The sequence below is a fragment of the Heloderma suspectum genome, chromosome 2 (assembly GCF_057233095.1).
Source record: "Heloderma suspectum isolate Gila_16-S chromosome 2, 16-S_ref, whole genome shotgun sequence".
Lineage (NCBI taxonomy): Eukaryota > Metazoa > Chordata > Lepidosauria > Squamata > Helodermatidae > Heloderma > Heloderma suspectum.
Genome location: NC_139459.1, coordinates 198,874,515 through 199,162,872, shown reverse-complemented (window position 1 = coordinate 199,162,872; position 288,358 = coordinate 198,874,515). Strand labels below are relative to the sequence as shown.

General features: G+C 45.4%; 2 protein-coding genes across 2 annotated transcripts; both read right to left on the bottom strand.

Annotated features, from left to right (window-relative positions):
• Window positions 1-23,648: 23,648 nt before the first annotated feature.
• NOG (noggin) lies at window positions 23,649-25,315 on the bottom strand. Its single transcript, XM_084832330.1, has one exon. The coding sequence runs from the start codon at window positions 25,224-25,226 to the stop codon at window positions 24,552-24,554; it is 675 nt and encodes a 224-aa protein (XP_084688456.1). The 5' UTR covers window positions 25,227-25,315; the 3' UTR covers window positions 23,649-24,551.
• A 71,651-nt stretch (window positions 25,316-96,966) lies between these two features.
• On the bottom strand, window positions 96,967-267,846 carry ANKFN1 (ankyrin repeat and fibronectin type III domain containing 1). Its single transcript, XM_084832329.1, has 18 exons — window positions 267,661-267,846; window positions 230,811-231,021; window positions 221,577-221,771; window positions 218,755-218,868; window positions 202,616-202,713; window positions 198,053-198,143; window positions 184,597-184,704; window positions 154,299-154,398; window positions 147,783-147,915; window positions 144,718-144,834; window positions 139,534-139,749; window positions 130,403-130,569; window positions 125,138-125,285; window positions 120,231-120,399; window positions 111,640-111,806; window positions 105,221-105,440; window positions 104,893-104,895; window positions 96,967-97,733 (listed from the first exon to the last, which is right to left on the bottom strand). Exons 1-18 carry the CDS (start codon window positions 267,844-267,846, stop codon window positions 96,967-96,969), a joined length of 3,210 nt encoding a protein of 1,069 aa, XP_084688455.1.
• Between the last annotated feature and the right edge of the window lie 20,512 nt (window positions 267,847-288,358).

Here is a 288,358-nt window from a genome sequence, read left to right as displayed (position 1 = left end):
TAGACATTACTATCTCATTATTTGTCTCATGTAAAGTTAAGGGAAGGCAGCCCAATTTGATGAATCAGCTTTGGGTGTACAGAAACATCAAGTAGCCAAAAGGCAAAAGTGACACAAAATCACAGAAGTACCTGTTTATGTTGTGCCATCTCTGAAATGTTGGGCAGGCTGGCACAAAATAAACACGTCTAGGAAAATGCCAACCCTTATGCCCACCCACCACAAATTTGTCAAGTCTTTCAATCCCTCCCGTAACATTTCTCAGATATTTTGCTTAAATCTTTTCAAAATTTCTTTTAGGCAAAATCCAGACACAATCTAAAGATGTGCAGACATGACAACGCCACCCCCACCCTCCAATCCCCAGCAATATCTATCTATCTATCTATCTATCTATCTATCTATCATAATATTTCTAGGGTTGCATTCCTCCATGGTGGCTTACATTAGAATTAATATAATAAAAATAATATTATAATATTAATAATATAATAAAAAGGCAGAGAACATTCATAAAACAACAAACATCAGCAACATAATATTACTAAAATCCTGCAATATAAGTGCAGCTACAGAGCAGAGCAGTCCAGTAAAACATGGTCAGGGGAAGGCGAGAGTAAACAAGGAGGTCTTCAGGCCTCCCTAAAAATCTCCAATGATGGACCCTCGATGGGAACTCATCCCAGAGATGTGGGGCCCCTCCCCAATATGTAGTAGAGGGGAAAACATATATATGAACAATGCAGGCAATTTAAGTTAATATCAGGAGGTGTATAGATGAAATGCCATTCTTTATAGTTAAATGTGTGTAGTGAGTACAAATTTCTGAAGTACAACAAATTCAGTGCTCTGAGTGTAACCCACTGGTATATTTTTTTTTCAGAATTCTGAGGGAATATTCCTGCACATACTCAGTGAAGGGGTGAGATAGGGAGTGGCCACCATTTTAGGCAGTTACCAAAATGCAGTGCAGAAGAAGTTTGCTTTCTCCTCCCTGTAAGACCCAGAACCCTTGAGACAAGTTAGTAGGGAGGTTTCCTTTTGAAACTTTTTTTAAAGGGTCATGATTTTTTTTACAAACACTGTGAGTTCCTTGTTGTTTATGTTCTTTTATATTGTTTAAAGGGCTGTTTATGTTGTTCCTGTGTTGCTGGATCCTGATCCATTTTTGAGAAGATTGCTGCGGAGCTGGAGTGAACTGAGTAGAGACTGTTTTCTTTCTTTGGCCAGCAGAAAAAATCAAGGTTCAGAGAGAAGTTTTATTTATGTTTTTGTTGTGGACTCAAGCTAGAAGACAGAACTTTGGGAGGGCGGTGCTCTGTTTCATTGTTTTGGTGATAAGTGAATTGTTATGCATGTAAAATTACTACATGTGCATTATTATTTTTAATTAAGAAATTAAAATGATATATGTTAATTGTCCCTATACAAGGCCTTTGCTCTGAGTCCCGTTAGAGACCCCTGAAGAAAAGTGTTAAATGAGGAAACACATATATTAAGGTGTGAGAATTCCATTGATCAAATAAAGCAATAGAGCATTGTCTACTTACATGTATATCCCCCCGCCCTTGGAATTGATCATTTTTAGCAATGTATGAAGGAGGAAATAGGAACAGATGACATTTCAGGAGCACAGCAATTCCCAGTTCGGGCTAAGTGCCAGCAACGTGTATGACTCATTCAGACAAGATGTTTGCCTGTCTTTGTAGACAAGCAACTTGTGGGAGTCATCGTCGGTCTTCAAATCTCATGTGAAAAGAAACCTTTGTCCAGGCTCCTTCTGTTTTCTCAGCTTTTACCAGATCCTCCCCCACCCCTATTTCATCCCTATTTCCAGGTTTTTTCTCTGCAACCATGATGGATAGAGATTGATTTATTTTTTAAAATGAAAGCTGACATTCTTTTGAGGATTCTGAATGAGTTATGGGATTTCATGTTAAAAAGCCAGATTCCACAGTCTGTCTCTGCTCCGCTATTTATGGCCAAATGTGGATTTCAAAGCATTAATTTGACACTCACCTTGGAACACTGGGGTCTATTTATGTCTTCGAATCACAAGCCATATCTGTGTTCATTGCACAGGGATGCAGTACACAGGCCAAACAACTACTTCCAGTATAAAGTTCCTTCTCTGCTTCTGTGCTCCACCCCTCTCTCCCTCCTGTCAAGTCCCAATAAGTCAATGGAGAACAAGTCCTGTCTTGTGAATGGGTTCGAGGCACAGTTTAATTGCAGGCCAACACATGTTGGGCAGGCTTAATATTTGAGGTGACACCAATGTGTGTTGGCCCCCGATCAAAACAACCATTCATATGGCCATGATCCCTATGGATCTCCACTGTGATGACAATTGTAGAAGGTCAAGGGCATATGAAGCTTTCCTCATTTCCTCCACTGCAGTTCTAGGCAGGTATCCTTTTCCTTCATATGAAACATCTACATGGTTTTTATTGTGCAGGGGTTTGCTTAGTACTACTAATAAAATGTTTTTGAAATGAATATTAAAAATCCTTTTGTTGGCTGGTCAGCCAGATTTTAGGTCCAGATTTGACCTAAATAAGGTGCTCAAACATGGTGGCTCTCTGAGCTATCAGAGCTGGTGTGTTTAAAGCACATTTGTTTCTAGAAACTATTAACCCTTTTGTACATCTCCAAATTCCGACTTTATGCCAAGGAATCCAAAATCTGTGCTCAGAATATTCAACATTGTCATCCAAAATATGCAAATTAGTAGCATGCTGGGGGAATGGGGGAGAAGATGCTACTTTATTTTATTTTATTTATTCATTTCATTTCTATACCGAAGCTCTCTGGGTGGTTCACAAAAATTAAAACCAAAGAGCACACAATAAAACAATACAATATATATAAAACATTAAAACCACAGTAAACAATACAATCAGAATAAAACCGGAATAAAACCTAGCAGCAGTGCAGGGATTTAAAATACAGATTTAAACAGCAAAGCTAAAAGCCTAAAGAGAGCTAAAATGCCTGGGAAAATAAAAAGGTCTTCACCTGGCGCCAGAAAGAATACAATGTAGGTGCCAGGTGAACCTCACTACGGAGCTCATTGCACAACCGGGTTGCCACAGCAGAAAAAGCCCTCCTCCTAGTAGCCACCTGCCTCACTTCCTTTGGCAGGGGCTCACAGACAAGGGCCTCTGAAGATGATCTTAAGGTCCGGGCAGGCACATATGGGAGGAGGCAATCCTTCAGATAACCTGGCCTCAGCCATTAAGGGCTTTGAATGTTAATACCAGCACTTTGAATCGGGCCCGGACATGGACTGGCAGCCAGTGCAGCTGGAAAAGTACTGGCGTAATATGAGCTTGTTGGCCAGTCCCTGTTAACAATCTTGCTGCCCTATTTTGGATCAGCTGAAGTTTCCGGATCATTTTCAAAGGCAGCCCCACGTATAATGCATTGCAGTAATCCAGACGAGAAGTTATCAGAGCATGGCTAACTGTAGCTAGGCTATCTCTGCCCAGATAAGGGCATAGTTGGTATACCAGCCTAAGCTGATAAAAAGTGCTCCATGCCACTGAGTTCACCTGTGCCATGCCCAGGCCCTGATTCAGAACAGCCACTGCCTCACCTGGTTTTGATGAGAAAGAGAGGTAGAGCTGGGTGTCATCCGCATATTGATGGCACCTCAGCCCACACCACCGGATAACCTCCCCCAGCAGTTTCATGTAGATGTTAAACAGAGCCCTGTGGAACCCCATGGCACAATTGCCATGGCACAGAGCAATAATCCCCCAGCACCACCTTCTGGAATCGGCCATTCAAGTAGGAGCGGAACCACTGCAGTGCAGTGCCTCCAACTCCCAACCCAGACAACCTATCCAGAAGGATACCATGGTCGATGGTATCGAAAGCTGCTGAGAGGTCCAGGAGAATCAACAGGGTCACACTCCCCCGTCGCTCTTTGTACTTTGTATACAGTTCCTCAGTGCACATCATTTATTCCTTGGAGGGCTTTTGTATGTAACAGGGTGGCAGGAGAAGTGTGGTGACAGTAGGAGAGATACACGGGACATGGGTAAGGGAACATGACTGGACGTACTAGGGAGGGAGAGGCAGACAATTCAAGGCACTAACGGCACTTTCTGAAGAATTCAGCTATTTGCATAGGTTATCTGCATTGTTTCCAAAGTCATAAGAACAAGAAACTTTCTTTTAAAAACAACAAGAAAGACCCTGCAGAATGTGGCAGCAACTAGCAGTCTCTGTGCAAAATTCAGTCACATCGCAGTCATTTATAATATATACCCATGGAATCAGCTTGTTTGCCAGGTTGTTGTTGTTCAGTCATTAAGTCATGTCCGACTCTTCGTGACCCCATGGACCACAGCACGCCAAGCCTTCCTGTCCTCCGCTCTCTCCCGGAGTGTGCTCAAGTTCATATTCATTGCATCGGTGATGCTATGTAGCCATCTCATCCTCTGCTGTCCCCTTCTCCTTTTGCCTTCAATCTTGCCAGGTAGCTAGCAGTAATCAGATAATCTATGAAAAGAAAGACACAAGAAATTCCCTATGCCAGATCCTCAAAGTTTTGGATTACAAGTTATGTTCACTGCAGGGATACCCCTGAAAATGATATCCCTGTGGTAGGTTCTCCTCCTCTCTGTTGCATTCACTACATCGTGCAGTGTCGTCATGTCATGAGTTTTTGTCACTTGGTCCATGCTGCTGGGGTAATAGGGAAACTCAAAATATGATGGTTTTGAATCATGTGGTGTGAGTACTCCCAATTGTTACACCAGGGCACTGGAGAACTTTACATGGGGATGTTGTCTTTGGCGTAACATGTAGCCTGGTTCTTAATCATTGCTTTCTATGGCAAACAACAAGTTCATCTTTTCTGAGCATTTGTCCATAGCTGGAGACAGATGACAGTTTTAAGAGATTTGAAGATGGCATGCTAGCAGTATCTTTCCCCAGGCCTTCCCCATGATTTTTATCATTTCTTGCATCCCATCCTCGAAAGTAAAATGTATTGTGGTCAGACAGGTTTCGCAGGTTTTTGAACTATTATGAAAACCCGCCAACCCTGTTTGAGCAAAGACAATGAATAATGGGAACAATGTACATACCATAGACAGTCTTGCCACTTTCAGCTCTCATTGGTCTCCATAACTGTGTCTGGTCTACATGGAGATCTCTGTCTTAAAAGAATGGACTCCATTAGTCATACTCCATTTACAATAAAACACAGAAAGCACATTTGCAATCTGTGGGCATTCCCTTCTGTTTCCTAATATTTGAACTTGAGTCTTTTAGTCAGAATGGCTACTCTTCCTCCTCTTGCAGACAAATCTGCAGTTTTGAAGAAAATATTTTTATCTGCCAGCAGAGAAGCTGTGCTGAGATTTTATCCCCTCCCCCTTCTCCGTTCCTGAAAAAGGACCCACTCAAGTCGCTACTGTTTAACAAATGTCTGGATTCTGGGCTTATTACAAGAATTACGGTGTGCTCACCTTTCTAAGAAAAGCCATCTCGTTTCTGATATCATAATGCATCTTCTAATTGGCTTCTACTGTTCCTTGCCAAAATTCAGACACATGTTTGTTTGTTTATTTGAGTGGATGTGTGTGTTGGGGCGGTTGTGGGAGAATAAAACTTTGTATAATTAATAGAGCAACTGACTTCTTAATTCATCATCTTGTAGAGGTTTGCAAGAATGACACTGTGTAAATAAAATTTAAAAAAAGATTACATTTAGGTTTACGAATATTCTCCATAGCCCAATCTGACAGCATCCTCGATCTATTGTGCATGGGACTTTTCAAGAATTTATCTCTACTGGCATGGAAAACTTGGACATGTTGGATTTTTTATGCAGGTCAATTAAGTTGCTTTTAAAAAAAACCCTGCAAGGGCATGCTTTGCAAATAAGATTATTTACTATAAATTAGGCGAACATAAGGCCCCATTGAGACAAGAATGTTACCCACCCTTTCCACATGCATAAGTCTACAGAATATAGTTCTGCACCTTGACAACCCTGTTCAGCTACAGGGAAAATCTTATTTTGGTTTATTCCATGGAGACCTCTCCCTCCCCCGAAAAAGGGTGGGCACAAGCAAAAGGGAAGAAAGACTTAGGGAGCAATCCTATGGCCCCTGGACATCTGAGGGGCCATAGGATAGTGGGGATTCCCCCCTCTGAGCGCTCCACCTCGGATGTGGGAGTTGATCCACCCCCTCCCCCACCCTCTCACCCCCAGTGCAGAAAGAACCACACCTGCTGGCCACCAAGATCAGAAAATCAACCTCAGAGAAGGGGAAAAGGGGGTGTTCTGGTGGTAGGGGAGGGGAAGAGACTGAAGACACCAAGATAAAGCTATCCTGAATCTCTTCCTTCTAGCTTCAGCCTGGCAAGGCACTGGATACACCGAAGCCTCCAAGTTCATAGGTGTCCATCTTGTGAGAGTGCAACCCATATGATTGCACCCTTAATTAATTTATGTCTCTAGACCAGGGCCAATTCCAACATGCCAAGCATCTTCTTATGTGATAAAGGAACTTTTAAAAAAAGATTGCTGTTAAAGGAACCCTTAGATGAATTGGCTCTTTAGAACAAAGAAAGGGAGGAAGAGACTATAGAGCTGTTTCATACATGAATGTTCATCATCAGTTGATGAACATGCATACTTGAACCCTTTTCTGATGTTCAAAGTATGTGTAGCAGGGCTGAAGAACCACAGGCCCAGGGGCCAAATCCAGCCCTCCTGGGTTTCCCAGATGGCCACACCCCTTCCCCTAGCTCTGCCCCTTTCCCCAAACACCAATTGTTTGGTAGTTTCCACGTTTCTGTGCAGTTCTTCCCCATTCTAAATGGATGAAATGCCCCTCCTAAGGCTTAGTTACAAGGAGAACCCAAAGCTAAAGTAGGCTGGTATTTTTGGTAATTTCGGCCCCACCACTTTTTCCTTCAGCCCTGCCCACCACCGGAACCTGGCCCCCAGGTTTAGAGGCAGTGCTGTGTGCCACTGAATACCAGCTGCTGGAGGCAGAGCAACACTGGGAGAAGGCTGGAACTATCATGACATTCTGCGTGTGGACTTCACGGGGGCATCTGGTTGGTCACTGTGGAAATTGGATGCTGGGCTAGATACAGCAGAGTAGTTCTTACGTTCTCAAAACCATACTATTTTATGCCAGATGAGTTGAGCTCCAGTAGCTCCAACAACATACAAGCCACGAAGGACCTGTACATAAGGAATCTATGTTGGACAACGTTGGCCTTGAAGTCTACAAACCACTAGTATGGTGCTGAGAGATTGAAGGAAGGAAGAAGGGGGGTGGGGGGAAGGCAGCTGTGGTTGGTGGTTGTTTTTTTGCCATGGCTTTTATTTAGAATGGCTTTGAATGTACGGCTGAACTTGTGGCCACATGACACTTCATTAGGCCCCACACTGTTTTCTTGCTGTTAGGCAATAAATAGGAAATGAAAAACAATCTCTCTTGAACTGTGATGTCATGTTTCCCCTAGATGCAAGATAGACCATGTACTGGCTCTTGAAGAACACTGGAGAAGAATGACTGCATGTCTAAATCTTTGCTTCGTTTGGAATGAATGATTAAAGGACCGGCTCCGTATTCCTTGGTTTGCTGAAAAAGAACTTCAATAAGCTCCAAACGTGTTTCATTTACTGTGCCACACGCCACGCTTATATGGCACCGAGGCTTTTTTTAATATATATATATATAAAACCATCAGCACCCAGCTGTTCCTAGTTAGCTTAAAACAATCCTCTTTGGGACACCCAAGCTGTTTGGGAGGTCCCATAGCCACCCACCACCAGGTGCTTGATATTTGCCAGGCACTGGACTGATCTGCTCAAGACCCAACCAGCTCCTACAGCTATAAGCAGATCAAGGGGTTTACCCACTTCCCTGCCACTCTGAGATTAATAGTGAATGTTGATTTGAAATAAATAGATTAAATGGGCACAAGCTTGCCTTAAAGGTTTGGATGTTCCTACCCTGTAGTCTCAGATATGCAGAGGTCACCTGTGGTTGCTGTTAGCGAGGGGGATAGGCAGTCTGTACATGCTCGGTAGTCAGAACTATCTCTTTATTATAATTTCAGATGCTACAAGGATGAACCCTGGATCTGGAATTGTAGGCTGGGTCTTGGATCCAAAGAGCTACGTTAAGTGTGCCCAAATGGCTTGGGTGTGCATGTGCGTGCGCGCATGTGTGTGTGCGCTGCTCCCTTTGAACAGCAGATCCTAATGTTTTATCACAATCTGTTTTTGGAAGTCCCCTCAATTTCAAAAGCCATTTGCCATATGGCATCAGGAAGAGGTTGGGGTGGATGGGCAGCTGCTGTTTGGAAAACACAAACCCTTGGGTGTATGAAACATTTTGCATGGTTCTTGGATCCTGGCCATTGTGCTGATTGCTGCCAGAGTTCTATTGATGCCTGGATAAACAATTATGCTAAGGTAAACTACCTGGAGAACCATTCTAGGTGATTTGAAATCTATTTATACATTACTTCATTTATTCATTATTACAATACCGTAAATGGCTGCATTTAGGCTAATCGACTTAGTTATACAGCGATACGGCACGGCAATGGCTGCCGGCCGTATAGACATTCACCAGTGATGCGGAGCAGGCAGCCGGCTCTGCAGGATCAACGCCGAGACAGATCCAACCCGGATGGATTCTAGGGGGAGGCGGAGGTGAGTGCTCCATTCTGCCACTGACTCCGGGGGGCTGGATGCTTTAGAATCCAGCCTCACTGGCATTTGTGGCAGGATTCTCCGCCATCCCTATTCCATGGTAAGAAAAAAGACAGAAGAAGTGGTGGGAAAACACAGGAAAGTTGCATGTGGAAAAGGGCATTATCTGGACTCCCTTTAAAATTCCATGAATGAGGTATGGTAATGGTGCAATAAAAGCCTCATCTGGATAGAGATGCAGGAGAAATCAAACCTATAAGCGAATTGGAATGCAACTGTGCACTGAAATCCGCACTTTTCAGAATTTTGTGATCTGCTTCACAATTCAAAAAAATGCACACAAAAATGTGCATATTAGGGGAAATCTTAAATACATTTACAAAATACATTATATTAGGTGGGAACTGCTTGCAGAAAGTGTGCACACTAGGAAAAGGTACATACAAAATATGTATATCATGGAAAATGCACACAAAAATGATATGAATTTTCATGCGAACCTTTTTTCAATACATTTTGCTGCATTCACAAACTGATGCACACATCGGCCGAAATGATCTGGCAATCAGGGAAATGAGAAATTCAGCCAATCTGAAATTCATGGATTCACCCATCCCTACATCTGGAAGCACCCTACGTCTCAACTTCAGGCCCTTCTCGTGTACAAGATGAGCTGGGATAATAACACTGACCTATCTTACAGGGTTATTTTAAGGATTACTGCACGAGGGTGTGTGAGAAGTGCTTTAAAAGCTCACAGAGCATGATATAAGTGCTACATGTTATTCCTTCAGTATCTCAAAAGGCACCTAGAGTGAAAGATTTTGGTAATATTTCTTTCTGGCATTTCTACCTAACTGTTCTATCTATAAAAATATATATAATCAAGGCAGCTGACAAAGAAGGAAACAGCAGTCAACATGAATGAAACAGCAATTTAAACTATTTGAAACATTTTGTGGCAAGGTTATTATGATAATATGCTATAATATGAACATGTCTTTAGTTTTAATGAACATAATAAATGAACCCATTAAAAGGAAAATATCAATTGACAGCCATAATAAAAATGGCTTGCTGTTTCATTGGCTAATACCAGGGACTGGCTCCTTGAGTACAGAAGTGATGCTGCAGATGCCACAGCAGTGAAACTTGAGCATCTTCAGACCTGGCGCCTCCTGGCTTCTCATTCTGCTCACCGTGTTTGCACGTGCGCATTGACTTCAGCCCCGGGGGTCCTTGCAAGGGCGGTTAGATCATTCTTTTCACCATGCCCCCTTTTATCTTGGGCTTTTCTCCTGATGCTGGCAACAAACATGTTGATTAATGTGTCAGCTTTGTGATGCAGATACTTGTCTAGCTGGACCCATACTGAGGCTTACAACTCACTTTGTCCAGCCCAGTGAGCAGGCATCGGATGACTGTGGCTTTCACTTAACTGCCTCCGCTGGAGTGGAGCCAGAAGCCTAGAGGTGAAAAGCTCTTTATACCATAACCAATCCCCTTTGAGTAGTCTAGTAGTCACTGCCTCCCCCTCCCCCTCCCCTCCCCACACACACACACATTCCTTCTTATTTGGGCTTATAGTTTTGCTTCTGAATTTGAAGATCTAATCTGACTCTTCCTTATCTTCTCTGTTGCTGTGATCCAACAATGGAGCATGGCAAATAATACACAGGGCTCCTGGATTTGTCCCTGTATACTAACATATGCAACCAGGGAAGCAACTATTTGCATAATACAGGTGCCTTTTGGGAGGCTATTATTAGGTTATTGTGGTCCAGTGGACTGGCTTGTTCATACTCTGGGCTCTGAGCTTATCATCATCTAGTCTGCAATTGGGCAAGGCACAGGCAGAGAGACAGTGCAAATGTACAACTTCTTTCTGTAGACAACTTACTATGGACAAAATCTGATGTGTGTGTGTGTGTGTGTGTGTGTGTGAGAGAGAGAGAGAGAGAGAGAGAGAGAGAGAGAGAGAGAGGAGGAAGAGGAGGAGGATAATAATAGTAATTATTATTATTATTGTTGTTGTTGTTGTTGTTGTGGACCTAGGCTAACTTTGAGCAGTCCTGTTTTCAGATTCAAATGTGTGTGTGTATGTGTGTGTGTGTGTGTGTGTGTGTGTGAGGGGTGCAATTCTGGAGACAGCAAAGAACATGTCCTTTAAAAATCCCCATCTATTAAGGTTATGTTGTTCTGTAGAAATATGAGACATAGTATAGTTTTGTTTGTCATAACCACTCTAAACAATGAAACTGGAAAATAAGAAGCTACAATGACCATTAGGCATTAGAGATCCATTTTCTAACTCTGTATCTGTCCAAATAATATCCACTGATATGATGACCAGATGTCAGCGCTGCAAGATGACCAGATGTCAGCGCTGCAAGATGTTCTTTTGGGTCCTGTTTGTTTCATCCTGCTGATGCGATAAAGGACCAGACTGTCCATTCATTATTTGTCTCCAACCCTATGTTGGAGGTGCAGGTGAAGTAGGAAGATGGCTTCCTATCACCTCCAACCCACCATTGCCATTTTGAGAACAATTTTTCTACATGCATGCATCCAGTTGCGCACTTTAACAGAATCCCATGCCTCCATTTCACAGCTCTAATGCTAGTTCCTCCTGCAAATTGGTTACAAATGACAGCCCTTACCAAAGGGGTAGGCAGCCTGTGACCCTAGGACCACACATTGCCCTCGCCCAAGTTTCAAAAGACCTCTGCAAGGAGTCAGTCCTGTAGGACAGAGAGAGAGAGAACGGGTTGCCCCTTTTTTTCTTCAGTCCCTAACGCATTCCCCATGGCAATGTGGTTGTCAACAGAAAAAAGATTCCCCATCCTTGCCTTACAAACTCCATCTTGTGCCTATCAATCTGGGGAGAACTTTCCAACCACTAATTTCAATGACAACCCAAGCTCAATTGTCAATAACTCCCAGGCATGGCATTCATCTCCCTTACACTAAAGGAAAGGGAGACAGGTAGGAATCCAAAGGACTATTTAGGTAAGCCCAATGGTTTGTATGAACCCAGTAAGCTTTTGGCCTTATAAAAACAACAACAACAGCAACAACAACTGCAGGCCCCATGCCAGACTGCAAACTGCTGTTCAAACCCCTCTCCATTTCAAAAGGCTGATTTTACTCTGTTACTGTTGTGTTTTTAATTGTGTTTAATGTATTTGATTTATTATTGTTTTTACCAAGTTTTATTAGTGATTGTAAGCCACCTTGAGTACCATTTTTGGTAGAAAGGCAGGGGACAGGTCAAATAAATAAATAAATAAATAAATGAACAATTAGCCATGTGGAATGGGGGCAGTTTTTCAAGAAACTGAAATCCAAAGCCCACTTCAGCTCATAGTACTAAATGAATGGATCTTTGGTTCCTGACTCAAAAGTGCATTGCATTAGCCGATGATCATGGGCTGTAAAATGGATTTAGCAAGGGAACAGCCTCCAAGCCCACCTAAGTTAAGATCATGGTTAGGTATGGCTGTCCTAATAAGTACTGGTGGTGATGCTTAATTCCAGTAATTGGCAATTTCCAATTGGCAGTAATTGGCAAGTTCCAATTTCAGACCTAAGCTTTGCAGTTGAAATCTATCTATCCTCTTCTCCTTGCTTGGCTTGTGGGGAAAATAAATTATGAAAGGGTTGTCTTCCAACCTGATTTTCAAAAGGAAGATTGAAACGGATCCAATTCTGCAGCCTTTGCATCTTGCAAAGTTCCCCGTGGACTCCCATGCACATGGAGATGGTGGCGGTGGGGAATCTCAATGGGCGTCAGAAAAGAGCGTGGGTCTATTCCCAGTGTTTTGCATCTATTCCTAGCTCCGTGCTAGCAGGGGGCAACTGCTCTGCACTGCCAACGCAGCATTGGTTTGGTTCCCTTGGCAAGCTCTGGAGTTACAGTTTCAGGATGATGATGTCATGGTAGCTATTTCAACTTGGAGTGGAAAAAGTCGTGCCAAATGTCTGCGCTGCAATATCTTCTTTTCATCCAGGACCCAGGGTCTTTCTAGCATGACAATGAATGCTACACTATTCGCGTAACCATGCCAGCATTGGCACTGGTTTCTCCTTACCTTCCAAACACAATTCAAGCCCTAAATAGCTTTCCCTACCCTACATACCTTAGTGACCCACCTCCTCCTTTATGTTCCTTCCACAGTCTTTCAAATCAGCCAAGAATGACCCCTTGATTATAGACCATCTGGGTGCCAAGGCCACACCACGAGGGCACAGAGAGAGGCTTTCTCAGTGGCAGCCTCTCGGTTGTGGAACTCCCTTTATTTGGAGACTTGCCAGAGTCCAAGCTTGAGCATTTTCGGGAAGGGTGTGTGTGTGCGTGTGTGTGTGTGTGCGTGTGTGCGCATGCGCCTTGTTTTGATTTATTTTATTTTGGTTGAGCTTGCTTTGAATAATTGTAACTCATTATAAAGCATGGCATTTTATATTTTGGATGTGTATTTTATGTATTTCCTTGGAGTGTTTTTTCTTTAATGTTCTTACTTCCCCAATACTTACAGGATGAAGCTGGTTAGGAAGGTTAATAAGCAAGTTGAGGCAAGACGAGCAGTACTGGTCCACTTGAGGGAGGGTCTGCCTTGCACCTCCCTTCTATCACCATGGAGGGTCAGCCAAGGGAGAGGGGGGGCATTCAGTCCAAAGAGTGCAGCTGCAGAGAGCTTGTATGGGTGTAAAGTAAACCACATGGGACCACACCCTGCAGAGGATTCTGATTTTTGGCACAATCTCGGCACCTGCGTTGGTGTGTGAATTGCCTTCACTGTGGTTGTGACTTGGTGAGCAGTAAGGAGGTACAATCAAAGGGCCATGGCTCAGGGGTAGAGCCCCTGCTTTGCATGCAAACGATCCCAAATTCAATCCCCGGCTCCTCCAGGGAGGGCTGGAAAAATTGCTGCCTGAAACCCTGGAGAGCCAGTCAGTGTCAACAATACTGGGCTAGATGGACCCATGGTCTGACTCGGTATAAGACAGATTCCAGTGTCCCAATGTATACTCTCTGATGGGGCCCCACTGAATCCCATGAATTTCTGTGGAGAGGTTTGGGCCCTCGGTAGGACAGAAGATCAGCCTACCGTCCACAGCTTCATCTCTTCCCCAGCCCCCCGGGAAGTGGGGAAGAAACACATTAGGGACAGGCAAATCTGTCAGTTTCACTTTCTCTCACATTCAGTTTTTGGAAATGTAAAGTTTTTTCTCTCCCAAATATGAAGAACTTTGCAAATTTTGGAAAACGCTTATAAAAGGTGAACCAAAAGTCTGTATCTGCCAAATTTGGTAGATACAGCAGTATTTCCAGCATGGAGAGGATGATGTTGTATCTGCCTGCCATACAGCTGTTAAAATGAGGCACCTATTAGGAAAAAAAGAGGTGGCAACCCTAACTCAGCACCACAAACAGGGCTGAATACACAGGGATTCAAACCCAGATTTCTAAGAGCTAAGCACTCAAAGCCCTAGGCCTGGATGAACAAATCTATCAGTTTTGGTTTTTCCCACATTTATGTTTTCGAAATCTCAACTTCTTTTTATCCCGAATGTGGAAAACTATGCAAATTTTGATCTCTTCTTATCAAAATGAAACCAAAATGAAATTTCCATCCATTCCTAAACACACTAGGAGGATCAGGGATCTTGCTGGCACCCAACAAAAATGCAGCTGACCCCCCACACTATGGCTTGAAGAAAGCCTGTGGCTATTCCTAGGCAGAGTCCAAAAGGAGGGAGAGGGGAACAGCAAGCCAGGAGAGAGTAGAGGCGTTTATCTTTGAAAGATAAATGAATATCTCAAAAACTACACTCCCTTCCTAAGTTATGCAGACGGTGATAAAGAGGAATGGCCTGCACATGACAGATGAGAACACATGACTATTTTATCATCTTAATCCCCTTCCTCCCACAACTGCCACCAGAAGGGCATCTGAGGTAACATCTTGCCCTGAGGGGGATAGGAGAAGAGGCAGATTAAGCCTGAACTCAAAAGAAGAGAACTGCAGAAGAGAAGAAAGAAAAGAGGGAAAGGGCAGCAAAGAACAAGTCAGCCCAGAAGGACAGTAGATGCAGCTCAAACCCATGTTCAGTTGATATATTCCCATCCATCTGGGCAACTCAATCAAGCTTTCTCCCACCCGCCACACCCTGCCCTGTGCACCTCCTTCTTCCTAATCCCTTTCCTTGTGTCTTTTTAGACAGTGAGCCTGAGGACAGAGGCTGTCTAATTATTAATGAGCAAAGAAGGTCACTGGTGATGTGCCAAGATCCACAGCAGCATGATGGCAATACATCCGGGTCGCCCTTTCATCTTTGAGTGGTTCAAGGCATCTGGGGGAGGGGGAGGTGGCTTTGTTTTGATTTAAACCTCCCAACTTTTCTACATACCTTAAGGCAGCCTTCCCTAACCTGGAGCATGGCTGAGGGATGCTGGGAGTTGTAGTCTGAGGAGGCACCAGGTAGGGATGTATGAACTGTGTAAAATCTGCTCTGAGTTTCGTGGATTGTCAGGCACCTTTTGTTCTGTCATCCACCCACAGATGAATTTGAATGTTTTCACGTCATGTGGAAAAATACATCAATAATTACATAAGCAGTTTCATAACAATTTACATAATTTAGTTTAGTATGTAGCATTTAGCATATTGTCCCCCATTCCATCCCACTTTTCCTCAGCAGAAACTTACATATTTTGGGAAAGTAAAAAAAAAAACAACATCCAGAAGTCCACGGACTCTGTGTGGCCTGAGCGGATCGCTCTGCAGCGGATTCTGCAGGTCGGATTCTTAGAAATCTGAGCTCATTTTAGTCCATCTCGAATTTCTCCAGCATCCGTAACACCAGGTCGGGGAAGGCAGTCTTCAGGGATCTTCCCAGTATGCAGTACCAACATCTTGCTCTCTTCTTAGTCCTGTTCAGGCCTCCACTCTGTCTACACACAGCACACCCATTTGACCATCATAGAAAGCAATAAAGAATGAAGAGATTTATTTTGGTAATGCAAAGTGGACTATATTAAAATATGTTTGTACCTGTAAGTAAGGCTGTGCACCACTTCGGTACGAAGGCCAAATAACAAGGTGAAGAGGGCTGATTCGGAGGTGCCTCATCATGATACGAAGCAGATGAGACCAGCACTGAGGCACCTCAAAGCGAAGCGGCTCCTCCACAAAGTGCCTTGCCTGCCTCCTATATTCGGAACTCTTCTTATGCCTTCTGAGCAGCCTAGACAGGCTGTCTCCAAAATGTATCAACTTCTGAATGATCATGTGGAGGGGCAGGAGGAGGAGGAGGAGGGAGGGGGAAAGGCGAGAGGATGCAGAGGCACCAAATGTATCAGTTTGAGAGAGATCCGGCCACCAGGAGAGGCGGGGGAAGGGGAGAGGAGAGGGCTGTCTCAACGTTATTTGGCTAGAGCCGTGGTCTCCAAAGTGGGGTGCATATACCCTGGGGGAGCAAGATGATCCATTGGGGTGCGCGAGACACCTGATAATTGAGCAGCCTCCTGCTGCCCTGACGAGCTGCCATTGTGTGCAATGATGGTGGTGGTAGCGGCAGCAGGGTAGGGATGTACGAAAGGGATGTACTTACCTTGTCCCGCAGCTTGCTTCGTGGTGGGGGGGAGGCGCTTCGCTTCTCCCTCCGAAGTTCAGGCGAGGGGGGGGAGGCGCCCCGCCCCGCCTCGCCCGGCCGAAATTCAGGCTGGGGAGAAGCGCCCCGTCTCCCCAGCCGCGAAAGAAAAAGTGAAGAAAAACAAAAACAAAAACCCCGTGATAGGCTACGTAACGATTAACGTAGCCTATCACAGCTAGATTTCCAAAGTCAGCTGTGATAGGCTACGTTAATCGTCACGTAGCCTATCACGGGTGACTTTGGGGGAAAAAAAAAAGCGCGTACGCAAATGGCGGCGGCCCATGGGCGCCGCCATTTGCGTTCCTTATAACGCGTTCCCTATTTGCGTTGCCCTTATTTTCGCCGTAGTCTACGTAAATCTTTACATAGACTAGACGTGCCAAAATAAGGAACGCAAATGGCGGCGCCCATGGGCCGCTGCCATTTGCATACGCGCTTTTTTTTTTCCCCCAAAGTCACCCATGATAGGCTGTGTGACGATTTACGTAGCCTATCATGGCTGACTTTGGAAATCTAGCCGTGATAGGCTACGTAAATCGTCACGTAGCCTATCACGGGTGTGTGTGTTTTTTACTTTTTTATTTTGTAATGGCGGTGGCGGCAGCCAGTCGGGAGACCGGCCGCTGCCCCCGCCCCCACGAAACACCGCCGCACCGCCGCCAGGACCCGCTGCTGAGAGGGACATTCGGCCACGGTAAGTCCCATCCTGGGGGGGGGCGGGGGGCCGGCAGAGGTTTTCCCCAACACTTTCGGGGGGCCGAATGCCTCGGTGCTCGGCCTCCCGAAGATTTGTGGAGAAATTCTCCGCCATCCCTACAGCGGGGGCAGCAGCAGGATGGGACGGGAGCCGAGAGGGGAGCTCCATGGCATTTCTCTCTCTGCTCCAGTCCTATTCTGCCTCTGCTGAAGCCACTGGGAGCAACTGCCCCAGTCTCTAACAGGCATGGCAGAGGAAGCCTTCATCCTTCCCACTCACCTTTGGCAGAATGAAGCCAAGAATAAAGCGCATGCTATGGGGACTGGGTAAAACGAAGATCCATAAAATAAAAAGGGGATCCTCATGATTTCATATGATTTTTGCAGAATAAACCCTCCAAACCACCATCCAATCACAAAGCACATCTGCCTCCATGGACTGAACCAGAAAAATCATGGAACTGCCAGCTGTGGGTGCAGCCAAGGTGCAAAAACAGGGAAAAATGGCTCCCCCCATTCCCCAGAACAAGATGGCTGCTGGTGTGCGTCCAGAGGGCCTAGGAGCTGGTGGCAGCTGTGGCGGCAGCCCGCCCGCATTGCAAGCTGCCGCCGCTGGTCTCACTCACACCTTCACGGGCTCCTCGCAAGCAAGGAACCCGTGAAGGCTTGAGCAGAGGCAGGAGTCATCCTCCAACTGGGCGCCCTCCCCTCCTTCCAAGGAAGGGAGAGAGAGCAGTTGGAAAGCCACTCCTGCCCTCATGCCTGTCAGGGGTTGGTGGGCTGCGATGGGCAGTGCCTTCCCCGGCAGTGTCCGCAGCAGCTGTCCTGGTGGTACCAGCGGTGGCAGCGGCAGTACCTCCCTGGTGGCAGTGCCCCCCCATGGAACAAGGGCGTCCAATAGGTGTCCAAATTCTGCTTCAGCTTCATAGGCCGAGGCGGGTCGGGGTGCCCCTGAATCAGCCTGAGCTGAATGGGGCCTGCCTCAGAAGCCCCAAAGTGGCTTCCTAGTTGGATCGGGGGGTGGCATGCACAACCCTACTTGTAAGTCTTTTGAGGGCCAGAGGGTTATATTAGGATTTTTTTTTAATGACTTGTATTATTGCTTATTACTATCGTGCTCCTTTTCTCTTTGTAAGCATGTATCTCCCCAAGAAAAATCAATAAAATAAGACCCCCCCTTCAAGATCTTCCAGATCTAAAATTATACTTCTTTGCCCGTTTGAAGTCCTAAGGTACCTGAGACGAAGAATATTCTAAATGTGATCACCCATCCAGCATGTCTCTCAGGCGCCACGAAGATTAAATGAAAGTATCATAAGATGAAGGCCTTTCACTTTTAATCCTTTTACAATGAACCTTTAGATAGTCTTGGGGGCAGGGTGCCTTCTCTGTGAGTAATAGTGTGGCTTGTTCCTCTTCTCTAAGTTAATGAATACGCACAACAGTAAGGTAACTGGGACCCCTCCCCTCCCTCTCCCCCATTGGATGGGAAGGAAAAGTGCAGTAAAGAAGGTAAAGGAGGGAGAAAATGCCCTGAGATCAGAAAAAATGAGACATATGTTGAAAATAATTCACATAATAGCTATCTATCTATCTAGCTAGATAACATAATAGATTTCTCCAGACTTTAAACAAAAAATGTCTTGGATTCCAAGATAAATACAGAGAAGTCCACCCCTCCCCTTGTTCCCCTCCACCAGCAAAAGGACAGGGTGGGGGTGGGGGTTAAGTGTCCCCTTTTTAAAGGTGTTAATAATTTTTAACAAATGCTCCAAAATTTTCCCGCAAGAGATGGCAATGTAACAAGACTGTTGCTGTGTGGTGTGTTATAATTTACAGCAGCCTCCCTCAACCTGGTGCCTTCCAGATGTGCTGGACTGCAACTCCTATCATTCCTAGCCAGCAAGGCCAACAGAACAATGGGAGTTGCAATCCAGCATTCCTGGAGGGCACCAGGTTGGGAAAAGCTGATTCACAGGCATTCCTATTCTAGCTCAGCCAAGCCCCATCCATCAAGCCCTCCTCCTGGTGAAAACTAGCCTTATCCGGTACTGACTTACACACATGGTTGTTTTCTAATAAACACACATATTTTATATCCCCAGGAAAGTATAGAGGAAGATATTAGAGAAAGGGCTGTGTGTGAACAATCAAAAACACCCCCTCCCAAATTTGTCTTTGAAATACTTCCACAATCTTGAAACAAGCTACTCACACTTAGGGATGTATGAAAGTCCCTTACCTGATCCCGAAGCTTGATTCGCGGTGGGGGGGAGGCGCTCCGTCCCTCCCCCCGAAATTCTGGCCAGGGGGGAGGTGCCCCATCCCTCCCCCCCCCAGAATTCTGGCCAGGGGGGAGGCGCCCCGTCCCTCTGGCCGCGAATCCTCCTGTCCTGCTGGGACGCAAATGGTGGCGGCTGTAGCCGCCGCCGTTTGCGTCCCTGCAGTCAGCCGTGATAGGCTACGTAAATGTTTACGTAGCCTATCACGGCTGAGTGAAAAACAAAAAACCGTGCTTACGCAAATGGCGGCACCCATGGGCGCCGCCATTTGCGTACGCACAGTTTTTTTTTTTTCACTCAGCCGTGATAGGCTACGTAAACATTTACGTAGCCTATCACGGTGTTTTTTAAAAATCTAGCCGTGATAGGCTATGTAAATCTTTACGTAGCCTATCACGTTTGTTGTTGTTGTTGTTTTTTAACTTGGAAATGGCAGTGGCGGTGGCCACTCAGAAGACCGGCCGCCGCCGCACCACCGCTGCACCGCTGCCGGAGCCGCCGCTGCCAGGGACATTCGAGCAAGGTAAGTCCCATCCTGGGGGGCAGGGGGTGGACTGTTTCTCCACCAATTTCGGGGGGTCAAATGCGCTGGCATTCAGCCTTCCCGAGATTCGTGGAGAAATTCTCTGACATCCCTACTTACACTGCATTCCTATGCAGGTTGATTCAGAGAAGTAAGACCCACTGAGTCCAATAGGTGTTACCCTCAGGTAAATGTGCACCCTTAGAATAAATTAGTGCCTTGAAAGGTGCACGGAAGCATGTCGAACCATTGGTCAGAGTATTCATAACTCACAACCCATCTCAAAGATGGTGTAGGACAGCTCCTCATAGCCCCATCCTTCACCTATCATAGGCCAGGTGAGGAACATGCATGTCTATTGGATCCCTCGATCTCTTCTCCACTTGGTTAGGCAGCATCTGGTGACTTGCAGTGGAATGTCTGAATGTCTGCAGTGGAATGACTGCCACCACAACTGGAAATCATTGCTTTGGGATAGACCATCCTTCCCCAACAGGGTGCCCTCCAGATGTTATGGACTGCAACTACCATCAGCCCATGCCAGCATGGCCAATGGTCAAGGATAATGGGAGTTGTAGTCCAAAAATCTGAAGAGCACCAGATTGGGGAAAGCTGGAATAGACGTATGAAAGTCCCTTCCCTGTCCATTTTTTTTCTGAATGGTTCATTTATACATATTCAAGGAACCTCTTGGTGTTTCTATCAACTCACCAGTAGCGATCACCTTGCATGTGTAACCTGGCTCCATGTGAGCTTAAAGGCAGAATCCTATGCATGTTTAGGCAGAAAAAGACTTACAACTTCCAGAATTCTCCAGCCAGCATGGCTGGCTGGAGAATGCTAGGAATTGTAGAACTTTTTTCCATCTAAACATGCATAGGGTTGCACCCTCACAGTTCCAGTGATTCGAATGAAAAGGCACCAGAAGGAATCCTGGTTTTAAAGCCAGTGACTCAGGCCTGGCCTGGGACATGTGGAGTGGAGAAAATATTGCAGTTTATATACAGAAGAATTCTCTTCCCTCTCTCTCTCCATCCTCGCAGTATTGACAGCAAACTTCACATCTGGAATTAGGTCAGGGGGCGTGGCTTCCAGACAGCGTTAAGCCCAGCGCAAGGCACCTCTTTATAAGGAAACAAACTATTGACATAGATGGCTGTTTTAGGGGCCTGAGGTTTTGTAGTCATTAGCCAAGGTTAATCGGTTACAGGAAGTGGACTGATAAGGCATCAGCTGCTCCTGGTAATGGTAGAGGTTCCCGAGGGTGTGAATTTTACCTGAGGTCACCCAGGCCGGGCCCCTAACCACACAAGTTACCCATTTAAACCTAAGCACTCATTTGAGCCAATCTACACTGCAGCTCTCTCGTGAAAGTGCTCCAAGGATCCCGGTGTCAGCTCCATGTGGGTGTCACTGCAGTCCTCAGCAAAATAAACGTGACTTCAAACACAAGTAAATATGTGTCAGACAGACATCTGGTCAATTTGCAGCCACCGCCACCGTTTTAGCTGGGCTGAGGATCCGGATGTTGGAAGAGTAACGACGGCTCATTTTAGGACCAATCCTGTGCGTGGTTACCTGTGAGCAAGCGTCACTGACCACAGAAGGGCTGGCTCCTGAGTGGATTGGGCTACCAGTGTGGGTACGATCGGGGCCTTAGTCGGAACACTTCGTAAACAAAGAGAGCTGGCGACGTGCTGAGACCCACATGGCGGAAAGAAAAGTGATCGAGAGAGGCTGCCGGTCTCTAACTGAAGAATGGGGCGGCCGAGTGGGGTGGGGAGTTTGGGTATGGAAGGGAAGCAGCCGCAGGTTTTCTTCGCTCCGCGAGTTTCCCTAGACTGACGTGCCCGTGAAACAATGCGGGTGCAAAATCACAGGCCAAGAAGATCCCGTCTTCACCCCACTTGGTTTGGAGGGATGTATGTCCCTACCTTTTCTGGCAAATCTCCTGTGCCTCTGACCCGACAGGTGGAAATCTAAGAGGCACAGACAGCGCCCAGAGACGGACCTGTTAACTAGGAAGCTCCCCCTGCCCCAGGCTTAAAAACAACACCTTGCATCTAACCTGGACTCCGCGTATGGGCTTCAGCAAGCTGTTCTTGGTCCGCCTCCGTCCCCCATCTACGACGCTGGGGTTGGGGGAGGAATAGCAGCACTGACCTACCTTACAGAATTGTTGTTGCGATTACGGATAGAATGGATATCCAGCTCTCTGAATACTAAAACACGCGAAGAAACAAACAAAACCCTGTATGCAATACATGCGACGCAATAGCAACTTATATCCCCATGATGGGAAAAAGCAACACCTGTTGAATTTCTGACCGTCACACAGTTGCTTGAAAAGCGACCGGGGCCCGGCTGTAACACAAAGGTGACTCCCGTATTTGACCGCCATGGGTGGCCACCTATGACACCGTGCGTGCGAGAGCGGTGCGTGCGACTAAGTTTCAGTTCTGCTCCTCCAGCCATTCTGGTCCACAGCCGCAAGGTCTCACTCAAACGGTCTCCACTCCTACAGCACTTCGTCGGGAAGCAACCCCACCCTTGCCCGGCTCGGTAATTCCAATCACGAGAGTGAAAGGAGGCGGGAGGTTTTGCTTGCGCCCCACTTCACGGACAAGCACGCGCTTGGGGCGGGGAGGCGGTAAGACGTGCCCTCTTCGGACACCCTTTCCCCCACTGCCCTAACTGCATGGCAGCAGCGCGGCGGGTTGACTCATCAGGATTAGCTGATCTTCTTGATTTAGGCGTGAAAGCCTCCTCCAACAGGCAGCTGCTGTCGGCATGCCATCCGCATACCACAGCCGCCGGAACAGCAAGGGAGGCGGCGGGGCTTGTCCATCACCTGTCGGGATGCACACTCCGGCGAGCGGCGGGGCGGAGGGGGAAAGACGACGAATCCCAAGGTGCCGCTCCCGTTGCGCCGGACGAGCCGTTCTAGCTTGCCTCGTCTTTCCCGGGAGCCAAAGGGTTAAGCTAGAGGGGGCGGACAGGCCGAGAGGGGCGCTGGCTCGCTTCGGCACCGGATAGGCGACGGCCTCCAGCAGGCGCGCCGGAGCGCGCCGCGAGGCTCAGGTTTCAGCAGGGCTCGACCACAATGGTAGGTGTCAGAGACACGTGGCTCCTTGTAAATGAGACGTCAAAGCGGCAACCACCGCGCCTCTCCCCCCCGCCCCATCCACCCGCCGCCTCTCCCAAGGCGTCTGCCTTGCGCCCTCTTCCAGGGTGGGTGACGGCCAAATACCGGGCGGGGGGAGGAGAGGGAAGGAAGGAAGCGAGCGAGCAACATGACAAAGCAAAACCACCGGCCGGTCCTGTCGTCTCTCTCCTCGAAGTATCAGAACTTTCCACACCCGCCCGCCCCCGGTCCCCGAAACCCAGCCCGCCACCCCAAGCTGCGCTCCACTCCACTCCACTCCCGAGCGCGCTTGCTTGGAAATCGATCCCAATGACCTCGGTGCGGCTTATTTCCGAGAATGCATGGATAATGTGGTGTTCTTACAAAGGGGTGGCTTTAAAAGGGGTGGGTCCTCGTGGGTCATAATGAAGACGTAGCCTCACCGATGCAATGAATGTGGGCTTGAGCACGCTCCGGGAGAGAGCGCAGGGCAGGAGGGCCTGGCGTGCTGTGGTCCATGGGGTCACGAAGAGTCGGACACGACTGAACAGCAGCAATGAAAAGATCAGTTAAATCCAGCCAGCTCCCTTTGAACTGTCCAACGCGTCCGACTCCACCTCGCGCCTCCCAGCCGCGCACCAAACAGAATCCACGGGGGCTCGTGTTTTAGTGGTTGATTTTAATTCTGAACTGAACTTTCGACTACAAGGGAATGAATATAAAGAATAAATAGCAGACTCTCTTCCATTTACAGAGGGTTAAAGACATTTTAAAAAAGTTCACTATATACAATAACACCGTGTCCTAAACTTTTATTATAATATCTCGACGTCCATAAAAAAAAAAATCCACACGTAACTCGCCCATACATTTTCCGAACAATGGAAAATCTCTTTATATATATATTTATATATATTTATAAAATGTTACTTTTCTTACCAAAAGTTGACGTTTCTTAAAAAAAAAAAGACTTCGCAACAAAAAGAAAAAAGCGAAGTTTTTTTTGGAGGGGGGGTTGGTTTGCTTTTCAGTTCCCCAAACGCTTCTCTCTGGAATATAAATTAAAGGGAGGAGGGTTGGGCGGAAAAGGAGACCTTCAAGACGACGATCAAGGCGAATACTCTGACGAATACAGTAGACGAGAATGCGTTCGCGCTGCAACACCGACCGACCTTTTTAATAGGAGATTCAAGCGGGGTTGGTGGTGGGGCGGATGCGCTATGACATCTATCCACACACGCGCCCTCTCTCGCAGCCGAAGGAAAAGACAAGACACTCTCGCCGCAGACATAACAAAGCTACATTCCCCTACATATTACAGTGCAGTGCAACGTTTGAACCAAGAAGCCGAAGCTGTCCGCATTTGTGTGTGTGTGTCAAGGTCCACCGGAGTCTGGTTTATTTATTTATTTTCGGGGGGGGGGAGGGAGGAAGAGAGGGCGGGCGGGCGAGCGGCGGGGGGCGCGCGATGCTCCGTTTCGCTTGCGGTCGCTGTCTCTTGGGCGGCGGCGGTGACGCTGGGAATTAAGTGCGCGTGTAGGAGCGGCTCCCTTCCCCTCTGCCCTCCCGCTAGCAGGAGCACTTGCACTCGGCGATGATGGGGTACTGGATGGGGATCCACGCGCAGCGCTGCCCCCCGCGGCGCTGGCACCGCCACCGCAGGATGGTCAGATGCACCGACTTGGCCGGCTTGCACACCATGCCCTCCGGGACGGAGCACGACCGCTTGGCGAAGCAGCTGCCCACTTTCACGTAGCGCGGCCAGAAGCGGCTGCCGAGGTCGTTCCACGTGTAAAGCACCGGGCAGAAGGTCTGAGACCACAGCCACAGCTGCAGCTTCCGGCGCAGCTTCTTGCTCAGCCGGTGCTTCTTGCTGGCCTGGAGCCCCCCGTCGTAGAACTCCAGGCCCTTGATGTCGCTGGGCATGGCGCCCGACGGCCGCTGCCGGAGCAGCAGGTCCAGCTCGGCCAGATCGTCCCCGCCGAGGCGATCGTCGGGCAGAGAGACCGCCATGAAGTTCGGGTCGAAATGGGTGCCCAGGAGGCCGCGCAGCAGCGTGTCGTTCAGGTCCTTCTCCTTGGGGTCGAAGATAGGATCCGGGTGCTCGATTAGATCCACCAAGGGCAAGTTGTCGCTTGGGGCCGGGCGGATGTGCAGATAGTGCTGGCAAGCGCCCTGCTCCGGCCGCAGACCCAGGAGAACCACCGACGCGTAAAGGATCGCACACCACTGGGGCTGACCCATCCTCGGAGGGGAAGGGGGGGAGGGCTCACCCAGAAGCGGGCCCGAACAAATGCATCGGAGAAGCTTGCGCGGGGGAGGAGATGGCGGCGTCGGCGGTATCCAAGCAAGGCGTCGGCGAGGCGGGATCAGCTCCCCGGTGCCCCCGCCCAAGACGCGCCGCTCTGAAGCCACCTGGAGCAAGCGCTGCCTCGCTGCGCGCGCCTTTCCTCGCGTCTGGCGAGCGCGCAAGAAGTAAACGAGATCGAGCAAAGACCGCCGCGCGCAGACGGCGGATGATGGCCCCTTCGCCGGGCGCGACCGCTCCTCAGGCTCCGGGGCTTGGGGCTGTTCTTGCGTCGCTCAGCAGAAGCCCCCGCAAACTTCCCCTCCAGTTGCCGTCTCTTCGCAGCCTGCGGCCGCCGCCGCCACGCACGTTGGCACCAGCGCGTCTGCTTCGCAAGGATCCAGCGCCTTTAAATTTCCTGCACTTTCTGCTCCATCACTATGGAAACCCCCGACTCGCTCTGTTCAGGCAGCGCTCCTTAAAAGAGGAAGGGGAGAAAAGGCGGGAGGGGGGAGGCGAAGGCGATCCCTCCGCTACCGAAGCCCCGGGGCCGCGCTCAGCTCCGGCAGCCACCGAGCCATCCACGAGGGGGGCGAGTGTCTCGCCGCGTCCCGCCGCAAGCGCGCCGCTCCCGCGCGGCCTCGGACGCGACGCTCGGGGCAGGAGGCTCGCCTGTGGCCGCCCTGCAGCCGGCGAAGGAGGGCTGTCTTCGTCAGCTCCGCCGCCACGGGTTCAGTCCTCGGCGCTGGGCATTCATCCCCGGCGGCAGCCCCGGCTAGGCTCGAAGTTCCGAGGCGGCGCTGCAAATGCGTCCCCTCGCCGCCTGCCTGCCTGCCGTGCAGGAGTTCAGCTGCAGAGGCAGGAGGTCTCTGCAACCTTGCGAAGCATCTAGCTCCCCACGTGCGTCCTGCTGGCTGGCTGCTCCTCTGTGTCTCCCTCGCCCTCTTTGCGCTGCCCCCCACAAACTCTTTCCCCTCCTCTTGCTTTTTTTCTTATTGCCCCGCTACCTGGTGGCTGCTGCATTTATTTGCGCGGCTCCACACATGAGCCCGTGATGTAATTTATAAGCGCTCTTGTTGGCTCCCTGCCCGAGAAGTTCTCTGCAGACGCCTCCTCTCTCCAAGCGTGAAATTGCTGGCTAATGCTAATTCAAGCTGGAGCAGAGCGCCCTCTGCCGGGGGTCGCCGGAGCGCGGCTCCCGGCCGGGGTTTTGTGCTTAATATTCCCGGCATGGAGGCAGAACGGGGTGGTTACGCAAACTGTCAGGAGGCCTGAGTGGAGCTCGCCCATCATGCTTTGTTCCCCCCGTTCTCGTTTCCGTCGAAGGGCAACTATGAAATCGTTGGAACACGGACAGCAGCACCTTATGCAGGAAGCGTCTTAGACCCATGCCTGCACACTCTGGCCTTCAATACTTCCATGGAAGAAGAGCTCTCAGTTTCCTTAGGCCAGGGATAACAGCCTGGTGCCCTCACGATTTTTGGACTACAACTCCCATAATCCCTGGCCATTGGCCATGTTGGCTGGGGCTGATGGGAGCTGTAGTCAAAACATCCCAAGGGTGCCAGGTTGCTTATCCCTGCCTTAGACAGTTCCTTCCATTGTTTTACTGAGCTTCTCCTCTGGAAGTGAAGTTCAACTTTAGTCAATACGATGTAGTGAAAAAATTCATCTCCCTTTTATTGCCTGGCAGGCACATCTTAAATCCTTGTCCACTGTGGGATTTCCTGTCTGCTTTGGGAACCATCACAAGCTCCCTGTCCTTACCTTCAACCCCTCCATGGCCTTGCTGAACCCCTTCTCTCTCCACTCTTACATCCAATATATCCCGGCTGGGGACCGTTGCTCCTCCAGCTCTAACCCCCTCCACTGGTCAAAGGTCTCCTGCCTGCCTCCTCCCCCAAACCCCTCCGCCCTTCCTCTCTTACTGCCCCTTATGCTTGGAACCACCTCTCGGAACACCGGAGGGATGCCACCTCCCTTTTGCTCCTCAGCTCCCTAGTTTCCATGCAGCCACCCGTGACGTGTTGCCCTCTGGATGTTTCGGTCTACAACTCCTATCAGCCCCAGCCAGCATGGCCAATGACGGGGGCGATGGGAGTTTTAGTCTGAAACATCTGGAGGGCACCATGTTGGGTAAGGCTACTGAACTGCAACTAAGCCAGTAGCCAAGCCGAACTACATGTACAGTAACTGCAACAATTGCATATTCTTCCCGCTTCCCCCTCCACTTCCCTTCCTCTGTTGTTGCCCCTGTGTTGAATTTTAGGTTGCAAGCTCCTCGGGGCAGGGACCTGACTGAAAAGCACCATGCACTCAGACGGTGTCAGATAAACAGATAAACAAAAGTGAAGGTTTTACAAGCAGGGTGGGCTTTATAGTGGCACCAAGTACTACTCTAACACTATGTGTATGTAACCCAGTCACACAACACACAACATATCTAATTGCCCACAATGTGGAAGAAATCGCTTTATAACTGCCCCCCTTTCAAACTTTAAAGGTTTTCCTTTCACTGTATACCTGCTGTACAGTGAACATTTTCATATATTTTCTCAGTAAGGTGTCATCCATGCATCGATCAAAAATAAAGCACTTCGTTTATGTGAGTCTGGTGTCAACTGAGTAACAAACAACCTCCCCCCCCACAAAAAAACTGGTTTTTATCCATCATCACTCTTTATGCCCTCCACCTTTCATTCTGAAATGTTGCACTTTATTTACTTGGGGCACCTCTAACATTATGCCATTTTCATAACCTGCCACAAGAAAAACAAGTACAGGGGATATGCAAATCCATTCCCCATCCACCACCACCCCTTATTAAAGACTCCCCTTGCACAAAGCCTCTGCATCTAACTAGATGAAAATTGGCAGGCTTCATACCCTCAGAAGGGGCAACCAGGCCTGCAAAGTTCATCCGATTCTGTCAGAAAGAAAAAGTTATAGGGAGTTGCCTTTTTAAAAAATCAGAATTTAAAGGGTACATGCATGAAAAAACACCTGTGCCTGCACTTGTTTGTCTGAAATTTGACAAGTTTCATTCACACTGTGCACTTGTTCAGAGGGTTGTGAGAATCTAGTACTATTCAGTTGCTGATGTACACAACAAATAGAAATGCATCAAGTCATAGGAGGATTCCTCTAGCAATACAGCAATGCACAGATACCTTGTAAGGCAAGGCAGGACCAGGACAACGTGGAACATTTTTGCGGGTCCCAGGCACTCCATCCTCTCTGTTTGGATTTGGGCTTGCAGATCCTAGGAAAAGTGTGGGTGCATGGAGGGCAGGTTGTGAGTAGAGAAGGCTCCCCCCTGCAGATGTCTGCTTCCAAGTTGTGGAGGGCAACAAGGAGGCAAGGGGAGCTAAAGTGCTCATCCCAGCTTCCCCCCCCCCCGCCCCCTTGCATGTTCATTCTACACACGAGTAGAAAGCCTGAGTAGGGCTAAAGTTACTGCACTTCAGGTTTAGGTGTATGGTCACGTGTGTGATAAAATGACTGTAACCACCACCACGAGACATTTACAAACATTTCAGAAGAACAAATATAACAATGCGGTTGCACTTTGCTTAAGTTAGTCAATAAACTACATGTAGTACGGTACTAGACTTACTGCTATTAAAGTTTAATAGCAGACCCACCACTGTCTTCAGTGAAGATGGCACACATGATTAATTTCAAGCATCTGTTGAAGTCCATCACAGATCTTAAGTACTTAATTTAAATGGGACCTGAATAGGTGTCTTTTTCAAGCCACCCTCTTCCCTAATCTGGTGACTACTGAAATCAATAGTATTCTCCATGGAAATATCTCATGGCCTTAAGTATTTTTTACTATATCATGTCAGAGCATTCTGCATCATGCTCACCAAGCTGTTGAGTTAGGATTAGCTGAATCAATGAACAAGTTTTTATTTTATTTTGGGTGGGGGGAGAGAGCAGTAGTTTTGCTGCAAAATTTATTGTGATCCCCCCCCCCCCGCTACCCCTTACTTATACTGTAATTATATTTTCAAGAATTAACAAATCTACCTAAGGCCATGATGAGTTCTCCAGTCTTTAAAAATTAAGAACAGATGTGTTCCTTTAAAAATACTCTCTGACTCATCCAGATGTTCTGGGCTTGATCCAAGGAGTTCTAGGTGAAAATTCAGAGTCCTGGGTTATATCAAAAGAATTGGCCAACATGATCATAGCAGGCATCTCTTGGTTAATATTTCTGTGGCTCTGTGAAATATGAAAAGTTTATCCAGTTGTCTTAGAAATAAAAATCAGCCAATTTAATTTGTAATGAATTATGTACAAATATGCAAGTTGCAACTAATATGGGCAAAACATGTTTTGGGTCAAGAATCCATTGTGTACACCTTCACTCGTATAAATAAACCCGAGTATGGTATCTAGGTATGTTTATCCAGGTATTTCAGATATCTTTTCAACTGCTAAATTTATCAAGAATACCTGGATAATATTTCTTTTGGAAACATTATTTCTGTTGGAGCTGAACATTGTTTTGAGGAGGGAAAAATCTACAAAGATGAAATGTTTTAAATAGTGCCCTCTGTCTCCTTCAGTTCAAAGTTTAAATTCTTGATTCCACATACTATCGAGAGCAATTATACACTGAATGGACCTCAATGAAATAAAATGTATTGAGCCAGTAGGGCAGCCAATAAAATATTTTTCATCGCTTTCAAGGTCTCCCTGTTTTTACGAGTGTGGAGAAAATAATATAACTAAAAAAGAAGCGAAATAACTTTGAAATGTATGTTCATAAAAGTGACTGTTTAATTGATGAATACATGAGTATGGCACATTGCATTACTTGAAAAACTCACACACCAAATTGCATGCCCAGGAAGGAGAATGATAAAGAGGTTACTTTTTACATTGTTAAATATTCATTTATTACTTATGTAAATGATAGTACAAACTCACTGTAGCCCCTTACACCACATCAAATACCTTGAAAAGGCACCATTGGATGGCTATGATCCTCCCCTTGATTCTATACTGTTAATATTATTGTCACAAGATGATATAATTGCTCTGTGTTAAGCTGTGTATTCTCCTTTAGTTGACAGTTGTTTTTGTACATTTGTTTTCCCCTAAAAATGCTGTTTTAAAAAGTGATAAGATGGTATCTTGGCGCTCCATATTTATCCCGCAACAATTTAATTCAATTTAATCTGGTTTTAATAAATCTTGTTTTTCATTTATGCATGAAAGCTGTTGCATGGGGGCTTACACCTGAGTAGACATGCATAGAATTGAGCTGGGTTTTGTATGCATGGTATGGGACAGGTGGGGTGAGTTTGAATAGGTGGAGTTTGGGGTCAAAGTTGGGGTGGAACTTTGAGCACCACTAGTTTGAAATGGCACCAGCCACCACTACTCCTAATGTTGACATTCCAAGTCCTTATGGCTCAGATAGACTGTTTCTGCTACTTGCAGCTCTGTAATAGGTCAGAAGCTGTGGTGCAATTCCCTAACAAAACAAACAAAGTAACCTGTTGGCTGGTGCTGTCTAGTAGTGAGCCAGAGTAACATGTCTGTGACTGTATTTTCCCACCAGCACTATTCATTAAAATATATTTAATGTAACCCTGTTGGTTGACATCTGCCATAGGCGGCTTGCTATCTGGACAAATATCATACAAATATAAGACCACTTAGAGGTATCTTTTGATATGGTAAGAGATATATGAATTGATCAAATAAATATAAATAAATATACTTAAAATCAACATGAAATGTAAGCAATGATTGAATGAAAACAAACATATTAGTAGCAATGCCTACAAAATGATGGGTCAGGTTGCTAAGGGGTAACTAATCCATGTTATCTTGAGTAGATACACAATTAGACACACTTGACTATTTACTTGTAAACACCTTGTGTAATTGAATGTTTGCAGGGCTGAGCTGAATGGAGCGGGATGAGGGTATTCACCTCATTCCACTTCATTTTTATTGATTCTACAGCCTAAACAGTCATAAAGATGATGTTTCCTCAGGAAACAAAGCAAAACGACAGGCATTTTAAGGTTATGCTTTTGATTCTGAAGTGATTCTCCTGTTTTATCAATGGGCCCTGACCATTTTGAGCCCCTAGACATTTTGCTAAAAATGTCACTCAATAATCCAATCCAAATCTTCAAAGTTCAGAGTCAATATTGACATTTGGAGACCTATCTTGCCATTGATCTTTAAAGACCAGGTTTCCTCTTTTCTGTCTGCTTTTTTTTGTCACTCAACCTTTCCTTGCCTCAGTTTCTTCATTTGAAAGTAAGCGCTGCTGACTCGACATCCAACACTGTATGGAGGAATTAAACAGTAACAAATGTCTAATAACTAGCAGTGAACTTTTATCCTATTTCCTTATGTCGCTCCAATGCTTTTCATTTGTGTATGATCTGATAAGAAATATGTTGCTCCTGCCTTTATCAAAATAAAGATTCCTAGATATAGACAGTGAGAGAAAGGGGTTGCTGACTAATCGGTGGGTAAGCAATAGAGAATGTCACCCACTGAAAGTGATAGAATAGCTTTAGTGAGAGAGTTGTACCTTAGAATGTAGACACAGATGGATGGAGTTGGCAGGGAACCTGCAGCAGCAGTGATAAATGCCCTATAAATAATACATATTTTGAAACCAAACTCCAAGATGAATGCTCTGGAGTTGAGTAAATCCTGAGAGGACTGATGCACTGATGCAATCAAAATGAACAACTATCAGGGAAACTCTTGAACCACAGACAGAAATTGTTTCCAAGGAGAATTAGCTGTGAAATTTCAAAACCAGGCGCTAGAAAACGCACGGGCTATGGATACAAATACTGGGCTGCATTAGCCATTACTCCACCTATGCTATAGCAGGGATGGAAAACCGCTAGACCACAATCTAGATTCAGACCTCAGGTTTCTATTTTATGGGCCAACAGTCCAGGCACGATGTGAAAGAGAGCAGGGCTGGCCTGAGGCAAAGGGCAAGTTAGTATCCCTCTCCCAGCTGCCCAAGTCAAGATACATAGTACTCCAGGCTGGTCAAATAATTTTGGCACCTGAGGCAGAAAATCCCACGAAGACCTTTCCCCGTGCATGGCAGTAAAGAAAACCACAATAATAATCAATTAAATATTTTTAATCATATGACACCCTAAATCAGCTCAGCTGCCTGAGGCACCTGCCTCACTCTGCCTAAAGGCAGGGCCGGCCTTCTTGGAATGATCCACCATTGCGATCGGTGTCAACTATGGACATTTTCACTATATATATTTCAGAATGATAGCAGTCATGCTATCCCTGCTTTGGACTGGAGATTTATTTATTTGTTTGTTTGTTTATTTATTTACAGCACAAAGAGAATGAGAATGGAGGCAGGAAAATGGCATCCCACTCTGGAATGTGCTGCCTTATGATAAGGCCAGCCCTGAGTACTATGTTGACTTTTGGGATACATACTCCCCAATGTTACTTGCAGCCAGCCACTGTGCTACAGATATGGGGCACCATTACACTGGGACCTCATGGCAGTACAATTCTGGCAGGCATAGTATGGAAGCCTTGTCCATCCTACAACATACATGAGGTTCTTTTATAATCCGCCACATGTCTGGACATAATAATAGCTACTACTGTGTGCAGGGCTGGCATCAAAGGTAGGCATAGCTGGGCGCCTGTCATGGGTCCACGACCCAGCAGGGGCCCACTGACAAGAGCCCCCTGGACTTGCTCCTCCTCTTCACCATTGAGGGCCTCCTTGTTCACCTGCCTGTCGCTCTGGCCCAGACAATGGTGGAGGTGAGAAGGAGGAGGAGCAGCAGCAATAGATGCCATGGCCTACTTGCTCACTGACTCTCTGCTGGGCAAGCAAGCAGGTAGTAGCAATGGAGAGAAAGAGGACGAGGAGCAATAGCAGCTAGTGACAATGGTGAGAAGGTGGATTCATTGAGGGAGGGGGGCAACTGAGGGTGTCTTGCTCAAAGGCTCGCAGAAACCTGGAACTGGCACTGACCGTGCGTGTGCGCTGTGAAAAACTGTCCCTCTCAGAAAAATTACAGATTATACCCCTTTCCTTTATTTCCATTTTTAAAAGAATCCGTATCAAGCCCTTATACATATGGAGCTACAAGGACAAAATATATAGGCCATATTCAGCCTTGTTGATTAGTAATAAGAATACAGGCAAAGGAAAATTATTTGGCTCTGGAACCTGATTTTACTGCTAGGGCTCAGCATAATTATTTACCCATCAATCATAGCCAGTTCCCCACATGGTCTTACTCTTAAAAATCTGTTCTCAAGATTCCATTTGACTTGTAAGACAAAGTTAGGGCCAAAACAGACATTACTTTAAACTGATGTCTAGCAGCAACTATGTCTCTCCCCCACACATGCTTTTACTCTAGAGTAGGCAAAGGGGAAGGCAATGGCAAACCACCCCACTATAGTCTGCCATGAAAACGCCAGCGAAAGCGGCATCCCTCTGGAGTCAGCAATGACTCGGTGCTTGCACAGGAGGAACCTATCCTTTTCCTTTCAAGCAAAGGGGCCCTGATTCAGATCAGGACACTAGCATGGGGATAGAGAGGGCTTTTAAGATCCAGGGCCCTGTACCTACTCTAGAGTAAAAATGAACACGACATAGCTGCTAGACACTGATTTAAAGTATTGTCTGTTTTGGCCTTTAGCCACTTCAGTTGGTGTTCTTGAGCACACCCCCTAGAGTGGCTACGTGTCCTACTTTACAGAGCACAGTCCTCTATTTGAAGTTCGATTCCAAGTTCTGTCCAGTCCAAGTTCAATTTAGATAAAGAGCCATAAAAAGGGAGAGCAGGAAGGGGCCTAGAAGTTGCCCATCAGCAGTGAGCAACCAGGCGGGGATCTTCACGACAATGGAATGAGAATCGCGTTGGAGTATTACCAGGATTTTCATGGAATCGGCTTTGGTCCATCAGAGACACACGAAGCAAGATAACCCGAGTGTAGCGTACCTTTAAAATCTGGTTTTCAGGGGTCACACAGCACTTGAAAGGAACATACTTCTGGGTAGGGTGGGGGAAGTAGAACTGAACGTCATCAAGCTGGCAGGGGCTGCTCAATATATGAAAGAGTTATTTCCTGCCGCTGTCCAGGCTCCCCCCTGTTACTACATTATTATGAATGAAAGGCAATTAATTTCCCCCATGTGTGCAGATTTCCCTGAAGCCCAAATCTTGAGTGCAGCATCTGAAAGTTCCTCCTGAGAGCTTCCCCCACTCCAATTTTGCCGCATTCCAGCAACCTGCCACAGAGTTATTGCTCCCACCCCATTTTTCCTCCATGTGCACACTTTTGCCTTGAGAAGCCCAAATCCCTGATTCTCAAGTGCAGCATCTGAAGACTTCCCGAGAGCAGCTTAACTATTCCAGCAGTCTGCCATGGAGTTATTGATTCCAACCCCTCCTTTCTCTCTTTCTCCTTCTCCCTGCTCACAATGAGAAGCTCCCATATAAGGGACTTTACATAACAACAGAGAAATGACTTTACATCAGAGAAACTACAGAACATCAAAAAAGCACAGTATCGCAATAGCGATTTAAGAGAGCATTGGAGAAGCAAAAGAGCACTTTAGGGCGAGTTACTAAAGTTAGGCTTTAACCCTTTCATTGCAGGGGAGCGAGATTTATTTCTTACTTCTGAGTAAACATGCACAGAAGGGGGAATATAAAAGCGGGCTACCTAAGTTGAATGAGAATCCCCACTACTGCGGTAATGTGAGGAGTTGCTGCTGTGCTCCTGGGGATTTTCACAGTGGGAAAAACTACTTCCATTGGGGAAACAAGAGGGAATGGGGCATCCCACCCCCTCGACCACGTCACTGCCAGCTCACAGAGGCACACCCAGGATTTAATCCAGGGGGACATGGCACACTGTGGTAAAACCACCAGGGAGCTGCTTTCAGTAAAAAAAGTCAGAGTAAAAGGAGTTTCAGAAAATGCGGCTTTTCAAAAAGGAAGCAGCTGGTTGGCAGCAGATTGGGGACATCATCTGTCATGAAGGAACTCAGACTGCTCTGACTCTGCACTAAATGGCTCGTGAAGGGAGCCCCCAAGACAGCAGACTGAGCGGGCTCACAGGCCTCCTGGTCACAGTCATCCCCCCTAGGGAGAGATGTATTGTATTGTATTTCTATTTAGAATTATTTTGTTTGTTTGTTCATTCATTCATTCCATTTCTATACTGCCCAATAGCCGAAGCTCTCTGGGCGGTTCACAAAAATTAAGTGATAGAAATAGCGATTGAAATAATAATGATAGAAATCATAATTGTTTCTAAATGTGCATCTCGACATATAAAGTAGTATATGTGTGTTTTAGTTGAATCTGTGGTCCTCTTTTTTCAGTGATGCCTTTCCTCCATTTTAGTGACATGTCAGTGGCCAACCTCTCCCTTATCAATGAACGACTGCCGTTCACTCCTGTGTGGAGGGAATTATGTGTTGAACCTGGGAACAGCATTGTGGTGGGGGCTAAATCCGCCCAACATTTTATTTATTTGTTTGTTTATTTATTACATTTACATGCCACCTTTTTTTCCTCCTTAAGGAACCCAAGGCAGAGTACATAATCCTCCTCCTCTCCATTTTATCCTTACAACAACCCTGTGAGGTAGGTCGGGCTGAGAGTCTGTGACTGGCCCAAAGTCACTCAGTGAGCTTCTGTGGCCGAGTGGGGACTAGAACCCGGATCTCCTGACTCCCAGTCCAACACTCTCGCCAGTACACCACACTGGCTCGCTCCCATTTCTGACAATGGGAGAACCAGGTGTCCCAAGCAGCCAGAGCTTCCCCTCCGCCCCCATCTGTCCTGATACTAGGTTAGTCATTTCACTATTAAAAAACAGAATACAGCCTGAGCCCCATTACCTTTTCCCAGCAATTAGCCACTCTTTGTGGCATGTGGGTGGTGCGTGACCTCAGAATACAATTCAGCAAGGACCTCCCCAACACGCACACACATGCACATACACAAACTGGCCACCATCGCACAGAAGCACATTAATGTGTACGAGCTACTGAAAATGGAAAGGCTCCTTTAAAAGTTGCTCTGTTATTGATCTCCCAACCTATCCCTCACGTGACTGCCACATCCACCACTCCATCCTCCCATCCTCCTCTTTTTAAAAATCCCATGCTATCCAGACTCCATTCTCCTCCCCTCCCCAAGATGGAGACTTTTGTCTTGGGAGCTGCATTTGTGCATTCATCTTCTGATAAACTGTTTATCTTAGTTTTTATGAGGGCGCCTTATAGCAAGCCAGCAGAGACCAGACTTTGAGTGTTTGTCTCTCGTCTTTTTGAAAACGGGAGCAGGAGATGGCAAGGTATTTATACCGCTCTTCTTGGCTCTATATATCATAGAAGGTGGACTTAACCATCGCAGTCTGTCTGTCTCTTGTAGCAGTATCTTCTGCAATAAATTCAGTGTGTTACCATTTTCTTGGACATAGCCCCACTTGGCTAGAAGAAGGAAAGAAAGGACTCTCCCCTCCACACACGCGCACACTTAAATCCAGAAAGTCAGCAACAAAGTAAACCAAAGCTTCATTTAAAGTTTCATTCCTACGTTTACATATCTCTCTCAGCAATGATTGAGCAAGTAAAGATGAATCTAAATGCTAAGATCAGAATTGTTTGGGTGGAGTGGAGAGGAGGACAAGACAGTGATCTTAGGATACACAGTGAAGAGCTCTTCATGTAGATTAGTTACCCCTTAACACAAGTTAATTTCTTTGTCACATTTTGACTATGTCTTCACCAGCTAGTTCCCAACATGATTTCTATCAGAATATTTCACACATACTTGATGCAAACTTGATTTTGGGACAGGTAATCTCCCATCTAATGTTCATCAAATGCTCATTGCTGCAGGATTGCCTCTTTCCATGTGTAGCTATGCATTCAGATCTTCAGTAGAGGACCTCCTGCAGGTACCCTTGCTGTCTGAGGTGAGGCAGGTGGCTACCAGAGAGAGGGCCTTTTGGGTGGTGGCACCCCAGTTGTGGAACATTCTCTCCACAGAGAGGTTTGTCTGGCACCTACCTTATGGTCCTTTCAACACCAGCAGAGACCTCCTTATTTTCCCAACCTTTTAGGATACAATTTTCTTCCTGCTGATGCTTTTTATGTTGCTATTATGATTTTGTGGCTTTTATTTTACATATTTAGATTTTAATGGTTATATTTATTTTGTAAACCACCCTGAGAAAATGATGGAAGGATGGTATAAAAGCTAGGGCTGTGCAGGGCTAGGGATGGCTGAGAATTTCTCCATGAATCTCCGGGAGGCCGAATGCCAACGCATTCGGCCCCCCGAAATTGATGGGGAAATTCTCCGCCGGCCCCCCGCCCCCCCCGGGATGGGACTTACCGTGGCCGAATGTCCCTCTCGGCGGCGGGTCCCAGCGGCGTTTTGTCGGGGGCGGGGGCGGCGGCCGGTCTGCCGACCGGCTGCCACCGCCGCCATTACAAAAAAAAAAGTAAAGTAAAAAACCCCAAAAACACACCTGTGATAGGCTACGTGACGATTTATGTAGCCTATCACGGCTAGATTTCCAAAGTCAGCCGTGATAGGCTATGTAAATCATCACATAGCCTATCACAGGTGACTTTGAAAAAAAAAAAAAAGCGCGTACGCAAATGGCGGCGGCCCATGGGCGCCGCCATTTGCATTCCTTATTTTGGCATGTCTAGTCTACGTAAACATTTACGTAGACTACGGCGAAAATAAGGGAATGCTATTTGCGTTGCCCTTATTTTCGCTGTAGTCTACGTAAATCTTTACGTAGACTAGACGTGTCAAAATAAGGAACACAAATGGCGGTCCCCATGGGAGCTGCCATTTGCGTACGCGCTTTCCCCCCCCCCCCCAAAGTCACCCGTGATAGGCTACGTGACGATTTACATAGCCTATCATGGCTGCCTTTGGAAATCTAGCCGTGATAGGCTACGTAAATCGTTACGTAGCCTATCACGGGTGTGTGTGTGTGTGTTTTTACTTTTTTTTCGCGGCCGGGTAGACGGGGCGCTCCTACCCGGCCTGAATTTCGCCGGCGAGGGATGGGGTGCCTCCCCCCCGGCCTGAATTTCGGCCAGGCAAGGCGGGGCGCCTCCCCCGCCTCGCCTGAACTTCGGGGGGAGAACCGAAGCGCCTCCCCCCCACCGTGAAGCAAGCTTTGAGAACAGGTAAGGGACTTTCGTCCATCCCTAGCAGGGACCCCCCGATCTGACTTGGAAGCCACTTCGTGGTTTCGGAGGCAGGTCCAATTCGGCTCACGCTGATTTGGCCCCCCCCAACCCAACTCAGCCCCGAACTGACCAGCCAAATGCTACTTCCGGTCCCCCCTGATGCTCCCGCGCACCCCCCCCAGCTCCTTACCTTGCCACTGCTGCCTCCTCCTCCATCGCTGCTGCCTTCTCCTCCACTGCCGCCACTGCCATTGTCATCATTGCTGCTGCCAGCTCCTCAGGCCTGGATGCACGCCCGCTCTTATTGCAGGGAGCCGCCATTTTTAAAATGGCAGCTTCCAGGAAGCTGCCATTTTAAAAATGGCGACTCCCTGCAATAAGAGCTGGTGCGCGTCCAGGCCTCCGGAGCTGGCAGCAGCGATAGCGGCGGTGGAGGTGGCGTGGCAGTGGAGGCAGTGGCGGTGACGGAGGCTGTGGTGGTGATGGAGCCAGTGGCAGCAGGGATGGCGGTGACGGTGACGGTGGTGGAGGCGGCAGCGACAGTGATGGACGCAGTGGCAACAGAGCCAGTGGCGGCGATGACAGTGGTGGAGTTGGTGGTGACAGTGATTGGCGGCTCAGGTAAGGACCTAGAGGTGCTGGTGCGGCTGAGCTGGGGGTGCTGAAGCTCCGAAGCACACTGAGGCACTTCGGAGAGCCCCCAACCTGCCTCGGGTTGCGTCGTGCCCCCTCCACTTCAGCTTGGAAGGGGCTCAAAGTGACCCAAAGCAACCCAATTTGACTCGAGCTTTGGGCTTCAGGCTGAAGCGGTGCACAGCCCTAATAAAAGCACCATAAAAACAAAGGAACATTATGGGGTTTTCATGTGCTAGTATTTCAGAACACATGTATAACCCTTCATATGGTGCCCTCTGTATTTGTGTGGATTCACATTTTCTAGTACTCCTCATCCATGTTTGAGCTGCTTTCCAGTTTCTTTACTTAAAATAACTCTGGATATGCTCATTTCAATCTATTCACCCATCCATAATAATAGGCACACCTTTTCATTGGTCTTCCCTTGGATAGCTCATAGGTCCAGCTGTTTCTGAATCCATCAGAGGTGGAAGTTCTTCCACTGCTTGCACTCCAACAAACTTAAGAGCTATTTTATATTTAATGCAGTAATTGTGTTTGCGTCAGGTATGCTATTATTTATTTATTTTATTATTTAAGAAAAGTATTCTTCATCCTAGGACAACAGGGCAATATATAAGAGGCATAAAAATAAAATATGCCACCATGATATAATGTAATACAATACAACATGGCAATAAAAACAAACAAATCAAAAGCATAAAAACAGCAGAGCAAACTAAACAAAGCAGTATTCCCTTTAAAATTCCTGGGCAAGTAAGTAAATTTTAATTTGGTGACAAGATGAGAACAGCGTCAGTGCCAGTCAATCTTCACTGGGGAGGGCATTCCAGACAGAGACAGGGTGCCACTGCAGAGAAGGCCCTCTGCCTAGATCCTGCACAGCAAACTTCTGCTAGCAAAGGAACTCAGAGAAGAGCCTTCTCTGAAGTTCTTAAGACAGGGCTGGCTGGTATGTGCTCTTTCAGGTATTTGGGTGCCATTACTTTTAGGGGTTAATGGTAAGCACTGACACCTTGAACTGGGCTCAGAATAGGCAGCCGATGTAAGTAACTCTTTAGAAACTGGCTGTACCAGTTAAAATTCTGGCAGCCACATTCTCCACTATTTGAAGTTTCTGGGTCGTCTTCCAGGGCAGCCACACATACAACACCTTATAGTAATCCAATTGGGAGGTTAGCAGAGCATGGATCACTGTAGCTAGACTATCCCTGTCCAGGAAGGGTCATAGCTGATGAACCAGCTGAACCAGGTTAAAGGCATTACATGCTACCAAGGCCATCTGAGCCTCATATGACAATTCTGGATCCCAGGAGTAGCCCCAAGCTACATACCTGCTCTTTCAGGGGGAGTGCAACCCCATCTAGAAAAGGATATACACCTAATTCCCAGACAGGAGAACAATGTACCCACAGTGCCTCCATCTTGTCAGAATTCAGCTTGAGTTCATTGGTCCTCCTCCAGTCCATTACCAATTCCAAACACCTGTTCAGCACCTGCACAGCCTAACCTGACTCAGATGAAACAGAGAGATAGAGCTGGGCGTCAGCATACTGATGGAGCTTCAGTTGAACCTCCCTGGTGACTTCACCCAGCAGCTTCAGATAAATGTTAAAAAGCAGGGAGGACAAGATGGAACCTTGCAGGACCCCACAGCTCAAATGCCACAGAGATGAGCAGAGCCATCCCTCCCAATGCTACTTTTTGAAACTGACCCTGAAGGCTGGAGTGGAATCAACGCATCAGCATGCCTCCTATTCCCATCCCATAAAGTTGTGTCAGCAAAATACCATGGTTGATGGTATCAAAAGCCACTGAGAGATCAAGAGGCATTAGCAGAGTCACATTCCTCTACTGAGTGAAGGACAGGAGGTCATCCCTCAGGGTGATTAAGACTGTGTCAGTGGCAAATCCAGGGCTGAACCCTGATTGACATGGGCCCAGATGATCCGTTTCATACAAAAGCATCTGGAGTTGAACTACGAACACCCTATCAAGCCCCATGCCCCCAATGAGGACTTTAGCAACTGGGCAATAGTTGTTATAATCTCCTAGGTCCAAAGGGGTTAAGAAGGCCCCGCACATTCACCTCCTTCAAGGTAGCTGATACTATCCCCTCTTGTAAAGAAGCATTCAACACCTCCTGGACCCACCCAGTCAATCACCTTTGGTTTGCCAAAATGGTCGAGGGTTAGGGATGTATGAGAAATGAATTTCAGTTTGTTTTTTATCAGGATTTGCCCAGTTCATACCTCCAGAACTGAGCATGGGCTTGAATGCAATCTGCGGTCAAAGTCTGTACATTTCTGAGCTTACAATGTGATTCGTGGAGGAAAAAAAGAAGAAGCATTCAACAGGATGTGTACACTTGCAAAATGTGGATGAAAGAAATGCGCACTTTTGAAAATAATGCACACAAATATCCTTTTATCAGTGGGAGAAGAATGCGTACATTTCAAAGATGTGCAGAATTGATACGCACAAAAATACGCACACGTTTTCATGTGAAAAGAAAAAAAACAAAGTCCGCAATCTGAAACAGACTTAAGTAGAAAAGAGCTTCGAGATGGAATTCAGGGAACCTCAGTGAGCTCGAGTTTTGTAGATTCACACATCCCTACCAAGGGTCCAGAATACAGAGGATTGGATGAACCCCTCCCAGCACAATGTCCACATCCTCAGCCCCCAAAAGCAGACTAAACAGTGCTTTTGACATCTCCGCAGGGACTGTATGAATAATTGTGTCAAGTTCAGTGTGGCAATTCAAGCAATTTTACCTTCAAATGCCTCGCAAAATGAACATATGTATGGGAAGTTGGGATCATTCTTCTTGTCTCCCACCCCCACGTGTTCAGGGTCCTATTTGCAAAGGGGCCCGCACACACGTGCACCCAAATGCACACAGGCTCCCTGTGTGCAATCTATACATGCAAAAATGGAGGGTGTGAATTGTGCATGGGGAGCCTACATGTATTCAGGTTCCTATGCATATGGCACTTGGAACACCTGGAGGTGGGGTGGGGGCAGCAGAAGCAATCCTGATTCCCCCTTCCATGTGTTCATTTCTACAGAGGATGACTGCCTGTATCGGCCAAAGGCTCAATGAAGTGACAGGATGCGGGGGGGGGGGGGGGGAATAGCATGGATCTTTACCCCCCTCTCCTGGCAATTTTCTCTGTAAATGATTCATTGATTAAGGTTCTTTAATAATGCCAATAAATAACCTTTCACAGCTCTGATACTGACAGCAGCCTCTGTGTCACATTGCTTTATTGGTACCTTTGTATGTTTTATTCCTGATTTTCTGATCTCGCGCTGTGATGGATTGGTGGCTGATTGAACCAGCCTGCCTGCCTGCCTACCTGCCTGCCTTCTTTCCAAAATTCTTTAGCTCCAATGCATGGAATGTGTGTAAACATTTCATTTCATCTTTAGACTGGGAGCTTTTCTACATGAGGCTGTTAATCTGCTATATCTACTTCTGGTTTTGTCGCAGAATTGAAATCCCAGCACTACATGAAAAGCATTTCCTTTCTTGCTTTCCTGCTACATAACCTCTAGGTGATGCTGCGGTATAGCAGAATAGTGTGAATACACAAGCAAAAAAAGCAGTTTCTTTCATTTTCACAATTAAATGCCACATTTTCCCCGCTCTAAAAACTCACCAAAAGTGCTTGTTAGACTCAGAAGCAAAACTGGAGGGTCACAACATCATCAAAAGAACCTGTAAACAACCATGAAAAGGGAATGATGAGCGCACAATAAATACCTCATGTAGAAAAGCTCTAAGAGTCATCCCGCCCCACAACAACAATTACTTTTTAAACACTCTTTTAAGAGAGTTGAGGTGCTTCCAGATGAAGCTTGTATTGTGCAATTGCCTTGCCTCATTCACAAAATTCTAGAGGGGTTAAGATGATGTTCACCTTCTGTTTATAACCCTCCTGTGTTTTCTCACTGCTTCCTCCATCTTTTTTTTTTTTTTTTAACAACAACAAAACCCACCGAGGATGGAAAGATGAAATCACTACACAATGTATTTTTTATCGGTAGCCCTAGGAGCTGTCCATCTGGAAGCACCCATAGCGCCGTAAACCATCAAAGACTAAGGGATTAATCCTGAAACAAAATCTGATATTTCTACAGGGTTTAGAAATGTTACAGCCAGGAAATGTTTGATGGATTGCCTTTTTTTAAAAAACAACAATTCTAAACTGGGGTGAGCAAATTGTGATCCTCTGGTTGTTTTGGCCTACAACTCCCATCATCCTTCACCATTGGCTATGCTGGCGAGGGCTGATGGAAGCTGTAGGCCAAAACATCTGGAGGGCCAGAAATTGCACTAAACGAATAACATACCTTGATGTAAATCTATAATTGTAGAGATTATTTAAAGCACTTGCCCCCAAATTTTACCTCTACAATTTCTTGAGGAATTAAACATTAGGGCTGTGCAGGCCCCCCCGACCCTCCTCGGCCCTGAACCTGAAGCTGGGTTTGGATGGTGAACCAATGCCCCCACGCAAACCCCCAGCTCCTTACCTGGGCCGCCTCCTCCTCTGCCACGCTGTCACCTTCTCCGCCGCCACACCGCTGCCTTCTCCATTGTGCCGCCACCACCTTTGTCTTCTTCGCCGCCGCCGCCTTCACCGCCTTAGTCTTCTTCTTTGCTACCGCCGCCATCTCCTGAGGCCTAGACACGTGGCAACTGATCTCCTTCCAGGGACTCGCCATTTTAAAAATGGCAACTCCCTGCAAGAAGAGCTGCCCCGCGTCTAGGCCTCAGGAGATGGCGGTGGTGGGTGGTGGTGAAGACGGCGGCGGCGGAGGGCGGCAGTGATGACACCAGTGGCGAAGGCAGTGGTGGCGCAGCAGTGGAGAAGGCGGCAGCACAGCAGTGAGGAGGTGGCAGCAGCAGTGAAGAAGGCGGCTCAGGTAAGGACCTGGAGGTGCTGGGTGGGCTGGGCTAGGTGGGCTGGCCTGGGGGCTGAAGCTCCAAAGTACACTGAGTGGTTCGGTGAGCCCCCAACCCACTCCAGGTTGCTTCGTGCCCCCTCCACTTCACCTCAGAAGGGGCACAAAGTGGCCTGAAGTGGCCTGCTTTGACTTGGGGTTCTGGCTTCAGGCTGAAGCGGTGCACAGCCCTATTAAACATGTTATATTCTACCTGTTATTTATTCAACCTGTTATTTTTTGCCCCTGTAAGTGGGGAGGGGAGAGAAATGTAAGTTTAAATTTTTTTGTCCATAGGCCAATATAATTCTTAGTGTGCTGGATCAGACCACCTATGGATTGTACCTAGGGATGTCGCAGAAATCCGCAACGGAATGAAATGAGTTTGGATTTCTATGAATCTGATCCTCAGATTCTGCAGCAGACTGGCTTTTCCTGAGTTGCATGGATCCTATGGACTTGCAGACCTGCTTTTTTAATTTCTGGAATTTTATGCCAATTTAGGAATAGAAAAATACGTAAAATGAAAAAAACACTGGCTGAAAATGCACATTTCCCCTACAGGTGAAAGCATGAAAACACACATTTTGGGGGATTGGAGCATTTGGGGTGATTTGCGCATTTCTGCAGGTGCGCATTTGTTCAAATGCAAATTTGTGCAAGTTCAGGAATTGGAAAAAAATCTGGTTCCATCAACGATCAGATGACAGAAGGAAAGGGTCCTGACAATCCACGAAATGCAGACAGAATGGATTTTGCAAAATCTGTACATCCCTAATTGTACCGTCAGCTACATTACATAAAGCCCTTAGGAAGATGACCAGGTGCGTGCTAGCAGTTTGCCAGGCCACAGTATAGAGAACCACACTGTATCTTTAAATTCCCAGATGAAGTAGACAATAAAGCAGCTATGGTGGCCCTGTATAGAAGCCTACACCATTACTAGCCTGCAAAATTTTTTACTAGCCTGACGAAGGCTAGAAGTGGAAGGACAGACAGCTCCATCCCTCCTCCACCTGCTTGCTCACTCACCTCCATGGAATGTCTGGTCACTTATGGCTAGCAGGCTACTGCTGATAGCTATAAGTGATGTTGGAGAAATCCGTCCAGGGGTTGAAGCTCACTGGACTTTCATCAGCTTGGCATCCCAGAGTTTGGCTCGCTTTTCCACGAGCTGGCCCAAATCAATCTGCATGGAATTGGGCCAGTTCTCCAATTTGGGTTTTTTTTAAAAAATGTGCATAATAGCAATTTGCACAAATTGCAGACATAATTTGTGCAAATTGCTATTTTACGCAAATACCCCCCCAGATGTTCCTGGATTTTAGGAAATAACCATGGCTCAGCTTGCAAATGCAATCCAGTGAGCCCCCAAGGGGCTGGATTTCCCGGCAATGGACATCCTTAGCTTAAATACGAGGCTGATATTGCTTCCCATCCATTTTGGCCTTTTCTCTTTGTTGTTTAGCAAGCAGGGTTGCACGCATTGCCATGCAGCAGGGTTGGAGGATGAAAGGACCAGAGCGGAGCTGATGAGAGAACCCATGCCTACTTAAGTCTCCTCCTTCACTGGGCAATTTTTACTTATTACAGTGCAGATCTCGGGGTTGCCACCTGGGAACTCTAATGAGTGCAGAGTGCATCTTGCAAGATGGGGCAAGATCAGTTTTCTGGAGGGTCTGGCAAGTGCATGGCTCCCAAACCACCATCTTGGAAAGGGCATTAAATAAACACTGAATTGCTCATTATACCATAGAGCCATGACTCGCCATTGATTTCATACGAAAAAGTACTGTAATTTTTTTAAGTTTTATTTTTAATTTGCTGTACACTATTCTGGTATCTCTTGATGGGGAGTGGCTTATATATTCATGACGTGTAACAGAAACAACAACAAATATACACTTGATGACCAAACATACAAGAAACCTACAGACTGCAACACCTACTTACATTTTCAGAGTTCACATGAAGGAAAACATTCCTGTGAGCCAGTTCTTGAGAATATGTCAAGAATATGCAGAAATTGCGCAGAGATAAAAGGCTATGAAAGCGAAGCCACGGAACGAAAGGGGGATTTCAGAAGCAGAGGTTACCCAGTTGAAGTCATTTCACAAGGCACATGAGAGAATGCTCTCCACTACACGCAATTAGATTCTGAGACCTAAGGGTAAACAAGAAGGAACACAACAGAAAGATGAGAGTAGGCAAGTATGTAGTTTGACCTATAAGAAAGCTAGTAGGTCCATAAGAAGAAGGATTTTGAAGTACTGGCACATTTTCAGAGGCATCCACTTTCAAAGGAAACCAGTCTTTGCCTACAAAAGACCTAACAATATCAAGGACATATTGGTGCATAGTGACACCACTTTGAGAGAAAGAAGAGGAACAACATCTAGAACCTTATTAGGCACAACTCCACATAAAGGCCATCACCCCATGGGCACTGTGTGGACTGCAAATACACATGTAAAATACGTTCCTGGCCTTCTGAAAGGAAAAGGTGCAGAAGGCATAGACTAACACAGGGGTGGGGAACCTCCCGTAAGGGTGCCAAATCTGGGGTGTCCCAGAGGGCCACACAACTTCCCCCCTGACTGCTGACCATTTGGTGGTTCTCCAGCTTTTGCATGGGTTATTTCTCCCATTCTCAAAGGCTGAACTGCCCCTCCCAAGACTTCGTTACTGGCAGTAAGAGCTTTCAGCTACAACATGCTGGCATTTGGCCCCGCCCCTTTTGTCATTGGCCCCGCCCCTTTTGCCCACCCTCCACTGGAATGTGGCCCCTGGAGAGCTTCTCCAACGCTGAATTGGGCTCTTGGGCTAAAGGAGGTTCCTTACTTCTGGACTAACGTATAACTAGAGAAGGGCCAAATTAAGCAGGAGACCTTTAGTACCAAGTCCAGCTATTTTGGCCCACAATATTGACCTTCTCTCGATAATATATTGGAGAGCCCAAAAAGATCCTCTGGTCTGGTGACTGAAAAAGGATGTCACCTGAGCATGTGCTTTGTTCTTTCTTACATCAGCAGTACACCGGTGTGCCATACCACAGACCATTACAGTCACTCACTGGGCTGGAATCTGCAAGGGGTTAGAATGTTGACATAGGACTTTCATGCCCTTGATTGAAGGTGTTCAGGAATAGGCAACAAATATTGCTTCTTCCTGCTTCAAAGCAGAGGGTACAAGAAGACCTGGCTCTTGTCCCTTCTTTGAGGTTTCAGATCTGCTCCCTGAAACCCTACCAACAACATAGTGCCCATGTACAGCCCACATACCTACCTGCAGATGTGGGGGCCTCAGGGCCAGCCCTATCATTAGGCAGAGTGAGGCAGTCATCTCAGATGGCAGATTTGTGTATGTGTGGGGGGAGGCAGCAAGGTGTTGGAGGAGAGAACTGTCCACCATGTGGCTTGCTCTGCACCCGTTAAGTTAGTCTGCTGCCTTCAGGAGTAGTGGAGGACACTGTCCCATTATCAGTGTTGATGACAGATTCATCTGCCAGTCCAGCTGGCTTTTTGTACATGGAATGGGAGAGGGGCACCATCTTGTTCTTTACCTCAGGCAGGAAAATGTCTTGGTCTGACCCCATACATAAGAAGGTCTATTGCTGGTGAGACAAACCCAGCATTATCTCCTCATACCTTCTTTCCCCTGGAACTACTTCCTGAACATTTGGTTGCTCACTAAAGGATGGACAGGGAACTCTTGATGTGGACCTGCCCCCCATTACATGGGAAACGTGGTCCTTTGCAGCTGCCTGCCTCTGGATGTCTCTGGGGCAGAGATGGCTGTCCATATATTCAGCCTGAGAGAGCTCCTCTCTTCTAGCAAGCTGATCACGTAGGAACAGGGCATCCCCTCCCCTTCCTTGTTCCCCATAATGAAGCATGACCGTAGTAAACCAAGTCTTTTGATCCGGCCTCTTGACATCCCTTTCAAGAGAAAGGGAGTCTCTTTCCCCCCACCCCAATCCCCACCCCTCGCAACTGCCTTTATTTTTCTTATATCTAGAGTTACGTCTTGGGTGTGTTTATTCATCTATCTTTTTTCCACCCTCCAAAACACACACACACACACACACACACACACAAAATACCACAACGCATAGACTGTGGGGTGGGAAAGCTCCTCAGAATTCCAAACACCCCTGCCCCTTTCTACTGTGTGTGAGGCTGCCGTTAAAAGTACATAAACAAGGTCAGGAAAAAAAGGGTGACAGCTCTACATGCCTTCATGCAATTCACAGCCCTCTGAGTGTTAAGGTCCTGTATATGAAATACCTATGTAAAGGCTCTTATGCCTTTCAAAGTCCTTTAAAAGCTCTGGGATTGGCAGAAATGTAATTGGTGCAGTTTCTCACAGAACAGAGGTGCAGTTAATGGGAAAATTGCACCAGTTATGATTCTGCCAATCCCAGAGCTTTTAAAGGCACATTAGCCCTTCCACCAACATGACAGCATCCTAGTCATGTATGGTCAGCCCATATCCCTACCGTTCTCCAGCCCCTTCCTTTATTCAGTTCCATGCCTCCATCAGTAATTGTTTCCTCAATGTCCCAGTTTTCCCCCTAGTCATTCTCGCTTCCCTCAGCTAACTTGGCATGTCACTGCTGTCCTTTGCTGCCCAGTGCTGTTGTTTCTCCTCTCCCATGTTTCCCCAACTTGGTGTCCTCCGGACGTGTTGTACAACTCCCATTATCCCCAGCCAGCAGGCAATGGCCATGCTGACTTGAGATGATAGGAGTTGCAATCCAACACACCTGGAGGGCACCAAGTTGGAGAAGGCTGAGCTATTCAGTTTCAGTTCTTTAGGTCCTGGCAGTGCTTTTTCTATGATCCCAACTGGCCCTGCTTTCCCCTGTCTTCTGCAGTCCTTTCTTTCCATTCAGGGCTGGCCCAAGTCATTTTCCTGCCTGAGGCGAAGTACAAGATTGCCTCTCTCCCATTCCACATACAGAAGCTAGCAGGACTGTCAGTTGAGTCCAACTTCGACACTGACAACAGGACAGTATCCTCCACCACACCCAAGGGTGGCAGCTAGTCCAGGGGCACAGGAGATGCTGAGTGGCACAGACAGCTGTGTCCTCTGACATCTTGCCACTGCTCCCTACAGCTCAGCATCTTCTGCTTCAGGCACCCGCCTCACTTTTTCCTAAAGGTAGGGCCAGCCTTGTCTCCACTTACTCTTCCTTCATATTCCTCTATTCCTGTCTACTGCTGATCCTAGCCCCAACCAAAATGATCAAGGTGTGGAAGCAACTCCCCTGCGAGGAAAGGTTACAATGTTTGAGGAGTTTTAGCTTAGAAAATAGGTAAGGGGAAACATGATAGAGGCATATAAAATTATGCATGGTGTGGAGAAAATGGATAGGGAAAAGTTCCCCACCCCTCATAATATAACTAGAACCCGGGGTCATCCCATGAAGCCGAATGGCAGGAGATCCAAGACAGATAAAAGGAAGTACTTCTTCACACAGCGCATAGTTAAACTACCACAAGATGTAGTGATAACCACCAACTTGGACGGCTTTTAAAGGGAATGAGACACATTCATGGAAGTTGGGAAGGGTATCAATGGCTACTAGTCATGATGGCTGCATATTACCTTCAGTATCAGAAGCAGTTGCTGGAGAACCAGAGCAGGAGGGCGTTACTGAACTCATGTCATACTTGTGGGCTTCCTATGGGTATCTGGTTAGCCACTGTGGGAACAGAATGTTGGACTAATTGACCTCTGGTCTGATCCTGCATGGCTTGTCTTATGTTCTTATACTTCTTCAGCAATCCTAACCCTCTGTACTCCTCACCCCTTTCCTGTCTCCTGGGATCCCTTTTCACTGCCTACTTTGCCAATAGGTCCTCTTCTTCCTATTGCCAGTGTTCAGGTTTTCACAGCCATTTCCTATCTCACTTCCCTTCAACATTACATGTAGCTCATTTTATTACCCCTCCCCCATTCAGAATGTTTGTGAAGATTCTAAGGTATGACATCAGCTCAGCCTGCCAGATACTTTATTACCACCATTGCAGCCCCCTGTGCAACAGCCACAAAATGTCATTTTTGACATGTGGCATGAATAGGCCCAGCATATTCTGCCGAGTGCTGAATGGTTAAGCCAGACTGGTTATGATTATTGCTGGATGTCAATGGGTTTGTTCTACCCCAAGGCCTCCAAACCTTCATTTTATCACACCTACACACAATACATCTTTCTTCTAGAGACTTGCTTCACCCCTTAGGAGAATCACACAGTTAACTTTTCACCAGACCAGTGCTAAAGCATGACTCTGTCGGGCCAAATTAAACCATTACTTCAAAGTGATGAAGCTACTTCATCGTGAGTAGCTACAGCATTTTTTCCTTTATCAAAACTAAACACAGAGAGACCAATTTGGATTGGAACCCTATCATGGCAGCGGGGGTGGTTGTGTTAGAGGGAAGCTTTGCAGTCCATGCTGCAGTCCAGGAGTTGGATCCAGATCCTTCGTTCCATCAGTAGAAAGATACCACTTGTAGAACAGGACTCCTGTGTCCTTTCCTTCCACCTCCAATCCCATCACGTGCCCTCCAAACCTGCTCTGGAAGGTTGATGGAACTTCCGGAGCAGAGCTGGAGGGTGCACAGGGGGTTGCATGGGAGTGGAGAGGACGGGGAAATTCCATTCCACAAGTGGTATGTATTTGTTTGTAGCGTGAAGGATCTGGATCCAACCCCATATCCAGATCAGGGCCCCCACACCCACAATTTACATTTCCAAAAAAGGACCCATTGAAATGAAAGAATAGGAAGCAAGTGAAGCTCTCTCCTACTCCCATTTCTTCATCTCTATACCAGGAAAAGCTTCACTTGCTTACTGTCCTTAATTACTTACTTAATTACCTAAGTACTTCACTTACTTAGTTTTCTACTTAATTTTATTGATTTATCAATTGTTAGATGGGCAGGGTGGTATCATCTGCATATCGGAGGTTGCTGATAATTCTCCCGGCAATCTTAATTCCGACCTGTGATTCATCCAACCTGGCGTTTCTCATGATGTACTCTGCATATAAGTTAAATAAGCAGGGTGACAATATGCAGCCTTGTCGTACTCCTTTCCCAATTTGGAACCACTCGGTTGTTCCATGTCTGGTTCTTACTATTGCTTCTTGACCCTCGTACAAGTTTCTCAGGAGACAGGTAAGGTGGTCTGGTACTCCCATCACTTTCAGAATTTGCCACAGTTTGTTGTGATCCACACAATCAAAGGCTTTAGCGTAGTCAATGAAGCAGAAATAGATGTTTTTCTGGAATTCTCTTGCTTTCTCCATGATCCAGCGAACGTTGGCGATTTGATCTCTAGTTCCTCTGCCTCTTTGAAACCCAGCTTGTACTTCCGGTAGTTCTCGGTTCGCATACTGCTGAAGCCTAGCTTGTAGGATTTTGAGCATCACCTCGCTGGCATGTGAAATGAGCACAATTGTGCGGTAGTTTGAACACTCTTTGGCATTGCCCTTCTTTGGAATTGGAAGGATGAGATGGCTAGATAGCATCACCAATGCAATGAATATGGACTTGAGCACGCTCCGGGAGAGGGCGCAGGACAGGAAGGCCTGGCATGCTATGGTCCATGGGGTCACGAAGAGTCGGACACGACTGAACGACTGAACAACAACAAAGATGGGCAGGAGTAAGGTCAGTTGCTCCTGCCCATCTAACAGTCAGCAGTCTTTGATTCTGGCCACAATCCTACGCTGGCACACTTAGCGATCAGAACATGCAGAGGCTTGGGCTGCTCTCCCAGCACAATCCTATCGGTATTGCATGGTTGCTCGCTCCCAAGTAAATGTGAAGGCAGATTGCTATCTTCTGCCTTGGCAAGTGTGTTCAGGACTGCAGCAGTACTAGGAAGTAATCCTCAGTGAAGTCAACAGGGCTCACTCCAGAACAGGGGTGTGCAGAAGGTAGAACTAGATGTACTGCCCACAACCTGGTGCCCTCCAGATGTTTGGACTACATCTCCCAGCATTCCTAACCATTGACTATGTCGGGTAGGGCTGATGGGAGTTGAAGTCCAAATCATCTGGAGGGCACGAGGCTGGGGAAGGCTCATCTACTGGCAGATCTCCGGGCGATTTGCAGTAAATCGGCAAGGATTTCTGACTCCCATCAAAAAATGCTCCCCCCTCCTAATTATATTAACCCGAAGAAACCTTGGGGTAACCAGGAGTGGATTCTTGTGTGGAAGGACTGCGAGCTCCATTCATTTCTAATACTCAAAATCAACTCCTGGGCTCAGAATACTTTAATTCCAAGTGCTTGTCTTTTGCACTCGGCTTCGGTTGGTGGATCTCAGGGGTCCTGGTTAAAAAACAACCACCACAAAGTAGACCCCGAAAGCCTGAAATCTTCCCAGTTCAATAGACGTATCGAATGGGGCCGTTCTTTATGCGCAAGATGCACCACCCCGCACCCCCGCAGCATCCAGCTTGTCCCTCACTGCCTCCAGGTCTTCTCCAGTTGTTCTTCTCTTTAGGGCGGTGAATGGCGGGCTGGCGGGCGGCAAGCCCCCAAGCCCCCATTGTTAAGCACGGGGTGGCTTGGCAATTACCTTAAGTTTCCCTTCGGTCATTATTCCATTAGCTGCCTCTTGGTAGATCTGTCAGTAACTAATCTGGGACTTATTTGTACAAAATCCCAGACTATTTGCTCGGTTAAGTAAGCCATGAGAACGAAAGCACGGCGGAAAGGAGCGGGCGGGAGGCTGGGGGAGAGTGTTCTTTCTAATTACAGTAGGATTCCCTCCCTCCTCCTCGCCTTTCAGACCCCACATCTCTTTCCCATTCACATTCCCCTCGCTGAAGTTGGCGCCAGGATCACAGGCTTGCCCCTGTGTTTATGTCATGGAGACGGAGGACGATATTTCAGTGTGGAGCCGAGCCACGGGAATCCACTCTATAAAACCCCCCTCTCTCAAAATAGACAGCACGTCCCCCCCCGCACACCCCAGGGAATCGCCTGCACCCCCCTGTCTCGATTCTCGCGTATATATATATATATATATATAGCAAGCGTGCCAAATCGGTGGAGTCTCCTCTCCTTCCCACCCCGCGTTCCAAATCTCCTCCCCCGCCAAAATGAAAGAAGTCAATTAGCAGACACATCGGTTGGAGTTAAACAGCACCAAGACCTCGTCTCCCCATCAATATACCGTTGTCAGTGGGGAGTTTCTACCAGGGACGCAAGACAAACAATGGAGGGGCCGATCAAACAGAGCGACGAGCCAGTCGGGATCGGAGCTAACTTGAATAATGCGCGCCGACTGGCGTAGCCAAAAATGCTGGCCGAAATCTCTCCCTTCCCCTCCTTGGAAGACGCGGCGGCGTCAGATGCTGCTTGGAAATTAGGGGATTACTACAACCCCAACCCAACCCTGAGTATGAAGCTCCTTCCTTATAAGGCAAAAGGGCTCTTGCAGCTCAAGAAACGGCGGCGCCTGAAGATAAAAGGAGAAGTAGTAATCATTAAACAGTGCAAATGGTGCCCCCTATGGCGGCAAACGTGCAATCATTCCCCTCAGATGGCGAGCTTGGTGGCCGAGTGCCGGCCAGTGAGGGCAAAGAAAGAAGGGGCCCACCCACAGACGAGGTGGAGGTTTCTTCCGCATATTTGAGGGGCTGCCTAGGTAAAACCGAAACAAAATCCCTTCCCAACGCATGCCCACAAAGTAACCCCCCCCCCCTGCCACTCTACACTGCTGATTTGGGGGGGGGGGCTGCCCCCACCATCCCCCTCTCAACAAGCCCTTCAGGGGAGAAGAGAGGCACCTCCATTGCAGGCCCCCAACTTGTAAACGAACTAACAGAATTTGCAGCCACAGGCCCACGTCGGAGGCCTTGAAGCTGCACCCTGCCCTCATTCTGCCCTGAGGATGCGGCACAGCCCTGTTATGATGAGAGTAACAGGTTAGTGAAAGTATCAAAGTGCTTTGAGGAGGGAGGAGGGACCATCCTTTCCGTAGCGTAGGGGTGGGCAACTTGTGGCCCTCCAGATGTTTTGGCCTACAACTCCCATAGTCTCTCACCCACCTTGGCTGTGCTGGCTAGGGCTGATGGGAGTTGTAGGCCAAAACATCCAGAGGGCTGGTGAGCTTCGGCTATTGGGCAGTATAGAAATGAAATGAATAAATAAAATAAGTTGTCCTCCTCCACCCCATTAGCTCCATCCCTCCTGCCCCTGACAGCAGAACCAAAGCGAAGGAAAACTTCTCAGGCCAGATAAATATCAGTAGCTCCATCAGTCCACTGACAATACTAGAAACAGACTACATGTGGACTGGCCATGTCCGTTTCATTTACACAGACAATTGAATTATCACCGAAATGCATGCTTTGGTATGACTGCGCAAGTGGTTTACACGTGGTGACTTACAAAACAAAAACAAATGAAGCTCCTGTCCAAGGGAGGTGTTACATTTAAAGCCCTGATTTGTACAAGAAGAAAGAGGGCCTTGACATAGTCTTGCTTTTTTTACATTTTTTTTAAATCATCCTGCTTTTCTACCTTTAGGTCCCCAAAGAAGCTAAAGACACGTTAACATTACAGTTTCTTTAGTTCACTGACTTTGGGGGTGTTTTCTTTCTTTGAACTTTTCAAACTTTTTCTTTATTTGAAAAGTTCACTGACTTTTTTTTCTGTCTAAACATGCACAGCATTGTGCCCTAAGATGGCTTTCTCAAAAAAGACTCATGGCAACTTACAGCAAAATTAAAACATACAAAATTTAAAACAGCTAAAAGCAATTATCCACTAAAATACCAGCACCCCATAAAACAACAAAAATATCAGTTATGATTGTAACTGCACCATTCAACTGATGCATTAAGCAGCCCATCATATGACATCGAATCAAATATTTAGGAACAGAGGAAAGTCTTAACCTGGTGATGAAAAGATGACAATGTTGGTGCCAGGTGGCTCTCACTGGAGAGAGCATTCCACAATTGGGTAGCCACCACTGAGAAGGCCTTCTCTCTTGTTGCTAACTTCCTCAGAGAAAGGCCTCAGTAATGTATGGATAGGTTCATATTTGGAGAGGCCCTCTGCCAGTTATTGTGGCCCTGAGCTGTTTAAGGGCATCTCTACACCAGCCTAAAATCCTGCATTTAAAATGGGGCTTTCTGTTTCTGTTTTAAATACAGGATCACAAAGACTCCCTTTTTCACGCGCTTCCTTTCCCCCCTCCCCTTTCCCCCTCCTTCTCCCCATATCTGAGTCTTCCATTATCTTTCATTGATCTTGCTCCTCTTCTCCTCACTTTCCCTCTTTTCGCAGAGGGAACTCAAGCGGAACACAGTGGGGTAATTTGATAGCTCATTATCTGCGATCTATTTGAAAATGGAACAAAGGACATTTAGTGCAGGAGACACATTGGAGGTTCACTGCGTCATGTAAAGAGCCTGCAAATATCTGCGAAGGAGCAATCTCAATCACAGGATAAAAGCTCCGTGTGAAGAAAGCCTAAGGCTTTGTAGGTTAAGACCAGCACCTTGAATTGATCTTCGAAACATATAGGCATCCAGTGGAAGTGGGCCAGAATTGATGTTACAACAGTGCTGTAGTTATTTTGAAATATTTAAAGAGTAATCACAACTTTTCAAATTGCTAGCATGCACCTTTTATTTCTCGCTTGCTTTCTATTTGATATAGAATGTATCTAAGATCTTTAAACCTTGTGGAGAATATCACCTTCCCCACTGAAATCGGTTTGCTCCCTCTGAAGCATTTAGTCTGAAATCTCACCCTTGCTCATTAGTGAGACGTGCTGCATTCTGCTCCGACAGAGATGCATTTTTGTTATCACCAAGGCTAAGCCTTAGCAGCCTGGAAACAGGTTTTGGGGTCTTTTGCTCCAGTTGAACTCTGCCTTTGGTTCTTTGTGTGTGTGTGTGTGTGCGCGTGCAAGTGTGTGTGTGTTTGGTTCTAGTTGCTCACAGCTGGAGAACACTCTTACACCTTTAGATCTCCCAATTCAGCAGGTAATTAGATAAGCACAGCTTCTCCTGCCTGTTCCCATCCCAGGACTGGTGTATACCCTTCCTCTGCTTGCTGTGGGGCATATCTGGAGCCCTGATCAATTACAGGCTGCAGCAGGTTATGGTGGACAGCAGGCAGAGCTGGCCCAAGACATTTTGTTGCCTGAGGCAAAGGACAAGATGGCGCCCCTCCTCATTCCATGTACCAAATCTGTCTGGACAGGCAGATGAATTAATGATGAGGCAATGTCCTCCACTGAACCTGAAGGCAGCAGACTAACTTAAAGGGCGCAGAGGAGGCTCCAAGGCACACAGCTCTCTCCTTGAACACCTTGCTGCTGCCTCCCAGCATCTGCCACCTGAGGCAACTGCCTCACCCTGCCTAATGGTAGGGCTGGCCCCAATAGCAAGGCTGGGAGTGTATGGGAAGGAGAAACTGTGGTTTGCCTGTTCTAGGGTTGCCTGATCTGCTACCTCATTGGGATATTTAAAGCTACATTAATGTTCTCTGCTGGCCTTGAGTCTGGCAGCTCACAGCACATCTGCCCCTTTCCATATAACCATATCTAGCACATATTTTCTTCCTTAGAAAGCACCATCTAGTGGCTGTTTTAATTGCATAACATTCTGAGTTTAAAAGATAGTTTATTAATTCTGGATCTATTTGAGATGAAAAAACCAGGCAATACCTCTGGATGTGCCCTGGAGGTTCATGACATCATCTAAAGGACCTGCAAACTTCCATGAGTGAACAATCTCAATAGCAGGATAAAAGCTCCATGTGAAGGAGCCCTAAGCCTTAGGAGAGCCATTTCAACCTTTTAGAATCTGTGCAAAATCTAGGAAACTGCCAAATTATTATTATTCTATTGTTATTTATTACATTTCTATACCACCCCATAGCTGAGACTCTCTGGGCAGTTTACAAAGATTAAAAACATTAAAATACCATACACAAAGTTTTTTTTTAAACATTTACATAAAGCACATACACAAACAGTATCACAAAGACAACATATATCTAAAAACAACTTTGAGCAATCAGCCTTAGCCATAAGACAAATCCAGGATCGATTAAGAATTCATCATACGTTGCCAAATGCTTGAGAAATGACTGGGGTCAGGAGAAAGGGGTGGGGCCGTGGGAAGGGGCAGGGGCATCTGGGATTTCCTGCACTGGCAGGGGGGTCTAGTTCAAGGGTGGGCAGAAGGTAGATCTCCAGATGTTTTGGACTTCAACTCCCCAAAGCCCCTGCCAGCATGGATTATGGGAGTTGTAGCCCAAAACATCTGGAGGGCACCAACTTGCTTACCCGTGGTCTAAAGGTTCAGGCAGGATCTCTGGATTGCAACCTGCCCATCCTGCTTAGTACGGTCTCTCTATAGTTTGTCAGGTGTGGGGTGGGGAATGTGGATGCATAACATTTTGAGGTTCCTCTCTGCCAAAGTTCCGTGCTGCATGTTTTAATCTGTTTTGTAACATTTTTACCTCATGGTTTGCAAAGTTAGAAAGTACATTTGCAGACACTGTGTTTACTTGTAGCAACCCCATAAAGTGTGAGAGGGAAGCTTGCTTTTTTCAGGATGTGTGCGTGTGCGGGGAGAGGGGGGCACGCTTTGATATTCTGTCTTACTGCTGTTCGCAGCAGTAATGCTTTATGGCAGAATGCCTCATTCCAGCACTGCCAAATTCCAGCACTTTGACAGTTTTGCAGCATTTGGATTCAGTACCTATATACATACAGCTTTCAGGTAGGAGTTTGTTACTGCTTCATTATCTAACAGTAATGATGCAGTCATTGGAGCAAGGTCAAGGACAAACCAAGCGAGACAGGCAAGCATAAGTTGTGTTAGCTGCACAGATATAGGTTTGCTAGTCTGGATCTTTCCAAGAGTTTTGTCACTCAATCAATTGTTCTGGTTAAGCTATAGGACTGTTTCAGGGTGTTTTGCTGTCCTCACAACACCATACACAGCAAAGCAATATAATTGGAAGACAATGTATAATGTGACTTTTAAATGTTTTTCAACTCTTTAACCATTGGGGGCAGGCCTAGCAGCTGTTCTAACAGCACCGGCTTGTTACCTCCAGGCCTGTCAGACCAGAAGGGCCTCAGGGACTCTTACTCCCAGCTTTTTTTTTTAAAAAAAAGATATGCAAAATGCTAGGAACGGAAAGACAAGCCTCTGTGCTAACTCTAGTGTTCTTGGTTTTACCCTCTCTTCCAAAACATGCTTCAGTTGTCTGTATCACCCTATGTCATTTTTGCCCGATGTTGTTAAAGACGCGCAAGCCTCAATTATTTCTGATATGAGCAGCCTGCTGTATTTGCATTTTGGTGCATTGTCAGCTGTGGCTGTGCTGGAATTGGTCGGTGGGCTGCCTTGAAAGTGTCTATTGAAGGCTACTCTTCCAAACAGCTCACTAGCCTTCTCCCTGCTTTCTAGCAGAACAGGAGCATACATACAACTCTCTCTCTTTTCTTTGGCACTTGGACAGCTCTGCCACTGTCACTGCCCTGCAGTCTTCAGGCGGCCGAGGAATTCCAAAATAAATGAGTGTGTTGTAATCAGGAGAGAAAATATTGTGTCCTTGTGGTGTTGATGTTGATTGCAGCTCAGATCCTTCAGTGGCTGCCACAAGCAGAACTGCATATTTCTTTATGAAAATATGCCTGCGCCGGTAAACTTGGCAGGCTTCACGCTGAATAGAGACTTCAGCGGCTTACACGTTAAGCTGCGGCTTGACAAAGTGCTGTTGATGAGCTGGGTTAGGCCAGGCGAGTAGCCCTGACAATCGGCACACAGTTTACACCCGAGGCTCGGTGGGCCGCCAAACAGGACTGCTGGCCGTGAGACTCTCCTGAGCTTTTGTGAAAGCCAAAGGCTGACAAGGTTTTGGCAGGAGAAGGCCTTTGAAAGAGGCAGTGCTATTGAGCAAAGGTCTTCCCGCCCCAGACATATTTCAGAAACCACACAGGCAAAACGAACCAAGTAGGTCACTTGCAAATATGCCTGTGTGGCCAGTGAAGAGTACTTTTGGAGGAGAACAAGCTGACATTCAGAAGCAGGCCGGATCAAGGTACTAAAAGCCTTGCATGGCAAAGATTCACACACCCATGACTTCTCTCTCAGCATCCATGTGCAAGAATGCATGCTCAACTGAGATGAAGGGATCAGGGCTGTGTAGATAAAGCATCCATTTGGCATTGTTCAAGAGCTATAGAATGGTCAGTTCACAGGATACTTCTTTTGCTCTCCACAAGACTACACTTCCACACAGACAAATGTCACATGAAAGCCAACCAGCCAGGGAGATGGTCTGCAGCAGTTCCCCTGATAGTATAGCTAGAAAAGTGATCACTCAGTTATGGTTGGTCGGGGAGCCATTTAGGACAGTTGCCATGTCAACTATGCCTATGCCCATATGCTTAAAGGACATCTGTATCTCTGGTCAGCTCAGGGGTTTTACACCCTGACTATTTTTATGAACAGTTTAGGCTGCAACCTGGGAGTAAGTCCATTGAACTCAATGGGACTTTTTTCTGAGTAGACAAGTATAGGATTGTGCTATAAATGGGCCTGTTTCCTAGTATGCATGCCAAAGACACAAATCCCACTTTTTTAAAAAAAAAATGGGTGACTTTGATCCATGTTCATAGCACTTCTATAGTATAGAAATCACAATAAATCCTTTCAAAACAAGGATGGGCTGAAGTGTCCCCTACCCTACTTTTATGGCCCCATTCTCAGGCCACGAAGTGATTGTGCGCATGTGTGTGTTTATTATTTTGGTGATTTTTGAAAGTGGAGGCAGGCAGTTTTCAAGGGTTTTTTTTAAGCACTCTAACTCATCACATTATAAATATACTATAAATACACTACACTATAAACAGAATATATAGCCAATATCCCCTTCATGGATCACTGCCTTGTGGCGAAGGGGCTTGTGTAACTCAGTGAAGCCATAAGCTATGCCGTGCAGGGCCACCCAAGACGGACAGGTCATGGCAGAGAGTTCTGACAAAATGTGGTCCACTGCAGAAGGAAATGGCAACCCACTCCAATATTCTTGCCAAGAAAACCCCATGGAACATATCACAAGGCTAAAAGATATGACGCTAGAAGATGAGCCCCTCAGGTCGGAGGTGTCCAATATACTACTGGGGAAGAGCAGAGGGTATTTCCAAGTAGTGCCAGAAAGAGTGAAGTGGCTGGGCCAAAGCCGAAAGGACACTCAGCTGCGGATGTGTCGGGTGGTGAAAAGAAAATCCGATGCTGTAAAGAACAATATTGTTTAGGAACCTGGAATGTCAGATCCATGAATCAAGGTAAGCTGGAGGTGGTCAAACATGAGATGGCAAGATTGAACATCGACATCTTGGGAATCAGCGAACTCAAATGGACAAGCATGGGCGAATTTAATTCAGGTGACCATCATATTTACTACTGTGGGCAAGAATCACTTAGAAGAAATGGAGTAGCACTCATAGTCAACAAAAGGGTGGGAAAAGCAGTACTGGGGTACAATCTTAAAAATGACAGAATGATCTTAGTACGAATCCAAGGCAAACCATTCAACATCACAGTAATTCAAGTCGATGCCCCAACCACTGATGCCAAAGAAGCTGAGGTTGATCGGTTCTATGAAGACCTACAACACCTTCTAGAACTAACACCAAAAAAAGATGTCCTCTTCATCATAGGGGATTGGAATGCTAAAGTAGGAAGTCAAGAAATCACCGGGATAACAGGCAGGCATGGCCTTGATGTACAAAATGAAGCAGGACAAAAGCTAATAGAGTTTTGCCAAGAGAACACGCTGATCATAGCAAACACTCTTTTCCAACAGCACAAGAGATGACTCTACACATGGACATCACCAGATGGTCAATATCGAAATCAGATTGATTATGTCCTTTGCAGCCAAAGATGGAGAAGCTCTATACAGTCAGTAAAAACAAGACCTGAAGCTGATTGTGGCTCAGATCATGAGCTTCTTGTTGCAAACTTTCAGCTTAAATTGAAGAACGTAGGGAAAACCACTAAACCATTCAGGTATGACCTAAATCATATTCCTTTATGAATATACAGTGGAGGTGAGGAATAGATTTAAGGGATTAGACCTGATAGACAGAGTGCCTGAGGAACTATGGACGGAGGTCCATAACATTGTTCAGGAGGCAGCAACTCAATCCATCCCAAAGAAAAAGAAATGCAAGAAAGCCAAGTGGCTGTCTGATGAGGCTTTACAAGTAGCTGAGGAAAGAAGGGAAGCAAAAAGCAAAGGGGAAGATATATCCAACTGAATGCAGAGTTCCAGAGAATAGCAAGGAGAGACAAGAAGGCCTTCTTAAAAGAACAATGCAAAGAAATCGAGGAAAACAATAGAATGGGAAAGACTAGAGATCTCTTCAAGAAAATCGGAGATCTCAAGGGAACGTTTTGTGCAAAGACGGGCATGATAAAGGACAAAGAAAGCAGGGACCTAACAGAAGCAGATGAGATTAAGAAGAGGTGGAAAGAATACACAGAAGAACTATACAGGAAAGATCTGAATGTCCCTGATAGCCATGGTAGTGCCGTCACTGAACTTGAGCCGGACATCCTAGAGAGTGAAGTCAAGTGGGCCTTAGGAAGCATTAGTAACAACAAAGCTAGCGGAGATGACAGTATTCCAGCTGAGCTATTTAAAATCCTAAAAGATGATGCTGTTAAAGTGCTGCACTCAATATGCCAACAAATTTGGAACACTCAACAATGGCCGCAAGACTGGAAAAGGTCAGTTTACATTCCAATTCCAAAGAAGGGCAACGCCAAAGAGTGTTCAAACTACCGCACAATTGCGCTCATATCACATGCCAGCAAGGTGATGCTCAAAATCCTACCAGCTAGGCTTCAGCAGTATGCAAACCAAGAACTACTGGAAGTACAAGCTGGGTTTCGAAGAGGCAGAGGAACTAGAGATCAAATCGCCAACATTCGCTGGATCATGGAGAAAGCAAGAGAATTCCAGAAAAATGTCTATTTCTGCTTCATTGACTACGCTAAAGCCTTTGATTGTGTGGATCACAACAAACTGTGGCAAATTCTGAAAGAGATGGGAGTACCAGACCACCTTACCTGTCTCCTGAGAAACCTGTACGAGGGTCAAGAAGCAACAGTAAGAACCAGACGTGGAACAACTGAGTGGTTCCAAATTGGGAAAGGAGTACGACAAGGCTGCATATTGTCACCCTGCTTATTTAACTTATATGCAGAGTACATCATGAGAAACGCTGGGTTGGATGAATCACAGGTCGGAATTAAGATTGCCGGGAGAATTATCAACAACCTCCGATATGCAGACGATACCACCCTAATGGCAGAAAGTGAAGAGGATCTAAAGAGCCTCTTGTTGAGGGTGAAAGAGGAGAGTGCAAAAGCTGGTTTGAAACTCAACATTAAAAAAAACTAAGATCATGGCATCTGGCCCCATCACTTCCTGGCATATAGAAGGGGAAGAAATGAAAGCAGTGACAGATTTTACTTTCTTGGGCTCCAAGATCACCGCAGACGGTGACTGTAGCCATGAAATTAAAAGACGCTTGCTCCTTGGGAGGAAAGCTATGGCAAACCTAGACAGCATAGTAAGAAGCAGAGACATCACCTTGCCGACAAAGGTCCGTCTAATCAAAGCTATGGTTTTCCCAGTAGTAATGTATGGCTGTGAGAGCTGGACTATAAGGAAGGCTGAGCGCCGAAGAATCGATGCTTTCAAACTGTGGTGCTGGAGAAGACTCTTACGAATCCCCTGGACTGCAAGGAGGTCAAATCGGTCAGTCCTAAAGGAAATCAACCCTGCCTGCTCATTGGAAGGACAGATACTGAAGCTGAAGCTCAAATATTTTGGCCACCTAATGTGAAGAGAAAACTCTCTGGAAAAGACCCTGATGCTGGGAAAGACTGAAGGCAAAAGGAGAAAGGGACGGCAGAGGATGAGATGGCTAGATAGCATCACCGATGCAATGAATATGAACTTGAGCACACTCCGGGAGAGAGCGCAGGACAGGAAGGCCTGGCGTGCTATGGTCCATGGGGTCATGAAGAGTCGGACACGACTGAACGACTGAACAACAACAACAACAACAATAGCCAATATGGTCTAGTTAAGATTAAAAGGGCACAGGAGTGCCCCTTTAGTTAACCCATCTCTCTCTCTCTCTCATCATATCCCACCATTATAAGCTTCAAAATTCTATTGCTTATAAAAACAACACCTGTTTATTTAATAACTTGAAACTTGGCATCCATGATCTACCTGATGAGGTCTATGATTGTGCCAAATTTCAAAGCTGATTCCAAAATAACTGCCACAGGTACAGCAAGTTAAAAAGTGCTGAAAATTAACACATTTAGAGAGCAATCCTATGGCCTCTAGTCAGCGGCTAGATGGCCATAGGATATGTCAGTTTCCAGGAAATGACCTCGGATCCCGCGCTCCGAGGTCGTTTCCCGGAGAACCGACCTCCCCCCCCCACGTTGCCTCACAGGCAGCTCAGAGCAGCCCCACGCTCTGCACTGGGAAGAGGAGCTCGGAGAGGCAAAAATGGGACATTCTGGGGGGGAGTTCCAGGGTGGGGAAGGCAGAAATGCCGGCACGACACATCCTATGTGTCATCCAGCAGCCGCCTCCCCTGCTTCACCTTCCCGCTGCTAGATAGCCGAAATTGGCTGTCTAGCTGCAAATGCGGGGCAGCTGAAGTGTGGAGGGAACAATCCCCTCCGTCCTTCTCCTGCCCTGCATTGGAGAGGCGGTCACCTCCAAGTTCGGATTGCACCCTTACTCTTTTTCTTCCAAATTTTAAACAGGCATATCATATATTCCTTTCAAATTCTGGTGAAAAGTACCGGTGTACTTTTATTCAGGCTTGTCAAGAAAGGCAATCCTTCTTTGGCTTAGTGAGGCTCTGAGCGGTGGTTCAAAGGTTATTAAGGATCTCTTGCCCCATTAAAGCCTATGGGAACAACAGCATGCTCAGTTTCATTCTGGAGTTAGAATGCTGCCAGTACTTCAGTGTTTGCACAGGGATTCTATGCTGCAGAGGGAATCAAGTGGATTCTATCATCAGTTATTACATGAATTGGGATCCTAGTGTGAGGTAGGAGGCTTTGACCCTTTGCAGCCCACTGTGGTTGTGATCTGGGCTGTTGACATTGCTATAAAGTGAACCAGTTTAACATAAATTCCAGATGCAGGCCCCCAATCCAGATAGAATCATGGCATGTGGGGAAAGGGTTGAAGCTCCTCTTCTTCCTCCACCCTAGGGTACCAATCCATACCAGGTCCCCTGTGCTAACTTTGGAGTAAAAAAGAAAAAAAAAAGACACTGCTATTAGCTACATCTTTAAAATAGCATGTAGTTTTACTCTCTGGGAATGTGCGTGTGTGTGCGTGTGTGTGTACACATTTGTGTGTGTGTAATGCACAGCTGGGGGAATTGGCAGGATCAGGACCTCACACTACCTTTCTGAAAGCACAACAGCAACACAAAGGCCCAGATCCCTGCCCTTTCTGTCTGGTGGGAAAGGGAAATGTGAGGACTGGGGCCCTTGTGCTGCCTTTCAGAAGGCAGAAAAATGGCATGAACATCCTGCTCCCTGCTGTTCTTTTCTATGTGGTAGGAAATGGATGTACAGTGGTCAGGACTCACACAAAGGGTATTCACACATTACACTGAATATACATTCACACCATGTTCACTTGTTCAGATGGCTGTAAGGATCTAGCCCTATTCAGGCATTCAAAAATCTTAGGTGTGGAGGGGAGGGGGAGATGTGTGCAATGGCACCTCCACCCCCAACCTCCCCATGTTGACAGGGAAGGTGTGCAGAGGAACTGGTCTTGCGACATGGCATGGGACATTACTGATCATGGGGCATCAGCCTTAAGTCTTCAGCTTAGCTTAGCTTAAGGCATTGGAGGGAGCAATCCTATGGCCGCTAGACTGCAGCTAGATGGTCATAGGATATGGTGTTTTCTGGGAACCGACCTCGGAGCCCGTGCTCCGAGGTCAGTTCCCGGAGAACTGACCTCTCCCCACTTCCATGCTGCCTCCGAGGCAGCGCGGAACAGCCCCGTCCTCTGTGCTCACAGAAGTAGCCAGAAAGGGGCGTGGCTGGGGGGCATTCTGGGGCGGGGAAGGCGGAACTGCCTGTACAACACATCCTCCTTCCCTGCTCCTGGTCTTGTAGGCCCCTTCCAACTCCATGATTCTATGATCCCCTCCGTGCTTCTCCTGCCCTGCTTTGGATAGGCAGTCGCCTCCGAGTTCAGAGGCGGCCACGTATCTCGATAGGATTGCTCCCTCACTCTCTTAAGGCATCAGCCTTAACTTACAATTTCTTGGCTTTGTGGAGTTTGAGCCAACATGAGATAGCCTTAGCTTGGGTCTTAAACAGGTTTTTTTAATAATTGAATCTAGATTTGAATCGCAACTCAGCTATTCCTCACTTTCTTGGTGGCCTTGGATAAGCAGCGGCCTGCCAGTCTCAATTTCCCAACAGTACAAGCAGAACAGTACTTTCTGTTTACATAGGATCTGGTATAAGGGCCTTTGCAACAACAAAAGACACCAAGGATGTTTCTACATTAAGCAAAACCCCACATCCTTTCCGGAACTTCCTGCTTTCGGTTTCTTTGCGGGATTAGGAAGGGCTTCTTTATGTGGCAGCCATGTGGTTTGAATGGTTTGAACTGAGGGAGTGCCTCCCTCACTCCCTGGCATGTGTGCAAAGGAGGGGGGGAGTCTTGTTTTCATAGCGCAACGTCTGCTGTACTGTTTTCTCGCAGCCCCCAGGAAACCTCTGACTTATTTCTGGGTAAATACCATGGTATAAGTCTGCAATCCTGGGTGCACTTACTTGGGAGTAAGCCCCATTGAACTTAATAGTGTGCTCTGAAACAACAGAGGACATTGCTTCTGAGCTTGGTGGGGTGGGGGATCAGATGTGTCTCCCTTTATTGCAGGGAGGCATTTTAGCCTCTTCTCCCTCTGACTCAGAAATGCAGAGGCAGGAGACGCAATTGGCAGGCGATTCTTGCCCTCGCGCCTGTCAAATCTGCTCGGGTGTCCTTCCCTGAAACTCATCCTCAATGCTTTCATCATCCTGACCGCACCCCCAGCAACCAAAAACAAATGCCCACAGCAGGCAGACAGAGCGGTTTCTTCCGCTATGGGAGAATTTCACGTGGAGCGGAGGTCATTGTGCTCCTGTTCTGTGGGCTGGGAAACACTACTTTTTTTGCGTTTGGGGAAAACACGGGATAGGCTGGGGGAAATGGCAGGAGACACCCTGGAGGGTAACAGCATCATCTAAAGAGTCTGCAAACTTCCATGACAGAGCCATCTCAACAGCAGGATAAAAGCTTGGTGTGATGAACCCCAAATAGTAGCATTGCACAGGTGCAGTAATACACTCAGGACCTTGTAAGGGAGCGGTCATTCATGGTGGTACACCTTCACTGCCTCAAGATCTTGCATGCGTTAACTATAGACTGACTGTGGCAGGGACACCAGGACAGGACAGTGTCATGGCAGCACTAAACTCAACTTTATCCAGGTCAACAAGATCAAGTGCAATGTTGTACTTCCAAAACGTGAGTCTTAATGATAACAATTAAAATCTGAACAGACTGTCTTGGGAGGGATCATAGCTCAGCAGCAGAAAGGCCTTTGCATGCAAAAGGTCCAGGTGCAATTCCCGCAATCTCCAGGTAAAGCTAGGAAAGAATCCTGCCAGAAACCCCAGAGAGCCACTGCAAATCAGTGTCAACAATACTGGGCCAATCAGATCTTTCTGGGAAGCTCATGCATGAGCAGTGGTTCCACCAGGGTAGGACTTTGGGGCAGAGGTCTAGAGCCCCACTTAGGACAGCCCCTAAATTCAGCACGGCTGGCTCACCACCTTTTGAAGGAAGTCGAGAGTTCAGAGTTTAAAATGACCTTGCTGCGCAGGATCTCTATAACAAAGGTGTGAAGTAGTTACTTCCTATAGCAATAAACCAAACGATGGAGAATCGGAGCCTTGAGATCGCACTTTACATCTTTTAGGGAATTTGGACTTTAAACTGTGCCATGTCAATTGAGGCGGATCTCTGTAAATTCTGATGTGGGCATTCAGGGGACAAGCCTCAGTGAGCACAATGGGAGTTACTTCTGAGTAGACACTAATTGGTTTGTGCAGGGAAGGGAAACACAGAGGAAACACCCCTTGACCGGGGTCATGGTAAAAGGCACACCCCTGGGCAGGGCTAGCATACCCGAGCTAAATGTGGGGCAACTATACCGAGGAGAACCCGACTTAAGGAGAAGAATCGGACTTTAAGCAGTCTCAGGAAATCCGGTTTTTCCCTGACGAGCTCTGGGGTGGCTGCTGGATGGCCACGACGTCATCTATCCCTAACGATCTCCAAACACAGACAGTTCACAGTAAATCACTCATGGAGACACCCCCCCCCCCCGGAAGTTCCTATCACAGCTAATAGTCATGAAAGTTCTGTCTGATGGCTCATTCGATGCTGCAGTAATCCAGTGAAGGGTGTGCATGTTTGAAAAGTGTGATATGCATTTAAAAAGAAAGGGTTGGATCCAGGATCTGCCTTCTGTGAGAGGAAGGAACCTTCCATGAGACAAAAGGTTCTGGTCGCAGAAGGTCCCTTTGCTTGATTTTTGGGGATTCTCCTCCCTGCTACAATTCACCCCATTCAGCAGGGTCTCATGAATCTCTTTGCAGCATATCCAGGGGGCTGGAGAGGCTACCATGGGAAGGAGGGTGCAGGGAAGTCCACTTCCACCAGCACAGTTGACCCAGCTGAAATCTGGATCCAACCCAATATATAAGAAATCTACTTTGTCCCTGGGCAAGAGCTGGAGTTGGAGCTGCCATTTGCAGGCTGCGCAAACTGCAATTTATCCTTATACAAACAATTGTCGTTATTAATGTTGCTATATTTAACACAAGTTCTTCTGTTATTGGCATTATCAGCCCTCCCCACCCCTCTTATTAGTGGCATTAAGTTAAATCTGTGTGTGGCTTCTTTGTGACTCCATGGCACCGATGTCCACAAAAGAGGAGATTGCAGTCCCGCTTATCCCAGCTGAAATCTTGCACTGACACTTGGAGGCTTTGTAGGAGGTACACAGGATTTATGCTGCTTTCAAACAAAGCAGAGGCCTAGTGTTGCTGTGTGGCTGCCCCCCCATGTTTTACCAAATTGCTCCTTCCAACAATTCTAAGAGGGAATGGATGTTCTCTTCTCCCCATGTGGCCTCACAAAAGGATGGCTCTCATGTTTAGTTGTGGCTGTCCCTGAAGGGGAGTGGTGCTGTTTGTTTTCTTTCTACAGGCCTTTGAAGATTGACGAAGGAGGCAATTTTTATGGTTGATTCATTAGCTGGCTGGCTCTACCCAGCCTTCATCTGCAGAAATCCTGGATAATAATTCCCTAAGCTCATTGTAAGTCTTGCAAGGGGAAAATAAAAATAAAAATAAATGAAGGAACTTTCAAGCTTCCTTCTTTTTTCTTTTTTTAAAAGGAGGTGGGGGCAGCCCACTTGAAAAGCGACTGATCTCTTAATTCTGAAGGAGGAGGAGGAGGAGGAGACTCAAGTAATCTCACACAGGGAAATTTTCAAAGAGGGGTGCATAGAATCAGCTTCTTAAATCTGGGCATAAAGCTGTGCCGTCTTCTCAGCAGAGCTGCATTGGAACTAGTTGCAGAATTGCAAATTAGATTTGATGTTGATGGGGAGCCTGTCTTGACAAATAGGCTGAGGTGGACATCGCATAAAGTATGCATATGTGTGTAAAATCACAGGAGCAAGAAAAGAAAAGAAAAGAAAAGGCCAACAAAGTTGAAAAGTGACCCGTTAAGTGAAGAAGCCTACATATATAGGTATATACCTTTTTTAATTGTTGTTGCAAAGGATGGGGAGAAGGACCTGGTAGAGACAGAGAATGAAAGGTAGGGTAATGGTCAGGATGGGAGGAATGCAAAATGATGTACTGGCCCAACAAAACACACATAGATTCAAAGTCTTGTGTGCCTCTGATGCCCTCTGGTGAACCCTCACAAAGAAGATGATGACAAAGTGAACCCTCACAAAGAAGATGACCTTCTCCTGCTGTTTGTCCTTAGCAAAGTATTCAGAAGTACCCTGGCATTCAGAAGTATCCTGCCTCTGTACATGAGGGTTCCATTTAGCTGTCATTCCCTCTATGTTCAGGTTTGAGTGCCATGACTTTTGCAACCAAAACTGCACCACCCATGCCCAACAGGTAGGTATCAGCAGACTTAGGAAAAACCTGAAGTTTGCAGAAGCACGCATGCATACGCGCACACACACACATCTTTAGAAATCCCTGCCAAAGAGAGGACCCCAAAACCAGCCCAGCGAGGACTAAACATCACTGGCCATGTGCCCTATTTTACAGAGGACCATCCTCTATTTGGAGGCATTCTCTATTTGAAGGGCTGTCTAGTCCAACTCTGGCTTAAAGGTGAAGAACCATAAGAACTGTTGCCCATCACCAGTTAGCACCCAGACAGCAGCCTGAACAGGCAGGACCACAGGTCACATCCTTCTGCACTATGGTGAGATGTACTGTATTCCTGTTTAAATTATAATAATGTCTAAATTTGCATCTATACACATAGTAGCACATGCACATTTTATGCAAATTGCTGCTATTTTGACCTCTTTTTTGGTGATGCATCTCCTCTTTTTTGATAATCCTATATCATATGCTGACTGACAGTTGGAGAAAAAATGGAAAACTGGCAGGGAGGAAGAATGAAATGGAGTGGCGGGAATCTGGAAGAGGGAGCACCCCACACTGCAACAGTTTGCTGCAGATTTGACTTGTCATAGCACATCCACTTGTCCTAGCAAAGGACCACTTGTCTAGTCCTTTTTGTCAACCCTAAGAGGTCAAACTCAATGTTACCTTCAGTGCATGACTGCAGTGGCATGTTTAGCTCCATAAAGTCTGGTACCCATACCGACATGATGCGACATCTTGACATCCCTCATTCCCTTAATGGCTGGTGATGTATTGCAAGAACCAGTAATGTCGGTGCATAGGCACGTTCTACGAGGTGTTACGGAGTGGGAGCTGTAGCCATTCTTTAGCCATGCGTGTACTGCAGGGGCGGGGAACCTGTTGCCTGTAGCAAGCAATGCAGGGATGTTAAGGGGCATATCAGTGAAACTGAAAGTTCTTTTGTGAAGTACCAATTTTCTTTTTTTAATAGAAAAGGATGCAGTAAGAGGATGATGTAAGAACCTAGACTAAATGTGGACTAAGCAGGTCACTAGTAGATGTCTATGACTGGGTCAGGACAGATAAGCAGATACCACACGCACATTATTTTGAGTTAGCATATCGATATACCAGGCAACATCAAACCTATGGAGATTATTCTCTTGAGATGAAGGCAGCACTCCAGGTTTCTGAGGTCCTCCAAACTTCAGATGCACCTTTTAACTGTGCCGTGCTGTTGCGTATAATTCGGTCTGTGGTTATGATATTAGTTAGCACTTGCAAATAGCTTGCAAATCTTTTGGAGACAAATGTTAATTATATATATATATACACACACACACACGCACACACACGTACACACATACATGTGGTGTTATGAATTCCTGTCAGCTAACTAAAGAAAATACGCTGAATTCGATTTCTTTTGCTGTATATAGTTAAAAGGTATCAGAGTAAAGTATTATTGCCACTATCTGTACCTAGCTTGTCCAAAACATATGTACCTGCCCAGAGGCCTTGAGATTGGCCACAGAGGTCTGCCATCAAAGTCAATCAGGTGACAGGGCCTTTCCAGTTGTTGCCCCGTATCTGTGGAATTCCCTCACAGAAGATTTACGTTTGGCTGCTTCAGTATCTGCTTTTAAATGCAGATTTTTTTTGATTGACCTATTTTTAGTTAAAGATACTGAGCTGCATTTTTAATTGTTGCTGTTCTGTGTTTTAAATCATGTTAAATTATTTCATTTATTTAATCTGGATTACTGGTTGAATTAGGGTCTGCTTTGTGCTGCTGTTTTAGTTTAAAATATATGTTGTAAAAGTAATTTTTTTTTATATTAGTTATGAGCTGCCTTGAGAGGGCTTTTTGTTCTGAAAGGCACCATAAAAATGGTGAAACAAACACACAAACAGTTATCCATATTTGCTGTGTTCTGTAACAGAGTTCCATGTCACTGTAAAGCATTTATTTAAGCTTCCAAGTATTTAAGTGGTCTGGATTTCTTCCAAGCCATCTTCCTTATCCAGACAAGACCATAACAGGATTGCCAGATGCTCCATATCATAAAGGGCTGCCCCTTATTTTGGTCTCTTTTAGGACAGTGGTGCTCAGATTGTGTTCTGGGACAACTTGGGGTTCCCTGCAAACTTCTCAGAGGTTCCTCATTGAGAACATTGCCAATGGCCAGTGAGCTTCCCTGAATGAGCATATTGCCCAGCCCCCTTTACTACCTTCCCCTGCAATGTGCAGCCAGAGGGAGGGGTTGGTGTGTTCTAGGGCAGGGGCAGGCAGACTTCAGGCTTGTCAATCCATTTAGTTTTGTTTTACCAGAACCCCAAGGTCTGGCAGTTGGAAGCAGAAACAAAATACTGGGTAGGGATGGGGGGAAGGCAGAGTTTCCAAACAGTTCTGATCAGAATACAGTATACAGGCATTCAGGAACTGTGTAGGGGAAACATGTATGGAGGGAGAGAGTGCCAGCGCCACCCCCTCCATCATCATTTCTTTTGCCCTCTGCACACGGAGGGCCACTTTCTGAAGGGGAACGCCTCCTGTATCTGTGGAGGCTGTCCAGGTAATTTCGAACACTGATTTCCCAGGAGGACTGAGCTGTTTCTGAAGCCCTTTTCAGATGTCGCCACCCACGTTTAAGTCTTAACATGTGGATGGGGAGTGGGGTGACATCTCCTGTCCCTGAGGCCACACATCCCCCAGTCCCACCCCCGGACCCTGGAGGTCCATGCATTGACACGCATATTTGCCAAAGGGAACCCTTGGCACATACCTCTGAGCATGGAAAGGCTCCTCCTTTGTAAACATCTCCTTCGGGCATGGATGTCCAAGCAGCTGGCTTCGTATGTGTGTGTGTGGGATATCAGGGGAGGGTCCAGGAAGTACAGCCCTGCTCCCCTTCATGCACATGGAAGACAATGTCTGAAAAGGGCATAGGCTGCAATCATAAGCACATTTACTTTGGAACAGGCCCCATTGGACTCAGCGAGTGAAATCCAACATAAGTCCGACTTAGAGTATACCCACTGAAATGAATGGGATTTAAGTTAGCCATTACCCAGTATCACGTACGTCTGAGTAAACACACATAAGACTTCACTATGATTTCTTTAGCCTTAAAACAGGTGGAGAGGTTTGAGCATAAAGCATGGTTTACTCTAAGACAAAAATATGCGTGTTATTAGAAATATCTGGTGATGGTGGTATGTGTGTGTGTGTGTGTGTGGCAGGGGGGAGGGTTTGGAGAGAAAACACAGGTGCACAGAACATAAAATAAAAGACTTCCAAACAAGTGGGCTCCTATGCTTATGAGCTAGTGGCTGGGACTTCTATGGAGACCTTGTTCCTAGACTTGTTTGGCTGGACCCCTACAGCACTGGAAATAAATATGAACAACTCAAAGGAAACTACCGCCTCAACATTCTTTCTGGTCGCCCATTCTGCTCTTTCATACACTAAGACTTTTCAATTTTCCCTCCTCTCTTTTGTTAATAAATATTTTATTGACAATTTTAAAGTGGAATATTATTTAGTCTGTTTGCAAAGAAAGTGCCTTTACGGAGGCTATCATGCCTGGTTTATGAGTTGGTTTGCACACTTGACGAAGGGCATGATGGTGGTAGATGAGTTACCTGGCTAGAAGGGAGGAAAAAGAATTATGTTTGGGAGCTAGGTATGTTCTATCTCCCTGGGCCAATTTTTTTCATTTTCAACATGGGGAAAACGTGCTTGGAAGTTTAGACCAAAAGGTCTCCACAAATCATCCTACAGTTCATTATCAGCATGCATTTAAAGGCACATACACCTCAATCCAAGTGTGCCACCCTGCTGGTTTAAGGCTTTGTTGTTGTAATAACCTTCTTACCTTGTATGCCTAATTGATTTATTTCTACAGTTGATATCCTGCTCTTCAGTCTCAAGATAGCTAATTTGGGGTCCGGAGGGCCCTACAGGATTGGAAGAGAGCCACACTGTAATGAAATAATTAGAGAGACCATAATTCATCTTTCTCCCAGATTTGGTTTATGGACAGAATTGTTTGTGAAGCCTGGGGCAGCATGACTGGGGACGTGCCAGGGCCTGCACACCAGCAGGGTCCCTCCCCACTGGCCAGCAGATCCTCCTGACCCCGCTTCTCCTGCTTTCTCCAAGCATGCCAGCAGTGGCAAGAGTGAGGAGATAGAGCAGAAACATCCACTTGCCTTACCCTCTGGGTGGTTGTATGGACTGGACCCAGAGATAGGTGGGGGAAGGCAATAGGCAACACTGACAGTGATGTGGAGGAGGTGGGCTCACTCAGAGAGGGAGGCCCACTGAGGGCATCTTATCCAAGGGTCTCCCCAAATCTGGAGCCAGCACTGGTTCTGGCCCCATTTGCTCCGGGCTGCCCCTGCCGTTAAACAGTTGCCGCAGGTGGCAGATGCTGGGGGCGGCAGCAAGGTGGTAGAGGAGAGAGCTGTGTACCATGTGGCCTGCTCTGTACTTCCTAGGTCAGCCTGCTGCCTTCAGGTGTAGTGGAGGACACAGTCCCATCATCACTGTTGAAGACAGATTCATCTGCTGGTCCAGTTGGCTTTTTGTACATAGAATAGGAGGGGCACCATCTTGTTTTTTGCCTCAGGTTGCAAAAGGTCTTGGGTGAGCCTTGCATTTGCTGCATATTATACACCAAACAATTTCCACATTAAGCCCGCTGTTGGGTACTGGACACATAATCAGCTACATCTCTCTTGAGGTAACGTTTCTAGGTCAAATCATTAACTGCCGCTTTCCTTAATCTGTGGGCACTGATACTCCCCCCCCCAAGTGTGACCCACGTAGACTCATTTCAAAATAGATGGGAAGCAAATTCATGAGTATTTGTAATCATTAGTTTTAAAATAAGGATGACTGCATTGTTTTCCAGGAGAAAACACCATTATTTAACTTTGTGCTAACATTTTAGGTTACACAAAGCCCATATATAGAATCAAATAGCATACACTTGCAGGTTATGGTTTAATGCCCCAGGGGAAGTTTATATTAATTTTCAAGAAAATAGGAACAGACAGAAACATGAACAAGCTCCAAGATGATTACCATAGCATCTTATTAAAGTTTTTGTTGTTGTTGTTTCGTAATTACCTCCAAAGGAAAACGTATATTTTAAAATATTTATTATAGTTACATTCTGCTCCTCCATGGTACTCCCAATGGTCCACAACCGAACCATTTAGCTTGAGCACCACTGAAGTATCAGGTGACCCCAGATCACTCATTGGGCCTTGGAAAACATGTTTTAATTTCCCTGCTCCATTCTATAAGAGCAGCCCTACTGGTGGGTGGGTTGGAGAGCTGAACAGGGAAGAACTACCTTATTCAAAGCCCTGCTAGGCTTATTCAGGCAGGGTAGAAGGGAGGGAGGATTAGAATCTTTCTTTTTCTTTTCCCCTTTACAGTTTTTTTGTCTTTACTTTTATGATATTCCTCCCTTTGGTTGCTTTGGGAAGGAATTATATACACCAAGTCCAGAGCTGGCATAGATTTCCCCAATTCCTGGGGTGCATAAGGGGAATGCGAAGGCTATGGATCTTGTAGATCCAAGCCTTCCCCTGATCTACTGCCAAAACGGCCATTGAACACTAGGGATGCGGGTGGTGGGGCGGGGGAAATTAATTTTGTACTTTTGAAAATATATGAATGAAATTCAGTTACCCTTTAAAATCCACACTTTTCCAAGTGTTTCAATGGAGTTCTCCAATTAAAAAATGTATACACAAATTCATGTATTAGGGAAAAGTGCACACAAAAATTCATATATTCCTGAAAATAATGTTTTAAAATGCATTCTATTAGAAAACCTGTTACACACACAAACACAGAGGAAATGGTGTGAAAATATATGTATTAGGAGAAATGTGCACAAAACCACATTAAAATTTTCATGTGAATAGAAAAAATAGGATTGCAGTGGAAACCCTCCTAAATCAATCATCAGACATGATTCATTCTGAATTATGAGACTAGCTACTTTTTTGGTCAACATTCTTACACATCCTACTTTTCTACCTGAGTCTCTGCAAGACATCCCCAAAGCAATACCGGAACATCTCAATACTTGACTGTTATTTTGCTTATTGCTATACTGCGGCAAGGATGCTATCCAGCCCAGTGCAAGCTGAGAGTTTGACTCCTCTCTGTCTCTCAAGTCTCTCCTCTCTATCTCTCAGCGAAGCTGGCAGTTAGGGATGGCGGAGAATTACTAAATTTCTAAAGAATCCGGCCCTCCGGAGTCCATGGCAGAACAGCCTCCCTCCCCCCTGCCACCCCGTGGAATCCCCCCAGGATGGACCTACCTGATGGTGGATGTGGAAGCGGCAACAGCTCCAGCGGCGGCTCTGGCAGCGAATGAAGCGGCAGCGGTGGCTAGGGATGTCAGAGAATTCCGCCATGGATCTCAGTGAGGCTGAATGCCAGTGCATTCGGTCCCCCAAAATCCGTGGTGGAACGAAGCCCCCCCGCCCCACGAAAGGCATGCAAAATGGGACACCTAACTGCTGCCATTCGTGCTGACTTGCGAATGTTGGCTGCGGCCGCGGCCGCCATTCGCTTCATCACTATAGTCATGATAGGCTACGTAAATACTTACGTAGCCTATCACAGCTAATGCAGGGACGCCATTTGCATCCCTGCAGAAGCCGTGATAGGCTGCGTAAGTATTTACGTAGCCTATCACAGCAAAAAAAAGGGAACGCAAATGGCAGCGCCTACGGCGGCCGCCATTTGCGTTCCCTTTTTTTTTTTTGGCTGTGATAGCCTACATACATATTTACATAAGCTATTATGGCAAAAGAGAGGGGCGCAAATGGCATAGTGGCCACCATTTCAGTCCCCCCGCTTTTTTTTTGCCGTAATAGGCTACGTAAATATTTACGTAAGGTATCACGGCTAAAAAAAAAAAGGGAATGCAAATGGCGGCCGCCGTAGCTGCCGTCATTTGCGTTCGCTGTTTTGTTTTGTTTTTTGCCATGATAGGCTACGTAAATACGCTACGTAAATATGCTACGTAGATAGATAGGCTATGGCAGCCGCCATTTGCATCCCTGCAGGCTGCCCAGTGGTCGGATGTCCAGCTGCGGGCGGCCCGGCTGGCGGCTCTGCGGAATGTCCGCAGAGCAGAGCTGGCCGGAGAGAATTTTGGGGGGACGGACAGAGTGCCTCCCCTCCACCGCAAATGTCACCCTTCAAAAAGGTAAGTCACTTTTGTACATCCCTAGCGGTGGCTCCGGCCACTGCCGGGCTGCTGCGGCCGCAAATGGCGGCTGCCATTTGCATCCCTACGCTAGCCTGTGATAGGCTACGTATATATTTACGTAGCCTATCACAGCTAAAGCAGGGATGCAAGTGGCGTCCCCTACGCCATTTGAGTCCCTGCTTTAGCCGTGATAGGCTACGTAAATATTGATGTAGCCTATCACGGGCTAGCGTAGGGACGCAAATGGCGGCCCCTATGCAGGAGGATGCCTAGGGATGTTGGAGAAATCCGCCACGGACTCTAGTGAGGCCAGATTCTTTGGAATCTGGCCCCCCGGGGTCTGTGGCAGAATGGACTACCCCCCCACTGCCACCCCCCGAAATCCCCCCAGGACAGACCCTACCTGGCAGTGGATGCTCCGGGTTGGGTCGTCCTCCTTCCACAGCTGGCTGCGGAACGAAATGGCGGCCGTCGTAGCAGCCGCAATTTGCATCCCTGCCCGTGGCCATGATTGGCTACGTAAATACGTAGCCTATCACGGCAAAGAGCAGGGATGCAAATGGCGCCTGTTATGCCATTTGTGTCCCTGCTCTTTTGGTGATAGGCTACGTAAATACTTACGTAGCCTATCGCGGCCTAAGGCAGGGATGCAAATGGTGGCCAGTGCTGCGGCTTTGCAGCGAAGTGGAGCCGGCTGGGGAGGATTTGGGGGGGGGAGGGACAGATCACCTCCCCACCCCCAGTGGATGCCCCAACCGGAACCAGATAAGGGATTCGTACATCCCCTAAGGACGCCATTTGTGTCCATAGCAGCCTGGCAGTGGGTGGAGGCCCCGCTGTGGGTTGGCCCAGCCGGCGGCTCCGTGGACTGGCCATGGAGCAGAGCCGGCCGGGCAGGATTCCGGGGGGGGGGGAATGGATCGCCTCCCCCCCCGTCCAGGATTCTGTCTCTCTCTCTCTCTCTCACACACACACACGCATATGAGATCCAGCAAAACATTTTTACACTAAAGCAGGGCACCTCTGAATGCTAGCTGCTGCTGGTGGCACTTGAATTTTAACCCTTCCTGCCATGTGGATATGAAAGTCCAGGCCTCACAGGGCGGAGAGGGCCATAATACAAAGTGCGCCCATTCAAAATAATTCATTTTTTCAACAGGTTTTTTTTTTTTTTATGCACATGAAAATGTATGGGCATTTAGTTGATTGACTGATTAAATGACTAAAATTCTGATGATTAATTTACTAAGGGCGCAATGCTATGGAGATAGTTGGCAGCCTCTAAAGTTGGAGGTTGCCGAGCATCCAACGCAGGGCGGCTGGAGCATGGAGCAGATTCTTGCCTCTGTGCTCCGGCCACCCTGAATTTTCACTAGACAGGTGATTTTTCCCATCTAGACGCAGCGCTTTGGAGCAGGAGGGAAGGAGACTGGGGCAAGCCTAGGAAACTGCGTATAGCAGCTTCCTTGGTCTCCTCCTCTCCCCATCCCCAGCACCCCCCTTCCCATCTCCATGCTCCATTTCCAAGTGCGGAGACATAGCCAGAACCATGCTGGCTATCAGGAGGTGGGGGCAGGGGCAGGGAGCACAGTTTCTGGGCTCCGAGTTCGGAGCCCTTTTTCTGACCTCAGATCCCAGAAACCAAACAATCCTATGTCCCCACAGACACTGTCTAGGGGGCATAGGATTGCTCTCTCCGGGGTCTTTAATTAAGCTAAAGCTCTAAGACAAAAATCACCATGACAGATGCTCTTAAAATCACAATGCATGCATTGCCATTTCATCTTGAATATATCTAAGAGCAAGCCTTGGACTTGTCTGTGAATCTTGCTCTGCTTATTGAAACCTCTTTGTCTTGTCCACCTCCAGTTACCACAACCTGAAATGGCATGCTTCTATAAAATACATTCATGTTCCATCAAATGTGCAGGATAGGCACGTTCAGAGTCTCCTTGAAAAGAAGTTTATCCAACACCGGGTAGCCCACACCATGGTGCTGGTGGTTAAATCATCACATGTAGAATTATTGAACTCTGGTGCAGAGTAATGATGGCTATGTATCCAGTACAGTGCTACTGAAAAACAAGAGGGAGATATCAGCATGTATGGGGGAATCCCAAGATTCACAGAAGCAAAAAAAAAAAAAAAAGCTTTGGGGGACAAAACCCAAGAGGAAAAATGTCCCTTGCCCCCAAACAACCCAACAGGACTGAGCATGCTCAGGGCTGTATCCAACAGGGTGCTGTGCTCCTGGTAATTCAATGCCGCGAGCAAGACCTCCCGCTTGCACAATGGAGATGTAGGGTGCAATCCTATGGCCGCTAGTCAGTGGCTAGATGGCTATAGGATAGGTCGGTTTCTGGGAACCGACCTCCACCCCCTCCCGTGCCACCTTGTAGGCAGCACAGAACGGCCCCGCACTCCACGCTCATAAGAGCAGTGCGGAGCAGCGAAAACAGGGTGTTCCTGGGGGCGGGGTGGGGCGGGCTGGGGAAGTCAGAAATGCTGGTACGACACATCCTATGTGTCGCCGGGTGCTGCATCCCACGCTCCGAGGCCCCACACCTAGACAGCCGAAATCGGCTGTCTAGCCACGAAAACCGGGCGGGGGGAGCGAGGAGGAGATACGCTTCTCACCACTCCTCCCGCCCTGCATTGGATAGGTGGTTGCCCCTGGGCTCGGAGGTGATGGTCGACCCAGATAGATGCTCCCTTAGCACTTCTGGGAGTAACAGGAAATCAGTGGAAACACTCATTTTTGGAAGGGGGCAGGTCAGCGGAGCTTGCATAAGGGACCTCTGCAGACCTATCCTGATCCAGAAATGAGTGTTTCCTCTTGTTTCAGGGCTTCCTATAGGAAGCATTAAATCTTTGTTTTGCAAATGCTAAATCTCCGTTTCGCACATGGTGCTTCCTGCTTGAGCAATGGAGTTGGCTTGTGCAACGGCCCCGTTGGATACTGCCCTCTGGGGCCACTGAATGCTGAGCATCTGTATGTGTGAGGCAGGGGAGATAAGAAAATGGGAAGGAATGGAATAGAGGATCCTGGAAGAAGGCATGCATGGCTGGCTGGAAAAATGAACAGGAGCACTCCACATTGTTCCCTGAAATCCTAAGCTCAGGTGACTGAATGCCTATCAATGTGAAAATAAGGGAGTGTTTTCTACTTATTTAGGAGGTGCCCTAGCTATGTAGAAATGTAGAAGCTTGTAAATTAGAAGACTTAAAAAAAAAATCCAAAAATGTCCCAACAAGCACCTGTGATCTTCCAGGCTTACATAATGTTGAGAACACAGAGATGGGAACATACTAGAGTATGTTGGCTCAGTCTCTGGAGAGGAAACCTCTGGGTTCACATTGAATGCCAAAGACAGGAACTCCTGACTTTGTTGCCACCTTTTATTTGGAGTAGGGAAGACACTGCAACCCTATCACAGCTATAATCCTGGATTTCTCTGTTTTCTACGGGCAGCTCTCATATCTATCCTAGGGGAGAAAAGAAGTTTAAAGGATCCAGAAATTTGGCAGATGTGAATCTATTGATTTCGTCCATGGTAGACAGCAGTTGCAATATGGAATGTTAAGTTGTCATTTGAGAAGGGGACAACAGGAAAATGCAGGCAGGGGGAAGAGAGAAAAATGGCCTGTTCAAACATATTTGAGAAGGGGGAACTAAGGCTGGAGAAATACATGCCATAGGTGTTTGAGAAGCTTCCCTCCCTGTCTATATGGGGATGTTTCAGGAGTAAGGAAAGGAAAAAGGACACATTTTCCCCTTTCCATTCCTCCACCTTGCTGCTTTACCAAGAATTCTTATTGCTATATTTAGAGTCTAATTTTGATAGTCTGCTTGATTTAATTAAGAGATGTATGGACCTTTCTTTTGAACTCTTTAAAGTTATAAGGCCTTACCTTATTTGGATTGCAAGTTTGACTGAATTTCTAGGATAAAAGCTGTGGATATTATATGGTTTAAAATGAAATGAAATAAAGGTTATACAAGTATTATCAGTATTATGTACAGTAATAAATTGCTTTTATAAATTAAATGAAATGTTTAACCTTTCTGTGTTGCCTCTCAGCTTGTGACAGACCTGGTTGTATGCATCTACGGCCATGTGTAGGATTTAGCATTTGGCAACCCACTGCAAATGTCACTTTTCAAGCATTTGCTGCCATGCCGGCAACAGAACCCTGTGTGGGGCAGATCACTGGCTGGCTGGCCCCACCATTAGGCAGACTGAGGCAAGTGCCTCAGATGGCAGATGCTGGGGCCCAGCAATGACAGCTCCTTGGCCATTCTTCCTGAGCCCTTTGATCATTCCCATCTGTTGGAAGACAAAACTGTGTGTGCCATGTGGCCTGTCCAGCAACCGCTGTCAGTGTTGAAGTAAACTTGTCAGTGCTGAAATATAATTCAGTTGCTAGTCCGGTTTGTTTCTGGATGTGGAACTGGGAGGGAGGGTGCCATCTTGACCTTTGCCTCAGCATAGCAAAAGGTCTGGAACTGGCCCTGCCCATAGGTCTGTCAGGTAACTTCTGCTATGGCTATCATTCACTCAAAGATCATGTTGACAGGTCCATGGAAATTTGAGGCCTACCCTCTTCTGAAATAGAGGACTGAGCCTTCGGCATTTGGTGGGATGAGCTTTTGTACACAAGAGGCAACTGCCAAGAGCTGTGCTACAGTCAAGGCCCAAGCATCATTAGCTGAGCCCAGTACAAACGTGTAACACAGCGTCTCTCCCTGATGCACACAACCACCCCGTACATGCAATCTCATAAATTATGAACAGTTTATATTTTAATTCTGAAATTACATTATCTACATTTATGAAGTTAGCCCACATAGCCCACACTGGGGATTTTCCACCATGCCCCCAAGCAACCCCCTCCCCCACGCCATTGCTGTTTTGCTATTTTTGTTGAACTTAACATCCAGCCTAAAGAAGAGTCCTGCAAAACTTGCAGCAGTGGCTCAAGATAGCCCTATGCCTGAGGCAGGAAGATGTGTGGTGGCGCTGCCCCCGCCACCCCTGAATGAGACTGTCCAGGCAGTGTTCGGGGCCGCTGCAGAATACCTCAAATGGAGGAAGGACCCTTCAAATTGGTGCCTGGGTGCCTCTCCGGCAAGGTAGTCCACTCGATCTCTCATTTGGGGGACCCTTCCAGAGTGAGTGATTGGACAGGCAGCCTCTCTGGAGAGCCCCCCTGCCTGATCTCTCATTTTAGGAGAGGGTTTGGTGTGTGTGTGTGTGTGTGTGTGTGTGTGTGTGTAAGTACTCCTCTAAGGTGCCCTGCTTGCATGCCACACTCCTGTGGCGTCATTTGCCATAGCAGGGGAGCGGGGCCAGTGCAGCAGTAGTGCCCACAGTGCCTGCAGGGACCCTACCAACAGTGATTCTGCTGCCCCTCCTGATCTGCTGCCTGAGCAGGGAATTCACTCTGCTTCATGGGAGAGCTGGCCCTGAAAACTTGCTGAGTATTTTCTATTTTGCAACTTTTTGGGTGGTAGCAGCACTGGCTCCCATTCTCCCTGGATCAATGTCCCCAATTATTATGAGGTTTCTCCCTCCTACCAGATCACACAGAAAAGTGTAAATCTCTCTGTCTCTCCAATGACCGGCCTTTATTTAACTGTTCAAGCACAGAATACTCTCTCTGTTCTGGAGAAGAGCCTGGCCTGGGCCAATAACTCATTGATCAGAAATAACTCATTGTGTCTGGTTCTGCTTTAACACTGATTCCTTGATTGACTCCAGCAAATCCCATAAGATCTGGACATTAGGTGTATAGATACAGGGAAATAAGTTTCCAAAAACATCCTCAGGCATGATCTACAGTGTAGCCTTCATTTTTTCTACTCCTGGGAATGGGTTTGCATCCTCCCCCTACCTCCCATGGTTGCACCCTAGCTAACACCCCCCCTGCCCAAATCCAGAAACATGGAAATATTTCTTCTGGCATCTCTCCTTCAATCAGATGGCTGGTACTGCTGAGAGCGTTCAGTTGTTCAGTCTGCAAAAAGGTGAGCCACACTGGCAAAGCTGACTGACCTGATTGTATGTTTAGGCCAGTACGTGCTGATCCTGATTCAGCAGAAAGAACACATGCCATCGGCTAAAAATGATGGACTTCATTTGCGTGTTCCCTTTTGCTTCTTTTGGCCATCAGCTGTGTGTGTATGGTGGTGCTGGGCCCTGTTTGGTTTGGTAGGTCATAAGCTGCGCAGGATCTATGCAGAAAACAGCAGCCTACCACTTCATCCAGTTTGGTCATCATGTGGAGAAATTCATATTTAATATTTCAGGATATGCACTTGTAACCCACTGGTATATTGTTCTTTCCGAATTCTGAGGGAATATTCCTGCACATGCTCAGTAAAGGCATGAGATAGGGAGTGGCCACCATTTTAGGCAGTTACCAAAATGCAGCATAGAAGAAGCTTGCTTTCTCCTCCCTGTAAGACCCTGAACTCTTGAGAAATGTTCGTAGGGAGGGTTCCTTTTGAATTTTTTTTAAAAAGTCATGATTTTTTACAAATGCTATGAGTTCCTTGTTGCTGAGTTCTTTTATATTATATAAAGGACTGTTTACGTTGTTCCTGTGTTGCTGGATCCTGGTCTATTTTGAAAAGATTGCTGCGGAACTGGAGTGAACTGAGTAGAGACTGTTTTCTTTCTTTGGCCAGCAGAAAAATCAAGCTTCAGAGAGAAGTTTTATTTATATTTTTGTTGTGGACTCAAGCTGAAAGACATAACTTTGGGAGGGCAGTGCTCCGTTTTATTGTTTTATGCATGAAAATTATTAAATGTGCATTATTGTTTTTAATTAAGAAATTAAAATCATATATGTTAATTGTCCTTGCACAAGGCCTTTGCTATGAGCCCATTTAGAGAACCCGAAGAAAAGTCTTACACATTTATTTTCTGAAAGTCTTTCAGCCCTGTGTTATCATCTGTTGAGCTATCCTTAACTAATTCTGATTCTACCTAGGTGTTGGTAACTTAACTGGTATATTAACAAGGTTCTATACGTGCCTTAGCAGGAGTCTTGACACAGACCTGCAGTAGGGGATCTCCCCCCCCCCGCCCCAGCTAATGGAAATGATTGAGGAGGTAGATCAAGTGTGGAAAACCTGTGTCAGCCCAAGGGCCAAATTCAGTTTCAGACAAGCTCTCGGCGTCTACATTCCAGTGGTGGGTGTGGCCTAAGGCAAAAGGAATGGGGTCAAAAATACAAACATTACCAGCCTATTTTATCTTAAAGTTCCTCCTGCCATTAAATAAGCCTTAGGAGAGGCATTTCAATCTTTTAGGATAGGGGGAAAAACTGCACAAATACCTGGAAAACCCCCAAATGACTAGTGGTCAAGAAAAAAGGGGTGGGACCACAGGAAAGGGGTGGGGCCATCTGGGGCTAACCAGAAGACTGGATTGGGACCCCAGGCTTGAGGTTCTGCACCCCTGGGGTATACAGTGGCTGGGCTGCATTTAAGAAGACAGCATTCAGTTAATTCAGTGCAGGCACAATTCAAGATGCTGTTTAACCTATAAAATCCTAAATGCCATGTCACTTATAGTGAGAGACTACCCCACTCTACTCTGGTCTTTAGCTTAGATCCATGCAACTTAATCAACATTTGTTATTTGTGTTGAGACTCCTGGATAGGGTGGGATATACATTTGAACTTTCTAAGTGGAGAGCTGATGAATATGTAACACTTTTCTTTAGGGTCTCTAAAGGGACTCACAGCAAAGGCCTTGTACAGAGACAATTAACATATATCATTTTAATTTCTTAATTAAAAACAATAATGCACATGTAATAATTTTACATGCATAATAATTCACTTATCACCAAAACAATAAAACAGAGCACAGCCCTCCCAAAGTTCTGTCTTTCAGTTTGAGTCTACAACAAAAATATAAATAAAACTTTTCTCTGAAGCTTGATTTTTCTGCTGGCCAAAGAAAGAAAACAGTTTCTACTCAGTTTACTCCAGCTCTGCAGCAATCTTCTCAAAATGGATCAGGATCCAGCAACACAGGAACAACTTTGTAAACAGTCCTGTCTCAAGGGTGCAGGGTCTTACAGGGAGGAAAAATCAAGCTTCTTCCATACTGTATTTTGGTGACTGCCTAAAACGGTGGCCACTCCCTATCTCACTCTTTTACTGAGCATGTGGTGGAATATTCCCACTCAAAATTCTTAAAGAAAAATATACCAGTGGGTTACAAATAGATTATTCATTCATTAATTTTTTTATGTGGTTTTCAGCAGAAAAGTCTGTCAACCAATTTGTCTGTCAGTTCTTTTTAAAAACTTTTCTCTTGATTCATTAGATGCTGGCCCCATCCTAGGATCTAATTAAATCAGTTGAATGAAACCCTCAGTAACTGAATGAAACATTTTATGACCTGAAAGTGTACAAGGCATTTTACCATTCTTAAGGAAGGGGGTACGTATTTGTGTATATTAGGCTCATGGTATTGAACCAGAGGCCCAAGTAAGGTAAAATTAGGGAACTCGCTTTTATTGGGGAAACCCATTATCTGTTACTAGAAAGGGAAATGGCACAAAACAAATCAATTATCATGGCTGTAACTGTAATGAGAGCAGGAAATGAGGCATGTCTAACCAAGCCTCATTCATAAATTAGTCATTCGTTTTGCTGGATGCGCTGAGCTAGACATGTCACATTTCTCGAAATTTTGATGATACTGTTGCTGGGGTGGGGGAGCCTTTCCCCTCCTAGTCCCTCTCACAGCCCTCTTTCCAGTTCTTTGTGCTTTTCCTGAAAAAAGTGAAATTCAGGCAAAAAGTGAAACTTTTGCCATATTTACTTGATTGCCAGTGCCAAATTTGGTTCTATCCTGTTAGCTCCTAAGTAATCCACAAAATCGGCTTGCCTCAATATTGTCATGATGATAGGAGAACAAACTTCTGCATTGAGCAAAACACCTATATGCAGTTCATATATCCAAAGGGCAGGTTTCCATAAATAGATTTGTTGTATAGGCTTTGCAGAAAAGATTGTATACATGTACACTGAGGGCAAGGAAGCAAGGAATTTTTGTGGCTGTTCACTGGTGATGAGTAAGTACTCTGCACGCTCCCAGAGGCACTCTCTTCTATATTTTCAGACATTCTTGGGCCGAGCTCTAGCATGGAAAATCGGGGGCAGGGCTGATCTGTACCTCAAATTAAAGTCTGCCAGAACTCCAGGGCATCAAGATTCAGTGTGAGTGGATGTCACAAAAGAGGAGCATTTTAAGATTCTGCTTCAAAATGCCTAAAGAACAAATGGAAGAGTTGCCATGTTAGTCCACTGCAACAATAGAACCATAACTCCTAATACTACTGTCCACATCTATAAAGGGTAATCATCTTTCTTCCCATACAAGACAAGACTCTGGCTGAATCTACACACAGCAGTTATACTGTTATCAAAACATTATCATAACACCAATGGGCACCAATAGTTATGATAACGGTATAACTGCTATGTGTAGATTCAGCCTCTGTGAGGGACATCATAAATCCCAGTCTGCCATGGCATTTTGAACACCGCCCCCCTACCGCCACGTACCAGTTGCAGCAGAAGCTGGGCTTTCTAGCCACTTGGAGTAGCTGTTAGTTGTGCGAGAGAAAAAGACATGCACTTCAAAGACAGCCCTCTGACCACTTGTAAGCATAATGGAAAGGTCTGGAGGATAATCTGCATATCTACATTCTGTTCTGAACAAGGTCAGTTCACTCCAACATTCCTCCGCCTACCCTCCCTCCAACATTGGGTAATGGCTGGAGGGGGCCCCCCAGGAAGAGCAGAGAAGGGGGTTGCCACATTCATCCCAGGTTCCATTGCCTGAGCCGTCTCCTCAATCTGCCGAACAGTAGGCCCAACCCTGTGCCTCGGCTCTTTCAAAGGTTACACACGAGGGAGGAAAAACAGTGGGCGCAGTTTCACTCCCCCTTCTACACACATGCCTTGTGGGTGTGTAAAAAGGATGATGCATGCACATCCCCTGCAGGATAAGAACAAGGCAGCCATGTGTCCTCCTGTACAGAGGACAGTCCTCTATTTGAAGGGTTGCCAAAGCACCATCCTCTATTGAAAGCCTTCCTCTCTTTGAAGGGCTGTTCTGTCCAATTCCTGTTTAGAACTAAAGATCGATAAGACTGTTGCCCATCAGCAGTTACCACCTGGACAGCAGATTGAACAGGCAGGCACACAGGCCACCTGGTCACGGTCCTCCACACCATGGTGAGATGTACTGTATTTCTATTTAAATTATAATTATTTCTAAATTTGCATCTAGATATGTACGTTAGCACATACGAACTGCTGTCCTCTTTTGTTCTTTTTTTAGTGCTGATTTTGTTCCCTTTTTGTGCTGATTCATAAGTGGCCACCCTAGATAAGAAGTACATGTATGATACACGCTGCTGGCATGGGATTATCACATCCCAAACTGAGGCCCCATATTGTAATTTGGGTGTTTGTGTGGTCAAGAGGGCATGGCTTTTGTCACCCCTGCAAAGTAGTGCAGGGTTGTTACACCCATATTGCCGGTGAAGTGGAGCAGTGGCGGTGGCGGCAGGAGGGGACTGAGAGAAAGTAGCATATGCCAGTCTGGCAGTGAAATCCAGTGTTCTTATCCAGTCTCCTAGGTTTTTTGTTTTTTAACATAAGGGAAATGCAGCTGGGCAGGACGGCTGTGAAGTTGATTCCAACAGCTCTACTTGGGAAAGGGAGTGATTCATTTCTTTCCCATCCATAGTGAAAAATAGGGGGACTCTATAATCACAGGATACCTTGTGAATAATTAATTGACCATCTTATGCCAACCTCAACAGACTCTAAACTGATAAAGAGTCCCCAGAAAGCAATGCAATATATGAGAAATATGTTAATAAAATGATTTAAATCTCCTTGTGTGTGTGTGTGTTTTAAAAGATTTTGTTTATTTGAAGACAAATTTAAAAATAAAGTAACGTTATTTAGGAAAAGCAACATTTTACCTGGGAAAAAACAACACATTTGAATAAGGAAACGGAAACGTTAAACGGTTGCTGCTGTCAGAAGAGCAAGTCACAAACATGCTATTAAAACTGGTCCATTTCACAGTTGTTTTTTTCTCCAGTTGGTTTTAAAGCATTTCAGTGTACGACACAGAGGCAGTTAGAAAATGGCGCAGTCCTTCCTTCACAACAAGACATGACAATTTGGAAAACAGTTTTGTGGGAGTTGTAAATGCTCACCTAGATTATGTCTTGGGAAAAGAAATAATCAACTCTGGTAAGCATAAACAACCAACCAAGCAATCCCACCCCCAATGCATTATGGTCCATGCAGAAATGCACCAAAGCCATTAAAGACACATGCACTCAAACTAGATTTTTGTTTTAGTGGCATGGCTTTTTTTTGGGGGGGGGAATCACCTTTACATTACTATTAATGGTTTCATTATTCATATTTACTTAGCTTGGTACATGCAACAAAACTGTCATTTTTAAAAAATTGAAAACTCAAGGAAGGACACATGATGTTGTTAGAATGCATTTGTCTGAGGCTCCTTGGCTGCGTTTTTGTAAAATCTTTTCCATCTCATCAAATGAGCCAAATGTGTTTAAAAATGCTCTTTGTGGAGGTTAGAAGCCTACAGTACACACATTTTATTTGCCTGGGAGACTTACAATATTGTAAGGTTGGTGACTTCAGCATGGAAATTTGTTACCATATATACTGGCATACAAACTTCCCATTCCGAAACAAAGAAGAAATAAAAATACACCCTTCCAGTTATGGCCAATTTCATTTCATTTCATTTCATGCTTCAGATGGTACTTCCTAGTATATGTGCTGTAATTAGAGATGTATGGATTTTGTTACATCCATTCTGTCTGTGTTTCATAGATTGTTGGTGTCTTTTGTTCTAGTGTCTGCTCATTGATGGAATCAGGTTTTTTTAACCAGAATTTCATTCTACTTGGACTAATTTGCATTTGCACAAGTGTACATTAGTGCTAACTTGCACTTGCACACTTGTGCAAATGCACATTACTTAATGTGAATTAGTGCTAATGCATATTAGCACAAATCCCCCCCCCCCCCAGTGAAACACTGGTCTGCAAGACTGCGGAATCCATGTGATTCAGAAAAAGCTGTCCCACTGTTAGTTTGTTTCAGTTTCAGCCTACTACTTACATATTTAGGAAGCTGCTTTATACCAAGTCAGACTATTAGTTCAGTTACAGAATTGGCATAAACTGCCTTCCATGCATACTGCTAAGATGAAAACTGCTAGAAGTGGTTTGTTGATCTGGATCAACACAACTGCCTCCATGTTTGGACTCATTGAATGCATGGCTGTGAAGGCTGTCCTGATGAGCACCCGCACCTCAAAATTGGCCACTACACCACTGCTTAGGACTTTTTCTAGGATAGGTGAAACCAGCCCACAGAATTCCACAGAACAACCAGTTTCCAGAAAGCACAGGGGCAGTACATCTCCTGCATGTGCAGAGCTCAACTGCAGAGCAACACAACGTAGTCTGGTGCACAGCTCCCTTTGCACAGGTGGATGCCTGTACTGAGGCCACACAAATAACCTCTCATTGATTCAAAGCAATTATGCTTTGCAAAGAAGCCTGATCAATGACCCTACAAACATTTTTTCTTTTTTCTTTTGGTGGTGGTGGGGGATCTTTGTATTCCACACAAGTATATATGGTAACATGGAGCTCAATTCTAAAAGCATGGCAACTTTGCAAATCCTATGAAAATCAACAGGATTTGCAATGGTGAAGTGATCCAAGAACTGGATCTGTAGTTTATCTTCCTTTAAATATTGAAGAGAAAAATAATCTGAAAATGCAATTTAAATAAGTAAAACAGCATTTCATGTCTTCGAAATTTCAAAAGGACGCCCTGTCCATGATATCTTATTAGACACAAAATATTTAATTTAAAAACAAAAATCAACAACTTTTGTGGCTATGAATACACATTTAGCTCGAATAGATTTAATATCTTCTGATCAAATTTTCTTTAAAATAGTATTTCATACATTTGAAGTTATCAAAAATACATGTTGTTGAAAATTAGATTCATTTGCTATTTTGCGTAAGAGCCAGGCCTCTTTCCAAAACACACATGTGGAGAGGCACATGAGATACAGCAGTATTTCCAAACATTTTTTTAAAGAGACATATACATGAAAATCTTGTTCGGGATGCAAAATCCCCAGATGACATTTAACACAGTATTTATTGTGCATCTGTGTATGTACAGAGTTTTTAAGCACACAAAATTGTGCATTTAATGTACCAAAGTTGAAACTTTTAAACACTCAGTTGCATGGATAGCAACAAGTTACAATAAGAATAAGAACGAGGACAACCAATAAACAGCCAAATTGCTATATACAAACAAGGCCAGATGGCATTAAATGGGATCATCCCTAGACACTTTGTGTCCCATGCGGCTGCACCCACACTATCAAAAAATTGTTTCCCAGCATCCTCTGGGGCATTGCAAAAGACTGTGGGCACACCTCTTGGACCCCATGCTCATGCAGTGGCGAACTTAAAAATATTGCCATCTCAAGCCGCTGCATGGGCTGCTTTTGTAGACAGGCTGGTCCTAGTATTAAATGTGTCTCCCACTTTTCACTTAAGATGCTTCTTTTTCTCTGAGGGAGAAGAGAAACTATAGCCCTGTTCAGGCATGAAAACCTTCATACGTGAGCACCAGGATGCACTAGCTGGCCCTCCCCCAACCCCCACGCCTGCCCCACCACTTGGCCCTGCCACTCCTTGGCCCACTCCTTGGCCCTTTGTGTGTTGGAGAAGGTCACAGGAACATAGGAAGCTCCCTTGTACTAACTCAGACTCTGGGTCCACCTAGCCCAGTATTGTCGACACTGACCGGCAGCAATGCTCTCCAGGGTTTCAAGCAGGAGTTTTTCCAGTTCTACCTGGAGATGCCGGGGATGGAACCTGGGACCTTCTGCACACAAAGCAGGTGCTCTACCACTGAGCCACAGCTCCTCCCCTAAGTTCTGCAGTGGGGAACTTGCTATATTCATGTAGGAACCCCAAACAATCAGGGTTCTAAACCACACGGGCAGCTTACATGAGTACAGCAGGCTTTGCACTGCAGCCCTTCAATCTTCAACTTATGGAGGGCAGTTGGGCTGGGCAATGGTGACATAATAGAGGGATAGGGGACAGCAAGCATATTCCCATTCTCCCTGGATCATGTGAGACCTCTAACACCTAAATAGGACCGATGAATCCCACCCTTGTCAGAAGAGGTTTCTGTTCTATAAAACATGCTGCCAGCTATCTAGATCACTATCTGGATTGATGAGGAGTGTCAGATCAATCTCATTTTCATATTCTAGACTGGAAAGTCAAAAAACTTTGTCAGAGTTAGGCTTCATAAGAAGAAAATGTAACAAGCCTTTCCAACATAAATGGGACAGAGGGGGTACAAAGGAGAAAGCACTCTACCTGCAGCTTGAATTAATCCAGGGGACATGCCTAGTGGTGGAGTAAAATTGTGTCACTCATTGCTACTCACATGCCTAGGGTCCTTGCACTGGCTGAGGAGGAAGGTTGTACATCACCTCCTGGACCAATCAGGAGAACTGAAAAACTGGGCTGGGAGTGGTGGATGGGTCATAGAATACTGCATCATTTGTTTTCATACAACAAGGAGCAGGCAGAACAAAAGATGTAGGCACCACATCTTCTTAGGAGGCCTGTCTTCCACTCTGAAAAATGTGGTTCTAGATCAGTTAACCCTAAATGTTTGTTGTAAGAAAGGATGCACAAAAATGGATGTTTGGGGTTCCAGTGCCAGATCCAAGAAGACGAGGGTTTAAGGGCTTGTCTAGGCATGTTATCTGGGGGATGGGAGGGTCAGGTGAGGTGCACTTCACCATTGCACTCAGTTTCCTCAAACCTAACAGCAGCAGTGCCGATTCCACAATGATCCCCTGGTGACCTGCATGGCAGACAGAGTCAGCAAAGGTATAGTCACTGCCCGCTGACATCAATGGAACGTATTGGTTCATAATTGTCATGAGCCAACAAGTGGCTTGGCAACTGAATCCAAAGTCAAATACAGATCAAGAAAAATAGGAAAGAATCCATCTCCCATAATGCACCCTACTACAACTCAGCTCACCCTGCTACTATACATTCTAAAACGGCTCTTGTTTCTCTAGCCTCAAAACCTCCTCTTCTTGGATTTGAAGAAATACACCAACAACCCACTCTCACCGCAATGGAGGAGGTTAAGGCTTAGCAGTATAGTCCACTGTCCTTTAGCAGTATAGCAGACTTATTTCAAAGCTCATCAATTTCCCCCTTATCCTTCTAAATATTAGCTGGCACAAAGTGCGTTTAGTTTCTGCCCAGAAAACAACACGGCCACACTTTGTAACACTGTAGTATCAGAAGAGAAGGCATCCATTATCCTGTAACACTGAGTAAGAGTGCAATGATCAAAGCAAGAAGAAACCAAATCTTGATAGAATTTCCACTATAGCCACACACAAACACCCACAGGCCCATAGCAAAGTTCGACACCTTGGAGAAATTCTGAATTCACAACTTTTAGATGTTTCAGGCTGCGCAGCACCTTTTACAAATACACTGCGTCCTTGCTGTTGGTAAGTCGGCATTGGATATACATGCATGCACGCATACACACACACACACATATACATACATAACAGTCATGAGCCATGTATTTAAAAAGGGTTGCCCAGCAACTTAGTGTGTGTGTGTGTGTGTGTGTGTGTGTGAAACACATGGAACAGAAAGATGCACAATTTCTTTCCACAACATTTCTCTTTAAATACCCTAAGCATAAACTTTTAGGATAAAACATTCCATTCCCTACATATACCCAGCCCCTCGCCCCTCCCCTTTTCTCCCTCTGCACCACTTCGAATCTTTCATTGGCTCCATTTAAAAATATTTACATTTCAGCAATGAAGTAGTAATTTATAGCTTTCTGTGTGGGGTGCCTTTGCTGTATGTATGTATGCGTCCAGAATGATCCAATCATTAATGAACGTGTGGTAGCTAATTCAGCAGGCAAACAGAGAACTGTGTTTTTAACTGGACAGTGTTTAGGCCAGGATTTCAGTGAGTGATCCAACAGCAATGAATGATGGGTGCAAGTCTTGCTAGTTATACACAAAAACTGAAACTCAGGCTTACAGTTAATTTGGGAGCTCTTAAGGTCTAGAGAGAAGTTATGGCTCTGATCTGGCAAAGCCAATTTTTTCTTGATTTAAACCACCTCATTTCCCTTCGTTTTAGTGTAAGTAATAATTTCTCTTAAATCCAACTATGTTGACTTAAGTGCTTGTAGAGTGTACCCATATATTTCTTGGGTCCCATTACGTGTATCCATCATTCCCATGACACTTCCTCAACTACAGGAGTGACTTGGGCAGTGTGCCTATATTACTGAATTGTAAGGTGCAAAGGGAGCATTAGTAGCCATGAATATTTGAAACTAATAGTCACAAACTACTGTTTTTCAGCTATCAACTACTGCCCAGAATCAGATATCATATAAAGAGTTGGAACCAGACTTAGGGCACAATCCTATGCATGTTTAGACAGAAAAAGGGCCCAGAACTCGCAGCATTCCCCAGCCAGCCATGCTGGCTGGGGAATGCTGGGAGTTGTAGGCCTTTTCTCTGTCTAAATATGCATAGGATTGCACCCTTAGTCATATTTAGACTAGACCCACTGAAATCAGTACAACTTAATATAGCAATGATTAACTTATGTCCTATTGATTTCAGTGGGTCTACTCTAAATATGACTAAGTCTTGATCCAACCAAAAGTATTAAAGTCAATGACCATTAGATGCCAAATACTAGTATCATTAGATGTCAAAAACAAAATATCATGAATTTAAATATCTTGAATATTCAGCAAGTATGTGAGCATTTAGTGAACTGGAGAATTTTCAACACCAAAATTTCTAGAGGGGAATTTTAGGCATCAAATTTGTTTCAGGTCTAGCATCCACCATAGCTTAACAAGATCAGCCTCAGATGGCCTTCTCTCTGTCCCATCAGCCAGGACAGCTAGACTGGTGGGGACGAGGGAGAGGGCCTTTTCTGTGGTGGCCCCCACTCTGTGGAACTCCCTCCCTAGGGAACTCCGTCATGCCCCCTCTTTAATGAGCTTCCGTCGTGCATTAAAAACGTGGTTGTTCAGGCAGGCATTTGGGGTGGGTTAGGCTATTTTAGAAAATGTTTTTATTGTAGAATTTTATTGTTTTAAACTGTTTTATTGTATGTTGTATATCGCCCAGAGTGGATGGGTGACCAGCCAGATGGGCGATTAATAAATTTAATAATAAATAAAATAAATAAATAGCACTAGAAAACTGATGTTTTTTTTCTAATGACTGGGGTGAACCCAGAATTTGATTATAAAACCTGCAGCATATCCTTTTTACTGTGGATTTATACTCTCTGAATAAATCACAAAGCCCCACTAACAGTCCATTGTGAAACTATTGAAGCCAACAGGAGTCAATTGAACTCAGAACATTCTGGAACAAGTCCAAATTAGTGGGATTATGTAACAGGGGATGCTAATAGGACTAGGACTGGTGAATTTTATTGACTGTAGAGAATAGACTGAGCAATTTTTGTTGCTTTGAGAATTTATACATTTTTATACTGAATCCTAATTGTTCTAGGGATGCCTTTAATCGAGCAAGCAATTTGTTGATCCAGTCACAATGAAACGTATGTATCAATTAACATACAGAAGTAAAGTGATTTATTAATTGATAGCTGCCTCTAAACAAGTCTACAATGAAGGTAGGTGATTGATATGGAGGACTCAGTGCAAATATGGATTGAGGAAATATAACCAGCAGCAAGGTGAGAAGAAAATGTAAACCATTTAGGAGAAAGAATGCTGATAATTAATTTTCCAGAGAGTGATATGATGTAGGTGTCATTGCCCATGTGTATATATTCTTCTCACTATAGCTTCTGATAAAGAGGGTTTGACACTATTCACACAACCTGTTTGTCCAAGAGATGATGGTGGGGCAAAATAAATAAGTATACCATATGTGATAATACTGTCATAATACTTATATTTCTCTCAAAAAGTACAATCTTCAGCCTTATGTGATAACTATTCTTTAATATGTTTCTGCAACACTCAGGTGTTTAGATTTCTAAAAATGACACAAAAATGTTGTCTTTTGTTGATAACTATAGCACCAGCAAAGTGGGGAGCCCAGGAGTAACATGGCAAAAAGTGTGTGTGTTAATTTGGCTTTTAAAGTCAGCCTTTTGCTTTGTCTTTGTCTGATAAGGTTTTCTTTTGCTTTGTCTCTATCAGGTTAAGGTAGTTAAGTTTGCAATGCCAAAATTCTCAAGATTGAGCAGATCAGCTCTATTTTCAACTGAGAGCTAACAGAGATTAATTTCACCCTTCAGTTCACTTTACAGATTGCTTCATGATCTAAAATTCACTATGTATAAATGAGTTAAAGCTCAGATTTCCAGCTCTATCAAAAACGAAAAGTGAAAAAAAAGCCCAACCAAGTTCACTATGCCCATTAGGTTTCTGTGTGGGGGTCACAGAAGAGCTGGGATCCTATATGAACATGCGAGTTTTGTGGAGTTGTGTGCATAGAGGGGGATTCACATTAGGTTATTCAAAAAGGTGTGTTTACATTTAAAAATGTAGGATTTACAGTTTTTACAAGAACTAAATGAAGATAACTTATTGGCTTAGGGTCACAATTTAAAAATGCCCTTAAACAGAATGCCACAGAGAACACAACACTTCCAGGGTGTGCCAGCAAAATTATGCCTCTCATCCTTCCTGGTTTATGGCGATAAGTCATCAAACCCCATTGCCTAGCAACTTGATTTTAAGACAAAAACTTTAAGGTAGCAGGCTTCCTTCAAATAGGATTGCCATGCCAACTCTTGACCCAAAGGCCATATCTGCACTACAAAACTAGGTCAGTGTTATGCCACTTTAACCATCACAGCTTTCCCACAAAGATCCTTGGAATTTGTAGACATGTAAGGTGCAGAAAATTCTCTGTAGGAGAGGGGGTGGCCCATTTAACTCTGCAGACTTGATATGCCCTGAGGGAGCCTTCCCCAACCTGGCAGCCACCAGATGAGTTGGACTACAGTTCCCATCACCCCCAGGTTGGGGAAGGCAGTCCTGAGGGAACTCCTCTCCCTTTAAAGCTGTGTGGGCTGGGAGAAGCTTTCTGTGCAAAACTGCTCCCAGCCATGTAGACGTTAAAAGCGAGGGCTGAGGTGAGACAGAGTCAGTGCTTTGTGTGACATTTTTCTCCCGCTCCACAAAAAATACTGCCATTTTCAGTGAGTGTGTGTGTGTGTGTGTGTGCGTGCGTGCGTGCGTGCGTGTAGGAGGACCCTTTGTTCGGTGATTTTTTTTTTTAACAGGGGTGTACTGGAGAGAAAAGGGATGCTCCAGCACGAAAGCAAGTACCCTCAGTGCCCTGACCCCGCTGTGAGCCTGTTTGCTGCCCTAATCTGGCTGCCCCACTGGCACCATTTTATTCTCCAAACCGACCTTCTTCCTAGCAAAAATGATAATACCATGTAGCCAATCAGATTGGGCCATGTGATGACATCACTGAGAGTAAATGAAACGAATTCAGAGGGAGGGCCATGGTTCCTTAATAGGTGTTACCCTCACCCTGAATGATCCTTGTTTGCTCTCAGTGGTGACCCTTGCCCTTGGCACAAACTGATTTGCTACATGACAACGTCACTGCTGCTGAGAGGAAGGGCAAATTTAATGCAAAAAGGGGTGCTGAAGTTACAGCTGATAGGGGCTGTGAACCCTAGTAAACAAGGGTGAAAAAGCTGACACTTTGGAAAGGGGTGTGGAGGGTGGGTGCGGGGGTCTTTCAGGAAACATTTCAGGCTCCCTTCAATCCCCTTCTTCACGTGAAAAATGCCCACTGGTGAACATTTCTCCCTGCCCTATTAAAAGCACAGAAGAATCCATAACAGTCAGGGGTCAGCTCACCCTGCTTTAGAAATGGTTGTGCAAACATGCGTATTTGCAAAAGACAAACCCTTTTGCATGCTTCATCTTAGAAAACCATGGTGAAGGTCTGATCTTCATCTCTTGAAGACTTCAGAGGTTTGCTTTGAAGAAATCAGCCTCCGTTTGTGAGCCTTGTGATCACATTTTAAAGGCAGGGCTGAGGACACATTCTGTGACACATGCGCCCCCTTAAAGATCACTGCTGAACACTTCAGGGAGGTGAGAACTGGACTGCTCTTCGGGAACCTCATGTTCTACGGGCTGAGTGCTCAGTGCCCAGGACTTGCCATCTTCACTGGGCAGCCTGATCTTGTAAGGCTCAACGTATATCCTGCGGATGTTTGGCCTCACTTCCTGGTATGTGCCTTTTCCTTCTTCCGGGAGGCTTGACGCATGAGGTAAGAAAGTGCTGCGTGGACAATCAATAGAAATGCTTATCTGCTCACCAGAGGTAGGCTCTTGTGAGAACTCGATGGCTCGTGTGAGATGTGGTGTATATAGACCCTCAGAGAGGGAGACGGATTGGGTCTCACTGTGCACACGCAGCCAACGGTGGTGTCGACTGAAGTAATTGTAGTGCTGATGTTTCCCATGCTTTTTCTTCCCTAGGAAACTCAAGGGTTGCCTCAAGCCAGGATTCTTTTCTGTGGTTTTTGGCGAAAGCCCTCCTATCGACAGGCTCTGCATGTATTCCGTAGACTGGTCAACATCCGTCTCTAAGGTGCTGCCTCCTCTTGGGTTCTGTTTCGGTGTCAGGCAAGGTTTGATGTCATGGACCTGGAGGACATCTGGCGCACTGCCACTCAGACAGCTCACTGCCTGATGGGATATGTCCTGGGAGGATGAATACACCAAATCCAGCTCCCTGGGACTCAACGCATCGCTAGAATCGTAGTCACTGTCAGTTGGAAGGAACACTTCAGAACAACCTTCTTCATCTGAGTATGGCTGGGAATCTGCAAACAGAAGAATAAAACTGATTAACTCCTGGCAGATTGCACATCTCAGCTGAGTGCCATACCACTTTCTACATCCATATGAACCTCGAAGTAGAAGATTTCCCTCACTTGTTGCCCAAAATATGAGGAGGATTGGAAGCTAGACAAAGGCCTCCTCCAGGGTTGAAGGAGCCCTTGGCAAGTACTGTTCAGATGGTCCTCCATCGGTGGGCCCTACAGCTATGGGCTGACCTGGCAGCAGTGATTTCCACAATGCCCTGGAGCACAAATGTAGTGACTTTGTGGGACATTGTGGGAAATTCAAAATGGTGGCTTCCTAGACTCAACCACCCAGTTCAGATGGCCCAAGTCAGGCATCGGTGTTGGTGGGCCTTGCCAGGGCCCTGGGGCAGGGATAACACTGGACCTAGTTAAGACTGTATCTTTCATTAGCATGTTGCGGAACTCTGACAACATATCAGAAATATGATGAGCCTGTTAGAAGTAAGCAGGGTGGATAGCAATTGTGTTATATGCTGTATCAGGGCAAAATTTGTTCAGCATAATAGTATCTGGATCTGCAATGCTTTAGTCTTAATAGAAGTTCATATAAGCTCTGTTTTGAAATATGGTTATGATAACAAACACCTGGTGTGTTTTATTACTATTGGTATTATGTTAGATGCTGTGCTCGACATCGACAAATGTTAAGACAAATACGCTGATATGATATAGTAAAATACAATTATGTATCAGTTAGATTTTGCATAATTTGCATTTATCAGTATCTTGCAAATTGTAGTTTGCATAATTTCATGCAATTTAAACAGAATTATTTCCTGTTGAAATAATGGGTTCTATCTGTATTTAGTCATATGTTTTTATAAATTTAATTTTATAAGACAACTTGGTTATATTAGCTTTTTCTTAATGCATGTTTTTCCCCCTCTGTATGTGTCAGTTTGTACAGAATTAAGGGTGCAATCCTATGGGCCAGATTTGCTCACTTAGGGGCTGAAGGATACATCAAAAGTGCCGGTCCGAATGCAGAGAGCATGGAATGAGATGTCTGCATTCAGAAAGCACCTGGTCTGCTCCATACATTGCAATGGCCTGACTTAAAAGCAGCAAATATTAATGTATTGACTGATAGCCATGAATCTATATTGAGGGGCTGCAGGGTTAGGAATGCAAAATGCACATTAGAATTAAAATAAAGCAAGAATATTCAGAACACTGAAGCACAATAATTGTCCACCTACCTTCCAGAAAAGTATTTGTCCATTTTTATTGTGATGCTGAATACATTTGTTTGGTCTGTGAATTATGCTGCAAGCTTGGAAATGTATGGACTTTGACTGCAATCCCAGTCTGTGTTCTATCTGGAAGGTGCGAACAGGGAAAATCCCTATTGGGTAAATATAAATCCCTACTGGGTAAATCCGTACTGGGATATATATCAATCCCTACGGGGTAATTCCCTACTGGAATATATATCAAATATCAATCCCTACTGGGTAAATCCCAACTGGGATATACATCAAATATCAATCCCTACTGGGTAAATCCCTTTGACTGCAGATTGCATCCCAATTTGTGTTCAATCTGGAAGGTGCAAACTGGGTAAATCCCTATCAGAAATGAATTGAAATTAATTTCTCATACGTCCCTAGCCTGCTCCTTCCCCATCATATTCTCATCATCCCCCCTCATACTAATTCCCATTTTGGTCCCTCTGCTGGTGGAGTTACCCTGACAGTAGGGATTATCTCCAACCAAGGCTGGCAACACTAATAAGCAGAAGGAAAAACAGGCAGAAGAGTGATCCACACTCCTTTTTGCCCTCCAGTATCAGAGGCAGCATGCTGGTGAACACAAGTGGGAGGGTACTATTGTACTCATGTCTTACTCGGTGGAGACCAGTGGTTCTGCTTTCGCTGGGGCTGTGAATTGATTCCGGGTCAGACCCAGCCAGAACTCTAAAGGAGCTATCCAAGGTACTGAACCTATTTGAGGGGTAGGGTTCAGCACCTTGGATAGCTTCTTTAGAGTTCTGGCTGGTTCTGACTGAAACCTAGAGTGGATCACAGCCCCACCGAAATCGGAGCAGCCAGCCTCCACTAGTCCTACTTCTGGGCTTCCAATGGGCATTTGTTTGGCCACTGTGTGAACAGAATGCTGGACCAGTTAGGTTTTACGTCTGACTTAGCTCAGCCCTTCTTATATTGTTATGTTCTTATGCCTCTGCATACATACATGGCCGCAAATGTTTGATAGGCTTTTTCAAAACTTGTGCAAGTTGTTTTTTTTTGAAGTGTGGAATTCTATAGTTTATATCAGATATTAATTTGTCTTCACATGGATGTTATTATTATTTTGCTTCCCCTGCCCCTTGCCCAAGTTGCGGAAAATTCAAGGCAGCCTTTCTAAGGTCAGGTTTCTTTGGAGGAGAGATCCCTGAAGATTTTTGTCACGGATGGATAACATCTGGTATTAAGTTGTGCCTGTATGAACCACACTGCTTTCACTGACTGAGGACCAGGAGGTCATTTAGCTTTATTAGTAGTTGCTACTTGGCCCTTGCTGTGGTTTCTTGAAGTGAATGTCACTTCAGAGGGTAAGCCAATTAATTAGTTTCAACTTGCTGCCATCTCCAGACTCACCTCAGATACATGGCTTCCTGCTGGAACAAGTCTGGACACATTGCTCCTTAGGTTCCATATGCAGTTGTCCAGGCACTATCTTGGGTAATCCTTAACTTTTAAGGTAAAGGGTTATTAGGATTATATGGATAAAAGGATTACTAGAATGGGCTGTTACTTACTGGCATTTGTTATGATTACCCAACGGGAAAATGGAGCCTTCAACAAAGAAAATATCTAGGTTGACTTAGTTGCTAACTAAGCAATCTAATAAAGCAGTCTAATTTCACATTGTGAGCGGAAATGATATATTCACAATGGGTCTTGGATTTCAGCACTAACCTAGTTTAATTAATGCCAATTCTCAGAATTTTTTGCTTTCTTGAGGTAAATAAAAGGTCCAGCAGGTAGAGACACTTACTGATTTATATTGAGTTGTACAGTAGGTTTAGTACTAGTAGTAAAGCTAGAGTAACTAAAGATCATTCCAATTTGGTTTAGCAGTCTCAGCTGAGCTGCTGGGCTAATAAGAAGAGCTGGTTCTTTTGAAAGGGGGTTAGGCTGGTGAGCACAAGGGAGCAGGCATTTTCAGAGGTGACCCAGCACCTCTGGAATCAATTGCCATCAGGGGTTCATTAGCCCCCTTCTTTGCAGGCTTTCAGGAAGTCTCTGAAGACCCACTTGTTTTTGCTGGCCTTTTCATAATCTGTGGGCTTTAGTTGTCCCGCAGATTTTAGTTCTCCCACAGATTTTAGTTATCTCTTTTTAAGGTGTTTTGTAGTATTTTATTGAATATTTATTTACTGCTTTTCTATCTATTTTGTGTATTTTTGCATTTTTATCTTGTATGCCACCTTGAGAGAATTTCACCCTTAAGTGTAGCCTAAAAATAATTTAAAATAATAAACAAATACTTACATAAATTCATTTGCAAGAAGGAGGCTTACAGGCAGTGTTACCCTCCTCACCCCTGCAAAACCCCAATCTTAGATGTTCCCAAACCTGCTTTTTAAGAATGGGACTAAAGGAGGCTAAAAGAAATGTCTAAAGAATTGTATTAATGTCTTGGCACAGCATCTTCGATTTCATTCGGGACGTGTCATTAACTCACTGTTCTGTTGCTGGATCGCAGCAGGCAGTGTAGAAAGCTGGCATGGCGATGCAAAAGGCAGCGGTCCCTGGGACCAGGGCTAGAAGGGAATTCAGCAGACACAGGGCAAGTCAGAGCCAGTGGTAGCTGACATGGTCAAGCTGTCTGTTGCCCAGAGGAAGCTGAAGCCTGACCTGGAAGCTTTTACCACATCAGGTAAGACCAACGGATTGCCTGGGCAGGTGAAGCCATCCTGGAGCCTGAGAGGCCATCATAGCCCTTCGGGAGGTATTCTATCTGCAGCTCTGAAAAGCTCACAACCAGAAGCAACAGAGCGCAGACCTGACGGTGCAATGTTCCTGGTGCTCATCTCTTAATAACCACTTGTGTTGTGGGATTCTTTTTTCAAGTCTCATTTCTCAGTTGACAAAAGAAACAAGCAAGCTCTGTTGCTTACTACCAGCCCTTTCCATTAGCTCGGATGCCAGTGTTTCTTCCTTTGGCCTCAGATCATTTCCCAACTGTTTAGTACAGTGGCACAGCAAAGCCTTGCTTAGTTTTTGTCTTGCAAAGGGGTTCCTCGCAGATCACCTGGCTCCAGGTGAAGCAGTTCAGTTAAAAGAAATACTCAGACCTATGCTGTGGGGAAGGCATCTGTCCAAGAAAAAGCAAAAGGAGAATTGAGGAGATGTAAAGATGGGAGAGGTGTCCAAAACTGGAAAGAAAATGTACCCACAAACTCCCCCACCCATCCAGAAACGTTTTTGGTTTTATCCATGGAACATTAAGCTCTGTGTTGCAATGAACTAGAAGACAGGGGCATAATGATGGCTTCAGGCTCAACTGTGTAGACAGACACCACCGAGCTGGAAGCAAATGCAAACTGTTGACAGTGCAATTAATTAGCCATCCCAACAAACTATCCAGAACCACAGAAAATTCTCCTTCAGAAATAAAACATGGATTAATAATAATAATAATTAATAATAATAATAATAATAATACAAACAAAATTAGACACAGATGCTCAAAACAACAGGATGAAATTACTAGGGGTGCTTTCAGACAGAGAGCTCCTATCGCTACCAATCAAAAGCCATTATGCATCTACTCCATCTTTCCCTCTGTCACGCACCAGTAACTCCATCTTCCATGAGTGGAGGGGACAAGAGGTAAAATAGTGTGCCCACACTCCTTTTTGCCCTTCTCTTCCTGTGGCGCTGTTCCTACTGCCACCAGGTGGAAATCTTTTTTTCCTCTAGCTGCCTCCACCAAACCAGCCTTATCACTCTCTGGGTCTCAGGTATCTACTTTTGGTAGTGTGGGGGTTGTGCGGTGAGTCACCCAAAAGAAAAGAGACCACAAAATTTCAAATAAAATTTTACTGAAGGACATTGTTAATCAGAAAACGTTGTACAATTTGAATGGATACATATACAACACAGACGCACAAGGACAAACCAACCACATGAGCAATAGGGTAATAACCAGGGATAAATGCATCTACTAACCTTACTTGATTGGGCCCCTATTCTATCCAGGTCCCATATCTAAGCAATATCTTACTGTCAGAAGTCAAGCAGCCAGTTCTCCAGTTCCAGCAAATCTGCCTCTTTCTGATCTTCTTAACTCCTTCTCTCTTCTCTCCCTTTTCTTCCCTGTCTCTGCTTTAGGCTTTTTATCTTAAAATGCATTATTTTCCCTCCCCAACTCCAGCCAACCAGAATGGTAGTTTATTCACTTTTGCCCCAAATTCCTTTTTCTAAACTCTTCTTCTGATCTTCATTTAAGCCTCCTGCAAACCATTTTTCTTCTTCTTCCTCTACAGATATCCTGGCTCTACATCAAACTAAACTTCTGACTTGAGCTACCTGCTAACTGGTGGCTTCCTGAGCAGACAACCTGTCTCCTAATAATGTAACAAATAGGGATGGCAGAGAATTCTGCCACAGATCTCGGTGAGGCCGAATGCCAGTGCATTCGGCCCCCCGAAATCTGTGGCAGAACGGCCTGCCCCCCCGCCCCGCCATGGATCCCCCCCAGGACGAGACTTACCTGGGGCGGATCTTCCGGGTGGCGGTGGCTGCGGAGGCGGCGGCGGCGGCTGGTCTTCCGACCGGCTGCCGCCACCTCCATTTGCAGTCTTGTTGGGGTTTTTTTTTTTTTTTACAAGACGTGATAGGCTATGTAAAGACTTATGTAGCCTATCATGTCTTGCTTAAAAAAAAACAACAACAACCCCGCATACGCAAATGGCGGTGGCTATGGCTGCCGCCATTTACGTTCCTTATTTTTGGCTGTCTTAGTCTACGTAAATATTTACGTAGACTAAGACGGCGAAAATAAGGGGAACGCAAATAGTGTAGCGGACTGTGTAGAGGACGCAGAGCGCCTCCCCCCAACAAGGATTCTGGGGGGAGGGACGGAGCGCCTCCCCCCCCAGCGGAACCCGGTGGAGCCAGGTAAGGGGACTTTCGTACATCCCTAGTAACAAAAGGCGCAATCCTATGGCCGCTAGACAGCGGCTAGATGGCCAGAGGATCGGTCAGTTCCCAGAGAATTGCCTCCCTGCCCCCTCCCCTGCCCCCTTGTAGGTGGTACGGATTGTTCCTGGGCTCTGGGCTCATCAGAGCACCATGGGGCAGGGCAAGAGGGGGCACTCCTGGGGGCGGGGAGGAGCAGGGAGTGTGGAAGTGCCGGTACGACACTTCCTATGCATCATCCACCCTCCCCACCCCGTGCTCTGACACCCTGTGGCTAGAGAGCCAAAGTTGGCCGTCTACTTGTGAATGCGGGGCAGCTGGAGCGCAGAGGAGATGATCCCCTCCACGCTCCTCCCGCCGTGCATTGGATAGGCGGTCACCTCCGAGTTCAGAGGTGGCCGCCTCTCCACATAGGATTGCTCCCTAAACATTTGACCTTCTAACCAACACATGCACAAAAAAGATTTAATTCCATAATAACAAAAAACCAAACTAAGTACAAAAGATGGAAGATAATTCTGTTTCTTCATGCCTTCCGTAATGAATTTTCTGTGGTGTGTAAAAAAATGAAAGAAGCAGTGGGAAAACACATGAGGGTTACAAATGGAAGATGACATCCCCCACCTCCCCTGTAAAATTCTGTGAATGAGGCAGAGTAATTTCATAATAAAAGCCATGTCTAGAAGCACCCTGGGTCTATATGATCAGGCTATGTTATAAGGGTCATTTAACCCTTCCAATGACAGTTCAGGACATGCTGAACAGACCTCTCTCTTCTGTCCTTTCCCTCCTCCTATGCTCCAAATGATACACAACAATTCTTAGGAATATGGCTCTCTTCCTCCCTCTGCTTCTGGCTATTTGCAAATTCTAGGAGCAGGAGAAGAAAACGTTGATGTGATGTATGTATTACAGTTTTCATGGGGATCAGCACCCACCCACCCACATACAAACAAACACACCAGCTGTATCGCTTAGTAGCATTCATCACACAAACCCTGCCCATTTCTCAGTGAGTTTTTTCCACTCCATTCACTTGTGCCCACTGGTCCAGGAGAAGAAACTCACTACATGATGGACAATAATCACTTGGCAAATTTGACGAAATTATATGCGCTGGGGGGAGGGGCCTTGCCATCACTTGCCCTATGGTGAATGTAACACAGACCACTTTGTGGCTGCCAGGTGGCCATAACTGGTGATGTCCATGTACATCTGAATCAGAAGTGATTGAAGAATTGTGCCTTGTTGTTCCCTAGACTTAAGGGGATGGAAACGTTTGCCCCTTACCACTCACGGCTTTTCTCCTGTGGGTCTCCGTCTCTGGTGAGGGTGGTGGGGATGGAAGACAATCAAGATGGGAGGAAGTTGAGCTTATCTTCTTTTGCACAGGTTCTTCTGACAGATCCACAATCTTCATCACCGGCAAGCCAGCAGCCGGCTGTCTGTACCGTGCATACTGCAGTGCTTCATTGATCCATCTCATTTCACGCCAAATCTCATCAATTTGCTGCGTGAGGAAGATGGTGCAGAGCATATTTAAAAATGACAACAACAACAGCGTGGTTTTGTTTGACAAGTTTAAAGAGATATCTCATCGTTAATTGCAAATGAAGGGCATGCGTGACTGGCAGTTCCTGTAGCCTGGATGAGGTAAGAAAATTTGTCATTGATATGGTTTAGCCTCCTCTGTTCTCTAAGATGAGTAGCCTTCTTCTTCCAGCACCCTTCTCCAACCTGGGCCCTTCCATAATTTCCAACCAATGATCATGCTGGCTGCAAATTATTGGGGCTGCAGTCCGATAGATCTGGAGGGCACCAGGTTTCAGGAGGCTGTCCCAGGCTTCTCCCTGTAGCTCAGCCATACATTTTCTGGTGTAGGTGATTTTGCCAACTCCATCTGGTGAGAAAGTTGCAACTTTTCTTCCTAGCTGGGGCCTAGTGATGGCTGCTCATGATTTACTAACATCTAGATTTGTATGGCAGTCATGTCCTATCCATGGTGCTGCCTTTGAAGACAGTTCATAGGCTGTTGCTAGTGGGGAATACAATGCTGTGTTAAAAAAGGATGCTGTGTCAGGACAGAACTAAATGCTAAGATGCTGAAGAAATGTAGCAAAATACAACAGACAGCTGATTTTGTTCGAGAAAAGCCACATCACGAGGGGGGTAATTTGGAGTGAAGAAGTGAGGGGTGGGAAAGGGGTACGTTTTTCTGTTGCCTCCCCCTTTTTTCCCTCATGAGGTTCACAATGGGTTTTTGCAAGGGGAAAATATGCACTTCGAGCCCCACAGAAGAGGAAAAGCAGCTGGGGGAGTTCTAGTGGGAAAGCAGTAGGTGGGGGAAAGGTTGAACACCATCCCTGCTACTCTGCTGATCTAAATTTCTCCTTTCCCAAAGTGGCATTTCACTAACAAAATATCTCACTGGAGTTTTGCTACATGCATTTATGAGCCATATTTAGTTCTGCCTTCAGGAGTATATTCCTGTGATGTTCCAGAGTATAGGCATAATCATATGCCCCCTAAAGCCTCAGATATCGTGGGCTGTATATCCCTTAGAAACCACCTCCTCCATGAAGTTCTAACCCAGTTTCTTAAATACGAGTCAGAGCGCCCTGTTAACTGCACTACCAGTGCACCAGTATCAAGGGAATATCACAATGCTGTAACATCAAGGGCAGATATACAGGCATTCTTTGTAGTTAGCTCAGCTTTTCTGGAATTCCCATCTCCTGGAGCATTGCAAGGGCCAAAATCAGAGCACACCTAGGGACGGGAGAATCAGCGAAACTCATGTTTGCTGAAGTTCTCAGAGTTCCACCTCTAAGCTCGGCCTACCTTGTTCCCATTCCGAATGTGAACCCCCTCCCCCCCCCCCGTTCGAATGGGGAAAGTACACATTTGTTGTTGTTGTTTTTTAAATCCTACCCCCCATTGGTTAAAGAGTGAAAACGTGATTTCCCCCCGCCAAAAATGTGCTTTTTTAAAGTGCACATTTTTCTAAAGTATGCATCATTTTGCAAACGAGCATTGCGAGTTTGGAAATGTGCAAGCTTTGCCCTCAAAATGCACTCAAATTCAAGGGTGCCATTGGGGCAAATTCTGGCTTTAAACAAATGGAGATGAAATTCTTGCACACCTTGGAAATAGGGTAAGAAGACCTGGTTTAGTCATCAGCAGAAGTCTAGTATGGACTAGTAGTGGGAGGGAATGAATATTCCCCTCCTCCACATGTATAGGTTGTCTTTTTTCAGGCCAGCAGTTATGTGAACTGGCCCTGGGTTGAACAAGTATTTGCTTAAGAGTGTGTGTGTGTGTGTGTGTGTGTGAGCGAGAGACTGACCAGCTTCATATGATGACAGAGGGGTAATAAGCCACAGTGGCTTATTTCCCCTCCCCATGCATGCATTACAACAGGCCATGGGTTCTGGGTGGCTTGTTACCCAAGCAAAAAGCCACGTTGACTGAGTTTGTCTGACACAACAAGCCACGCTGCTGCTGGTAATTATGTTAATCCCCCCGGCACGTGACCAGCACGTCCGGGGAGGGGAAATAAGCCACCATGGCTTATTTTCCCTCTGTAACTGTGAGAACCCGGCCACTGTGTGTAGAGGAGGAGTGCAGTTCTATTAATGCATTTTCACCCTCCTTAATAGGGCATGATATGAGACAACACTCAGACTTTTAAGTAAATAATGCTGACGTATCATTTTTTTCAGTTTTCTCAGTGTTTGAGAATAGCAAATGCTCCCATTTTTATTGTTTTAAATCTGTTATTGTCATTTCAGATCTTTATATGGCTGCCGTGTTTTTCTCTGGTTTTATACTGTAGTTTAAAACTTTTAAAAGTTTTATATCATGTTTGATCATGTTGCTGTACTTTATGGTTTTAACTATTGTGAAACCAAGAGATTGGGTGGTATAGAAATGTAATAAATAAATAAATAAAGTAAGTAAGTAAGTAAGTAAGTAAGCAAGTATTGAAAGCACTGATGGACAGATTATTCATAACACCACCTCCACCTTCTCATTTAATTGTTATCCAGACTAGCCTAATATATTTAATAAAACATTAAGTACAGCCCCTTGGCTCTGTCACCAACACAGCTGTAAAGGAACCTTATGGTAATAGCCCAGTCGTATGAGCTATGCCTCTTAAGAGTGTCTGACACATTACTGTACATATAAATTATAATTTAATTGCAAGTTCAGCTCTAGACATTCAGCTTAGCATGGTCAATCCTGAAATATTTCTTTTCTCACTACCCAATAGTCTGTTTTAGACATAACACACCTTATCTCCTATATATAATTTTTTTACTTTCTGGTTTCTCTCCAGTTCCCATTTCAAAACGGCTTTTATGGACTCCTTCAGTCTTTACAATGTTTGGTTTGTGTAGTGACTTCAGCACTGTCTTAGATCTAGGATCATACAAATGGTCTTGCGGTTTTGCGGTTGCCGCTGAAGATTGTGGTATGTGGTGGGCTGAAGGTTGGGTGTTTTTTTTTTTTTTTTGGCCAATAGGTGGAATACAGCTGGTTTTAATTTGAGAAGGAACTTGACAAGTCTAATACATTGTCACAATAATGTGGTACAAAACACTGTGGTTTTTAAAAAAACACCTCTGCTACATTTTCATACATCATGAACAATCATGAAACCGAGAGTTTGAATTGCTGTCTTCTCCATGAAATTTAGGCTGAGACCATAACAGCCCCCACTGCTGGACTCCTCAAATTTTCTATTTTGTTTTTTTTTAAATCTTTCCCCTGTAAATCAGCCTTCCCCAAACTAGTGTCCTCCAGATGTCTGCCTCTCCAGCTGGCTGGGGATGATGAAAGTTGCAGTCCAACACATTTGGAGAGCACCAGCTTGGGGAAAGTGGCTAAAAATGATGTTATGTGAGCATCGTGTCTTGTAACCTTTTAGAATATACACATGGTTCTGCATTTTGTAATTGTTGCAAGTTTTTGGCCTGCGATCATTTTTCGGCAACGATGACAAATTTGCACACAGCCAGCTGTTCGCCTCTCCTAGGGGTGCAATCCTATGCATGTTTAGACAGAAAAAAGTCCTACAACTCCCAGCATTCCCCAGCCAGCCAAGCTGAAGGACTTTTTTCTGTCTAAACATGCATAGGATTGCGCCCTTTGTCACTCACTCCTAGTTTTGCTGGAGTGTCCTACATGTCATAAAAATGGTGGTTGGGAACAATGAAATGACTAGGTTTAAGGTCGGGTCGGGTCGGGGGTTGAAAGGTATCTATTGAAACAAGGAATATCTTGGTGAAAATTAGTGAACTGGTAGATGCAGGCACAATCAGAGTTGGGCCATTGTGAAGTATTTGCCCCAAAGACTGGGTGCTAAGGACATTACAGTAAGGTCAGTGCTTAGTTTATGAAGTTCTAACTTTAGGACTGAACAAGTGGCAATGGATTGCAAATGGGGCAGGGCATGACATTAGGTGCAGCTGTCTCAAGTGACTAGAAATATATTTCTAGGACTGGGTTCGATGGATAGAATTCTTGCTACTGTGCTGCCCAGAGGGAAAACTCAGGTGAGCAAGTGAGAGGATGAGGCAGCTGCTACTTCCAGGACCAACCTGTGTGCTGCACCACCCAGAGAGAGAGAGAGAGAGAGGGTGAGGGAGTGGGCAGGGGTGGCAGCTCTGTTCTCTCTCTCTCGGCAGTAACACAGGCCTAGGCCACCTTGGCACAGTTTCCCAAGAAGGTAAGCAAGAGAAAGGGGGTAGGCTGGGTGACCAGCCAGATGGGCGATTAATAAATTTAATAATAATAAATAGGAACAATGGCTGCCTACTCCTGCTCACACACCTTCCTGCCCACCTCCAGAAGCAAGCCAGGTAGAGAAGCAGCGGCAGCTTCTTGCAGGAGCAGCCGCTGCCTCCGCACAATAGCTCAGCTTTTCCTTCCCTCAGCAGGAAGGACTGGGCAAGTGATAAGAACACAAGAAGAGCCCTACTGGATCAGACCAGCGGTCCATCTAGTCCAGCATTCTGTTCACACAGTGGCCAACCAGCTGTCAACCAGGGGCCCACAAGCAGGACACGAATGCAAGAGCACCCATGGTAGCAGCTCTGTCCAATTGCTCACCTGACCTCTCCCCCTGGAATGCTTGACCTGGTTGTATGCATCCCATCTCTGAGCAATGCTGTGGGAGGAATTGGACTTAGCCATCCAGTGGGAGTGAGCAAAACATGGGCGTGTCTCAGAGGAGCAGCTCCCACCTTTGCCTCACCCACCCTCTCTCACTGGATGGTGCAGAAGGTTGGCCTAGTTGGGACCAATCCCCACCGCCATGCTACTCAGAGGCAGATGGCCCATGAGTGCGTGAGAGGACAAGGTGACTGCACCTTCTATGACCAACCATGGGAGGGGAGACCTGAGGGCTTCCTGGCTGGGGCGTCTTTCTGCCCTGTTCTTTCCCAGCCTCTGCTGAAGGGGAAGGGAAAAGGAGGATAGATTGGTATTTACAGTTTACAGTATGATCACTTCTCCTTACCCAACCGACTCCCCCCCCCCCAATAAAAGCAGTAGTGTTAAGCACCTTTAAAAAATACGTGTTTCATGTCAAGTTTAGTTAGGCCTTGCAATTAATGGAGCTTGCTTTTGAGTAGACATGTATAGGATTGTGCTGTAAATAACTTTCTCCTTCCACTAATTAGCAAGGGGTGTAACGAACTGGGACACTATCCTCTGTAAGCCCCATTGAACTGAATGGGAGGTATGCAAGAGCACAGCTCTTTTTTTACTTAATGATGCTTGTGCAGGAGAACTTCCTGGTGGTTTGTGCCCCATGCCTGATCTGTTTGTCTCCCATCCTGCCACTCTTCATTAGGGATGGGAAAATCAGGGAGGTTTCAGCTTGTTGACCTTCTCCAAGTTCTATCTCAAAGCTCAGTCCAGCCCACCTTGTTCCTGCTCCCAAATGCGAGCTTTCATTGTTGTTCAAACAGGAAAAGTGCGTACCCAAATGCATACTTTCTCCCCATTTACCAAAGCATGAAAATGCATCCCACCCCCCAAATGCACATTTTAAAAGAGCACATTTCCCTAACGAACACATTTTGTGAATGCAATTGCAAGCTCTGGAATATGTGAGCTTTGCCCCCCAAATGTGCTTTCATTTTTTTTCGGGGTGCAAATGGGGCAAGTTATGGTCAAAAACGAATCAAAACTAAATTTGCATACATCCCTGCTCTTCATGGTACTCAGACTCTGCTGCCTAACATTGCTGCTTCACATTACCTCATGGTAGGGCCACCTCTGTCAAAAGAAATAGAGTTTTGGAGGGTGTTTTTCATTGCAGACTGACAGCCGGGAGGGGGTGGGGGTGGGGAGCTTCACTTTAAAAGAAGAAAGGCTGTTATCCAGTCTAAATTGCAGTACACAGCTTTTTGCTCATATTAGAGGGGGAATGGGATTTATAACCCAAACTGACACACTTCTCTATAACACTCCAGTATAACTGTCATATGATTTTATCCATGAAATTCTCTCAAAAAGCAAGCAAACAGGGGAAAGGGGGAGGGAAGAGCTGCAGAGTGGCTACTTCATAAAACCCAAATTGTATTTTGACACTAAACGTCTTTATGCTGTGCCTTGCCCAACAATTCTCCATTTAGGTTCCAAATTACAGCCCCTGCTAGAAATCACCTTTGACTAGTCAGAAAACAGACGGTTACCTGTATGTAATCTAGGACTTGCTGGTGTCTTTGTTTAGCCGCAGCGACTTCACTGTCTGAAATTGCTTCCCTTAGGGACTGCTGGGTGCTCAGAAAATCTAGCTCTATGACAGCAGAAAGGCGGCAATACAGACTAATAAATTTCTCCTTGTAACTGCAAAAATGAACTGCGGAGACAACAAAGCACAGAAGAAAGTGTGTTAGACATGCAACTCTTAAAAGCCTTGCCTTCCCGAGGAGCTTGATATGGATGCTACCGCTTGCGTTTCCCCCAGAAAAAGTAAAATGTCAGAGGGGTAGGCCCTGTTAGCTTGTTACATTGAAAACAACAAAAAGTGTTGTGGTATCTTAAAGTCTGTCTAACAGATATATTGGCCCATAAGCTTTCATGGACCAGGGCCTACTACAGGTGTTAAGTTAGAGAGCACAGTAGAAAGATGGCTGTGTTATTACAGCACTTGTTGTTGTGAATGGTTCACTTTGTTCTTATTTGTATGCATTTGGGCTCTGCATAGAAATGTCACACAGTGACTACTATTCATGCACCCCACTGTTTACAGTCTCTCCCGCCATGCCCATATGCGTGTTTGTGAGTGTAACTGCCAACGAAGGATAACATTTCATGCATCTGACTAAGTATGAAAGCTTGTGCCATGCACCTTTCTGTTTAAAATAGGTAAAGGTGAGCTTTTCTATTGGATAGCTTCGTGATGACGTGAAACGTATGCAAGCTTCAGTTATACATAGAAATCTTAATCACGCAGGATGAAAACATCAACAAAGTTCACACATGCACTTTTATCACAGGTGGCAAATTCAAGTCAGGGTGTATGTGCGAAATGCCCATCATAATGTAAGTATCCCAGGCAAACTGTTGACTTCAAATGCTATGTTTTTCAAGGCAGGCCATTCAGAGAGTGTGAAATTATCAGGTGGAGTTCATACATATGTGAATGAGCTCCAAGGTTGGGTCTGTGCATGGTAGCATAAATCTATAGCCCCATTAACTGCGCAACAGATGCTTGTTAACGAGCAACTGTCTTGCACAATCTATGGGTCAGTTGAGCATTTGATAGGTATTGATGTGCAACAGACCTACATAATTAGTGCTAGGCTGCACTCAAACACATGGGATTACATGTCCATTCATGGTTGTGCCACATCCCTCTAAGATGCAGTCTTGGCAGAGTGACCTCCCGTGTCACAATATTCCTGGATACAGAAGTTATAATCCAGGACTGGGAACCTGTGGCCCTCCATATATTATTGGAATCCAACTCTAATTAGCCACAGCCAGCATGACCGATGGTCAGGCATGATGAGAGTTGTAGCCCAACAACATCTGGAAGGCCAAAGGCTCCCCACCCATGCCATAATCAGACCTGTGGCTGCAGTGAAGACATGGTCCACCCCAATGTTCAAGAATTCCCTGCCCATGTACATGAGGATGCCAGTCTGCTTTTCTGTCCCAGTAATACAGTGGGAAGTTGATGGGTTGGGGACACAAATCACCTCGGAATAACAATTAGTACATTACTAAATAAAAATGGCCTTGTGTATGAGTAAAGGTTAACATGCACAAATGTGTAACATTATAACTGGCTTTCAGCTCTGTGGTGCACCTAGATAGGAACACAGGATACTGCCTTGTATCAGATCCAGCTATTTGACCATCTACCCCAGGGATGTCTAGTCTGACTGCCAGTAGCTCTCCAGGGGTTCTGATAGAGACAGGCCATTCCAATCACTTGGTACGTGATCCCTTTCTAAAATGGAGATTGCTAGAGATTGAACCTGAGACCCGTGGAGGCCGGTGGCTCTGATTTCGGCGGGGTTGTGAATCTATTCTGGGTTTCAGTCAGAACCAGCCAGAACTTTAAAGGAGCTATCCAAGGTTCTGAACCTAGTTTGGGGCTAGGGTTCAGCACCTTGGATAGTTCACTTAGAGTTCTGGTTGGCTCTGACTGAAACCCAGAATGGATTCACAGCCCCGCTGAAATCGGAGGCACCAGTCTCCACTGCCTGAGGCCTTCTGCAGGCCAAGCGTGTGACCTTCCACCCAGCCATGGACCCACCCTTTCATGCCCCCCCCCCTGTATTTTTAGATCATCCATATAGAAAACAATGCAATCACCAAACATTTCGCACTTCAAACACAAGTTGGTCAAAGCATTGCTCTCTCTGTATCTGACATGCTCAATGTTCGGCAGCATTCTGTTAGTGCTGCACTTGTGGGCTGTAACGTGTCACACCCTCTCCAACAGATGTGCATCTTTCCCAGGAATATCATGGCAGCATTTGGAACAGATGTGTTGTAGAGTGGTGTAGGGATGTCAAAGAAATCTGCAACGGGTTCAAATGGGTTTGGATTTCTATGAATCTGACCTGTGGATGCCTCAGCGGACTGGCTTCTTCTGAGCTGTGTGATTCCATGGGCTTGCGGAATTTTTTTTTTTAAACACTTTTGGGGGAATTCACACAAATTTGCACTTGTGCCAATGCACATTAGTGCCAGACCACTAATTTATTTCGGGATAGTCATGACAGTAAAACTGATTGAAAACTGATATGGATTTGTAGTGCAGATATGGCCAGAGTGTACCTCCTTGACCAGCTTATGCAAGTGGAACAAAATTCTCATACATCCCTAAAAAAAATCCAATTTCATCACTGAGCGGGCAATGGAATGAAAGACACCTGACAATCTGTGACTTAGCAAAATCTGTACACCCCTCCCCCCCCCATGTTCCTGTCTAAGTCCACCACATTTTCTTTTGGCACACTCAACATCACCACAGTTAATGGCAACATTGAGAAAGAAAATAAGAACATAAGAGGAGCCCTGCTGGAACAGACCAAGGGTTCATCTAGTCCAGCATTCTGTTCATACAGTGGCCAACCAGCTGTTGACTGGGAACCCACAAGGAGGGCATGGGCACAACAGAACCCTCCCGCCCATGCAACTGGTGTACACAGTTGGTCCCCAGCAACTGGTGTACACAGGCTCACTGCCTCTGGTAGTGGAGGTAGCGCAGAAGATCCACCTCTTCACAAACATATCAAACAATGCTACCTTCGCATTCTCCCTGATGAAGGCTTCCATGCTTGTTTGAAAATGTGCACACTTTCAATGCATCTACAGAGGCTGGTCCAATAAAAAAAAATAACCTTACCTAGTTTTTTCATACCTTTCCAAAAATGGATTTTCAATTCAGAATAACCAAGATGGTGGTGGTGGTATATGCGTGTGTGTGTGTTTTCTTTTTCATGGCATTGGAAAAGAAAGCACAAGAACAATTGAAGCAGAAGGGCTGCCAGGGTCTCTTTTTGTCCACGTTACTTTTCTGAAGAGGACTTTGCCAGATGTACGTCCTTTCCCATGGGAGACAGTCATGTTTTCTCTTGATATGTTATAGTGTGCCAGTCATGCCAAGGGTATTGCTATCTCCACATAAAAGAAGGGAGCAGAGCCAAGCTTTCTGCCAGGGGGAAAACAGGCTGTATTTTGATGCCCTTAAAAAAAGAATTTCCTTTTTCAGACAATCAATGTAGAAAAAACATGACTTTTCCATGAGACGTCATAATGGCAACAACTCATATGAGTGACTATCTCCTGCCATGTTAGGCACACATGGCAGGAGAAAGGTCCATCAGTGGCTATTATTAGCCCTGACACACTTGCAAAGAAAGGACCCATTTATATCCCAAACTCTACCCAGGGGTGCCTGGGAAGGCTAGAGAATATTTGGGGAGAATTCACAGCACCCTCATCAAACTACAGTTCCCAGGATTATTTCGGGATAGTCATGACAGTAAAACTGATTGAAAACTGATATGGATTTGTAGTGCAGATATGCCCAGAGTGCACCTCCTTGACCAGCTGCTTGAGAAGCAGCCTCCAATAGATTCATCTTCTTTGTATTCAGTAGGGCAGCACTGGCCAATGTTGGTAGATCCCTAACCCAATGTTGGTAGTTCTCCAATAACACTGATCTCTAACCCAACATGGCAACTCTTTGGAAGGACTGATCAAAATAGAGATATGTCTGGCATTATAGCTCCGAGAATTTTCACTAAACCTACTGAAATTCTTTAAACTGTCCTACAGGTTTTGCAGGTTTTGTATTGTTTCAAAAGCCTGCAAAACTCATTTAACCTGAGATGAAGGTGGGAACAACTAAATATGTGTGTACCCTATGGGAAGCAAAGACTCTCTCAAAGCCCTTTCAATTTTCTGAAAATCTATTGTCTACCTCCAGCAACGTAGTGGTAAATTTTGAAGGGCAGACACTCACTGGGACCGTCCCCATAGCGTGCCCCCCGAGGAGAGTCCAAAAATGCATGTACTTGTGGAGATCCTTAGGAATGAATTTGTTTTAGCAGTTTTCATCCCTACCAGGAGCAGGCATTTGGTAAAACAAATGAGTCTTAATTGCCCATTCCAGAAGAAAAATTAAATTAAAGAGCCCCGGTGTGTCAACCCAGTGAGCCCTGGGTCCACTGCAACACTGATCTCCAGCCGATGTGTGACCTTAAGAGGCAAACCCTTCACGTCTCTTTCTGGTCATAAGTTTATTGAAATCAATATGAAATCAAACCAGTCGTTTTGCCAGCAGGTCACCAGCAGGCCGATCTGAGCCCACAAATGCCTGAAAATGGAAAAGGGGAGAGTGTCCTGGCTCTCTTTGTTCTTCTCCAAGAGGGCCAGCTGCTGCAGTGCTCTTTGAGCGGCATGTGGTCTTACAGCTCGCACCACGCGTGTGGCACTATTAGTAAAATTACAGCTGCTGCTTCAGTTTAAGAGCTGAAGCTTCTGGCCGCTGTGGTCGGAAGGCAGGCGCTTAATGTTACTGTAACAAATGTTACTTCAACACAGCCCTTTGAGGTTTCACAATTATAGATCTGGTAGCCACCAGCTAATGGGGAGTGGAAGCTTCCAATATTCTGGAGGTGAATCACAGCCATTTTATAGGCACTAGGGAGAAGCGTGTAATAAATCAGACAGAAAATGGCCCCTGCTCTAGGGCATGAGATCAGTTACTTATAGCTGGGAAAGTAAAATTGTGCTTTTATTGGAATTATCTCCACAGTACTGTGAAGTCCCACACCATAAATTCACTGCATTGAGACAAACGCGCAATGTCTGCTGAATCCTCACTGTGTATGGCAGTAGCTTTGCTATCTCCATTGCTTGCTCTAATCTGTAGCTGATACTAAATGGATTGTGATCTTATTGGAAATCTCATGATGTTTGGGGGATTTCTTGCAGTCTCCTCTGCAAGGCAAATAAGGGCCTGTAGCTCAGTGGCAGAACATGTCATTCGCATGCATAAAGGGCCCAGTTCTAGCCTTGGTGTTTCCAAATGTTCTTTTATGGGAACTGCAGAGAAGCAACATTTGGATGTATAATTTAAAAGAATCTCAAGGGCGTGGGGGAGCAGCTGGGAAAGACCTCTACTGAAGGGCCAAAGGAGATATTACTTTCAATCTGTGACTAGAAGCAACACCTTTTGTTCATATTTACTCTAGAGTCGGTGCGGGGGGGCAGGATCCAGATCTTAAAAGTCTACCTCCGCCCTCCCCCCAGCTGGGCTTCTGATCTGAATGTAGAGTAAAAGAAAAAGAAAAAAGATACAGCTGTTAGACACAGATTTAAAGTAATATCTCTTTTGCTCCCAAGATACTGGAGACCCACTGCCAGTTAGAGCAGACAATTTTGGGCTAGAGATACCAAAACCTTGCTTTGGTACAGTGCAGCTTCATATGTCCCTGTCATCTGAGTATAAAAATGGCTTGAATTCCCTTTAAGAAAAATAGACACTCTCTCTGTCATTAAATCTTGGAAAAACATGACAAATTAGAAGGCTGAATTTGTAATTTTCGAATATGTGAGACCAGTACTTGCGTTGATTCATATTTGCTTTTTAGAGAATGCACATGGGTGATGGTGGTAGGAGTTCAGGCTGGCAAAGCTGGTGTATGCATCATTTGTATCCTAAGAGCGGTGGGATTTCAGAGATGTAATTAAGTTGCCAAGAACTCATAAATAGCCACACAAAAAAAGGAAAAAAAGAGAGGGAGGGATAGAGAGAGAGAGAACATGTTCTGGGCATTACTTCAAGTATGGATTCACCATCACAAGGTAGATATATATGTGTGTGTGTGTGCGTAGTAGGCTGAAGGTGGCTGTTATATATAAGGAACCCCGACCCACTGCTGAACTAATATGATGATGCAAAATGTTTGTAAACTTTCCAACCACTATGGAGAAGACTGCATTAAATGTTGGTATACAGTGTTGTGATGGCAGTGGATTTGATCAGGCTGGTATAAGAATGCATACTGGATCTATGCACAGGAAGAATGGCCTTGTGTTATTAGCAGAAGGCAAGGCAGAGTTCTAGTAGGCAGGATCCAAGGGGCAAGGAGCTGAGTGACATGGGGGTCAAGAAAGAGGAGGACTCAAGGATGAAGGAAAAATGTCAGAGGGAAGCCTGCGTCTGTGGATGAACAAGAATGGGACTGGGGCTGATTTGTGCTAGCAAGGGAAACACTTGAATTTTACATAACTGAATTGTAGTGATTAGCCAAATCTTTTCTGCAGGGCATTTATATCCTATAAATGAACAGCACTGTGAATACTGAGGGAGGTAATGGAGGAATGGGATGGGTGGTGGAGAACTAGTGGCAAGATCTCAGTGACAGAGGGCTTGAATTGGATGTAAATAAATATATAGCACCAATGCATGCAATCTGTACTGTACACATGATCTCTATACTGTGTCAGGAGTCATAGTGGTGTAGGATTTTCCTTTGTCCCGATGTTGCTGCTTGGAAAGATTCAGTCTATTCCATGACCCCTCTTCCTGCTTCCTCAGGTATTTGACATGTGGGAAAGAAGACATGGATTCAGAAAACCCTTACTGAACACCCCCCCCAATTAATCCAATTTAGCATCTTGTCTGACAGTGGCCAGATCTGAAAGGCTCAAGGCATTTCAATGGTGAAGGCTACTAGCAGGATATGTTTGTTGACACCCACTCCCAGTGGCTAATGACATTAGAGACACTGTAAGCATTACAATTGGTGATGTATTACCTATGGGTGTTCCTGTATCCCATAAATTGTAGATTGCATGAGAATTCTGGATTTGGTTTACACATTTATGCTGTTGACCATCAATATCACTTGCAGAACAGTCACTGCAGGGACGGCCTGACAATTTCATGCCAACTACATTCACTAGCCACTTGGTGAACACTTTGCAAAACAATGCAGAAAATGTATCAAAATTGGGATTGGGTGAATTTACAGTTTTGAATCAGAATATTTTGAAATTTGAAATGCTGGTTTCAAATTTGGTTGTGATTGGTATGTTGTCGTTGAATCATTTTTGCTTTCATTGAACAATGCCTGAATTGTTGAAACCCTAAATCTTAGGTCCTGTTTTTTTTTTAAATTCTAAATGCAGGATCACCTATATTTGAAACATTGAACAAATTCGGGTTTTTGCAAGCATGAACATACGAACTCAAGAAAAAACCCTGCTGAATCAAACCAAAAGGTCATCTGGTTCAGGATCCTGATTCCCACAGTGGTGGACCAGATGCTTTTGGGAAGCCAAGCAGGGCATGAAGGCAATAAACCTGGCTTCCCAAACCTGGTGCCTTCCAGATGTCTGGACTTCAACTCCCATCAGCCCTTCAGTATAGCCAATGGTCAGGACTGCTGGGAGTTGTAGCCCAAACTATCTGGAAGGCACCAGGTTGGGTGAGGCTGCAACAGGCCTTCCCTGATGCTGCTCCACACCAGCTGGCATTCAGCAGCCATACTGCCTCTGAAAAAGGAGGCAGCATTAGTCCATGTAGCCATTGTGACTAATATGGCCGTTGATAGGCTTATCCTCCATGATAAATTGGAATTAGCAGAATTTGTCTGAGAAATGTCTTTGCCTTCAAAATGAGTCAATAAATCAGTTCTATGTCAAGTCCCATCCTCTGTCAAAATGGTCCCTGAGAGGTAGTCAGATATGGGTGATAAATGTAATGTATTGTTTACTGTGGTTTTAATGTTTTATATATTTTGTATTGTTTTATTGTGTGCTGTTTGGTTTTAATTTTTGTGAACCGCCCAGAGAGCTTCGGCTATTGGGTGGCATAGAAATGAAATGAATGAATGAATAAATAAATAAAGAGTGTCTTTCTCCACAACATTTTGAAATTGAAAGCAGTATTAAGACAGCTTGAATCCTTTTGCTTTCACCAAACGGTGCCTGAATTGTCCGTTTCAATATGCCCCTATTCCTAATGCCTATGCTACACTAAAGGGTCGTGTGTTGCTTGATCACTTGTGGACTGACTGGTTTCTGCATTCCAATAGTTATGACTAGAGCGTGTAACCTGGTAGCTACGCTCCCTCTATTACTTGTCTATAGTCAGAGAGAAAAATGTTGTTGCCAAGAAATCATCACGTGATTTATTGACTCTCCACTGGTATGGGGGAGGCAAGGGCTGGAGGGGAACAGATACAACTTTGTGATTTTATTATAAGGCGACTGGGTTAATATTTCTAGGTGAAGCAAGGTAGTATACCGAGTTCAAACATCTGAAGAGGGAGGTTAAGGAATCCTGAGTGCGGGGTGTAAGGGTTATTCTGTCCTGGGGCAGTGCAGACGTCGTCTGAGGCAGGGAGCAGGAGAAGAAAGGACACATTATGACCCAGTTCCAACACCTCCTGTGTATACAGACGGAAGAGCTTAGCCTGCAGAGGGACACGCACAGAGAAGAAATGGGGGTGGGGGGGGGAGGCGAGAGTTACAACACAGTACTTACATAAACAACCCCCCAAATGGTATAAAACATTAGAGCAAAGTTGCACAACATCAAGATTGGCATTTTTATAAAACATAAATAGAGGCAGAAATATATTTATGTGTGCGTGTTAATTTTGCTTCATAAAATAAAGATGTAAAGCTCTAATCATGTTCCACATTAAAACACACACCCTAACCTCCCCCAGAAAATAACATTTATGTTTCTTATTAGCCAGAAAATGATCACACTCCATGAGCTTTTCAAGATTATGATTGTATAATTATGTGAAAACATGAAAATGAATTCAATTAAAAAGCCTTAACATTAAATTTAGGAGTTGGTTAGCAAAGCTATGCAGCTTTTTTCTTTCTTTTTGGCCTCCCCCTCCCTCAAGCCTGTCACCAAATGGGGCAATGAAAAAGATTTAACAAGCCACACACACACAAATACATAAAACTAAAATCAAACAGCACATGCTATATATTTTATTAAGATCTACTTTGATCCAAAATTAAGGTATGGAATCAGAGTTATCTCTAGGCTTGTCCTCTTTTCTGAAAAGGATGCTCCTTATTTCAGGATATCAGCCCCTTAACAACAAAGGAAGTGTGTATATTGGGGTGGGGGCACCTGTTTATCTTGTGCTGATTATTATTAGAAGGTATTTAAAAAGGGACAGAAAAGAATACAAATGCACTGCTTTCCCACAGTTTAATCTTCAGATTATTCAAAAGCAGACCTTCTGAATTTTGCCCCCATCCCAATGATGGTGATGGTGATGATGATGATGATGAAGATGATGGCCTTGATGGTGGCATTTAAGCAGCTCCTTGAAATTCCCAGAATGGTTCTAGTACAAGCAGATACTGTCTGGGTGGATACACGCCTTTCATTCATCATCCTTCATTCAAAACAAAAGTGATATCTGCAAGCTTTTCATAGAATCATAGAATCATAGAACAGTAGGGCTGGAAGGGGCCTACAAGGCCATCGAGTCCAACCCCCTGATCAATGCAGGAATCCAAGTCAGAGCATCCCTGGCAGATGGCTGCCCAGCCTCGTCTTGAAGGCCTCCAGTGTGGGAGAGCCCACCACTTCCCCAGATAATTGGTTCCATTGTCGTATTGCTCTAACAGTCAGGAATTTTTTCCTGATGTTCAGCCGGAATCTGGCTTCCTGTAACTTGAGCCCATTATTCCGTGTCCTGCACTCTGGGATGATCGAGAAGAGATCCTGGCCTTCCTCTCTGTGACAACTTTTTCTTCCTTGTTTATACGTTGCACAATTAAGCAGCCTTGCCGATTCAGTACTTGAGCACTAATGGACGGTGTGATGAGTTTAAAAATGCCTTTTTGTACAAGCACTTGCAACCCCAAAGTGCGCAATACTGTGAAACATTTTCAAAAGGAAGAGGGGGCCTAGAAAGATTATGGAAAGAGTGATAGCCTAGAGACAGGCCATTTGCTGGCTGCAGAATAAGCCAGTGTGGACAAAGGATACACTTTCTAATTTGGGAGCTGTGGTAGGAACATGAGATATAATCTAATTGCTCTCTAAGCAATGTGAATCAACTCTACCAGAAAGTGTAGTAGGCCTGCCTTGATATGATATGACGATAATCATTTTGAAACTGTTTTACTTACAGCAAAATGGGTTGTTTTGATTCGTTGATTTATTTTTGGTGAAATGGCAACATAAATAAGAATGTCCAGCAAAACCCCAAAGAGCCAACCTTTTTTAAGCGTGGAGGGGGGAGTAGATCTGAGATTAACAGTGCAATCCTATGTATATCTAGGCATGAGTTCAGTGGGACTTACTCCACATAGCTGAGTAGAAGAATCAGCTAAATGCTTCAGCGAAACCAAGTTTAACCATTTCACAAAACCATTTCTCCTCAAATTGCTGTGTCAATTTCAGGAATTTTTGACTGAATCACTGTTTCTCACCAGCTCTGGGAGGAACTGGCATGGCACTTGTGGCTTAAATCAGCTGAAACTGGGAACTGAACTGGGAAGACAAAGATAAACTATAATACATAAGGATAAAAACACCCTCCTTCATGCACTTTGGGAGGCAAAAAATGTGCTATGTTGTAATTGGCTTGTAATTAATTAATTAACTAACTAACTAACTAACTAAGTGGCTTGTAATAAATTGTAATTGATTATATACAGCTCTATCTTATTGTCCCTTATATTGCTTTTTTGTAGTTGAAATTGTTTTTATTAATGTATTTTAAATGTGACTTTAATATTCTATGGCCACTAGACACTGTCTAGAGGGCCATAGAATTGTTTGGTTGCTGTTGGAGCCAGGGCTCCGATCTCAATTCTCTGAAATTGCACTTCCCGCCCCCTTGTAGTTGGTGCAGTTCTCTCTGCGTCAGCTACCTCCCCATGCCTGGAAATGGAGCATGGAGATAGAGAAAAGTGGGCAGTCCTGGGGGTGGGGAGGGGAGGAGACTTCACAGTACGGTGGAGAGAATTCCAATAAAAGCTCAATTTTACTTTTCCAACTAAAAATAACTGATTTCATGCCCTAGAGCAGGGGCCATTTTCTGGCCTCCCCCTGTCCCGCTCCAAAACTCCTCAGCTAGACAGGTGAAATTGGCTTGTCTAGTAAAAAATGCAGGGCAGCTGGAGCACAGAGGCAAGGATCAACTCCGTGCTCCAGCCGCCCTGCATTGGATAGTCATCAGCCTCCAAGTTCAGAGGCTGATGACAATCTCCATAGGATTGCACCCTTAGAGGTTTTATTATATGAAGCAGCATATAAGTATTATTAACAAATAAAGAAATAATAAAATATGAAGAGAAAATGTTTGAAACACAATAGTAAATATAAAGAAATAACAGCAGCTAATGATAAAATAATCAGCTGTCATCTGCCAGTACAGAAGAAGCCTTCCTGAACTGGAAGACAGCATCTGTAAAAAATCTGCCTCTGAAAAATGTGCACGTTTTGACAAAGCCTCTAGGGAAGAGAGTCCCATAGTTTTTGAAGAAGCCATTGAGAATGCATCTCCACAGGCTCTTGCTATTTGAACTTGGTCATTGGATAGTACAGACAAGAAGGTGCTTTTGATTCACTAAGAAAACTGTAATGAACATAAAGGAAGAGGTAGACTTAAAGTATCAAGCACCCAAGCCAAAGAGCCTTCTATGCAGCCACCTTATATTATACTGAGCAACCCAGGAAACTGTAAGGACACAAGAACGTAAGGAGACCAAGGGTCCATCTAGTCCAGCATTCTGTTCACACAGTGGCCAACCAAGCAAACTCTTAGGACAGCCTTCCCCAACCTGATGCCTGACAGATGTGTTGGACTGCATGTCACATCATTCCCAGCCAGTCTACTGGCTGGGAATGATGGGAGCTGCAGTCCAACACATATGGAGGGTGCCAGGTTAGGGAAGGTTGCCTTAGGAACTAGCCTGTGCATTACTGCAGCCCTGTGCCCACAGCATGAAATGTGTGGGAAAATGAGATCATGCCTGCTGGCTGTGCTCTTGATCTCCACACATGGATTGGATCTTCTGCACACATCCTATGCGCGTACTGGCTGTACATGTGCAGACTCTCTGCATGGTCTTCTGTACCCTGTGGAGGAAGCCTAATATACATACAGCAAATATGCATGCGGGCTCTGTGTATGAGACCTAATCAAAGCATGGAAACCTGATCGCAGCATGGAGGCCAGCAGGCGCAATCAGTGACTTTTATGAATCTTTGAAAATTTGATTGTGACCTGCTTTGGGAACAACTTTGTTCTGTGGAAAAGCAGGAGACAAAAGTGAAATGGCATGAAATCATGTTTCTCTCCTATGCATTGATTTATCTACACATTTCATGTCATCTATGCAGCACTTATGCTTCTGATGACCCTTAAATTACATTTCCAGAATCTATGACGGAATGGCCAAATGTCACTATATTACAAATGTTCCTGATTCAGTGTAAACAGTGAGCCATTTACCGATCAGGATGATTGCGTCAGAATGCTTGCACCCAGCTGTTCTGGGCAGGATTTGGGTGCACAGTAAAGGAATCATATGGTAGCTAGAAGGCCAGGCATCCAAATCTTGAGTTTTCATTCTGTGAGGGCCAGACATAGTACTGCAAAGGGTTCACAGTGCTGGTTACCAGTGGCTCAATGAAATGCTCATGTGCATGAAAGACGTGGGACCTGGATGCACGGAGAAGCCATTGCATGGTCCTGTACACCTGTCCTCAGTGAACATACCATCAAACCACATTTCAGAGGTGCACAAGAGCCAGTTCTATATGAACTTTGCCCCTTATGGAAGTGACTTATTTTTATGGCACTGGTTACTACCTTGCCTGCAGTGAAGTATTATGCTGGGGTTTCAGCATGTGTTCAGAATGCAGCTCAGAGTATCATTTTGTGAAAGCATGCAATGGCAACATGGCCATGAAATCCACAATGGAGCCTTCATACATCCCTTCTGCCATGAACAAAATCCATCCCACCTCCCCAATAAGCAGCACACTCTGGCAAATCTGGCAAACTTATGGCACTGGCCATGAATCAGCCCTAGAGTTTATGGATCTGAAACAGAATGATGATGGTTAGCGGAAATGCATATACAATGCAGATAGTTTCCCTTGGAGTTACTGTCTCCACTTGGAATGAAGAGGGCAGTAAGTATCCCCACACATAATACCTGTCTCAGAGGTAGATTGATCTGTTTAAGGAGAGCTTTCATTGCCATCTGGAGCTCAAAGAACAGCCGAGTTGGGCACTCTGTGGAATGATCCATATTTTCCATAGATTCTGAGCCAGAAAGACTTTGGATCCATTCCCACTCCTCTCTGTATACGGAGTGAAGTTAAAATTAGAAATACAACAAAAGTTCACCGCACAAGGAAGAATTTACTATACGTATGTTTGGGCTCTGTTGAGGTTTTCATTCTCAGATAGTAAAATTTTCTAAACTTATAACAGGCCCTATTGTTTGTGGTTAAAAAAGGGCCAACTTTCTGATTTCATTCTCTTTGAGTGTATATATCAAGCTGAAGGCTTCTTTGCTAAGATATAAAAAAATGCCTTTGAAACATTTCAGCTTTCATTGACATGCAGGCTGTTCCATGTTTCTGTAATCTTTTAACACACATGCCTTGGGCTACGGTGGCATTTTTCCAGGGGGCTCAATTTTCTCATCAGGCATTTTGAGCACTGAATGTAGCCAATAAAAACGGCTTGGCTTTTGCTAGGCACGTTTTTGCTCTGACCCACTCCCCCTGCTTGTGTGTGGGGCGGCCTTGCCCACGATTGTATGGAGAAGTGAGTTGGCAAGGGGATGACTTGGCAACATGTAGCTTACTGGTCCTGCCCTTAGTGATGGGTGTGGGAGGCAGGGCCATGCTGGCCTCAGGTAGACTGAATTAGGGACTGGCCCACATTACGCCAGTACTTTTCCAGCTGCACTGGCTGCCGGTCCCTTTCTGAATTTCCGATTCAAAATGCTGGTGTTAACATTCAAAGCCCTAAACAGCTTGGGGCCAGGTTATCTGAAGAATTGCCTCCTCCCATATGTACCTGCCGGGATCCTAAGATCATCTTCAGGGGTCCTTCTCCATGAGCCCCTGCCAAAGGTGGCTACCAGGAAGACGGCCTTTTCTGCTGTGGCACCCTGGCTGTGGGATGAGCTCCCTAGAGAGGTTCACCTGGCACCTATGTTGTACTCCTTCCAGTGCCAGGTGAAGACTTTTTTATTCTCCCAGTATTGTAGCATTTTAGCTTCCTAGTCTTCTAACTCTGGTGTTTCAAATCTGTATTTTGAATCTCTGCATTGCTGCTAGGCTTTATTCTGGTTGTACTGTTATATTGTGGTTTTAAGCTTTCATCTTTTATACTGTTTTATGCTGCACTTTGTGGTTTTAATTCTTGTGAACCGCCCAGAGAGCTTTGGCTGTTTGGCGGTATGGAAATGAAATGAAATGAATAAATAGTGGGAGGGGACACTGGTTGTTGGGAGTGCAGCATGTTCCCTCTAGCCATATTTGTGGCTTTGCCTGGCACCCACCCACCCCCTGATCACAGTGAGGGAAAAACTCAGGGTTGGGGAACCTCTTACAGCCCAAGGGCTGAATTTGATTTTGGAGAAGCTCTCAGGCACCACATTCCAGGGGTTGTTAGGGCCAAAGGCAAAGGGGCAGGGACAGATGAAAAAGGGACCAGAATACCAAAAATACCACCATGTTGTAGCTTAAAGCTCTCACTGCCAGTAACTAAGCCACAGGAGAAGAATTGCGACCTTTTAGAATGGGGGCAGGGGAAGCCTCACAAAAGCCAGGAAACTGCCAAACAATTGGCAGTTGGAGAAAGGGGTGTGGCCATCTGGGATTAGGACCCCAGGAGGGCTGGACTTGGCCCCTGGGCCTGAAGTCCTCTCCCTGCCCCCCCAGTCTAGCTGGTTTCAAGATGGTGGCAAGTTTGAGTGCCACCACTGGCCCTCATGGGCTGTGAGATACAGGGTTGTTTGCTTGTTTCTTTGCCAACTTAATACCGCATAAAGGGGGTTGAGTTGTATATGTCAGGGTGATATGAACCTAAATAGGTCACAACTGGCAGAGATAGTGCAGGTAAAGGATGGGATAGGAATAAGAGATCTTGAGAAGGAATAAGAGATCTTGGGAATAAGGGATTCTTTGGAATAAGAGATCTTGGGAAGTATCCTGAGGCCTCAGATGGTGAAAGGGGCTGCCTTGGTTCAACCTTCCAAGACCAGCGGGCCCAGGAGTGGGGAACAGGACAGACCAACTCAATGTTAGAGGGGTGGAGCAGGGTGATAAGCACAGGACAACTCAGGACACTCCAGGAGCCAGGAGGATCAGGGAGTCACTTCCTGTCACTGAGCAAGGGTGGGGTCACTATTGCTACTTCAGTAGGCAATAGGCTCAGGCTTGCCTATGCAGCCCAAATCGTTTCCTGCACTGAGCGTGTGCGTTGGGGATTAGAGCCGAGCTGTCGATTTCATGCCACTGCAGATCCATTGGTGGAATTAATGCATTTGTGCTCAAAATCCTACAAGCTAGGCTTCAGCAGCATGTGAACTGAGAACTACCGGACGTACAAGCTGGGTTTCGAAGAGGCAGAGGAACTAGAGATCAAATCGCCAACATTCGCTGGATCATGGAGAAAGCAAGAGAATTCCAGAAAAACGTCTATTTCTGCTTCATTGAAATAGACTAAAGCCTTTGAGTGTGTGGATCACAACAAACTGTGGCAAATGCTTAAAGAGATGGGAGTACCAGACCACCTTACCTGTCTCCTGAGAAACCTGTACGAGGGACAAGAAGCAACAGTAAGAACCGGACATGGAACAACCGATTGGTTCCAAATTGGGAAAGGAGTACGACAAGGCTGCATATTGTCGCCCTGCTTATTTAATTTATATGCAGAGTACATCATGAGAAACGCCGGGTTGGATGAATCACAGGTCGGAATTAAGATTGCCGGGAGAATTATCAACAACCTCAGATACGCAGACGATACCACCCTAATGGCAGAAAGTGAAGAGGATCTCAAGAGCCTCTTGTTGAGGGTGAAAGCGGAGAGTGCAAATGCTGGTTTGAAACTCAGCATTAAAAAAACTCAGATCATGGCATCTGGCCCCATCACTTCCTGGCATATAGAAGGGGAAGAAATGGAAGGAGTGACAGATTGTATTTTCTTGGGCTCCAAGATCACTGCAGACGGTGACTGTAGCCATGAAATTAAAAGATGCTTGCTCCTTGGGAGGAAAGCTATGGCAAACCTAGACAGCATAGTAAGAAGCAGAGACATCACCTTGCTGACAAAGATTCGTATAATCAAAGCTATGGTTTTCCCAGTAGCAATGTATGGCTGTGAGAGCTGGACTATAAGGAAGGCTGAGCGCTGAATAATTGATGCCTTCGAACTGTGGTGCTGGAGAAGATTCTTACGAGTCCCCTGGACTGCAAGGAGGTCAAATCAGTCCATCCTAAAGGAAATCAGCCCTGACTGCTCATTGGAAGGACAGATACTGAAGCTGAAGCTCAAATATTTTGGCCACCTAATGCGAAGAGAAAACTCTCTGGAAAAGACCTTGATGCTGGGAAATATTGAAGGCAAAAGGAGAAGGGGACAGCAGAGGATGAGATGGCTAGATAGCATCACCGATGCAATGAATATGAACTTGAGCACGCTCCGGGAGAGAGCGGAGGACAGGAAGGTCTGGCGTGCTATGGTCCATGGGGTCACGAAGAGTCGGACACGACTTAACGACTGAACAACAACAACCTCTTTATTCTGGGGCTGTGAGCAGTTCCTCCCTAGCAAAGGTGAAAAACCAAAGCCAAAATACGCTAGCCCCATGGCATGTAGCATCATACACTGCTGTTTTTCTCTCTGGGACGTTCATGCCCATTTTGGCTTGTTGCTACACAGAAAGCATTTCCATGCAGGGAAACCTGTTATGACACCTCAGCTCTGGAACTATGCCTGTCCTTATACTCTTGCAAACATAGTGTGAAAATGGTTTTATTCAGACTACCAGCATTTGATTTTTAAAAATTATTCAATGTATTGTTTAAGGTATTTGAGGATTGCTCTTACTGTTTGTGAGCTGCCTTGAGTGGCCAATGGTGTGGTAAGGCAGTCAAACAATGTTTGAAAATAAATAATAAATCATGATGAATAAAATTCTCCTCAGATGAGACCAGTGGAGGCTGATGGCTCTGATGCAATGGGGTGGTAAATCCGCTCTGGATTTTAGTCAGAAATCTAAAGGAGCTACCCTAGGTGCTGAACCTAGGGTTCAGTATCTTGGATAGCTCCTTCAGAGTTCTGACTGGTTCTGACTGAAGCCCAAAGGGGATTCATCACCCCATGATATTGGAGATGCCAGCCTCACTGGGTGAGACCCGTGCCTAGCATCATGATCGTTATAGCTTGCAGTCCATCTCCAATAATCTCACAACATCTCTGCCAAAGAGTGACTTTTTGTGATGTGCTGGCCTATCTATTAGTATACCCCGCCCTGTACACTGTATGTAGCCAATTTTCGTAATACAGCTTCCATTATTACCAGCAGAGCCATCAGGGCAGGACTTCGCGGCAGAATTCCAAAGCCCCACTCAGCAGAATGAGAAGGAAGGCCCAAATGCAGCAGGGCTGGCTGACCACATGTTGAAGGAAGTGAAGTAATACACATGACCATCTCAAGAGGGGTAAGTCCTGAGTCTAAAATTACCAAACTGCACCACTGATTATGACTGTGTTATTCAAGTACTTCACAAACTCTAAATGATGTCAAGGTGCAGGGTCAAATGGGATGCCATAAATCAGTCAGAAGGCTCGAAGCTGTTGCCATTTGATTGTGGAGGCATGGAAGAGGCGGGAATAATGGTTTGGATGTATGTTCTGTAATTCAGCTTAGGAAACTAAACAGATCTGGGCCCGGCCAGTATGGGGATGAGGGACCAGCTGGGAATCCCTGCTATACCACTCGGAGAGCATGGGTAGGAGGATATGAATGTAATAAATTAACCAATTCATTGCTTTATAGAACGAAATCTGAACAGTCACTTCAGACTTGTTAGCATTTACAGTGAAGTTCAATGAACCAGTACGGTCCTGTAGATAGAAAGTTAGATTTGGAGCTAGGAATGCTGAGTTCAAATTTTGCTATGGATCCTGTGTTTGGCACTGGGTCAGCTACCATGTCTCAGCTTCAGTTTCTCATGTGTGAAATGGGAATAATAACAATCTATCACGTTGTAAGGAGGGCATAGCACAGTGCAGATTTTAAAGCAGTTAGCAATTTAACAGTGCGACTCTATACATGTCTACTCAGAAGGAGGCTCTATTGAGTTCGATGGGACTGACTTCCAAGTAACTGTGTATAGGACTGCAGCCCGCAAAGTGCTAACTAAACACCAAGGGGGAAAAATGCTCCACTTACTTGGACACATTGCTGTTGTCTCGGATTTTAACATGACACAGAATGTTGGGTAGCTTTTGCAATACAAGAACTTTGATCTGATCCACTGAGCTGCAGAGTTTCAGGTAGCCCAAATAGAGGCCAGGAGCCAGCCGTTGTTGGCTCCTTCTGTGATAGGAAAGTGTATCCTGTTGGAAAAGAATGAGAGAAAATGTTAAGCTGGAAAGTCTTGGATTTGCTTCCCTGTAAAAGGAAAATCTGGGATCAGAGAGCAGTTGATAATATTAGAGATTTTTAAAAATTTGATCTTATTTTTTGCCTCCTGGGTCCCACCTTTTCTTCAGAATCATTGGCTCTGCTTAACAAACCACAGATACATGTGTTCAAAAAACCAAAAAACCGAAACACCTGCAACAACTCCATAGAGGGAAGGCCTCTTGAAATCAAACCAGAAGACTCACATAGGTTAAGTTTTGATGGAACCAGTATAGATAAGATTTGCATCAATGTTCACGCCTACTGGCCCCACCTCCAATTTCTTCATTGTGTTTAATTTGCACTGGAGTCTATGCAAATCCGAATGCACATGGCCTCCCTACATGTTATCTGTGCCCTGAAACACGGAGGGTGCAGGCTGCGCATAGGGGGGCATGTACATAGATGACTGTGCAAATGGTGCTTTGAATTAATGGGGGATGGGGCCAGCAGGCACAATCCTGATTCTGCCCCCCCCCCCGCATGTTCACCTGTAGACTCATATGAATGTCTGCACAGAGTGTTTATCTTGCGATGATATGAAGGAACCTCAGTTGCAACAGCAGAAGGAATCTGCCCATGTATTCACAGTGAGCTTCTTATCAGCGTTGAGCCCTGTATTTAGAACTGGAAATGTTCCTTGTCCTGTAGAGTTAAGTGCCTAGCTCTAAATGAGTGAAGAAAGCATTGTAATTAATACTTGGAAGAATCAACACTAATTGCTCTCCCTCCCACACAGATTGCGTTAGCATTAGTTTGAAAGCCAGTAGTGGCAGTCCCACAGTTGCGTCCAATTAACTCAGTTGCTGAGGTCAGAAACTCATTGTCTACTAATGCTCTCTTTTTCTCAAGCACATAACATAGCCTCCCAGTATTTGCTGAGGATGAGGAGAGAAATAGGAGAAACTGAGAATTGTCACCAAAATACACCTAAAGCGAAATTTCGAGATGAATTTGGAGAGTTCTGCTGAGGTAAAATACCTGCAGGAATGAAGAGAAGTTAACATAACTTTGATAAATGAGAGCAATTTCTTTGGGTTTCACATGTCTTTCTTACTGTTAACATCTGCAAGAACTAGAGTTAGAATTGTTAGAGTTGCAGTACAGTTGTTACAACATTCTGTCTAATCTGAACTTTTTTAAAAAAGTGAATTTGGCAGGTTCTCCTCAGGAGAACCAGCCAAGGAATTTCAAGTGAATCACAAAGAGTTCAAAGGTGTCAGGAGATGTGAGGGGGAGAACTAGGAACCCGTGATCCTGTGCATAGCTGCTCTGTATGGTAAGCCACCAGGTCTATGCATGAAAGCTTCTGTCTAGCCAGGGACTGGAGTAACTCCGCCCACCCAGGCTAGCCATTGGCTTGCTTCAGCAGGAAGGACTACAAAGGCTTCCTGTTCAGGGTGGGATTTAGTTTGGCTAATGATACTGGCTCCCACTTGATGTCTTTTCGTGACACAGTTCTGACAGCAAGATGACATTAGCAGAATTCCACAGGGGTGGGGTGGGGCGGGGAGAAGGGGCAGTTTTACACATCCCTAAGTTGCCAGTCAAGTTTGTCCCAGGCAACATTTTGAGGCAAATTTTGAGGGTCCTAATCAAGCTGACCCCTTCATGGATCACTGCCTTGTTGTGGCGAAGGGGCTTGCGTAACTCAGTGAAGCCATAAGCTATGCCGTGCAGGGCCACCCAAGACGGACAGGTCATGGCAGAGAGTTCTGACAAAATGTGGTCCACTGCAGAAGGAAATGGCAACCCACTCCAGTATTCTTGCCAAGAAAACCCCATGGAATGTAGCACAAGGCTAAAAGAGATGACGCCGGAAGATGAGCCCCTCAGGTCGGAAGGTGTCCAATATGCTACTGGGGAAGAGCAGAGGGTATTTCCAAGTAGCGCCAGAAAGAGTGAAGTGGCTGGGCCAAACCCGAAAGGACACTCAGCTGTGGATGTGTCTGGTGGTGAAAAGAAAATCCGATGCTGTAAAGAACAATATTGTTTAGGAACCTGGAATGTCAGATCAATGAATCAAGGTAAGCTGGAGGTGGTCAAACATGAGATGGCAAGATTGAACATCGACATCTTGGGAATCAGCGAACTAAAATGGACAGGCATGGGCGAATTTAATTCAGGTGACCATCATATCTACTATTGTGGGCAAGAATCCCTTAGAAGAAATGGAGTAGCACTCATAGTCAACAAAAGGGTGGGAAAAGCAGTACTGGGGTACAATCTTAAAAATGATAGAATGATCTCAGTATGAATCCAAGGCAAACCATTCAACATCACAGTAATTCAAGTCTATGCCCCAACCACTGAGGCCGAAGAAGCTTAGGTTGATCGGTTCTATGAAGACCTACAACACCTTCTAGAACTAACACCAAAAAAAGATGTCCTCTTCATCATAGGGGATTGGAATGCTAAAGTAGGAAGTCAAGAAATCACCGGGATAACAGGCAGGCATGGCCTTGGTGTACAAAATGAAGCAGGACAAAAGCTAATAGAGTTTTGCCAAGAGAACATGCTGATCATAGCAAACACTCTTTTCCAACAGCACAAGAGGCGACTCTACACATGGACGTCACCAGATGGTCAATATCGAAATCAGATTGATTATGTCCTTTGCAGCCAAAGATGGAGAAGCTCCATACAGTCAGTAAAAACAAGACCTGGAGCTGACTGTGGCTCAGGTCATGAGCTGCTTCTTGCAAAATTTCGGCTTAAATTGAAGAACGTCGGGAAAACCACTAAACCGTTCAGGTATGACCTAAATCATATCCCTGATGAATATACAGTGGAGGTGAGGAATAGATTTCAGGGATTAGACCTGATAGACAGAGTGCCTGAGGAACTATGGACGGAGGTCCGTAACATTGTTCAGGAGGCAGCAACTCAATCCATCCCAAAGAAAAAGAAATGCAAGAAAGCAAAGTGGCTGTCTGATGAGGCTTTACAAGTAGCTCACGAAAGAAGGGAAGCGAAAAGCAAGGGAGAAAGGGGAAGATATACCCAACTGAATGCAGAGTTCCAGAGAATAGCAAGGAGAGACAAGAAGGCCTTCTTAAATGAACAATGCAAAGAAATCGAGGAAAACAACAGAATGGGAAAGACTAGAGATCTCTTTAAGAAAATTGGAGATCTCAAGGGAACGTTTTGTGCAAAGACGGGCATGATAAAGGACAAAGAAGACAGGGACCTAACAGAAGCAGATGAGATTAAGAAGAGGTGGCAAGAATACACAGAAGAACTATACAGGAAAGATCTGAATGTCCCTGATAGCCATGATAGTGCGGTCACTGAACTTGAGCCAGACATCCTAGAGAGTGAAGTCAAGTGGGCCTTAGGAAGCATTAGTAACAACAAAGCTAGCGGAGATGACAGTATTCCAGCCGAGCTATTTAAAATCCTAAAAGATGATGCTGTTAAAGTGCTGCATTCAATATGCCAACAAATCTGGAACACTCAACAGTGGCCACAAGACTGGAAAAGGTCAGTTTACATTCCAATTCCAAAGAAGGGCAACGCCAAAGAGTGTTCAAACTACCGCACAATTGCGCTCATTTCACATGCCAGCAAGGTGATGCTCAAAATCCTACAAGCTAGGCTTCAGCAGTATGCGAACCGAGAACTACCGGAAGTACAAGCTGGGTTTCGAAGAGGCAGAGGAACTAGAGATCAAATCACCAACATTCGCTGCATCATGGAGAAAGCAAGAGAATTCCAGAAAAACATATATTTCTGCTTCATTGACTACGCTAAAGCCTTTGATTGTGTGGATCACAACAAACTGTGGCAAATTCTGAAAGTGATGGGAGTACCAGACCACCTTACCTGTCTCCTGAGAAACCTGTACAACGGTCAAGAAGCAACAGTAAGAACCAGACATGGAACAACCGATTGGTTCCAAATTGGGAAAGGAGTACGACAAGGCTGCATATTGTCACTCTGCTTATTTAACTTATATGCAGAGTACATCATGAGAAATGCCGGGTTGGATGAATCAGAGGTCGGAATTAAGATTGCTGGGAGAATTATCAACAACCTCCGATATGCAGACGATACCACCCTAATGGCAGAAAGCGAAGAGGATCTAAAGAGCCTCTTGTTGAGGGTGAAAGAGGAGAGTGCAAAAGCTGGTTTGAAACTCAACATTAAAAAAACTCAGATCATGGCATCTGGCTCCATCACTTCCTGGCATATAGAAGGGGAAGAAATGGAAGCAGTGACAGATTTTACTTTCTTGGGCTCCAAGATCACCACAGACGGTGACTGTAGCCATGAAATTAAAAGACGCTTGCTCCTTGGGAGGAAAGCTATGGCCAACCTAGACAGCATAGTCAGAAGCAGAGACATCACCTTGCCGACAAAGGTCCGTCTAATCAAAGCTATGGTTTTCCCAGTAGTAATGTATGGCTGTGAGAGCTGGACTATAAGGAAGGCTGAGCGCCGAAGAATTGATGCTTTCGAACTGTGGTGCTGGAGAAGACTCTTACGAGTCCCCTGGACTGCAAGGAGGTCAAATCAGTCCATCCTAAAGGAAATCAACCCTGAGTGCTCATTGGAAGGACAGATAATGAAGCTGAAGCTCCGATATTTTGGCCACCTAATGCGAAGAGAAAACTCCCTGGAAAAGACCCTGATGCTGGGAAAGACTGAAGGCAAAAGGAGAAGGGGACGGCAGAGGATGAGATGGCTAGATAGCATCACGGATGCAATGAATATGAACTTGAGCACGCTCCGGGAGAGAGCGCAGGACAGGAAGGCCTGGCGTGCTATGGTCCATGGGGTCACGAAGAGTCGGACACGACTAAACAACAACAACAACAATCAAGCTGAACTTTTGATGGAAGTGAAAAGAAAAGAAAAAATAGCTTCGGTAAAGACCTGCAAAATTTCTCAGAGGCTTTTCACAAGGGATGGGGGAGAAACTGGTTCAGTTTGCATTTTTATGCAAATTTACCTAATTCCACACTTTTGAGACAGTATGCGAACCAAAACTCAGTTATCCTTTCAAATTTGTACTTCTCCAAATTTTGCAATGCAGATCTGCAATCAAGAACTACATACAAAAATGTGTATATAAGAGGAAATATTGTTAAAAGTGCATCCTAGTAGGGAAACTGCTTGCAAAAATGTATATAATAGGCAAAAATGAGTGTATTAGGAGACATTTACATAAAAATGCTTATGAATTTTCATGGAAACTAAAAAAAAAAAAAAGACATTCTCAATGAACCAAAGTTAAGACTGGAGAAATTCTCAGAGTTCGAGACAAACCAAACATAAGACTGGAAAAATAAGAAACGGAGGGAAATTGAAATTGACAGATTCATCCATCCCTACTTTTCACACATCTCTATGTAGCATATGGATATTTCAAAAATGAGTGGTCAGGTATGGAGCAGAGAAGAGGGCAAGATTAAGTTCAAATTAGTCTTGCATTAAAAGGCATTGTGAGCCTGCATCCCTAGAGCAGGTCTAGAGGGCAGTCTTTAGACATGTTGGCACCTGAAGTGAAATGCAGAAACATTGTCCCACCACAGCTGGTGCCCTCACAAACTGGTGGTGAACCATACTCTAATTTTGGAAGTGGGACTATTTATGCTTAATTAAGTTTTGTTCACTTGCCTTGTTGGATGTCCTATGCTGTGCAGTTTGCATCCTTTTCTAATTTGAGAATTAAAACTGCTCCTATGTATTACTTGCCCCCGCAATTCCACCCAAATGATCTGAAATCATGCATAAATGGCTCCGTAGATATAGGAATAGATCAGATAATACTTTAGATTTACTGCCAGGCAAAACACAATATACATTTCAAATCTCTGAAGATATGCTCAAATCTATTGGCTTTTGTAGGCTACTAGAGGCTTCTGTGTAGGTGCAAGACTGAAATGCCTGCAGTGTGCAAACTGGGTCCTCCCTCTGTGCTTGGCTGCTATGAGGTGCCAGCCAAGTTAATGCATGGGCTTCTTCTCTAAGGCCACTCAGTGGTGGTGTCAGGAGGTGTCAGCCAAGTTAGTGCATGGACCTTTCTTCTGATGCCACTCAGGAATGATGCCAGGAGGTGGCAGCCAAGTTAGTGCATGGGCCTTTGATGCCACCCAGTGGTATTGGCTTGGAAGTGTCAACAGTGAGCTGCATCAGGTATCAATCGAGAACTAAAATGTTCTGGAATGAGATGCATGACTACTGAATAATGGACAACTGACCATTCCACCTGGGAGGTAAAAGAAAGGCTTTTACAAAAGCATGCATATAGTTCCCTCCCATCCCTGCCACAGGTATTCTCAAGGGCCCAGTATCCCTATCCTCAAAAAGCTGAGGGTGGAGTGCTCAGCACACCTCAGGAATTTTCCAAGGAATAAAGTGTTGTGCTTGAATAAACAATGCAGTTCACTCCTTAAGGCAATTGGTCCATGTCTACTGATGTCAGGGAAAGTCCTGGGTGCACCTGCCCAATTGGCTGCAGAACTTTACTGCCAGAATAAAATTAGTCATCTAATGTGAGCCACTTTCCATTTGCCAACACAAGGATCTTTATGATCAGAAAGAGCTCTCCAAGAGGACTGGCACAGTCTTTATTTAACTAACATCTATGAAGCAGTATAAAGAAAGCAATTACAGGGATCTATCTATCTCTCATCTATCTATCTCTCCCTGTAACTGCAACACACACACACACACACACACACACACAGAGCGCATTCTTTAAAGATTACCCTAATAAATGAAACCGACTGCCATCCTGAGTTACGTGTGCCACTGCAAAGGGTGAGGATTAAGGAACCTGGCCCCATGCCTTCACCACTGGAACCATCTACCATTGCTATGCCTGGCTCCAAGCAGTGCAATTCGATCTTCATTGTCACAAGCATTTCATGAACAAGGTACCCATTTGATGATTCAATGAGTAATCCAAGAAAGGCTGGACATTTGATAGGAATGCACAAACCATTAGGGGAACTTTTTTCCACTAGGGATGTGGCAGAAACTTGATCAGACCTTTATTTGAGGTTTCCGTCTATAAAACCATGCTCCGTTCTCCCCCACCGTAGGTTTTTTTCATACCTGTAATACATTTTTAATGCCACAATTCTAGCCTAGTCTAGCATGCAATATTTCCATTCATGTAGCTTTTAAATGAAAGTTACGGGAATGGGAGAGGGTATTATTAACTGTTGATTTTCACCACTTCTGATTAGTTCAACTGACTTCTCTGGAGCCATTTTGGAGTTAAATGGCTTGGTGAGATAAAGGTTTGCAGTAGTTAATATAGAATCACTGGGTAGGAGTAATATAGAAGCAGGATTCAGCTTAAACCAGGGAGTTATTCTGGTTTCTGGTATGGATGTGTGAGAAATTTGCTACACACACACACACACACACACACACACACACACTGAGAACTCTTAGTCCTGATGGCTTAATCTGGGGGACAATTTGTAGGCATTATGCCACTCATACCTCTTTTTTTTTTCTCCTACAGAACTTGCATCTCTGCTCCTGATATCAATTTATCAGCACAGCTACTGATGAGGGCAGAAGCCGAAACATTTAGCTTAAATATATTTTTGAATACTCTGTTGTTAGTCTTTCTATCTTTATGTATATAATCAATTTACCCAACTTGCATCTCTCGGACCTAAACACAATTTGAAGTCAAAAATCTGTACATTTCCAGGTTAGCAGTGCGTTTTGCAAAAATAAAATAAAACCATATTTGACAATGTGCACACATTTGAAAAAATGTGCAAAGAAAAAAGGGTAACTTTCCAAAATGTTCACAAACATGCTTTAACCAATCGGTGCATGTGTCCAAAAATGTGTAGGTTTAAAAATGCATACATTACAATCATGCATACGAATTTCCATACAGATGTTTTTGGGAAACAAATGCAATCTCATGTCGAAGCAGGACAGAACAAGCTTGACCTAAAAAAAAAAATGAGGCTGAGATTGACAGATCCATCCATCCACCCCTGGTTTCTGGTGCCAGGGCTTGCCTGCATATGAGGTTTTCCTGCACTTCCAGTTCAGCATTTCATGCTAAATAAGCAGGAGCTGAAGAAGAAAGGGACAGAAGACCATGATAGGCCAGGATCAAACCCTTTGGTCGACCTTGATTGTTGAAATGCCAAAGCCTTCTTGACCAGCTACTGGTTTTCAGGCTTCTGTTGTTTATCTGGGCTCACCTGGAATCCCCCTCTTGCTGCCTGTCTAACTCAGGGATGGGGCATATGGCCTTCCAGATGTTGCTGGGCTGCAGCTCACCACTGGCCAAGTTGGCAAGGGCTGATGGGAGTTGCAGTCCAACAACATCTGGAGGACCACGCATTCCCCACAACTAGTTGAACTGATTTATCTGACCTGCTTGCTTCCCTGTTTGCTCCTCCTGTTGAGCCGGGTCTTTTTCTATCTAACCTGGAATTTACCTGGAATTCTGGACTTGGCTTGTTTGCCTATAGTTCCTGCAATGTCAATTCTGCAAAGATTTCTGATTTGCTTGGGCTGTGGGGCTGGATCTGCACTATTAGTTGAGCTTAGGCCCCACTGAAATCAATGGGACAAGTTAGTCATGATTTAATGTAAGGCCCATTGATTTTAAAGGGAACTAAGTTCAACTATCTTAGTCTGGCTCCAACCCCTGTTCTGGCCTATGTGTGCCGTAGTGTTTCTTCTTTAAAGACAGAATCGTCCAACTAGGTCCTAAGGACAGATTTCCAAAGATTTCATTTGGGTCAGCTTCCAAAGCTGGAATTTTATCAAGCTCCTTGTGGGCTGTTGTAAGTGGCTGGCAGGCTGCATATGGCTTGGGGAGCCCCAAAGCTTTGAGGGCTTTTATCGGAAGGAATGTTTGGTTACTTAACCAGTTTTACATACGTGAAGAACAACAGGGATACCTGGATCGTGATGAGCAGGATGTCTAATGCTGTTGGCTCCTCTGGAGTTGAAAGGGATTTTCTCTGGCTTTGTAGTTTGGAGATCTGCATCCATTTGCCATTAAAGAAGGAATAGAGAGTCTCCACTTCTCTTATTGTAACTATGATAATATTGCCATGCCGATCCTTGATTGGTTCATAATAGACTCGGCCCAAGTTGTGTGTGCCCAGCAGATTCTGTATGCGGGGTGGGGGGATTGAAAACAACAAAAGATATAATTATTAGCTCATTTACACAAGTATTGGTGCATAACATCTTCATATATCAAGAGACCGGGGGTGGCTGGCTGGGTGGGGAACAGCAGAACTCTCATAAGCTTGCTGTCCATGTCACATCCTGCAGAGTCCCATCCTGCAGCAACACAGCAACAGGCCTTCTCTGTAGTGGCACCCCCACTCTGGAATGACCCCTCCCCCATGATACATCAGGCACCGACGTTCATGTGCTGTCGACAATTATTTAAAACCTACTTGTTTACCCTGGCTTTCCCCAACCATTAACTTGTCCAAATGCTGTTGTGCTTTTATAATGATGTATTGTTTTATAATTTGCTATAATTTGCTTTGGTTTTTTTCTTTAAATGGGAAGCAATATATAAATAATTTAAAATAAAAAATAATAAAAAATAAGCCACTACAGCAGCTGGCCTGTGTACTGGAAGTATAGACAGCGTAAGAGCTGGGGCTTTAAAATCTTCCAAAGATTGACTTGGAACCTTTCCAGCTTTCACAGGATGGTAAATCCAGTATACAAGTGGCTGGGTAGTACATCCCTCCTGGTGAATGCGTATATGTATTGCAATCACAAACCGGTTGTTGTGCTTGTCTCAAATATTTTCTGCCCCATCAATCTGTTCAAGAATGCACACCCATACCAGGAAAGATAGAAGAGAAGATTCTGGAGAGACAATAACAAAGGAGGACATATGCATCATGACCCTATGGGACACGACACTGCACCAAATATGTACTTGGGGTGATGCTTTACACACACTGCAGATGCAGTTGCTGGTCCATCGAGCCCAGCACTGTCTCCTCTGACTGGGGGCCACCGCTCTCCAGGATTCCAGACATAGCTCTTTCCCACTCCTAGTGCAATCTGAGATGCCTTTGAACATGGTACCTTCTCCACGCAAAGCACATGCTCTACCACTGAACTGTGCCTCCTCCTATGGCGCTGGGCAGAGAGGGAAGGAAAGGTTTCACTCTGCTCTATGTTTGCAAGTCAACTGGCAAACATAAATGAAAAAGGGGTGGGGCGGGGCAACCCTGTCTGGAATAGGCTGTAAATCACATCACACCGGAATCAATGGCGACACTCCCATTGAGTTTTAATGGAACTGGACCACATCCATGGACTTAGATCTCTTCTCACAGATGGCAATGGGAGTTTTAGCACTTACTTCAAAGTAAGGAGAATTAATCCAATATGGAGATCATTTGAAACCCCCTCTGTGTATCCATCAGTGGAGCTAAGGAAAAATTCTGTTGGACGGCTGGGTAGAATATGGATGAATGGTTTACAGAGTTGGTACACATGTTAGCCTCTTAATAATTCACCACATGTATGGAACCTTCTCTGGCCTTAAGCACTACTGGGACTGTTTCCTTGAGCATCAGTAATGTATTTCAGTTTCAGTCTTCTTTGGTGAAAAGGGTGTCACAATTACAGGTAAGTTTGAAAGATGCTCTTTGCTGGACTTGTTTGTAACTAAAGAATGGTCCATTTCTCTGGAAAACATATACACAACAGCCGTGTGTGTTTCAGAAAACTACAAGACTATGAATAATTCCCAGGATAGAAAAGCATTCTGGCAAAACACATGAAATCTAAAAGGGTGGGTGGCTAAACCCTTAAAAAAAAAAACAAGACAACATTAGTCTATGGGGAAAATAAATGGGAGATGCTGTTGGGTAGCTCCCATTTAGTTGTTGTTGTTGTTGCTGTTAATGTGTTCGAATTTTAAAATATGACAAAAGTTGTAAATAACTGCCTGGTACTACAAAATTTATAAAAGATCCCACAATTATCTCCAAAGTTGCCCAATTTCTCTCTTTGTTCTTTGTCATGCACAAAGCATAGTCCCATATACTACCCAGCCATTCTTGAACAGATGGATGTTTGTTGGCTTTCAATATTTATTTACTTATTTAAATACTTATTTAAAGTATTTTTATCCTGCTCCTCAGCCAAAAAGGCCCCCGGTAATTTGCCATAAACAAATCTTACAGCAGTTACCATGTGTGAGATCAAACCCCTGTCTTTATAAGACAATACATCATTACATTTCAATGGGGCTTGTGCAGGAGAACCTCTTGCCTGATCAGGCCCTATCAATATCCTGGAGGAATCCGGCTGGCGAAACAGGATGCAAGACTAGGTGGACTCTTGGCTGATTGAGCACAGCTTTTCTCCTTCAGAAAGGCACAGCCTTATAAGGGCCAGCATGTTGACTTCACTGCAATCAGCTCCTGAAGAGATGCCCAGATGTCTCAAAGAAAAATCCCTAGCGTTTTAAAAATGCTCCTTAGTTTGGAAGTTTTCAAAAGATCTACAGTAAGCTAGTAAGGAGTGGGAGTTGTTTAAAAGGAAAACCTGAATTGACAATGTGGCACATTGTACATGTATGAAAGCAAAGGGGCTGTACATTAACCTTAATGACATTCTCATCTGATAGATAAAGCCACCCTGAGCTGACTTTATCTACAGACTCTATTTACTTCTGAACAGCATTATTAAAATTGTTTATAACCGGAGCACGCCAGAACAGCTAGCACAGTGACTGCCATTTAGAAGTGGCTTTAAGTAGCTATTTTAGCTTTAGGCATCCCCATCCAATGCACACAGTAGGTGTTCTGTATCCTTATGGGCCCTCTTCTCTTTTGCTGCCTGTAAAGATTTGCTCAGGGAGGCAGATAGACTTAAAAAAAAAAAAAAAGCATACAGAGTTTGTATGAACATGATTAGCAATCTGTTTCTTTTGCTGTAGGGGCAACAACCCGAAACAGAAATCTTGTAATTCAGGTTTGTTATGCAGCTGGGCATATTCAGCACATATGCTCAAGTGACTATGAGACTCTAAAAGCCAGGTTCACTGCGGCATTCGTTTTTCACATGATGGAATGCATACTTGGTATATAATATTTTGCATTATAATCCACCTTAATGTCTAGGGTGGCCTTCCCCAACTTGGTGCCCTCCAGATGCATTGGATTGCAGCTGCCATCATCCCTGACCATTGGCCATGCTGGCTGGGACTGATGAGAGTTGTTGTCCAAGACATCTTGAGGGCCACAGGTTGGGGAAGGCTGGTCTAGGGTGCGTGTATGGGTATACATTTGCAAGCAACTTAGCATCAGGGAGGAACCACACCGTGTTCTAAAGAACAAAATCAACCAAAATCAGCATCGCCATGCTGAGTTCTCACCTTCTGTAAAACAGGGTCAGACAACCACACTATGCGTTTTCCCACCCCCTGCTCCACATCTTTGGCTGCTGCTGGCAGAGGCAGGGCAAAGGAGCAAGGTTATGCTATCAGACCATGGGGTGAGCTTTACTACATGCTGCCAAAGGGGAGGGCGAGAACTTGACACACAAGAATGCAATTTTGGGTCTTTGGGTCATCTTGTAATGTATAGCTCTGCCCTATGCTGTGGAAATGATGAGCTATCATTCCATGCAAACTACTGTTAGACCCAGCTCCACTAAAGTTATGGGGGTTGGGTGGTGGGGAGGGAGATATGAGGCAGGGCAAACATGATGATCTGTCACCAAAGAAAGAAAAAGCAATAACGCCTGCTTGCTGCTCAGACCAGCGAGCAAGTCTGATCTGGAGGGGCAGGGGGTTTGTTTTGTTTTTACTTCGGCCTACTGTTGTTCTGAGTCTCCCTTGCTGGTCTGGTTGGTTTCATAATAACGTAGTTCCCTTTTTTGGCCAGATCCAAGTCATGAAGGCTGAATCCTTGCCTGACATCTCTCAGGTCCCAGGTTCAGGACCCAAGTGCCCTCTCCCCTATGTAACCTTTGTAGTCCATTCCTTGATCCAAGCCAGTATTCAGAATGCCCTGGGTTAGTCACAGGTTAATCCATTCCAGGACCTATACTAGACTGCAGAGGGCAGAAGGGATTCTAGAGGAATGAACTGTGAGCTCTGTCATCGCTGTATGCAGGGAAAGAACGTGAACAGGAACCGTGAACATCTGCTAAGCATAATCTGCAGCCTGATTCTTATTTTTTTAAGAGTCCCAGGATTTCAGACCACTACACCATGGCAAGAAACAAATTTGCCTACAAGAATGCCTTCCTGTTCTGCCTTCATCAATACCAGAGCTGGTCCTGTTTATGGAAGGAGTTACCACTATCAGGCAGAAAACCTGTTATGCTGTTGTTGTTTTCAAAGCACTCAAGAGGTAGTGGAGTATCCTTTGGGGTTCCTGAATTCTGTAGGAGCTTTGTCTTAACCTACCATGGCCTAGGCATCGACGACAAACATCTTCAGACAGTCTTAGGATTGGACCCTCTTTCTAGTCAAGGTGTTTAAAGGCCAGAGCACCTCCCCAGTCATGACATCAAGGGGTGGGGTGGGGGAAAGCCATTTTGTTCTTGGAAGACCATCCTCTAGGTGTACTCTCAGATTGGAGAGCACACCTAAAGGATGGTCTTCCAAGAACAAAATGAAAGGATGCCCCACAGGCCTCTACACTGTTCCCAATTTTCTGGGGTTCTCTTAATTTGTGCAGGTCCTGCCACAGGCCAAAAGCTGGGAAGAGGGGCATGAGTCATATTCAGCCCATAGATCACCAGCTGGCCATACTTCACCTATGTGAAGCATGTATCTCCACCAACAGCAGGTGAATGGGTTATGTGCTTTCTCAATCTGTGGTGCTGGGAAAATGGCTCTTTATTTGCTGTGCCACATTTAATTCCTCTCTGGCTTCTTTCTTCCTACATCACAGTTTGTTGATGACCTGTTAGCTCTGGCTAGGGTGGCAGACCATGCTGCTTGCTTCGTAGCAGATGATCATTCTCCCCCAAAGGACATGCCAGTGGGAAGTGCTAAAGCAGATGACAGCTGTGGCAGCTCCTTCCCTCTGAGGCCATGAACTTGCTGAAACCTGCCACCGAAAGTGTGCGGTGCCACTAACCTGTAACTGGGCTGTTGCAGAGAGCATTTTCTGCCGGGCTTGAAGTGCTGTGGATGAGGATGTGGAGACAGACATGTTCTGCCTCAGCCACCTGATATCATCCCACATACAAGACAGCTGCAAAAGATATGGCACAATTGGGGTTGCGGGGAGGGAAGAAAGAGAATTAATTCATCTTTCAAAAAAGTAGTTGTTTATTTCACATTTCTGTGGGTGGCAGTGTGTTGATGGTAGTTAAGAAATGATTAGAGAGATGCTGCATCTAACTACCATAAACAGAACGTATCTCTCACAATCCATCTGTACACTATCGTAAAAAAAATGGTCAGTGTGTAGCCACTGAGGCCCAGAAGAAATATGGGGAATCTAGCACCCCCAAGTCTTAACAAATGTCTGGCCAGCTGTTGATGTTCTCTCCTTCCACTTTTTTTACTATGATGTTTTAGCTAATAACAACCCCAGGTCTATTTCCATGTTGTAACTTAAGCAGAAAATACCATCAAGGACATTTGTACTCTTGCAAGCCCAAGAATTATTATTAGAAGAAAAAATGGGATGTCCCTCAGACAAATCCTGGATTAATCAGAACTCTTTCATAAGGACAATTTATTTATTTATTTATTTTTATTTCATTTCAATAGTATTTCATTCTATACAATGAATGGACAAGGTTTCTTTCTAGAAACAGCTATGGGAAAGTAGAGCTGATGCAAGCATGGAGTCCACTGTTAAAATATAGAAAACCATTGTAGAAATTGCTGCTGGCTAGATCCATATGTGAAGAAACCAAAGAAGCATGCTCTCAGTTCCCACTTTCCGTTAATTTGGCTTCAGACTGGGAGGGGTGTTTGCAGCACCCACCCCTTCCTGACAGAGAGCTCCAGCTCATTATGCTTCAGGACCATCCTCTGTGGTCCAGTGTCCCCCTCAAATCTCCCAAATTCTCCTCCATTCCAGCCCTTTCTCCTAAGAACATAAGAACCCTGCTGGATCAGACCAAGGGTCCATCTAGTCCAGCATTCTGTTCGCATAGTGTCCAGCCAGCTGTTGACTGGGAACCCACAAGCAAGGCATGAATGCAACAGCACACTCCCACCCACCCATGTTTCCCAGCAACTGGTGTACACAGGCTCACTGCCTCTGGTACTGGAGGCAGCACATAGTCATCAAGACTAGTCGCCACTGATAGCCTTTTCCTCCAGGAATTTCTTCACCCCCTTTTAAAGGCATCCAAATTGGTGGCCATCACTACATCCTGTGGTAGCGAATTCCACAGTTTAACTCTGCACTATGTGGAGAAGTCCTTCCTTGGATCTGTCCTGAATCTCCCACCAATCAGCTTCATGGAATGACCCTGGGTTCTAGTATTTTGAGAGAGGGAGAAAAATACCGCTCTATCCACATTCTCCAAACTATGCATAATTTTGTACACTGCTATCATGTTTCCCCTTATACTCCTTTTTTCCAAGCTAAACAATCCCAGCTGTTGTAACCTTCTCTCGTATGCTCCAGCCCCTTGATCATTCTAGTTGCCCTTTTCTGCACCTTTTCCAGCTCTACAATATCTTTTTTTAGGTGTGGTGACCAGAACGGTGCACAGTATTCCAAGTGTGGTTGCACCATGGATTTGTATAGGGGCAGTATGATGTTGGCAGTTTTATTCTCACTTCTTTTTCTAATTATGCCTAACATGGAGTTTGCCTTTTTTACAGCGACTGCATGCTGGGCTGACATCTTCACTAAGCTGTCCACCACAACCCCAAGATCTCTTTCCTGGTCAGTCACCACTAGCTCAGATCCCATCAGGCTATACTTCAAGCTGGGATTTTTTGCCCCAATGTGCATCACTTTACACTTTGCTTACATTGAACCACATTTGCCATTTAGATGCCCATTCTCCCAGTTGGGAGAGATCCTTTTGGAACTCTTCACAATCCCTTTTTGTTTGAACCACCCTAAATAATGTGGTGTCATCCACAAACTTGGCCACTTCCACCGCTCACCCCTAATTCCAGATCATTTGTGAACAGGTTGAAAAGCATTGGTCCTAATACAGATCCCTGTGGGACCCTAATGTCCCCTGCCCTTTTATGCCCTTAGGACTTGGGACAACAGTGGGCCCATGTGTTTTAGGCCTAGATTTGCTTCAATCACCTAGAAAGTGTGAGTGTGGAGGGGAGTCCGATTTAAGGAGCAAAGGGGGCATGTGGGTGAGGGAAGTTGACCTCTGCCTCATTTTTGGCTCTAGTACCAAAAGCGGGCCCGGATGGGAGAAAGGTGCCGGACTGATGGACTGCAGGGAAGTAAAGCTCCTTTGCTCCATAAATCAGATCCCACTGCACACATGCAATGCATGCAACTGTGCCACATTTGAGTTCGAACACATGGATCTGCCTCTGTGATAGCTAATCTGGTACCAAGCCACACACCATATCGGCTTAGTGGCCTCTTCCCCACTGTCATTTTTCCTTCTCCCACCTGAATCAGGTAAGTGCCCCGCCTAGCTGTCCAATGTCTTTCAACTTGAGATGCAGCTGGAGAAAACGGTCCCCCTTTCTGGCTCTCCCCTTGACTCTCTCCTTTGTTTCCCCTTTGGATTCCCTGCACAAGTGGTGGGCGCCTCTCCAGATCTTGTTGGACTACAACTCCCATTACCCCTGTCCACTGGACATGCTGGCTGGGACTGGTGGGAGTTGGAATCCAATAACATGTGAAAGGCCGCAGGTTCCTTGTCCCTGCCCTACACTGTATATGGCCTGGCTCACAATGTCTCCTTACACAACATGGAAATGCGTGTGGCCAAGGAGGGGAGTGGGCTGTTCGTGGATAAAGGAAACTGAAGGTAGAGTCCAACTAAAGTCCTACTTGGAGCAGACCCATTGAAAGGAATGGGACTTCAGTTAGTCCTGACTAACTGAAGTCCCATTTATTTCAATGGGTCTACTCTAAGTAGGACTTCAGTTGGATTCTACCCTGATTGTGAGGATCCAGCCCAGCCATAACCCTCTGCACTGACCAAACTGGGGAGTTCAGTCAAGTGAGGAGATGGAAGGTTCCTACTGTACCTTTGTGAACCAGAGAAAATCTTGCATAATGGAACTGGTGTGAGAGTCATCTATCTCCACAATCGGGATCTGATCTTCGTTGGTTACTAACATGTTGTCTTTGTAGTAGAATATCACAGCTAAATAGAGCCCTCTGAAACCAAAAGAGAAAAATGATGAAGGGACCAACTAAAAGGCTATTCTGGGAAGGCCAGTGATTTGCCCATTGCAGAGCAAGAACAAATTATTATATCTGTCTAATCTGGTCTAGCAATTGACTGAAGCAATAGAATTCACTGACTTGTTCCCAAGGAGAATTTCCCAGAAATGTCATGATACTAAATTCCAGCAAATACTGCAAAATAGCTTCAAAAATGCCAGAGCTGATGCTGCCTTCCTTGTATAAGAAAAACAACTCACAATGTCAGTTTTTATAGGAATTCTGTTTAGTCAAACAGTAGCACATGATCTGGACTTCTCTACCTTTGGAAATAAAAAAATGAACACTCCATATAATTACATATAAGGTAGTGGTTTGCATTAGCCCAGGGGTGTGCAACTTGTGGCCCTCCAGATGTTTGGCCTATAACTCCCATCACCCCTAGCCAGCATAGCCAATGATGAGGGATCATGGGAGTTGTAGGTCAAAATATCTGGAGGGGTATGTAATTAGAGTAGGCAAGAAAACAAATAATTTTATTATTCCATTCCTTTTGTTTCTAAAATGTTCATTCATTTGTAATTAGATACTGATTCATTAAAACAGGGCCCTCCAGATGTTGCTGGGCAACTTGTGGCCCACCGGACATTTTGGCCCACATCTGCCATGGAACCTTTGCATGTTACAGAAGATTCTGGAATATATTCTAGGGTGCACACTCATTTCACTTGGGGTGCTAGTCAGGCCTATTGGGCCTCATCATTGCATCACATACATTCAGCGCATGCCCTAAAACACAACCAAGACACCCTTGTGGTTGCACATTACAGGGGAAAATGACTTGTGGGTTGGCAAGCTGTCTTTTAAGGGAAATCTGTATACCATTGCAGGTCCTTTCATTGAGGAACCTGATATTCTCATTGAGGAACCCCTCATCAGCTTCCAAGGGTTCCCTGGAACACAGTATAAATCATAGGACTCAACGATTTACAGCAATCCGATTTTGTGTTACGACTGCCGGAATCAATGGGGTTATTTTGGATTTGCATTAGTTTAACAGAACATCATTTTGTCCCACATATCTGCAGCACTGTTTACATAAAATTCATTCCTTTTAAATATTTACATTTGTAATTAGTTACAAACATTAATCAGTGGATTTAGTGAATTGAAAGATCCCCAGGGAGCTCTTTGGAAAGAACTGACCTCTTATCAAAATACAAAGAAGAAGAAAAATCAAACTGAGCACTCTTGGTGATAAAGAAGACATAATCCAGCTGTGTGCGTAACTTTCATTCACAGAGACCAATGCTTCGAGATGTGGAGGCAGGTAGGTTAGACTGGCATGGAGAACATCCAAAAATATTAAGGAATCTCAGCTCTGGCTTTGCTGCTAAAGAGGCTATAAAATTATTTTCTACTGTTGTTGTTAAAGCAGTCTAAGTCTTGACTACAGATAATTTTCATTGTAAGGAAACAGTGAGTTGACTCTGAGCGCATGCAGTGCTAGCTATGTGGGGATACAGATTTTATAAGTGAGGTCTTCTCCATGGGAAATTGGAAGTTTCCTGAGGGACACTGACTAGGTCACCTGATTGTCCTCGTGAGGTTACAGTGCAGTCCTATACATGTCTACTCAGAAGTCCCACTGAGTTCAGTGGGGCTAACTCCTAGATAAGTGGGCACAGGATTGCAGCCTTATTGAGACTATTAACTTGCCCAATCCCAGAAGGTCTGGGGGTTGCACCTAGCACATTCTCAGAGGATGCCTGCTCCCCAATGAGCTTCTCTGCTCCCTGACATCACCTGGTGAAGCCTTGCTCTGGGCGCCCACTCTGCGGGAGGTTTGGCTGAAGTTTGCACACAGCAGAGTCTGTCTTTTGAAACTGTAAATACTTCATTTACAGTGCAATCCTGTGCATGTCTACTCAGAGACATTTTCAGTGGTGCTTACTGCAAGGTAAGTGTGTATAGGGGTTGCAGCTGGGCAGACAGATCTTATGGGAGAGGGAGAAGGAGAAAGTGAGTTGGAGCAACCACTGTTTCATTTGCCCTGGAAGCTTGGGCCAGCAGGGCAGTTATTTCCCTTTTGTATTTGGCCTTTTATGGTTCTTTGTTTTTGTGATTTTCCCCTACCATTCTTCCCAATGGATGGAATATACTGTATGTGAGGGTGACTGAAGCAGCCCATCACCACAACTCTTTCTCCTTTAGATGCCTCCCGATTTCATTCTCCATCTCATGATCAACCACAGCATTCTGGTCAAGGGGTCAGTTGTGTGTCCCCAGCACTAAATTTGTTGCCCTCAGTGATTCTGTGGAGGAGTCTGCCCCTTTTGAGAGCTCTACTTTGTTTGACACAATACCTTCTTTGATGTAGACAGTGTCACACTGCCCACAGTGTGCCCTTCCCTGTCCTTCAGTGTATAGAAGATTATTCTATCCCTCTGGCTGTCCCCATTCTTGCCTTTAAAACCAAGCACTCCAACTCTCCTGTCTTGGCTTGACAAGCCTTAGCATGAGCAGAGAAGCACCTACAATCCCATCCAAATGTGTCTGGTGTGTGCATTTTTCCTTATGGCCCTTTGGCTGTCACATTTTACTGTATGCTTGTGGCCTATTTATTCTCCATCATCATTTCAGCGATCAATTCCCCCTCTCCCCATTCCCTAGGGATGATTCATCCCAAGCTGGATGCTTCCCTTGAGGTCAGTTCAAAAACTGCTCTGCCAGCTTTTTGATGCTAAGATGAGATGGCTAGATAGCATCACCGATGCAATGAATATGAACTTGAGCACACTCCGGGAGAGAGCAGAGGACAGGAAGGCCTGGCGTGCTATGGTCCATGGGGTCACAAAGAGTCGGACATGACTGAACGACTGAACAACAACAACAACAAACCAGCAGTCTGGTTCCATTCTCATTCAAATGGAGCCCCTCCCTTTTGTTCAGGCACAGGTTATTCCAAAATGTTCCCAGTGCATGTAACCATGCATTGAGACCCCCCCAGCTTCGCCCACCTGGAACAGGTGGCATTTTAGAAAACGCTGCCTTGGAGATCTAAATTACTACCCAGCAACCTAAATTTGGTTTCCAGCAGCAGCCAGCCAGAATGATGTATCTTCCCAAGTAATGTCTAATGACTGATGGCCTTCCCCTGCATAACGTTTAACTGCACATGACATTCATGGTTTACACCTGAAAGCAAAGGAGCTTTAATGTGCTTACACGCATACATGGGAGTCAATGGGGATTACTTCTAAGTTGACATGTATAGGAGTGCAGTGCTAATACAGTCAGGGCCAGAAATATTGGAACAAGGACAACTGTTTTGGCAGTTGGCCTCTGTACACCACCACATGGAAGTTGAAAGGAAACACACCCAGATGGGAGCGAAGTCAGGACTTTCAGCTGTAATTCAAGGGGTTGGACAAAAGTGGGGCACTAACCATTCAGTAAGCACAGCCAGTGGCATACCACCCCATCATTGGGGGCTCATAAGTAATGGAACAAACCAACATCATTTCAAACTTAAGGCTCACCTTTAATACCTGGATGAAAATCCTTTGCAGTCAATGACTGCCTGAAGTCTGGAACCCATGGACATGACCCAGTGCTGAGTTTCCTCCCTCGAGATGCTTTGCCAGGCCTTTACTGCAGCTGCCTTCAGCTGGTGGGTCTTTCTGCCTTCAGTCTTGTCTTCAGTAAGTGAAAAGCATGCTCTATTGGGTGGAGATCAGGTGACTGACTTGGCCATTGAAGAACATCCCACTTCTTTGCCTGGACAAACTCTTGGGTAGCTTTTGCTGTATGTTTTGGGCCATTATCCATCTGCAATACGAAGTGGCGTCCTATCAGTTTGGCAGCATTTGGCTGAATCTGAGCAGAAAGTATAGCCTATACACTTCAGAATTCATCCTGCTGTTTTTATCAGCAGTCAGGTCATTGATAAACACCAGTGACCCGATTCCATTGGCAGCCATACATGCCCATGCCATAACACTGCCTCCACCATGTTTGACAGATGATGTGGTATGCTTTGCATCGTGAGCTGTTCCTTTCCTTCTCCATTCTTTTCTCTTCCCATCATCCTGGTACAAGTTAATCTTGGTTTCATCAGTACAAAGAATCTTATTCCAGAACTGGGCAGGCTTTTTTAGGTGTTTGCTGGCAAAGGCTAATCTGGCCTGTCTGTTCTTGAGCATTACCAGTGGTTTGCACCTTGTTATGAAGCCTCTGTATTTACATTCATAAAGCCGTTTCTTCACTGTAGATGTTGACAATGACATGCCATGCCTACCTCCTCAAGAGCATTCTTGACCTGGCTAGATGTTGTGAAAGGGTTTCTCTTCACCATGAGCAGCATTCTGCGGTCATCCACTTTAGTTGCCTTCCATGGTCTGCCAGGCCTTTTGCTGTTGCTGAGCTTGCCAGTTAAGTCCTTTTTCAGGATGTTCCAAACTGTTGTGTTGGCCGCTCCCAATGTTTTTGCTCTCTCTCTGATGGGTTTATTTTCTTTCCTCAGCCTAATGATGGCCTCCTTCACTTGCATGGACACCTCTTTGGACCTCATGTTGGGAGTTCCAGTGAACAGCTACCAAATGCAAATGTAACACTCAGAACCACCTCCAGGCCTTTTATCTGCTTGATTGGTCATGGGGTACCCAGGAAACAGGCCACACCTGGCCATACAGTTCCTTGTCAGCCATTCATTCCATTACTTATGAGCCCCCAACGATGGGTGTGTGTGTATGCCACTGGCTGTACTTCCTGAATGGTTAGTGCCCCACTCTTGTCCAACTCCTTGAATTACAGCTGAAAGTCCTGACTTCGCTCCCATCTGGGTGTGTTTCCTTTCAACTTCAGTGTGGTGGTGTACAGAGGCCAGCTGCCAAAACAGTTATCCTTATTCCAATATTTCTGGCCCTGACTGTATATTCACTTCTGAGTGCCTTATGCCCTGCCGGGTCACTGCCAGCAAGCAAGGAGGAGTGGGTTGGGAGGAGCGACAGAGGTGATTTTCCCTTTTCCCTCCTCCTTTAAAAAAATGTTTGTTTATTTATTTATTTCTATTTTATTTATTTATTGCATTTATCTCCCACCTTTTTTCTTCTTGCAAGGGACCCAAGGCGGCTTACAGTATCCTCCTCTTCTCCATTTTATCCTCACAACAACCCGGTGTCAGCTGAGAGTCTGTGACTGGCCCAAAGTCACCCAGTGAGCTTCCATGGCCGAGTGGGGACTAGAACCTGGAACTCCTGACTCCCAGATGGGCCCCTGAGCCTCAGCATTTACAGCCTCAGCAGGGGACTTCAGAAAATCCTATGACCTCGAGGATGCTTTTCAGGGCCATAGGATTGCTCTCTTAGTCATTTTAATAACATTGAAATAACATTGAAAAATAAAAGCCAAGTGTCCAAATGCTTGTCTGTCATTCAAGTGCTTTTGCACTTATCGGCCAGAACTACAGATGGGGTGAGAAATGTGTTGGGTTTGCATGTTAATGGTAACTTACCAAACAACTGCAGATCCTGAATGCACACATGAACTGGAATGCTGTTATACAGTAATATTCACACTTTTCTGAATTTCGTGATGCAGTTTGCAGATCATAAAGCATGCACAAAAATGCGCATAATAGGGGAAACATGTGGCCATTAGGCAAAAGAGTGCACAAAACTGTAGGAAATGTTTTTCCTATAGTAGGAAAAATTGTATATTCTTGGGAAAGTGTGTACAAAAATGTGTATATTATGAGAAATGCACACAAAATACATTAACATGTGTGGACTTTTTAGGGGAAAAATCAAACTGATGTTGAAATGGGATGAAACAAAATCTTGAAAAACGGGAATCTGAGCAGAACTGAACTCAACAGATTTGTCTGTCCTTAGCCAGAACACCGGAAGGCTGGCTTCACATTGAGTAATTGGGTAGAATACATTCTGCACTTTTTCCTCTTCCTAAGTAAAAGGCCTGGACTAGAGACATGTGCAGTGCAGTTCTATACATATCTACTCAGAAGTAAGCCCCTTTGAGTTCAATGGTACTTACCGCCAGTAGGAATGCAGCCTTAGGCTTACTTGGGAGTAAGGCCCATTGAACTTAATGACAATTCAATGCGTAGGATTGCACTGCTACTCTTTCTATGTGCGTGTGCATGCGTGCGTGCGTGCGTGTGTAAAAGTGGAAACTTGAGGGAAGGGTCCTGAAATATCTTGGAGGGTGCCTTCCCTGCCCTATTGTAAGCTTTTGTCCTGGCTTACAATGTTTTCCTGAGTGCTGAATAATTTCTGAGTAAAGGCTTAAGGGTGTGTAAGAGATATACATTTGGGAGATCCGACTGTAAAACTGGAATTCTATTGTATCAGACAAACCTTTTCAAAGTCTTCACAAACTTGTTTGAAGAATGGAACAGATGCTTCAGGCTTCTTGAGACAGATTGCTTGCGACCAGCATTCTGCAGTTTAGAGCTATCTAGAGTGGAGGCATCAAAAGAAAAGGGGGAAAAAATCAACAAATAACAAACAAACAAACAAAAAGAAAGAAAGAAAGAAAGAAAGAAAATGGAAAAGGAAAGGAAAAACAAGGGGAGGAAGGAAACAGGTGAATTTAGGCTTTGCAGAAATATTATGTAATGCATCCTTTTCTTTTTAAACAAGAATTTGACTCTGCACATGCTTAATTGAATTTATTAAGTGTTGATTTTGATTTTTTGTGGTTGTTGCTGCATTCAGCTTGTTAATGTGTTTTAATGCTGTCTTTATCTTTTTGTATTTTGTAAGCCACTCCTTTTTTGGAAGGAAAAAAGCAGCCCTTCTCCGTGAGCGGCCCTTCTCTGTGAGCCCCTGCCAAAGGAAGTGAGGAGGGTGGCTACTAGGAGGAGGGCTTTTTCTGCTGTGGCACCCCGGCTCTGGTGAGCTCCCTAGTGAGGTTCACCTGGCGCCTACATTGTATTCCTTTCGGCGCCAGGTGAAGACCTTTTTATTTTCCCAGGCATTTTAGCTTTCTAAATTTTTATCTTTGCTGTTTTAAATCTGTATTTTAAACTCCTGCACTGCTGCTAGATTTTATTGTGGTTGTATTGTTATATTGTGGTTTTAATGTTCTATATATTTTAAATTGTTTTTATTGTGTGTTTGGTTTTAATTTTTGTGAACCACCCAGAGAGCTTCGGCTATTGGGCAGTATAGAAATTAAATAAATAAATAAATATATAAATAAATATAAATAAAAAGCAGGGTTGTAGCCTCAATGGCAGCAATTGAGAAATATAAAGACTATACAATGTATAGTATACATAGACAAGTCTTTCAGAAGTGCCTTCCTTCCTTCCGTGTTTATATCCTGTCATTCTGTTATGGGTTTTACACTAATGAAAAGGAAGAAACTGACAGCAAGTAAAAGAGGTGATCCAGGTGACTGCCCATTTTTCTCCCAATGGGCCTCATAGTAACTTGGCAGCGGCGGGGGGAGCGAATTAGATTTCAAAAGTAATAAGGGGTAAATAACAGCTCATTCCTGCTTCCTACACCACTGTGCTGATCACATTTGGCGCCCCCCCCCCCCATGTACACAACTGCTATAAAAACAAAACAAAAGAAAAAGCCACGGTTCTTCCATGTACCATGTAGTTTCGCCCTGGCCTTTGAAGTCTCCCTCTGAAGAGAGGCAGCCTTAAATTTGGCGCAAGAATCTTTTTTATTCTTTGGGGTGGGGGGAGGAAACTTGGGCACACCATTTAAAAAGCTCTGATACCAAGCTCCAAAACTGCTTTTCAAACATGATGGAATTTAGAGATGTCTGATTCCAGTAGAAATCCCTCCTGATTAACACCAGTTTAAAGAGCAACAGGGGCGTTGCTAGGTTCTTAAAAGATCTGGGGCACAGGCCCATAACACAAATTTGCATACACACACACACACATACACACACATGAGTCTAAGTGCACGTCTAATATGTGTGTGTGTGCTTGCGGTGTGCTTGCGTGTGTGTATAGATTACATACATACATACATACATACATAAGAAGTGTGCACTGACCCCCCACCCCACTTCAACTCAGACCCTGATTCCGCATTTTGGAAAACATCCTGCTTCTGCTCTGTCCAATTTGTAGTCAGACCACTTCAGCTCAGCATCAAACCTGAGTCAATGTTTGGAAAAATTAATCTTTATGCTTCCTGTTGACTACTATGGGAAATTAGAAAAAAAAACACCCTGTAACTTTTTTCTCTTGGTCAGAACTGGATGATAATTTCAGGCATAGTAGCCCCCTAGAAGGGGATTACACCTGCCCAATGTCAGAAAAATAGATGCAGGGTTTATATTTTGATTTTCTTTTAAAGGGAACTGCCAATAATTTAATTCTTTGTAAGAATTCGATAAAAATTTCAGGATTCATTGCTCTATCAGAGAAAATCATGTCTGTTAAATTTCAGAATGATAGCCACAAGGGTTTTTGTGCAAGGGTGGCCTTGACATTTTGAGGCCTCCAAAAGAGGACATACTTATCTCCCTATGTTCCTTGTGGACCATTGTTCTGAAAATTACAGACAGCCTAGAAGTGTCCCTAAGTAAGAAACCAGCAAAGTTTCAGAAGGATAGGTGCAGCAGTTCATGTGGAAGGGGAGTTCTCCAATTTGGGGAAGGGAGTGATTTGCTTTCCCTCCCATTCACCCTTCCCCAATAGTTTTTGGGTTAATTTATAAGAAAATGCATAAGTCATTAGAGGTGTCCCCCAGGCAAGAAACCTGCAAAGTTTCTGAAGGATATACATGCATGCAAATTTAGAATGACTAGAATTTATTTACATTTCACCAAAGTTAGCGACAGGGGAACTTGGGTGGGAAGGTGATACAGCACTCATGTCCTGCTTGTGGGTTTTCCCATGGGCATCTGGTTGGCCACTGTGTGAACAGAATGCTGGACTAGATGGGCCTTGGTCTGATGTAGCATGGCTCTTCTTATGTTCTTAAATATAGAGTGTCTCTGAGCATGTGCAAAATGTTTTTCTTTCACCACTGGGCACTTAGATTCTCCCCCTACCAATTCTATTCCCCTCCATGCAACCATCCCTCCTCATCCTACCACCCTCCAGCAACTCTTCATAAAAACAGATGTCTTGTTTCGTGCAACTCCTCTCTACCTCCTCCTTGTTATGCACAAGCTCTCATTGTATTTTCCTCTCCATAACTTCATTTGTGCCAAGACTTCACCAGGATTCAGCCAATGAGTCTATTTTCAAAAGTAGAGCTAAATTATGGAGAAACTCTGAGCAGGTACTAAGTGCCTTTCCCTCACCAATGATGCTAGAGTCCATGCAACCCCCCCCCCCCAAGCCACAAATGACAAAACATGCATAGGACTGAGCTGAAAGGGTAGTCAATTCATTAGATGGAATTGCGTAGGCACTGTGTTAAGCTTGCAATACCATGCTCACAACTCAGGACTTACTTCTGAGTAAACATGCAGAACTTCAAGGTGCAAACCTCCCTGCAAAACTAACTTGTGCTGGAATCCTATGCACCCTTTCCTGAGGGTAAGCCTCATTAAACATAATGGGACTTCTCAGTAGGCATACATGGGATTGCATAAATTAGCAACATTTATCTCCCCTCCACTTAAAAAACAAACCAAGAACTCCTATTTTTTAATTAAAGCTTTCTGTTCATAGGAACATAGGAAGCTGCCTTATAATGAGTCAGACCCTGGGCCCATCTAGCACAGGATTGGTGACACTGACTGGCACCAGCGGCTCTCCAAAGTTTCAGGCAGGATTCTTTCATAGCCTGCCTGGAGATGCTGGGGATTGAACCCGGGACCTTCTGCATGCCAAACATGTGCTCTGCCACTGAGCTACAGCCCTTCCTATTGCTGGAAAATGGCAACTGACAGACAAAACAACCCCAGATTTGTTTCTCTGTGACCATGTGAACCCACTCTTCTCAAAGACTTGAGTGAGAAGGAGAAAAACCAACCCTCTTGTCTGTTTGTATAGTCAAATATAGTTCAGAACTTCTCTTGCCCGCTGAAGAGAAGTTTCTTTAAGAATTCCCTAAAATATGCTCTGGGTGGAATATAGAAGAGGAAGGAAGGAAGGAAGGAAGGAAGGAAGGAAGGACAGGGGAGGGAAGAAGAAATGAAGGATGGTGACTGGAAATGTGTGTGGGGCTGGGGGTAGAGAGAATTCTCTAAGCCAAGTGGCTCCTTTCAGAGAGGTAATACTTCAGAGGAATTTAGGAGGCTGTGCAGGGTTTGTAAGTATTACACGTACTTAAATGAACTTTATGAGGTGAGGTGGCTCAGGGCTTTTTCTAGCTTTTTTTTAAACTGTAGAACCTATTTAAAAGCCCCAGCAGTTTCTCAATCATGATGCCACATAGTCCTAACCCTCCCTTTGGGATTATTTGAGTCCTACAGCTATTTGGGGGAAATTAAAGTGGAGGGGGAGAAAGAAGTTTGCGGAGGCTGATTGGATCCTTTGCTGTACTGAAGCTACTAAACTTCTGCAGAATCCAAAGGTTCCAGTTTGGGGCAGTAAAATCAGATGGTGTGTGAAATACCAGTGTTTCACATGGAGCTATTTCTTCCCTTCCTTCTCCCTCTTCAAAATTTCATTGCAGGCAAACTCCCAACAGTGGGCATGTAAGAGCAGAAAAGTAGGGGGGGAGAGTTTTTTTGCACCTCAAAAAACACACAATCAAACCCTACACCAGAGATAGGGATGGTGACCTCCTAATGGTCACCTTCTGATTAGGATCCCTAATCCCCTGGGTGGCTTGACAGTTTTTACTTTTTGTTTTAGACATTGAGAAAAGGAAACTTTATGCATGGCTAGTGCAAAAGCCACTTGACCTGTCTGAAATTTGGTAGGTTCTGTCAGCTTCATAGGGCCTGCCAGGTCCCCAAATTCCGTGAATTTCTGTGGAAGGACCAAAAAAATTATAGCTCTTTCCTTTGACAGTTTTTCTTGGAAAAAGCAAATTTTACCTGTGGCTAGCACAAAAGCCACTGGACTTAACTGTCTGAATTTTGGCAGGCTCCGTCATCTCTATAGGGGCTGCCAGGTCCCCAAATGCCATGCATGTATGTGGAAGCACACACAAAAAAAATAGTTCTTTGCTTTGACACATTTTCTTGAAAATAGCAAACTTTACCTGTGGCTAGCACAAAAGCCACTGGACCTGTCTGAACTTTGGCAGGCTCAGTCATCGCTATAGGGGTTACCAGGTCTCCAAATGCCATGCATGTATGTGGGAGCACAAAAAAAAAAAAAAACCAGCTCTTTGCTTTGACACATTTTCTTGAAAATAGCAAACTTTACCGGTGACTAGCACAAAAGCCACTGGACCTAACTGCCTGAAATTTGGCAGGCTCAGGTTCAGCTCTATGGGGGCTGACACATCCCCAAATTCCATGCACATATGTGGAAGCACAAAAAAAAAATCTTTGATTTGACAGATTTTCTTGAAAATAGCAAATTTTACCTGTGACTGGCACAAAAGCCACTGAACCTAACTGCCTGAAATTTGGCATATTCAATAAGCTCCATGGGGATTACCAAGCCTCCAAATTTCATTTATTTGTCACACACGCTAAAAAAGGTATGGCCGTTTTTGTTTTCCAATGCAAGTCTATGGGAAAATGTTAAAAAAAATGGCAATTAGGACAGCTCAAAAGATCCGGGGCACAGCTCAAAACATCTGGAGCCCATGCCCAGGTGGACCCTCCTCTAATGATGCCCCTAAAGAGCAGTAAGGAGAATAGTGTATCCCCTGGCAGGTCTTGCTATATCTTTGTCTGCTTTGGAAAGAAAGAAAGAACTAGACACAAGCTACCGAATTCTCTTCCTGTGGGAGGCTGATTACTCAATTTGACAGAGTCCAGTTGTTTTGATTGGCAAGGTAAAGTTTGCATGAGGATCCAGGTTAAATCTGAGACTGTTATGAAGCTCACAGTTCTTTCCTTCTGAAGGAGGTGAAAAAAAACCTAACATACTGCCAGCTGTTTGGATATTTTCAAGTGGAAACACATGAAACACATATTTTCAAGTGGAGATATCTCCTGATCTTGTCTTCCTAAAAGAAGGCATCTGACTGCATCCTCTTAACAAGTTTAAACACATTTGTTCTTGTCAAAACCCCTGCTTTTTTTTTTTTTTTTTTAAGTATGAATACATTTGTACCCTAATTTGCACATTGAAAGTGATGGAAATGAGGCACAACTTTAGCATCATTATCCTGTACAGCTGATACAAAGATAACATTCAAATGGAAATTAATTTTCTATTTCTTCCTCAGAAATAATATGGAGGAAGGGAAGAAAAGTTCTGGGATCCACATAGTACTTAAGCTGCTATAGTACCATTAAAATAAACAGAACTCAGTACTGACAATTAGTGCTGTGCCCCTATTTTCTGGATTTTTTTCTCTCTTCCTGAGAAAGTGACATTATTTTTTCTGCCTCTTTCACAGGGAGAGGGGAAATTTTGGAGAATTTTCTCCTTGGGGAAGGGGATAGGCTTTCCACATACCTTTTTCAGTTTGGGAGGTGGCTTAAGGATCTTTCCATTTTTATTTTTTTTTACTAGAAAAACACCACCAACATGAGAGGCTTCTCCAGCCCGGCAGCACTTCTTGAACTCACGTGAGACCACATGACCTCTCCCTCTCCAATAAGCATTCAGGAAGAACTCCCAGCTTGCAAAGAACAAATGCGACTTTTGGAGCTTTAGAAAAATGCTTATCTGTGTTGCTGCAAGGAAGAGCAGTATTTTCCTGAATGCCTATTGGAGTGGGTGAGGTCATGTGGTCTCCTGAGAGTTTAGAAAAAGAGTTTAGAAAACGGCACTTCCCTGGTGCCGTTTGCGCTGCTTTGCGAATGGCGGCCACATCTGCGGCCGCCATTCGCTTCCCCATTTAGGCCGTGATAGGCTACGTAAATATTTATGTAGCCTATCACGGCTAATGCAGGGACGCCATTTGCGTCCCTGTGGAGGCCATGATAGGCTACGTAAGTATTAGTCTATCACAGCAAAAAAAGGGAACGCAAATGGCAGCTGCTGTAGCCGCCGCCATTTGTGTTCCTGTTTTTTTTGCCGTGATAAGCTACGTAAATATTTACGTAGCCTATCATGGTAAAAAAACGGGGGCGCAAATGGCATAGTGGCCGCCATTTGCGCCCCTGTCTTTCGCTGTGATAGGCTACGTAAATATTTACGTAGCCTATCACGGCCAAAAACATGAACTCAAATGGCGGCCGCCTTAGCGGCCGCCATTTGCATCCACAGGCTCCAGATGCCTGCGAATGCACCAAGCCGGCGGCGCCGTGGAGTTGCCGTGGAGTGAAGCCAGCCAGGTTAGTATTTCGAGGGGAGGTGCGGAGCGCCTCCCCCCCACCGCAGATCACCCCTGCGAAAAGGTAAGTGACTTTTGCACATCCCTGTTTCTTCATCTTCTCCAGTTCTGATATTCATTTTTGAGATGGGGCTACCAGTGCACAGTAAGGAGTGGGGTTACGTGGTGTCACTTTCTTTCTCTTCCAACCAGGGATTCTCCATCTCTTTTACCACTTCCAAATTCCTCACTTCTTCTGTGGCTGTGAAGTTTACAAACAGCCACAGAAGAAGTGCTTTAAATTTAAAGGCACAGCAATTACAAGCACATTTTGAACTCTCTCCACCACCAAGAAAAACAAAAACAAAAAAGGCATTTTGCCCCAAGTATTTGTAGATGTCGTTTGTAATTTCTAACCTGTTTGCCATTCAAGCCAATAGAGGTTTGCCCGTCTCTTCAAAGTTGCAGTTAATTGGTCCAACTAATTCTCTGACTGGTTTCTTGTAGTTTCTCTCCATTACCTTACTATATATAGTGCTCCTTTAGCTCAAAACAGCCCAGGCTGTTTTTGAGGCTTTAAGTAAGGGGTGGCCAACATGCGGCCCCTGACACCCCTGATGTGTCCCTCACCTCCCCCATGCGCCTCCTGGTGTATTCATTTTCATAAAACGACAAAATGGTGACTATAGCATTACGGAGTGCCAAAAGGATCAAATTTAGCTAGCAAACAAGCTAGATTCAACCCTTTTGGCACTATGCAGTGCTATGGATGCTATCTGGTTTTTGCTTAAATTTCGGTGCCCTGCATAGTGCAGCCTGTGGGTGGGGATCTGGGAGATGAAAATGGCCCCCAGACCTCCCTCAGTTGTACACCCCTGGTTTAAGCATTAGCAAATCATCTGGTTCTTGCTGATAGGGACCATGGAAGATCCTTGCATGCATGCACACGCACACATGCACAAACACAGACCATCACAATGCTGGGCCTTCAGCTAGGCTGAATCTACACATAGCAGTTATACCGTTATCATACCACTATCATAACTATTGGTACACATGACACCAGTGGGCACCAATAGTTATGATAATGGCATGATAATGGTATAACTCCTATGTGTAGATTCAGCCCTAGTAAGTAAGTAACAGCTACAACAACAAATAGATATGATGGGATGGGATTTTAAGGAAACCTGAGCCCTATACAGTGTCCTATTCAGGCATCTGAGTGAATGCATGTGGGCTTAAAGTGAGGAGAGGATGACGGCACACAGCAAGCCCCACCCCCAATGTCCTAGCATGCTCCAGCTTCACTTCAGATGATGGCACACAGCAAGCCCCACCCCCAATGTCCCAGCATGCTCCAGCTTCACTTCAGATGATGGCACACAGCAAGCCCCACCCCCAATGTCCCAGCATGCTCCAGCTTCACTTCAGATGACGGCACACAGCAAGCCCCACCCCCAATGTCCTAGCATGCTCTAGCTTCACTTCAGATGATGGCACACAGCAAGCCCCACCCCCAATGTCCCAGCATGCTCCAGCTTCACTTCAGTTGTTCTTGCATTCAGCGTGAAGGTCTTATGGAGCTTCTAAGCACATTCAGCTGGGTGTGCTTTGGAGCCTTCTGCAATCAGGAACCCCGATCATGCAGCCTTCCTGATCATAGGGCGGCTTCTAAGTGGATTTAGCTGAACGCTCTTTGAAGCCCTTTTCAGTCCATCCTGTTGAACATGCAAAAGTCTGAAGTGGAGCCAGTGGACACAAGGACAGCGTGGGCAGGGCTTGTATGCATGCCCCTTCCCCTCCCTAAACCTTCATGCATTGGCCTGTGTTTGGTGGACGGAGCTGAGAAAAAAAGACGCCTATCAGGTGACTCAGCAATTTCTTCTCTGTGTATTTCCAGCTTGGAGGCAAATGAGTTTTAGGTATATAAATTCCACGCAACCTAGGAAAAAATTAGGAACCTGCCTGCAAACAGGAGACCTGACTGTCTAAAAAGAAAGCATCATGATACATCAAGAAACAGTGTGCAGCTAGACCAGTACAATAAATAACAGGGCACTCTTTAAGTTGGAAAGTACACTGTTCAGCTAGTCGAATGGTTCGGCTCCACTCCACAAGCACTTTAACGACCTCTGCTAAAGAACCAACGCGAGAGACCCACCACAACTATTCCCACCCTGTTGATTGCTTTTGTGTTTACAGTCTTGTATAAACAGGGACCAGAAATACTGAAGTGGGATTAAAAAATAATTTGGGATCCACAGGAAGAAGGCATTTGAACAGCCTGCCATTTAATTAGCTAATAAATAACATGGTGTGGTACTAATTGTACGGCAGCAAAGCTATATTCAAAAGCGAAGCTGCATCAATAAGTGATAAGGCAAACCAGCCAAGAGGCCACATCATGAAAACCTTCATGCAAGCACTTAAGTCAGCAGCAAAGCTTAGGTAACAGCCAGAGCTTAGATTTCTGACAGAAGAAACTTAAACCTGTCCTTTGCTAAGCAGTTAAGAAGATGTTGTCCAGTTGAGGCATAAATGACTCTTTGTTGTCTCACTCAGTAAAAACAAATACAACTGATCTGGGGAGATGTGGAATGAGAAGGAAGGGAAGCCGTAAAAGACTTCTGGCTGATAAAGATGAGTTTAAGCAAAGGTGTACAAAGTGTAGCAAGCAATGGGTTTTGGGGGTATCTTTCACTGAGGGCAGATCTGCAGTGGATGAGAGAAACATAACTGCAGTATGTGCAAAACAGTAAAGAGTGGATGAGATGCATGTGCCTTTAAACACCAGTGTACACTCATCTGGAAGTTGGTGAAGACTTGCCTTTTTAGGGAGGCCTTCTGTGGGTAATTTACTTGCTGTCAGAATCATACGTGCAGGCACGTATGTATGTATGTATTTAAAAAGAGCTGCCCTAGGCTCTTTGTGAGGACCCCCAACCCTAAAAACACAATAAATAAAATAAATACATATTTTTAAATTGCTGTGTGTTGTGTTTTTCTGCTGCTGTTTCTGACTTATGGAGGGATGTTTTAAATTATTAAATATTTATTTGTTGCGAGCCACCTAGAACTCTTTGAAGAACAGGTGGGATAAAAGAGTATTACAATGAAATTTAAAAAAAAAAACAGGTTATAAGTATCATAAATAAAAATAACAAATATTCTAAAAACACACCTGTGGTATGTGCATGAAGCCTGGATTAATTAGGCTTCTGAGATGCAATATGGATGTATGTATCCTGATGTACGCTTTCCACTAGTGATGGCGGAGAATTCCACCATGGACTCCAATGAGTCCATTCTTTAGAATCCGGCCCCCCAGAGTCCGTGGCGGAACGGACCACTCCCCTCCGCCTCCCCGCGGGATCTGTCTGGGTTGGATCCCTGTCCACGTCGAAACTGTAGAGCTGGCGGCCGGCTCTGCAGGTTCGACGCAGAGCCGGCCTGGATGGATTCTGGTGGGGAGGAACAGATCGCCTCCCCCCCTGTCGAGAATTCCAGAGGGAGGAATGGATTGCCTCCCCCCACCGGAGGACCCCCCGCAGACAGCAGGTAAGGGGATTCATACATCCCTACTTTCCACACTACAAATTTGTGGTGGCAAATACCAGTGTACACACAGTGTTTACAAAAAGCGTGGAGCTACCCTGAAATTTCAGCCTTTCTTGTCTTGAAAAGAGAAAACATTCAGCAGGAATGGAGGTGAAACAAATCACCTGATTTTGTCAAATTTTGTGCAGCATAATCAATATACAAAATGGAGGTTTCTGGACTTGCTACTTTGCTTGGTAAAGCTTGTAAACATTGGCATCAGCGAAGACAATGGATGATTTTTAGAGTCTCATATAGGGTGCTTCCAGATGGAGGCCTCCTAGTGCCACCAGTCAAAAGGCACTGTGTATCTTTTCCTCCTTAACAGATTTTCTGTGGCAAAAAAAAGATGGAAGTAGTGGTGGGAAAACACAGGAGGTCTACAAATGGAAGACAACTTCATCTGGACACCTTGTAAAAATCCATGAATGAGTCATGGAAATTGCATGCAAAAAGCCTTGTCTGGAAGTATGCATAATCAAGGACATATCTGTCAGGTTTCCCGATCCCCCCAGCACACATGCATGGGCATTGTGACACAGACACCTAAATCAGTGAGGTTTCTTTATTGCAGGAAATCCCACAGCAAAAGCTTAATGGCTACGCTCTTCAGAAATTATACAGCTGATGGTCAGTAGCTATAGGCTCTACGTAATTCCAGAACAGTCCAAAGCGAAACACCACCACCATGACTGAGATCCTCATCAACGTGGTTTCCCTGCTGTCATTCTCCACAGCTTTCAACACAAGGGAAGGGATTTGGGATTCCTGGCGTATCTAACTCAGGCAATCCATACACAGGGTTCCAACCCCCAAGACAAGGAATGGGAATGATTCCTGGAATGACCCCTCAGGCAATCAGGGGTAAATTCTTGAAAGGCTTAAACAAAACCACATCCCCAGAGAGTTAGTCCAGCTTTGAATCTTTTGTTGATAACTCCAGGCTACATGGTGGAGGCCTATCAAGTCTAAGAGAAGGGTAAACCCACGCACACAAGGAGTTCTGTGCCACTGCTTTCGCATTGGTAACCCCACGCTGCATGCGTCCAGGCAGAGGAAAGTTCAAAGGTTGTGGATCAAACCCAGCCTGCTGGTACGCTGAGCTGATGGCAAACAAAGGCACACAATCCATAGGGATGGCAGAGAATTTCTCCACGAATCTCCGGGAGGCCGAATGCCAACGCATTCGGCCCCCCGAAATTGGTGGTGATGGGACTTACCTCTGCCGAATGTCCCTCTCGGTGGCAGGTCCCGGCGGCGTTTCGGCAGTAGCGGCAGCCGGTCTTCCGACCGGCTGCCGCTACCGCCATTTCCCTGTAAAGTAAAACAAAAAACAAAAAACACGTGATAGGCTACATAACGATTTACGTAGCCTATCACGGCTAGATTTTCAAAGTCAGCCGTGATAGGCTACGTAAATCTTTACGTAACCTATCACGGCTTTGAAAAAAAAAAAAAGCGCGTACGCAAATGGCGGCACCCATGGATGCTGCCATTTGCGTTCCTTATTTGGGCACGGGTAGTCTACGTAAAGATTTACATAGACTACGGCGAAAATAAGGGCAACGCTAGCCTATCACGTTTTTTTTTTTCAATTTACTTTTTTATTTCGTGGCCGGGGAGACGGGGCACTCCCCCCCCGGCCTGAATTTCGGCGGCGAGGGATGGGGCGCCTCCCCCCTGGCCAGAATTTTGGGGGGAGAAACGGAGCGCCTCCCCCCCCACCGAACACAGCTGCAGGACCAGGTAAGGGACTTTTGCCCATCCTTAACAATCCATAGCAAACGAGCGTTCAAGTCTATGAACGCCTCACAGTACTTTTCATGGCAAGTCTTTAACAATCCAAAGTTTTAATTAAGTGAGAATCCATGTGCAGAGTGCCTCCAAAAACCCAGACGATGATGGATCCAAACAGAGAAGACTTCGGGCAATGAAGACGAGATGTTCCTAGCAAAGTCTCTTTGCATCAGCTTAAAAGGGGAAGGTGTGACTGTAAAACACCCCCTCCAGATCTCTTGACGGACAAGGGCCTTTAGCCTTTCAGCAAGCCCCCTGTCTAAACAGGGTGTCACTGTTCAGCCCTCCAGCATTGACACTTTAACTTGGGCGACCCTTCTGCAAACCCCACCCCACCTCTGTCAGGTTGTCACAGACAGCTTCCAGCCTCCCTGCCTGCCAAGGCCAGACCAGCAGGTGGACAGGGAGTTGGGTGACTCCCCCTGGCTCTCTGGGAACATTGAGATAAACTTGCACAGATTCTGACATTCCAGAGGCTGAATAGGCCCAAGCCCTTCCAGGCTACTTCTAATCAAATCCTGGCTATAACTTGCAAGTCCCACTGCAGTGCTAAAGCTGGCCCCAGACAATATCTCTCAACCAATATCTCTCAGAGCAAGTGAAGAAATGAGTCAAAATGCAGAAGAGAAAATGGCTGTCATGGAAACTGGTTCCAGCATTTGTCCTGGCATTTCTAGAATTGCCTGGTTAAGCACATGACAGGGACAAACAATGCCCAAAGGGCTACTTCACACCATCATATTTTAAAGTGTACTAACTAAACACCACCTAATACCAAACAATACAAAGTGTGACTGCAACAAATACATGCATCACACATATTAGGGATGCATAGATTTTGTTACATCCTCTCCATCTGTGTTTCATAGATTGTCAGTTGTCTTTCGTTCTGTCAATTGACAGAATTGGTTTTTCTTTAGGGATGTATGAGAATTTTGTTCCACCTGTGCAAATGCGCATTTGCACTAATGCACACTTGTGCTAATATGCATTAGTGCAACTCTGCATTTGCGCAAAACCTCCCCCAAAATAAACAAACGGCCTGCAAGCCCATTGAATCTGCGCAACTTGGAAAAAGCTGGTTTGCTGTGGAATCTGCAGGTTCAACTCACATAAATGCAAACTCATTTGAATCTGTTGCAGGTTCATCCGTCATCCCTAATATGATATAGGTGTCAGGGAGTCACAGCTCCTTGGTAGATTGTACGTTCAGTGGCAAAACCAGATTTGACTCTGAAATGGATAATATCTGAAATGAATTTCCTTAATAGTGCCGGCAGGGGCTGCGGTGGCTTAGTGGTTAAGACACTGAATTGCAGACCGGAAGGTCAGCAGGACAGCAGTTCAAGACCCGAGTGCCACGTGATGGAGTGAGCTCCCGTCTTCGGTCCCAGCTCCTGCCAACCTAGCAGTCTGAAAGCAAGAAATTGCAAGTAGATAAATAGGTACTGCTTCGGTGGGAAAGGTAACAGCGTTCCGTGCACCTCGGTGTTCAGTCATGCCAGCCACATGACCACGGAAGCGTCTTCGGACAGTGCTGGCTCTTCGGCTTAGAAATGGAGATGAGCACCACACCCTAGAGTCAGACACGACTGGTTGGGGACACCTTTACCTTTAATAGTGCCGGCAGGGCAATCATATTGTCCATGTTTCTGGATTCACCCACAGCGTGAACTATGCACGCATAGTCCAAAAGGTCAACTACACATTACACTCAAATGTATCTTTTGAAATCCTGATGTCTGCTTCTTCTAGTTAAAGCAGCTTTGGGAAGGGGCAATTTTCAGTGGTGAGGATGATTAACTCTTTCTCCCACCACTCTTTCTCCACAATTCCCCCTGTGAGCTGCTTCAGCACTGGCCCCCCTCCCCCCCAATTCCAGAAACATGTTTACCTTTGTAAACATGTGAAATCCCACAGGGAGCCAAAGAAGCTGAGAACCCAGGTGGCGATGCAGCAGAAAAGTGGAGGAAGGGTTAAGCCATTTTTCCTGCCACTTCTATTTCAAATCACCCCTTCCCTAGACAGCTTTTCTCCAGAAGACACAATCACTGGAGTGTTAATGCATCTGTAGTTTGGCTCTGATAAATACAACTGAAAGTAGGTTTCTTTCCTCCTTTGGATGTGTTGGCAACCTCCATGGAATCTCCCTGGCATCTCCATGTACAGCTGGCAAAAAAACCCCACCCCCCTGCCTGACATTCTTGAGAGCCGCCACTAGTCAGTGCAGACAGTACTGAGCTAGTTGGACCAATGGTCTCACACAGTATAAGGCAGCTTCCTATGTTCCTATAGAAATTATTTCTATACACATACAACCCCCAATACTGTGGAAGTGATAAATGGCCCTGGCCAGCTTTTCCTTTATAAAAGGTCTCTAAAGTCTGGTTTTGAGGGTGCCATTTCTCAGGCCATGGGTGTAGCTTAGGAAAGTGTTGGAAATCTGGCTGGTATTTCTGAAACAGGCAGCACTGCTCACATGGCAAAGGAAAGGTAGGGGGACCCTTAGTGAAATCCACAAGGCCCACACCTTGATTTCTTCCAATTTTAGTCATATCACTCCCTAAAACCTTCTAAAAACCATAACTAAGGGAGCTGTAACCTCTTTAAACTACAGCCCCCTTGGTCAAGGTAATGGGCATCCATAGCCCACTTAGAATACCTCACAGCTTTCCTGTGAAGCAGGGGCATTGCTAGGTACTAGAAGATCCAGGGCACAGGCCCGTAACACAAACTTGCATGTGCTTAGAGGCATATACTGATCCCCTGCTTCAAGTCAGACCCTGATTCAGTGCTTTGGAAAACATCCTGCTTCTGCTTGGACCAATTTGGAGTTGGCCCACTTCAACTCAGTACCAAACTCAAGTCAAAGTTTGGAAAACCAAAGCTTTGTGCTTCCTGTTGACTATCATGGGAAAGTTAAAACAACAACTCTGTAACTTTATTCTCTTGGTCAGAATTGGATGATAGTTGCAGGCAAAGTAGCCCCTTAGGAAGGGATTATGTTTGCCCAATGTCAGAAAAATAGGTGCAGGATTTTTGTGTTACAGGCCTTTATATTTTGATTTTCTTTTTAAAGGTAACTGCTGATAATGTTTTTATTTCTTGTCAGAATTGGATGAACATTTCAGGAGTAGTTGCTCCATTTGAGGGGATCATGTATGAGAAATTGTAAAATGGTAGCCACAGAGAATTTTGTGGAAGAGCAGCCTTGACATTTTGAAGGTTTCTAAAAGAAGACAGCCATACTTATGTCCCTATGTTCTCTGTGGACCATTGTTCTGAAAATTATGAACTGCCTAGAGGTGTCCCTAAGTAAGAAACCAGCAAAGTTTCAGAAGCATAGGTGCAATAGTTCATGTAGAAGAGAAGCTCTCCAATTTGCAGGGGGTGGGGGAGGATTTGCTTCCCCTTCCCCCATGTTTTTTGGGTAAATTTGTATGAAAATGGTACAAGTCATAGAGGTGTCCCCAGGCAAGAAACCTGCAAAGTTTCAGAAGGATGGGAGCAGGGGCTAGGGAATTACAATGCTTGAAATCGAGTTTAAGGCTTTTTCATAGTGAAGTATGGAGGTCAAATCAATCAATCCTAAAGGAAATCAACTCTGACTGCTCAATGGAAGGACAGATACTGAAGCTGAAGCTCAAATATTTTGGCCACCTAATGCGAAGAGAAAACTCGAAAAGACCCTGATGCTGGGAAAGATTGAAGGCAAAAGGAGAAGGGGATGGCAGAGGATGAGATGGCTAGATAGCATCACCGATGCAATGAATATGGACTTGAGCATGCTCTGGGAGAGAGCACAGGACAGGAAGGCCTGGTGTGCTATGGTCCATGGGGTCACGAAGAGTCGGACATGACTTAACAACTGAACAACAACAATGGTACCATTGGAAGAATGGCAATATCATGGCCCATCCTTACCCTCCCCCAAAGCACAGTGACTGGAGCCCATGGTAAAATGTGCCCTAGGATCAGAAGGTGGACCTGTCAGTCACTCAACCACACTCCTTCCCTCCTTCTGCAGCATTTAGAGAAACTAAATCAAAATACATAATTTCAAGAAATAAAGTCTGCCCAATTCTGCTTTGACTTCAGACTTTCTCCGCATTCAATGCTCATCCCTGAAATTATATATATATATATATATATATATATACACACACACACACACACACACATGCCTGCAAATGTAGAATTACTGGAATTTATTTACATTTCACAAATGTTAGCAATAAATAAAGCAGTGAAATAAAGCAATGTTAGCATTGAACATAAGCAGAATGCTTTTCTCTCACCTCTGAGCACTTACAGCCTCCCTGTCTTCATTCTGTTCCCATCAACCTTCCATTTCCAGCAACTCTTTATAAAAACAGATGTTTTGTTTTTGTTTTGTGCAACTCTCCTCTATCTCCTCCTTTTTATGTGTAAGCTCTCATTGTCTCCTCCTCCCCATAATTTAATTTATGACAAGACTTCACCAAGATTCAGCCAAGGAGTCTGTTTTCCACACTAGGGCTAAGTTATGGAGAAATTCTGAGCATGTACTAAGTGCCTTTCCCTCACCACTGAAGCTAAAGTCCATGGGGGCGGGGGAGAGACAACACACACATAGGATTGGGCTGAAAGGGTAGTCATCTCAGTAGACTGGAATTGGGTGGGCAGTTTACTAAACCTGCAGTATCACACTCACAACTCAGGACTTACTTCTTAGTAAACAGGCTGCAAACCTCCCCGCAAAACTGATTTGTGCTGGAATCCTATGTACACTTTTCTGAAAGTAAGTCTTATTGAACATAATGAGATTTATTGCTGAGTAGACATATAAAATATTTTATAAGTGAGCGGTATTTATCTCTCCTCCCCTCTCCAAAATTTAACTCCTATATTTATTAAACACTTGGTCCATCTAGCCTACTATAGTTGACACTGATTGGCAATGGCTCTCAAGGATTCTTCCCTAGCCTTTTCTGGAGATGCATGCCAGGGATTGAACCTGGGACCTTCTAAATTCAAATAAATTGCTCTGTTGGTGAGCTTTGGCCTTTTCTATTTCTTGATAATGGCTACTGACAAACAAAACATTCTTAGATTCCTTCCTTTGCAATCATGTGAACCCACTTTTCTCAAAGAGCTGGGTGAGGAGCAGAAAGAGAAAAACAAATCCTCTTATCTTTTTGTATAAAGTCAAAAACAGTTCGGAACTTCTCTTGCCCACCACCTTCCTCTCCTGAGAATTCCTCAAGATGTACTCTAGATGGAGTAAAGAAGAGAAAGAAACACAAGGACAGGGGAAGGGAGAAGAGGAAAAGAAGAGTGGTGATTGGAAATGGAGTGGGGACTGGGAGAGAGAATTCCCCAAGCAAATGGAAATGGAGTAGGGAGAGAGAATTCCTCAAGCTAAGTAGTTCCCTTCAAAGTGGGAACACTTCAGAGGAATTCAGGAGGGTGTGGAAAGTGCATGTGAAGGTCCGCACAGTCCTAACCCTCTTTTTGGTATAATCTCCTGTCTATAGCTATATGGGAGAAATTAAAGTGAAGGGGGAGAAAGACTCTTGTGGAAGCTGATTAAATTCTTTGCCATGCTGAAGCTACGGAAATTCTGCAGAAGCCAAAGGTTTCAGTTTGGAGCAGTAAAATCAGATGCTAAGCAAAATACCAGTATTTCACAGGAAGCTTTTCCTGCTTTCCCTGCTCTTTCTTCAAAATTAGGGATGTACGAAACCCCCCTTACCTGGCTCCACTGGGTGCCGGGGGGGGAGGCGCTCCGTCCCTCCCCCAGGAATCCTCGCCGGGGGGGAGGCGCTCAAAATTTGTCAAAAACAAGTCCTGCCAGACAAATCTGATCTCATTTTTTGATCAAGTAACCTCCCTTGTAGACCGTGGGGATGCTGTAGACATCATATACGTCGACTTCAGCAAAGCTTTCGACAAAGTGCCCCATGATATCCTGATGAGCAAACTAGCTCAAAGTGGGCTAGATGAAACGACGATCCGGTGGATCCACAGTTGGCTACAGAATCGGACTCAAAGAGTGCTTATCAATGGGACCTTCTCAAGCTGGGGAGAGGTAACGAGCGGGGTACCACAGGGCTCAGTCCTGGGCCCAGTGCTCTTCAATATTTTTATTATTATTATTATTATTTATTAAATTTATTAATCGCCCATCTGGCTGGTCACCCAGCCACTCTGGGCGATGTACAACACACCATAAAACAATTTAAAACAATAAAATTCTACCATAATTTTTTTTTTTAAATACCCTAACCCACCCCAAATGCCTGCCTGAACAACCACGTTTTTAATGCACGACGGAAGCTCATTAAAGAGGGGGCATGACGGAGTTCCCTAGGGAGGGAGTTCCACAGAGTGGGGGCCACCACAGAAAGGGCCCTCTCCCTCATCCCCACCAGTCTAGCTGTCCTGGCTGATGGGACAGAGAGAAGGCCATCCGAGGCTGATCTTGTTAAGCGGCCTGTCTGGTGTTGCTGGAGGCGCTCCTTAAGATAGGCTGGGCCGGAACCATATAGGGTTTTAAAGGTCAAAACCAACACCTTGAATTTGGCCCGGAAAACAACTGGTAACCAGTGCAACTCCTTCAGCACTGGAGTGATGTGATCTCGCCGGTGGCTGCCTTTAATCAGGCGAGCCGCCGCGTTCTGTACCAGCTGCAGCTTCTGAACCATCTTCAAGGGTAACCCCACATAGAGCACATTACAGTAGTCTAAATGAGAGGAGACCAGGGCATGTACTACCGATGGGAGCAGATGGTCGGGAAGGAAGGGGCGCAGCCACCGTATCAGATGGAGTTGATACAGCGCTGTCCGACTCACAGCTGACACCTGAGCCTCCATGGACAGCTGGGAGTCCAAAATGACCCCCAGGCTGCAGACCTGGTCTTTCAAGAGTAGCCGTACCCCATTCAACACCAGGTCAACATCCTCCAGCCTCCTCTTGTCTCCCACCAAAAGTACCTCGGTCTTGTCAGGGTTCAGCTTCAGCTTATTCCTCCCCATCCAGCCACTCACCGTCTCCAGACATTTGGACAGGGATTCTACGGCCAACCTTGGTGACGATTTGAATGAGAGGTAGAGCTGCGTGTCATCCGCATATTGATGACACTGCACCCCAAACCTCCTGATGATAGCCCCCAGCAGCTTCACATAGATGTTAAATAGCATCGGGGAGAGGATGGAACCCTGTGGCACCCCACAAGTAAGTGGCCACGGGTCCGAAACCTCCTCTCCCAGTGCTACCCTCTGGTACCTGCCGGAGACGAAGGACCGGAACCACCGCAATACAGTGTCTCCAATGCCCAACCCCTCCAGGCGGTCCAGGAGGATACCATGGTCAACGGTATCGAAAGCCGCTGAGAGGTCGAGGAGAACAAGGAAGGAGCATTCACCCCTATCCAGAGCCCTCCTCATATCATCCACCAAGGCGACCAAGGCCGTTTCTGTCCCATGCCCAGGCCTGAAGCCCGACTGAAATGGGTCTAGATAATCAGTTTCTTCCAAGTGTGCCTTCAACTGCACCGCCACCACCCGCTCAATCACCTTGCCCAAAAATGGCAGATTTGAGACTGGGCGAAAGTTGTTCAGAACTTGAGGATCCAAGGAGGGCTTCTTTAAGAGCGGTCTTATCACTGCCTCCTTGAGGGCTGATGGCATCACTCCCTCCTCAAGGGAGGCGTTCACCACCGCCTTGATCCCCTCACCCAGTCTCTCTCTGCAGCTCATAATGAGCCAAGATGGGCAAGGATCAAGTAAGCAGGTGGTCGGCCTTACAGATGAAAGCACCTTGTCCACTTCATCAGGAGGAAGAAGCTGGAACCGATCCCACAATACCGGTTTGCCACAGGCCGCCTCTTGCTCACTAACTGTATCCACAGTGTGCAGAGTAACACACCTAATCTGATCAATTTTATCTGCAAAGTGCCTTGCCAAAGCCTCACAGGAGGCCTTAGAATGCTCCAGTGGTTCCGGAGCCACAAGACCGACCAGGCTCCGGACCACTTGGAACAGCCTCCTGGGACAGCACTCTGCAGACGCGATGGAGGCAGCATAATATTCCTTTTTTACTGCCTTCACCGCCACGTGATAGGCTGAAGATACAGCTCTAGCCCGTGTCTGATCGTCTTTGGAGCGAGACGTCCGCCACCGGCGCTCTAGCCGTCTCACCTCCTGTTTCAGAGCTCGTAACCGCGGATTGAACCATGGTGCAGTCCGACCCCTGTTCAGGGGGAGAGGGCGTTTCGGAGCCACCCGATCTAATGCCCCAGTGATTGCGGCATTCCAGCCACCCACCAGGGTCTCGACCGAGTAGCCGTTGGCATGCCCCAGAGAATCCCCAAGCGCGTTCAGGAATCCATTTGGATCCATAAGACGCCTGGGGCGGACCATTTTAATGGGTCCTCCACCCCTGCGGAGGGGTTGTGGAACCGAGAAGTCCAACATCACCAGATAGTGATCTGACCATGACAAGGGGGTGGTGGATATACCCCCGACTTCCAGATCACTCCCCGCTTCTCCAGAAACAAACACAAGGTCTAGTGCATGACCGGCTACATGGGTGGGCCCAGTTAGAATATGGTGCAGCTCCCAGGAAGCCATGGTCTCCATGAAGTCCCGAGGTGCTCCTGTGAGGATGGCCTCCGAATGTACGTTGAAGTCCCCCAACACCAGTAAGTTAGGGGACTGTACATGCACATCAGAGACCACCTCAAGCACCTCGGCCAGGGAGTCAGTCGTGCAGCGGGGTGGACGGTACACGAGCAGAATCCCCAGACTGCCCTTCGGGCCCAACCTCCAGTACATGCACTCAGCAACCTTGGTCTCCCGGAGAGGGGGTCTGGTGAAGACCAAGGACTCTCGATAGATAACAGCCACTCCCCCTCCCCGATCCCCAGCCCTCGGCTGCTGTGCATACGAAAATCCGGCTGGACACATGGCTGCAAGGGTTGGAGCAGCAGCCTCGGCCACCCAGGTCTCCGTAATACATGCCAGGTCTGCACCCTCATCCAGGATCATGTCATGGATGAGGGAAGTTTTCTGGGTAACAGACCTGGCATTGCAGAGCAGCAAACGAAGGCCAGAAGATGGGGTCACGCCTCCCCCAGCCATCCTTTGGCTTTGGACAGGCCCGGAGCAGGGGAGATACTACACATCTCTCCCTTGTTCCCCTTACCTGGCATGGCCTGCCCCTAGTGCTCTGCCAGCGCCTGCCGCCCAGCCTCGGTATGTTCTGGCCCCCAACACTCCCCCCACTGCCTCCATCAGGTGGACACATGCCCCCTCGCTCCCGCCTATCAGGCAGGCTACCCACCCCTAAAAACACAACAAAATCCCCCCAACAAAATAAAACAAACAAAACAATTAAAATCCCCTTAAAAATGCCAGGCAGGAGTCCACAGGGAAGGCCTGGTGGCGGTGGCGGCAGCAGCAGGCCCAGCAGCAGCAAGCACGCCTCTTCCCCAGTGGTGGTGGTGGTGGCTTCTCCTGCAGGCCCTGGTTCTCCTAGGCCACCTCAGCCAGCCAGCTTATGTAGCCCCTCCAGGGAGGGGCAGGTGGAACAGCACAGCTGGCTCGGTACCTGGGGGCCTGGTCCTCCAGGGACTGGCGGTCTGCCAGGCAGAAGTCCACAGGGAAGGCCTGGTGGTGGTGGCAGTGGCGGCAGCAGCAGGCCCACCAGCAGCAAGCACGCCTCTTCCCCAGTGGTGGTGGTGATGGCTTCTCCTGCAGGCCCTGGCTCTCCCAGGCCACCTCAGCCAGCCAGCTTATGTAGCCTCTCCAGGGAGGGGCAGGTGGAGCAGCACAGCTGGCTCAGTACCTGGGGGCCTGGTCCTGCAGGGACTGGCGGTCTGCCAGGCAAAAGTCCACAGGGAAGGCCTGGTGGTGGTGGCAGCGGCGGCAGTGGTGGCAGCAGCAGGCCCAGCGGTGGCAGCAGCAGGCCCGGCAGCAGCAAACACGCCTCTTCCCCAGTGGTGGTGGCTTCTCCTGCAGGCCCTGGCTCTCCCAGGCCACCTCAGCCAGCCAGCTTATATAGCCCCTCCAGGGAGGGGCAGGTGGAGCAGCACAGCTGGCTCGGTACCTGGGGGCCTGGTCCTGCAGGGACTGGCAGTCTGCCAGGCAGAAGTCCACAGGGAAGGCCTGGTGGTGGTGGCAGCGGCGGCAGCAGCAGGCCCAGCGGCGGCAGCAGCAGGCCCAGCGGCAGCAGCAGCAGGCCTAGCAGCAGCAAGCACGCCTCTTCCCCAGTGGTGCTGGTGGTGGGGCTTCTCCTGCAGGCCCTGGCATTTTATGAATGACTTGGAGGAGGAGGTGCAGGGAATGCTGATTAAATTTGCAGATGACACAAAATTGGGCGGGATAGCTAATATTTGGAAGACAGAAACAAAATTCAAAGTGATCTGGATAGACTGGAGCGCTGGGCAGAAAACAACAGAATGACATTTAATAGGGATAAATGCCAAGTTCAGCACCTAGGAAAAAGAAACCAAATGCACAGTTACAAGATGGGGGATACGTGGCTCAACAACACTACAAGCGAGAAGGATCTTGGAATTGTTGTCGATCACAAGCTGAATATGAGCCAACAATGTGATGTGGCTGCAAAAAAGGCCAATGCTCTTTTGGGCTGCATTCATAGAAGCATCGCTTCCAAATCCCGGGAAGTACTAGTTCCCCTCTACGCAGCACTGGTTAGGCCTCATCTGGAGTACTGTGTCCAGTTCTGGGCACCACACTTTAAGAAGGATGCAGACAAACTGGAGAGGGTTCAGAGGAGGGCAACAAAGATGATCAGGGGACTGGAAACAAAGCCCTATGAAGAGAGACTGAAAGAACTGGGCATGTTTAGCCTTGAGAAGAGAAGACTGAGGGGAGATATGATAGCACTCTTCAAGTACTTGAAAGGTTGTCACAGAGAAGAAGGCCAGGATCTCTTCTTGATCATCCCAGAGTGCAGGACACGGAATAATGGGCTCAAGTTACAAGAAGCCAGATTCCGGCTGAACATCAGGAAAAACTTCCTGACTATCAGAGCAATACGACAATGGAACCAATTACCTGGGGAGGTGGTGGGCTCTCCCACACTGGAGGCCTTCAAGACGAGGCTGGACAGCCATTTGTCAGGGATGCTCTGACTTGGATTCCTGCATTGAGTAGGGGGTTGGACTCGATGGCCTTGTAGGCCCCTTCCAACCCTACTATTCTATGATTCTATGATTCTCCCGGAATCCTGGCCGGCTGGGTTCGCTCCGCGGGAATTCCGTGGAGCCGCTGGCTGGCTCTGCCAGCAGCCGGACATCTGGCCGCTGGCTAGCAGGGACGCAAATGGCGGTGGCCGTAGCCACCGCCATTTGCATCCCTGTATTCAGCCGTGATAGACTACGTAAAGACTTACGTAGCCTATCTTGTCTGGGTTAAAAAACACACACAACGCGTACGCAAATGGTGGCGGCTATGGCCGCTGCCATTTGCGTTCCTTATTTTTGGCCATCTTAGTCTACGTAAATATTTACATAGACTAAGATGGTGAAACTAAGGGGGAACGCAAATAGCGTAGCGGACACTATTTGTGTTCCCCTTTATTTTCACCGTCTTAGTCTACATAAATATTTACGTAGACTAAGACGGCAAAAATAAGGGGGAACACAAACAGTGTCCGTTACGCTATTTGCGTTCCCCCTTAGTTTTGCCGTCTTAGTCTATGTAAATATTTACGTAGACTAAGACAACCAAAAATAGGGAATGCAAATGGTGGCGGCAGCCGTTCGGAAGACCAGCCGCTGCTGCTGCCACCGAAGCCGCTGCTGGAGCCGCCGCCATCTGGAACATCCGCCCCAGGTAAGTCTCGTCCCGGGGGGGATCTGCGGGGGGGGGGGGCGGGAGGGGCAGGCCATTCCGCCACGGAGTTTGGGGGGCCGAATGCACTGGCATTCGGCCTCACCAAGATCCGTGGCGGAATTCTCTGACATCCCTATTCAAAAGTTCATTGCAAACAAGCTCCCAGCAGTAACAGTGGAAAAGTAGGGAGAGACAAAAAATAATGAGCGGACTGTGGAAAGAAAGGTGGCAGTCTCCCCTCTACTTTAAAAGACTGGTGCCTTCATGCTACACTCCCTATTGGTCTGCTAAGGGAATGAGTCCTAAGGTCTCCTTCTAACTGCAAGGCTATTGAGCTCAGAAGGAAGAAGCAAGTTTGTTTTAAGGTAGGTGATGGCACTGGAGCAACTCTAAAGATCTGGGGCACAGCTTAGAAGATCTGGGGCAAATGCCCAGATGTGCCCTTCATAATGACGCCCATGCTGAGAAGCCTTTTGATGTATGAAGTCTGCAAGAGAGAAGCCAAAGCCATCTCTTTTTTTAATTAGCACCTTCCTAGTCTATCTTCTAGCCCAAACACTGACAGGAGAGTCTTCTTGGCTATTTGCCAGTCATGGCATTGGTTAAAACTTGTTTACCTGGATGCCTACCCCCACCCCCGCTTGCTAATGACCATAAGATGAACTACAATCTCTGCATTCCTTTGTTACCACCTCCTCCAACTAGCCAAAGATGCTGTGTGTGTGTGGGGAATCTACCCAGGTGACCCCTATGCTGCTGAAATTTTTCTCTCTCTCTCCCAGTGTTTAGTGCAGGTTAGTTTGATATTTTTGACGTTTGTCTTTATTGTTCAAAGGACCTTTCTGTTTTTCCCCTTGTTCCCTTATTTCATCCTTTTAATAACATGATTCTTTCTTTCAGTTTGGTCTGAGGTTTGAGAGTGGTTTTTCTGACAAATCCTAGAGATACTTCTCTTTCCACCAACCTAAGCCACAAATGCCCGGGTGTGCCTCTGATAACAGTGCCTGTGCTGTGAAGCCTTTTGATGTATTAAGTCTGCCAGAGATAGTCAGATCCATCTCCTTTTTAATTTGTCTAAATTTGTCTAAGGGAGATAAGAGGAAAGCTAGCTTGCCCAAGGTGACAGAATGATTCTAGCAGGTTGTTACTTCTCCCAGGCAGAGAATTGCCTCTGGATTTCTTCCCTGGCTAGAGCTTGAAGGAAAAGGTGAGGTAGTAGCAGAATTCTACTAATCACGTGGATGCTTACACAATTCTCCTGCTTCATAAAGTGACTTCATCACAGGGGCCGTCACAAAATATAATGGGGCCGGGGCCCTCTGCCCCTGCTGTAATTTGAGCACTAACAAACAGTTGGCATTGGGAGGGATTCTACCCACAGGGGGTCCCCAAAATGTTTCTTGGGCTTGTGGACTCCTTCTCCCTTTTCTTTTGCAAGTGCGAGATGGAGGTGGGAAGATTTCATTCCACTTGTAACTAACCATAGTTTCCTGTTTGTCTGAACTATGGTTAGTGAGAACAAGTCAGGATCAAACTGCGGTTTCCTCTGAACCTGGCCTAAGAGTGAAGTGTGCCTCTAATTTTAATCCAGGGAGAAAAAAAAAGTGACCCAGGTGTCAAAAGTTTGAGAAACAGGTATATTCCAGTGTTCTTTCAATAGAATGTGTAGTAATGTTCCAGTACACTGAACCAATCATAAGAATGTTGATGCCCTTGTACAGAAGCTGATATGGAATATATATTATTATTACATCTGCAGCTGCAGTGTGAGAGTATCTGATCTCCACTGGCTCCTGTTCCTGGCATCACCATTCACATGATTAACTCAGCATGGGACAGCACAGCTAAGAGCTAGCTCGTGGCTGGGTAAGGCCTACCCAGAAAAGGTGAGAACAGGGCCCTGCATCTGTCCTTGCTCGCTTTGCCTCTGTTCCAATCTTGCCTTGAAATAGGCTGCCATCCAAAGTGAGAACCTGTGCACTTTGCCAAATGAGGTAAGAGAGCCAGTTCTGGAGCTCATAGATGAAATTACTATTCAAACATTTTTAAGGATTAGTTTTGGACTTAGCCATTCCGTATTTTACTGGACAGGTGCCACTGAAAGAAAAGAAAGGGTAAGTATTACAATGAAAAGTTTTGATTTTCCCTCCTACTTTAGATCATCACAGCAATATGTTTAGCTACAAATAATTTATTGGAGATGAATGATTGTAGAAGGGTGGGGGTGGGGAGAAACTCCCAAGATCTTAGACCCATAAGCAATCAGTAATTGTAGCAACTCGGTTACGCTAGTTATGAAGACAAATGGATGACTGTGTTGCTGGTAATCATCCATTCCCCCCCCCCCTCGCAAGAAGATTAAATATAGGAAAGCAAAGCTCTTTCCCCAAGGATGCCATCATGCGAACAACAAATCCATTTGCAGACCCTCCTAAACACATTGTGCATACCAGTGTTATCAAGGTTTTCTTTGCAGCATTTCTGCATTTCTGTTTACAGCACCATCTTATAGGGCCAACCTTATAACAGTTTTATTATGCCAACTTAACTGCTATGACCTCCACCCCAGAGTCCTGGGAAGTGGAGTTTGGTGATGGCTCTGTTAGGGACTCCCCCACCGAAGTACAGTTCCCAGAATTCCCTGGGGAGAGGAAATGACTCTGTTAAAGCAGTTTAAGTAGTCTGTGGTTTAGATATGCCCAGAGCCAGCTTCTGGTTTTTGAGACTCCTTGGGCAAGATACCCTCTATGGGCCTTCTCCCTCAGTGACCTTCTTACCAACATTGTCCCTAACTGCTATTGCTCAACCTCCTCCTCTTCCTCGTCATCGCTACCACTTGCTTGCTTGACAGGCAGAGAGCCAGTGAGCCATGGCGTCTCCTGCCCCTTCTTCCCACCAACACCATGGTCTGGGCCAGAGTGAGAGGCAGGTGAACCAGCATGTTGGAGTGCTGAAGAGGAGGGGCAAGTCAAAGGGGCTCTTATCAGTGGGCCTCTGCTGCGCAAGGCAGAGTGGCAAATGGAGTCCCCACCCCTACCACAAGTCGGGGCCAAACGAAATGTTCTCCTAGTCAGGCATAGCAAAGCTACGCATGATTGGCTTACTTACTTTAGTCTAACCGCATGTGGACCTGATTCAGTTCAGGACCATGATGATGATGGAAGGGGGAATTAAGCTTTCCCTCTCTCATTTTCAGCCTGAAATTTCACCAACTGCAGGAGGGTGGTTAAAAAAAAGTCTCCATTGGAATCCAGTTTGGCCCTCAAGATGCATAGTACTTAAGGCCGGCCAAGTTATTTTGGTACCTGAGGCAGAAAATCCCACAAGCACTGCTCCCCCTTCCTGGTAATAAGAAAATACAGTAACAAATAACTGCCCTTTCATAACACTGAAATCACCTGCCTGAGTTACCTGCTTCATTCTGCCTATTGATAGGGATGGCCCTGATAGAGGATGTGCAAATCACTCACCCAACAACCATCACTGCTTTTTTTGTAACATGGGGGACACCCAGTTTCAAGCTGGAATTTTACTCCAGGAAACAGACTTTATGCTTGCATAATAAACCCAGATATACTCACTACAAGGAGCTCATGTATCCTTGTGATAGAGGACAGAGACACAGCATGAAGAGAGTCAAGGAAGAATAGTTTGCAGTACACTAGGGACGGGTGAGAATTTAGTTTCTGTTCAATTTTGATAATTTACAAAAAATTGCAAATTTCTTCCTATTCAGAATGGAAAGAACCTGAGATGTTAAAAAAAAATGATGTGGAAGAAAGTGAAACGGACACATTCAGCCATCCCTACCTTCTGGGGTAGTTCAGGGCCTACATGTTAGTTTAAAGATGTAGCTAGCAGCTACATCTTTCCTACTTACCCAGTTATCTCAGTTTTGATTATCCTATTTTGGATCAGGACCCTTGTATGGGGAAAGGGGGCCTTAACACCCCCCCCCCCGTGATCCCATTCTGGACCGGGTCCCCCATGCCTATACTTTTCATTGCCCCAAAGTGATTAGTTTGTTTTAATGGATCACTATTTGGCAATAATCATTACAGACCCCTCCCCCCATTCAGACTGGATCCAGACCAGAGCATGGGGTAAAGGGTTAAGCCCCCCCCCCTCCATGTTTGGGTCCCAGTCTGGCCCCATGCTTCAGCATAACAAAGAAAGAAACGTGTATTTTTGGGCTCAGCGTCTCATGAAAACAGATGCTAGTGAAGCAAGAGTAATATCTGCCACTACACTTTCAAAATGCACTATAAACCAGAATGCTTACACAGCCCCTAATTAGAGGCGGGGGGAGGGAACACGTATTTTCATGCAACATCTCAAATCCTTTTCAAAGGGCATTTTCCCATTGTGTGTATGTTGCTATAGTTACAAGAGGAGCATGCAGACCTTTGATAGTCATAATTGTTGCACACAAAAGAATCAAGGCTTCCTCCTGCAGAATCTGCCAAGGAATTCATCTTGCTCTTACTGTACTTCAGTGGACTTAAATCATTTTGATTCAGCCTGGGATGATGATGGGTGAAATAGCAGGGGGAACAATCAAAACTGCTTAACAGTTTGATTCCTCCTCTGCTTTAAAAAAGAAAAGAAAAAAAAAGCCCAAGTTGCTTTGCCACAAAGCCATAATTTCAACAAGAGATCATATTTTCTGGATTTTTTAAATTAAAAAATCACATTTCAGCAGTTCATAGTGAACAAGGCCTTTTAAAAAGCTTTTAAAAATCTCTCAAGCTGCTGCCCTGGTTTTCATGCTATCAAAGACACAGTCTGTCTTCCACGAAAGAAGAGCAAAGAACCTGCCAAGCTTTAAACTCTTTCTACGTTTTGGGTAGAGGGGAACCTGTTTCGTTTAAAATGCCGCAGTTTTGCTTCTTTCACACTTGTTCACCTCTTTTTCATTACTAGTTGGAACTGCCTCATAGAGAATTTAAAGCACCTTCCTCTTGTCACCAGCCAAGTTTTTCTAATTCAATTCAAATGACGTAATGTATAATACTAGATGTTCAGCCATGGCCAGCAAGAGTAGTGGGTGGAGTTAGACCCAGAGAAGTCCCATAAAGTACCTGATGAGAAGCCCAACATTGATCCCTGTACCATCTTTCCTGCTAGCGCATGCATGTGAGCTGTGATGTTCCATGGACACTAACAAGCAGGAATCTTTGAAGCCATGTACAGTTATAGATTTCATACTCTTGAGTAGGGTTGAATGGATTTTATTATATCCGTTCTGTCTGTGCTTTGTGGATTGTCAGGCGTCTTTCGTTCTGTCATCCATTCATTGAGAGAATCAGATTTTTTAAGGGATATAGAAGACTTTCATTCCACTTGTGCTAATGTACATTAGTTCAAGTGCGGATTTGCACAAATCCGCCCACCCCCACTCCCACCCCAAGTAAAAAAAAAACATTCTGCAAGTCCATGGAATCCACACAACTCAGAAAAAGCCAGTCTGCTGAGAAATTCACAGGTCGGATTCACAGAAATCCAAACTCGTTTAAATCCATTGCAGATTTCTTCAACATCCCTACTCATGAGAGATGGAGCTGAAAGATAAAGCCTTTGACCCAGAGGCCTCCTCCTTGAATCTCAGTGGTTGCATGAGGCTGGCTGTGGGCAAGTGGTAAGGAAAAGCATTTTGTACATGCCCAAGGGCACTGTCTTCAATTCCCTCATGCTGTAGGGGTACAATATGGAACGACTGAAAGCCTCATTTCTCAGGGCCCACAGAAACATGACACCAGCTTCAACCTAATTTATTATCGATATCTCCAAATAAGCCTTTAAACATTTTATTTGTTGTTTTGCTTACTGGACTGGGGAGAGGGAGGGAGAGAGAGAGAGGGAGGGAGGGAGGGAGAGAGGAGGGCTTCCACAAAAGCTTGTGTTCAAATATTTGCCATGTTGCCAATTTGGAGAGGCAAGAGCAAGATAGTCTGCTAAAGTGATTCCAGATGGGCCAATATTAATATCTTTCCTTTCCTGATGAATGAGAAGGTATGGCCCAGATAGAAGGCTGCTAAAATTACAGGCGCCACTGGGGCTTCGCCTGATGCCCTACCACGTGGATACTTTATCCTTACCTCGGCAACTGTAACTCGGACGAGACGCTCTAACCTGCTGCAGCAAACGTTCCAGTGCTTCAATCTGTCCCCTGTGCCTAGGCTCTCTGCCGTCGTAGTCTTTCCAGTCTGGTGAACAAAAGAAATAAACAGAATGAAAATGCTGCAGAGGAAAGAAAGAGAGTCACACTGAAGGTTTCTTTGCTCCCAGGTCTCTTTTTTTAAAAAACAACAGCAAAAGTCTGTTTATATAAGCTTTAGGATATATTCTACCATACTTTTGTTTAGGCTTGCAGCATAATGGTAAACAAAAGTGAGCAAAAGAAATGAATAGCTGTGAACAAAAGAAACGAACAGAATGAAAATGTTACAGAGGAAAAAGAGCCACACTCAGGGTTTCTTTGATCCGGTGTCTCTTGCCTGCAGAGAAAATTGGCCAATACCTGTTTTTAAGGTTTTCCTTGATTGGGACTCTGTGAACATCCATTTCCCCTGCAAATGGCTACTGCTGTTACTTTGCTATCCTTTTACGGGGTGTTTTTTAAAAACCCACTCTGTCATAAGAACATAAGAACGTAAGAAGAGCTGTGCTGGATCAGACCAAGGGTCCACCTAGTCCAGCATTCCGTTCACACAGTGGCCAACCAGCTGTCGACCAGGAACCCACAAGCAGGGCATGAGCACAACAGCACCTCCCACCCATGTTCCCCAGCAACTGGTGCAAACAGGCTCACTGTCTCTGGTACTGGAGATAGCACATAGCCATCAAGACTAGTAGCCACTGATATCCTTTTCCTCCAGGAATTTGTCTAGCCCCCTTTTAAAGCCACCCAAACTGGTGGCCATCACTACTTCCTGTGGCAGCGAATTCCATAGTTTAACTCTGCGCTGTCTATATAAGCATTACGGTATACTGCATGATAATTTGTTTTTCTTTGCAGCATAATGGTAAAGAGCGCGAGCTGAGAATACAGTAGTCCCTTCTTCAATTATCTACTTAGCCATGAACTTGCTGAGTTGCCTTAGGTAAGCCATTCTATCTCTGCCTGACCCCCACATCTGTAAATGGAGATAATAAAGCCTGCTTAGCTTAGAAGCTTGTTATTACTGAGATCATATTAATGGAAAATGTGGGGAAAGCACTATATAAATACTGAAGGGGGGGGGGGACAGGGACACAATCTACTGGCCAAATTATCCAGACAGGAACTAGAGATGAGCAGAGCCACTCAATTCCATACCAGCGATGTAATGGTGAACTGGATTTCTGCATTCCACCGCAACAACTCAGTTGACTTCCGACGAGCAACCTGTGTGAGACAGTTTACTACGTGAAACCACGGGTGGCCATGGTGTGGCAATAACAGGGAGAGGAAGCCTTCCTGCCCTTACCCTGCATGGCCAGGAAGTGGCGGTAGATGTGCCACATTCAGCACCATACAAGTCCAGAATTGCTGTGTGGATGGTCATTGCAGTGGGATGGTCATCAGGTTGCTGATATCGCCAGGGGTAACTCTCACTTCAGGTAGCAGGCGCTTGCTGCAGGCTGCAGCAGTCCTCCACTGCCACCTCCCAGCACTGAATGTTAAGGGCGGGAAGGCCCTCCTTTCTCCCTTGCCATAGCATGGCTACTGGCCAGTGCCGTTCTTGACTCTGATCACCTCCGGAACAGCCACTCATAGCTTGAAATGAAGCCTGGAATAGCCTCCAGGCCTCACTGTATGATCTTGCAGTAGTAATTTAATACGCTCCTTTCCAATTTATATTCCCACCACATGCTTTAAAAAGCCTCAGTGTGTGTGTGTGTGTGTGTGTGTGTGTGTGTGAGAGAGAGAGAGAGAGAGAGAGAGAGAGAGAGAGAGAACTATCTCACATCATCTGCGCACTTTGCTATGGTCGGGTTACATCCAGTGGTAATTCCAATGGTAAATGTAGTTTCAGTTATTGGATGAGTTTCAGTTATTGAGGCCTGAGGATGCGGACAAGGTGCTTTTGGCCAAGTCCGATCGACCACTTGTGTGCTTGACCCTTGCCCTTCATGGCTTATTAAATCAAACAATAGGGGATGTCCGGCTGGGTCCAGAAGGTTGTAAATTCCTCCTTGAGAGAGGGAGTGGTGCCTGCCGCTTTAAAAGAGGCGGTAATTAGACCACTCCTGAAAAAGCCTAACCCGGATGATGTTAACAATTATAGGCCAGTGGCCAACATCCCCTTCCTGGGCAAGGTGCTTGAGCGGGTGGTTGTAGGACAGCTCCGGCACTGTTGAATGAAATGGATTATCTAGATCCATTTCAATCGGGCTTCAGGCCTGGTTTTGGAACAGAAACTTCCTGTGGGATGACCTCTGCCGGGAGAGGGACAGGGGGAGTGTGACCCTGTTGATTCTCCTGGACCTCTCAGCGGCTTTCGATACCATCGACCATGGTATCCTTCTGGATAGGTTGTCTGGGTTGGGAGTTGGAGGCACTGCACTACAGTGGTTCTGCTCCTACTTGGATGGCCGATTCCAGAAGGTGGTGCTGGGGGATTATTGCTCTGAGCCGTGGCAATTGTGCCATGGGGTTCCACAGGGCTCTACTGTATCCCCCATGTTGTTTAACATCTACATGAAACCGCTGGGGGAGGTTATCCAGAGGTGTGGGGTTAGGTGCCATCAATATGCGGATGACACCCAGCTCTACCTCTCTTTCTCATCAAACCCAGGTGAGGCAGTGGCTGTTCTGAATCAGGGCCTGGGCACGGTAATGGACTGGATGAGGGCCAATAAACTGAAACTTAATCCAGACAAGACGGAGGTACTGTTAGTGGGTGGCTCATCTGCCTGGCTAGGTGATACTCCACCTGTTCTGGAGGGGGTTGCACTCCCCCTAAAGGATCACGTTCGTAGTTTGGGGGTGCTCTTGGATCCAGAACTGTCACTTGAGGCACAGGTGAACTCAGTGGCACGGAGCACTTTTTATCAGCTTAGGCTGGTATACCAACCTTATCTGGACAGAGATAGCCTAGCTACAGTTATCCATGCTCTGATAACTTCTTGTCTGGACTACTGCAATGCGTTATACGTGGGGCTGCCTTTGAAAACGGTCCGGAAACTTCAGCAGGTCCAAAATAGGGCAGCAAGATTGTTAACAGGGACTGGCCAGCAAGCTCATATTATGCCAGTACTTTTTCAGCTGCACTGGCTGCCAGTCCATTTCCGGGCCCGATTCAAAGTGCTGGTATTAACATTTAAAGCCCTTAACGGCTTAGGGCCAGGTTATCTGAAGGATCGCCTCCTCCCATATGTGCCTGCCCTGACCTTAAGATCTTCCTCAGCGGCCCTTCTCCATGAGCCCCTGCCAAAGGAAGTGAGGCGGGTGGCTACTAGGAGGAGGGCTTTTTCTGCTGTGGCACCCTGGCTGTGGAATGAGCTCCCTAGTGAGGTTCACCTGGCACCTACATTGTATTCCTTTCGGCGCCAGGTGAAGACCTTGTTATTTTCCCAGGCATTTTAGCATTTTAGCATTTTAGCTTTCTAGACTTTTAGCTTGCTGTTTTGAATCTGTATTTTAAATTCCTGCACTGCTGCTAGGTTTTATTGTGGTTGTATTGTTATATTGTGGTTTTAATGTTCTATATATTTTAAATTGTTTTATTGTGTGCCATTTGGTTTTAATTTTTGTGAACCGCCCAGAGAGCTTCAGCTGTTGGGCGGTACAGAAATGAAATAAGTAAGTAAGTAAGTAAAATAAAATAGGAGAAAGAGACCCCAGTTAAGGTAGGTCATTTGTCTCATTCCCCATGTATCCCAAACTTCTGAGGATGGGGCTTCAGCTTATTAAAAAATGTCAGCCCTGTACCAAGTTCGCTTCTCCCTTCCTGTACTGTGGAGTCTAATTCAGGGGTAGTCCTGGATTTAGTGGTAGATTTCTGGGTGATTTGCAATAGATCGGCAAAGATTTCTGACTCTCAATGATCTAACAATAACAGCAATAAAATGGCAGACACACATCCGAATTGTACTGCTGAAATGAGACACACTTGGGATAACCAGAAGTGGATTTTTTTGGTGGAAAGACTGCGAGCTCCATTCAGTTCTGGTATTCAAGACAATTGGGGACAGAATTCTTGAATTCTGTTTGTCTTTTCCACCAGGCTCTGTCTGGTGGATCTCAGGATTCTAGTATAAACAAAGTAGATCCTGCAAGCCTGAAGTCTGCCCACCTTGGGTCTAATGAACCTCAGGTTTTGATATCATTACAGCTTGCGTTTCTCTGCTCTGCCAGCAGCTGCCAACTATGTGGACCAGGAGTGGTGAAACACACAGTGGGCTGGTTCACACGTCATGATAAGTCATCCTGAAAATAAGCTATGGTGGGTTGGTTGTTCACTCACTAACCCACATTACTCCCTACAGACGATCAGGTGCTCTGCAGCCTCTTTGTCCTCCCACCTGCTCCTGGCATGTATCCCATGGGCCTTTGTGGCACAACCTCAGCAGCCTACTCCACTACTCCACACGCATTAATGGAGTAGAGTTTATATTGGAGATTTTTTCACCTTTGGGGAGATTTCCACATATTTAATGTGTGTGTTTTTTCACTTTCAGGGAGATTTGTGCAATTTTTAAAAAACTTTTGGGGAGATTTGTGCAAATTTGTTAAAGTGCAGTAGCTAGCAAATGTGTATAACTCTCCCCAAAAGTTAAAAAGAAAAAGAGAGTTAAATTGCACAAATCTCCCTGCAGGTGAATAATAATATTAATAATAATAACAACAACAATAACAACAATAATAATGTAAAATATGCTCAGATCTCCTGAAGGTGGAAAAAAAAAAGGTGGTGTTGCTGTTTAGGGAGGTGACGAAGTGGAGGAGTAAATTGACTAGTGCCATTTCGAGACATAATAAAGAGGGGATATTGTTAGCGAGATGATGAGGAGCGACCAGGATTCTCATGGTTCTTGCCAAGCAGCTCTGTAGCCCTTTCTGACAAGCCACACACCATCCATCATGCCAAGTTCACACATCACAACAAGCCCCTCTGAAAACAAGCCTCCCTGAACAACCCAACAACAAGGGTTCTTAGGCTGGCTTGTGTGGTTAACAAACCATGGTGAGGAAACTGTGCTGAGTTTGAATGTCATGACAAACCACCCTGAAACAAACAAGTCTGACAACCCACCATGGGTTGTCGTGTTGTGCAAACCAGATCAGTGTCGGTGTGATGGTGTCAAAGCATGAGCTGAACTCTGTAATGGAGGAAGGAGCTCAGCACCTGCTCCTAATATTGTCTCAGCCCCGTATGCCTCATAATGTGCAGTTCTGAACCAATTCATCAAACAACAGAAACACCAGGAGATACATCACTACAATATTGCTTTCTTGTTCACTTGCTTTTTTAGTACACTGCTTCGGATGTATCTCTTCTCTTGCTGATCACCAGAGAAGAGAGGACAGCTGGAAAAATAACACATTAACCTGACAGTCTGCAAACTTAAAGTGCCCCTTTGAGGATCAGTAATGAGTAAATCCTAACATTGGAATTGTAAATATAATCCTTACATGAGCATCCTTGGGGTCTGGTATCTCAGGGATGACAAGAGTAGTTTGTTTCATTTATCACTCATATTTCACCCAGTAGGTGGCATAAACAGGATTATCCCAGGGCCACTGGCAGCCACAGAGGGGTGGGTAATGGGGTGGGGAGTCCCCCCCCCCATGAGCCACAATCCTAATTCCCAGCATTCATTTTTTTTTTTAAGCAAGTCTCGTTCTAGCCCTTGTAAATCCCGAGATATGAGCCAAAATAAGTTAACCTGCTTCTGCCTTTTCGTGTTTTGGGCCAATAAATTAAGTCATAGCAATTACGGATACCCCTACTAGGAACTTGCTGGTCCATTGTTAAGCCTGTGTGTGTCTTTGTGTGTGTGGTCTTTGGTGGGAAGCGATTGCTGCCCCATAAAAATCAGTTCAGAAATCCAGGATATTAGTAAAGCTGTGACTGGGCAGTAGCAAGTCTACCCAAAAACAAAAGATAGCAGCAAAGATAGGAATTCATGACCTTTCCAACTCAGGGCTTATTTTAAAAATTGACACCCCCCAGTTATTTTATCGCTGTGAGCCACCTTGGGAGGGCTTCTGCTCTGAAAGGTGGCCACGAATTTTTAATAAATAAATAAATAAAGCGCAATACATTTCTCCATAGTGGTGACTGTCATCAGGTGACCTGTGCACCTACTCAGTCTGCTGTCTGGGCATTAACTATTGACAAGCAAATTCAAGGACCCTGCTGTTCCTTCTGATGGTTCTTTATCTTAAATCCAGACTTGAGCTAGGCAGCTTTACATATACAGGTCACCTTTAAATAGAGGACTGTCCCCTGACAGCCCTTTAAACGTGTCCTCTGTAAAGGAGGACGCATGGCCATCTCTAGACCAGTCTGGTTATCTAGTCTTCTGGTGTGGTGTTCTTTTTAAGGGAAATGCAGTGGTTGGGGAGCTGTGCAAAGCAGTAGCAGTGTAATTTGTGATGGACTAGAGGGGGTAGTGATATATGTATATGTGTATATAGTTTTATAAGAGCCTGCAAGCATTAGTTTCTCCTTCATGCTGAAGGCCTGGGTGGAGCCTTTACCTCTCTCTCTCTTCGTGCAGGCGTTAGAGCTGAGGCAGTGTGCCATGCAGCATCTTAGATGTTAGTGTTTTCTCATGTATTATAGACATAAAGAACCTTCTTGTGAAAGTACCTGCATTTCTTGTGTGCTGCCTGGAGAGCAGGGCCTAGGGGTGGGCTGAGGGTTGAGTAGGCAAGCTTACTCAGAGTCTGTGACAGGGCTGAAGGGAGCCAGGGAAGTAACTAAAGGTCTCACCTGCAGGTGGAAAAATGCTGTCTCCATAGAGTGTTCACCAGTGTTTCCAAGATGGAAGAAATCATTCTAGAACATGGGGACCCCTTTTCTGACAAGCCCTGTGATGTTGTCAATGTTAGGATAAGGGCAGTGATGCATGAAAATATCCAGTATGAGAGACAGTGTAACAGCCAGCATAGAACAGAAAAGCCCAGAACGGCCTCTTTATGAAAAAATAAAAATATGCCAGACACAGTGCGATGTGTTGGAGAAACTTAAGAATTTTATTTAAGAACTGAAATTCTTCCAATATTATACTTTTATTTAGGGATGTACAGATTTTGTTAAATGTGTTCCATCTGTGTTTCACGGATTGTCAGGCGTCTTTCATTCCATCATCCGCTTATTAATGGAAGCAGATTTTTTATAAGAGAATTGTTTTGTTCCCTCCCCCCCCCAAAAAAAAAAACGGGCAGTGAGTCCACCGAGTCTACATGACTCAGAAGAAGCCGGTCCACTGTGGAATACGCAGGTCAGATCCATAGAAATCTGAACTCATCTGAATCTATCACAGATTTCTCTGACATCCTTACTTTTATTAACACCTTAATACCCAGAAGCCATCTGGAACAGAATGGAATACTCTAGAATAGCAACTTCTAAGCCAGCCCAAACTACCAAATTCCCTAGTCACACATGACTAGATGGGAGTGATGCATTAAGCCATATAACTTCTACAGAAACCAAATTCTGTATTCTGGCAAAATGGCCCAGAATGCCAGTTTCAAAGGGAACCAAACCAACCAAATTCACCAGTCACACCTGACTTGACAGCTACCACCCAATACGTGAATTATAAATGATTTTATTATTGTTTTTATTATTGTTTTTATTATTGTTTTTATCATTGTTCTAAGGTGTTTCCCAGTTTTAAATTTTGTTGTCCACCACATTGTGAGGGTTTATTTACCTTTTTCAATAAATAACAATACATAAAAAAATTAACTATACCTCCACAAAGCCTTCCCTGCCCTGCCCTCCCCCCAATTTTCACTCATCATGGAGAGAAATTTGGTCAGATTTACGATACTTATCTTGACCTTTAGGCTGCAGTAAGTTCGGCTGTTATTTTTCACACTACTTTTAATGTAAAAGAATAAAGTTAATAACCCACCACAGCTCTGTAAATAAAAGCGTGCTGCCGGCATATTTGCCTATTGACAGACTCATCCGAAAGCCAGGCAGATTGGCTTTGTTTAGCTGGCGCAGGGTATGTAAATGTATCCAGAGCTACCAACTGGCTGGCCGCTTGCAAACGGAGCACGCGGTGTTAGTTTACATTGTGAGCTGACGAGCCAATATTCCATTGGAAGGGTTTGACACTCCATGAAAATAAAGCAGCCCTTTCCCCAGTCCTCTTCCATTTGCTACCAAGGGACTCAAGAGCCATGGCTATTCAGTCTTTTCAGATATCACCCATTCTGAGCTATGTAAAACATGACGTTGGTCCAGAACTGTACCAGGATGAAGTCGTATCTAATTATAAGCATTGGAAGGCTATGAAAAAACTGAGAGGTTCAGGAAGAAAAGCTAGCTCTTTCGAATCATAGTTGGATTAAAATACTGGATGAAAAGAGAAAATGTTTCTGTGGGTATAAGATCCGAAGCATGGGCTATGCTTTCAATGAGGAAATGAGAAATAGTTATATACCCTTAGGTAACGGAGAGAGCAATCCTGTGGTCCCTGGGCGAGTGTCCCAGGGACCACACCTATGCTTGGGAAGTGCTGAAGTGGAGGATGAAATTGACAAGTTCTTTAACAGGTACAGAATATGGCTCTGCTGGGCTAAAGGAAGTAGGGTGTGGAGGGGATGAAACTGACAGGCCTATTTGAAGAGGGGAATTAAGCCTCTGTCGAGCTACATAGCAGACAGGCGGACTTGCAATTGTGCACACTTGTACAAGATCGCCAATCAATTTTTTTTAAAAAAAACTAAGACACCACTTGTGCAAATTTCAAGATCATAAAATGTTAAAAATGGCACAAATTACAATAATTTGTAATTTGCACAAATGACGGAACCTGAAAAAAATTGCACAAAATATTTCTGGAATCAGAAAAAAACCACACCCCACGCTACTCTCCACCACTGCTTACTGGAATGGACATGCTGCAAAATCCCACTGGGCTTAAGTGGAACAGAATTCCCAGCATTGCAGATTCCTAGAGATGGACTTCTTCCCCCGAACATTCTGATTTTTGGAATGTTTTGCTGGCTCTGGAAGGTTTCATATGCAGAGATGCCTCCAGCATCATCATGAAATGATCACCTTGGGTCAGGAAAGGAGGTATTTGCACACATATGGTGCAGTCTACAACATGAACGAAGCCACTGGTGACCCCTCCAGAGATTCTGCCACAGCTCTACCATAGTTGGAGCTGCAAATCCTCCACCAAATCCCACTCACTCCTTTCATTTGGCAGTAACTCTGGTTAAAGACTCACACTCCAAATCTACTAAAACTATAATTTATGAAGCATCTATAGTTCCTCTTGATTAAAATTAGAAAAGCAGAAAATCAAGATGACAACCGTTATAGCAAGAGAAGAAGATCAAAGCATGGAAAAGAATACAAAGGGGGCAAACACAGTCCTGGAACTTGTTATTCTAATCAATTATAAAATAAAACCCATTTTTCTATAAACCTATGGGACTGTGGCTCAATAGAATTCCTTGTATAAGAAGTTAACTATAGTCCAAACTCTCAAAAATCATTCTGTTTCCAGTTATCCAAAACACACACAAGGGTTAACAGATAATTAAAAGCAATCTTATACATAACCACTCAGAGAACTAAGTCTGACTGAGTTGCCAACGGCAACATTTCTAAACGTACTTACTAAGGAGTAAGCCCCATTTGTCCTTTTGGGGCTTAGTTCTAAGTAAACATGCTTAGGATTGTGCTGTTTGCTCAATTCAAGCAAAACATTGTAAAGATAATGTTTTAAAGATGACATAATACAGTTACTTTAGAATAACTTGTTATCTCATTGCTCTGAGATATTATAAATTTAGGCTGTACCCAGTAGGGGAGCAGATTCATTGCAAACAGCGCTTATTGGTGACTGCGTGTACAGGAATATCCATTGATATTTCAAATCCACTGCTCTTCTTTCCCATGTTTTCCAGAAAATGATCCAGTAGAACTTTACAGAGCTGTCATAACAAATCAGTGACTCAATATAGCTACAAAATCAGTCAATTGGCTTGATGGGCAGATTTTGGCTTTGACTGGTTCTCTGATGGGCCTTGAAACCAGAATCAGGTTCAGGCTTGAATCCTGGATGTTTTATTCCACTAACATTCTTCAGGCCATCATTACAGTACATTTTATAGAGTGTTTATAGAGTATAGAATCTAAATTTAGATTAGAGCTTTGAGCCCAAATCAGCTCTGCTTTAGAGAGGATGGATTCCCCAACTTTAAATCACTGAACCTGAGAGCAGCAGAATCCATCCATTTTTTCTCAAACCCAAATATTTTCAGCTCTAATCACAAAAGGTTGTTTTAACAGTATAGGAATCAGCTCTCTTTAATATAAATCCATTTACAAACATTCATTGTATGTATGTATGTATGTATGTATTTATTTATTTAAAACTTTTGTATCCCACCCCATATCATTAAGATCTCAGGGTAGCATCCAGATAAAATCAATTTAAACAGTATAAAACAATAAATAATTTAAAGAGCTAGAACATATTAAACCATTAAACAAGCTAACACCAATTAAATTCTAAAACAATAAAACAGTTAAAACAGTGTGCTACTTTAGGGAATGCTTTTAGCCTTCAAAGGCTTTGGTAAAAAGCCATGTTTTTATTTAGGGCTGAAATGAAACCAATGTACATGTCAATTGGGCCTCCAAGGGGAGGGCATTCCATAACCAGGGTGCGACAGCAGAGAAGGCCCTCTCCCACATCCCACCATAGTGTATGTCTCGCAGTGTGTTTCCGAGTCCAATTTAAAGTGCTGGGTTTGACCCTTAAAGCCTTAAAAGGTTTGGGACCAAGTTACTTGAAGGACCGCCTTCACCCATATCAGCCTGCCTGCACTTTAAGATCAGAAAGAGAGGCCCTTCTCATTTGCCCGCCTGTGAGAGCAGTCAGGTGGGTGATCACACATGAGAGGGTCTTCTCTGCAGTAGCCCCACACCTCTGGAACAAGCTGCAATTGGAGATCCACCATGCGCCATCATTGTAGGCTTTTAAGAAGGCCTTGAAAACATATTCTTTTACCATGGCCTTCTCTTGATAGGACTGCTGTTGTTTCCGTTATTGCTGTTGCTGCTTTTATTGCTATTTTACTGTGTTTTATGTTTTTATCGTTTTTAATATTTTAACTGGTTTTATGCAGTTTATTGCTGTGAGCCACCTTGGGAGGGCTTCTGCTCTGAAAGGCGGCCAATAATTTTTAAAATAAATTAACAATGAGGAAGACTCAGGCAAGTCCACAAGATAGATTAGGCAAATTGGGCTCTAGCGGGGGCAGGCATGGATGGAGAGCCAAATGAACAGAGACCGGTCTAGAGCACTACACCAACAACAGCTGCACTGGAGCTTGATTCCTATTGCAAAGACTGCCTGGATTTCCCATAAGGCTCACTAAATAGTCCAGCAGCCAATCAGGCTGAAGCTGTTTGACAAGCAGCAGGTACAGCTGAGGCACTCAAACAAACAAGGGCAGAAACATTCAGCTCAGGGACTCTGTCTTGACAAACAGTCAGCGTCAAAGGTAGACTTACAATATCAGTTACATATTTGCTTTTCTCCTTCCCGACTGTTAAAATTAAGTAGAGTTTATCTTGTTCAATGTTAAATCCCCAGCCAGATATGCAGAATACACACTGATGTATCAACAAGATAGGAAACCCTTTGAAATAATGGAACAGAAAGCTACTTCAGGATTATACTCCAGTGAAACCCAGAGCAGAGCTGGGTCCCAGAGCTGAGTTGCATCATCCTTCTAAAACACACTGGAATTGCATTTGTAATATGTGAACATAAGGAGTTTGAGGCTATTAATGAAAAACAAATATTTCTCAGCTTTCCAGTGTCAAGACAACTCCTTTACTTCAGTCTTGTTAGCCTTTCAAGCTTATGAAATTGCTCTAATATCCTAATAAAAGCTGGTAATAATATAATAAAGTGAACATATTACCACACTAATCTGTATAAAGAAAACCAGCAAAGGCACAGTCAGTTTTAGCCATGAATCCTATTACATGAAATATGATTAACCCTATGACACTATTACGCCAGGATTAAAAAGAAAACATGTACATGCAAAAATAAGACACCCAAAACATTTTTCTAATATTTTTCTAATATTTCTCCAAGTGGTGGTTGAAATATTGTTTAATAAATGAATTGCAAATATGGAAAATTTACCAATGTATGCAGTGGTAATTGTAGGATCAGATTTAAACTTGCATATTGTATGATCAGATTAAAACTTCTTATCTTTATCTAATCTTGTTCTTATATTGAATTGCTTCAGATGGTGAGTCTTTTGCCCATGCAAGCAGCCCATTTGTTCCTCCCTTCATGCAAACCATGATTAAACCAAGAAGTCTCTAATTAACTATACTTTCCTGTTTCATCCAAGCCAGAAAACTAAAGTTACTAGTTTCAGAGCAAACTAGGATATTTAGGGCACAATCCTATTGGGATAGCTGGTCGCCTCCAAACCTGGAGGTGGCTGACTATCCAATGCAGGGCGGGCAGAGCATGGAGGGGATCCTGTCCTGTGTGTTCCAGCCACCTTACATTTGCAGCTAGATAGATGATTCTGGCTGTCTAGCTGGGGATGTCGGAGTGGGGGCAGGGGGGAGGCGGATGGTGCATAGGAAGCATCATAAGCATGCTTCTGCAGTCTTCTCCTTTCCTCATCCCAGGAATGCCCCCTCTTTACCCACTCCACGCTACGGTTACACACGTGGAGACAGGGACGAACTGCGCTGCCTACGAGGCTGTGGGGGTGGGGCAGGGAGTGCAGTTCCAAGAAACCAAAAAGTCCTATGGCCATCTAGACCCTGTCTAGTGGCCATAGGATTGCTCTCTCCACCATGGTTGGAAGTTGGTTCAAGATCCTGTCTTCTTCCAAAGCTGGTAGTAATAGTTTCCAAGTTCAGAAAAAACAGAAAACTGAAAGCTTTCATTACATTACCCTTGCCTCTTGCTTTTCTCTTTAACCTTTCCTCTCTCTATAGTATCTCCTACTATTAAAATGTAGATTGTAAGCTTCTTGGGATCTCTCCTTTTTTGTACTATCTGTGGTACTGTATAAAGTGCCATGTCCATTGATGGCACTAAGCAAACCAACAAATAATCTCATACACAAGTGCTTGAAGGAATGGCCTTTTACAAGTAGCCAATCACAGGACTAATTGGAACGCTAATAGCACATATCAATTTAATAACACATCCTCTAAAGATGCATTCACTTTTTAAACATGCTATTTCTTGCTGTCAGCATAATTTTTCTTCAGTCAAACTAACTTTTACTTTGAGAGAGACAGAGAGAGAAAATGTTGGTCAAATAACATTAGCAGTCAATATTAAAAGAGATGAAAGCTCTTAACTTACTAGAAGGAGAAGCACAGGGAGGTGTGGAAATCTGAGGCTGTCCCCAGCCTTTCATATTATAAGCATAAACTCGGACATAATAGTTTCGGCCCTGTAAAAAATAAAAAAATAAAACAGAAAATCTGAAGTTTATGAATATGGCCTAAGTGAATATTCCAAAGTCATGTAGCTAATCACTGGCAAAGAAGTGAATCCAGCAACACAAGTATATTTCTTTTGAGCTGTTTATATTAGGACTGTGCCAACTGTTCACTCATTTGGTCAGCATATTTGAGGTAGATGGCCAGTTGACATCATGCCTGATACAGTGGCCTGACATCATTAGGATAATCATGCAGTTCACCACAACCAATGAGATTAAATATCAGTGAGGGCAAATGAAGCTGAGAACAGTGAGGGCAGATGATGATGATGATGTCACTGAGAACAAGCAGCAGCCAAGGAAGCAAAATGTTGCCAAACAGCACTGAAACAACACGAATAAGTTCATACTAAGTATAAAAAATGGACAAAAATGGGAGGGAGGCAGGGAGCACTTTTCTTCTACTTTGCCCTCACTGTCTTCTGTCTCATTTGCTTCTCAGTGGAGCAATTCAGAAACACATTTATCCCAAACAAACTTGAGAAAGAGAAGGCATAAATTACTAGGGGTAACAGATCAAAAATATATAATAATTACTATATTATAAAAATGTTTTGACCACAGTTTTTCTTTATTTCTGGCAGAGTGACAGGTTAAACTTGCAACCCTATGCACACTTACTTGGAAAGAAGTCTCACAGACTGAACTCAGTGGGACTCACTTCTGAGTAAACCTGTACAGGTGTGCTTTCAGATGGACAGTGCCTAGTGCTACCAATACCAAAAGATATTGTGCAGCAATTCCATCTTTCCCTCCTTAACAGATTTTATGTGGTCAGAAAAAAGACGGAAGAAGTGGTGGGAAAATATGGGAAGATTACTAATGAAAAATGACGTCATCTGGACCCCCCCTCAAATTCTGTGAATGAGGCACAATAAACAGCATCTGGTCAGGAAGCAGCCTAGGAAAGCACTGCATCGAACCAAATGGCTATCTGTAGGTGAGTCCCACACTTAGGTCACTGGGACTTGCTTGCAGACAAGTGTGACTACCCCCTCAGTCCTCTAGGTCAGCAGAGAAATCCAGTTTTTAAACCTGAATAAAGATATGAAGATCTGCCTTCTGCTGTGTCAGAATACAAGGCCGAACTAGACATTTACATTTGACGTGCCTTTACATTTAATATGTCTTTTTTTAATGCAAATTGTGGGGGAAGGGGCTGATAATTAATGGATTGACTCAGAGCAGGCATGGAGAGGGAATTTAACCCTTTCATCCTCTGCTGTGGTCCTGTTTAGTGGAGGCTGGTGGCTCCGATTTAGGTGGGGCTGTGATTCCATTCTGGGTTTCAGTCAGAACAAGCCAAAAATGTAAAGGAGCTATCTAAAGTGCTTAACCTATTTTGAGGATAGGTTTCAGGACCTTGGATAGCTCCTTTGGCATTCTGGCTGGTTCTGGCTGAAACGCAGAATGGATGCACAGCTCCACCAAAATTGGAGCCACCAGCCTCCACTGATCCTGTGGGAAATCCTTCCTCTGAAGGTGGCATTTGCATGGGGAGGAAATCCCCCGTTGGCAGTCCTGACAGCAAAGAGCAGCTTTAGAAGAGGGATTTTCCTCAGGACCACAGCAGGGGAAGAAAGGGTCCAATCCCCACTCCATGCTTGCTATGATCATGTTAATTTTCAGCTTCCCCAGCTGATGCAATTTGCTTCTCTAAAAAACAAACAAAAAACATCCCAGAAGTAATATGTTTTATTTTCCAAGCCCCTCTTATCTTTGGAATTCACCCACCTCCTGCTGTTCCTGCCAGCCCTCCCTGAACCCCCAAACAACCTCTCTACCAGCCCTCCACAATCCCTAGCTTTGCCCCTCCTGAAGTTGGTGGGGAATAGGGGTTTGGAAGCAGGGTTCTTAGTTTCTGTAGCCCTGCTGCCAAAGTTCCTTTGCCTGGAGATGTAAGAGACTGAACATGGAACTTCAAAGATGCAAAGCCAATGCTATACCACTAAGCTACAATCCTCCCCCAAATACTGATGTTATCTTCAGGGTGTGAGGTAAAAGAAGGGGCAACTCAATTACTTGATTGGGGGTGCTAGCAATATAATTTTACAAATGATCGTATTTGCAGGGACGACTGAGGTTACGGCTGCTGCCTCCCATAGGCACGAAGCTAGACACCAATCTGTGGGAAACTGGCCCAAATGATCCGGCTTCTCTCGAATGGTTCCCCTGGAGTATTTGTGAAAAGCGAGACTAATGTTTGCACACATTAAGAATCTGAATACATTTTTAAAATATTTCAAACCTAGAAATATTGAAAGGTGAATTTAAAACTGAAATTAGAGGGACTATAAAAAAAGGTAAAGGTGTCCTCAACCAGTCGTGTCCAACTCTAGGGTGTGGTGCTCATCTCCATTTCTAAGCCAAAGAGCCAGCGCTGTCCGAAGACGCTTCTGTGGTCATGTGGCCGGCATGACTGAACGCTGCACGGAATGAAGGTGCACGGAACGCTGTTACCTTTCCCGCCAAAGCGGTACCTATTCATCTACTTGCAATTTCTTGCTTTCGAACTGCTAGGTTGGCAGGAGCTGGGACTGAAGACGGGAGCTCACTCCGTCACACGGCACTCGGGTCTCTCGACCTGCTGTCCTGCTGACCTTCCAGTCTGCAGTTCAGCATCTTAACCACTAAGCCACCGTGGCCCCTAAAGGGACTATAAGACCCCATAAATGATCATTTTTTAAATGATAATATTCATTCGGCAGTAATGGACTGGATGAGGGCAAACAAATTGAAGCTTAATCCAGACAAGACAGAGGTGCTCCTGGTCAGTCGAAAGGTAGATCAGGGAATAAGGATACAGCTTGTGCTGGATGGGGTTACACTCCCCCTGAAGACACAGGTTCGCAGCTTGGGTGTACTTCTGGATTCAGTCCTGAGCCTGGATGCCCAGGTTTAAGCAGTGGCCAGGAGTGCATTTGCACAGTTAAAGCTGGTGCGCCAGCTGCATCCGTTCCTTGAGATGTCTGACTTGGCCACAGTGACACATGCCTTAGTTACATCCCGTTTGGATTACTGTAACGCGCTCTACATGGGGCTGCCTCAGAAGAGTGTTCGGAAACTTCAGCTGGTTCAAAGAACTGCGGCCAGACTGCTGACTGGGGCTGGTTACAGGGACCATATGACTCCCCTGTTAAAACAGCTTCACTGGTTCCCAGTCTGTTTCTGGGCACAATTCAAAGTGCTGGTTATGTCCTATAAAGCCCTATATGGCTCGGGTCCAGGTCATCTGAAAGACCGTATTCTCTCTTATGAGCCTACCCGTGCCCTGAGAATGAGATCTTCAGGGGAAGCCCTTCTCACCATCTCACCATCATCACAGGCACGCCTTGTGGGAACGCGGGAGAGGGCCTTCTCGGTGGCTGCCCCAAGGCTCTGGAACTCCCAGGGAGGCAAGAGTGGCACCCTCCTTGATACGTTTTCGTAGGCATGCAAAAACTTTTTTGTTCCAGCGGGCCTTTGGGGATAACTAGTCTGGACCTGGGAAAATGCGACATATGGATACCATTTTTGTTGTTCTGGTTGTCTTTTAATGTTTTAATATCTTTACAATTTTAATATTGATGATTTAATTATATTTTTAACTTTTATACAGTTGTATTTCTATTTCTCTTTATAGGTTTTAATTGTAGCAGTTTTAATGTTGTAAGGCCGCCTTGAGTCCCAGTATTGGGGAAAAGGCGGGATATAAATAAATATAATAATAATAACAATAATAATACCCTGAGCCTAAGGCAGTGGGACTTAGTTTTGAATAAATCTACTGAAAATGAGGTGCATTTAAAATTGGGGGAATTGTAAATACATATTAGGAGAATATAAACAGTTTGTGCAAGCAAGTTTGAGATCGGAGAGTGTACTTTCCCCTTAAATTTATTCCAGCGGTAAACAGTGATGTATTTAAAAAGAAAGAAAGATGTACTTTCTGCCACTATTGACAAAATGTACATGCAGCTGCTTCCAAAGGACCAGCAGAAGGAGAAAGCCCAAGTGTACAAAGAGGGCATCCCTAAAACACCACAAGATTGTCCATGGGGAGATTATTGTCCATTATCTGCCCACTTTTAATCTTTATAAAAACACCCTCTCTCCTTTTAAGTTCCTGCAGCCAGAGACTTTTGTTTCCCCAGTGAAGCAGTGGAGATAGAATTGTTATTTTAGCCATCAGACATGGGGTCAGGATTGGATCTCTCCAAAGCCTTTGATCTGGGCTAAGATTAGCCCATGATCCATGGCGCAGTAGCTTTCATTCCACTCTTTTCTGATCTCCCCTACTCAGATAGCAACTTGCAAAACAACCTATGCTGCCTGCCTATTCCTTTGTGATTTTCAGATGCTAGCGTAGCTTCCCTCCGAAATCCAGAGTTCTGCTGCTTCTTGGGGAACAGGGCCACCTAAATGAACGACTTTCCATTTACCATTGTGAGGCCAGTGACAGTGCACCTCAAAGACTGAAGATTATCCATGATGATTTCCCCAGCCAAAGGAGAAAAGTCTTCTGAACAGCTCCATTCCACTAGAAAAAAAATCAAACACGGAGAAGGTAAATCAGACATCACTGTCCACTAAAAGGAACATACACATTTGGCTACTTACTTCGTCTCCCCCTTGCTTGTCTCAGGCCTGCATCTCAATAACAGAAGTGTTTAAGAAGACTTCGGCATACAGGTTAAGCCAAGTAAACATTTGCTCTTCTTTAAGCACTGTACTCTAGCAAAGAGACAGTGTAAAGAAAGGGAATTTGGGCATGCAAAGACAACTGAGAAAGTATATGGATCTACTGACTACAAACCAGCAATCAAAGTATATCAATACTTAGGAAGTGACATTTCATGGGCTTCGCAATTTGCAGCAACCCAATAAAATGAAATACGCAATAATTACCAACAGTAGAAAACAATAAAAATACAGCATAAAACTTTCCTTCTAGCAGAGACAGGATAACATCATGAGCAATACTATTCTTTTTAAAGGGGGAAAAAATAGGGTGGACAGTAGCAAAGCTGCACCCCTGCTCTCCATTATATGCAAAGGAGATAACAAACTGTATCACAATACACATGTAGGAGACTATTGTGTACATTTTGATGATGGTGTTAGGCCCTAGTATTTGACAAGAAGAGACACCATGGTAAGAAGTAAACTCATGGGCAACGTCCCTGTGTCCAAAATACTCATGTGTAAATCAGGTGCAACTGTTATTTATGTGCAGAATGAAAAAGGAATTTTCTTGACTTCAGGTTAGCTAGGGCTCATTCACACATACTGTTCCTCACTTGATGACTCTAACACCACGTGATGTATTGTGTGTGAATGGATTTTCAAGGCACCTCAGATGCAATGCCTTTCAATAGAGCCAGTTCACACATTCAGCTATCAGTCTTCGTCATGTATATCAAGTGCAGACGAATCAAGTGTTAGGGGAGAGGAGACTAGTGAATGTAGCTCAGTGGTAAAGCACATGCGTTGTCTGGCCTTTCCAGTTAAAAGAATGAGGTGGCAGGTGGTGGGAAAGCCCTCCACCTCTGGAGACCCTGCTGATGCCAGTCAGACAATTAGGGTGGCCGCTCACATATTGCCAAAAAAGAGGAAATGCGTCACCCACAAAAAGAAGACACCAATTTGCATAACAGATGCATATACTAATTTATATGTAGAGGTGCAAATTTAGAAATTGCAACTATAATTTAATTAGAAATACAATACATTTTACTGTAGTGGAGAAGACTGTGACCAGGTGACCTGTGTGCCTGCTCAGTCTGCTGTCCAGCTGCAAACTGCTGATGGACAACTTCAAGGCCCCTGTTCTCCCTCCTTATGGTTCTTTGACTTTAAACTGGACTTGGATTGGACAGCTGTTCAAATAGAGGACACCTTCAAATAGAGGATGGTCCTCTGACAGCTTTACAAATAGAAGGCTGTCCTCTGTAAAGTAGGACACCTGCCCACCCTAAAGAGTCTAAGTATAAGGCTGCTTCCTATCCAGTGACTGCGGCCATTTTTACCTTTCTTGTAGAACCTGGCTTGGCTCAATGCAGATGCGCGCGCGTGTGTGTGTGAGAGAGAGAGAGAGAGAGAGAGAGACAGAGAGATCCAATTACATGGAAGATTCTACCTCAGGGCTGGTCAAGAGCAACACATGTATTCTACATTACACTTTCCATAGATCTTTATACTTCTGACCAACTTCTGACTGGGCACCCTGCTTTCCAAACATAATGTGAGAAGCAGCCAGCGCTCCCTAGTCAAAGAAACCTTAACTTTTGTCCATTAAGTTTGAGTTCCCTGAGGCTTTAACAACTGAAGCACCATAGACTTTATTGAGAGTCACAGTGCTATCTGCAGCTACCACTATGAAAATTTAGAGGCTGTTAACGCAACATCTTGTAGGGGTGCTCTTGCCTGTGTATAGCCGCCTTTCATTATAGCATGCCTGTAAGTGTCATTATACTTGATGGCCTGTCACATTTTCCATTGTAAACCACAATTTTCTGGGCTTTATAACTTTTGCTGCATTAAATCACTTAGAACTAAAGCTGGGTATACGAGCTGCCAAAACAGACAAGTTCCATTATGGTGCCAGCATAAATTGGAGAAGACCTTCCTAGGTTGTTTAATGTCAAACAAAAGGAATGTGCAGTCTTGTCAGAAGACCTGCGCTGAAAAAAAAAGGGGCCTACTATTTGGAGGCCTTTCTTTGCCATTGTGAACAATGAAACCATATGGCACAAAGAGAGGTATACTGTTGAAAAGGAAAGGGAGTAGCAAAGCTGATATCAAGAGTCATTGCTAGCTACATTTTAGTGAGTCTAAAAATTAAGACATTGGAAAGGGGGAAGGTGGAGGGACGACTCCATACAATTTCAGCATTTATTTCCACAAGGTAAAGTATCGTAATTGTAAAGAAAGAATAACTGTGGAGTGCCCTAAAGTACTCAGAACAAATCATCAGCCCAAAGCCACCAATGAAGTCAGTGGGCCTATATCAATGGACCTAAGCTAGAAGAACTGCTTGTACTTATGTGGCATATGAATCACCACCAAGGAATGCCCAAAGAGACAAATACACCACCCAACAATTATTTTAAAAGAAGCAACAGGTCCTTTTTCAACATGATTTTTGAAGAATGGGCTAATGCATTCCGAAAAAGGTAAGGTTGACCCAGTGAAGCCAAAAGACTGCTCAGAATATAGAAAGTTTATTGCAGGACGTAGCATGCCCCAGGCATTTTGATTATAGTCTCCTTCAAACTACCATCAACCCAAAGCAAAGATAGTCTCTTGAATAGGTGTGTTTTAATGATGCCATTATCATGTATTGTCAGCATGGCTAGAAATACAGCCACTGAAAGAAGTGAAGAGGTGCTTCTTGGAAACTTGGAGAGCCAAAACCTGGGTCTCCTCTGAAACACCAAATCTGATTTTGCAAAAGCCCTATGCCTGAGTATCCGCAAGGTATTTGTTCTGCAGTGTGGAAGCCACCAGCCTAGCACTGCTAGGTGAACTGCAGATGGAGAAAAGCTAAACCATCTCCCATACGTGCAAAACGGCAGCTTTGTCTATAGCTCTGGATGGTTTTGTGGTCATCGTTTCCCTTCTGACACTTCACTTTAAGGTCAGGAGGGCTTTTTGGGTGGCTAGCTACATACTTTAAATGAAGATCTCTGTATTCTGGAGCTTGTGAGCAGCATATGCCACTAAAGGTACTTAAAGGCTTTAAAATAAAGAGCCTGGTAACTGGATATATAAAACTCATGTCTATGCCTGGCATACTTAAGTTAACAAACCTTATTTTGGCCAGGCTTTAAAAAACATACATTTATGCACATATTCATATAGAATCATAGAATCATAGAATAGTAGGGTTGGAAGGGGCCTACAAGGCCATCGAGTCCAACCCCCTGCTCAATGCAGGAATCCAAGTCAGAGCATCCCTGACAAATGGCTGTCCAGCCTCGTCTTAAAGGCCTCCAGTGTGGGAGAGCCCACCACCTCCCCAGGTAATTGGTTCCATTGCCGTATTGCTCTGACACTCAGGAAGTTTTTCCTGATGTTCAGCCGGAATCTGGCTTCCTGTAACTTGAGCCCATTATTCCGTGTCCTGCACTCTGGGATGATCAAGAAGAGATCCTGGCCTTCTTCTCTGAATGATTTTATTCCAATGATTTAAGGCTCCCCTGCTCCCCCTATCTTTCAGGCCACTCTCATTTCTCTGCTTCTGATCAGTCACTATCTTTAAGCTCAAAACAAGCACTTCTAACCACACAGGCCTGCAGCCTTCAAGTCTCAATGGCTGCACATACACACTCCTATCGCCATCCCTATGCAGTGACTGCTCTTATCATTCCCTTCTATTACTATGATCTCATCAGTCCCCTACTTAAGTCTTTACATATAGATTGGCTCCCTGTCATGCTCTGCGTCAGCTTCAAGTTTCTATTTTTAAACCTTTCTACGTCTATGCCCTTGAGTGTGGGCTGAAGCACAGCACGGGCATTCTGATGCAAATATACTCTAAAGGACCTAGAGAAGTATTGGGGAGCATATCTGGTAACCAGGTGTAGAATAAATGCATAGCAAGTAGGGATGTCAGATAAATCCATTTAAAGGGTGGAGTTTGATGAGTTTTCCTAGACTCACCCCTCCCGGGCTTTGTTTCGATTCCTGCTGCAGTACCTGACTTGATCTGCAGTGAGTCAGGCACTGCAGCAGCTTTTCCAGGATTTTTTGCACATTTTAGGGGAAAGGTTCTGCAATTTGCACAAATTTCCGAGCAATTTGCGCGAAGTTTTGGTGACCTGTGCAAAGTTTGACCGAATTTGCACAAATTGCTCAGAAATGTGTGCAAATTACAGAACCTTCCTAAAAAATGTGCAAAAAGTTCCCAGAGTTCAGGGAACAGCCCACAGTTTGGCTTGTAAATGCAAAGCAAGTCGTACATGCCATGGAACTCCATTGAGCCAAAAAAGAAATGGATTTCCCAGCGATGGACATTCCTACTAGCAAGCCAAGACTAGAGATGGCCAATTCTGTCAGCTTCACTTTCTCACACATTCACATTTTTAAAAAATCTCAAGTTTTTTTTCAAGTTTTAAAAAATCTCAAGCAGGAAGGCAAGTGCCCAAATAGGGCTATGGCCAATATTGTCATGAAGAGACATCATAGGGCATCACATGCTTAGCATGTCAAATGTCCCAGGTTCAATCCAAAGTATCTCCAGTTAAAAAGATCAAGTAACAGGTAACAAGAAAGTCCTTTCGTGTCAGTCAGAGTACACGATAATGGGCAAGAAAGGCAAATTGCTAGACTCACAATAAAGCCGCTTCCTATGAGTTCTTTTTTGTTGTTGTTTACTTTTTATTTTATTTGTAAAGTATTAAACAAACAAATTCATGTTTCCAAAAAACCAAATGTAGCATAAATGTGGATAGTAGCACCATTAAAAATAATTAGAGCCTGCATATAAAATAAACAGAAAACAAAATTCACAACACATACAATAAAGTAAATGTCACACATGTAAATGAAGCAAGTTATAGACCAAAGATAAATAAGGCATTCCCTGCTGAACACTTCTTGGCTGCCAACAATAAATATGAAAGAAGTGTGGGTACTGATTTGGGTGTCACATCACCTCACTGAAGTCAAAAAGAGGCAGAATGTAGGTTGAATCTAAAGGAGACATGGTGCCTATGATACAACCAGACAGGTCTAATAAGTTTAGCTAAAAGTTCTGTACAATTTCACATTCCCACCACATTCGGAAGCAAATACTCTTATGCTTATATCTTCTCGAACATAAACAGGAATCACCAAATTCACTATGCATTTTACAGGGGGAGTGGGGTGGGTAGGAATCTGGTAGTAACTGAAGGGCTGTGCAGAACCCCTGCTTGAAACATGTTGATAGTCTTGCCAAACCCCCTTTGTCCTCCTTTATAATTTCTCAGATCCTTTGCCAGGGGAAGAGCATTCACTTTGCATTCCACTTTTGGTGAAGTTTCAGTGTAAATTCTAATCAAGTCCAACTTTCTGAACCTGTCTCTAGCTTGGGACTCCATCAAGAAAAGCCCTTGTTTCACATCCTAACATAAATTCTAGGAGATCTGTGGAATTCTCCTTGAGATGTGTAGAAGGAGAAATTTCCCATCGTTATGAAGCATGGTGAAGCATTCTTCTTAAGTGTAGTAGTGCCATCTGGCCATGCACAGATTGGTTGTGTGAATGGGACCTCAGAGACCAACCTAGCAACAATTTTGCATATTGTTCTTAAGTTCATGAGGTCCAAAAAAACTGCTACATGACACATACATGCTGTTCTGTCCCTCCCCTCCAAATGTGAGGATATGCAAATTTTCATAACACCTTTAAACCAAGTAGCAGTCCAGATATATGCTTCACATGAAATTAAATGCTTTAACTTGTCATCAGTATTCTTTCAGAGTTCTGATATTGCAGAAAACCCACCCACCCACCCCAAACCAGAGGTCTTTCTTGGCAAAGTACATTTACTTATGCTGAGGACTATTTTTTTCCCTAACTAAATCCTTAAGATGTTGCTTAAGGATCAAAGACATTCTCTCCTCAGCATGGGGCCTCTTAATTTGTGAAAATTTACTTTCCCTGACAAAAACATCAGGCTTTGAGGAGAAGGATAGAAACTGACTGGGGGAAGAGCTCAGGGAGGCGAAAGCGAACATAAGCACTGACTTGGGCCTTTTAATGTCACTTATTGTTATATAACAACATAATGCAGCAGCTTTACTCTGTGTCAGCTCAGCTCTGTCTAGTCCAGTATAGTGTACCTGAGTGACAGCAGCTCTCCAGCCCTCACATCTGAGTTACACTATCAGCGGAATCATGTGGTCCAGCTCTTTCTGGACTGTGTTATCAAAGAAGAAGAGAGAAGCCATTGAAGTTCTTCCCTCAGAATACCTCAGGAGGAGAACCCTTCATGTTCGCTTTGAATTTTGCTTTGGGAAGCCCAATGACACAAAGTGACTGGTTTTGTTTTAGGTGAAACAAGGGTGGAAACTTCTAATCTGGACTGTGGAGACAAAAAAAGCATTGAACACGGCTCCTTTTTTCAGAATTAGAGACCTTGGTGCGTGCTTCTGATCAGCCTAGAAAATGGGTGTCAAGCTTCTTTCAAGCTGAGGGCTGAATTCAATTTTGGAGAAGTTCTCAGGCACCACATTCCGGTGGTGGGTGGGACAGAAGAGAAAAGCACTTAGGCCAAATACCCAAAGTACAAGCATAGTGTAGCTTAAAGCTCTCACTGCCAGTAGCTAAAACTAACCTTTTAAAATGGGGACAAAACGTGCAAAAGCTGGAAAACCAGCAAGCAATTGCCAAGTGGGGAAAGGGGGTGGGGCCAGGGCATGGCCATTTGGGAAGCCCTGGAGGATCAGAATGGGACCCCAGGTGGTCTGGATTTGGCCTGCAGACCTGAGGCTCAACACCCCTGACCTAGAAGACCAGCCTTGAAAATAATACACACTTGCTATAAGTTTAGCAGAGCCAGATCATTATCTACCTTCTGAAGTTATATCCTGCAGGTACATCTATGGCTTAGACAGTCACACAAAGCATCGTCATCTTCTCATTTGCTAATAATTGTACACAAAATGAATGACCATGTAATCCTATGCCTGCATACTCAGCCCCACCAAGTTCTTTGGGATTTCTAAAATCACCTTCGAGATGAATAAGAGCAGAAGGACATCTAAAAGGGATTTGCAGTTCATTAGCTACTTTTAAAGCTCTGCAGGATAGTGGCCAATTCCATGTTTTGTTTTGTTTTAAATGTTTAATGAATACTCATACATCTGAGCCAAGGCCAGTTTGTATTATCACATTGTTTTCAGTCTGGAACATCACATTCCCTAGAGGTAAAGCAAACTGAGGTTGATCACCAAGGCTGTCTCTGAATGCAAGACTTTTAAAGGCAAAAATACGTTGCAGTAATTGTGCATGAATAAAGCAATCAAAATGGGAGCCAAGGATTAAATCTTGAGAAGAAGGGCAAACTTCATTTTACACTTCAGCCTTATGTAACAAAGCCCTAACATCCCTTTCTCCTTTGCAAAATGCCTATGCCCATGAAGTCGCAGAAGGGAACGGAGTGCTTAACCCTTCTCTGCCAGCCCATTTTATGTATGTATGTATGTAAATATTTCAAAGTACGATAATACCTTTGACAAAGACCTTGACATAGCTTATATAAACACAGCTAATAATTTCTTAGGAGTGGCACAAATGACAGACCTTACTCTAACACATTTATCTTTTCAATCTGAACGGATATATTGACAAACATTCATTATTATTCAACATTTTCATTGGTGTTTTGAACTGTCATTCTCTATGCTCATGTAAACACCTAGATCGCTTGCTCATAAGAGAACATCACTGCATTAAATAATGTGTTTATTTGCATTTTTAGTATTTCTTGTTTTAAATAGCAAAGCTGTGTGTGTGTGTGTGTGTGTGTGTGTATTCTCCTGAGTTTTATATTGTTTCCAAGTGTTTGTTTTGTTCAGGGATTATTTCTGTCTGTCTTGCTTGTGAGTAAATATAGTTAAGATTGGGCTGTTTAATAACTCATACGTGTATGGGGACCTATATAGCCTCATATCAATCTATGCAATGATAGTAACCGTGAACCACACAACTTCCTGGCCTCTTAAACCTGTAAGTCCAGATGTGAATGTTGTATCACACAGATTGTTAAAACTGGAAGGGACATGAAGGTAGGGATGTATGAGAAATAAGTTCCAGTTCATTTTTGACAAGGATTTACTCAGTTTGCACCTTCTGGACTGAGCATGGACTTGAATGCTATCTGCAGTCAACGTGCATACATTTCTGGGCTTGCGGTGTGGTTTGTGGACCCCCCCAAAATGGGTTTGACAGCATGTGTACTTTTGGAAAGTGAATGCAAACATGCTTTAATAGATGGGAGAAGAATGTGTATATCTCAAAGATGCACACAATTGATGCGTACATTTTGAAAATTACACATGAAAATACACACCAAATATTCATGCAAAAAGAAAAAAAAGATTGCAATTTGATAGGGACGGGAGATAGAATGAGCCCTGAGGTGGAATTTGGAGAACTTTGATGAACTCAGGTTTTCCTTATACACACATACCTACCTGAAGGTCCCTAATCCAATTCACCTGCCTCCTAATTCAGCCTTTGCCCTCAAGTATGTCCCTCCATAACCCAACATTCTATCCCATATCATGTTGTTACCTGGCCTGATTCAGGAGATGATCACTGTATCAACAGCCAATCAATTCATATTATATGTAGTGATTACATAGAGATATATAGAGATGACACATAGTCAAATGCCACATTTATTTCTTTAATTTATGTCCTGCCTTTTGCCAGAAACAGTGCTCAAGGTGTCTAACAATAAAATACAAATATAAAACAAAATCTTACTTAAAGCATAACAGTAAAACAAATAAATTAAAAAACACAATTAAAAACATAACATTAAAAGAATAGCACCCAACCTATTAAATTACCCTTCAGAACAGACCAGATTGTATGCTAAAGGCCAGCCTGAATAAAAACATTGTATGTTCCAATTTTACATAAGGAGCATTATCATTCTTAGGACTATATGCCTATGTATGAACCCACCCGTGTCCAGTTTCTCTGGACACCTGTCCAGCCCCTGCCCTAAGGATGTCAGAGAATTCCGCCACGGATCTTGGTGAGGCCGAATGCCAGTGCATTCGGCCCCCTGAAATCCGTGGCGGAACAAAGCCCCGCCGCCCCCCCACTCCGCGAAAGGTGCGCGAAACGGGACACCTACCTGCTGCCGTTCGTGCTACTTTGTGAATGGTGGCCGCGGCCGTGGCCGCCATTCGCTTCTTCATTATAGCCGTGATAGGCTACGTAAATACTTATGTAGCCTATCACGGCTAACGTAGGGATGCCATTTGTGCCATTTGCGTCCCTGCGGAAGCCGTGATAGGCTGCATAAGTATTTAAGTACCCTATCATGGCAAAAAAAAGGGAACGTAAATGGCGGCGGCTGTGGTGGCCGCCATTTACGTTCCCTTTTTTTTTGGCCATGATAGCCTACATAAATATTTACGTAGCCTATTACGGCAAAAGAGAGGGGCGCAAATGGCGTAGTGGCCGCCATCTGCGCCCATCTCTTTTGCCGTAATAGGCTACATAAATATTTACGTAGCCTATCACGGCCCCCCCCAAAAGGGAACAGAAATGGCGGCCGCCGTAGCAGCTGCCATTTGCGTTCACTGTGGGGGTTTTTTGCTGTGATAGGCTACGTAAATATTTACGTGGCGTATCACGGCAAAATACAGGGATGCAAATGGTGGCGGCTACGACAGCAGCCATTTGTGTCCCTGTGCAGGCTGCCCAGCGGCCGGATATCCGGCTGCAGGTGGCCCTGGCTGGCGGCTCCGCGGAATCGCCGCAGAGTGGAGCCAGCCAGAGAGAATTTCGGGGGGAGGGACGGAGCGCCTCCCCCCCACCGCGAATGTCACCCTTCGAAAAGGTAAGTGACTTTCATACATCCCTACCCTGCCCCTGCTTGCCAGTCCCTGGATTGTGCTCGAGCCCCTCCCTTGCTCGGCGAGCAGCTTGCACTCACCCCAGTGGCCTCACCGAGCTCTGCGGTTACCATTTTTTTAAGAAATGAAATGGCAATTGCAAAATGTGCTTATGTGAATATGTGAGCAAATGCGCATTTCTGTGAATGCACATGGTTGTGTATGTGTGAAAATGTGAATTTCTGCAAAAATTCACATTTTTTTGCATCTGCAAATATGTGCATTTGCAAAAGTGTGCATTTTTGCATATGTAAATATGCGCATATTTTGTAATTGCCATTTTTTTCCTCAAAAAATGGTGACAGCAAAGCTTGATGAGGCTGCCAGGGTGAATGCACAACATTTGCTGAGTGCGAGCGAGGGGCGAGCAGGGGCTCAGCGAGTGGGGCTTGGGGGTGCAGGCGGGGGTGGTTGTGCTGGATTCCTGGATGGAATCAGGCGCTTGTGCCATCCCTATATGCCTCTAAGACACGAGGGATCTAGATCTCAGTAAAATGTGACCATGATCCACAATGACACTAGATTGGAGTAGGTAATCTACACATCTACGTCACTAACTAGGACAAAATGCATGAGCATCTTGTCTTGTCTTTGTTGCAATTTGTTCTTTAAATTTCCCATTTTCAGCTTCCTTTGCTGCTTTATCGTTTGGGATGGGACCAACTTATACATAGGGATGGGTGAGAAATTAGTTCTCTCCAAATTTTGACATAATTTGCACCTCCTGAACCCATATAATGGATGATATTCTGGAGGTGACGGACTCGACCTTGGGGGAGCTGGGGGTGGCGACGGCTGACAGGAAGCTCTGGCGTAGGCTGGTTCATACATTCTAGCGAATAAACAACAACAAACACATATATGAACCAGAATGCACTTCTGCACTGAAATCCACACTTTTCAGAATGTTGAGAATTCACAACTCGAAATTGTGCACAAACATGTGTCTATTAAGAAAAGATGTGCACAAAATGCGTGTATTAGGGGAAAGTACACATAAAAACTTATTATATTAGAGGAAATTGCTTGCAAAAAGTGTGCACACTAGGACCAGGCCTGTAGTCAGCCTAAAAGTTCTGGGGGGCTGCTAAAAAAGTAGAGTGGAGCAGCTTATCTGGTCTGCAACTCTTTTTAAGACAAAATTGAAAACTGTTTTTATTTAACCTTGCAGCCAGACTGCAATTTATTTACAGTTTTGCAGCCAGACTGCAATTTATTTACATTTTTGCAGCCAGACTGCAATTTATTTACATGTCATTAAGCAACTTCAACAACTGTTGTGGTCTAATGAAATGTTGTAAACTGCCCAGAGAGCTTGGGCTATGGGGCAGTATAGAAATGAAAACAACAACAACAACCCACTTGTAGAAAATCAATAATAAGCTACAACAGATATATTCTTATCATATAATCATAAAGTTGGAATCATGGAATCATAGAATGGTAGGGTTGGAAGGGGCCTACAAGGCCATCGAGTCCAACCCCCTGCTCAGTGCAGGAATCCAAGTCAGAGCATCCCTGACAGATGGCTGTCCAGCCTCGTCTTGAATGCCTCCAGTGTGGGAGAGCCCACCACCTCCCTAGGCAATTGGTTCCATTATCGTATTGCTCTAACAGTCAGGAAATTTTTCCTGATGTTCAGCCAGAATCTGGCTTCCTGTAACTTGAGCCCATTATTCCGTGTCCTGCACTCTGGGATGATCGAGAAGAGATGCTGGCCTTCCTCTCTGTGACAACCTTTCAAGTACTTGAAGAACGCTAGCCTATCTCCCCTCAGTCTTCTCTTCTCAAGGCTAAACATGCCCAGTTCTTTCAGTCTCTCTTCATAGGGCTTTGTTTCCAGTCCCCTGATCATCTTTGTTGCCCTCCTCTGAAACCTCTCCAGTTTGTCTGCATCCTTCTTAAAATGGGACCATTTAGGCCATCAAATCCAAACCCCTGCTCAGCCCAGGAATCCAGTTTAAAGCATCCCTGACAAAGGGCTGTCCAGTCTCTGCTTGCATACTTCCAGCGACGGACAGCCCACCACCTCCCTAAGCACTTGGTTCCATTGTGTGACTGCTCTCACCATTAGGTCATTTTTCCTGATGTTCAGCTGAACTCTGCCTTTCTGTAACTTAAGTCCATTATTTCGTGTCCTACACTCTTGGATAATAGAGAACAGGCTACAACCCTGTTCTGTGTGACATCCTGTTAGGTATTTGGAAAGCCATATCATATCCTCCTTCAGTCTGCTCTTCCCTTCTCTGAACTCGTTCCAATGTATCTGAATCCTTAAAGTGTGGTGTCCAGAACTGGTTACAGCATTTGAGGTGAGGTGATGTCTGACCAGTGCAGAGTAGAGTGGAGCTATCACTTCCCATGATTTTGAAACTATACCTCTATTGATGCAACCTAAAATTGCATTTGCCTTTTTTGCAGTCGCATCACACTACTGACTCATATTCAGCTTGTGGTTAGCTATAACTCCAAGATCCCTTTTACATGTACTATTGCCAAACCAGGCATCCCCCATCTTATACCTGTGCATTTCATTTCTTTCTCCTAAGTGAAAACTTTGCATTTGTCTCTGTTAAATTTCATTGTGTTATTTTCTGCCCAGTCTTCAATCCTATTAAGATCATTTTAAATTTTGTTTGTCTTCTAAGGTATTAGCTATCCCACCTAATCTTGTGTCATCTGCAGATTTGATAAGCATTCCTCCCCACCTCTTGAACTCCTCTTCCTGTTGTGTTTTCCTGCTAGGGATGTCAGAGAATTCCACCACGGATCTCGGTGAGGCCGAATGCCAGTGCATTCGGCCCGCTGAACTCCGTGGCGGAACGGCCTGCCCCCCCCCGCGGATCCCCCCCGGGACAAAACTTACCTGGGGTGGATGTTCCGGGCAGCAGCGGCTGCGGCGGCTGGTCTTCCGACCGGCTGCCGCCACTGCCATTTGCAGTCTTGTAAAAAACAAAAACAAAAACCACGTGATAGGCTATCATGGCTGGGTTTAAAAAACAACAACAACGACGTGATAGGCTATGTAAACATTTACGTAGCCTATCATGGCTGGGTTTAAAAACAAAAACAAAACCGCGTACGCAAATGGCGGCGGCTACGGCCGCCGCCATTTGCGTTCCTTATTTTTGGCCATCTTAGTCTACGTAAATATTTACGTAGACTATGAGGGCGAAAATAAAGGGGAACGCAAATAGCGTAGCGGGCGCTATTTGCGTCCCTTTTTGATTCGTCATTTTAGCCTACATAAATATTTACGTAGGCTAAAATGGTGAATCAAATAGGGACGCAAATAGCGCCCACTACGCTATTTGCGTTCCCCTTTATTTTCGCCCTCATAGTCTACGTAAATATTTACGTAGATTAAGACGGCCAAAAATAAGGAATGCAAATGGTGGCGGCCGTAGCCGCCGCCATTTGCGTACGCGGTTTTGTTTTTTCCCCAGAGCCCTCCGCGGCTGGAAATCCAGCTGCGGACGGCTCTGGCCTGACTGGCTGCTCCGCGGAGCTGCCACGGAGCACAGCCGGCCATGGAGGATTCTGGGGGGGAGGAACGGATCGCCTCCCCCCCCGTCGAGGATTCCAGGGGGAGGGATGGAACGCCTCCCCCCCCACCATCAACATAATCCGCGGAAAGGTAAGTGACTTTCGTACATCCCTATTTCCTGCCATGGAATCCTACTTATCAGTATCTGAGTTTATTAAAATCAGCTTTCCTGAAGTCCAAGGGAGTTTATGAAGATGTTCTGTTGAAGTTTCATGGTCAGCAGATTCACATGCTTCCTTAGCTGCTTCAAAAGTGTTGCTGAAAACAGTATCATTTTGCATTTCTTGCAACTGCCTCCCAACACAGTTGAGAAATTTAAATGCTGCCTTGATATCCAGATTGTTCTACTCCAGCAGTGATGTTACAGGTTTAAAATATCCCAATACTTTTAGCATGATTTCAGGAAGAAAGGGAAAAGAAAGACTACTGATCAATAGCTTCAGTTTTTAGGTGACAACGTTTTCACAAGGGTAAGATACACTGATTAATTGGAACGTGGAAACAATGAATTCTTCATCTGAATGACTAACCATAACTGAATCCAAATGTCCAGTCCATTGTTGAACCAACAGGTGTTTTAAAGAACTGAGCAACATGCCCCTTCTTAAAAAATATGTACAACTGTTCACATAAGTCAAAATATTCCTTCATCTCAGGTATACTCTCAATTGCACATACTATTAGGTATATGTGGGCAGATTCCCCCATGGCACTACCCCCAAATAATAGCATCTGTACCTTTAAAAAAAAAAAAGCAAAGGCTTTCCTGTTGGTTTCCTAAAACTTTCATAATAGATTTAATTGTTTGTAAAATAAATAGGGGGACAGATAAAATTTACCCCCCCCCCCCCCAGCTACAGGCCTGACTAGGACAAGTGCATACAAAAATGCATGTATTAGAAGAAATGTACATTAAAATGTCTACACATTTTCATGTGGCCTTTTTTTGGCCAAATTTGCAGACTGGTACAGAAATGGGCCAAAACAAACTTACAGTGAGGAAACTGAGTTAAACCAAAATTGACAGATTGACCCATACCTAGGTAAATCTATATGAGCTGACCTTTTGGAGCCTATGCAGCAGAAAGGGAACTGTAGTAAGAGGGAAATGAAGACAGATTGTGAGGAACTTTTCTTGTTTGACAGAAATGATGAGTCCAAAGGAAAATAAGAGAGATAGCTGTGTCTCACCAGCAAAGAACAGAAAATCAGAATAATAGGAAAAGGAGGTGTCAACGTTCCCCTATGACCTGAACCCCCTGAGCAACTCCTTAAGGATCTCTTGCCTCTTTAAGAGTCCCACCTTCCTTCTTTTAGACTCCCCTGTAATGTGGGGTTTAGGCTGCAGATGTGAAGTGACTGACACTCTAGACACAGGGTTTAACCACAACAGTTTACCAGTAGATTTAAAGCAAACAAATTACAACTAAAGGTATTTACGCAATAGAGCTGAGTGATACAAAAGGCATTAAAAGCAAATAAAAGTTGCAAAATGCAAGTTCCTTTATCCTAGCTGTCCTTAGACTTTTCTAGGCTGCTTCTTCCTGCTCATTCTTCAGACTCTGCTCTCACTTCGGGCTCTGGCTGTCTCTGCTCTTACTGGCTCTCTCACTCTCTTTATATACCCTCCTCCCTCAAAACCGAAAATACTGCTTCAAACCTGAAGAAATGAAACTTAAGTGGAGAATGAAACTGACACTTAACCGGAGAAATGAAATGACTCATCTCAGGGTTACCCCCACGCCCTGAAAACTCCAGGGCTCTAAGCCTGACGTTTTTTCCTTTTGCATCTGTAGGCCTCAAACTTTCACAGAAGGCAGCTGAAGAAGTAAAGAAGTGCTAGAAAGAAATCTCAGTCAAAGCATTCTCCTCAAGTGATGGTGGAAGAAGACAGGGATTGAGGTGAGTAGAAGCAAAAGTGGCAAGGAAGAAGAAGTGAAGCAGCTATTCTTCCATTCAGAGCTACAACTAGCACCTAGCAGGTGGGGCCCATGCATGACCAGGAGGACCATTTCTTGCACCTCCCCCTGGTTTTGTTATCCCACAGGATATACAAATGTTCTAGCTGGGGCATGTGTATGTGTGGCGGGAGCGTGTGTACAAAGCCTGTAGGTTAATTCATGAGGAATGCTAGACCCATGTCCCATATACTAGACTTTTGGACTTCACTGGTCATAGGAGAATCTGGGAAAGTAGCACACATCTGAGACTATAGCTCTATAGAATTGACAAACCAACGACTAGATGCTTCTAAAATAAACATAACGGATGTACAGATATTCCATTAAATATAGCTCAATCCAATCTATGTTTAGTAGGAAATTACACCTGGCTGCCAAAAAGATACCAAGCCCATATTCAATTTAACATATAACAATGAAAGGTCATGAAATCGATCCAGATCCAGTACCTTTGTATTTGGTCACCACCGCTGAGTTGATGCTATGAGGTTCTTGGAAAGTGACAGTGAGTGATGTACTGCTTGTTACCATAAGGCAGATGTTGGTTGGTGCCTCTGGGGCTCCTGGGAGCAAAGAAAAAACATTGTGTCTCATGCAGAACAAATACCTTTCAAACAGTGCTCTGGGTCATCAAAGAAAGAAGTCAAAACCACGCAGCAATGGCGAGTGTTGGTTTGAAGATGTTTCTGTTTGTCCTTTGAAAGCTAACGAGCAGTCCATGCTAATGAGATCTGATGGGCACCATTTGTTTCTCTGGTGGCCTTCAGCTGTTTTGGATAATGCCAGCATTCCTCCTCCATCAAACACTTCTTCAATATATGTCAATAAAGAACACCCATACATTATTGGAGGTCACTAAGGGGGCAGATAAGGACTCAAAGAGCTCATTAATTTTTGTTCATTTTGTTTTTGCATTTGATTCAAATTATTGCTAAATGAACAAGCTCATTTATATGATGGAGCTTAAATCTTTGCTTTATATCCCCGCCCCCCAGTGAAAAAGGAATCATTGTTACAGTACTATACGTGTCTATGCAGAACTAAGTCCTATTAATTTCAATGGGCTTTACTTCCAGATAAACTTGTATAGGATGGCAGCCTTAGATTCTTAAACTGCCATAATTGCAGCAAATTTATCTCAGAATGAAACATTAGTAAATTACATTTCCTATTTTTCATAGGAATGACTGAGGATCTCATTGAATTTATCACTGACCTTGAAATACTAGATGAGAACAAGCCATGGTTTATAATCCTGGCTTGGAGGGGTCACTCAAACCACAGTTTTCTGGTTTGGACATTATGACAATCTGTGGTTTGAGGAAACCAGAAAGTCTTATATTAAGGTGCAAAGGAAAGGGGGAGAGGTAAGGGGAGGGGGAAAGGGAACACTTTAGCTTGCTGATCCTTCCTGAAAGCTGGATATGGCCACACAGAAAGAAAGAGAGAGAGAGACCTTAAGGAAATCATGGACATTTAAAGAATAGGGCAGTTAATTAATTAAATAACTGTAATCAATTAATAATTAAGTTTTTCAGCTGATGAAATGATTAATACATTAAAAGTAAAAAAAAAATGTGTACTACCAAAACCTAAATATAGGTGTCTAGCTCAGATATTGAGGGAAGTGTGAGGTAATGTACAATTTAATCAACAAAAGCTACTAGTCATGGAGGATTGATAGTACATAGGAAGTTGACCTCATTCCAGGTCATAGTATTTGTACATCTAGCCTAGCATTATGTAGTTGAGACCAGTGATACAGCTCGGTAGCTTCAGACCCTGGACTTAATGGTGTTATGAGGCTCCCCTTTAGATGAACATGTGTATTACTCCATTTGGGAAGCACACGACTAACATTTCTCTTCTTCCCCCACCCCACTGTCATTCCATGCTGCACAACATGCTGCACTACATTCATGATATGTTAGAGGGAGAAAAACCTGCCAACCCTGATATTTTTTTCTTTAATAAAAGGGAGTTTTGCATTTTAAATTCACTTAAATCAGAGCACATTTACTGGAATAAAATGGAGTTTGCTTCTGCAGACCTGACACTAAACTCATTGACTTGGGAATAATCACCATTTTGTTGTGGAAAATGATAATATAGATTTAAAGTATAAATTATAACATTAGCATTAAATAAAAACAAAGGAAGGATGCTGCGGTGGGTAGCATCAGCCTGCCCATGCTGGCCTGGGTGCTGATGCTGTGGCTGTCTGCCACTGACCCCATCACCTGCTGTTCTCCGGATGGTGTTTGGGTAGGCTGACCATATTTCCTTGAGACAAAAACGGGATATTGGCATGACAAAAATGGGACGAGGTTATGTAATATTCTGTATTCATTAAAAGTAAGACGATAACAAAAGTTTTATTAGAGAAAGAATCTCTATGGGCGGAATGATGATAGAAATAACAGTAAGACTCACCCTCCTGGCTCCCACACACTGAATGGGGCTTAGCGACCACCTCTTGAATTCCCCACCACTGCAGACAAGCAAGGGGGTGGCGTCTGATCATTGCTAGCTCAAGAAACCTGGCCCTGACTGGATAAAGTAAATGGAACTTCCCCTTTCGTCACACTAGTAGTGTTACTGCACGCATTGACTAGCATAGAGCCTTATGATAAACGCATTCAGGTTTTTTTTACAAAAAATTAAAAACGGGACAAAATTGACATTTATATTAAAATGACAGGATGGTCGGGAAATATGAAAAAAATTGTACTGTCCCGTTTAAAACAGTACGTATGGTCAGCCTACATTTGGGGGGCCCTGAGCCCTAGACTTTGGCCCTCTGATCCTGCCCTAACTGCACCACTGCTTGAGACCTTCTGCATGCAAAGCACATGAGCTGGTAGTTGATGTCTAGGCCTGATATTTCCTAAGGTCAACACTGCTGCTGATGAAATGATATGTTATGGCATCCTAGAGAAAGATGACCCCCTCCTGTTTTCAGCAATAAAGGCCTTAAGAAAGTATCTCATAATTGCAGAGGTTTCCATGCAGCTATGACAAATGGTTACCCGCCATCTCCATGAACAGACAACTGGATAGGTCTTCTTGAATCCCACCACTCACTTTCTTTTTGCCTTCGGCAAGTTGCTTATCCTATCTGTACCACTTTCGCTAGCTATAATGTTGAGGCTAACTGTTCAGCACAAATGGTAAAGAGAAATAATTGGAGAATTGCTGTGCTATAAAATTCCCAGGTATCCTCATACAGAAGTGGTGCCGTGCATGCATTTCACCCCCCAGTTGTTCTTACTGGAATGTTCATAGCCTGACTTCATGCGTTTGTAGAGCCGGTATCTCCACTCCCAGGCTTTCAGTTGCTTCTCTTTCTCAGAGCTGTCTGTACCGAGACCTTCGCTCATTACTTGTGCAGACAGATCATTCACTCGTTGCTGAGCTTCTCGCACTAAGTTGCTCAGATGGATTGACCTGCTTTCCATATCGACAACTGCCAGGAGAAGGGAACTGTGTGAGTGCCAGGACTTTACATTACAAAAATCCTGAATTTCATCAGCTTTGGGGGTGGGTTGCGGGGGGGGGGGGAATCAGGAGATTGGTGACATCTGTCCAAAACCACTTTTGCCAACCCAAGCAGCTGCAACCCTAAAGCGGGTTTCTGAAACTTCTGCAACACTGCAAGAGGTCCTAGAGAATTGCACAACTTGTGACCCACCGAGCCGCATGCCAGAAGATGTGGTGATGGCTGCTACCTTAGATGGCTTTAAAAGGTAATTAGATACATTTATGGAGGATGAGTCTACAAGTGGCTAATGATCATGAGGTTCAGTAGACCACTGAGCACCTGATGCTAGAAAGCAACAACAGGAGAGGATTCTGCTTGAAGGCATCCTAGAGACGTCTGGTTAGCAAAAATGAAAAACAATATGCTGGTGCAGATAGATCTTTGGTTTGATCCAGCAGGGCACATTCTATATTAGCACTGTGCTGAATGTTTTGACCTATTTATTTTTGACCATTTGTTGGGGGGGGGGGGTTCGAAAAGAAACTGCACTGGAAAATTGTGGGAAGGGGTTAGGATTTTGGAGAAATTTCTCAGAGTGCAGGGCTTCAGTGCTCACCCTACTGTAAGGAGGTGGCTGAGGGGCGTGTGTGCCCCTTCTTTTACTATTCCCCACCGGCTGCTTGAGATTCTCAGAAAGCCCCCTGGAAGACTTAGCCAGGACTTCCTCCCTTGGGGCTTTCCAGCGTTGCTGCCTCCCGAGTGCCTGAAAGCTGAGAGAGGATCTGTTGGTGTTGGTGTTAAAATGACTTTTAGTAACAATAAAGAAAAATTTAAAAAATGCCCTTCTTGGCTTTCAGGCATTCAATAGGCAGCAGCATTCGAAAGCCCCAAGAGAGGAAGTCCTGGCTAAGTCCTCCGGGGGGCTTTCTGAGAAGCTCAAGCAGCCAGAGAGGTTGCAAGGATAGGAAGGGGGGAAATAGGAAAAGAGTGAGCACCCCTCGTCCACCTCCTTACAGTAAGGTAAGTGCTCAAGCCCTGCACCCACAGCAATTTCAGAGGAATTCTCAAAATCCCAACAAAAGAGGCAGAAAAACGGCTGCCTCTTTTGCAGGGAAGCAAAGAGGTCACGAAAGGGCAGGTGGGGTTCAGCACAGCACTATCTTATATCCTTGACCCACAAGCCAAGGATCATGGCCAATCGTGGCCTCAGTAAACGTCCTGTTTTTGCTGCCTGCCTGGTGCTGTAGTGCGCATCAGGAACCTGGCAGGCCACTCGGCACGGCTGCAGTGCTGAGTTCGGTTTGTTGGGACATGCATAGTGTAGATCTGACCTATAGGACTTTGTTGGCACCCCTAAAAGTACTGGCATCTCAAGAGCTTGGGCTGCGTCTGTAGACGGGCATTAAAGGCCACATTTCTGCCTTCTTTGGGGGCTCTTTAATGATGCATACCTTGCCTTTCAGTACAACTTCAATGGCGGCTTATAACAACAGTCAAAGCCATAACAACTCCAGCAAAAATGCCTGCAGCCTCAAAATTATCAGAAGTACTGGATAAACACCAGCAGCAGCATCAAATAGCAAGAGCAGAACAGACATTAAATAACCAGAACAAAGCAATAAAACAAAGCTCACCCACCAAATGCCCCGGAGGGTGTTGACCTAAAAAGCTGGCAGCAAAGGCCCCTAGCAAACATATCTAGGGAGGGTATGATGTAAACAGGGCACACCATGACCCAAAGTGCCCTTTCCCTGGTTGCCACCCACCTAACCACTGAAGGCAGGGTCACCTGAAGAAGATCTTAGATACGGTCAGGTGCATATGGCAAAAGCCAAAGGAAAGCCACTCCAAGTCATCCTTAGGTGGGATGCCCAGGCTTTGTCTTTTCTATCTGCACCAGTGATTTTCAGCTTGGGTCAGGGTGTGCACCTATGGTGAGGCAGTGCTTTTATCACATTGTCTTTCAGGGGTACAGGCTTCATGGATCAGCAAATTCCCACAGAGGTACTCAAGTGTGCAGTGGCAGGCTGGATGCTGAAGGGCTCAGAGAACCACTTCTTCACAGGGGCCCCAGAATGCAGAGGACAAACATTTATCTCTGTTTTTTCAAAGGCACTGCTGGCCTTGGACCTGAGGGCTGTGAGGTTTGGTTCTGATACACTTTGTACACTGACTTCCCCTTTATAAAGCCAACCCCCTCCCCAAAGCAGAGATTTACAGAGATTAATGAATTCGAACAGAATAACATTTCACACAAACTTAATATTTAGAGTTCAAATTCAGCATTTTGAATTTTCTATAGTTACACATTTTGTTTTAGAAATTTGACTGGGAAGGACACTTAAACCACAACCACCCTAATTCCAATGTGTTGCTGATTATTTTTAAGTCAACACTGTTAAGTATCAACTTCCAATACTATAGGGTCTTGATTTTGAACCCTACAACATCTTTAACTGGAAACATTGAAAACAATATTTGAATGCAGAATATAAATTTAATTCCTTTAAAAAATTCAGTGAGGATTTGCTGGAGACTCTTTCCCCCTCCCTCCAAATGTTGACATACCTTTAGTGCAGACAGAAACATGATGAGATAAGCTGGTTCTATTACAGAAAGCCACACCTCTTATTTTAATAAAAACCTAGGCCTCGGTCCAATTTCCAAATCTATGTGTACATAGGATCTGAAGCTATGCATGTATACCCTGAGTTAGTTAGAGACTAAATATCATTCATCAACTGTCTGGCAGGGAATGGAGAGTAAGGAAACTAAGGGCTCAATCCTATGCAAGTTTAGGCAGAAAAAAGTCCTACAACTCACAGCATTCCCCAGCCAGCATGCTGGCTGGGGAATGCTAGGAGTTGTAGGACTTTTATTTTTGTCTAAACATGCATAGGATTGCACCCTAAGGCTGCAACTGGATACACATTTACCTGGGAGTGTCCCATTGTACGCAGAAGGAGTTATTTCTGTGTAGTCATGCATAAGGCTGTACTGTACATCCAGGCCCCTGATGGCAAACAGCTGATTGACTATATTTAGATCATGACTATGATAATTTCAGAGGCTTTTCACTCACACTAAAATGGGCTGTTTTGATTTTTTGTGTGGACAAAATAGCTAAATAAATACGAATGGTTCACAAAAACCTTGAGAGGCTGTATTTGATGTAGACTCGAAGGATTAAATGATATCCCATGCCATATTTCGTTGAGAGGTGGGGGAAGGGAGAGGCAGGAATCCAGGATTAATAGTGCAATCCTGTGCATGTCTAATCAGAACTTCAGAAGCCCCATTGCATTCAGTGGGACTTAATCCCAAGTAAACGTGTTGAAGACTCTGGGAAATCAATCAGCGAAACAAAGTGTGTGGAGGCAGCCATTTCATGAGACAATTTCTCCTTGAGTTACTGTGTCAGTTTCACAAATGTTCGATAGAATCACAGTTTCTTGCCAGCTCTAAATTAGAGTATCTAAGCAGGGCTATTCACTCTCAGTGCTAGCCGCTGGACTGGGTGGTCAAAAGACACATGCATCCTGTGGGACCTATTTCTGTGTGCAATACCCCATTCAGTGTGGATATAAGTGTTCAGAAGTGCCTTCAGGTTTCATATGGCCCCTGGCTGGATCAGGATGCCAAATTAAAAAATGGTGATAAGCACAGTGCAATATTTCAAAATGGAAATGAAGTGGTTATAGATTCATATTCTCTGTGTTCATAGGCATGTTTGTATTAATGACAGGAAATGAATACTAATTTATGATTGCCCCTGCATGCCATCAGACTGCATTTATTTACAGATGAAGTCAATGAAAAATTAGTTTAGTCTTTTTTTCCTCCCCCCCCCTCAACTTTTTCCCTGCTGTTTAGAACACTCAAGGCTGTGTTTTCCTGCAGATTTGTCATGCCTAATGAATGTTGCTTCAGCCGTCAATCATGTACTCCAAACCCTGTCACCCTTGGGGTTTTCTTTTCCAGTCACGAACCATGACAGAAAAATAAACAAACAAATACAAAACTACACAACTCTTTTCATTGAGCAGTCACACTATACAAGGGGAGGGGGGATAATCTCTTGGGAAGGTTAAAGGAGGCCAGGATAAATGATATTGTAAGTGCTGTGGACATGGCAAAGCAATAAAGGTGCACCAGTTTTGAAGGCCCTAGCAAATGTGCAGGGGTGGGTCGGTGGGTGAAGTATACACCCTCACACACACGCACAGCCCACTGGAAAAAAATCAGCAATGTTAGTAGCCTCAAGGTGCAATTTCCTGGAGCTCGGAGATTGACAGGTCAGTACTAAATGTTGTTAATTTAACTAACTCCAAATTAATGGCAGCATCTGCTAGGCCCGAATCCCCGAAAACACAGTTTCATTATGGAGTTGCTGGGAAAGGCCTAAATATAGGCATTGACGGCTTCAAGCAAAATCTGTAGGCACTGGTGTATTTTTAGCCACAGGTAAGGCGTCAGAATTTGTGTCATGGCTTAAAACGTGATTAATGGACTTGGCAGGTCACTTGCTCTCCCCCTCACAAACAAACAAACAAAAAGGTAGCAAGACAGTCCCATGAAAGAAGACAAAGGATAGTTTCATAAACCACTCTAAGTACTCTTGGTGTATTAGTTTCGTGCTGATATTGGACAAGGGTTGGCCTCTGGAGCCGCTGGAGCAGCACACTACACACACAAAAATACAAGGATTTCATTTGTTGCTGGCTGTCAGTTTTCCATCTCCCAGCCAGGGCTCAACTGACTTCACTTGGCTTTCATTAGGATCCTGCAAGACCAAAACAGTCCCAGGACTCTGGATTCTGAATTTATTTAGACTCTGGATTCTGAGTTTATTTATTTGTATATTTATTTATTGTGTAGTTGCTCAGTCACTTGTGTGGTTTGGTGCTATTCAAAACAAGTAAACCCTAAGGTCTAAATCTATTGCACAGTTTCACAGCCCACTGAATCCTCATACTGAATTAACTAAACAAATTAATGCTGCTATTGATACATATGCAGCGCTAACAGAGTGCTAGGTGCTGTTCATGTCCAAAGGAAGCTCTACTCGGTGCACAGAAGTTGTTTTGTGAAATACTTGCAAAATATCAAAGTCACAATGAGTTTTGAGGCAGCCTTTTCCACGGGGGAACAATTTACACTAAATTTAGCTTCTTGTAAAAGATGTATATATAGGTATATAATAAATCTCAGTTTGAAAACTAGGCTTTTCAGATGGCACACATACACACCACTCAAGCAGAGTTATATGTAGAGCTAAAGGACATTTTTGTCCAGTCTTTGAACTTTTCTGAGTTAAAAGAATCTAATATTTTTCAAATGTAACATTTGAAAAAAATGTAAAGTTTGAACATCACTTTTGGAAAAGCACCTTTATTTATTTATTTGGTGATGAAACTTGTGTTAGGGCTAGTTCATGCTTCCATGTTAGCCACCAAAATATCTCCACACAATCGTGGACATGCATGTGACCAAGGATGGGGATGTGCCTTTAGAACCAGAGCACAATTCAAGAATAAACTTTTTCAGCCGTTTCTGCTATTGCAGTAAGGCAACCTTGGATTCATGGGATACTACTTCTAAGCAATTGCATACATAGAGAAACTTCACATGGAGAGAATTTGACATAGAACAAATGTATGAACTAGTATTTTGACGTTAGGTGTTAATAAACAAGTAATGAAGTATTGCCACTTAAATAAACATGTCGTCAAGCACACCCCTTCTTTTAAAGAGCTGAAAGCCACACACACCCCTGATATATGGCACCCCCTAATTCAAAATGTCAAGCTCAAATTCCAATTTTGATTTGAATGGATGCTCTGTATGTGTTGAGTGGACAATATGATGATGATGATGATGATGATGATGGCTTGAGAGGTTCTAATGAAATCAAACACTAGGGTAGGATCCAATGGTGGTCTACTGTAGGTGGGGAGCACTGCCGGTTCCCAGTGCATGTGTGGCTGGCCCAGGGCGCATGACCCCTACTGCTGGCAGCGGTGATGTAGCACTTCAGGGGGCAAGCCCCCAAACGACTGGAATTGCAAGTTTCTGGAGGTTGTGATCTACCCCTTCCAGAAACTTGCATTTCAGGTTGCTTGGGGGCTTGTCTGGCTACATCTCCACTGCCGGCAGTAGGGGCAGCATGCACACTGGAAACCAGCGGTGCTTGCTGCCAGCAGAAGGCCACCATTGGATCCTACCCCTAGTTTTCTAGGGTCACATCCACATGGCATTAGGGATGTACGAAAGTGACTTACCTTTCCGCGGATTATGCTGATGCTGGGGGGGAGGTGTTCCGTCCCTCCCCCCGGAATCCTGGCTGGGGGGGGAGGCGCTCCGTTCCTCCCCCTGGAATCCTGGCCGGCCGGCTCCGCTCCGCAGGGATTCTGCGGAGCCGCCGGCCAGCTCCGCCAGCAGCCGGACATCCGGCCGCTGGCTAGCAGGGATGCAAATGGCGGCGGCCGTAGCTGCCGCCGTTTGCGGCCCTGCAGTCAGCTGTGATAGGCTACATAAATGTTTACGTAGCCTATCACAGCTGATTTAAAAAAACCAAACAAACACGCGTATGCAAATGGCGGCGGCCATGGCCGCTGCCATTTGCGTTCTTTATTTTGGCACGTCTTAGTCTACGTAAACATTTACGTATAGCGTCAACGCTATTTGCATTCCCCTTATTTTCGCCGTCTTAGTCTACGTAAATGTTTACGTAGACTAAGACGTGCCAAAATAAGGAACGCAAATGGCGGCCCCCATTTGCGTACGCGCGTTGTTTTTTTTTAAGTCAGCCGTGATAGGCTACGTAAACATTTACGTAGCCCATCATGGTGTTTTTTTAAAATCTAGCCATGATAGGCTACGTAAATCTTTACGTAGCCTATCACTTTTTTTTTAAACTGGAAATGGCGGCGGTGGCAGCCGGTCGGAAGACCAGCCGCCGCCGCACTGCCGCCAGGAAGATCCGCCCAAGGTAAGTCCCGTCCCGGGGGGGCGGGCCGTTCCTCCACCGATTTCGGGGGACCGAATGCGCTGGCATTCGGCCTCCCCGAGATCCGTGGCGGAACTTTCGTACATCCCTACATGGCAATGGCATTTATTTGAGGGTTTGGAACAGATGCATGATTTCAGCATTTGTGATGCCCTTGTTCCATTCTGGTCTTCCATCACCCAAAGAGCTGGCAGGGACCAAAACTTCAGGACCAGTGGGGACAGAAAAGAAATTGCTTTTGATTCCCCCACCCACCCACGGGAGGTTTGAAAAATGCATGGGATGTGGGGTTCTTCCACTTACCTTAGTTAGAAGGTGGTCAAGGGTTTTGTGAGTGTCCTGTCTTTCATTGTACAATCACTTCTCTGGATCTCTGCAGTCTCCCTGGCTTCCCACACTTCATAGAATCATAGAATAGTAGGGTTGGAAGGAGCCTATAAGACCATCGAGTCCAACCCCCTGCTCAATGCAGGAATCCAAGTCAGAGCATCAGTTAAAGCCCAGAGGAGAACATCATGAAGTTACTCCTCCCATGTAGCTTTTTCAGTTCAGGAGGCATGGGCAGGCAGGGAGGCTACAGAGTGATAGAGGTATGTGTAACAGAAAGAAAACACACACGCCACACCCTCAGATACCTTATGATGATAAGGTAAGCTCGAATATACCACCAAAAGAAATATAAAATAAATTCTTAAGTGCCATAGGAATGGAATAGAAGAAAAGCAGAGGTTTCATTTGTCAGGAAAGAAAACTTTCAGGAAACTGGAGGACAGATTTTGGCACGGCACTATGTACTTTCAGCATAGGGATCACCTTGGGAAAAGGTACCTCAATATAAGCACCATCATAGCTATATGTGCCTACTCCAAACTAAGTCCTATTGAACTGAATGGGGCTTACTTCCAGAAAAGTAGGTAAAGGGTTGCAGCCTAAGAACTTTAACAGATGTGATGAACTTAATTCCCAAGCAAGTTCTCCTAGCTTGAATTCCCAACTATGGATAGTATTAGATTTGAGGCAGGGTGTGTGGTAGCTATTATTTTTAAAGGTGTAAAGGTACTGAATTTAGAAAATTAATTAACATTATTGCCTTAAAATCATCAACATACTTAAGATTTTAATTTTTTTAAAGAGCAAACCTCAAGGCCATATTCATAAACAATTTAATAATAACTTGAATTCAAATGATCAAATTTTGCCAGATTTCATGACGGTGCTAATTTAACTGTTATCCAACATTTATGTAATTGCTAATCTTGGTATTTCTATAATACCCAGATGGTCTGCCAAGCAGGTATGACTTAACACTCTTATTAATTATCATTCTTTACAACAGTTATATCTCACTTCTCATAAAGGGATGTGATAGTTACATGGCATAATAGGAATATAAACTTTTATACTGCTGAGGAAGTCTAAGGCACTTTGAGTACAAGTGTGTGGCATAGGCCAAGGCCCAGTCTAAGATGCTAAAAGCTAGTCTTAAGGACTAGTCTAAGAGTTAGTCCTAGTTAGTCCTAGAACTAGTCTAAGCTAGTCAATATCTAAGACATCTTGAGGAGTAGTGTGTGTGGCAGGCTAAGGCCCAGTCTAAGCTAGTCTAACAGCTAGTCCTAGCTTGTCTAAGCTAGTTAAAGTCTAAGGCACTTGGAGGAGGCGTGTGTGTGACAGGCTAAACCCCAGTCTAAGCTAGTCTAACAGCTAGTCCTAGCTTGTCTAAGCTAGTTAAAGTCTAAGGCACTTGGAGGAGGAGTGTGTGTGTCAGACTAAGGCCCAGTTTCCTTCCAGCTAATCCTGTTTCCACAGACTCCATTTCCATCACACTCCCTTTGGGTTGGCAGCTGTGGAACTTCATGATATCCCTCTGTGATCCAGATCTTGTCTAGTGCTTCCACTTGTTAACCTATACGCAAATACTCGTGAACTGGTCACATATACCTTGACGCCGTTTCCCATTGTATTCACCTGGCCTTTTCTGTACAATTCATCAAATGTTGGCCTTTGGCTATACTTACAGTGCAGACTTTCCTTTGCCCCAACTCTCAAAAGAATCTTGGCAATAGGCACATTATTTGTCAGGATGGCAATGTCCAGTGCAGTTAATCCCTCACTATTTGGCGTGTTGAGATCCATTTCCTCCGGTGTGTATTGGTAGAGGAGAACCTGGACAGCATCCAAATCCTGCTGTTCCACAGCCTCAAGCATTGCTTCGCAGCACTGGAAGTTCTATTCAACAAAAGCAGAAGATTTTGTTTAAAATAAACATAAAAACTATCAACATAACTGTGTGTCTTAGTGTCAGGGGACGAGTGCAAGTGCCTTGAGATTTCTGACAGCTCTGACTCTGAATCAGAGTTATAACAGTTAGATCAGAAGTGGGGGGAGGGAACCTCCCTAGCGAGCCAAGATGCTGGGAGAGATTCCTCTGAAGACCTTGACAAACAGATGGGCCAGGCTGAGTCCCTGCCCCCTCCCTCCACCGTGAAAACTCAGGTTTCCAAGGAGGAGGAGGAAGAGGGGAGTGACTTGAGAGATGCTAGGGCAGGTCGCAAAGCCAAGCGGGAAAAGTTAGGGGCAGGGCTCAGAAGATGCTCCTCCAGGATAGCCACCCCTGGAAGCCACTGTAGGAGGGAGCCACCCTAAGGGAGTGGCATCGCTGTGAAGCAAGTCTGGTTCATGCCCAAACTGGTGGCAACTCGATTAGGGATTTCAGATTAGTGGTTTAGGGGGCTGAGGCAGTCTGAGAGTGTTCCTAGAATCTGCATTTGTAAAGAGGCCAGTTCCTAGCAAAATGAATTAGTGACACCCTGAAGCTTGTCTCTGTGTGGTGTTGATTGAGAAGGGGGAAGGACGAGCCACATCTGACACTTAGAGCCTTTTGATATTTTTTTTTAAATCATTCATTATTCTAAGAACTAAGTATCACTAGACCCAATCCAGCATGGGTTGCATTATATTCTCACCCCTCTCCCCAATACAGACACACTAGGGAGAACATAGCCTTATTATTGGTGTGCAAGGAGGAAAACAGCTAGTTTGGGGTTTTCTTTCTTTCTTTCTTTCTTTCTTTCTTTCTTTCTTTCAGATTTGGGGGAGATGTGTCCTGCAGCTGTGGAGAGTATAAGAAAATCCAACCATAGGGACTGTGGGGAGTGTGTGTATGTTCATCACAAATGTCTCTGGAAAGGCAGATATTTTAAACCCAAAATGGTGCATGAGAGACGCGTGCTCATCCAACAGATGCCTGCAACTACAATGCATGCCACATTCATTATTTTAACAACATGCCTGTTTGTCACGCTGCATGTTTGCTGGGGGAATATAAGCTGTGTCTGTGTCCTGCTCTAGAGCAAGTCTTGGCTGTTTGCAAGCAAGTAGAGGGAGCAAGGCAATAGAGTAGTCAAGTTGGCAAGCAATGGTGGAGCACACAGGTTTCAGTCCAAGGAGTTTTAAACTATGGTGGGAGTGGTCAAAACCCAGGCAGAGGTCAGACCACCAGCAGTCAGTGAGGCAACAAGGATCAGGCAGCAGCAGGAGTAGTCAAGATCACAAGCAAGAGGTCCAACACAGTAAACAGTCAGGCATGTTACACAGTCCAGAGGTAGGGTCGTTGAGCAGCCCAAAAGGTCAGGAAACAGAGCATCAGGCACAGGGCAGGATTCAGGAGGCAAGGTATATGGCAGAGGCTGGAAGGACCAAGGTGTTCCAACCCTGGCTGGGTTTCCAGTGAAGGCTTTTAAGCCCAAAGCCAGCCAGACCCACGCAGAACTCAGCTGTAGCAATCAGTCCCTTTCTCCTAAGGAGACCTCACCTAGAGGCAAGCGCTCCTTCACACAGGAGCCCCGCTAGCCTGTTGCTTGAGATGACGACGCTCCTGGGAATCAGGTGGGGGCTCAGCCTCTGCCTCAGAGGAAGAGTTCCCCAGACAAAGATGGCCCTGCAGCCACTTCCCCTGAGGGTTCAGGCTCCTGTGGGTCTGGTGGCAGTCCCTGGTCTGGGGTATCCTGGGCTTCTGGAGCCTGTAGCTCCTCCAATTGGTGCATGACATCACTCCCCTCCCCATACCCCCCCCCGACCACTTTGAGGGGCCTGCTTTTCCTAGATATTGTGGGTGGAATTCCTGGACCAGGTCAAGAGAATGGACATTCACAGCATCCTCCCAGGAGTGATCTTCTGGCCTATAACCTTTCCACTCTATGAAATATTGGAGGTGGCTTCGGTATAGCGGGGAATCCACAATGCTATCCACTTCATATTCATCCTCCCCATCCACTGTAATGGGAGGCGGTGGTGACAGGCAGTCCTGGAAAGGATGGGCTGGTAAGTCAGGGACCAAAAGTGAGTGCTGGAAAACTGGGTGAATACATAGGGATGCAGGCCATTGCAGGCAAAAGGCTATGGGGTTGATTTGAGCAACAATAGGAAAAGGTCCAAAGTAACGGGTGTCCAGCTTGTGGATGGGCCAGTGGGTGGAGAGGTAGTGGGTTGACAGCCATACCTGGTCTTCAGCTGCTAAGACTGGGCCACGTCAGTGCTGTCGGTCTGGAAAATATTTGTACGCATCTTTGGCCTCATCCAGTTGCTCCCACAAGACTTGATGTAAGGCCTCGAGTTCTTGGAGCATTTGGTCTGCTGCCAGAACAGATGAAGGTGGAGAGACTGAAGGGAAGAACTGGAGGTGGTAGCTCTAATCTGGAAAGAAAGGGGTCTGGCCTGTTGAAGAGTGTAGGGAGTTATTATATGCAAATTCTGCAAGAGCTATGCCCTATTGTCCTGCTGGAAGTTCACATAGCAATGAAGGTATTGCTCCAGCGTTGCACTGGTGCACTCAGTTTGCCCATTTGACTGGGGATGATGGGCCGAAGAGAGGTGGAGCTGAACTTCCAAGGACTTGAACAAGGACTGCCAGAAATGAGCTGTGAACTGGGTGCCCCGGTCTGAGAACATATGTTGAGGCAGACCGTGTAGTTGGAAGATATTTTAAATGAACAACTGAGCTGTCTCTTTAGCCAAGGGGATTCCAGAGCAGGCAATTAAGTGGGCCATTTTGGAAAACAGGTCTACTACCACCAGGATGGTGTTGCAGCTTCCTGAAACTGGCAATTCTGTAATAAAGTCCATAGATATTGCTTTCCATGGGCCAGAAGAGGTTTGAAGTGGGAGCAAAAGACCTGCAGCCTCTCCAGGTTGGTTCTTGGCTCAACAGCAGATGTCACATGCTGCAACATGACATTCTGTCTCCACACATACTTTTGGCCACCAAAATCCCCTAGTAACCAAGTGGAGTGTTTTGTATAGGCCAAAATGTCCTGCCAGCTGGCAGTCATGGCAGAGCCGAAGTACTTCTGCATGGAGGGGCCCCAGGTGGAACATAAAGACATCCCCAATGGTATAACAATACATTTTGGACTGAGGAGGAGAGATTCCCTGAAGCTTGGGTATTTTGACAGTCAAGAAGGCAGGTCTGAGCATAAGGATCTTGCTGCTGTTGGTCACAGATCTGGTCAGCCATGGATAGTGGGATCTGGGTGGCCAAGAAGTTTGCAGGGCGTAAAACAGTAGATACTGGGTTTTCGGCCTGAACCAGGGAGTATTCAGGCTTCTGGGACAGAGCATCTGCTTGCCAATTTTGAGTCTTGGGAATGTTAGTCACAGTGAAATTAAAGCGAGAAAAGAAAAGGGACCACCAAATCTGACGCTTTTTTCATTTGAGAGCTGTTTGTAGGTATTCAAGGTTCCAGTGGTCTGTGCACACCTGAATTGGTTGTGCCACCCCTTCCAAGGGATGTCGCCAGGTTTCAAAGCAACTTTAATAGCCAGTAACTCCTTGTCCCAGATGGTATAATTCTGTCCAGCAGGAGTGAGCTTGAGAATAATAAGCACACAGGAGCAGTATTTGGTCAGGCTTGGAAGGTTGAAGTAGTATGGCTCCAAGAGCTATATTGGAGGCATCCGTCTCTGCCACAAAAGGGGTCTGAGGATCCAGATGCTGCAGGATCAGTTCAGAAGTAAAGGCCTCCTTCAGTTGCTGGAATGACTGCTGTGAGGCTGCATCCCACTGAAACAGCACCTGTGACTGAAGCAGGCTTGAGAGGGGTGTTGTGATCTTTGTAAAGTTGGGTATAAACCGGTGGTAACAGTTAGTAAAACCCAGGAGGCAGTGGATGTCCTTAAAGCCCTGAGGGGCCTGCCAAGACAAAATTGTTTTCACCTTGGCTGAATCCATCTGAATCCCATCTGGGGATATGTGGTGTCCCAAAAAGTCCACTGAGGAAAGATCAAAAGCACACTTTTCCAGTTTGGCATACACATGATGTTCCCTAGGTCTCTGTAACATGGTCCAGACATGATGAACATGGTCCTGTGGATGTTTGGCATATCAGAATAGCATCTAAATAAATTATAACAAAGCGGTCCAAAATATCATGGAAAATGTCATTCATGAAATGTTTGAAGAGAGCTGAAACATTGCACAAACCGAACAGCATTACAGTCTATTCATAGTGGCTGTACCAGGTGCAAAATGCAGTTTTCATTTATCCCCAGCATGGATTCGGACCAGGTTATAGGACCCACATAGATCTAGTTTGGTGTAGACAACTGCTCCTCAGAGATGTTCCAAAAGTTCTGGAATTAACGGAAGAGGGTACTGGTTGTGGACTGTAATCTTACTCAGTGCTCAGTAATCATTACAGAGTCTGAGTTCTCCACACTTCTTTTTCATGAGAAGAACAGGGGCTGCTGAAGTGGAGGGTTGCATAAGCCCCCTCTTTAAATTTTTGTCAAGGAACTCCTGCAATGCAGCCAGCTCTGGTACTGGCAGGGAATAAATTTGTCTGACAGGAATCTGAGCTCCATGCTTGAGGTCGATAGAAGAATCATAGGGCTGGTGTGGTGGAAGCTGGTCTGCTTACTTCTTCCCAAAAATATCACTGTATTCCTGTGTACTTGGCTGGGAGACCCTTGAGGTCAGTCAGTAGCACCTCTTTGGTAATGGATCTCACCCTCTCACATAGGCAATGCTCCTGACAATATGGTGAGGCAAGGTTCAGGTTACCCTGGGCCCATGAAATTTGTGGGTCATGTCAGGATAATCAGCTCATTCCTAGTACCAGAGGGAAACGGGGCGTATTTGCCAGATAGAACTGGAGTTCTTCCTTATAACCCTGGATCTCCAGAGTCAGGGGCACTGTCTCATGGGTTACAGGCCCTGACATCAATGGCCTGATGTCAATTGTCTCTACCACCACTGGGTGGGCTGGGTTGGGATCTGGTGCGCAATAGCAAATGCAATGTCCATTGCTAGAGGCTTCTGAGTTCACCATGGCAGAACTATGAATATTGGCCAGTCCTGGCCTCTGAAGAGTCACTGGCAGGAGTAGTTGTTTTTGCAGTGAGTGCCCAGGGTGGGGGACTGTGGTTGTAACATCCAGCCATTGGGCTACTGCTATGTGGAAAAGGTGGAAAAAGGTGGAAAAAGGTGGAAGGCAACAGAAGAAGCCAATGTGGCTTCACAAAAAGCTTAGGGATGACCTGAAAACAAAAAAGGACACATATAGGAAGTGGAAAGAAGGCCAAGCAACAAAGGAAGAGTACAGGCAGATAGCACAGAATTGCAGGGATGGCGTCAGGAAGGCTAAAGCTGAGGTTAGCGAGGGATGCTAAAAACAACAAAAAGGCTTTCTTCAGCTACGTGCATAGTAAAAGGCAGAGGAAATAAATGGTTGTTCAGCTATTAAATAAGGATGGCAAAACGATAACAGATGACAAAGAAAAGGCAGAGGTGCTCAATTCCTACTTTGGCCCAGTCTTCTCCCAAAAGAGGGTCTATGACCCCCCTGGCAAAGGCAAAGTACAGGCTGAAGGGGCAAGATTGCAGCTTGAGATCGACAGGCATATGGTCAAGGAACACCTAATTACTTGGAATTAGTTCAAATCTCCAGGGCCAGATGAACTGCATCCTAGAGTTATAAAGGAACTGGCAGAAGAACTCTCAGAACCGCTGTCTATTCTCTTTGAGAAATCATGGAGGACGGGGGAAGTGCCAGATGACTGGAAGAGGGCTAATGTTGTCCCTGTCTTCAAAAAGGGTAAAAAGGAGGAACCTGGGAACTACAGACCAGTCAGTCTGTCCCTGGGAAAATTCTGGAGCAGATGATAAAGCAATCCATCTGGAAGCACCTTGAAAACAATGCCGTGATTACTTGAAGCCAACATGGATTTGTCAAAAACAAGTCCTGCCAGATAAATCTGATCTAATTTTTTGATCAAGTAACCTTCCTTGTGGACCATGGGAATGCTGTAGACATCATATACCTCGACTTCAGCAAAGCTTTCGACAAAGTGCCCCATGATATCCTGATGAGCAAACGAGCTCAAAGTGGGCTAGATGAAACAACGATCCGGTGGATCCACAGTTGGCTACAGAATCGGACTCAAAGAGTGCTTATATCAATGGGACCTTCTCAAACTGGGGAGAGGTAACGAGTGGGGTACCGCAGGGTCAGTCCTGGGCCCAGTGCTCTTCAACATTTGTATTAATGACTTGGAGGAGGAGGTGCAGGGAATGCTGATCAATTTGCAGATGACACAAAATTGGGCGGGATAGCTAATACTTTGGAAGACGGAAACAAAATTCAAAGTGATCTGGATAGACTGGAGCGCTGGGCAGAAAACAACAGAATGACATTTAATAGGGATAAATGCCAAGTTCTGCACCTAGGAAAAAGAAACCAAATGCACAGTTACAAGAGGGGGATATGTGGCTCAACCACACTACAAGTGAGAAGGATCTTGGAATTGTTGTCGATCACAAGCTGAATATGATATGAGCCAACAATGTGATGTGGCTGCAAAAAAGGCAAATGCTCTTTTGGGCTGCATTCATAGAAGCATAGCTTCCAAAACCTGGGAAGTACTAGTTCCCCTCTACTCAGCACTGGTTAGGCCTCATCTGGAGTACTGTGTCCAGTTCTGGGCACCACTAGGGATGTACGAAAGTCACTTACCTGTTCGCGGATTATGCTGATGCTGGGGGGGAGGCGTTCCGTCCCTCCCCCTGGAATCCTGGCCGGGGGGGAGGCACTCCGTCCCTCCCCCCCCAGAATCCTGGCCGGCCGGCTCCGCTCCACAGGGATTCTGTGGAGCCGCTGGCCGGCTCCGCCAGCAGCCGGACATCCGGCCGCTGGCTAGCAGGGACGCAAATGGCGGTGGCCATAGCCGCCACCGTTTGCTTCCTTGCAGTCAGCCATGATAGGCTACGTAATTGTTTACGTAGCCTATCACAGCTGATTTAAAAAAAACCAAAAAAAGTGCGTACGCAAATGGCGGCGCCCATGGGTGCCGACATTTGCATTCCTGATTTTGGCACGTCTTAGTCTACGTAAACATTTACGTAGACTAAGATGGCGAAAATAAGGGGAACGCAAATAGCATAGATGCTACGCTATTTGCATTCCCCTTATTTTCGCCGTCTTAGTCTACGTAAATGTTTACGTAGACTAAGACGTGCCAAAATAAGGAACGCAAATGGCGGCGCCCATGGGCACCGCCATTTGCATACGCGCGTTGTTGTTGTTTTTTAATCAGCCGTGATAGGCTACGTAAACATTTACTTAGCCTATCACAGTGTTTTTTTGAAATCTAGCCGTGATAGGCTACGTAAATCTTTACGTAGCCCATCACTTTTTTTTTTTTTTAACCTGGAAATGGCGGCAGCGGCAGCTGGTTGGAAGACCGGCCGCCGCAGCCGCCGAACCACCGCCGCCGCCGGAGCCACCGCCGTCAGAAAGATCCGCCTAAGGTAAGACCCGTCCCGGGGAGGGCAGGGGGCCATTCCGCCACCGATTTCGTGTGGCCGAATCCACTGGCATTCGGCCTCCCCGAGATCCGTGGCGGAACTTTCGTACATCCCTAGGCACCACACTTTAAGAAGGATGCAGACTAGGGATGTCAGAGAATTTCGCCATGAATCTCGGGGAGGCCGAATGCCAGTGCATTCGGCCCCCCCAAATTGGTGGCGAAACCGTCTGCCACCCCCCACCACCCCCCGGGACGGGACTTACCAGGGTGAATTCTCCTGGCAGCGGTGGCTCCGGCGGCGGATCGGCGGCAGCGGCTGCGGTGGCCAGTCTTCCGACCGGCTGCCACCACCGCCATTTCCAGTAAAAAAACCAAAACAAAACAAAAACTACATAAAGATTTACGTAGCCTATCATGGCTAGATTTTTAAAAAACACCGTGATAGGCTACGTAAATGTTTACGTAGCCTATCACAGCTGAGTAAAAACAAAAAACTGCGTGTATGCAAATGGCGGCGCCCATGGGTGCCGCCATTTGCGTTTCTTATTTTGGCACGTCTAGTCTACGTAAACATTTACGTAGACTACAGCAAAAATAAGGGGAATGGAAATAGCTAGGGGTGGACGAAAGTCACTTACCTGTCGTTGAAGGCCGTTCGCGGTGGGGGGGAGGCGCTTCGCTGCTCCCCCCGTGAAGTTCAGGCCGGGGGGGGAGGCTTCCCGCCTCGCCCGGCCGAAATTCAGGCCGGGGGGGAGGCTTCCCGCCTTGCCTGGCCGAAATTCAGGCCGGGGAGGAGGCGCCTCGCCTCGCCCGGCCGCGAACGCGAAAGTAAAAAAACAAACAAAAAAAGCCCCCTGATAGGCTACATGACGATTCACGTAGCCTATCACGGCTAGATCTGCAAAGTCAGCCGTGATAGGCTACGTGAATCGTCATGTAGCCTATCACGGGTGACTTAAAAAAAAAAAAGCGCGTACGCGAATGGCGGCCCCCATAGGGAGCCGCCATTCGCGTTCCTCATTTAGTCGCTGTAGTCTACGTAAATGTTTACGTAGACTACGGCGAAAATAAGGGCAACGCAAATAGCATTGCCCTTATTTTCGGCGTAGTCTACGTAAACATTTACGTAGACTACAGCGACCAAATAAGGAACGGGAATGGCGGCTCCCTATGGGGGCCGCCATTATCCGTACACTCTTTTTTTTTTTTTTTCAAAGTCACCCGTGATAGGCTACGTGACGATTCACGTAGCCTATCACGGCTGACTTTGCAAATCTAGCCGTGATAGGCTACGTGAATCGTCACGTAGCCTATCAGGGGGCGTTTTTTTTTTCTTTTTCTTTCATTGCAATGGCGGCGCTCGCTCGAACACCCGCCGAACCACCGGCCGGACCAGCCACCGGGAGGGACATTCGGTGAAGGTAAGTCCTGTCCCGGGGAGGGTGCGGGGGACGGGGGGGTGCGGAGGATTTCTCCCTGAAACTTGTTCGGGGGGCCGAACACGTTGGCGCTCGGCCCCCCGAAGTTTCGGGGAGAAATTCTCCGCCATCCCTAGAAATAGCGTAGTGTCTACGCTATTTGTGTTCCCCTTATTTTCGCTGTAGCCTATGTAAATGTTTACGTAGACTAGACGTGCCAAAATAAGGAACGCCCATGGGCGCCGCCATTTGCGTACGCGCAGTTTTGTTTTGTTTTGTTTTTACTCAGCCGTGATAGGCTACGTAAACATTTACGTAGCCTATCACGGCTGACTGCAGGGACGCAAATGGCAGCTACAGCCAGGATTCGGGGGTGGAGGGATGGAGCGCCTCCCCCTCCGGCCAGAATTTCAGGGGCAGAGATGGAGTGCCTCCCCCCCACCGCGAATCAAATTTCGTTACAGGTAAGTGACTTTCGTACATCCCTAATTAGACAAACTGGAGAGGGTTCAGAGGGCAACAAAGATGATCAGGGGACGGGAAACAAAGCCCTATGAAGTGAAACTGAAAGAACTGGGCATGTTTAGCCTTGAGAAGAGAAGACTGAGGGGAGATATGATAGTGCTCTTCAAGTACTTGAAAAGTTGTTACAGAGAGGAAGGCCAGGATCTCTTCTCGATCATGCCAGAGTGCAGGACACAGAATAATGGGCTCAAGTTACAGGAAGCCAGATTCTGGCTGAACATCAGGAAAAACCTCCTGACTGTTAGAGCAATACAACAATGGAACCAATTACCTAGGGAGGTGGTGGGCTATCCCACACTGGAGGTGTTCAAGACGAGTCTGGACAGCCATCTGTCAGGGATGCTCTGACTTGGATTCCTGCATTGAGCAGGGGGTTGGACTCGATGGCCTTGTAGGCCCCTTCCAACCCTACTATTCTATTCTATGATTCTATCTCTCTCAGGTTTGTTGGACGGGAGCATTTGGCAGGGCACGTGATTGCAAAATGGCCAGCAGTCCCACAGTACAAACAGAGACCCCCTTGTCTCTGCCAGTCCTTCTTCTCAGGGGTCAACTTTGGCTGGGCTCCCCTTTGAGGCCTGAGGACTTGGGAGCGGGTCTGCTGGTTTGTGGTACACCGACTTTCCAGCTGCCCATCTATCCATAGACATAAATGCATCAAAGCCTGGAGAGCTGATGGTCTCTCTACTCATGCCAGTTCATCGAGGATGTCCTCTGACAGGACTTCCTGGACTTGGTCCATTAGGGCCACTTCATTCCACTCCAAGTCTTGGGATACCAGGCAGAACTCATTTGCATACTCTGCAACTGATTTTCCCCCTTGGTGAAGTCTCCTGAACTTATGGTTAGCAGATTCAGCCTTCTGGGGGTCCTTGTAGACCTGGCACATCTCTGTTACAAAGCCTTTAAAATCAGAGAGGAGCAGACTTGATCGTAACAGGTACGGGGTGGCCCATCTGGCAGCAGACCCCATAGGAAGGCTGATCAGGAACCCCATCCTGGTCTTGTCATCAGGAAAGTTCTCAAGACACATTTCCATACACAGTACACACTGCACCAGGAAGATTGGGAACCGTTCAGGTGAGCCATCAAACTTTTCTGGGAGAGCCACAGGGCATTTCCATCTATGAGGCATACGTAGGGGTGTACGAACCCCACTCACCCGTCCGGGGCATCCACTGGGGGGGGGAGGCAATCCGTCCCTACCCTCGGAATCCTTCCCGGCCGGCTCCGCTCTGCAGAGTCCGCAGAGCAGGACTTCCGTCCACTGCCACGCAAATGGCGTCTGGTGTAGTGGATGCCATTTGCGTCCCTGCCCTTGGCTGTGATAGGCTACATAAATATTTATGTAGCCAATCACAGCCAAGGGCAGGGATGCAAATGGCGTCTGCTACGTCGGACGCCATTTGTGTCCGCAGCCCGGCAGCGGATGGCCGCGGACAGCAGTGGATGGACCCAGACCAGCTGGTGCCAGGTAGGGTCCGTCCCTACCGGACTTCGCAGGGTGGCGGGGGGGGGGGAGCAGTCTGTTCTGCCATGGACTCTGGGGGCAGACTCCAGTCTGCTCATTGGAGACCGTGGCAGATTTCTCCACCATCCCTAGGCATAAGTGGTGGCTGCTGCAGGGTCCTAGTTGGTCCAGCTGGGCCTGCAAAGCTGTTACATTGGCAGCAAGCTGATTCACCTGGTCCCTGAGTACCTGGTTTCCTTGCAGCACTGCCTCCATTATGCAAAGGGGTTGGAACAAACTGTCCTGCTCTAGAGCAAGTCTTGGCTGTTTGAAAGCACATACAGACAGTAAGGCAATAGCAAGTTGGCAAACAAATGGTCAAGCACACAGGTTTCAGTCCAAGGAGTTTTAAGCTAACGTGGGAGTGGTCAAAGCCCAGGCAGAGGTCAGACCACCAGCAGTCAATGAGGCAACAAGGATCAGGCAGCAGCAGGAGTAGTCAAGATCACAAGCAAGAGGTCCAACACAGTAAACAGTTAGGCATGTTACACAGTCCAGAAGCAGGGTTGTTGAGCAGCCCAAAAGCTCAGGAAAGTGAGGAAACAGAGCATCAGGCACAGGGCAGGATTCAGGAGGCAAGGTACGTGGCAGAGGTTGGAAGGACCAAGGTGTTCCAACCCTGGCTGGGTTTCCAGTGAAGGCTTTTAAGCCAAAAGCCAGCCAGACCCACACAGAGCTCAGCTGTAGCAATCAGTCCCTTTCTCCTAAGGAGACCTCTTCTGGAGGTGAGCACTCCGTTGCACAGGAGCCCTGCAAGCCTGGTGTTTGAGGCAGTGACGCTCCCGGGGATCAGGGGGTGGCTCAGCCTCTGCCTCAGAGGCAGAGTCCCTCTCTCCTGACAAGGATGGCCCAGCAGCCACTTCCTCCAAGGGTTCAGGCTCCTGTGGGTCTGGTGGCAGTCCCTGGTCTGGGGTATCCTGGGCTTCTGGGACCTCCAGCTCCTCCAGTTGGGGCATGACAGCCTGCATCAGAAACAATTTCCACATAAAGTGTGAAGTGGCTCTGAACTGGGCTATGCTCCAGGATGGAGGAGAGATGAAGAAGGCACAACTCTATAAAACAAGAAACACAGGCTGTCACCCCAAACGGTATCTCCACATAAGCATTTCCCCTCCTGAAATCATGACAATGTTCAGAGGGATCTTGCCACGCTTACCCACACTTCTGTAACTTCTTGGGTTGACTATTACAAGGTTGTTCGCACAGGACTGCCCTTAAAGATGAGTCAGAACAGTAGGTGCAGGGTACCGACCGTAGCCTACTTTCCTTATTTGGGTCTTTCTGAAAGGGCTTCAAGATGCCCCACTGTCCTACTTTGGGTAGCTATTGGAAGTCAATTTGACAGGAGGCCTTTCTGTAATTTTTTGACTGTGGAATTTTACTGTTTGCTGTAGATTTTTATTGTTTATTATCAGGTTTACATTTACTTGATTTTTTTAAAAAAATATTTTATGTAAGCGGCTCAGAGTGGAGGAAAAGGCTGTAAATAAATATTTTAAATAAAGAAAAATAGGTAACTTCTTTTTACACATGACAGTGGTAGTCAGTGCTGCGGAGCAGCAGCGGGGAATGCACAGTGCATTAAGATCAGGGCGTAGGGTAAGTTTGGTTATATATTATGGAGAGGGAGAACTTGATACTGGGATATTGGTTCTGGCTCCAGCTCAGTTTTCCTCATCATATTTAGTTCAGACTTCAGTGAAGAAGAGGCCTTAATAATGCCAGGAGTTGATTTCCTCATTTCAGGTCACTTTTACCCCTGATTCACCTCTGGCATATGAATCAGAGACTGAAGTGAGTTTGGCGCTCTTATGACATGATCATGTCAACTCTAAAATGCCTATTGTGTCTTAATATTGCTAAATTATTGGCCTCAACTGTAGCCTGTTGGAACGAATTCTACATTGTCTTGCATAATTCATAAAAAAATATTTCTAGCTTACTGAGAGATGTTCCCAAATGTTTGCAAGGAAGCCTTATATCAACTTTTATTATTCACTTTGAAATAAATTTATTGGGCAGTTCAAAGGGGTTCACTGATTTAAGCAAATCTGGCCATCTAGTTTTGTGGGTTGAAGAAACTAAGGAACAGCTGAGATCTCTCAAATTTGTATTGAAGTGGGTGGAAGGTTATAGTCAGTATTTTTCCCACTGAGAAAGAATAAATTTGAAATTCAGGGTCATACTACATTTGACCTTAGATGAAGCATTGCAGCTAAGGTGAAGCTTTTTTGGTTTTTTTATTGAAATGCAAAATGATTTTTTTTTAATCAGCCGAGGGACCAATAATGGGATTTATCCCCAAAGCAAATACTAGCCTAAGAAGAGGTATTTCCCTGAGGATGGAATCACCGGAGGAAAGGGTTAAATCCCTGCCCGCATTCCCACAACTGATGCAATTCACATTTTGTGGAAAACCTGCATGTTAGATGCAAAAGTAAGTTAAATGTCAGGTGTAGTTTGGCCCTCATATAGAAAATCTGAGGTGTATAAACTCCAGCTATGGAAATGTATAATTAAAAATATTTGCCGGTATCCAATACATTTTTATCAATTTGTCTCTGGATGTCTTATGAAGAGACAGTGCACTGTGCAAAGAGGAGAAGTACATTACTTACTATTGGTATAATCCAGGGTTTTGATACTCCTAGTGTAGAAAGGCAAGTACAGAAATGTCCCCAAGATTATCTGAGATGTCTTTATGAGAGTTAATTGTATGTCTCCTTGGACAAACCCAGATCAGTATTACCATACAACCCAATAACTAATCAATACATTTCATTTTATGCCTTGGTGGAGATCCTGATATCCATATAAGCATATGTAAACAAGAGAGAGTCAGTATGCTGTAGTGGTTAGAGTGTTGTACTGGGACTCAGGAGACCCATGTTCGAGTCCCCATTGGCTATGAAGCTGACACTGGGTGACTTTGGGCCAGTCACACTGCCTCTCAGCCTAACCTACCTCACAGGGTTGTTCTGTAAGGATGAAATGGAGAGGACGAGGATCATGTATGCCATCTTGGGTTTTTTGGAGGAAAGGTGGGATAAAAATGTAACCAATAAATGAATACATAATAAATGAATAAATAAACAATGCACCTATGATCCGAACATTCCATTAGCCCACAAAGCTTTGGATGTCCCTCAGATCATCAGGGTGGTCTCAGAGTTCCAGAGCATCCAGAAAAGAAATGCACTTTGGACCTCTAAGCATGTGGGAAGAAGGACTGACAATGTACAAAGTCTTGTTTCTTTTTAGAACCCACACAGCGAACTATTCAAGCCCAGAAAAGAATACTCAGATCTCCCTTTTCACAGCAGCTAAGTACATGAGTGAGGTAGAAAAGGACAAGCCATAGGAAACAAAGGAACACATCATCTCTTAATTGAACTGGAGAGAAGCAGGTGCAGAAATATAATATGGCCTGCAGGTTTTTGTTTACAAGAACATCCTTCTAATGCTCTGCAGTGGTGACTTGCCAAGTTCCTTAGAATTCCTTTTCAGCGTCCCTTTGTGATAATTAGCTAGTAGATTTTTCTAGCTAGAAAAAGGAGAGAGAGAGAGAGAGAGAGAGAGAGAGAATGAGAATGATTTGAACAGCCAGGCCCAGCTGAGCATGTTGGGAGCCCTGTGGGAAGAATGTGACAATATTGTAATTTGCTTGGCCAAACAGAAAGTGGGTACTGCTGTGGACAATGTAGGCCAAATAATTTAGTCACATGTGCTGTTGCTGCACAACCAGAAGAATGGCATCTTTATGTTGGCAACAACTGTGATGTGGTCACTATTTCCCATCCTGAAGGCTATAATGCCAGTGAGGAACCTGTCCTGAGGACAAGAGGTTCCACATGTCTACCTGGGACAGGAGCACATAATGGGGAATGGGGTGAGAAGAGTGAATGACTCTCATCTGGCATTATAAGTAGAATGGATTGACCCTATGACCTGGTTCACAGGACATGACAGCCTATTGAGGATTAATTTATCCTTGAGTAGCTGCCTACCTTTATGAATATGCAACCCCGGACTGGGGGTTGTCGTATCATGAGAACCTGGTTGGGTTAAACAACTCTTGCATAACCCATGGTCTGTTGTAAGGTTATGCAAGGGTTTTTGATTACTTTTTTGTTTCGTTTTGCTAGTCTTTTAGAAACTATTGGCTTTCCATGCAAACCATCAGATATTCCACCTGTACAGGAATCTCCACATCCACTTCCAATTTGATTTTAGGAGATGTTTTGATTCTTATGGGGCTTTTATGGAGAAAATACACTTCTGTCCAGAGATACAGCTGTTGCTCAAGAAGGTTTTTCAGGGAAGGTTTCTCCTTTTCCTTCTCCACATCCTAGAGCAGGAAAAGCTACTTTCTCTATCTGGAAGTGCTGGATTACCTTTGGCCATGCAGAATTTCCCCGTAGATGGATCCTCTCTCTCTCTCTCTCTCTCTCATGATGTCATCACCTCTTCAGCTTGGAGTGGGAGGTTGTTCCCTGCCCTGCCCCCCGTGGCTTAAGAAATGGACTGAGAAAAGCATCTGAAATACAAGAACTGGGACCCAAAAGACTCACATGCTGCTTTCTAACACTGAGACCATCCCTCAGTTGTGCAATGGCTTGGAGCCAGGTTACCTGAAGGATCACCTCCTCCCATATGTACCTGCCCTGACCCTAAGGTCATCTTCAGGGGTCCTTCTCCAGGAGCCCCTGCCAAAGGAATTGAAGTGGGTGGCTACCAGGAAAGAGGGCCTTTTCTGCTGTGGCACCCCAGCTGTGGAATGAGCTCAGTAGAGAGGTTCGCCTAGTGCCTACGTTGTATTCTTTCTGGTGCCAAACAAAGACCTTTATTTTCCCAGGAACTGTAGCATTTTAGCAGTCTAGTCTTTAAGCTCTGCTGTTTTAAATGTGTTAATGTATTTTAATCTCTGTATTGCTGCTAGGTTTTATCTGGTTGTACTTTTATACCCTAGTTTTAATGCTTTTATATTTTATATTGTTTTTATGCTGTACTTGTCGTTTATTTTTTGTGAACTGATCAGAAAGCTTCAGACATTGGGTGGTACAGAAATGTAAATAAATAAATGGTCACCCAATGATGTGCTTTCAATCCCCATGGAACCTTCTCTATGCAACATGAGAGTTCATCCAAGAAGACTGGCGCAATGTCTCTTGTCCTGATAGGAGAGGTGCCTGCAAGGGAAAGAAGCAGCATAGAAGCCTCCAGCCTCCCATCATCACCCCTCACAGCATGGCATTGCCCATGTGAGGCACTATGCCATTTAAGGATGGGGCAAATATTGAAAAAGGAGGAGGAGTCCAGAAATAGAGCTCTCCTGCTTGGATGCTTGCAGCCCATTTCCAATCCAGTGGGGGTGAGGTAGACTCAAAATGGGGCTTGTTTCCCCAACCCTGCCCTAGCCCTCCCTGTCAGTTCCTTCCACCTTCCAAGCAATAGAATTGAGACAAAAGCAAAACTCTTAAATTTGCTTGTGGCAGCCCTTCACCAGCTGATTACAGGCTTCAGGCTCTTTACTTCTGCCTACGGAAATTGACAGAGACGCTCTAAGTTTGCTGATTTCAATAGGCAGACTTAAAGAGGCTGCATGCCCAGAAATGGCTGGGGAAGGGCAAACACCACCCTCTCACTGCAAGGGCCCTCAGTGGTAGGTTGATGTTTACTTCCCCAAGAGCCACTTTCAGGCAAGCAGCCTCTTCAACCGCTGTCTTTTGAGAGCAATGGAGACACGACGCCCGCTCCACGAAGTTCAATAGGTAGTTGAAAAGCCTGCAGCTGCTGGGGATTTGTGAGCACTCTTGGTGAGCACATGCAAAGCCCCTTGAGGTTTTGTGAGCTGAGAAAACCCAGGCTGGGGGTCAGAGGCAGCTTGGGGCTGAGCAGCCAGCAATTCCTGAGCTAGAAAACTGGAGCTTGTGCAGATCAAGCACTGGAGCCAGGCTGCACTCCAATATTTAGCCCAGAGCTACTCTTGTGATGGCCATTTCCACATCACTAAATAAGAGGTGATTCATCACTAAAAAAAAGAGGACACAGATTTGCATATACTAATTTATACATATAGAAACGATTACTACAATTTAAACAGACAGACATTTCACCGTAGTGGGGGAGATGGTGACCTGTGTGCCTTCTGTCCAGTGGATGGGCAACTTCAAGCCCTTTCTGATTATTCTTTAACCTTAAACCAGATCTCCTGGACTGGGCAGCCATTCAAACAGGGGATGCCTTTGTAGCGGAATATGCATTCATTGTACTATGTGGAACTGATAAGAATTTATTGTGTTTTGTAGATGTGACTAGTTCTCTCTGTGTGTGTGTTACAGGATAGCTATGAGAAATGAAATGTATTCTTGGAACTGAAGGAAGGCTGCCCCAGGTGGGTCAGTTAGGTACTAGAAGCAGCCAGATGCTTAGTTTGGCAGGGATTCCTTCATCTAAGTGTTACTGGTGTCAATGGCAGGCCTGGTTACATTGAGAACAATAGGAATGGTGGTATGGCCAGGACTGAAGCTAAGGATGAGGTCATCGACATCATGGGTGTTATAAAAGACCAGGGTTCGATTTGTTTGGGACAGAGATCCTGGGAGAATGAGAAACCCATCATACGTGCTTAGGCTGGCATCACCCATCATGCCTTCCATTTAGGTAAATATGAAACTTTGATATTGACTGTTAGATTAAGAGGAACTGAGGTTTTGCCATGTCACCAATATGCTTGTTATCATTTTCATTATACTTTTAGTGATTATAACTTGTGTGTATTTAGAGATGTTTGTAATCTGCCTCATCTTAGCTAAAGCTTGTTATTCTCTTAGACTGTTTGAGCAATAAATATATATTCTTTAATACCATATTTGTGTTGTCTGGCTTGAAAGAAGTTTCAAAGACCACTCCCCATACATTCATTCTTGAAGCCCAAAACACTTGGTAAAGATTTGTAAATCTATCACTGAGTGGGGTCTGACCTTAAAGCCGTTGTACTCTCTCTTGATCTGGTGAATCTCAGATACACCCATTCAAGTTTAAGAAACAAGCTAGGCAGATGGAGAGAGAAGAAGTAAAGTGTCTCACCTTCAAATAGAGGACTGACCTCTATAGAGTGGGCATATGCCCACCCTAGGACATTAGGGGAACTGTTGTGGATGGGTTGCTACTGGTATAAACACTTAAGGGTGCAATCCTAGGCTTATTTAGGCAGAAAAAAAAGTCCTACAATTCCTAGCATTATCCATCCAGCCATGGTGGCTGGAGAATCCTGGGAGCTGTAGAACTTTTTCTGCCTAAACAAGCCTAGGATTGCTCCCTTAAATGGGTATAGTCTTGTCAAAAGATCAAATCCTTTTTGCTCAAAAAAAGAAAAGGGTGACTGGTGATGAAACATTGCTAGCTACAGTTGTTATGACTTATCAATAAATAACCACAACAAATGCTTGTATCATACAAACAGAGAACTGTTCTTTCTGAAGTAGGACACATGGCCACCCTAGTCCCCTAACCCCCTCCATCTCAGTCCTCTATGCTGATGGAGGCAGAACACACATGGCAGTATGCGAGAGGATCACTGGTTGGTACAATACCAGCATAGGGAACCCAGTAAACACCCCCAAATGTCTAAAATAGGCACAGGGTAAAAAAGGAAGCCTGTAGCTATTTTTTCTCCCTTTCTTGCAAAAGATTTCTTTTTTCACCTTATCCGCTATAAATAGGCACATTTGCATTGTGCTTTTCAACACCCTGTCAAGATTCTCAAATCAATCTCACACTTTTTGCATTCACCCTGAGAACCTGAACCATAACATAGAGTACTGAGATGCAATATTTTTCCCCAGCAGCATCCTACTAGGGTTGAACACACACATATTCATAACAATACTCCTTCAGTAAATGTCTTATTGCATACAGAATGGAGAGATGTGTCCAAATATGTGTGGCAACCAGGAATGAAGAATTCTGGGCTAAACAGAATATGGACCAGAACTTGTGATTTCTCATAGGAGTAGAATGGCTTTCCAAAATAGACCTGGGGTCCATTCTTTGCACAGTATGTGAGGCAGGCCTAATACTGTCTGGGGATATCCACAGGAAGCACTAGGCCCATGTTATAGACTTGTAGGTCTACAAGTCCCTGAAAAGCAGGGATGGACAACTTGTAGCCAGTGGTGGCTGGTTGCAAATCTGACTGGTGGAGTGGAAAGCTGCTCAGCAGAGGCACAGCCAAGGGGTCACTGGAGGTGGGGCCAACATTGTGCAGAGAAGCTTCTAAAAATATACAAGTTGGCCAGCCAGCCATCTGCACAGGGGTTTTTAAGACATACCTTTGTGCAAATCCATTATAAGCCAGTTTATGACTTTTCCACACTCACAAATGCATTATAAGCCAGCCCATGAATTTTTCTAGGCTCACAAATGCAGTATAAGCCAGTTTATGATTTTCCTAGGCTCACAAATGCATTATAAGCCAGTTTATGATTTTTTCCATGCTCAGAAATGCATGATAACCCATCCCATGATTTCTCCAGGCACAGAAATGCATTCTAAGCCAGATTATGATTTTTACACACACGTGTGCGCGCACCTTCTAACACATTTTATGACTTTTCCAGTCTCCCAAAAGCATTTTAAGCCAGCCCATGTTTTTTCCAGGTTCACAAATGCTTTATAAGCCAATTTATTATTTTTCCAGTCTCACAAAACAATTAAAAGCCAGTTGATAATATTTCCAGTTTCATGAAACAATTAAAAGCCCATTTATTATTTTTTCAGTCTCACAAAACAATTAAAAGCTAGTTTATGATTTTTCTAGTCTCACAAATGCATTGTAAGCTAGACTCACAAATGAATTATATATCCCTCGCCTTTTAAAACAACTTTACATAGGGGGATTGTGCTGGGCTGGGCTGGTTCCTCAAAACAAATAAATAGCAAGCAAGCAAGCAAGCAAGCAAGTACGCACGCACGCACACACACACACACACACCTGTCTTTGTCCTTCTTTTCTGCCTCTTTTCCAAGAGTTGATTGGCTTGGCCCAGCAATGCATCCCTGGCTATCACCCCATTGCCCTGTAGACCTCCTGCTCTGCAGAAGGAAGGGGGTCTACTCTCATTGGCTAGGTCAGGCTAAAGCCTGAGCTGAGACCCCCCCCCCGCTTTTTAAAATTCCCCTGTGTGAGGGGAGCACACCCCACTACACAGCCTTGGAAAGCCTTTCCCTGCAGGTGAAAGGCTTTGCACAAGCATGACAGCATACACATGCACAGTTCCAAAAATGATGCTGCCACACCAGAGCAGGAGTTACTGATCCCAGAGTGATAGCACAGCAGCAGCAGCCAACCCTCACAAGAGAAGAAGTTGGCAGCAGCATGATGAAGATTTTTATGTTTTAAGGATAGAGGTGATGGTGGGGAGGGTCATGCTGGCAGACACAGGGTGGCACATACCAAGCCCTCTACTTGGAGCTGGGGCTGCTCAAGACCCTCAAGATGTTTTAGCCTACAACTCCCATCAGCCCCAGCCAGCATAGCCAGTGATGAGAGATTATGGAAATTGGAGGCCAAAACTTCTGGAGGGCCACAAGTTGCCCACCCCAGTGTAAAGTGAGAGTTCAGCAAGGCTATCAAAATCTTCACTGCCTCAGAGCTCTCCAGACACATAGGGTGGGGAACTTGGCCCCAGCTTCACACACTAAGATGAAGAGGCCTCCTAGGCACAGTACCACAACGATACAGCATGTGCTTTGAATGCAGATGATCCCAGATTCAGTTCCTGGCATCTGCAGTTAAAACAAAGGATTGGATGCCCACTTAAGAATCACCCCGAAAGACGAAATGCATCATCAAAAAGGAGGACAAAAGAGAGAACTTCTAGGGGGGTTTCTTTCCTATGTTGCTAGAGGGCTCAAACATGATCAAATGAAAAGTAAGATAAATTTTTCTAAAATCTGACTGATACTGAAATGCATTATTCTTGAACTGGGTGTATTTTATTTCTATCAGGGATGTTGGAGAAATCTGCAATGGAATCAAATGAGTTTGGATTTCTATGAATCTGACCCGCAGATTCTGCAGTGGACCGGCTTTCCCCAAGTCACACAGATTCTGTGGACTTCCAGACCACTGTTTTTTTTAACTTTCTGGAAGGTAATGCAAATTTAGTTTGCAGAAAAATACATAAAATAAAAAACATCTAAATCTGTTAATAATCCAAATAAATTAATAATTTATTAATTTTATTATAATAATCCAAATAATAACAATCCAAAATAAAAAACACCAAAAATGTGCATTTCCCCCATAGGGCAAAGCATGAAAATGTGCATTTGGGTCAGATTTGTGCACTGGGGGGGGGGGGGATTTGCACATTTTCACAAGTGCGAATTTGTGCAAATGCGAATTTGCACAAATTCAGGAAATTGGGGAAAATCCGATTCCATCAATGAGCAGACGGAATTAAAGGCATATGACAATCTGTGAGACACAGACGAAATGGATTTTACAACATCCGTACATCCCTAATTTCTATTTCTAGTTATTTGATTTGTACCTTTCCACCAAGCAAATGGTGCTTATGGTGGCTAACAATCATAGGAACCTTAAAAGAACAAATAGATAAAAACTTGGTAAAAACAATAATAATACATTAATAACAAAAATAAAACACCCACAAAATGCAGAAGAAAAACAGTGCCGAGCCCAACAGACCAGCCTACATGCCAACAGCCTGCTCGAACAGAAACCGCTTTGCCTGCCAGTTGAAGGACAGCAGAGAGGGAGCCAACCTAGCTTCCCTCAGCAGGGAGTTTCAGAGCCTGGGAGCAGACCAGGTATTGCTTTTTATCAGAAAGTTGCCAGTTTAATGTGTCATATTTGGATGTTCTCATATTATTTAGAGGGAAATAGTAAATACTGGAGGAAATTGGGAGTGTAAATGACTCCATCAATAATCAGAGAAAGTCTTCCCTTTTGGTACTGGGGTTGGTAAAGGAGGGGAAAAACAGTCTTCCATCACTGCAGTGCCCTTGCTGGTTCGAGTCCTCCCCACATTAGGTCCAAAGTGACCAAAAGCCATTACCTACTTCTAACGGGTTTTCCTGGATTGAAGAAAATTAAATGGCTAGTTCTTATTCTGTGGTAACAACTGCACCATACAATAAATTCTTGAAGAGTCTTTGTAGAAAGCAGTTATTCCATTGTCACTCCCTTCCCCAATGCTTATAAAAGTGGTCCTAAGAAATGTCAGCCTGTGGCAACTCAACAGCCATCATTAGCTATTTGCGTGTGTGTGTGTGTGTGTGTGTGTGTGTGAATCTCATAGAATGAATATCTCTGTAGAACTTTCAGTCTGTTAGCTTTTGTGAGAACTGGAGTGACAGTAAATCAACCATATATGGGGTGGGTGGGTGGGTGGGGGCGGGCGGGCAGGGAAGCCAAAACAAGGCAGAGAAGCCTAGTTCACACATTGTCAAACTGCAGTTGGGAGATCACATAGTCAAATCCTCTCTCTTCCTCCATCTGTAACCCCACTTTCCCTACCAGCAACCGTGTGTGGAGGTAGGAACCATGGGATCTGGTTTCATGCAGCAGTGGGATGGGTGAGGACTAAATATGCCGGCCCCCAGCTAGCACACACTGCCTTTGGCCCACCAGGTCCTCTGTTCCCTGAGACTGGGTAGGAGAAAACCTGGAGCAACTTATTAGGATTTTAAAAAAACAAGAAATAGGATTTATTTAACAGGGAGAGCCAGCAAAAGGAACAGTCAGATGAATAAACACTTCCAGTGTAGATCTCTAAACAATAAAATAAGGGCAAAGGGAGTCCAAAAGTTATATGATGCACAAGTGTGGGGTTGTCTTTTAACACCTGTCTCTGGCTGTGCAGTGCAGTGCAGGGCTCAGAGTTAGCTGTAGGTCTCAGTTGCTGAAAGGTGATGGAGCAGTACCTGCTGAATGGTAGCTGTCCTTCCCTGTCTTCCCTTATCACTCCTTGGGATTTCTCTAGGGGTGTACGAACCCCACTTACCATTCCGCTGCGGGGTCCATGGGGGGGGAGGCAATCTGTCCCTCCCCCTGGAATCCTCTGTGGCCGGCTCTGCTCTGCGGCAAGTCCACAGAGCTGCCAGCTAGGCCCGTCCGCAGCTGGACTCCCATCCGCTGCTGAGCTGGGGATACAAATAGTGTCCAGCATAGCGGATGCCATTTGCATCCCTGCCCTTTGCCATGACAGGCTACGTAAATATTTACATAGCCAATCACGAAAAGAGCAGGGATGCAAATGGCGTCCGCTACACCATTTGTGTCCCTGCCCTTTGCCATGATAGGCTACTTAAATATTTACATAGCCTATCATGGCAAAGGGCAGGGACACAAATGGCACCCACTACACCGGACGCCATTTGCATCCCGAGCCCAGCAGCGGACGGCTGCAGGTTAAGGAGGACGGACCCGGACCTGGCTGGCGACAGGTAGGGTCCGTCCCGACCGTATTTGGCGGAGTGGCAGGGGGGAGTAGTCTGTTCCGCCACAGACTCATTGGAGTGTGTGGTGGATTTCTCCGCCATCCCTAGATTTCTCTTCTCTGCATCTGTCCCTCTCTCCCTCTTTACAGTCTCCTCAGGACCAACCCCTCTGCTGTAGCTTATCAGGGTCAAAAAGGCTGAGCTCCTGGCCCTCCACCAGGACACTGCACTGCATAGTGCACACACGTCCATCCATTACACTACCCCCAGCCACTGCCATCCCCACACACCCTGACATAGAAAAGTATAGTCCAGGAACAATTTTATCACCTTAGCAATAGTTTGTGTGAATTAAGCCAGAGCAATTAATTCTTAAACGGTCTCTCTATAAAAAGCAGGTAACTCAAATGCTCTCAATATGAGGAGGGATATATTTCATAATGTTATACATATAATTAGATAATGGATGGCTTTCCTCCAGATATGGCCCACCCATGGTGACAAATCTGAGTAACTCATTGTGGGGGTGTGGTGGGGATAGCATCTCAGACTGCCTGAAGTTGCCCAGCCCTACATTAACTCCAGTGGTAGGTATGATCTGAAACCTGCCTGTAGGGATGGACGAAAGGGACTTACCTCGTCCCACAGCTTGCTTTGCGGTGGGGGGGAGGCGCTTCGCTTCTCCCCCCAAAGTTCAGGCGAGGGGGGGAGGCGCCCCGCCTCGCCCGGCCGAAATTCAGGCCAGGGGGGGAGGCGCCCCATCCCTCACCAGCGAAATTCAGGCCGGGGAGGAGCGCCCCGTCTCTCCGGCCGCGAAAAAAAAAAGTACAGAAAAAAACCCCCACACACCCGTGATAGGCTACGTGATGATTTACGTAGCCTATCATGGCTGACTTTGGAAATCTAGCTGTGATAGGCTACATAAATCGTCACGTAGCCTATCACAGGTGTTTTTTTTTTTTTAACTTTACTTTTTTATTTTGTAAGGGTAGCGGCGGCAGCCGGTTGGGAGACCGGCCGCTGCCCCCGCCCCCACCAAACCGCCACCGAACCGCTGCCGGGACCCGCCACCGAGAGGGACATTCGCCAAAGGTAAGTCCCATCCCGGGGGGGGGGCGGGGGGCTGGCGGAGAATTTCCCCACCAATTTCGGGGGGCCGAATGAGTCGGCACTCGGCCTCCCGAAGATTCGTGGAGAAATTCTCCGCCATCCCTGCCTGCCTGACACCCAATACAGCCTAATCCATTTAGGTCTGTGACCTTTCCTCCACACCATCTTAAGACTCCAACCACACAGACTTCATGACCTTCATATCCAGTCAGCCTTTCCCCCAACTCTTCTTTCCCTCCCCACCTCTGTGTTTTGTAGGGATGTACGAAAGTCACTTAACTGTTCGCGGATTATGTTGATGGTGGGGGGGAGGCGCTCCGTCCCTCCCCCCGGAATCTTCGCTGGGGGGGAGGCGCTCTGTTCCTCCCCTCCGGAATCCTCTGCGGCCAGCTGTGCTCCACGGCAGCTCCGCGGAGTAGCCGGCCAGGCCCGGCCAGGCCAGAGCCATCTGCAGCTGGATTTCCGGTTGTGAAGGGCTCTGGGTAAAAAACCCACAAAAATCCACGTACGCAAATGGTGGCGGCTACAGCCGCCGCCATTTGCGTTCCTTATTTTTGCCCTCTTAATCTATGTAAATATTTACGTAGACTATGATGGTGAAAATCAAGGGGAACGCAAATAGCATAGCGGGCGCTATTTGCGTCCCTTTTTGATTCCCTGTTTTAGCCTACGTAAATATTTACGTAGATTAAGAGGGCAAAAATAAGGAACGCAAATGGCGGTGGCCATAGCCGCCGCCATTTGCGTACGCAGTGTTTTTTTTTTAACCCACCCAGCCATGATAGGCTATGTAAAGATTTACGTAACCTATCACGTCGTTGTTGTTTTTTAACCCACCCAGCCATGATAGGCTACGTAAAGATTTATGTAGCCTATCACGTCATTTTTTTTAACCTATTCATGATAGGCTACGTAAATCTTTACATAGCCTATCACGTCTTTCTCTTTCTTTCTTTCTTTCTTTCTTTCTTTCTTTCTTTCTTTTTTTACCAGAGTGTAAATGGCGGCGGCGGCAGCCGGTCGGAAGACCAGCCGCCACCACCACTGCTGTAGCGGCCGCCAGAGCCGCCGCCACCCGGAAGATCTGCCCCAGGTGAGTCTCATCCCGGGGGGGATCCGCAGGGGGGGGCGGGGGGCAGGCCATTCCGCCACAGAGTTCGGGGGGCCAAATGCACTGGCATTCGGCCACACCGTGATCCGTGGCGGAATTCTCTGCCATCCCTAGTGTTTTGTAGTATCTTCCCTGGTAAAGATTTCTGGAGATGCTGAAACCTTTCCCATAATTTTGTGCACATTTTGTGAAGCAGCTGGGCCAAAGCCAAAAGGACACTCAGCTGTGGATGTGTCTGGTGGTGAAAAGAAAGTCTGATGCTGTAAAGAACAATATTGTTTAGGAACCTGGAATGTAAGGCCAATTAATAAAGGTAAGCTGGAGGTGGTCAAACATGAGATGGCAAGATTGAACATCGACATCTTGGGAATCAGCGAACTCAAATGGACAGGCATGGGCGAATTTAATTCAGGTGACCATCATATCTACTACTGTGGGCAAGAATCCCTTAGAAGAAATGGAGTAGCACTTATAGTCAATAAAAGGGTGGGAAAAGCAGTACTGGGGTACAATCTGAAAAACGATAGAATGATCTCAGTATGAATCCAAGGCAAACCATTCAACATCACAGTAATTCAAGTCTATGCCCCAACCACTGAGGCCGAAGAAGCTGAGGTTGATCGGTTCTATGAAGACCTACAACACCTTCTAGAACTAACACCAAAAAAAGATGTCCTCTTCATTATAGGGGATTGGAATGCTAAAGTAGGAAGTCAGGAAATCATCAGGATAACAGGCAAGCATGGCCTTGGTGTACAAAATGAAGCAGGACAAAGGCTAATAGAGTTTTGCCAAGAGAACACGCTGATCATAGCAAACACTCTTTTCCAACAGCACAAGAGGCGACTCGACACATGGACATCACCAGATGGTCAATATCGAAATCAGATTGATTATATGCTTTGCAGTCAAAGATGGAGAAGGCTACGAAGGTGGTGCCGATGAGAGAGATTTAGATTCTGGGACCATGGTCTATACTTCCTGGAAGATGGGCTGTTGGCTAGGGACGGGTTGCACCTCACAAAGGATGGGAAGAATGTGTTTGGCCACAGCATGAAGAACTTCATCAGGAGGGCTTTAAACTGAATCCTACGGGGAAGGGAGATGTAATGTTGGGGGTAACAATGGACGTAGGCGCATGCACTGCAACGGAAAGAACAGCTCTGATAGCGCCCAATAATAGTCTTCAGACACATGTAGGAAGAAAGCCAGACTATGAAGCACATGGTCTTCGATGTCTATATACTAATGCCCAGAATATGGGAAACAAACAGAACGAACTTGAACTCTTAATACAAGAGGGAAATTATGACCTGATAGGTATAACTGAGACTTGGTGGGATGACTCTCATGACTGGAATACAGCACATGAAGGATATAACTTGTTCAAAAAGAACAGGAGGAACAGAAAGGGGGGTGGGGTTGCACTGTATGTGAAAAATACATATCTCTGCATAGAAATACAGGAGGAGGAGCTTGGTAGCCCCATCGAGAGCATCTGGGTTGAAATAAATGGAGCAAAGAATAAAAGGAACCTGGTGGTTGGAGTCTACTACCGGCCACCCAATCAAGGAGAAGACAAGGATGAAACTTCTGAAAAGCAAATAGCCAATGTTTTAAGGAAGCATGATGTAGTAGTAATGGGGGATTTCCCCGATATTTGTTGGGAGACAAATTCTGCAAAACATGGCCCCTCCAGGAAATTCCTGACTTGTGTGGCAGATAACTTCCTCCTACAGAAAGTAGAGGAAGGAACTAGAGGATCGGCTATCCTTGACTTGATCCTAACCAACAGAGATGACTTAGTGGATAAAGTAGCAGTTACTAGGGATGGCGGAGAATTTCTCCCCGAAACTTCGGGGGGCCGAGCACCAAAGTGTTCGGCCCCCCAAACAAGTTTCGGGGAGAAATTCTCCGCACCCCCCCGCACCCCGCACCCCCCCCGGGACGGGACTTACCTTTCCCGAATGTCCCTCCCGGCAGCGGGTCCGGCTGGCGGTTCGGCGGGTGTTCGTCTGGGGCGGGAGTGGCAGCCGGTCTTTCGACCGGCTGCCGCCGCCGCCGCCATTGCAATAAAAGAAAAAAAAACAAAAACGCCCCCGTGATAGGCTACGTGACGATTAACGTAGCCTATCACGGCTAGATCTGCAAAGTCAGCCGTGACAGGCTACGTAAATCATCACGTAGCCTATCACGGGTGACTTAAAAAAAAAAAAAAGTGCGTACGGATAATGGCGGCCCCCATAGGGAGCCGCCATTCCCGTTCCTTATTTGGTCGCTGTAGTCTACGTAAAGATTTACGTAGACTACAGCGACCAAATAAGGAACGCGAATGGCGGCTCCCTATGGGGGCCGCCATTTGCGTACGCGCTTTTTTTTTTTTTTTAAAGTCACCCGTGATAGGCTACGTGACGATTAACGTAGCCTGTCACGGCTGACTTTGCAGATCTAGTCGTGATAGGCTACGTTAATCGTCACGTAGCCTATCACGGGGGCGTTTTTGTTTTTTTAAAAAAAACTTTTGAGTTCGTGGCCAGGCGAGGCGAGGCGCCTCCTCCCCGGCCTGAATTTCGGCCAGGCGAGGCGGGAAGCCTCCCCCCCGGCCTGAATTTCGGCCGGGCGAGGCGGGAAGCCTCTCCCCCCCAGCCTGAACTTCGTGGGGGGAGCAGCAAAGCGCCTCCCCCCCACCGCGAACAAGCTTCGAGGACAGGTAAGTGACTTTCGTCCACCCCTAGCAGTTACAGGAACTCTGGGGGAAAGCGACCATGTTGTACTTGGTTCTTGGTTCTAAGGGAAGCAAAAGCTGAGTGTAGTCAAACGCGTACCCTGGATTTTAGGAAAGCTGATTTTAATAAACTCAGAACAATGATCAGTAAGGTCCCATGGCAAGTGATGCTAATGAGAAAAGGAGTCCAAGATGGGTGGGAGGTTTTAAAAAAGGAAATTCTCAAGGCACAATCACAAACAATTCCAACAAGAAGAAAAGGTGGAAGACAACAGAAGAAGCCAATGTGGCTTCACAAAAAGCTTAGGGATTACCTGAAAACAAAAAAGGACACATATAGGAAGTGGAAAGAAGGCCAAGCAACAATGGAAGAGTACAGGCAGATAGCACAGAATTGCAGGGATGGCGTCGGGAAGGCTAAAGCTGAGAATGAGCTGAGGTTAGCAAGGGATGCCAAAAACAACAAAAAGGCTTTCTTCAGCTACGTGCATAGTAAAAGGCAGAGGAAATAAATGGTGGTTCAGCTATTAAATAAGGATGGCAAAATGATAACAGATGACAAAGAAAAGGCAGAGGTGCTCAATTCCTTCTTTGGCTCAGTCTTCTCCCAGAAGAGGGTCTATGACCCCGCTGGCAAAGGCGAAGTACAGGCTGAAGGGGCAGGATTGCAGCTTGAGATCGACAGGCATATGGTCAAGGAACACCTAATTATTTTGAATGCGTTCACATCTCCAGGGCCAGATGAACTGCATCCTAGAGTAATAAAGGAACTGGCAAAAGAACTCTCAGAACTGCTATCTATTCTCTTTGAGAAATCATGGAGGACGGGGGAAGTGCCAGATGACTGGAGGAGGGCTAATGTTGTCCCTATCTTCAAAAAGGGTAAAAAGGAGGAACCTGGGAACTACAGACCAGTCAGTCTGACATCAGTCCCTGGAAAAATTCTGGAGCAGATGATAAAGCAATCCATCTGGAAGCACCTTGAAAACAATGCCATGATTACTCGAATCCAACATGGATTTGTCAAAAACGAGTCCTGCCAGACAAATCTGATCTCATTTTTTGATCATGTAACCTCCCTTGTAGACTGTGGGAATGCTGTAGACATCATATACCTCGACTTCAGCAAAGCTTTCGACAAAGTGCCCCATGATATCCTGATGAGCAAACTAGCTCAAAGTGGGCTAGATGAAACAACGATCCGGTGGATCCACAGGTGGCTACAGAATCGGACTCAAAGAGTGCTTATCAATGGGACCTTCTCAAACTGGGGAAAGGTAACGAGCGGGTTACCACAAGGCTCAGTCCTGTGCCCAGTGCTCTTCAACATTTTTATTAATGACTTGGAGGAGGAAGTGCAGGGAATGCTGATCAAATTTCCAGATGACACAAAATTGGGCGGGATAGCTAATACTTTGGAAGACGGAAACAAAATTCAAAGTGATCTGGATAGACTGGAGCGCTGGGCAGAAAACAACAGAATGACATTTAATAGGGATAAATGCCAAGTTCTGCACCTAGGAAAAAGAAACCAAATGCACAGTTACAAGATGGGGGATACGTGGCTCAACCACACTACAAGCGAGAAGGATCTTGGAATTGTTGTCGATCACAAGCTGAATATGAGCCAACAATGTGATGTGGCTGCAAAAAAGGCAAATGCTCTTTTGGGCTGCATTCATAGAAGTATAGCTTCCAAATCCCGGGAAGTACTAGTTCCCCTCTACTCAGCACTGGTTAGGCCTCATCTGGAGTACTGGGTCCAGTTCTGGGCAGCACACTTTAAGAAGGATGCGGACAAACTGGAGAGGGTTCAGAGGAGGGCAACGAGGATGATCAGGGGAATGGAAACAAAGCCCTATGAAGAGAGACTGAAAGAACTGGGCATGTTTAGCCTTGAGACGAGAAGACTGAGGGGAGATATGATAGCACTGTTCAAGTACTTGAAAGGTTGTCACAGAGAGGAAGGCCAGGATTTCTTCTCGATCATGCCAGAGTGCAGGACACGGAATAATGGGCTCAAGTTACAAGAAGCCAGATTCCGGCTGAACATCAGGAAAAACTTCCTGACAGTAAGAGCATTACGACAATGGAACCAATTACCTGGGGAAGTGGTGGGCTCTCCGACACTGGAGGCCTTCAAGACGAGGCTGGCCAGCCATTTGTCAGGGATGCTCTGACTTGGATTCCTGCATTGGAGTAGGGGGTTGGACTCGATGGCCTTGTAGGCCCCTTCCAACCCTACTATTCTATGATTCAATGAGAAGCTCTATACAGTCAGTAAAAACAAGACCTGGAGCTGACTGTGGCTCAGATCATGAGCTTCTTATCGCAAAATTTCAGCTTAAATTGAAGAACGTAGGGAAAACCACTAAACCATTTAGGTATGACCTAAATCATATCCCTTATGAATATACAGTGGAGGTGAGGAATAGATTTCAGGGATTAGACCTGATAGACAGATTGCCTGAGGAACTATGGACGGAGGTCCGTAATATTGTTCAGGAGGCAGCAACTCAATCCATCCCAAAGAAAACGAAATACAAGAAAGCAAAGTGGCTGTCTGATGAGGCTTTAAAAGTAGCTGAGGAAAGAAGGGAAGCGAAAAGCAAGGGAGAAAGGGGAAGATATATCCAACTGAATGCAGAGTTCCAGAGAATAGCAAGGAGAAAGAAGGCCTTCTTAAATGAACAATGCAAAGAAATCGAGGAAAACAACAGAATGGGAAAGACTAGAGATCTTTTCAAGAAAATCGGAGATCTCAAGGGAACGTTTTGTGCAAAGACGGGCGTGATAAAGGACAAAGAAGGCAGGGACCTAACAGAAGCAGATGAGATTAAGAAGAGGTGGCAAGAATACACAGAAGAACTATACAGGAAAGATCTGAATGTCCCTGATAGCCATGATAGTGCGCTCACTGAACTTGAGCCGGACATCCTAGAGAGTGAAGTCAAGTGGGCCTTAGGAAGCATTAGTAACAACAAAGCTAGCGGAGATGACAGTCTTCCAGCTGAGCTATTTAAAATCCTAAAAGATGATGCTGTTAAAGTGCTGCACTCAATATGCCAACAAATTTGGGACACTCAACCGTGGCCACAAGACTGGAAAAGGTCAGTTTACATTCCAATTCCAAAGGAGGGCAACAACGACAAAAAGTCAAACTACTGTACAATTGCGCTCATTTCACATGCCAGCAAGGTTACGCTCAAAATCCTACAAGCTAGGCTTCAGCAGTATGTGAACCAAGAACTACTGGAAGTACAAGCTGGGTTTCAAAGAGGCAGAGGAACTAGAGATCAAATCACCAACATTCGCTGGATCATGGGGAAAGCAAGAGAATTCCAGAAAAGCGTCTATTTCTGCTTCATTGACTATGCTAAAGCCTTTGATTGTGTGGATCACAACAAACTGTGGCAAATGCTTAAAGAGATGGGAGTACCGGACCACCTTACCTGTCTCCTGAGAAACCAGTACAGGGGTCAAGAAGCAACAGTAAGAACCAGACATGGAACAACCGATTGGCTGAAAATTGGGAAAGGAGTACGTCAAGGCTGTATATTGTCGCCCTGCTTATTTAACTTATATGCAGAGTACATCATGAGAAACGCTGGGTTGGATGATGAATCACAGGTTGGAATTAAGATTGCCGGGAGAATTATCAACAACCTCAGATACGCAGATGATACTACCCTAATGGCAGAAAGCGAAGAAGATCTAAAGAGCCTCTTGTTGAGGGTGAGAGTGGAGAGTGCAAAAGCTGGTTTGAAACTCAGCATTAAAAAAACGAAGATCATGGCATCTGGCCCCATCACTTCCTGGCATATAGAAGGGGAAAAAATGGAAGCAGTGACAGATTTTATTTTCTTGGGCTCCAAGATCACCGCAGACAGTGACTGTAGCATGAAATTAAAAGATGCTTGCTCCTTGGGAGGAAAGCTATGGCAAACCTAGACAGCACAGTAAGAAGCAGAGACATCACCTTGCTGACAAAGGTTTGTATAATCAAGCTATGGTTTTCCCAGTAGTATGTATGGCTGTGAGAGCTGGACTATAAGGAAGGCTGAGCGCCGAAGAATTGATGCTTTCGAACTGTGGTGCTGGAGAAGACTCTTAAGAGTCCCCTGGACTGCAAGGAGGTCAAATCATTCCATCCTAAAGGAAATCAACCCTGACTGCTCATTGGAAGGACAGATACTGAAGCTGAAGCTCAAATATTTTGGCCACCTAATGCAAAGAGAACACTCCCTGGAAAAGACCCTGATGCTGGGAAAGATTGAAGGCAAAAGGAGAAGGGGACGGCAGAAGATGAGATGGCTAGATAGCATCACCAATGCAATGAATATGGACTTGAGCACACTCCGGGAGAGAGCGGAGGACAGGAAGGCCTAGCGTGCTGTGGTCCATGGGGTCACAAAGAGTCGGACACGACTTAACGACTGAACAACAATAAGGGGATTGCCTGACAGTAGATTTTGGTACATCCCCTTTAAGTACATTTTCGCTGAATTTTGACTACATGAGGCCACTAATTTATTTGTCTCATAAGCCATTATATATTTGCCATTCTTCTGCCTATGGTTCAGCAGGAAGCCTCACCCCTTATGCATCATGAGGTTAATACAGAGAAGTGGAGGCTCCACCCAGAAGTAGATGGAGTACATGGAGTTAACTGGAAACAATAGAAATACTATCTTAGGACAGCAGTTTGCAAGGCTACTTGGAACTCTTTGGAATTGGTAAGAAGCTAAGTAACTTTGAATCAGACTGGCCCTGCTCTGAGAAAAATGTCTGTGTACAAATCTGTACATTCAGAATGACAAATCACATTTTTCCTGAAACAGCTATACAAATGAAATTTCTTTTTTTAGATTTCCCAGATTTTTAGACCTTTTCTTTTAGATGTTTTGTTTTAGATTTCCCATACAATGATACCTTGTATGTGTCCATACAAGGCATTGTTTATTTGCATGTGCATCTGAATGGCTTCTATGTGTCTTTCATAAGATCTAATGGGGAGGGAGAAGAGACTTCTGGAGATCCTGAGGATCTTTAACTGATCCCAGAAATATGGTTTGGCTCAGTCCAGTTCCTCAAACAGTGTGCCCAAGGCTGGCCCAATTCATTTTGCCATCTGAAGTGGAAATTCCAAATGGCTCCTCCCTGTTCACCAGTTAATATGGGGAATAATGCAAACCAGGCAGTTCTCCTGTTTAACTCTATTGAAATGTATGGAGATATTTCAATTCGATAGGTCTTGCAAAGGAGAATTTCCTAGTGGAGTGTTGTCCACTGTGCCACACTTAATGGCACCGATGTCATGACTTCAGCCCTTGGGCCTACCAGAGTGCAGTGGAGGATTCTGATGAGGATGACACATAGGCTACTTCCTTGGGGATGGGACAGTCAATGCCATATTCAGGACCCTCTCGGTGAGAGGACATAGCTCCACCATATTCCTTCGCTCAGGTGATGAGTCCCTGGCAGAATCACCATCTCCCCAGCTTTGCAGAAGTCTCAGTTTATGAAATCAGGTGAGAGCCCTTTAACCAGTCAGCATCTCCAGGAGGGGTGGAGGTGACCACACTACAGGTGTTATCCGCCTACATAAGGCACATGAGGCAGCCACTTTGCTGAAGCTAAGGTGGTTTGAGTCTGGTCAGTGCTTGGAGGGGAGACTATTTGGGAACCACATGTAGCCAACTTGAGTTCCACAATGGAGGGAAGGTGGGCTATAATTGTAATAAATAAATAAATAAGGTAGAATAAAATAAGGCTTCAGTTGGCTTTAGCTAGCTGATGAGACAACATCCTCCTATGTTTTAAGGAGACAGCTCCAGCTGGAAAAGCTTACTCTGGGCTGTCCATGGTCCTGACTGCAGCTGCTATTTATACAAGACATGCACTGACCATGACAGAACTCTGTACCTGACTCAATCTTGATTGCCCTGACCTGACTGTTTGAGATAGATTGGATTTCCTTGCCCAGATCTGGCCCTCTCAGATGATATTGGCTTACCCTGTGGGCCTGTCTCTGAGTATATCTCAAATGGTTAGTAAATGGTGGCCCCAATACCCACTGCACGTGTTAGCACTGGTGGACCTTCCTGGGCTGCTCAGACCCACAACAGCCTTGCAAGGGTGCTGGATGCTGTTGCCAGCCTTGAACCATCCAGCATCCCAAGCCCTGTTTGGTGCTGGCCTGAATACTTGAGGGCTAAAAGCAGGGATAGGGCGTGGGGGGGGGTATGCATGCTAGAACCACCACCAATATCCCCAGAATACCTCAGATAACTTAGATAAGTTCTTCTCACAAGTGAATTGAAACAAAATTCTCACCTATCTACACCAGCCAAATTCAATAGGTACAGCTATTCCCAGCATGAGGAGGACGTTGCTGTACCTGTCTGCCATATAGCTGTTAAAGATGAGGGGCCTGTCAGAAAAATGAGGTGGCAACCTTAAATCACCATCACAAACATGGATGAATACACAGGGTTTCAAACCCAGACTCCTAAGAGCTAAGCACTCAAAGTCCTAGGAGACAGGATGGATAGATGAATCCATCAGTTTTGGTTTGGCCCACATTTAACTTTGTTAAAATCTCAAGTTCCTTCCATTCAATTTTTTAAGACATTTGTGAATCGTCCAAACCAAACAAAATTCTGAACCACCCATAACTGGAGATATACTGCAGCATAGGGATGTCGGAGAAATCCTCAACAGATTCAAATGAGTTCAGATTTATATGACTTGGCATTTTCCAAGTTGCGTGTGGACCATTTTGTTTTTGTTTTCCTTTTGGTGGGGAATTGTGCAACTGTGCATTTGTGTAAGCGCACACCAGCAAACGGGAATGAAATTCTCATACAAAACTTCGATTCCATCAATGACCAGACAACGAAGTGAAAGATGCCTGACATTCTGCAAAACACAGACGGAACGAGTTTAACAAAATCCATACATCTCCACTGTGGTGTCGTTTTGTGTGTTGTGATGTGGGATTTGTGCTAGGGACGTCCTTGTCATAATAAATTCATTAGTTCCATTCATGTGCAGGTAGCATGTGGCCTCATTGGTGGGCTTTGGTGGTGGTTTCAGGGATGCTTAGGGTACATCTGCCACTTTTGTGCTGTTTGAGGATTTACCAAGCAGTGTGTTTTCTCCTGCCCTTGCTGGGCTTAGCACATATACGATACAGCGGCTGTTCCCTCAATGTAGCAGTGGCATATCTCTCCCACCAGTGTAACTGGGGTACAGGATTACAGTTAAGCAAAGGAGTTAAGGGGAGAGGTTAAGCATTCCAGTAGCATTTTTTTTCCAGAAACAGAGAAAGACCTGCATAATCCACCTGTATATTTGTCCAGCTGTGGACAAAGAATCACTTTACTACAACCCTAGCAGTCCCCCATGTTCCTTACAGACATGCATATTGTCAGGGGTGTTTCTGAGCACAGGGAGTGGGACAGCAGTTCAGATTCTGAAGGAGAACCATCAGACATGGGGGAGGTATTTTCCTAGGCTAGTCCAGATATGAGTAGGCCTGCTTCTCAGGTCACAAATGCACAGATGGCTGAGCTTGAGGGTCCCTCCTCAAACTCCCTTCCCCCCAGTGAGAGGCAGTGAACAGGAGGATGACCTAATAGATGCCAGGCGCAGGTGCAGAGCAAAGAGAGAGAAGGCAGGGGTAGAACTTAGACGGTCTACCCAATTGGCCTTGCATGAAAAGCTCTGCTTAGAGGCCTCACAACAAGAGAGGGACCTCCCCCGCTTAAGTTAGGCTAGCGAGACCGCCTCCCTCTTCAAACGGCGGGCAACTCTCATAAATTCCATTTGAATCCCCTGAAGGCATTCCTTGTAGATGGAGAGTTCTCTGAGAATTTGCATCTGTATGACCCTGTGAAGTAATGGATTAAAAGCTGTAGACTGAAGTCTCTCATCTGTGTATGTTTGGGCATCGAACTGAAGTGGGGGCTAAAGGAATCCTGACACACATGCTCTGTGCTCCTTGTCACATGCGCCAATGTTTTTGCAGATCAAATGGAGACTCAAAAGAGCTAAGCTAGGGCAAAATGTAGTGGAGGAAGATAGTATTAGCTGGGGATAGTTGTGCAAGAGTTACTTGATCTAATCATGGAGAGATGCATGATTAATCTGATCTATTAATACAATAATTGATTAAATATGAAGACATTACCACTGAAGACTTTCGGAGACTGAGACGGTCTGATCTGGCTCTGAAATATGCCTCATCAAAAGATGAATGACTTCCCTTCAGCTTCTCCGAAAGGTTCCGATAGAGTCGCTTAGCAGCATTGGGAGAAGATGGGGGGTTGTTCTTTTTTGTCTGGGAAAGCTGTAAACTCTGCATTTGCTGGGTCATTTTTCATGTGGCAGTTTCTATGAGAAAAGGAGGAACAACTCATTTACTAAAAGAACATGTGCAGCATTGAAATTGCTGATTTGGTTCATTAAAAATACATATGCAAATTCTGCACGACATCACTAAATTATGCAGTCAGAAGAAGAAATGATACAAATATTGCCTTCCTTGAAATATCAGATCAGGTTTCTTCCCCTCCTTGCACCCACCTCAAATTGGATTACATTTGTTCTGGGGGTTTTTAGTGGGTGTGAAAATAAATTTGAACATCCATAGAATTATTTGGTGTCTCTCTCTGGCCTCTTTGGTGCTGATCTCCCAGAAGCACTTGCAAAAGAAAGCAGGAAGAGGCTGCTAGAAAACTGGTGCTGTTGTTTCTCCAGTTAAAAGGATAAGGCAGCAGATGATAGGAAATACCTCTGCCAGACACCCCAGGGAGGTGCTGCTATCCAAAGTAGACATGGGCCAATAGTCGGATCCAGTACAAGATGACTTCCTATGATTCTGACCTGATCATCTCACACAGCACCCAGTTCCTTCCTAATCTTAACACTGTCCTTTTGCTGTGGCATTCCCAAAGGCTTTCTTGTGTTCCTTTTGCCCTTGGCATGATTCCACAGTAGTCCTAGTTCTGTGAAGATGTACGGGCATTTCACAGAAGATGATTTCTAGCATAAATATCATTTTCATGAGGAAAAGAGATCAAAGTGTACATTGTAACAACGTGTGACAAACACACATATTTTCCACTGCTTGTATGCCATGGGTGGGAATTGTGGTCCTCTGGATGTTGTTGGACTGCAACTCCCATCAGCCCTAGCCAGTATAGCCAATGGTGAGGGATGATGGGAGTTGGAGTCCAACAATATCTGGCAGCCACGTGTTCCCCATCCCTGTTGTACCCACTTAGCAGGAATGTTCTTTTACATTAAGAGTATATCAAGCAAAATCTATAACGGTGGATGTTCGGGGGGGGGGGGAAATCACATGAAAAAATCACATGCTGCCCCTGCAGCTCCACTGAATATGTTGGACCCATTGAGGGTGCAGCAGGAAGCTAGCCTGGAAATGAGCCAAAACACTTCTTTCCAGAATGGGGCAGGTCAGTGGAGCTCCTTCCTGTGAGCTCTGCCAATCTGTTTCATTCCAGAAAGGAGCGTTTCACCACATTTCCAGTTGCTTCCCATTGCACTGGCAGTAGGTGCATGGGCAGCATTTGATACCACCTTCTTTATTTACTTATTTGCAATTCCTAAACAGCTGTTGGAATGACAGTGGCAGCACCAAAAAAAAACTCGAGTGCAGGGGACACACAGAAAGACAATGTGCATGGCGTGGGGGAGCTTTCCCCCTTACCTCAGACTTCTGAAAGAAAAATAACAGAATATTTCATATTCATATTCCCAAGCAGGTCCCGTTGATTTTGATGAAGTTAACATCTAAGTAAGCATGGTTAAAATCGAGGGGTGATTTTACTTTTCAGTTTAGTTATGACTGGACATGAAACAGCACCTCTCCTTCAAGAAAGCACAGGGGTCCAACCATGCGTGGGTGGAGAGCAGAATACCTGCTTGGTTGAGCTGCTTTCCCTCCCTCGTTCCCTCTGACACAGCCTGTGATGTCTCCAGTCTTGCTTTGGCTACCAGGCGTCAGAAGGATTTTTACCCTTCTTTCCACTGAGTGCTTCTCACTTATTATTATTATTTTATTTATTATATTTATTTCATTTCTATACCATTTTTATTTCTATACCACCCAATAGCCGAAGCTCTCTGGGCGGTTCACAAAACCTAAAACCAAACAACACACAATAAAACAATTTAAAATATATAGAACATTAAAACCACAATATAACAATACAACCACAATAAAACCTAGCAGCAGTACAGGAGTTTAAAATACAGATTTAAAACAGCAAAGATAAAAATTTAGAAAGCTAAAATGCCTGGGAAAATAAAAAGGTCTTCACCTGGTGCTGAAAGGAGTACAATGTACAGCACCAGGCGAACCTCACTAGGGAGCTCATTCCAGAGCCGGGGTGCCACAACAGAAAAAGCCCTCCTCCTAGTAGCCACCCGCCTCACTTCCTTTGGCAGGGGCTCACGGAGAAGGGCGGCTGACGATGATCTTAAGGTCCGGGCAGACACATATGGGAGGAGGCGATCCTTCAGGTAACCTGGCCCCAAGCGGTTAAGGGCTTTGAATGTTAACACCAGCACTTTGAATCGGGCCCGGAAATGGACTGGCAGCCAGTGCAGCTGGAAAAGTACTGGCGTAATATGAGCTCGCAGGCCAGTCCCTGTTAACAATCTTGCTGCCCTATTTTGGACCAGCTGAAGTTTCCGGACCGTTTTCAAAGGCAGCCCCACGTATAATGCATTTCAGTAATCCAGATGAGAAATTATCAGAGCATAGAGAACTGTAGCTAGGCTATCTCTGTCCAGATAAGGGCGTAGTTGGTATACCAGCCGAAGCTGATAAAAAGTGCTCCGTGCCACTGAGTTCACCTGTGCCTCAAGTGACAGTTCTGGATCCAAGAGCACCCCCAAACTACGAACCTGATCCTTTAGGGGGAGTGCAACACCCTCCAGAACAGGTTGAATATCACCTAGCCGGGCAGACGAACCACCCACTAACAGTACCTCCGTCTTGTCTGGATTGAGTTTCAGTTTATTAGCCCTCATCCAGTCCATTACCGTGCCCAGGCACTGGTTCAGAACAGCCACTGCCTCACCTGGTTTTGATGAGAAAGAGAGGTAGAGCTGGGTGTCATCCGCATATTGATGGCACCTCAGCCCACACCTCCGGATAACCTCCCCCAGCGGTTTCATGTAGATGTTAAACAGCATGGGGGATAGAATAGAGCCCTGTGGAACCCCATGGCACAATTGCCATGGCACAGAGCAATAATCCCCCAGCACCACCTTCTGGAATCGGCCATCCAAGTAGGAGCGGAACCACTGTAGTGCAGTGCCTCCAACTCCCAACCCAGACAACCTATCCAGAAGGATACCATGGTCGATGGTATCGAAAGCCGCTGAGAGGTCCAGGAGAATCAACAGGGTCGCACTCCCCCTGTCCCTCTCCCGGCAGAGGTCATCCCACAGGGTGACCAAGGCAGTTTCCATTCCAAAACCAGGCCTGAAGCCCGATTGAAATGGATCTAGATAATCCGTTTCATTCAAGAGTGCCTGGAGCTGTCCTACAACCACCCGCTCAAGCACCTTGCCCAGGAAGGGGATGTTGGCCACTGGCCTATAATTGTTAACATCCTCTAACATCATCTTGCTTCAGTTTGCTCTTGACTGGTCTTTCCACATTGAGCAGGCTCAGTCCCCAGTTTCACAAAGTCCTCTCATTTTCCCCTCTATTGGCTGTGAGAGGTGGCGGTGGTGGCAGACTTTTGCAACATGAATTGGTCTGATCACAAACCGCCTCACACGTTTAATAGGCCAATGAAGTATTGTAAACAGACAGATCCTCTAAATGACTAACGTATGATGAGAGAAAGACCCATAATTGGGACATACAACGAGGAGAGCACCTTGTTAAGCCCAAATGACCGTGTCTACAAATGGGAGGGATTTTTTTTTCTTGAGAAATGCTTCCCAGGTAAGAATAGGGGGGAGGGGAAGAGAAGGTTTTCAGGGTTTTCTGGGATTCCAGCCCTGTATTGATATTAGCCTGCTACTTAGCCAACATGACGCTCTAGAAAGGAAACATTACGCTGCTGGTTTTATTTTATTAAAATAATTGAATGCTACAGCTTACACACAAAGTCTAAAACAAAGTCCAAAACAAAAAGTAAAAACTGTCAAGCCACCCAGGAAATTAGGGATCCTAATCAGAAGTTGTTTAAGGTGACCATTAGGAGGTCACTATCCATAATCTCTGGTGTAGGGTTTGGGGTTTTTTTTGAGGTGAAAAAAACCTCTCCCCCCCCCCTACTTTCCTGCTCTTTCATGCTCACTGTTGGGAGCTTGCCTGCAATGAAATTTTGAAGAGGGAGAAGGAAGGGAAGAAAGACCTCCATGTGAAACACTGGTATTTCACACAGCATCTGATACTGCCCCAAACTGAAACCTTTGGATTCTGCAGAAGTTTAGTAGCTCAGTACAGCAAAGGATCCAATCAGCCTCCACAAACTTCTTTCTCCCCCTCCACTTTAATTTCTCCTAAATAGCTGTAGGACTCAAATTATTTTAAAAGGAGGGTTAGGACTATGTGGCATCATGATCAAGGAACTGTACTGCTAAAGCTTTTAAACAGGTTCTACAGTTTAAAAAAAGCTAGAAAAAGCCCTCAGCCACCTCACCTCATAAAGTTCATTTAAGTACGTGCAATACTTACAAACCCTCCACAGCCTCCTAAATTCCTCTGAAGTACTTAGGGATGGCGGAGAATTCCGCCATGGACTCTGGGGGGGGGGGAGTGGATTCTTAGAATCCACCCCCCTGGAGTCCATGGAGGAATGGACCACATCACCCCGCAAAGTCTGACCCGGCCAGATCCTACCTGGCACCACCGGGTCCGGGTCCGGCCGGGTCATTCTGCGGCAGTCTTCGGATGCAAATGGCATCCGGCGTAGCGGACGCCATTTGCATCTGAAGACCTGCCTTGTCTGGCCCCGGCCAGCAGCTCTGCGGACTCACCGTGGAGCAGAGCCAGCCGGGGAGGATTCCAAGGGGAAGGACCGGATCACCTCACCCCCCACGGATAGGGTTGGCGGAGAATTTCTCCCCGAAACTTCGGAGGGCCGAGTGCCAACGTGTTCGGCCCCACGAACACGTTTCGGGGAGAAATTCTCCGCACCCCCCCGCACCCCACACCCCCCCGGGACGGGACTTACCTTTGGCGAATGTCCCTCCTGGTGGCGGGTCCGGCCGGCGGTTCGGCGGGTGTTCGTCCGGGGCGGGAGCGGCAGCTGGTCTTTTGACCGGCTGCCGCCGCTGCCATTCCAATAAAAGAAAAAAAAAAACGCCCCCGTAATAGGCTACGTGACGATTAACGTAGCCTATCATGGCTAGATTTGCAAAGTCAGCCATGATAGGCTACGTAAATCGTCACGTAGCCTATCACGGGTGACTTAAAAAAAAAAAAGTGCGTACGGATAATGGTGGCCCCCATAGGGAGCCGCCATTCCCGTTCCTTATTTGGTCGCTGTAGTCTACGTAAAGATTTACGTAGACTACAGCGACCAAATAAGGAACGCGAATGGCGGCTCCCTATGGGGGCCGCCATTTGCGTACGTGCTTTTTTTTTTTTTTAAAGTCACCCGTGATAGGCTACGTGACGATTAACGTAGCCTATCACGGCTGACTTTGCAGATCTAGCTGTGATAGGCTACGTTAATCGTCACGTAGCCTATCACGGGGGCGTTTTTTTAAAAAAACTTTTTAGTTCGCGGCCGGGCGAGGCGAGGCGCCTCCTCCCCGGCCTGAATTTCGGCCAGGCGAGGCGGGAAGCCTCCCCCCCGGCCTGAATTTCGGCCGGGCGAGGCGGGAAGCCTCCCCCCCCGGCCTGAACTTCGCGGGGGGAGCAGAGAAGCGCTTCCCCCCCACCACGAAAAGCTTCGAGGACAGGTAAGTGACTTTCGTCCATCCCTACCCACGGACCCCCAGCGGAGCCAGGTAGGTGGGGTTCGTACACCTCTAGAAGTACTACCTCTTTGAAAGGAGCCATTTGGCTTAGGGAATTCTCTCTACCCCCCCCCCCACATTTCCAGTCATGATTATTCTTTTCTTCTTCCTTCCCCTATCCTGTTCTTTCTTTCCTTCTCTTCTTTATTCCACCCAGAGCATATCTAGGGGAATTCTTAAAGAAACTTCTCTTCAGGGGGCAAGAGAAGTTCTGAACTGTATTTGACTTTATACAAACAGACAAGAGGGTTGGTTTTTCTCCTTCTCCTCACTCAAGTCTTTGGGAAGAGTGGGTTCACATGGTTGCAGAGAAACAAATCTGGGGCTGTTTTGTTTGTCAGTTGCCATTTTCCAGCAATAGGAAGAGCTGTAGCTCAGTGGCAGAGCACATGCTTGGCATGCAGAAGGTCCCGGGTTCAATCCCCAGCATCTCCAGGGAGGGCAAGTAAAGAATCCTGCTTGAAACCCTCAAGAGCCACTGCCAGTCAGTGTCAACAATTCTGGGCTAGATGGACCCAGGGCCTGACTCAGTATCATGCAACTTCCTATGTTCCTATGAACAGAAAGCTTTAATAATAATAAAAAAAGGAGTTTGGGGTTTGTTTTTTAAGTGGAGGGGAGAGAAATATTGCTAATTTATGCAATTCCATGTATGCCTACTGAGAAGTCTCATTATGTTTAATGAGGCTTACCCTCAGGAAAGGGTGCATAGGATTCCAGCACAAGTTACTTTTGCAGGAAGGTTTGCACCTTGAAGTTCTGCATGTTTACTCAGAAGTAAGTCCTGAGTTGTGAGCATGGTATTGCAAGCTTAACACAGTGCCTACGCAATTCCATCTAATGAATTGACTACCCTTTCAGCTCAGTCCTATGCATGTTTTGTCATTTGTGGCTTTGGGTTTTTTTCGCATGGATTCTAGCTTCATTGGTGAGGGAAAGGCACTTAGTACATGCTCAGAGTTTCTCCATAACTTAGCCCTAGTTTTGAAAACAGACTCATTGGCTGAATCCTGGTGAAGTCTTGGCACAAATGAAGCTATGGGGAGGAAGATACAATGAGAGCTTGTGCATACAAGGAGGAGGTGGAGAGGAGTTGCACGAAACATCTGTTTTGTTTAAGAATGCCTCTGGACTGGAGCCCATGTGGGACCCAGGCATTCTTGAAAATACAGATGGCGCCAGATACCAGCACTTTATTTACTTATTATTTATTACGTTTCTTGGCTGCCTTTCAGGGCAGAAGCCCTCTCAAGGTGGCTTACAGCAATAAAATACATAAAAACAGTTAAAATGTTAAAAGTGATAAAAACACAAAAACAATAAAAGTCAACAATAAAACCAAAGTTAACAGCAGTAACAGCAACAATAGTAGTCATATCAAGAGAAGGCCAAGGTAAAATAATATGTTTTCAAGGCCTTCTTAAAAGCCTGCAATGACAGAGCATGGCAGACCTCTGATGGCAGCTTGTTCCAAAAGTGTGGGGCCTCCGCAGAGAAGGCCCTGTCACGTGTGATCACCCACCTGACTGTCCTTATGGGTGGGCAAATGAGAAGGGCCTCTCTTTCTGATCTTAAAGTGCGGGCAGGCTGATATGGGTCAAGGTGGCCCTTCAAGTAATTTGGCTTTTAAGGTCAAAACCAGCACTTTGCAGCATGCCAACCTGCCAGTTAATCTTACAACTTAAAAAAAAAAATATATCAGGAGGAACAGGGGACATGGCAGGCACCCAGTGGTTCCACTGGGTAATTTTGGACCCCAGACTTAGGGATGTATGGATTTTGTAAAATCCGTTCTGTCTGTGTTTTGCAAATTGTCAGGTGCCTTTTGTTCCATTAGCAATTCATTGACAGAGTCGGATTTTTTCAAATTTCCTAAATTTCTGCAAATTTGCATTTGTGAAAATGCACAAATCCCCCCCATGTGCAAATCCCCCCCAAATGCGCTTGATCATGCTTTAGCCTATGGGGAAAATGTGCATTTTCAGCTGGTGTTGTTTTATTTTACCTATTTTTCTATGACTAAATTTGGGTAAAATTCTGGAAAGTAAAAAAACGGGTCCGCAGGTCCACAGAATCCATGTGACTCAGGAAAAGCCGGTCTGATGCAGAATCCATTAGTCAGATTCATAGAAATCCAAACTCATTTGATTTTGTTGCAGATTTCTCTGACATCCTTACCCGGACTTAATGGTCTTATGAGGCTCCCCTTTAGATGAAGATGTGTTTTATGTCATTTGGGAAGCACACAACTAACATTTCTCTTCTTCCCCCAACCCACTGCCATTCTGTGCTGCAACACAACAGCTTCTACATTCCTGATATGTTAGAGGGAGAAAAACCTGCCAACCCTGATACACACACACACAAAAGAAATACTTGGAGCAGGTGCAGTTTTTCATTTTAAACTCACTCAAATCACAGCACCATCATGACTACAGAACTACAACGGAGTTTGCTTCCACTGCCATGATGCTGAACACATTGACTTTGGAATAAGCATGATTTTGTTGGGGGAAGGACAATATAATTTTAAAGTAAAAATTATGACATTAGCATTAAACAAAAGCAAAGAAAGGAGGCTGCGGTGGGTAGCATGCCCATGCTGGCCCGGGTGCTGATGCTGGTGCTGTCTGCTGCTGATCCCATCATCCACTGTTCTCTAGATGGTCATTTGAGGGGCCCTGAACTGTGGGGCCCTGGACTTTGGCCCTCAGCTCCTGTTCTAGCTGCACCATTGTGGACATGAACAGAGGTCTCTATGGGGACCACAGACCTAGCGGTCTTCAGTGAGGTGATAGACATATGTAGGTGGTTCTGATTTGAAGGGAGCTGTTGCTTAATGTGAGACACTTACCTATAGCTGTGAACATGTGGTTTTTCATTTCAGGAATATAAAACAAGTGGGACCTGAAATGAAATGTTGTAGCATGACCCCACCTCCTAAAACGTGTGCTCATGTTCATGGCTGTAGACAGCTTGAAAAAGGAGCCTTGTCATCTTGTTCAGGCCTCTTAGTGGTGTGTGTGTGTATATAGATTTTACACAATCCATACATTTTACAATCCATACATTTTATACAATCCACACTTTCCTATTTTAGACCCTTCCCCCCCTCCCGCCTTTCTCTCTGTAGGCTCAACTGCCATCAATGGTATGGGAGCTCACAGGTTCCTGTCATGCAGTTTGGTGTTGTTATTTTCTAATGTAGGGATGTACGAAAGTCCCTTACCTGAACCCGAAAGTTGATTCGCGGTGGCGGGGAGGTGCTCCGTCCCTCCCCCCAAAAATTCTGGTCAGGGGGAGGCGCCTCGTCCCTCCCGCCGCGAATCCTGGCTGGCCGGGCCGCAAATGGCGGCGGCCGCCATAGCCGCCGTTTGCGTCCCTGCAATCAGCCATGATAGGTTACGTAAATGTTTACGTAGCCTATCACGGCTGAGTGAAAAAAACACACAACCGCGCGTACGCAAATGGCGGCACCCATGGGCGCCGCCATTTGCGTACGCGCGGTTGTGTGTTTTTTTCACTCAGCCGTGATAGGCTACGTAAACATTTGCGTAGCCTATCATGGTGTTTTTTAAAAATCTAGCCGTGATAGGCTACGTAAATCTTTACGTAGCCTATCATGTTTTTGGTTTTTTTTACTTGGAAATGGTGGCGGCGGCAGCCAGTCGGAAGACCGGCCGCCGCAGCCGCCTAACCGCCGCCAAACTGCCACCGGAGCCGCCGCCACCGCCGCCAGGGACATTCGCACAAGGTAAGTCTCGTCCCGGGGGGGGCGGGGGGCAGATCGTTTCGCCACCAATTTCGGGGGGCCGAATGCACTGCCATTCGGCCTCCCCAAGATTCATGGCGAAATTCTCTGACATCCCTATTCTAATGTCATCTTTTTTTAATTTACAAACTCATGTACATCTGCATAACTAGTGCATTTCCTGAGTATATAGAAGCCCCTACCTTATTTCTGGGTGGCCCTATTTAATTTACAAACTGATCAGTATTCAGCCACTTGAGATAACTATTAGAAGGAGTGATGGGTATTAATAGCATCCTTAATTATACCAGTATGGTCTCAATATGCTGACAATGTGGACTCCAAAGTAAGTGATGTGCAAGATAGCCAATGTTTTAAGGAAGCATGATGTAATAGTAATGGGGGACTTCAATTTCCCCAATATTTGTTGGGAGACAAATTCTGCAAAACATGGCCCCTCCAGGAAATTCCTGACTTGTGTGGCAGGTAACTTTCTCCTACAGAAAGTAGAGGAAGGAACTAGAGGATCAGCTATCCTTGACTTGATCCTAACCAACAGAGATGACTTAGTGGATAAAGTAGCAGTTACAGGAACTCTGGGGGAAAGCGACCATGATGTTGTACTTCAGTTCTTGGTTTTAAGGGAAGCAAAAGCCGAGTGTAGTCAAATGCTTACCCTGGATTTTAGGAAAGCTGATTTTAATAAACTCAGAACAATTATCAGTAAGATCCCATGGCAAGCGATGCTAACGAGAAAAGGAGTCCAAGATGGGTGGGAGCTTTTAAAAAAGGAAATTCTCAAGGCACAATCACAAACAATTCCAACAAGAAGAAAAGGTGAAAGAGAACAAAAGAAGCCAATGTGGCTTCACAAAAAGCTTAGAGATGACCTGAAAACAAAAAAAGACACATATAGGAAGTGGAAAGAAGGCCAAGCAACAAAGGAAGAGTACAGGCAGGTAGCACAGAATTGTAGGTATGGCGTCAGGAAGGCTAAAACTGAGAACGAGCTGAGGTTAGCGAGGGGGATGCTAAAAACAACAAAAAGGCTTTCTTCAGCTATGTGCATAGTAAAAGGCAGAGGAAAGAAATGGTTGTTCAGCTATTAAATAAGGATGGCAAAACGATAACAGATGACAAAGAAAAAGCAGAGGTGCTTAATTCCTACTTTGGCTCAGTGTTCTCCCAAAAGAGGGTCTATGACTCCCCTGGCAAAGGCGAAGTACAGGCTGAAGGGGCAGGATTGCAGCTTGAGATTGATAGGCATATGGTCAAGGAACACCTAATTACTTTGAATGAGTTCAAATCTCCAGGGCCAGATGAACTGCATCCAAGAGTAATAAAGGAACTGGCAGAAGAACTCTCAGAACCGCTGTCTATTCTCTTTGAGAAATCATGGAGGACGGGGGAAGTGCCAGATGACTGGAGGAGGGCTAATGTTGTCCCTATCTTCAAAAAGGGCAAAAAGGAGGAACCTGGGAACTAGGAACCAGTCAGTCTGACAACAATCCCTGGGAAAATTCTGGAGCAGATGATAAAGCAGTCGGTCTGTAAGCACCTTGAAAACAATGCCGTGATTACTCGAAGCCAACATGGATTTGTCAAGAACAAATCCTGCCAGATAAATCTGATCTCATTTTTTTATCAAGTAACTTCCCTTGTGGACCATGGGAATGCTGTAGACATCATATACCTCGACTTCAGCAAAGCTTTCGACAAAGTGCCCCATGATATCCTGATGAGCAAACGAGCTCAAAGTGGGCTAGATGAAACAATGATCCGGTGGATCCACAGTTGGCTACAGAATCGGACTCAAAGACTGCTTATCAATGGGACCTTCTCAAACTGGGGAGAGGTAATGAGTAGGGTACCGCAGGGCTCAGTCCTGTGCCCAGTGCTCTTCAACATTTGTATTAATGACTTGGAGGAGGAGGTGCAGGGAATGCTGATCAAATTTCCAGATGACACAAAATTGGGCGGGACAGCTAATACTTTGGAAGACGGAAACAAAATTCAAAGTGATCTTGATAGACTGGAGCACTGGGCAGAAAACAACAGAATGACATTTAATAGGGATAAATGCCAAGTTCTGCACCTAGGAAAAAGAAACCAAATGAAGAGTTACAAGATGGGTGATACATGGCTCAACAACACTACAAGCGAGAAGGATCTTGGAATTGTTGTCGATCACAAGCTGAATATGAGCCAACAATGTGATGTGGCTGCAAAAAAGGCAAATGCTCTTTTGGGCTGCATTCATAGAAGCATAGCTTCCAAATCCCGGGAAGTACTAGTTCCCCTCTACTCAGCACTGGTTAGGCCTCATCTGGAGTACTGTGTCCAGTTCTGGGCACCACACTTTAAGAAGGATGCGGACAAACTGGAGAGGGTTCAGAGGAAGGCAACAAAGATGATCAGGGGACTGGAAACAAAGCCCTATGAAGAGAGACTGAAAGAACTGGGCATGTTTAGCCTTGAGAAGAGAAGACTGAGGGGAGATATGATTGTGCTCTTCAAGTACTTGAAGGCTTGTCACAGAGAGGAAGGCCAGGATCTCTTCTCGATCATGCCAGAGTGCAGGAAACGGAATAATGGGCTCAAGTTACAGGAAGCCAGATTCTGGCTGAACATCATTGTCAGCCAGCATTGTCTGGAGCATTTTCGTATTGCTCCTGACTGTTAGAGCAATACAACAATGGAACCAATGACCTAGGGAGATGGTGGCCTCTCCCACACTGGAGGCCTTCAAGACGAGGCTGGACAGCCATCTGTCAGGGATGCTCTGACTTGGATTCCTGCATTGAGCAGGGGGTTGGACTCGATGGCCTTGTAGGCCCCTTCCAACACTACTATTCTATGATTCTATGATTCTATGATTCTATGATAAGATATGTGCTCTTGTTATGAAAAAATTAGGATCCAGATGGGTCTCGATTGTTTTGCTCCCTGTGGTTACTTTATGCAAAAACATTTTGTTATGAAGGGTAACCAAGCAACTTGCTTGAAGACAATCACAGACAATCACATTCCAAGAATCCAGTTCTGCTGACGGAATCATGCATTTTAACCGCAATTCACCTACTCTAGAGTAAACTAACTAAAGTCCCACTGAAATCAAATGGAATCTTCCAGTGCTACTCATTGAGTTTCTGGTTTGGCTTTGTCTCAGCTTTAAACCAGATGAGATCCAGAGGTTGATCAAACATTCCCATTTGTATGTGTGTGTGTGTGGGGGGGGACACACACACAACATAATTGAAAAGGAAAAAAAAAATTCTCTCTCTTTTTTGTTTACATGCCTACAAAATCTCCAAGGGCCTATTTTATGATTTTAAACATTTGGAGCTGGCAGCCATGAAAAGGAAAATTTTGGATGCCCATGTCAAATTAACAATTTTAAGAACCATTTCCAGAGCTGAATTTCTCTAGAGACTTGAAAGTTGTAAAGTAATTTAAATTTCATTCTGTCTAGTTCTACAGATGCCTAGGCATGTGTATAGCCTACATGCCTCTCTTGTCCAGAACTGGTTAAAGGACAGGCCACAGCCCAGTGAGAGAGCACGTACCTTGCCTGCAGAAAGTTCCAGTCCAGGTTTAGTCCCTGGTGTCTTCAGGTAGGGCTGGGAAAGACTTCTGTCTCAAACCTGGAAAGCCATTGCCTACCAGTAAGTTAGATGGACCAATTCAGTATAAGGGAGCTTCCCATGTTTCTAACTTTTGTTTTGTGTCAATCAGACGCCCCACCATCTCTGTTTATCCAAGTCGATTAATTGTTCGAGGTATAACTCAGCTAATGCTTCATTTAAGCGTATGTTTTGGCAATCTCCAGTAGTTGCCCCTTTTGGGAAGGAGGTCATTATATGAATACATTTTGTATTGGAACACTTCTTAATATTCACTGATGTACACACTTGTTTAATCTACTTGCTTTCCAGAAGTTAACACATGGTCAATGCAAATGGATTCTCTGTGCCCTTCTGAAAACTAAAAGACAGACAGCACAACATTCGAAGGATAAATGTTCACCTCCTGTAATGCAATGGATTGAAGACCTTACAATACTTTCAACATTTGAATGGGTGGTGTGAAGACATCACCAGCAAACAGGTACTTATTTGGTCTGCTTTTGTTGTATTTTATGTATAGTTCTTAGAAACCTGTATTTTTCATTCACAAACACACACACACACACACACACACACACACATTTCATATGTATTCATTGAAACAGATATATTCAAATCTATGTAGCCACATTTTTCTTTCTTTCCCTTCCTTTCATTGAAATTTTATAATAAAAAATAAGTTAACAATATTTCTAAAGGGCACCATCAACATTATTCAAGAAGCTTCTCTCAGATGATGTTTAGGGGCTTCCTTTACCATACCTTCCCATTAACATTTTTGCAGTTTGCCAAGAGTGGTCTGCTTCATGCCAAGTTAAATCAAATATTGTAATGGGCACAAAAATGGTGCTAGTGACCGAGTCCCCAACTTCAAACTCAAAGTTCCCAGGATCCAAACATCTGGTGTCTGTGTCAGGACCTCTTTATTTGGGTGGACACATACTTTTATTTCAGTTGTTATTTATTTATTTATCTATTTATCTATCTATCTATTTATTTATTTATTTAGATGCATATCCCACCCTTCCTCACAAAGACCCCAAGGTGGCTAACAACCTACATAAAACACAATACAACACACAATTGAAATCATAACTCTAAAATCATACACACACACACACACACACACACACACTTACAATAAAAACATCAACACAATCACCAGAAAATTAAATAGAGCACTTGCCTATACCCCCCAAGCTTGCACAAATAAAGATGTCTTTAACTGACACCCAGATGACAGCAGCATGGGGGGCAGTCACACAGAAGCTTATAAGAGCATATGTGAAATGTGCTTTGAAGCTCTCTTCAGACCCTTCAGCCTGTGTGCATGGGACACTGGGGTAGGGCTTGCACGTGCACCCCACCTCCTATACTAGGTACATGGGAGAAAGACCACATTACCTTTTTAAAAAGATATTTTTTATATTTGCAATCCTAACAAAACAAAAGGCCCGGCCAGGGTGGGTGGTAGTGGGGAGAGACCTGCGAATAATAACACCAATAGCAAGAGCATAAAAAAAAAGAATGAAAGCAGATTGAATCACAATAACTGTTCACAACACCATTGATTTTTTTAAAAAAAGTTTTGACACGTATGTTTCAAATATACATATTAATATATGCAGACCATATGTCTAAATAAGCATCCAGACAAAAGTGATGACGGTAGGTAGGGATGTACAAATTGTGTACCTTCCATGCAGTTTGACTTCCACAGTCTGCGGCCGGTGCTCCGTTCCGCCATTCACAAGCCCCTGGAATTTTCCTCTTTTTTTTCTGCTCCAAAAATTACGAAGATAAATCCGTACCAAAAACTGTAATTCCGGTGCCCAGCCATCTCCATGAATCTCCATAACTTCTGTAAGAATCGCTATTTTTCGTAAATATTTATGTGTTTTTTTTTAATTGAAATCTTCCGTCTCCATTTACTTTCAGCCAAAACACTTCCTCTTCCTAGGGGCTTCCCAAAAGAAGGCTGTCTTAGGTGTGCCTGAGTGATAAACTCTTTGTTTAAAGCAACACTGTTTTAAAGAAAGAAAAAAACCTTTTAAAATGACCATGCCGCTCCAGGACCGGCAGGGTCATTTTAAAAGGTTTTTTCTTTCTTTAAAACAGCGTTGCTTTAAACAATGAGTTTATCGCTCAGGCACACCTAAGTAGGGATGTTAGAGAATTCTGCCACGGATCCCAGGGGGGCCGAATTCCAGTGAATTCGGCCCCCCGGAATCCATGGCGGAACGGAGCCCCCCACCCCCCCACCCCGTGAAAGCCCCGCGAAACAAAGCCTACCTGGTTGCAGCTCTGGCTCCGGCTCCAGCAGCAGTGGTGGTGGCAGTGGCGGCAGCAGCGGCTCCGGCCGCTGCCAGGCTGCTGCGGCAGCAAATGGCGGCCATTGTAGTGGCCACCATTTGCGTCCCTACTCTGGCCCATGATATGCTACATATATATTTACATAGCCTATCACGTCTAAAGCAGGGATGCAAATGGCATCCCCTACGCCATTTGCGTTCCTGCTTTAGCCGTGATAGGCTATGTAAATATTTACATATCCTATCACGGGCTTGCGTAGGGACGCAGATGGCGTCCCCTACGCAGGACACCATTTGCGTCCACACCAGCCCGGCAGTGGCTGGAGGCCGCACTGCGGGTTGGCCCAGCCGGTGGCTCCATGGCCTGGCCACGGAGTGAAGCCGGCCGGGCCGGATTCCGGGGGGGGGAGGAACGGATCGCCTCCCCCCCATTGAGGATTCCAGGGGGAGGAACGGATCGCCTCCCCCCACCTGCGGAGCCCAGCGGAGCCAGGTAAGCAGGGTTTCGTACACCCCTACACCTAAGAGAGCCTTCTTTTGGGAAGGCCCTAGGAAGAGGAAGTGTTTTGGCTCAAAGTAAACGGAGATGGAGGATTTCAATTTAAAAAGAACACCCACAAACAAGGCAGTGAGCACAATTCATTTTAAAAAACGTACATATTTATTATCGGAACATACTACACTGCATTTTTATTTACGAAAATTCTGCGACTTTTTGCAGACGACGGGGAAAAAAAGCCGCATGACTGCTGGCTCCACAGGACCTCGTGGTGCCGTTCCACAGAGGATTCCATGGCACGGACTGAAGGGAATTCGATCCCATTTCAGTCTGTGGCGGAATTCTCTGACATCCCTAACTGTGGGAGATAATTTCAATTGTAGCATGAACAGTAAGATCTTCAGTCCACTGAGGGATAGGTGGTGGTGGGTGTGTATCCTTAAAGGCTTGGAGTATGAGGACTTTTCTACATGAGGCTTTTAACCTACACCTTTACCAAGGCTTCTGCTTCCGGATTCTTTGCGGGATTAAGATTAAAAGAAAATGGCAACTCTTCTTCTTTGGAAATAAAATCTTATGGAAATGGTGGTTGTAAGGCCGTCATGTGCACAACATTACAGGCATAAGTGGGCCATTGATTCCTGCAGTATTGCATACATGATGACCTTATGGCCGCCATTTCCATAACATTTTATTTCTGGAACAGACGAGTTGCCATTTTAAAAGAAAATGGTGACTCCCTCGAAGACGGTGAGAGCTGCGGGCGCTCCCCATGGGTCCAAGCAAGGAGCAGAGGGCTCGTGTGGCCGGGCAGGCAGTTCTATGGATCGGCCCAAAGTGCTCCGAAGCACTTTGGATCGATCTGACCCACTTCGGACCACTTCAGCCCGATCCTGACCCACTCCAGATCCAGACTAAAGTGGTCTGAATCATCCCGCTTTGGCTCGGAATTCAGATCAAGAGCCGAAGTGGTGCACAGCCCTGCCGGTTACCTGATGGAGCACCTTCTCCCTTAGGTACCTGCCTGGATATTGAGATTGAGTGTGGATGCTCTCTTGACAGTGCTGCATCTGCCTGGAATTCAATATGCGGCAACTCGAGAGAGGGTGTTCTCCATACAGGCACACCAACTGTGGAACTCATATAGGGGTGGTGCCAAGCCTTGCAAGTGTTGCATGCCAGCTAAAGAGCTGTTTGTTTAGCCAGGCTTTTGATTGAATTTCCTTCTCTTTTCTTTTGCTGCCTTGTGTAAACTGTTCTGCCCTGTTTGACTATGGGTTGCTGTTGATATTTTTGTCAAAGTTGTATTATTCTGGTTTTATTTCTCGTACCCTGCTTTGGGATTATTTCATAATGAAAAGCAGGTAAGACATTTCTTACATAAGTAAATAAATAAAACAAAGGTCTAAAGAGGAAACATGGAGGTAGGGATTGCTTGCACACCCCTACATACTTTTTGCTCTCATGCATTCAGGCACATACCTGAACAGGACTATTGTGTTGCCCTAAACTACATCTCAGAAGAGCCTCGTGTGGCGCAGAGTGGTAGGCGGCTGTATAGCAACCAAAGCTCTCCCCACGACCTGAGTTCGATCCCAGCGGAAGCTGGGTCCCAGGTAGCCGGCTCAGGTCGACTCAGCCTTCCATCCTTCCGAGGTCGGTAAAATGAGGACCCAGCTTGCTGGGGGGAAAGGTAGTCACGACTGGGGAAGGCAATGGCAAACCACCCCGCTACAGTCTGCCACAAAAACGCTAGCGCAAGCGGCGTCCCTCTAGGGGTCAGCAATGACCCAGTGCTTGCCAGGGCCGCGGTGGCTTAGTGGTTAAGACGCTGAACTGCAGACTGGAAGGTCGGCAGGTCAGCAGTTCGAGACCCGAGTGCCGCGTGACGGAGTGAGCTCCCGTCTTCAGTCCCAGCTCCTGCCAACCTAGCAGTTCGAAAGCAAGAAATTGCAAGTAGATGAATAGGTACCGCCTCGGCGGGAAAGGGAACAGCATTCCGTGCACGTCGGTGTACAGTCATGCTGGCCACATGACCACGGAAGCGTCTTCGGACAGCGCTGGCTCTTCGGCTTAGAAACGGGGATGAGCACCGCACCCTAGAGTCGGCCACGACTGGTTGGGGACACCTTTACCTTTACACCTCAGAACCTTCAGGCTGGGGGGGGGGGGAAACCACTTCAAGAACAAAACACATCCCTTGGACAGCCAGTTGGTTATCCTTGCTCTGAAAGCATCTATTCTACAGAATTACTTGCCAAGCTTCAAGGAGAATTTGTGACCCAGCTGCACACTTAAGAAAAGAAACCAGAGTGGGAAGGGAAGGTGTGAGAGTGACAATGAGAGAGAAGAATAGAAAGGAGAGAAAGCCCAAAGCAGGCAAGAGGGAGGAGCAGAAACAATGAGACTCTGGGGTAATACTGAAGGGTTTGAGGCTGTCTAGTTTAATTTTTGTCACTTCACACAATGTCTTTAGGAGGGTCTCTGTTGCAGTCACCACAGCAAAGCCATTTGTGAAACACCCTTCACATGGCAGCTGTGGCTTACTGTGGGGATTGCCATTCTTCCATACTACCGCTAGATTTTTCTGACTGTTGGCAATAGCACGGGTCGGGGAGTCTCCAGAGAATGTCAAATGGTCTGTATGGAGCTACTGCATGGTCGGCAGCACTGCATGGAAGCTGTTTCAAGTGACTTCCAAGTGAAAGCCATCATGTGGGCCTGTGAGAGGTGGGGGAGCCCTCCACTTGAAGGAATGAGCTATATGGCAGAAGGTTTCCCTGTGTTGATACGTAGGGGTTGTTCCTGAGGAATGCCCCCCTTCTATAGACACTCCGGCCCCATCCATTGGCCAAGGGCCACTGGAAGGTTACATCCCTTGCCTTCCAGGAAGAACATTATGGCAAGGGGAAGATGACCTGGCTCCATCCACCATCAGCCAGAAATGGAGCAGCTTCAAGGAGCTTGTTTCTCCTGCTCCCTGCTAGAAAGAACACAGAGAACCAGCTGCTCTTTGCCCTGGGAGTTCAGATCCAAAGGGAAGCACACTCTGGCTCCAACCATCAGCTATGAGACAAAGGGATGCTGGATGGTGTGTGCATGTGTTAGGATTATTACTATCATCATCATCATCATCATCATCTGTTGTAAGCCACCTTGAGAATCATTTAACTGAAAGGCAGAATATAAATCTTCAAAGTAAACGATAAATGATAATCACATTTGAAGAAACAGCCACATACAGTAGGTTAGCATCCAAGCCTTGCTCAATGTTTCTTTTTCACTTGTGGCTTTGTTTCCTTTCTACATCTAGCGAGTCAATCAAGGCCATTTATTTCTAGTATCAGACTGCCATATGGTTCAGTTCCCAAGCTGAACTCGGTTGACGTGCATGCACAATGGTTCCTATATACACAACGAGCTCTCGGAATAACGGAGAACTTTTGTCCAAGATTGGATGGAGGAATTTGTAACCTGGTGAGCAAATTATGATTTCTGTTGGGGTGGGTTCGCCCATCACGACTTATATTGGGGTTGAGCTTATACAGACTCCCTTACTCTATCTAAAACATCTGCATGTGCAACCAATACTAAAAGGTTCATTACGTACTATTTTATAGGATTCACACGCAATGGCAGGAAGCTTCTTGCATTGTTTATTTGTTGAAGGATTTCAACTCCAGACTTATATACTGATAGTTTGGGCAACAATAACTAAAGCATTAAGTGACATCATTCCAGTAGCATTGCAAATAGGACATTTTTATTCAATGCATTGGAAGAACAACTGATGTACAAGTAGTGGGGTTGATTGTTCCTCTACTGTAAGAAACAAAAGAGGACATGCAATGGTGTGTGTGTTTGTGTGTGTGTGTGTATGTGTGTGTAATTTAGGTCTTCTCCAGAGTATTTACAAATCCTTAACATGTCTTCACAGGTCATTTACACATAGAAGCCATGGCACAATTGCTTTTCATTTCACTGAAACAAGCTGACGGGAAGTAATAGATGCATTGCAGATTACAGCTATACTCCTCTACACTGTTTTTCATGTTGGAGGGAGCAATCCTATGGCTGCTAGACAGCGGCTAGACAGCCATAGGATATCTGGTTTTCGACCTCAGAGCCCGTGCTCTGAGGTCGGTTCCCAGAGAACTGACCTCCCCCCACTCCCACACTGCCTCAGAGGCAGCATGGAACAGCCCTGTCCTCCGTGCTCACAAGAGGAGCACGGAGTGGCTGAAAAGGGGCATTCTGGGGGGCATTGCGGGACGGGGAGGGTGGAAATGCTGGTACGACACATCCAATGTGCCATACAGCAGCCTCCTCCCCTGCTCAGCCCTCCTGCGGCTAGAGAGCCTCAATCAGCTGTCTAGCTGAAAATGCAGGGCAGGAGAAGCGTGGAGGGAATCCCCTCCATGCTTCTCCTGCCCTGCATTGGATAGGTGGTTGCCTCTGAGTTCAGAGGTGGCCGCCTATCTGGATAGGATTGCGCCCTAAATCAGATATGCCATGCTCCTCAGTACTGGAAAGGAGAAACACCAAAGACTAAGAGAAAGAAAACTTTAAAAAAGAGAGCCAGTGTGGTGTAGTGGCAAGAGTGTTGGACTAGGAGCTGGGAGATCCGGGTTCTAGTCCCCACTCGGCCATGGAAGCTCACTGGGTGACTTTGGGCCAGTCACAGA

Bases quoted from the DNA above. Each gene is read 5' to 3' on its own strand.
- NOG (XM_084832330.1), bottom strand. From the start codon at position 25,226: ATGGGTCAGCCCCAGTGGTGTGCGATCCTTTACGCGTCGGTGGTTCTC.
- ANKFN1 (XM_084832329.1), bottom strand. From the start codon at position 267,846: ATGACCCAGCAAATGCAGAGTTTACAGCTTTCCCAGACAAAAAAGAAC. The intron at 231,022-267,660 runs GTAATGTCTTCA...TTTGTTGAATAG, and splicing joins GTCTCCGAAAGTCTTCAGTG to AACTTCCAGTGCTGCGAAGC. The intron at 125,286-130,402 runs GTAAGTGGAGCA...CTCCGTATACAG, and splicing joins GACAACAGCAATGTGTCCAA to AGAGGAGTGGGAATGGATCC.